Source organism: Leucopleurus acutus, assembly GCF_964270905.1.
Source record: "Leucopleurus acutus genome assembly, chromosome: 20".
Classification (NCBI taxonomy): domain Eukaryota; kingdom Metazoa; phylum Chordata; class Mammalia; order Artiodactyla; family Delphinidae; genus Leucopleurus; species Leucopleurus acutus.
In genome coordinates, this window is record NC_139162.1 from 14,843,319 (window position 1) to 15,131,676 (window position 288,358).

Below are 288,358 nucleotides of genomic sequence, written 5' to 3' on the forward strand. Positions count from 1 at the left end.
TTGTGGGCATGCACCCTCACAAAGTCAGCATCGGTTCTTCCTTAATGTCATTAACTTGTGAAGGGCCAGATAAGGGATCTCTGCTGGGAGAGCCTTTGTTGAGGAGCACCCTCCCTCGGAAAAAGACAATGGCTAGACGTCCCTGCCTGAAAACTTCCATCCACGTCTCTCCTAGATTTGCTAGAATGAAATCGAGAGAAAAGCAGGAAAGGGCCAGTAAAGATAAAATTAATTTATTAGCCCTCACAACTCCGTGGGGTGGGTATGGGCCACACTAGGGCCCCAGAGTCCTATGCTCATGCCCTGCAGCAGTGGGCTGGGGAGTCAAGGTGTCTGGAGTGCCTGCTCCCTCATCCAGAGCTGCCTTGAGCTGGGTGCCTCCTGACCCCATCATCCTGCTCCCATATGCAAGGGGTACACAGGTCCACCTGCAACAAACTCGGGCCTGCCTCCAGCAGCAAGGACAGGACCCTGGGGACGGCTGAGTGGGAAGGCAGGCAGGAGGGTGTGGTTCAGTGCAGAGAGCTGCTGTTCTGCTCTTCAAAGGCCATCTTGCCCAGGAGCTGGCTGTCCAACTCCACCCCACTCACAGGTAGCTGGAAGAAGTTCATTTCGGCTGCTAAGGCTGCCATGGCAGAAGGGTCCTGGCCAAACTGAGCTCGCAACATCATGTCCATTTTCTCCAGCCTCCTCTTGAGCCGCTTGGCCTCCCGCTCCCGGATGAGCCGGGCCTGCCGCTTCTCCGGGGTTTCATTGGCCCGCTTCAGCCTCATGGCCTCCCGATCTCGCTGCAGCCGGCGTGCCCGCTGCTCGTCTGTCTCCTGCATGCGCTGCAGGCGCTTGGCTTCTCGGTCCCTCATGCGCCTTACCTCCCGCTCCTCGGGGGTCTCATTGTCCCGCCGGCTCTTCTTGGCTGTGCGCTCTCGTTCCAGCCGCTGCAGCCGGACTTCCAAAGGCTCGTTCTGTCGACGCAGGGCCCACTTGCGTACACTGGGGGTCTGGGCTTCTAGCAGTTTCCGGTAGGCAGCACAGTTGTTGCACACAAGCAGAATTCCAGCAGGGTACACTGGAGGACTAAAGGCAATGTCCTTCCCCTCAGCACTGGAGGGGCCCTCACTGTGGGCTGGTGGTAGGGATTCCATATTAAGGACTTCAGGAAGTTTCTCACTGGAAAGCAAAAAGTTTAGATGGTTAATGCCACGGTCTAACAAGGCTCAGGTATCCAGCCCTGACTTACTCTGTCCTACCAGGCCAGTTGCTCCAAGTTCACCACTAGGGGTCAGTATGAGTGCTTGGGAGACCTCCTCTACCTTTCCACCCTTGCCCTTCTTTGGGCTAGGTTGTCTACCAAGTCTTAAAGCCCACCTGGAGTTAGGGGCTGAGCCAACCACCACAGCAAGCCACCAGAAATCAGATGAGCCCTTACAATGTGCAGTTCCATTCAAGCTGGACTGATGGTATTTGTAGGAACTGTGCAGGGCAGTCCTCCTTGAGGCGGAGGCTGCCTTCAGGGGAGGTCCAGTCCACTGGCTCCACCTCCCCCCAGCCGACCCTGCGTTGTACACTAGCAAATGGGACTCAGACACAATTTACACAGTTCCAGTCTTCCTGGGACACAGTGGAGACTCTGTCCTCACATTAGGGTCCTCTCAGCACCCTGTAACTTCTTTCTCATGAATGGTCTTGGTCTTCCCCACATCTCTTTCTAGTTGAAGATATTCTGATCGAGGAAAGAAATAAGAATTCATTTCCCTTTGAGGATGTCTAATGGAATGGACATATTTACTAGCCTCATTACTTGTATTTACAAAGAGTCAAGAGTCAGTTCCCTTTGCATTGCCCATCTCTAACCTTCACTTCGACTTGGGAAAGCAGAACCCACACCCAGTAATTTGTTCCCAGCACAGAGGGTCAGTTGCCCGGCTAACCTGTTAAACGTGGCATGGCTAGTAAAACGGGCTCCACACACAGCACAGTTAGACCGCTGGTCCTCCGAGTGGATTAAGAGGTGGCGACCCAATGACCCGGGGGAGCTAAGGGCCCGGCCACAGACAGGACACATGTAGCTCTTGGCGCTCACCACTGCTGCAGTGTGCTGTAAAAGAGAGCCTTAATCTGTCAACTCACACCAGCTCCTGGACAATCTGTACCCACTTAGGAACTACTTTCTGGGAAACGTCCCCTTTCCTTAGTGTTAGAACAAGGACTTGCAACTATTCTCCCTATCTAGCACCTGGAAAAGTAAGAGTCTCTTGTGTTAAAGGGCCTTCAGAAGGGCAAGGCCATCCAGACCATCACTCAGATTTCATTAGTTTGAGTTCTGACTACGTACTGGGACATGTGGCTGGCTTGGGGGACAACGGGACTCCACAGCCTGAGAAGAATTCTTGCTCAGGATAATTTCTCACGGCCTGCTTGCCACATGCTGTGTAGGTACAAGTGCATTTTTTTGTGTGTGTGTGCGGTACACGGGCCTCTCACTGTTGTGGCCTCTCCCATTGCGGAGCACAGGCTCCGGACACGCAGGCTCAGCGTCCATGGCTCATGGGTCCAGCCGCTCCGCGGCATGTGGGATCTTCCTGGACTGGGGCACGAACCCGCGTCCCCTGCATCGGCAGGCGGACTCTCAACCACTGCGCCACCAGGGAAGCCCACAAGTGCATTTTAAAGGAGCACTGAAGGTCAAGTCTAGAAGCTGGATGGAAAGACTGATATCCAAAAGGTATTTAAATGCACTGCCTTTTCTTCAGTCTTTTAAAATCAGTCTCCTGAAGAAATGCTTCTCCTCATGAACCAATTATTTTTATGGTAAAACTCAGGCTGCCATGTGTGCTCATGCCTGTTCAATACAGAGCATAAGGCACATGTTCTGCGACTGGATCAGGAAAAAAAAGGAAACAAAAGTTTGTCTAGTTCTGATCCCCTGGTTTACACTATCTTTCTCCAATACTTCAGAAACACCTATGTTAACTCATTTTTTCTTCTTTAAAACAAAGCCCACTTTCTATTCCACTGTTTTAAATATGTCTTAAGTAACTTAGAAAAAAAATGATACTTAATTTTCACAGTGTGTCTGCCTGGGAACCCAGAACATATTCACTCAACATATCCCACTTATTCTCTACAATTTTCTGAGGATTGGAGTGGAGTCTTGGTGGAAGCAACAACCCAAGGTTCTTTCCGGGGTTGGAGGCAAAGGCTACACAAGTTGTTGGCGCCCGTGTTCTGGAGCATGCGGCTCCGCACGCCATACCTGGTACACATGCGCAATTAGCTGCCCCCGACTCCCACAGTCCAGCTGGCAGAGGGGACACTGGCAGAGTCCAAGTAAGGGGTCGGAATTCAAATTCTCCGTGACCTGCAATTTAACAAGTAGGCAATTCATGAACACAGTTTACCAGTCTCTTCCCTGCCCCTACTTCTTTTAAAAGGGTATCCTGTTAAAAGGAACACAACCTCTTATCATATGTTATTATTAGGTTCCCATTGTGGGTCAAAGGAAAAAGTGATAGGGGAAAGGGAATTAAATTTGCTCCCATCTTCATTTTCTCCAAGGCTTCCTGCCATGAAGACATAGTATTACTCCAGAGAGAGCTTATCTATTTTTTTTTCCCCTAAGGTAAACTCTGTAGAGAAGATCAGCTTTCCCTACTGCCATGCCTCTTACAGGAATCCTTAGGAAACAGTTTAGTGAAAAGATGGCACCTCAGTTAATACTTTGACTGAAATTTGCAAGCATATTCAAGAGTACACCTGAGGAAGTCAACTAATAGTTTTGCAAAGACGGATGTTCTGCTGGGAAGAAGTGGGGAGCTTTAGGAAGAAGAGCTGTGTGGGAGTGAAGTGATATGTGGGTGGAAAAGGAAAGCTGGGTGTGAAGAGAACTGTGTGTCTGAGGTTTGGGTAACTCATGTTGGGAAGGAAGACAGGCTTCATATGAAGCCCAGGGGACCCTCAGAGGCAAGAGTGTTACATGTGGAAGAGAGGCATCTTGGGCAGAGTAGAAGGGTAAGGAGGTTCCCGGACTCAGGAGCCATTTGTCACTTGCCTCATGCTCTACCACACTGTTCCCACCAACAGGCTGTTCTGCATTTTCTAACTCTTTTTCCACTTTGACCACCCCTCCGTCTTCCTCTGATGTATGGGAAGAGACTTCATCTTGTGTGGTCTCCTCTTCATCACCCTCACTGTCACCTGGAACACACAAACTGGTCACTTCTTCTGATTTTTGCATGAATACATCTTACGTTGCTTTCCACCCTAAAGTTTGCAGCTAAAATGGAAAACATTCTCAGATCTTCCATAATATAGTTTGTATCAGCGCTTATTTGGGTACAAATCACGTTAAGTGGAAGCCAGCTATAATTGTTTATATTGCCATATACACACTAAAGAGAAAATCAGAGGCAAAACTGTATTGGAAAATGGTTATTAGGTCCTGTATATTATCATAAAAATGATAACTTCTTACACAGGGTTCCCAAATATCTCACACTTTCAAATCACACCTCCTATGCACCTCACACCATGCTCATTCCAACACACCACTTCTGACTTACCAATGCTTATCACTGATTTTATTACTTACTTTTCTCCATAACCTCCCTGCACAATTTCTCCATGGTGTCACATACACTATTCTATTCTGAGACCCACTAATCTGTTCTCTCCCAACAAACCCCAAGGCATGATTACAGAAACACCAACAAGTTTTTCTTTCCTCTTATCAATAAAGGAGGCAGTAGGAAATTAGGTAAAAATGTCACTTTATAGGGAAAAAGCTCAGTACAGTGGAAAAGTTAGCACAGCAACCAACCTCGGGCATTCTGTCGTGGTATTTGACTCACAGCGTTCTTACCCTGCTAGTAACTCAGCATTCTACGTTAAATAAGTCCATTGTTTCTGTTGGTTCTTTGGATTATCTGATGGATTATTGAATGCATCAAGTGGAGGGAACAGGACATTCTTTACTTTAGGATGAAATATAATTTCTCGTGGCTAAAGAAAGAATTGATTTGTTTTAGTTCAGGGTGCAAGATGTGGCCATGCAGAGGTCTGCCTGTGGCTAGGGGATCTGCAAGGTTTGTGTGTGCTGATTTCTTTCCTCTATTACTTATAACATTGGAAAAGAAATGATTTTTAAAAAACACAATAACATAGGGAGTTCTTTCTGAAAGGAAAAAAAAGTGCTAGTACTTTGAAGATCACAAGAGGAAGCCAAACCTAGGGAAGCTGTCAGACTCCAGTCCCATCCTAACACCACCTAGATCCTGGACTCCTGGGCCTGACTGTCAGCAAGAGAAATACAGGATAGAGTTTCACCAGGCTCTCAGCATCAGCAGTGAGACTCAGCTTTCCTAGCTAACAGTGTGCTTCTTATCTTCTCTCTACTATCCCTTACATAATTTCTAAATCTACCAAGAACTGGGCAAAACTGGTTACATTCCCTTTCTTCAAAAGAAAATCTAACCAAATCATCTGCTAGTAGATACATGTGTCTCTGTTAGATATTTCACTTGGTTGGTGGACTGGATTTGGGCCCTGGAAAGATCTACAGTATGCCTTATTCCTTGGTCCAAAGCTTTAGTGTGAATCTATCTCAGTAATAAGGGTTGGCACAGATTAAATCATACTATATTTTCTCACCAGCTTATTTGGAATACTTGTAGTCTAAGACAACACTGTATCAAACACTTTTTGTAATTCATCAAAAATCCAAATATATCTCTCTACTAGAAAGGTTAAAAAAAGAATAAGTATGCCATGCAGAGGGATGATGCAACTTTTCCAGAATGGAAACCTATCAGACTTCTATAGATATTGCCATTCCTACCTATTACTCAAACTGGTGGCTCCCACAGATTTTCTAGAAATATTTGGTTCACTTTTCTGTACCTGAGCAATTACTTGCTAAATTATTATTTTTATTGCTAGAGTATTAATTTAAATAGAAAATGTAGTTCCTGGAAGGTACAGAACTCTCTGCCTCTTCTTTCTTTTACAACCCCAAACATGGAGAAAAATCAGAAATGTCAATATGAATTGACACTAATAATAACCAATATCAGATGGATCAGATGTGGAAATCATCCTAGGAAATAACACATCTCAAAGTGTATTTGTTCAAGCAAGTCACAGAACAGACAATCCATGAGGCTCAACCAGTTACCAGCCACTGTCTTTTCAATCTCTTAAGCAAAGGGATCTACTCAGGACTTGGTGTGGGAAGACCTCGACATTAGCATTTTACATGCTGCATAATCTCACTGGTAAGCAAGTCCTCTTATAAAACATTAAAACTGGGTCCTCAAGCAAAACTTTCGTTAATACCACTCTTACATTTTATTAATTATGAATAAACAGATCCTAAGAGACAGGGATTTTTTTCTTTTCATTTGACCTAGCCCAGGGGCTGCTTGAGCACTCATTATTCCTATGCCCCTGTCTATCACAGTCATCACAAATCTATCTGTGTATGGCACTATGCCAAGTACTGCAGTCCTTGAGTTAAAAAAAACCTGTTCTCTCTCTGGACAAACATATGCCCATACACCTTAGAACACCTTTGGGAACACTGAGGATCCACAAATCTCCTTCTTCATGTCTTCCTCCCAACCCCCATGCATAATCCCCAGAGCACACACACTCTGATAATTCTTCTCCCATTGCCCTGAGTCATTACCAGAAGGTGCAGAACTCACTGCTACTGGAGTCCTGATCTCTTAGTTGTTGGATAGCTTGTCGCTGACTGCCAAGGTCTCCAGGAAAATCAGTTTTCATCATCGCCTGGCGGGCTTGCTCTTCTAGCCCAGCAAATACTTGATCCCCTGGTGGTCACAAGGAAAAATAGTCAGGCCACCAGCTGGGCAGTACATCCCCAGGCAAGCTGGTTGGAAAGTCAGACCATTCAAAGGTAGGAGACAGGCAGGTACCCTGTGGTGGGGTCATTCATCTCCAAGTCAGCTTGTTGCCTCCAGTGGTTTCCGGGGACAGCTACTCTTCTTGGGCAACAAGCCAGATGCTCTCGAAAGCATCATTTGCTTCTCTTAAATCCTCCTAATATTGACTCCTTTTAAAGGTGATCAATTGCTACTTTACCAATTTAACATCAAAATCTCAATTCTATTTATAACCTTCCATCAGGACTGGGGAGACAGAGGCAAGTGGCAAAGTGATGGAATGAAGATGGGGCAAAAAATCTGGGCACAATCTCTGAATCTCAATGTATTAGCAATATGGTCCTGATTCTGTCTGCCTCTGACTATAAACAAGTGCTTCAAATAATCCAACTGAAACAGTATCTATGACCCCATCTTTCATCCATTCTCCTTATAAGACGTACTCTAGAAGTTCTTCCTTTACTCTCTCACATCTATTAGAATTAGCCACGAGCAAATAAAAAATAATGGATTAAAAGGAAAACAGATAATATGTGAACTCATTTCTGCTGAGGAACAAACTTCCTGAAACATGCCAACCAATTTGCAACAGGTAATATTTCATCTAGTCTCCTTGGTTTAGTGTGGTCTTTTTTTTTTTCTTCTTTGTATGCAGTATCCAAAAGCCCCGGACCCATCCTTGATTATGCATTTACTGTGAGGAACTCTGCCTGGGATCTGTGTGGTTATTGAAGAGTTAACATTTAAGTGCTCTTTTATTTCCAAGAGGCCAGGCATAAGGAGAAAAGAGAATTGGGTTTCTTGAGGTTTCCATTATCTCAGTCAGAGTGGAAACTACAGTCCCCATTCTCCAGCCACCAAGAGAGAATAATAAAAAGCCCTAGTGAAATGTCTGACAATAGACCAGGCGCTTTCTTAATGAAGAGAGAGAGGAAATTAAACAGGCTCAGGTTCCGAGGCTGACACAATGATGTAGGAGGAATGAACTGGTCAGTTGACCTGTACAACTAGTCCTTGGGCAGTGAAAGAACTGATGTGAAGTAGGCTTCATGTGATTCATTTAGGTATTTGTTCAGCAAATATTCATTGAACATCTACTATATGCTAAGTGCCAAATGCTAATAATAGTGATTATTTGGCACTTCCTAGTTCCAGGCTCTACGTTAAGTGCATTATAGTGGCTACCTCACCTTAATTCTCTGCAAAACTCTATGTGGTAGGTAATACTATCCATATTTTACTTAGAAGAAAACTAAGGTCTATGGTGGAACAAAGTATTCAGACCCCAGTCTGTCCAACCCTTAATTACCATATTTTTCAGTTGCTTTCTAGCAGAGTTGTAAACAGAATTTTAAGCGGTTCATTAGAGCAATTTTACTGAAAACAAACGCTTGTCTCTGTGTGACAAGAATAGCTCTGATCCTAGTGTGTTACCTTCCTACCATCAGAAACTGATATATACAACTCAAATACCAAAATAATGTTCTCAAGGCCAAGACTGACGGAAGGAACCATCATTTTTATGGTTCTGATTCCATGTGATGAGTTACCATGCCTGGGTTAGAGTAATATTATGGCTATTCTGACTGACACTGTGAGTGGGAATAGAGGTGCTAAGAGTCCAAGTGTACTTCTAGCCACCCAGCCCTCAAGTAAACGAAAAATAACCTGCTTTAAGTCCACTTTCATAATATTCAGGATGACATACTGGATATAAATTACCGCTAGGGAGAGCAAAATATGAATTCTGTGTTATAGCGCCTCCTCTTCCCTCTTTGCAGGAGTAAAATATTTAATTTCTCCACGTTGGTTCCTCTGTAACCACAAGACCATGGCTAACTGGAATAGTTATTGAATTCTTCTGGGTAAATGCATGTTTTTGGACCTGGTGGCTGTGGGCAGATATGACACTAATGAACAAGTTATGTACCAGCATATAATCATCAAGGGCAGACCAGTCTCATCAATGACATCTCTAAAGAAACCTATCCAGAAACCAGCTAGGTTTATAACATACTAAGAATCTACACTTCCCCCCCTTTCTTTTTTTTTTTTAATTTATTTATTTTATTTTTGGCTGTGTTGGGTCTTCATTGCTGTGCGCGGGCTTTCTCTAGTTGTGGCGAGGGGGGCTACTCTTCGTTGCGGTGCGCGTGCTTCTTATTGTGGTGGCTTCTCTTGTTGCAGAGCATGGGCTCTAGGCGCACGGGCTTCAGTAGTTGTGGCTCGCGGGTTCTACAGCACAGGCTCAGTAGTTGTGACACTCGGGTTTCAGTAGTTGTGGTGCATGGGCTTAGTTTGCTCCGCGGCAGGTGGGATCTTCCCAGACCAGGGATCAAACCCGTGTCCCCTGCACTGGCAGGTGGATTCTTAGCCACTGTGCCACCAGGGAAGTCCCCCCCCCTTTCTTAATGGGGAATCACCACTGTATTAGAAGGACATCTATAAAGATATGTAATTTTCAAGATCAGCTAGTAATTCAGTCTAGTCTCCATCAAACTTGAGCTAAAAATTTATTCCTATTGAAGCTGTCTAAATATTTCAGCCTTCACAGAACAGAGAAGAGTCTGTTCAATACAGCTGCCCTATCTAGGACTTTTGGGAGCATTCTCACCTAGGATAGTTGGGCTATTCCTTTTTTGGCAGTTTGGAAAGAAAAGCTATGCTCTTCTATTTTATCCCATTCCTGACTTGGGGAAAAGGCTAAGGTAAACTTTACTCCTTAGGGCTATTCTTATTTAAATACCAACATAAAGCAAAATATATAAAAACCATAAAGAGGGATTCTGGCCGACCTCACAGAAAAAGATATGTGAATGATCTCCCAGTAGTCACTATTCACCTAATCCCTAAATCTGACTGTCCAGAATTATCCTTTCATAAGAAGGTAGTGATAATTGCTAAAAGTATGTCATATTAACTCAAGTATAATGTGATCCATAGAGATACTAGTGATTAAGAAGTGTTATACAGTTGCCTGCTTTTACAATGTAGCAGTATTATTTCCTTCTATCTTGAGACTGTTGGAGTAGGTTAAAAAAAAATCCTCTGTCTTCTAGATATTAATGTAGGGCAACCATCTTCTTTAACATGGGTATTTACTTGTCTATTAATAGTTGAGAAAAAGTCATCTAAGTTCAACAGTAAAAAGCAAGGTACTACCTCTCCTTTTTGTGGTATGAAATCAAGATACCGTTGGTCTGATTTGGCTAAGGTTTTTTAGACCAGATAAGAACAAAGCCATGCAAACAAGCCTGTAGAACAGATGAGAAGCCTGAGATGAAAGTTACTGGAAGACAAAGATTTTACAATTCTCTTTCTTGAGTCTTTGGTGCAGTTAAATAAATGCAATGTCTGGCTGACTTAAATTAAGTAAAGCAGCTGAGACATATTCTAAGAGAGCAGATGCCTAATTCAGAATAAAATGAGCTAGTACTGGGAGTGAGGCACTTAGGATTCCTTTTCTAGCTGACAGTCTCCGTAATCCGAGGTGCTATCACATATTGGGAACAGAACCATTTACCTCACAAGGATGCTAACAATGAATGAAGACAAAACAAACTGCACTTTTTAGAAGAGAAGGGACTTTAAAGGCTTCTTTTTCCTACTTCTCTGTAAAAGCTGAAAACTTTAATTGAAGTTGAAAGTTTTTAGTCTCATATATAATCGGAAAACAAAAGTCTCTTAAGAAACGGAAGTTTTCCTTTACTTAGTGGTTTGCTTGGTACAAAAGCACCAAATGAAAGTGTGCAAAGGATTGTATTTTCAACCTCTCTAGAAACAGTTACAGAAATCTGTATTCAGAAGGGAGTGAGATGAGGAAGGAGGGAGGGAAGAGGTCTACAGAGATTTCAACCCATATGCAGTTCCTCTGTGACTAACAATTCTGGACTTTTATTCCAAAAGCTCTGCATCAAGTCTATTAAGGAACTGGGCAAAACACAAGAGTCTGCCTGGACGTTTCTGGGTAAAGGAGAGATCATGACAGTAATTTAGATACAGAGACAATCCTGAGGAAAGCCAAGTATATGCCAGAGCAGCCTGCCCATTGACTTCTAAAGTGGATCTGACAGATGCTGCCAGGCTACAGCAATGGGATTCTTAATATATTCTTTTAGGAGGGCTTCTTAATATATTCTTTTAGGAGCTGCCTGCTACACGATCCTCTTGTTCCCAGAAGGCAGAGCTAATGGAGCTCAGCCATTACTCTGCTCAAATGCCATTGGCTTTGACATTTAAGCAAAGCTTCTGCAGACCTTCCTGCCTCCCAGACCTTGAGTTCATTCTGTTTACTTTAAATAGATGAGCAGCATTAAATTCAATACATTTGATTGGTTCTATTTCACTGCAAGGGGTTAGGAGACGCACATGGTCAGAAGACTGAAATTACCTATTTCTACTTGGCATTATCGTGGGCAATGAGAAGATGACCTTTCAAAAAATGTAGGACCAGCTTCAGTCCCCAAATAGTAAATAAGTAGAAGGTCCTCAGAGACCAGCAAATCTCAGTGTCTTTCTTCTTTCTTAGTCCATCATGTGAGATGCCTTCACAATTCCCTGCCCAAATGCATCACTGAAAATAGCCCCTCCCTGCGGGTCTGCTTTTTAGTTGCACCGAACATTTCTGTTCACGGCCCTCTTAATGGTCACCACTGCAAAGTCCCACCCGCTCCACCACAATACTACAAGCATCACTAGCTCAACTCTAGAAACTGCATTTCTGCAGCTGCGGATATGACATTCCCTCCTTCTCTGTGGTCTGTTTGTCCATCTGTTTTCCAACTCCAGTACCAGCTCATCTTGGCTGTGACTGATTACGGTGGGAGGAGATGCAGCTATCGACTTATGCTATGTGGGGGCAGGCACTGGCCACACAAGCATTTACTGGCTTCCCTGTACCTACCTGATCATACTATCATCCCCACCAGCTACTTTCCTCAGTCTCTTTGGACAGGTGGCTTTTAGAGGTAAATGCCCAACTCCAGTGATTGCCTTATTTGTGAACCCATCACTCTACTAAGAGTTCCTTTCCTGCCCTGCCTTCTTGGGGTCACATCTGTGTCTCTTCTCAATATCCACCTTCAACCAGAGAGGAGAAGACAATCCTTCTGAACCTCTGTGTTGTATTACCTATGGTAGAGATACTTCATTTTATCTCTCTTGAAAATCGTCACATTCAGGCCCACTAAATTTCACTGTTTTAGCAGCAGTTTCTAAATCCTTCCTGAACCACTCACCTTTATATTAGGCAGCCTTCCATATCCACCTACTCCAGAATACACTCCTAGAAGTATCCAACTTGCGCTGTCTTATAAAACTTTTCTAGGACTTGAAGAATTAATTGTATATGAAAGTTTGCTACCCTAATCTCATTTAATCTATAAAATGCTGAAGTCCTCTTAATTCCTCTGAACCTACTGTTTTCTTTCCTACTTTTGAAATTACCCAATAAAATAAAATAAGGTACATACTGTCTGGCATATGGTATGTTTTTAATAAATTTTAGTCCTCTTATATTAACTCCATGACTGATCTATCCTCTCAAATGTAGGTTTTTTTCCTTAAAAAAAACAAAAAACTTTCATATGTTATACCACTGAATTCCCTTCAAATGTTGCTGTAGTCAGTCCTCCATAAGAACACGGAGCTATTTGTCTCTTTTTTACATTTGAATGAGGATGCTTATCTCCCCAGATCATAGGAAACTGGTTAATTGTCTCAAATCTACATAGATATATTAGTGTTAATTTAATAAGGCACTTTTGAAAACCCACTATGAGCAGTGCTAGAAGTAGAGAGGGATAGCAGGAATTATATATGGGACATAGTGTCTGCCCTCCAGAAATTTACAATCCAATTACTAAAATAAAACATATATATGAACCTGCTGAGAAATAATGCAAGGCAATAGTGCATAGCTGGTTCTTGTTACCAGTCTCTTCTTCATGTGATCCATCCCACACACTATTTTGTAGTCCCAAAACACTGTATTCTGAATGTCACTCCATTCTCCCTGCTTAAAAACCTTCAGTAGCTCCTTACAGTCAGGGTGAAGCGTGAACTTGGCCTGGCCTTCGGGCCTCTACAATGCAGAGTTAAATGTCTCCAACGTCATGTTCTATGGCTTCTGGACAAAATGCAACTTCTGCTTCATACAAAGTCTCCTTGTCCCCTGAGCATACCACGTGCATTCCCTCTTTGTTTCTTTGCTTTCCCCTAACTGATTTTACCTCTCCTTTCCTCTTTTTTTAAAGAATCCACTTTCTACCTTCCAAGGTCCAGTTCAAGTTCATAGTCTAAGGCCTCTTCCATCAAGCATTCCCTGGCTATCTCAGTCCATGGAGCTCTCTCCCTCCTCTTTTTTTTTTTTTTGGCCTCAGGGCATGTGGGATTTTAGTTCCCCAACTATGGATCAAACCCATGGCTCGAATCCGTGGCCCCTGCAGTGGAAGTACAGTCTTACCCACTGGACTGCAAGGGAAGTCCCTCTCCCTCCTCTTAATTTCTGTAGTACACATAGTCTGCAGCATCCCTATTTGGCACTTAGCATATATTATCTTGCTATATGCCCATCTATCTATCTATATATCTGTGGCTACGTTATAGTCTTATATATCTTTATATTGTTTTATGGCCTTGGCATCTAGCATAAGGCTTTGCACAGAGTAGGAATCCTATAAATGTTTGTTAATGTGAATACTAAGGATGAATCAAGAGCACCTATTCCTAAGACAGGTTTCTAAGACCTCCTCCAGCATAGAAACACTTTAAATCCATCATGTTTGACACCTTTAACCCTTTTTTCTTCACAAATTAGTGTGAGTCAATCACCTAAATTCAGATTACACTTCCTTTCCAACCCTCAGGGTTCTCAGGTTCCAGAATAAAAAGCCCAGTACTCACAGTGAACTTTATTTGGATTTGTCTGTTTCCGACGGGACATGTTTCCCTGATCCAAGAGCTCTGGCTTTTCCCAGTTTCACAACTGGATGTTACTACCTCCTTGCAAGGTGCTGACCTACAAAAAAAAGGATAATGTTAGCACATGTCATTTTGCTCATAAATTATACACAATTAAAAGATGAGAGACTTTTTAAAATAGTTTTTGAGTATATATAAAACTCACCAGTTATAAATCATTGAACTTCTTAAAGAAAGAAAGAAATGAATAAATCTCTAGCACACTTTAAGGTCCCAAGAAGTTTCAGAGAGAATTCCAAAGGATTTAGAGAATTCCACTCTAAATCCAACTCTGGAATCCATAATATTGTTAAGTGTTCATGATCAAGCTCAGAGGGTAGAAAAGGAAGCAAAAAAACTCAGGCAACCAGCGTTAGAAGCACCATAGGCTCAAAGGGATAACCCTCATGAATTGTAAAAGGAAGCAAAGGAAGCTAAACAGGGTGGCAGCTCATATGTCACATGCCCTGCAATCTGCACCAATGAGAACCTCCAGATGTTTTTTTCAAGAAGTTATCTCTCCTAGAGGTGACGAAGGCACCACATCCCTGTGAGACAAGAAATATCTCAAAACTTCTGGGCATCTGTAAATGAAACATGGGAAATAGAGCCTCTACCTAGGGATGCAGGCACAGTGCTAGGCACTGTGGATGACAGGGCACTAAAGCAAATCAGACTTCCTGTTGAAGATGGGCTTTGACCAGAAGAGCCAGGTGCCATACACATTGTTGGGTACTAATTCAATACCTCAATGTGGAACATCAACCTGACCCTGCTCACATGCTCCCGAGTGGTGGTCAAAGTTAATAACTTTAGTGCCTCTTCTCAATCCAGCCTCTTGTAGCAAAGAGTGGGAAGAACAAAGAGAAAAGGTCCCCAAATGAGAAGTGCTGCAGAGACATGCACCTGCTTCCCTGAAATAGGAGAGAACAGATACTTAAGCCTAGAGGTTCCTGGTTACTTATAAGAAAGGCTTTCCCAGCATTAAGTGTTGTTAGAGAGTCCGAAATGGATTAGTAGTGGAAGCTGTGAATTTTCTTTGAAAGACAGAGTGAATAAACAGACATAGATTAAAAGGAGATATTCTCTTTCCTACCAAAGATGAGAACGTGGATCTGGTCACCCTCTAACTTTTCTTTCAGTTCCTGCCTTCTCAAATTGTACTCACACTAATAAGCAAATACAAAATTGTAGTTTATTGACTTAAGAGGCATTATGAGAGGCTACTTACTACCATCTACACTTTGCACTCCAGTTAGTGAAGACTCACCTCCTGTTATGCCAACTAACTCCTCTATGTAGCTAGAAAGGACCTCAGACCTGTAATCAGATCCTGCCTCCCCTTACCAAAAGAAGAAAGAAACCGCAAATGGCAAAGACAGGCCTCCACAGGAAGTGGCAAAGGAAGCAGCTTTCAGGCAGTCTTCTATCATATCTGCATATCAAACACAGTTCTTTTTCAGACCTTTAATTAAAAAAAAAACAACAAACTCCAAATGTATACAGTAAAAATCAATTTTAAGGTAGTATGTTGAGTGCTAATGCTAATGACACGTGTTCTCTAAGTTTTGTTTGTGTAGATCATTTCTTTCTAATCAAGTAGTTATTTTACAAATTGAAGCAGTGAATGAATATTACACTTTGGATCTTTTCCTATAAGTCTGTGGAATCACAAAGTGGAAAGTTGAATGAAATGCAGGTTGCCTATCATTTTTTTTTCTAAAATTTGCAGAGCTATAGCTCTCTATTGTATAAGGAAGAAAATGAAACCTTAACTAATCTTTAAATTTTCTTCCTATTAAGATCAGAAATTGAAACTGTGAGATAAAGGTAATAAAGATCCTTCTGAATGAAGGCCAAATAATATGACACAGGCTCTGTTCAGATCATCTTGGTGAGGCAACAGCTCAATACTAAAGCTACAAGTCAGAAACAGAAATCAACATCTGGCATATTTAAAGCACCAGTGTCCACTGCATCTCACAATCCTCCTAGTGGCCAAACGGGGAACCAACCAGATGGTACCCAATGGGACTTCACACCTGAGGGATTAAGGGGAAAACATAAGGAAATACTCTTCCTCCCTCAAAAAAAGAAAGCCTGTGGGGTCGTGGACTCTTGAAAATAAGTAAGTTAATTAATTATGTAATTAATTAACAATAAAAAACTAGCACTAGCAGATAACATTCTTGACTGCACAACAAGATCTCAGAGGTTAAACAATTGTTTTATAGCAGTAAAAGCTAATAAAATCCATAGACACATTGCCGTAAAGTTCACTAACTCAGTTTTACTTTCAACACTGCCTCAGTTCCCAAGCCTGAATCTGAAACCGATACAAAAATGTAAATGGATAGCCCGAACATCACCATCTGGAAGAAAAACAGGATGGGAAGAAAGGTAACCGGTGAGATTCAGGTCTACAAGGGATTCTATTTAAAAAGGGAGGCAGTTTTGTCCATCTTTTGTTTTTTTTCGGTACGCGGGCCTCTCACTGTTGTGGCCTCTCCCGTTGCGGAGCACAGGCTCCGGACGCGCAGGCTCAGCGGCCATGGCTCACGTGCCCAGCCGCTCCGCGGCATGTGGGATCTTCCCGGACCGGGGCACGAACCCGTGTCCCCTGCATCGGCAGGCGGACTCTCAACCACTGCGCCACCAGAGAAGCCCAGTTTTGTCCATCTTTAGAATGTGGTTAAGAATACTTGGGAGCGGGGCCAACGTCTCCCCTTAACACTGTCCCTGCTCTCCCACAGGTGTTAGGTTGCAGCTTCCAGGACACACCACAGACTTTAGCAAGAAAATACGGGTGAAATCCAAGCTTTAAGAAAAGAGGGTGCACTCCCACCTCCAGCTCTGGTGCAGTTCCCACGGAGCAAAGTAAACTCGCCTGAATCCCCGGTATCTGTATCTGCCAAAAAGGAGAGGACAAGAAAGCTGGTCACGTAGCCGCCTCACAGTTCACCCTGTTCCCGGGTGTATAACCAGCCGAGACGGTCCCTCTGGCTTCCTGAAGCATGAGCACAGGTAGATTCCCGGGAATTATCAGACAAGAGCCAGAGGTCTTCCGAGGCGGCTCAGACAAACCCTCAGACAATACAGTCTTCTCAGAAATCTAAATTTAGAAGCCCTTCTGCGAGAAGGCGACTCGGGACTGACACCCGGGTCGGCGCCCCCACGCCCATCCTCCCCTTCCCCCAGCTCCAGCCCAGCCTGTCAGACGCCCGGGCCGTCCCGGCGCTGCCCGGCTGAGCCCGACCTGGGCCCACGCGGGGAGGGCGGCGACGCGGACGCCCCTCCCGCGCCCGAGACCTCCAGAGGGACGGAAAGTGGAACAGCCGCTGTGGGGAGCCAGCCCGGTCCGGCCTCGTCGCGGGAACCCGGGGCAGGGGGAGGGTCAGAGCCAAGGCGGCCCCCGCCCCCCAGGCCAGAGCGAGCCCCTGTTCCCCTCCCCAGACACTGACAAAAGGACCGACAGCCGGCGACCAAGGGAGGGGGCGAGGAGCCCCTGCATCCTCAGCCTGGTCCCGGAGGGAAAGAGTCGGGGGTCTTTTTACCCGGCGCCTTGGCGCTCCGCGGCGCTCCGGGTCCCTGGGCCCCGCCTCCGGACAGACGGACCCCCGGACAATGGGCCCTGGGCCGCAGCTCGGGCCGGCCGGGCCGGGGCTCTCCTGGACTGGGCCCCAGCTGGCAGAGGGCAGCTCCGGGCCGAGCTGGTGGCGGGGAGCCGAGGGGCGGCGCTGCAGACGGACAAAGCCAAAAGCAGACAGACAGACGGAGGGGGAAAAGATGGCGACGCGGGCGGCGGGAGCGCGCTGCTCGCGCACCCGCAGCGAGTGGGGCGCGTGCACGAGTCTCTCCTATCCCCTCCTCCCCCCTTCGCAAGCTTCGTCCCCCTCCCCGCTCCCCAGGCGCGCGCCCGGAGGCATGGGCGGGGCTTAAGGGGAGAGGGGTCCGGGGAGGCAGGACTTAAGGGAGCATCCAATCACAGACATTCGAGAGGGGCCTCGCCTTGTTTCTCGCGCCATGGAGACCACCGAGCCTCGCACCCTCCTAGGTCTTTTTCTGGTCCTGTCAACTCCTCAGCTCCCCTATGCTCTCCTGAACCTTTAAACTCTACCCTGACTGTCAGCTCTGATCCTGGTTTCCTACCCCACCTTCGAGTTCAGCCACAAAAGCCCACATCCCCCAACCACAGCTCCACCGCAGGCTCCCCCTCTCCTTAGCCCAACCTCTTCCCTTTCCCCCAACCCAAACCCTCTTCCCTTCATTTCCCCACATCTCACGGTTTCTTCGGTCCTCACGGCGTTTAATGTGACCGAGCTCTAGGGGCCACGGACCTTTGTGGGAGGGGCTAAGTTCGGCTGTCAGAACCTCAGAGGAGAAAAATCTTTAGCTTCGTCTTAGACATGTAAGTCTCCAACATGATTCTCAACTAATAAAACAACAGTAGCTGTAGACCCTGGGGCATAGAATTAATTTAGAGAAGGGTAACTTGTGGCACTGTTGCCACTTAAGGGGCATTTGGGGCAACTGAAAGTGGTTAGACTCACTTCCTAATAAAACACCTCCTTCCCCTCTCATTGTCCCTTTCTATTTCCTCACCGCTTTCCTTCCTTTCCTCTAATTCTCTCGTCTTGTAGAATGCCTAAGCCTGCCTTTGACATAGCTAACTTGGAGAAGTAGGGCATGCGGTGGAAAGATGGGATCTGACATTAGAAGATCCAGCTTTGAGTCTGCAGCTGACCAGCCTGGTTACTTTGGGCAAGTCACTTCCCTATTCTGAATCCCTGCTTCCTAAAAATGTAAAATGGTTAATAATGTAATAATTCCTGGTCTCTACTCTCATAGGGTTGTTGTGCTGATTAAGTAAAATGAATATATGAGAGAGTTATGTAAACATCCCTTATGATCACTGGCCCCACAACGGTGGAGCTAGTGAGGATGCTGATCATTGCTTATAAAGCAACAAGTCTTGGTATTTGCATAAAGCGCTCTTGCAAAATGTCCTTTCCAGAAATCTCTAACGAGATGATATCATTGTCTGCATCTTGTGTTTAATGTGAGAGGATCTTGGTCCTTCACAATTCTGTGGTAAATGGCTCATTCATTCATTCTTTGTGGCTGGGATATGAGGTAGGAATTATTCTTTTTTTAATAAATTTATTTTATTTATTTACTTTTGGCTGCGTTGGGTCTTCATTGCTGTGCACGGGCTTTCTCTAGTTGCGGCGAGCGCGGGCTACTCTTTGTTGCAGTGCGCAGGCTTCTCACTGCTGTGGCTTCTCTTGTTGTCAAGCACGGGCTCTAGGCGCACGGGCTTCAGTAGTTGTGGCTCGCGGGCTCTAGAGTGCAGGCCCAGTAGTTGTGGCGCACTGGCCTAGCCACTCCGTGGCATGTGGGATCCTCCCGGACCAGGTCTCTAACCCATGTCCCCTGCATTGGCAGGTGGATTCTCAACCACTGCACCACCAGGGAAGCCCAAGGTAGGAATTATTATTGTTTAACTTCAGTTAAGGAAACTTTTAAATTTCATTTAAAATTTTAATTCTTGGGTAGGTAGCCAGAAAATGGAATATTCTCAACCAATCAGAAGGTTTTTAGTCAGTGTAAGAATGCAAGCTGGAATAAGCACTGGCTTTTGTACTTAACAGTAATTCTTGATGAGTTTAGACTGAGGGATACAAAGATGGCTTTATTATGTCACTTTAAAGTTGATGTAGTTGACATTTTCAACATGACAATAGCTAGCAGGTAAAGTATTAGGAGAGAGCCTCCAGTGAAATTTCTTGGCTTCATCAAATAATAATGTGTAATACTGGGCGTCTTGTTTCATCTCCTTGAGCTGCAAATAATATGGGATCATAATAATGCTATTCTTAAAACCTTCATGTGTCCTAGAAATGCCTCTGAGGTGTTGTGATTCAGGGTTATAGTCAAATAAGGCAAAAATTATTAAATAAGGAATTATTCTATTTTTGCTCTCACCTCAACTTGTTCTGGAGCTACAAGACTTTTTCTTTAATCATGGAATTTTTTCAGCTTCATTTTTTATTTCTACTTTTCCGGTCTACTCATGGATTTATGCAATTATTTTGCCATTTTAAGTATCTTAACTTTCCCTTGAAATATCATCTGGTTTATATTTATTGGCTCCTACCAAGACCGTGTTAGGGCTTTACATTACAACAGTATTGGTAGGGTAATTTAAAGAGCTCCGCTTAAAAATTTATTATGATATAATTCACTTACCATGAAATTCACCCTTTTTTGTTTTTTTGGTTTTTTTTGCAGTACGTGGGCCTCTCAGTGTTGTGGCCTCTCTCGTTGCGGAGTGCTCCTGATGCGCAGACTCAGCGGCCATGGCTCATGGGCCTAGCCGCTCCGCGGCATGTGGGGTCTTCCCAGACCGGGGCACGAACCCGTGTCCCCTGCATCGGCAGGCGGACTCTCAACCACTGCGCCACCAGGGAAGCCCATAAACTTTTGAGCTTATATTTAGAATCTAGAGTTATAAGTTTTCATTTCTTTGAATTCATTTCAGGAAAAATTACGTTTTCTAGGATGATTGCAATCATGATGAATGTCATGAAAAAAATCTGATTTGAGAACTCTCTTTTGATCTGATATGTGAACCCATATCAGATCAAATCACAGTTTATAACTGTGATTTAATACATTTTTCTTTTTATTTGTTGATAAATTCAATATACACAAATTGAAGGTAAAACAGGATGCAAATTATTATGGAAATATGGACATATGAAAATTATATCATGTCAAGTCTCAAGATCTGGGTTCAAGATCTGATCCTGGCATTTATTGCTGTTGATCTTGGATTGCTCACTTTACAGCTCTAAGCTTCACTTTCTTCCTGTAAAAACTAATAGACATTTCTGACCTACAGCTGCTTCACAGGAATGTTGTGAGCCTCAGACTGAGGTCATGTGCTTGTAGGTGCCCTGTAAATTGCAAAATGCCATGGAGATGTTTAATATTTGTATGTAGCCCTAATTATTGATGTTAATAAGTTCTCTGAGGAATCATTTCATAGGTGCTCTAAAAAATGCTCTTGATTTTTTTCTAGGCCTTAGGAAGATATCCAGAGAAGTTTCTATTTCGTTCTATAATTTCTAGGCTAAAAGCTTTCTGAGACTTTCCCCTTTCTAAATGTTAGTACTTAAAAAAAAAAAAAAGGCAAATTACTCAATGCCCGTCATCTTTCCCTTCTCTCTCACACAATGTGTAATACTTTCTTCTATTGCAGGAGTCAGGAAACTTTTTCTGTAAAAGGTCCAATAGCAAATATTTGGCCCTTTACAAATAGGCTTTGTGGGCAATATAAGGGTTCTGTCACATGTTCTTCCCTTTTTTGGTTTTGTTTCTTTACAACCTGTTAACAATGTTAAAAAAAAACATTCTTATCTGGAAGGGCTGTACAAAAACAGGCCTGACTAATTTTGTCCTACAGGCTTGTAAGACTCTTATATTATTGGGTTTAAGTATTATATCAGGTTTTAGTTACAGCCACTAGTTATAATTGTGTACATAAAAAAGAGTTACTGGTTAGTTAACCAAAGAATGTTTTGTGTTAATTTTTACCCTAAGAGCAAAACAGGATTTTCAAGTGAAACAGTGTGAGTCAGTTTGTTTCTTTGGATTATGTTTAGCTTTGATTGAAATTGGTCTATTCAGCCAGGGATAGAGATACTGTTTTGAATAATTGGTTGGTTGTGGTACAGTTCACATTGATATGTTATCGGATCTAAATAACTAGATGGGACAGGACACAGGTGATGATTGCTGAATCCAAGAAACTACTGAGTTGGAAGCAATTTTTCTAAATGAATCATGTCATTTTTAGCAAGACATGGACTCGACACTTTTCACTCGTCTTTACTTTCATGGTTTGTTCAAGGGTGCAATAATGTCAAGGATTCCAAAAGTTATCTAAACACACTGTGTTACTGAGGGCATGGGGAAATAGAAACTCTCATACATTGGTGGTGGTGGTGTAAAACAATACTTCCTCGTTGTAGGGTGATTTGGCAATATCTATCAGCATTAAAGATATACCTACCCTGTCACCAGTTCTTCTGCTTCTAGGAATTTATACCCAATTCATACAATCCATATAGGCAAATATCTAGTCATTGCAGCATTGTTTATATAGGCAAAATACTGGAAATAACCTAAATGCCATCAATAGAGCAGTACTTTAAAACTATGGTACACATATACAGTGGAATATTATGCAGCTCTTCAAAAGAATGAGAATTATTGATAACTACTGATATGAAAGTCTCCGAGATATGTATCTTAAAGCAAGTTATAGTACTAGACAAGTTACAGTATACAGTCAGCCTTCCATATCGGACAGTTCTACATCCATGCATTCAATCAACCTCAGATTGAAACCAGTGGGAAGGAAAATTCCAGAAAGTTCCAAAAAGCAAAAATTGAATTTTCTGCTCACTGGCAGCTATTTACATAGCATTTACATTGTATTGGGATGATCTGAAGTGTACTGGAGAATGTGCATAGGTTATACGCAAAAACTACAGCATTTTATGCAAGGGACTTGAGATTTTGGTATCCTTGGGGGATCCTGGAACCAATCCCTTGCTGATACTGAGAGACAACTGTAGTATGTATAGTATGCTACTATATGTGTAAAAAAAAGACATATTTATACATATAGTTATACATGCAGATAATATCACTGGAAGGATTTTGATAGCATTAAACATTGTCAGACACTGTTCTAAGAGTTTTTCATAATTAACACATTTAATTGTCCTAACAACTTTATTAAGGTAGGTGATATTATTCCCATTTTACAAATGAAGAAACTGAAGCACAGAGAGATTAAGTAACTTGCTCAAAGGCACGAGAATCTGGTAGCAATGGTTATTTTACTTCTAGAGCAAGGGACTGAAGGACTAAGGGTCTGAGGAAGGAGACTTAATTTTCATTGTACATCTTTTTCAGTTTTGTGTGTGTGTGTGTTTTGCCATATTTATGCCTTACTTTAAAAATTATTTTTGAAAGTTTATCTGCACCATTAGGAAAATGGGCAGAAGACTATCACGAGCGCTATTTACAAGAGAGTCAATCTTACTAATTTTCAAAGATATGCAAATCTTACTAATTTTGAAAGATATACAAATTAAAATAACTGCTTAGTTTCAAAAGGATTAGAAAGGTTGATAATGCCTGCAGTTGGGGAGTATGAGGAGCTGGACACTAGGAGGATAAAGTCATAGAACCTTCTGGGAGAGAAGTCTGGTGATTGGTTTTGCTAGTTTGCATGTGCTGCCATAACAAAGTCTCCAAATAAAGTCACATTCTGAGACACTGAGGGTTAGAACTTCAACGCATGTATCTGTGGGGTACAATTCAACCCATAAATAACATGGGTATCAAAATTTCATACATGCATACTCCCTAAACTTGCAATACCACTTGTGGGAATCTGTCCTTAAGAAATAATCTGAAAATATGCACAGATATTCTTAGAGGATATTCACAATAGCATATTACAGAATATATTGGAATCTACCTAAATATCAATAAAAGATTGGCTAAATAATGATATAACTTCTTCCATTGTTAAAGATAATGTGGATCTATATGTATTGACATAAAAAGATACGCAGAATATATAAAGTATAAAAAGCAGGTTTACTGAGCAGAATGTATATTATCCTATTTGTGTTAAATTTTAAATAAATAAAATTTTGGAATAAAATATTCTAAAAATTAATAATGGCATGGGGAGTGTTACACAGGCTTTTCTTTCATTATACTCTACATATATATATACTCAAATTAGTAAAAACAATAAACATTTTTCTCTCCTCAAAAAACAAAAAGAAGGTATTGAACTCAGTCCCTTTTATTTTGCTTTTAAGCTCAATGCAGAACAGAATCAGAATATACTTAACTGCTGGGATCTTGGCTTAGTCTGGTAGTTTCTGGGGGAAAACTACCACTTCCCATTGAGATATATAATAGCCTAGTATGCACACACACACTTTTTGTTTTCCAAACTATATGAAAGTAAGTTGCAGACACCATGATCCTTCAGTTCTACACAGTTCAGCATGCATCTTCTAAGAATAAGGGCATTCTCCTACTCAACTATGTTATTACACCAATGAAAATTAACAATAATTCTATAGTATCTAATATCTAGTACATATTCAAATTTCCCAAGTTGTTCCCCCAAATATCTATTTTTTCTAATCAGGATCCAATTGAATTTCATTTGGTTATTATATCTCTTAAGTCTCTTTTAATGTAGAGCCAGTTTTCTTGTAGAAGATTCCACATTTTGCATTTAATTATTAGTATATATACTGTTTATTTAATTCTCCCCCACAACATAGACTTAATTTGAAAATTTTTACTGTGAACATTTTTTTATTGTGGTAAAATACACATAATATAAAAGCTACCATTTTAATAATTTTTAGTTGTACAGTTCAGTGGCATTAAGTACAGTCACATTGTTGTGTAACCATCATCACCACCCATCACCAGAGCATTTTCCATCTTCCCAAACTGAAATTCTGTACCCATTAAACAATAACTCCCCACTCTCCCTTCCCCCAGCCCCCCTGGCAACCACCATTCTACTTTCTCTCTCTGAATTCGACCTCTAAGTATCTCATAGAACTGGAATCCTGCAGTACATGTGTTTTGGTGACTGGTTTATTTCACTTACCATAATGTCTTCAATATTCATCCACATTGTAGCATGTGTCAGAATTTCCTTCATTTTATTACTACCTTTTTAAAATTAAAAAGAAAAATTTTCCTTTTTAACTAACTGGTTATGCTGAAATAAAGTCAGTAGAGGTAAAAAAAAATATATATATATAGAGAGAGAAGATAGTAAAATAATAACTGTCATCCAATTAAATAATTATCAAAAATTTTGCCCCTACCTACACTATGCATTTAAAAAAATTTTTATTTATTTTTGGCTGCGTTGGGTCTTTTTGCTGTGTGTGGACTTTCTCTAGTTGTGGCGAGTGGGGGCTACTCTTCGTCCCTCCCAGTATGCATTTCTTAAACAATTTAAAAAGGACCTTTTCTTGGGCTTCCCTGGTGGCGCAGTGGTTAAGAATCCGCCTGCCTACGCAGGGGACACGGGTTCCAGCCCTGGTCCGGAAAGAGCCCGCATGCCACGAAGCAACTAAGCCCGTGTTCCAGAGTTACTGAGCCTGCGCTCTAGAGCCTGTGAGCCACAACTACTGAAGCCCATGTGCTAAAAGCCCGTGTTCCGCAACAAGAGAAGCCACAGCAACGAGAAGCCCGGGCACCACAACGAAAAGTAGCCCCCCCCCCCGCCCCATATGCCACAACTAGAGAAAGCCCGTGTGCTGCAACGAAGACCCAACGCAGCCAAAAATAAATAAATAAACGAAATAAATAAATTTATATATAAAAGACCTCTTCTTACAAAATCTCAATGATATTTTCATGCTTAAGAAAGTAACAATGCTTTGGTTAGTTGGTACCATATAATACCTGGCCCATCATCTAATTTTCCCAATTGTCTAAAATAATATCTTTATAAAAGACTATAGGCGGACTTCCCTTGCGGTCCAGTGGTTAAGACTCCGAGCTCCCAACGCAGGGGACACGGGTTTCTTCCCTGGTGGGGGAACTAAGATCCCGCTTGTCTCTAGGTGCGGCCAAAAAAAAAAAAAAAAAAAAAAAGACTATAAATTGGTTTGAATCAGTATCTAAACAAGGTCCACACAGGTAACATTTGCTTGTTGTTTCTAAGGCTCTTTAAATTCGAGCAATTTGCTCTCTCTTTTTTTAAGATGCTATTACTTTATTGCAAAATGGACTCAATTCATATATGCACACATTTACCAAAAAAAAAAAAAATTCACCACATATTAAATGAAAAAAGCACAGTGTATTTTGAGGTTCTGACAGCTGGTTTTAATTTAGAAATACTGAAAGTGGTTATACAGACACGTTATTTCTAAATCCATATGACCCTCTTGTGGATACACGTAGCTCCATCCTTGTCATATGACCGCATCACAATTTAGCAAACCACAATTTTGGTCTTGGTAGATGCAGCCTGTACAGCAGGGGGCAGGATTACCTCCTTCTGGAAGCCAAAGCTCAGGAATCCCCTTCCAACGTTAAGCAGAGAGAATGGTTTTCAAGTTGAACACAAGGATAACTAAATGAAAAAGTTTCCTCTCAATCCAGAGATAAATTCCCAGAGGATGTGGTGCTGAGGAAACATCTTAAATAAGAAATACTGTAGATATTCTGATTGCAAGAGCAATCACATTTGGTTTAAAAGCGGGTGGGGGGGGCAGGAGGGGCTTCCCTGGTGGCGTAGTGGTTGAGAGTCTGCCTGCCAATGCAGGGACGCGGGTTCGTGCCCCGGTTCGGAAGGACCCCGTATGCCGCGGAGCGGCTAGGCCCGTGAGCCATGGCCGCTGGGCCTGCGAAGCCACAACAGTGAGAGGCCCGCGTAGCAGGGAAAAAAAAAAAAACAGCGGGGCAGGAGTATTAAGAGTGCTTAGGAGAGAGGGTGGGTGGTCTGAGGGAGGAGTGCTTAGAGTCGGATAAAGAGCTGTGTGCTGCCAGAGAAGGGTGGAATCCTGCTCAGCAGGTCATTTCATGAAAGAAACCGAAACGCAGGAGGAAAGCCTCCATGGCGAGCAGAGTCGAGCGAGGAACGAGAGCAAATCTCAGAGACTAACTCAGGGAGTTTGGGAGGCGGTGCTGGAGCCGGTTTTCCCATATACTGGAACAACGCTAAACATGGGCGCGGACTCGGAAAACAAGCCTCCTCCGCCAGCCTCCCTGCAGCCGGGGAAACACCAGCGAAATACAACGAACGCCCCAGCAGGTGACTCTGGAGACGTCACGTGTATCCACTGCAGTTCGTGCCTCCGCCGCTGGAAGTAGTCCCCGGCTGCGCCAGCTCCGGAGGGAGCTAGGCGGTGGAGCCCGGACGCCCTCGGGGCGTGAGTCCCGAGCGGAGGGTGCGCAGCCAATCCCTGGAAAGAGGGCGTGGCTAGCTCGGCCCCGAGGATCCCTCCGCCCGTGCTCACTGTACTGAGGACTATTTAGTCGCCATTTTGGATGCTAAGCCTTCTTCCCCAAGTCTGTCTCTCCCGTTTTCAGGTCCGGATTCGGTCAGGTGAGTGTGGCTTCTTCAGCGTCAAGGATCTTTGTTTTCCTCCTCACACTGCGCTCCGGATTTAGAAGTCCCTAGCCCAGGATTTAGAGGACCTTGAGGTGGCAGGTGAGGAGAAAGAGAAGGATCCTGCATGTGAGGGTCGGGCTGGAGGCTGTGGCACGGAAGGCCGCCCAAGGCCGGGCCCGGGGGCGTGGCAGGGCCGCAGGCAACTTGGACACCGTTGGTCCCGAATACTTGACGCCGCCAAACTTTGTTGTCCTCCCTGCTCCGAGGCGTCACTTCCCCGGGGCGGAAACGCCGCGGCCTGGGCTTCGGCACCCGACAGGGACAGGGCCGGGCCGGCGCTCTCGGGGACTCCCTTATCCGGTCCCTTTTGGCCCAGGGAGACTTCGGTAAGGTTGTGTCCCCGGTGCCTGCGGGAGTCTGTTCGCTTCCGAGCCCGGCAGCCTCCCCCCGGGCGGGGCGGCCTCCAGGGAAGGTACCTGGGGGCCCCGGAAGAAACTGCCTTTTTCTTTAGCGGAAGCAAAAAGCGACCTTTGGCCCCCTTTCGCAGACCCCTGCCTGTCTGATGAGCAATCTAGTGAGGAGCCTGTAGCCCTGTCCTTGCCCCCCTTCCTCTTTCTGTTCTCATCGCTCCTCTTCCGCGGTGCTGGAGATGAGAGGACTTGAAACTCGACCTGCATAGTTTTACCGGGATCGGGACCGAAGAGTGTCCGGTTTAATGATTAGGTAATAGGAGAGGCAGCGACTTCCACTCTCTGAAGTAGTAAGATTGAAATTAAGAGTTGGTCATAGTTTTTCTATTATGCTTGCGTATTCATTATTTTTTATTACGAACATTGCAAACAGACAAAGGTAAAGACTGTAATGAATTCCCTCCTAATCCATCTTCAACAACGATCAGTTCATGTCCAATCTTGTTTCGTTTATACCCCCGTTGTGTATTTATTTAATAAAGTAATAGTTGATATATATATGTTTCCTCCCCCTCCCCCCTCCCTCCCTTTGACTCCTTTACCTACGGAGAAATTTCCACGGGAAATTTTGTTTTTACAGCTTCTTCAGAACCTCATCTTCTGGGATAGGAGGACTTAGTAATATCCTTTTATTAGAGGATAAAAGATTGTTTTGAAACCTCAATGTTAGTATTACATTTTAAAGCCACCCAGTTTCTCAAGTTTTCTCATTTTTAAAGTAGTGTTATTCTGTCCAAATTGTTTTTTTTTCTTCCTCTACTCCTGTGCCTCTGGCTTCTCAATGATAGGAGCTCCAGAATCCCCAACTCTAGTCTACTTAGTTTAAGCTCTCATTCCTTTAAAATCAGAATCAATTCCCAATGATGTGTAGTCTCTTTTGATTTAAAAATAAAACTAGAAAAGAGTGTAGTCTAATGAAGTAATTTAAAATACAGGAAAAGTAGTGTGCACATGAATACTAACTTCAGCATTATTTTATATAGCAAATATAAAAAGGTTGAGGAATTAAGTAAAAATGATTACTCAGTGTGGTATTAGGCAGCCGTTTAAAATAAGGTTCTATAGGCTGTAGCAGATAATGCTGTTAAGTGATATAGGGATTCACTAGTGATCAGAGTCCATCATTAACAACTTTGTAAAAATATGCCTTAAGAGAAACTCTTGGTAAAAGTATACCCAAAGAATTTTTTTTTTTTTTTTTTTTTTTTTGCGGTACGCGGGCCTCTCACTGTTGTGGCCTCTCCCGTTGCGGAGCACAGGCTCCGGACGCGCAGGCTCAGCGGCCATGGCTCACGGGCCCAGCCGCTCCGTGGCATGTGGGATCTTCCCGGACTGGGGCACGAACCCGTGTCCCCTGCATCGGCAGGCGGACTCTCAACCACTGCACCACCAGGGAAGCCGTACCCAAAGAATTTTTTGTAATTTTTTTAATGTTACTTTTATTGAGAAACAAGATAAAGATCCTTTTATAATGCCTACACATTTCAGTATTTATAGCTCCTTCCAGAAAATCTTGATGGTCTCTGAATTCTGAAGCCTGTACTTTTGTTGTGAGTTATACATAATGCTACTGGTTTTGTGGTCCTTTATTTTATTAAATTTTCAATCTTGATTAGTTTGGTCACTGGAGATTTGATTATAGTGTGAAAATACAGTAAACTTGGCATTCTGTAAATGAAATGGTTTTAAGAATTGGGCTATATTATCTTGGAAATGCTTTCTAGCTTGCTTGTACTTTTATGTCACATCTTCATGTCTGCAATACCTAAATCGTACCTAAATCTGTTTACATCATTTATTTTATAAGAAAGAAGTATTCAGGATAAATAAAATAATACATTTCAAATACAGAAGTTTTCCTGTGTACTACAGAATTATCATTCTATCCACTATTGACTCTGTTGCCTCCCTTCCCAGCTTGGTTCTTTTGGAGCTACAAGACTCTAAAGTTGGTTTCTTAGGACATGAGGGTCTGTTTTGCTATTTCTAGCTAAGTTTTCAGGATTACTGCCTCTAGGCAGCTTCACTAATTTGGGTAGCTGTTCTGAGCTGCAGCAGTCTTTCCCTTCTCCCCTCAGGTAAAATGAGGAATGAGCCAGTCCATGGTTTTACGTTTTCCCTTATTCAGGATGGAGAGATTATCCAGTTTTAAAAGGCTCCTGGAGCTGAGTGATAAAAGAGGGACTAGATCAGTTTGTTGCTCCAATGTTAAGGTCTGGGGTAAAGTGAGGGATCGGAAAGAGCCAAGAAGGGAACATGAGGTTGCTGCCCAGTGTGTGACATAACGGTGTTACACTAATAAAAATAGTAGTTAGAATACTGAGAAGTAGATTTGCAGTCACTAGTTCATAATCCTTTTATAAGGTTTATGTTATAGTTATGTATCTTATAGTTGTTTTTGTGTCACTTGTCCCCATTAGATTGTGAACTCCTTGAAACACCAGGGTCACATCTTACTTAAATGTCTCTTGTCTCTGTTGGCTTAGCACAGTACTTGATAGAATAGCACTCAACAGATGTTTGGTGAGTGGATGAATGACAGTAAAAATGTTGAGGCACAAAATGATCTCAGAATAACCTCTAAATCAGAAGAGAATTTTAAATTAGGTATTGGACAATATTAGTATGTGGTAATGTATATATGTTTGTTTTATGTGTGTAAATGTTTGTATATGTATAAAACAGTAACTGTTTACCAGAACAGTTTATTAACTTTTAGGTTATTCCTAAAATTAATATTCCTAATCATGTAAGATACAAAGTTTATGGTAGTTAGCTTTGGAAACACAGTTTCAAATCCTGAAATGTGGGAATTCCCTGGAGGTCCAATGGTTAGGACTTGGCACTTTCACTGCCGGGGCCCGGGTTCAGTCCCTGGTCAGGGAACTAAGATCCCTGCAAGCTGTGCTGCATGCCCCCCCCCAAAAAAAAAAATCCTGAAATGGTAATTAAATTGATCTTTTGTATTAGATAAGTTTTGAGTCTGATGATTTTTAAAATATATTGGTAATTATTTAGGACCTGTGCCCCCTGCATTGGAAGCACGGAGTCTTAACCACTGGGCAACCAGGGAAGTCCAGGAATCTAATTTCTGAAAGTTGAAAATCCTCAGAACTCAAGTTGACAAAGTGTTTTGGCAAATTATTTTCCTTTCCTTAAATCTAAAACAAAACTAGATTCTGTAAGTTTGTGAAATTCAAAAATCAATGTTATTATTATTTCATTAATTTTTATTATTTATTTTTGGCTGCATTGGGTCTCCGCTGAGGCACATGGGCTTCTCACTGCGATGGCGTCCCCCGCTGTGGAGCACGGGCTTCAGGTGCGCAGGCCTCAAGCCGTGGCTTGCGGGCCCAGTTGCTCCACGGCATGCAGGATCCTCCCGGACCAGGGGTCGAACCCGTGTCCCCCGCATTGGCAGGCGAGCTCCCAACCACTGCGCCACCAGAGAAGCCCCTAAAAATCAATGTTATTTTTAGTTAAATTTCCACTAATTAACATGATGAAAGAGTGACAGCTTTGTACTAAGTACTGTAAGGCAGTGTGAGAATAACAGTGGAACCTCAGAAATAGTGTTTGCCTTCAAGAAGAGCTATACTGATTATATACACTTGAAATCCTCCAATGAGGTCAAAACAGTTAATCAAAAAAGTTCAAGCAGGGGAAAAAAGATACAAAGCATACCTTTAACATTTTATTTTAACCTAAGACACATACAAAATTCCATTTAATAATGGAGTGTAACCTTTAAAAATTGTGAATCACTGTATTGTATATCTGTAACATATAATATTGTACATCAACTATTCAGTTTTAAAATTTTATTTATCAGCTGATCTTTAGATTATTAGATGTTTTCTTTGAGTATCGGTCTTTTTTTTTTTTTTTTTGATTTCTGGCTGCATTGGGTCTTTGTTGCTGCGTTCGGGCCTTCTCTAGTTGGCAGTGAGTGGGGGCCACTCCTCGTTGCGGTGTGCGGGCTTCTCATTGCGGTGGCTTCTCTTGTTGCGGAGCACCGGCTCTAGGCGTGCAGGCTTCAGTAGTTGTAGCATGCAAGCTCAGTAGTTGTGGTTCGCAGGCTCTAGAGCGCAGGCTCAGTAGTTGTGGTGCACAGGCCCAGTTGCTCCGCAGCATGTGGGATCTTCCCGGACCAGGGCTCGAACCCGTGTCTCCTGCATTGGCAGGCGGATTCTTAACCTCTGTGTCACCAGAGAAGCCCAGAGTATGGGTCTGTTGACTAGAGTTTGTTTTATTTTACTTTATTTTATTTGTTTATTTTTTGGCCGCACCTCTTGGCTTGCGGGATCTCAGTTCCCCAACCAGGCATCGAACCTGGGCCACAGCAGTGAAAGTCTGGAATCCTAACCTCTGGGCCACCAGGGAACTCCCTAGAGTTTATTTTAACAAACGTTTATATGGTGCTTATTGTGTACGTATGTTCTAGGCACTGTTCTAAATGCCACAATTTTTTTTTTTTTTTTTTTTTGGCCATACCGCAAGGCTTGCGGGATATTAGTTCCCCAACCAGGGATTGATCCCAGGCCCTCGCCAGTGAAAACACTGAGTCCTAACCACTGGACAACCAGAGAATTCCCTAAACTCCACAGATTTTCATTTAATCCTCATACCAGCCTTTTGAGTTGTGAGGGTTCATGTAAATATTTGTGCTAATTTTCCTTAAATGTTTAACAGAGAAGCTACCTGGGCCTGGATTTTCTTCTGGAATGGTTCCTAATTTTATATTCAATTTTTGTAATGTTTAGGGGCAATTACATTTTTGACTTCTTTGTGTCGGTTTTTTTTTTTTTTTTTTAAATTGAAGTACAGTTGATTTACAGTGTTGTGTTAGCTTTGGGTGTACAGCAAAGTGATTAAGTTATACATGTATATCTCTTCTTTTTCAGATTCTTTTCCATTATAGGTTATTATTACAAGATGTTGAATATAGTTTCACTTTGTGTCAATTTTGGTAAACTGCGTTTCTAACAGATTTGTTCATTTTGTCTCATGGTTGAATTTATAGGTGTAGATTAGTAATAATGTCCCCTTCTAATGTTTGTAGGATCTGTAATGATATCTGTCTCTTTCCATCCTGATACTGGTAATTTGTGTCTCCTCTCTCTCTCTCTCTCTTCCTCCCCCTCTCTCCCTCCTTCCTCTTTTCAAAAGAACCTGCATTTGGTTTCATTGATTTTCCTCTTTTCTGTTTCATTGGTTTTTGCCTTGTTTTTATTGTTTCCTTCTGCTTGCTTTGAGTTAATTTTGCTCTTTTTATCGTTACTTGTGGTGGAAGCTTAGATTACTAATTTGAGACCTACCTTCTTTTTTTAAATATAAATTTATTTATTTATTTATTTTTGGCTGCGTTGGGTCTTCGTCGCTGCGCTCGGACTTGCTCTAGTTGCGGTGAGCAGGGGCTACTCTTCGTTGCCGTGCGCGGGCTTCTCATTGTGGTGGCTTCTCTTGTTGTGGAGCACGGGCTCTAGGTGTGCAGGCTTCAGTAGTCGTGGCACGCGGGCTCTAGAGTGCAGGTTCAGTAGTTGCTCCGCGGCATGTAGGATCTTCCTGGACCAGGGCTCGAACCCATGTCCCTTGCATTGGCAGGCGAATTCTTAATCACTGCACCGCCAGGGAAGTCCCGAGACTTTTCTTCTTTCCTAATGTAAGCATTTAGAGTTGTAAATTTTGCCCTAAGCACTGTTTTAGCTTCATCCACAAATTTTGGTGTTATATTTTAATTTTCATTTTCTTACAGTTTAAACCTTTAAAAATAATTTCCACTTGAAACTTCCTCTTTAACATGGATTATTTAGAAGTAATGGTGTTTAATTTCCAAGTGTTTGGAGATTTTCTGTTATCTTTTTTGTTACTGATTTCTGGTTAATTTCCATTGCAGTTGAAGAACATACTTTGGGTGCCTTAAGTTCTGTTTAATTTGTTAAGGTTTGTTTTGTACTTCAGGATACGGTCTGTATTCATGAATGTTCCCTGTGCTTTGCTGTGTTGAGTGGAGTGTTCTATGTAAACGTCAGTAAGATACAGTTGGTGTTCAGTTCTTGTATATCCTGATATTCTGTCTACTAGTTGATGAATTACAGAGGGAAGTACAGTTGAAGTCTCCAACTACAATTAGGGATTTGTTTTTTTGTCCTGTCCTGTCTTTTCTTCTTGTATTTTGAAGCTCTGTTGTTCCCTGAATTCACTATTAGTATTGCTACATTTTCTTGGTGAATTCACCCTTTAATGATTATATAATATTCCTTTGTATCCCTGGTTTTCCTTGCTGAAGTCTACTTGAACACTTCAGCCCCTTCAGCTTTTTTTTTTTAAGTTGAGATATAATTGATCTATAACATTTTATTAATTTCAGGTGTACAACATGATTTGATATTTGTATGTATTAGGAAATGATCACAACAGTAAGTCTAGTTAACATCTGTCACCATACAGAGTTACAATTCTTTCTCTTTTGATGAGAACTTTCAAGATTTATTCTCTTGGGAGTTCCCTTGCAGTCCAGTGATTAAGACTCCAAGCTTCCACTGCAGGAAGCGTGGGTTCAATCCCTGGTCAGGGAACTAAGATCCCACATCCCACATGCCATGCAGCACAGCCAGAAAATTAAAAAATAAAAAAGATTTATTCTTTTAGCAACTTTCGAATACACAGTACAGTATTAACCACAGTCACTACACCACATCATACATTACATCCCAAGACTCATTTATTTTATAACTGGAAGTTTGTAACGAAATGGGTAGAGGGGGTCGAAAGGTACAACTTCCAGCTTTCTTTTGATTAGTGTTTGCGTGATCTAGTTTTTTTCATCCTTTACTTTTAACCTACCTACATTATTGTATTGACGTGAGTTTTTTCTTGGCAGTATATAGTTGGATCATTTTTTGAACCATTCTAGAAAGTCTAGTTAACATCTGTCACCATACATAGTTACAATTCTCTGTGTTTTGTGTTTAGATCATTTCTATTTAATTATGTAATTATTAGTATATTTGACTTTAGTTCTACCATTTTATTATTTGTTTTGTTTTTCATTTCTGTTTCTGCTTTCCTGCTTTCTCTTGGGTTATTTGAACACTTTAGTATCAAATTTAAAACCTGTCGAGTTTTTTAGTCTATTTTTTGATATAGTACGTTTTATTGGTCACTCTAGGGATTACAGTGGATGTACTTAACTTTTCACAATTTACTTAGAATCAGTATTTTATCACTTATTGTGGAATATAGAAACATATAGGTCCCTTTGCCCTGCCCCCCTTAATACTATTATGTTGTGGTTATCTTATGTATTACATCTACATACATTGAAAAAAAACCCCATCAGACAATGTTATTAGTTTTGCTTTTAACTGTCAAATACAAATTTTTTTATTTTGGCCATGCCACTTGGCATGCAGGATCCCCAACCAGGGATCGAACCAACGCCCCCTGCAGTGGAAGCACGGAATCCCAACCACTGGACCGCCAGGGAAGTGTCACTCAAATACGTTTTAAGAGACTCAAGAGAAGAACCATCTATTATATTTACCCAGATATTTGCCATTTCTGTAATATAAGATATAAATACTTGCCATTTCTTCCTTTTTTTAGTTTTCCAAGTTTTCTTATTAATTTTCCCTCATCTGAGAATGACTTATTTCACCTTTATTTCTGAAGAATATCGTCTCTGGATATAGAATTCTGGGTTGACAGTTCTTTTCTTTTGGCACTTCTTTTTGGCCTCCATTGTTTCTGATGTGAAATCTGTTATTTGAATAGGTCATCTATTGGTAACATGTTTTTCTCTGACTGCTTTCAGTATTTAAAAAATTTGTCTTTAGTTTTCAATTTGATTAAGATGAGTCCAGGCATAAATTTCTTTGGAGCTCTCTGAGCTCTTTCAGTCTGTAGATTTATGTTTTTTGCTAAATTTGGGGAGTTTTCAAAAGTTTTTTGGTACCAAACTGGTTCTCCCATCCTTCTGGGATTCTGACAGTGCAAACATTAGGTCCTTTGCTGTTTGTTCTACAGATATCTGAGGCTTTGATCACTTTTTTCAATGTTTTTTATCTCTGTTTTTCAGATTGGATACGTAGTATTGACCTATCTTGAAGTGCATTGGCTTTTTCTGCTGTCATTTGCTTTCTGCTATCCAGCTCACACAGTGAGTTTCTTACTTTTGATGTATTTTTCAGTTCTAAAGTTTGTTTCTTCTGGAATTCCCTGGTGGTCCAGTGGTTAGGACTCGGTGCTTTCACTGCTGGGGCTGGGTTCCACGCAGCCAAAAAAAAAAAAGTTTGTTTCCTCTTTATGTCTTTTGTTTCTTTACTGAGACTTTCTGTTATTCATTTCAAGAGTATTTGGCCTTACCTGTTGCAACGTTTTTTTTTGTTTTTGTTTTTTAAATTTTATTTATTTATTTATTTTGGCTGCGTTGGGTCTTTGTTGCTGCGCGCGGGCTTTCTCTGGTTGTGGCGAGAGGGGGCTACTCTTTGTTGCGGTGCGCGGGCTTCTTGTTGTGGTGGCTTCTCTTGTTGCAGAGCATGGGCTCTAGGCGCACGGGCTTCAGTAGTTGTGGCACGTGGGCTCAGTAGTTGTGGCTTGTGGGCTCTAGAGCGCAGGCTCAGTAGTTGTGGCGCACGGGCTTCATTGCTCCACGGCATGTGGGATCTTCCTGGACCAGGGCCGAACCCGTGCCGGCTGCATTGGCAGGCGGATTCTTAACCACTGCACCACCAGGAAAGTCCCCTGTTGCAACGTTTTTTTAAATTTTTTTTTTTATTGAAATATAGTTGAATTGTTGCAACCTTTTTATAGTAGCTGCTGCTTTTTGCGGTACGCGGGCCTCTCACTGCTGTGGCCTCTGCTGTTGCGGAGCACAGGCTGTGGACGCGCAAGCTCAGCGGCCGTGGCTCACGGGCCTAGCCGCTCCGCGGCATGTGGGATCTTCCCGGACCGGGGCACGAACCCGTGTCCCCTGCATCGGCAGGCGGACTCTCAACCACTGTGCCACCAGGGAAGCCCTACGTTACTTTTAAGAAGTAAGATTTGCAAGAGATGTCTTGAGGATTAATCTCAATTGTCTATGCCTTTTTGCCTATTTCATATAATTCAGTACAATGGGATATTTAGTGTCCTGCAGAATCATAGGGTTGAAACGGACTTTAGAGATTATGTTGTAAGAACTTAAATTATATTCACTATACTGTACTTATTATTGTAGAAAGACCATTTAGCTTCAATTTTCTAGCTTGGTTAACTGAAGTCTTAGTACAGTGTAAATTTGAGATTGCTTTGGTAGATGTAGGTTCTGGCTTCTTTGGTCTTGTGGAAAAATAATAGTCTTTGGGCTGGATGCCTTCTGTTTCCTCCTCCAGAGCCACATACCATCCTTTTCCCTCTGATCTACATCCCTGGAGGCTCATTCACGTGTACCGTATCTGTGGGCCCCTTTGCTTTCTGGCTTCCAGTTGAAGGGTAGATGGATTGGCAGGAGGAATGAGGGCTAGGTATTTATTCCCCTGCTGCTTCCCTTCCAGGTTGCTGCAAGTGGTCTGCATACCTCTACCAGTGATTCCTGTCTGGTGGCCCTTTCCATATAGCTACCGTCTCCAGATTCTACTTCCTCATCTTGCCCCTTCAGGCCTAGATGTGTTAATGGTTCTGGGGCAATTCACTGTCCTTTGTTGGTTTCTCTAAGTCTTACCCACACCTTTGTAAGTAGTCTCTCTTTTTTTTTTATTCTTCTAAATGTCTTTATTGTACATCACAAATATTTCACATTATTTAATTGAGAGGCTTACAGAAATAGAGTATATTTCTATCATTGATCAGTAAAGTTCCTTCAATCCCGCATTGTCTTTATTTGTGCACAATATACTCGATATATTTTGTGGGTTTTTTTGACTCATTTAGAAGGGTTAAAAGCAGCAAGAGCTTATGTTTCTTTCATTACATGCAAAAATCAATTTTGACAGTGATAAACTGACTACCTTATGGATTCTAAATACCACTTTTAGATTCTGATCTCCCATATAGCTATATCTATTCCCCTAACCAAATGAATAATCTGCATTTTATTTCATTTTTTTCCCTCACTAACATTACTTATATTATTTTAAAGATGGAATTTTGATAGGATTAGGGGCTAATAATGAGTATGTGGTACCTCACTTTTATTGTTTTTTTTTTTAATAACAAAGTGAATCAGTTATACATACACATATGTTCCCATATCTCTTCCCTCTTGCGTTTCCCTCCCTCCCACCCTCCCTATCCCACCCCTCCAGGCGGTCACAAAGCACCGAGCTGATCTCCCTGTGCTATGCGGCTGCTTCCCACTAGCTATCTACCTTACGTTTGGTAGTGTATATATGTCCATGCCTCTCTTTCGCTTTATCACAGCTTACCCTTCCCGCTCCCTATATCCTCAAGTTTATTCTCCAGTAGTCTGTGTCTTTATTCCTGTCTTACCCCTAGGTTCTTCATGACATTTTTTTTTCTTAAATTCCATATATATGTGTTAGCATACGGTGTTTGTCTTTCTCTTTCTGACTTACTTCACTCTGTATGACAGACTCTAGGTCTATCCACCTCATTACAAATAGCTCAATTTCGTTTCTTTTTATGGCTGAGTAATATTCCATTGTATATATATATATATGTGCCACATCTTCTTTATCCATTCATCCGATGATGGACACTTAGGTTGTTTCCATCTCCGGGCTATTGTAAATAGAGCTGCAATGAACATTTTGGTACATGACTCTTTGTGAATTTTGGTTTTCTCAGGGTATATGCCCAGTAGTGGGATTGCTGGGTCATATGGTAGTTCTATTTGTAGTTTTTTAAGGAACCTCCATACTGTTCTCCATAGTGGCTGAACCAATTCACATTCCCACCAGCAGTGCAAGAGTGTTCCCTTTTCTCCACACCCTCTCCAGCATTTATTGTTTCTAGATTTTTTGATGATGGCCATTCTGACTGGTGTGAGATGATATCTCATTATAGTTTTGATTTGCATTTCTCTAATGATTAATGATGTTGAGCATTCTTTCATGTGTTTGTTGGCAGTCTGTATATCTTCTTTGGAGAAATGTCTATTTAGGTCTTCTGCCCATTTTTGGATTGGGTTGTTTGTTTTTTGTTATTGAGCTGCATGAGTAGTCTCTCTTTTTAAAAATATTTATTTATTTATTTGGCTGCTCTGGGTCTTAGTTGTGGCATGTGGGATCTTCGTTGCGGTGCGTGGGATCTTTACTTGGGGCATGTGGACTCTTAGTTGCAGTATGCATGTGTGATCTAGTTCCCCAACCAGGGATTGAACCTGGGCCCCCTGCATTGGGAGCTCGGAGTCTTAACCCCTGGACTACCAGGGAGGTCCTGTAAGTAGTCTCTTTATTAAAGTCTCACATTACCCAGGTGTGGCTATTATGTGTTTCCAGCTAGGACCCTGATTGTTAGACTCCTTTAAAGGGGCACTGTGATTTTACTTATTTTTGTAAATTTGAACAAATACTATTACTGAATCGTAAGATTAGTAATTTAGGTTTATTTTTATCTGCTTTCTACAGTAGGTTTACAGTAGGGTTTTTGGGGGAGAGAAACTCCCCCACACATTCCAAGCCAAAAGATTAACAGTGAAATATAGACCTCACTTCAGTGTTTTCAACTTCCTTCACAGAGTTTGATTTATATTTGCAGCATAAAATATTTTTAAGCTCCTCTTTCAGAGAATTTTAGCACTTTCTTCTTCAGAGTCCCTATTCTTATGATTGTTTGGGTTCCTTTCTTTTCCAAGCTGTTTCATTATGGTCCCAAACTAGCATTTGTGGATGCTGACCCATTTTAGGCAAATATGTGAAATAGAGATGTCTTTACACCCTCCAGAGTTTCTTCATGTTGCTAAAGCTACCCCCTTATTACCTGTCTCTTCCATTAACACTTTTGTGTCTTTCAGTGTCTAGCCACTTTAGATACCTATTCTGATAAGTTGATCTTAATGTTTACTGATGAGTTAACATTTTGCTTTTCTAAGGAGGCAAATGAATTTATTTATAGTATTCTTTGTCTTTTGATAGAAATTCCGAATTATATACTTTCTGAGGTAGATTTCGTTTTTAGTGTTAGCTTTAATGTTAGTTCAAATTCCTTGGATTTGAAAAGAGTTTTGCATATAGGAAAAACTAAATCTGTTTTTGTTTGTTTTTTTAGTCTAGTCTTTGTCTTTACATATGTGCTTTTTTTAAAACTCAGAATTTGGAGTCATCCTGCATATATAGTCATGCTTTTTAAACTAATATCATTAATAAATAAGTTAATAAATGCTTTTTATTTATTTATTTGGCTGCATTGTGTCTTCGGTGCTGTGTGTGGGCTTTCTCTGTATGCAGTGAGCGGGGGTTCCTCTTCATTGTGGTGCACAGGCTTCTCATTGCGGTGGCTTCTCTTGTTGCAGAGCATGGGCTCTAGGCTTGCGGGCTTCAGTAGTTGCAGCACGTGGGCTCAGTAGTTGCGACACACAGGCCCTAGAACGCGTGGGCTTCAGTAGTTGCGGTGCATGGGCTCAGTAGTTGCCGCGCGTGGGCTCTAGAGCACAGGCTCAGCAGTTGTGGTGCACAGCCTTAGTTGCTCCGTGGCATGTGGGATCTTCCTGGACCAGGGATTGAATCCATGTCCCCTGAATTGGCAGGCGGATTCTTAACCACTGTGCCAGCAGGGAAGTCCCAGTAAATGCCATTTAAAAAATATTTTATGGCTACTTAAAATTCCATCGTAAATATATATAATTTGTTTAACTAGTAAGAACAGTATTTCATTATTCATATGGTTCATTATTTCAATTTTTTGGTCTTAAAATGTGCTGATAAATGTATATATTTATTTTTTATTTATTTATTTTTTTTGCGTTACGCGGGCCTCTCACTGTTGTGGCCTCTCCCGTTGCGGAGCACAGGCTCCAGATACACAGGCTCAGCGGCCATGGCTCACGGGCGCAGCCGCTCCACGGCATGTGGGATCTTCCCGGACCGGGGCAGGAACCCGTGTCCCCTGCATCGGCAGGCGGACTCTCAATCACTGCGCCACCAGGGAAGTCCCATGATAAATATTTTTGTATAAAATTCTGTGCATGAAGCTCTGATTATTTCCTTAGGTTAAGTTTCTAGGAGTAGAATTACTAGGTCAAAATGTATATGTTTTTAAGGCTTCTGAAAATAAAGTACAGATATGACTAATATTTTGTTTGCAAGTATTGACGGCATCTGATGATTATAGACTACTTAAGAACTACCGAGAAATCTTGACGTTTTTCTGTCATAACTGTATCAGACCCCCAGTATTGTTATCTTTTATCTATGAGACGGTATCCACTGAAGAATTCAAATCCCATAATAATAAACTCCAGAGAACCATTATTTCTTTGTGGCCCTTACTGCAGTTGTTATTTTAGTTACTGATGTGATAAGTTTCTCTAACTAGACTATAAACTTCCATAAGGGCAGTAACCGTGTCTGTTTTTCCTTACCAATATTATCTCCAGGGCCTGTCACAGTATAGTAGGCATTCAATAAATACTTGTTGAAGGGGGTTAAAAATATATATTGTATCACAATTGTTAGTACCAAAAATGATGTAGCACTGTATGATTAGGATTGTTTAATTGGATTTTGAATTCAGATGCACTTAGGTTTTATCCTTAGCTCTACCACTTAGTTGCTGGCTGATCTTGGGCAAGTGCCTGGTAGAGTAAATGTTAGTGCTAGTTACTGTTTCCCAGGCTGTTTTTCTAATTCCCATCTATCTCTGGTTATGAATGCCTTCAGAACAGGAATACTGTATGGATCTAGTCAGCGCCAGAACCTACTATAGCACCTGACATCATCTAAATAATTTTTGAATTGAAGTTTGTTTCTTTTTTTTTTTTTTGCGGTACGCGGGCCTCTCACTGTTGTGGCCTCTCCCGTTGTGGAACACAAGCTCCAGACGCGCAGGCTCAGCGGCCATGGCTCACGGGCCCAGCCGCTCCGCGGCATGTGGGATCTTCCCAGACCGGGGCACGAACCCGTGTCCCCTGCATCGGCAGGCAGACTCTCAACCACTGCGCCACCAGGGAAGCCCTGAATTGAAGTTTTGAATTTAGGATTATGAGACATGTGGCATAAGCTGTAATTAATACCATGCTTCAGCTGTACTGAACTTGTGTTTCTCACAAAACTTCTTGTTCTTTCTAGTACCTGGATTTTACACACATCACTCCCTCTGCCCAGGATAGTCACACCCTCTTTTTACCTTACGAATATCTTGCTTGTCCTTCAGGACTTGGCTTAGGCTTTTCCTTCTCCTAGAAGGAATTCTGTAACATCCCTGAGCAGGTTGCATGTCTTTTCTCTAGAATAGATTTTTTAATCTTGACACTATAGACATTTTGGGCTGGATTTTTTTTTGTTTGGGGCGGGGGTGTTGTCCTGTTCATTGTAGGATGTAGGCAGCATCCTTGTATGCCTACTATATATGCTAGTACCATCTCCTGAAATCACGACAAACCAAAATGTCTCCAGTCATTCCCAAATGTCCCCTCTAGGCAAAATCACTTCCAGTTGAGTACTACTCTAGAATTCTAGTTCTTAGCAAATAGTAATGTAGTTGCCAGATATTCTTAGCTGTTTTTTTTCCAATAGAATTTAAGTTCTTTTGATCACAAGGACTGTGCCTTCTAAATTTTTTTATCTCCAGCATCTAGCCATTGTCTGTCATAGAGATAATCAGCAAATATTTGTTAAGTGGATTGAACATAATTTAGTATTATCATGGATCCCAGATATTTACCATTGTAAACTGGGACTTGGGTTAATTATTAAATGAAGTATAAAGGATTCTGCAGGCAGTTTCACAAAAGGAAAATACATCTGATGTTTTCTATTAGTGGTTTATGCACAGGCAGACATACTATTCCTAGTGTTTGTCCTTACATTGGGTATGTTTTTTGGTTTGTCTGTCCTTCGGTTACTTTGTTAGGCCTAGCTTTTGTTTGGATATTACATGTTTTGAAGTTCAGGTCCATAATTAATAGAGAGAAATAGTGCTGTCTTGATACAGAGTGCACAGTGGTCAATGCACAGTGTTATACCCTTAAGTCTTATGGGTGGAGGGAGTGGTTTTGTTGACTTTAACTTTGCTGTTCAGTAAAAGTCTTAGTAAATAATAGCCTTCTGTTGTCGAATTTTATTTTGCTTTTTGTTCTTAAATTTTTTTTACTGAAGTATGGTTGTTTACAGTGTTGTGTTCATTCCTCCTGTAGAGCAATGTGATTCGGTTGTATATATGTATACATTCTTTTTTTTAAAATATTTTTTCCATTATGGTTTATCATAGTATATTGAATTTAGTTCTTTGGGCTATACAGTAGGACCTTGTTGTTTATCCCTGTTGTCGAATTTTATAGAGCAGTTTTTTTTTTTAACTTTTTTACCTCTTTGTATATTTCTTTGTAGGTGGGTAGATGTTAATGATATTTCTGTGATCTTGGGCAGTAGCTTGTTCCAAAGGCTAAGACTTAGTAGGAGGATTTGAGGAATTAAGGTGATGATATTTTTGAATTTAGTTCTAAATTTGATAATCTTTTCTTATTACTACCTCTTATCTTTTTGTGGGGAGAAGTAGGAGGACTTCCAGCTTCTTTGTTTTTATCACCCCACTCCTACACCAGTACAGAGATAGATAATCATTTTATCCATCACCAGGTTCTTTCATCTCTGTGCCCAAAACAGATCTCAAATCCAATCACTTCTACCATCACCACTGCTAACTATCCCAGTCTAAGCTATTTTCATTTTTTGTTTGGACTGTTGTAATAGCCTTGTTCTTGGTTCTCTTGCTTCCATTATTATCCTCCCCCAATCAGTTGTCCACCCAGCAGCCAAATGACCTTTAAAACCTGTGAGTCAGATCATGTTATTTACCTGTATTAGAAAACTACTCTGGTTTATAATGTCAAATAATCCACCCTCTAACTTGGTCTTAGTTCCTGAACTAATTTTAACTTGAAAGTAGTCACTGTGCTTCTTATCTTTTTCCAGGAGGAATAGCACAGCATGCTGGGCTCTGGATTTAAAGCTGAGCGTTTACGAGTCAATTTGAGATTAGTCATAAACCGTCTTAAACTATTGGAGAAAAAAAAAAGTGAGTTATGCATGATTGCATTATATTTTCTTTCCCAAAATACACCACTGAGTCCTAGCACCTCAATATTGGCTCTTTCAGGCTAGCACTATGAAGTCTTAAGGATCCCATATCCTTTAGGTTTTGGATACATTTCTGCTGTCCTTTGTGACTAGTTAGACTGAATCACTTTGTTGCAGGGAAAGGAACATACTCTTGCTGTGGAATAGGTAACGTGACTCCATAGGTGGAAATTTCTGGCTACACAAACAATATTCTCATCTAGACGAGGTAGCAAATTCTAGACTAGATGAGATGAGACTAAATTTGCTAAGGGAGGGTGAGCTAGGATAGAGTAGAAACACCCACTTTTCTGTTTTGGGGTGGATGTCTGCCTGCAGGCCAGGGCCCAGTATACTACTACTTTGTGACTGGAGTGGGATTTGTGCTTTAGCGGAACTGGCCCAGAAAGCAAGGAAGGAGATTGCTGACTATCTGGCTGCTGGGAAAGATGAACGAGCTCGAATCCGAGTGGAGCACATTATTCGGGAAGACTACCTTGTGGAGGCCATGGAGATCCTGGAGCTGTACTGTGACCTGCTGCTGGCTCGGTTTGGCCTCATCCAGTCTATGAAGTAAGCTGGTTTGTCTTTTTTTTTTTTTAAGCTTCATTGAGGTATAGTTATTTAGGAAAAAACTTCACATATTTAATGTGTACAATTTGACGAGTTTGGACATAGGCATACACCTGTACACCATCATCACAATCAAGTTAGAAAACAGTTATCACCTCCAGAAATTTCCTTGTATCCCCCTTTTTTTGATAAGAACATTTAACATGAGATCTGCCTTAAACATTTTAAAGCACTCAATACAGTATTGTTTAACTGTAGGCACAGTGTTGTTCAGCACACCTCTAGAACTTTTTCATCTTGTATAACTGTAATGAAGTAAGGTATTTTAATTTGAAGACCTAGTCAAATCACCTCTGGAATTTGAGAAAGGAGTAGTAATACTGGTCTCTTCCTACACGTAGGGCGATAGCACTAAGGGACTACCACTTCACATACCCAACAACATTCTTCCTGCTATTCACTTGAAGGCTTGATCTCAATGTAAACAACTGGTGAAGAGAAAATTTGGAATCTGAAATCAAGAGGCCTAAGTTTGAGTCTTGGCTCAACCATTTTCTGACTTTGTGACCTTGGGCTTGTTACTTGTTTGTGTTTCCCCCTCCAAAATAGGATGACAGTGATGGCTTGAAGCCTAGAGTTATTGTGAGAATCCAGTGAGATTTGTGAAATTGCCTTAGAGGCTATCAAGTATGGGATACAGATGACGGGGTTTTGTTTGTTTGAAAGAATGTTAAATTTTATTTATTTTTTTTTACCTTAATTAGGGAGTTAGATTCTGGTCTGGCTGAATCTGTGTCTACACTGATTTGGGCTGCTCCTCGACTCCAGTCAGAAGTGGCTGAGTTGAAAATTGTGAGTACAACCAGTTTCAGTGATGCATGAAGTTTATCCTATTAGAAAGGTTGGTAAATAAGTCACTTCTGCTTTTTTGACCACATATTTTTGTACCCTTCTCATGCTGCCTTTGAAAAAGTCTTTGTAAACTTGTTTCTTCCTCCTTTTCAGGCCTTATATCATGGAACAGAACAGTGTTTTCCAAACTTGAGTAATTTTTCTAAGGGGCAGAGTTACAAATATCCCCCAGTTTTTTCTTAAATTATTTTTATTGTAACATTATTTAAGTATGTAAAAATAGAAGAGTTTTTATACAACTGTAAACCAGTAAAGTTAAAATAACATTAATTTAAGGGAACGGATGTTTTGCTTCATTGATTCATTCCACAAATATTTATTGAGCAGATGTTGTGAGTTGGGTGGGTACTGAGAGCACAGTGGTGAGCAAAGTATGACACCAGCCCTACTCTTGTAGCTTAGAGTCTGGTAGAAGAGACAGAAAAATTCACTGAGAAATTGCCTGCCACATCGTGGATATGGTACTGACTGCTCAGGTACAAATTCAGTCGAGTTGTTTTCTCTCCTATTTTCTACATCTTTGCCAGTTATTCACTAGGAGATTGTCTCAGTCTTATCTCCCAACCTATCTTATGAGATTTCCTTGTCTTCTGTATGTTTTTTCTTTTTTTTTTTTTTTTTATTTTTTTGCGGTACACGGGCCTCACACTGTTGTGGCCTCTCCCGTTGCGGAGCACAGGCTCCTAACGTGCAGGCTCAGCGGCCATTGCTTACTGGCCCAGCCGCTCCGCGGTATGTGGGATCCTCCCGGACCGGGGCACAAACCCATGTCCCCTGCATCGGCAGTCGGACTCTCAACCACTGCGTCACCAGGGAAGCCCTGTTTTTATTTTTTAACAGCTCTTTTTAAGTCTCTGAATATGTATTTTTTTAATAGTCTATTATTTTTGTTTCATGGCTACAATGTCTTCTAACTCTCTGAGAATATTATAGTCCCTTTTTAACTTTTCTTGTTTCTGTATTGTTTCCTTCTATCTATTTCTTAGATTTAAACTATTTTTATAATAGAGGCTTTTCTGAAAGGTTTCATGGCCCTTGGCTGTTCATATTTAAGAGTGAGGTACTAAAAAGTGGATTGGAACCTCTTGTGTGCTTGGGTGGGCTTATTGCCAGATGCCAATTCATTGTTTGTTTGTTTCTCTTTTTTCCTTCCAGTTTCATTGAGGTGTAATTGACATACAGCACTGTATAAGATGTACAGCATAATGACTTGACTTACATACATCATGAAATGATTATCACAGTAATTTTAGTGAACATCCATCACCTCATATAGATACAAAATTAAATAGAAAAATTTATTTTTGTAATGAGAACTCTTACTATTTACTCTCAGCAGTTTTCATATATAACATACAGCAGTGTTAATTATATTTATCATGTTGTGCATTACATCTCTAGTACTTACTTACCTTACAACTGGAAATTTGTAGGACCTTTTGAGTGCCTTCATCCAATTCCCCATTCCCTCCCACTCCCTGCCTCTGGTAACCACAAATCTGATCTCTTTTTCTATGAGTTTGTTGCATGTTTGTTTGTTTTTGAAGTGTAATTGACCTACAACATTATGTTGTTCCTGTTACACAACATAGTGATTTTTTTTTATACATTTCAAAATGATCACGATAAGTCTAGTTATGATATGTCACCATACAAACACATTACTTAGTTATTGAGTATATTCCCCACACTGTACATTTCATACTTGTGACTCATTTATTTTGCAGCTGGAACTTTGTACCTCTTAATCTCCCTCACCTATTTCCTCCTCCCACCCACCTCTTGCAACCACCTGATTGTTCTCTGTATCTATGATTCTGTTTCTGTTTTTGTTTGTTCATATGTTTTATTTTCTAGATTCCACATATAAGTGAGATCATATGATATTTTTCTTTCTCTGTCTGACTTATTTCACTTAGCATAATGCCCTCTAGGTCTGTCCGTGTTGTTGCAAATGGCAAGATTTCATTCTTTTTTATGGGTAATATTCCATTGTGTATATGTACTGCATTTTCATTCACCTATTGATGGGCACTTGGATTGCTTCCATATCTTGGTGGTTGTAAATAATGCTTCAGTGAGAATAGGTGTGCATATATATGTTTTTTCTAATTAGTGTTTTTGTTTTCTTTGGATAAATACCCAGGAGTGGAATTGCTGGATCAGATGTTAGTTCTGTTTTTAATCTTTTGAGGAATCTCCATACTGTTTTCCATAGTGGCTGCGCCAATTTACATTGCCACTAACAGTACACTAGTGTTCCTTTTTCTCCACATCATCACCAACACTTGTTATTTGTGGTCTTTTTTTTTTATGATAGCCATTCTGACAGGTGTGAGGGGATATCTCATTGTGGTTTTGATTTGCAGTTCCTTAATTAGTGATATTGAGCATCTTTTCATGTGCCTGTTGGCCATGTGTTTGTTGTCTTTGGAAAAATGTCTGTTCAGATCTTCTGCCAGTTTTCTAATTGGATTGTATTTTGGTGTTGAGTTTTATGAGTTTTTTGTATATTTTGGATATTGACCCCTTATCAGATATATTGTTTGCAAATATCTTCTCCCATTCAGTAGGTGGCCTTTTCATTTTGTTGATAGTTTCCTTCACTGTACAAAAGCTTTTTAGTTGGATGTAGTCTCATTTGTTTATTGTTGCTTTTGTTTCCCGTGCCTGAGACATACCCAAAAGCGTATTACTAAGACCAGTGTCAAAGAGTGTACTGCCTGTATTTTTTCCTAGAAGTTTTATGATTTCAGATCTTACGTTTAAGTCTTTAATCTGTTTTGAATTTATTTTTGTGTATGTGTTGAGAGAGTAGTCCAATTTTCCCAGCGCCATTTATTGAAGAGACTATCTTTTACCCATTGTATATTCTTGCCTCCTTTGTTGTAGAATAATTGCCCATATAACTATGGGTTCATTTTTGGGCTCTCTGTTCTGTTTCATTGATTTGTCTGTTTTTATGCCAGTACCATACTGTTTTGATGACTGCAGCTTTTTTAGTATAGCTTGAAATCAGGGAGCATGATACCTCCAGCACCAGCTTATTGTTAAATGATCTAAGCCCTTTCTTGAGGGAACTCTAGACTGTCAGGAACTAGTTTTCTTTCCTTGGAATGGTCATTTTCCTCAGAGAGGAGTTCTGTCTTCTACCTGGAAGGTATAAGCTGGCTGCATTTTTGAGAGCACAGGGAGAAGGAAGCCAAAGGTATCATTCCTCTCTTAGAGAAGATTTGCACATAATTCTCTTGTTGCCAGTATCTCTGCTCTCTGCTGTGCATGGAGCCCACAGTTCCTTTAGTTTAATCTCCCCAGAGAGTAAGCCTCCTGTATTCTGATAGGGTAGGGAGGGTGGTTATACAGTTTTGTGGGTAGGGGAATGGGAGAGTAGAGGCAACTACTTCTACTTTTAATGTAAATCTTGTTTATAGCCTCTCTTGTACTCCTCCTTTATATCAAGATTAATTCCAGATGAAACAAAGATTTACATGTTTTTTTTAAAAAAAATGAAACCTTAAAGAAACAAAGTTAGGCATTAAAAAAAATAATCTCATAGTGGAAAAGGCATAAACATGCCACAAAACCTAAAAGCCATAAACAAAGAGTGATAATATAAGTAAAAAAGATTTCTGCATAGTATAAAGCAGAACAAAAACCATCGTTAAAAGACAAATAACAAACTTATAAGTACCCAGTACCACTGAAAGTCTACCTAACACTGAGTGCCCCCTCACTGAACTTCCAGGTATTGGGACCACTCTGGTCTAATAGCACTGTCATCTCCTGCCTGTACTAACTTCTTTTTTTTTTTTTGCGGTATGCGGGCCTCTCACTGTTATGGCCTCTCCCGTTGTGGAGCACAGGCTCCAGACGCGCAGGCTCAGCCGCCATGGCTCACGGGCCCAGCCGCTCCGCAGCATGTGAGATCTTCCCAGACTGGGGCATGAACCGGTGTCCCCTGCATCGGCAGGCGGACTCTCAACCACTGTGCCACCAGGGAAGCCCTGTAGTAACTTCTTGAACGTTTTTTCTACATCTACTTTGGCTTCCTTTAGTCTGTTCACCATTCCATCAGAACGACTAAGGGTTCTGTTCAAAACACTCATCTGATCCTGTCACTACCCCTTGCTTTAAAGTCCTTTAGTAGTTTCCTGTTGTTCTTGTGCTAGAAACAAAACTAATAAAGCCTACACGGCCCTGCACTGTCTGGCCCCCATCTGCCTCTCTTCATTTCCTACCACACTCTTCCTTTGGGCCTTGCACAAGAGGCTCACTGATTTTATTTTGGCTTGAGGATTGGCCCTGTTTTTCCAGCAGAGGCCTTTGCACATGCTGTTTTCTTTTCCTGGAATGTTCTTCCTTCCCTCCATGTTTAGTTAACTCCTGATCATCCTTTACATCTCAGTGAAGCATCACTTTATCTGACTTTTCTGATCAGGTCTGATTCTACTGTTGTAAGCAGATAGTTTAGTGTACTTTTCCTTTCCCCTATCACAGCTGCATTTGTACCTTTATCTTTGTGATTATTTGAGTAATGATTGTTTTTACCCAGAGACTGTAAGATTTTATGAGTAGGTACAATGTCTGTTTTTCTTCATCATTTGTAGTGTGTAACATAATGCTTATAATAGAGTTTGGCACATAGTTGCAGCTCAGTGGATGGCTGGATAAACAAATAACTAAATGAATTAATATGTACCCCTTAAGGCTTTACAGACCTAGTCTTTTGGAAATCCTGTTTACTGTTAATAGGAGGAAGCTTGAAGCCCTCTGTAGGAGTGGTTTCCATTTTTATTTACCGTTCTTTTTCTCTGTAGGTTGCTGATCAACTCTGTGCCAAGTATAGCAAGGAATACGGCAAGTTATGTAGGACCAACCAGATTGGAACTGTGAATGACCGGGTAATGAACATAATTGTTAAACATGAAGCAATGGGTGGGGTGGGGCAGGTTATTTTTATTGCCTGCAGTGAGTCCAGTGGGTACCACTGTAATGTAGGGTTAATCTGGGATTGCACCTTTCATAGTAAGAGAGAGAAGAATGCTGTCTGGCAGTGCAGTCAGCTCCTTACCCCTGTCCTACACCTCTGATTGTGAAGCTTTCCATCATCCTGTGTCATTCCTGATTTTGTACCTTATCCTTTGTGCCACTTGTGATTTATGGAGGTAGAAGTGAGGTGGGGAGAAGGGTAGATGATCTCAAATGTGGAAGGCAGCAATATCAGTCTTTGAGGCATATGTAACCAGAGAATGTGAGAGATACACGGGTCTTGTGCTTTGTGATTGAAAAAAATAATTTAACTGGATGGAGCTTCTTTTTTTCCTCTCAATTTGAAATGTGAGGAACAAAGTTTAAAATTGATACAGGTTAGGCTTAAGCTGGTTGATGCAGATGCATCTTAACCCTGGATCTTTTACTTACAGCTAATGCACAAACTGAGTGTGGAGGCCCCACCCAAAATCCTGGTGGAGAGATACCTGATTGAAATTGCCAAGAACTACAATGTGCCCTATGAGCCTGACTCTGTGGTCATGGTACGTTTAGAGTCTTTTAGAATACAAAGGAAAATGAGTCTCTCGGTATCAACTGTCTTTGAAAAATAACCATTTTCTTTGCACTCAAGTTTGCATATGGGAGTTTAAGCCTTTGTCCAGTTAATGCCTCTGGGGTAACAATAAATACGCCTGCATCTCTCAGAGTATTTAGGGATCAGATGAGATGAATGACTGAAAACACTTTGAAAAGGTACAAACTTTGATACAAATATAAAGTGGCATTATTGCTACTTTTCAGTGAAGTTCAAGGAATTGAGAGGCCCCTATGGGTAGCAAGAAAAGCCTCAAGACCCAGAACAGATCCTGAAAACATCTTTTGTGTGCCTGCCATGTGCTCCAGAAAGCTGAGAATATAGAAAATATATAAACAAGGTCCCTGTCCTAAAGAGGCTTACAGTGAAAGAAGGGCAGATATGCAAATAGTAAATCAGCAGTTCATGTTGACTAGGTATAGTATATGTTTTGGTGTGCTGCTCAGACAACCCTCCCCCTGCCTGAATTACACATTTCAGGACAGAAACATTTATTCCGCCAGCTCTTTTTTTATTTTAAGTAAATTTATTTTTGGCTGCATTGGGTCTTCGTTGCGGTATGTGGGCTTCTCATTGTAGTGGCTTTTCTTGTTGCAGAGCATGGGCTCTAGGTGCACGGGCTTCAGTAGTTGTGGCGCGCGGGCTTAGTTGCTCCGCGGCATGTGGGATCTTCCTGGACCAGGGCTTGAACCCGTGTCCCCTGCGCTGGCAGGCAGATTCTTAACCGCTGCGCCAGCAGGGAAGCCCCTCTCCCAGCTCTTGAGAGTATTGATGACTGGTGGCTCACGCAGCTGAGTGTCCCTCCAGCAATGGCCCTCAGAAGACAGCTTCCTTACCCAGGGTCTTTCCTGGGGGCAGCCTGTATTTGGTAACTGGTCATTGCAGGGGATTAAAGACTCTGCCCCTTTGTCCCCAGTTGGGAGCACCTGCTGTAGTCCCAGCCTAGCTCCAGAACTCCCTGGGGGAATTAGCTGACCCCTTTGTTGTGAATGTATGGCAGCCCACCTTCTTCCTTTGCCCAGCCCTGCTTCCTTCATGTCCCCACAGGTGTCTGTCCCAAGAGACCTCTCCAGTAAACTTCTGTCGACGCTAATCACCATCTCAGAATCAGCTTCCTGGGGAACCTAGCTGGTGACAGGCCTAATGATACGGGTTTCTCTCTTTTTCTTAGGCAGAAGCTCCTCCTGGAGTAGATACAGATCTTATTGATGTTGGATTCACAGATGATGTGAAGAAAGGGGGCCCTGGAAGAGGAGGTGGGGGTGGATTCACAGCACCAGCTGGTGGACTTGATGGAACAGTGCCAATGCCCATGCCCATGCCTATGCCATCTCCAAACACTCCTTTCTCATACCCTCTTCCAAAGGGACCAGTAAGTACACATACAAATAAATATGGATATAAACTCTAGAAAATGTTACAGAAGATGACAAGTTGGCTCTGTGAATACACCTAGGAATTGTAGGTTATCAAGAGGATTTAGCAGTAAGAATATTTGGTATTAGTTTATTGATCATACTGTGGAAAAAATAGCATTGGGATTTGGAGAAAGTCTTTTGGTTCATCTGTAGGTAATGAAGTGGGAAAATCTAGAGAGATGGTACTAGAAAAACTCCTTTTCATGTAGGTTTCTTGAACCTTTGGGACTTGTAGGTATACTAGTAGCATTTTCCAAAAATGAATAACCAATACTTATTACCAGGTCTACCTCCTTTGTAGATAAGAAGATGAAAGTCATTGGTAGTAAGAAAGTCTGGGGACTTCCCTGGCAGTCCAGTGGTTAAGACTCCATGCTTCCACTGCATGGGGCGTGAGTTCGATCCCTGGTCAGGGGACTAAGATCCCACGTGTTGTGCAGTGCGGTCGTCTCCTCTCCCCCAAAAAAGAAAGTCTGGTAAGAAGCTTCCCTTGTAGACATTGAGGCAATTTAGTAATTTGAAGAATAGCCTTTGGGTACAGATCTTTAAAAATCTGGATTCTTCCTAATCACATGTGGTCCTTTTAGGCACGTTTTCTTTTGGGGCTCTTGAATACATGTATTAAATATATATCTTGAATATATATATGTATTCAATGTGAATATATACACATTGAGAAAATAGTTGTATACACACACATATTTATTTCTCCTTTCCTATTTACACACTTCAGAAATTGCAGATCGGGGCAATGTCTCTGATGTTGCCTTTCTCCTCTTGCAGTCGGATTTCAATGGATTGCCAATGGGAACTTATCAGACCTTTCCCAATATTCATCCACCTCAGATACCAGCAACTCCCCCATCATATGAATCTGTAAGTGCCTGAGCCTCTTTTATAAGCAGCAGGAGAGTGAATCCATGAAGAGAGAGCAAAATAATGGCCACAGGGAAGGCAAAGTTTTGATCAACTGGTACTGGCATTGCTCTATGCTTTGGATTCTTGTGTTGCTTTAATATTACCCTGGAAATGGGGAGTGGTGGTGGTGGTGGCAGCGGCAGCATCGTTGGTGGCAATGCTTTGTCTGCAGTTAAGCCAGGAATCAGGAAGGAGCTGCAGATCCTGGAAAGCTGGGGTAGGGCACTTGATCAGACTTTTTTTTAGACTAGGCAGAGAATCATATTGAGCTGGTACAGTCTTGGTACTAGACTATAATAATTGAAATACCAGTTTTATAAATTCTCAACACTGTAAAGGAATAAGAACCAGATTTTTGTCTTAAACAGATAAGTGTCTAGTAAATTTCAGCCTATAGCATTAATTTTATATTTTAGTCTTATAGTTAGAGCTTGCTGTTATTGCTAATATGGTAATGATGCCTTGAACTGTAGGTGGTTGTAACGGTTTTGGTTGAGAATTAGATGACTTTTCTGCCAGCCTTGTTTGCTCATCTAGGGAGATCGCCCTGTTCCTGAGCTTGCTTAGTGTTTTTTCCTTTGGTTTTTACATTGGGCCTGAATTTTTATGTTTTGGTTTTGCACGCATTGAAGCATTGCCCACAGCTGTTTCTAGGAACGAGGTAGAAGATCTTTGTTAGTATTTGAGGACTTGGTTCTTGGAGATGAATGCGGTGGTTTAGAATGCTTTCTCTCTGCCTGGAAGGTGAAGGTAACAGATTAAAGAGAGATGTTATGGTGTGGTAAGAATTTTCTTTTCCTCTGCTTGGCAGTTATGAGTTCAACATGGTATCTGTCTGGTTGGAAGATCAGGAAAGGAGTATAGGGGGCGGAGGGGCAGTTTCTTTGGAGCAGTTTCTGTTGCTTTTGCTGAGCAGCTTAGCTTTTGCAACACACATGGGCTTATACCATTACTTTCACCAGTGATGCCATTGCTTTCTCCTTTGGTCATGATCTTTGTGTTTCAGGTTGATGACATTAATGCTGATAAGAATGTCTCTTCTGCACAGATCATTGGTGAGTCAGAAACCCTCTTGAGAGTTTCTCAGTACTGAATCCTTTGCTGTTTTCTCATCTCTGTTCCTCCCTCAGATTGTTTTTATGCTTGTGGCATTCTACCTACATGCCACGTTCTCTCCCCAAATGCAGTATGGTGGAAATAGAACTCAGGATTTCCCACTTCCAAAAAGAAAAGATCTTTCGTGGCTCCAAAGAATCTCCCAAGTTTCTGTTTCTGGTAGTGGTATCATTATTCTTTTTCACCTTGCAGTTTTCAGTCATCCTCAAGTTCGGTATGTTCCTGCTGCTTCCATTTCCACTGTGCCTGGAAATACCAAAATTGTTTTTAAATTTGGGCATTAAAGAGGGGGAAACAGACATAAATCATAAGTGTATAGCTCAGTGACTTTTCACAAAGCAAGCATGCTCATGTAGCCATTCACTGAAAAATTAAAATACTACCAGCACTTCAGAAACCCAGAGGGGAATATTTTTTAAAATTGGGACAGTTTCATTGAGGTATAATTTACATACAAAAAATACACAGAAGTGTATATTGTGATGAGTTTTGATGTGTCTCCACACACATGCATTATGTAACCACCACGTCAGTAAAGATACAAAACATTTCTATCACCCCAGAAAGTTACCTTGTGTTCCTTTCTAGTCAGTTCCATCCCAGAGGCAAGCACTGTTCTTATTTCCTAAAACTGGTTTAGGTTACCTGTTCTAGAACTTAGATACAAATGGAAACATACAGTAGGTAGAGAGGGCGATGATTTTAACTTGTAAGATACAAAACGGAAGACTAGAAACACAGATCACATTCTATTACATCAAACGGTATGGATGTTAACATTCCATATAAAATTTTTTTCCCATAAGCCTTAAAGAGTAGCTCATCCCAATAGAATTCTAGTACCATTTCTTGGACTTTCTTATTATGGGAGTAGACCTTTGTGAAAGGGGACAGTCCATTGAAATGAATGCTGTGTACCTAAGCCCCATGCACCACACTTTGACTTTCCCTTAAACTTTTTTCTCACTGTAGGAAAGTAAAACATATTCAACCATAATTAGAAAACGTAGCTGTTAATTGTCTGAAAATTTTTATTGACCTTTAGAATTATTTTTTAAAAAACAATGTTTTCTCCAGTATTTTGATTATTTTATTGTTTCTGCCAGGGGGGATTGTGGGGTTTGAGGATCTGAGCCACTGGCATTTTTAGCACTGTGCTCCTTACTGTAATTTAATTAGGTCCTGGACCCAAGCCAGAAGCTTCTGCAAAGCCCCCTTCCAGACCCGTGGATACCTATGACAACTTTGTACTGCCAGAATTGCCATCTGTGCCAGACACACTACCAACTGCATCTGCTGGTGCCAACACCTCAGCCTCTGAAGACATTGACTTTGATGATCTTTCCCGGAGATTTGAAGAGCTGAAAAAGAAAACATAGGCTTCCTAAACCAGGCAAGGTCCAAGTTCTGGGAAATGAGACTGAGCAATTTCTCCTTGTAACAAAGAATCTCCATGAAATTCTGCTTCATCTGTTAACCATCACTGAGTACACTCTTCCTCTGGGCTCTCTTCCTGCTCTGACACACTCTGCTGCTTTCCGGTTCTCCATTGCTCCTGAGAGACTAACAACTGGAGATGGTGAGGTTGGAGCAGCTGGCTCCTGGCAGCCTTGCTTGTCCATTTCCTGTCAGTGTGATCCCATTTCTCTCCTTCCTGTCCCACCATCTCTCCACAGGGGAGTGAGAAGGGGAGAGCTGTCAAAGATGGCCGGATGGTGGAGGAGAGTACTTCATGAAGTGTCTCAGCTCTGTGCTGAGGTTCTAGACTTAGAAACAAAGCCCTTCGTACAGAGGGATTGGTGGTGAGTGAGATTCAAGGCCAGGTTGTCTATTTTCTCGCTCTAATATGAATGGGAGAGAGAAAATGGCTCAGGAAGCCATTGTAACAGTTCTTAGAAGCTGGGTCTTCTCATTGACATACACACTACTCCTTGCTGCAGGGCACTGTTCCACCTGGATCCAGTTGCAAACTTTGGAAAGTTGAAGGCCTCTCTTAGTTCTACTGGATTCTCAGGGAGCCCTCTGTGGCCTTTTGCTTTATTTTTAGTGCTGTGTTTCCCTTTTAATAGAGGGCAGCACTGTATATAAATTCCTGTTTTTCCCCATGGCATGTTCTGTTGGATTGCATTGCTGGCCACATACTGGGCAAAAGTCACCATTCAAGGCTAAGGTGGGCTTCCAGTAGCCTTAATAGAAATATTCAAGTCTCTTGAGTAGTGAGCTGGAAAGCCTACAGGTGAAGAGGGGTTCCTGTTTTCATTTGAAAACGTTATGATCAAGAGAACCTTTAAAAACTGATCTCAGATAAATTTTTGGTGCCCATGTGGCTGTAGGTGTTTTGCTCCTTCCCTTGACGGATGAGACTCTTACTGTTTTGCCCCCTAGCTAAGGCCATCCTTCCCCACAAGGATGGATTTGGGATCGGAAGATACGACTTCGGCTTCTGTGTGGTGTATCTGTACACACTTGTTTCAAGCAACTTTAATGTTTTTGATTGATTTGTATGTCATGGCTCAGTAGCTGCTAATAAAGTTAAAAATTCTGTGCCCCGCTTTCTCCATTGTTTTGGTCAAATGACGAGGGTCAGGATTTTAGTGGAGAGTATTTAAGCAAGTGACCCATACTGGGCACAAGCCAGACCTTATTGGCTCCCTGGGTAGGATGCCTGGGGAGTAAGGGGCCCATTTCGATCTCAGTATTTAAGCCCAGATTGTTACCTGTGAGTTGGCTTGGTTACTTCTCTGTACAGGGCTCCCCCTTAGCCAGATCTCATGCTTGTATCTTTAATTAAAGTTGCAGTGAGCTTACTTCTGACTCATGTTTCCCATAGTCATCCTGGAACATGAATGATATTACTTGGTGTTTGTTTGGCAGCAGAGCTGGTTTATCCTGCACCACTGTTGCAGTGTTAACCCTCTGATAGTGCCAAGTTCCATAAACATAAGAATCTGCAGCTAAAGGGATTTTGATTCTTCACTAACAAAATTAACTAAGTATATTATAAACATCTATAATTTTCTAAAGTACACCATGCAAATAGCAGTATTAATATACTAAGAAGTAATAAGCCAAGCGAAGAGGTAACAGGATTAATCTTTTGAAACTTCATTTGTCAGTGGCCATTGCTGTTACAGCCGTTTGCTTACTTACATGTGTTCTGGTGTTGCTGTATTCCTAACAAACTTGAGAGCTTCAGTAGCAGCATATCCATCAGTGCAGCTTCTTTCTGAGTCTGTTGGAAGACAAAAAGAGAGAAGCAAGGAAATCGAAATTGCTGCTAATGGTGGAGGAAAAAAGTACCAAAGATATATTTTTTAAAAAGTAGATATAAAGTGTAAAGATACTGTTTCCTTTAATGGTTTACTGTCAGGCCTTGGAGTGTTTCTGCTACTTAACAGTGGAGGGTCAGCTATTTATAGGACAGTGGATGTAGAACATAATGTACTTTTGGTAAATTGGGTTTCCTAGGAAAATGGTTGGCAGAGCTGTGGAGACTAATAAAGGGAGTATGCTGATACTGTGCGTTATGTCAGTCTGTAATCTTAAGAGCAGCTAAAATTGAGATTTTTCCAGTGATAAAATCATGATACGGTTTATATTTCAATTACTGAGTCAGAGTTACTTACCTTAAAGGACTTTCTTTCTTTACCAAAGGTCATTAAAATGGCAGAAACAAAAAGGTTAATGATCACAAATACCATCAAAACGACACTGGTTAGGAGAATAAGAAAGGAGCCCAGGACTGGGTTTAAGGCAATAACCTGAAAAGACAATATGACATTTCGAGTTTAAACACTGAGAGTTTAATATCTACTTTAAAAATGTAAGATATATGCTAACATTTGGGATATATTCACGTAAGGAAACACTTATGTCTGGTGGAAACTAGAAAAGCAAAAATATTTAAAAAGGAAAATACTTTTGAGTGGACAGAAAAGCAAGAGTGACTGACTCTAAGTGTAAATAATTGTGCCTTCAGGGCTTTCACAAGAAGAAAACAGGTGAGTTGTAATGGAATTATAAGTGACTCAAAGCCCTTGTGAGTTGTTGGCAATTCTGGAAAATATTTCTAAACATGGAAGCTTCAAGGAATAGCAAAAGTGTGTTGAAAAAATACATAGATACCAGCAGTGATAATGAAAACTGTCTCTGCCATTCCAAGCACTTTCTACTCTGAACATAGGAGCATTTCAATACAGTTTAAAAGGTTAGCCATAGAAAACTGGCTTTTAATGCTTTTTCTAGATTTTTTTTAATCGTTATCTTTAGAAGTATAATTACTGAGTTTTGCCATTCTTGCCTTTTCAGTACAAAGAGATCTTTCTCTTACTAGAATGGTTTCCAGTAAAATTTGGTTTCCAAATTCTTTAATTTAGGTGTTCCTTTTAAAAATGATTATTTTCCTTTGGTATTGGCTCATTCATTATTGCCACTGGGCACTGTTTTAAAAAAAAAAACAACTTAGAGGATGAATACTTGCAATAAATACTATTGTGATGGAAATCTCTGTGACAGAGATATTATAATGGCTGCCAGCTTATATCTACTTATTTTAAAAGAGCTTAATCATAACTCCAGGTAAACCAAACAGTTTGGGCAAACGCTGAGTTTGTGATGCAAGACTATTCCCAGTAAGTATACTCCATTTTCCCTTTTAAGTCAAAAAGTAGGTGTCAGCAAAAGTTTATTATAATTGTTACTTCTTTAAGAGCTTTAGTATATAAAGTGTTCCAGGGGTGAGGACTTCATTCCCTAGTGATTGGGGCTGGAACCACAACAAAACAGTCCACCCAAAATAGCAGTTATGTTAATCTTTCTTAGATTTTAGGAAGGTGGTGGTAACTTTCCACGTTAGAAACTATGTTAATTTACCCATTTTAATTAGTAACCTTTGATTTCTAGAGTATCAGAATGATGAGCTTTGATGAAAATCTTGCCAGTTTCACTAATTTGAATTGCAGTTTTTTTCTTATCAAATCTATATGTGCTAGTGTTTGGGACCCAAAACCTCACCTGGGTTTCCTACTTTATTTTTTATGTTGAGTAGAAAGGGATTTGTGTAGGTAGTTCCTGGGAGAAAATAACAGCCTCTCTGAAATTAGTATTTATAAACAGAAATAACTGCAGTTCTTTCTGGACTTGTACCTCCCTAATTTTTCTTTTTTAAGTCACTTCCAATTGTACCCTTCAAAAGGCCGTTGAGAAAGCAGCAGCAATCATGTTAATCTGGCCAGGTGTGAGAACACAAGTTCAGGCCCAGTGTCTTTGGCAGTAAGATTAAGGATAGAAGTGAGAAAGGTGGGACTATGTGCTTAGGAAAGGAAGGATTTCTGAAGGTAACAGCCACTCAAAAGCTATACAGTATCTATAGGTAATACCATAAAATAATGGCAAAGGAACTAAGTTTCTCCCTTTTCCAGTATGCAGTGGTACAGTAGGGGCTGCTTTTATAAGCAATTCTCCCCTTGTTTGATATATTAAACCAAATAGAATTCTGCAGGGAAACCAGGAATAGGGTTTTTACCTCCTTGTGATGAGAGATTCCCATCAGGAGACCAACAACAGTCACTGCTGAACTGAGACAAGTTCGGTAGTCAGAGATGCTCCATCCAAACAGCAGGTTAAACTGAAAAAGAGAGAACTGTCAGATGGGGGTGGAGAGCAGTAGAGGGGACTGCACTTCTTTGGGTCCTGAGGTGCTTGATAATGGTGAGGTCAAGGTAGAAACAATGGAATAGAAATTAAGGAAGTTCCTTAGTGGCCATTCAAATTGCTATGCCTAAAAACTACATAGAATTCTTCTGTAATTACAGTGTTTTCATATAAATTTGACTTCCATATAGTTCATCCTGTGAACTAAATGTTATCCCCATTTTAGAGATGAAACAAATGTCTTGAGTTTATCATACTGCTAGTTAACTATGGGCCTACACAACTAAAACCAGCTCCACTGTCTTCTCCAAAACTCATTGCCAACTTGAACTGATGGTTTTCCATTTAGTGACCTTTTCTAAGGGAAGCAATGTGATTCCAAGACTACAGCACTTAGGAAAAGACAGACGCTAGATGCAGCAAAAGCAATTCTGAGAGGGAAGTTTATAGCAATAAATGCTTACATTAATAAAAATCTCAAATAAAAAACCTAGCTTTGCTGCTCAAGGAACTAATAACTGAGCCTAAAGTTACAAGAAGAAATGAAGTAATAAAGATTAGAGCAGAAATAGCGACTATAAAGACAACAGAAAAAAAAGTTAGCTTTTTTGAACAAAAGTGACAAGCCTTTAGCTAGACTAACCAAGAAAAGAAAAAGGATTCTAATAAATAAAATTACATAAACAAAAGAGGAGACATTATAACTGATACCACAAAAATACAAAGGATCATAAGAGACTACTAGGAATAATTACACGCCAACAAACTGGATAACCTAGAAAAAATGGATAAATTGCTAGAAACATAGAACTGAATAATGAATAAACAGAAAAACTGAACATATGTAAGGAGACTGAAGCAGTAATCAAAAACCTCTCAACAAAGAAAAGCCCAGGACCAGATAGCTTCATGGGTGAATTCTATCAAACATTTAAACTTTTAAATTCTCGGACTTCCCTGGTGGTCCAGTGGTTAGGACTCTGTATTTTCCACTGCAGGGGGTTGTGGGTTCGATCCCTGGTCAGGAAACTAAGATCCCATGTAAGTCAGTAAATGTGATACACCATATTAAAAGAATGAAGGATTAAAAACATCTCCATTGTACATATATACAATGGAATATTACTCAGCCATAAAACGAAACAAAATTGAGTTATTTGTAGTGAGGTGGATGGACCTAGAGTCTGTCATACAGAGTGAAGTAAGTCAGAAAGAAAAACACCGTATACTAACACATATATATGGAATCTAAGAAAAAAAAAAATGGTCATGAAGAACCTAGGGGTAAGATGGGAATAAAGACACAGACCTACTAGAGAATGGACTTGATATGGGGAGGGGGAAGGGTAAGCTGTGACAAAGTGAGAGAGTGGCATGGACATATATACACTACCAAACATAAAATAGATAGCTAGTGGGAAGCAGCCGCATAGCACAGGGAGATCAGCTTGGTGCTTTGTGACCACCTAGAGGGGTGGGATAGGGAGCGTGGGAGGGAGGGAGATGCAAGAGGGAAGAGATATGGGAACATATGTATATGTATAACTGATTCACTTTGTTATAAAGCAGAAACTAACACACCATTGTAAAGCAATTATACTCCAATAAAGATGTTAAAAAAAAAGACATCTCAACAGATGCAGAAAGAGCATTCAACAAAATTTAACAACCTTTAATGATAAAAACTCTCAACAAATTAGGCAAGAAGGAATGTACTTCAACATAATAAAGGCCATATATGTCAAGCTCACAGCTAACATCATACTCAATTGTGAAAAGCTAAAAGCTCTTCCTCTAAGATAAGGAACAAGACAAGGATGCCAACTCTCACCACATCTATTCAACACAGTACTGGAAGTCCTAGCCAGAGATGTTAGGTAAGAAAAATAAATAAAAGGCATCCAAATAAGAAAGGAGGAAGTAAAACTGTCTTTGCAGATCACATGGTCTTATATATAGAAACCCTAAAGACTCCACCAAAAACCTTTTAAAAAAAATGAGTTCAGTAACGCTACAGAATAAAAAATCAAAATACAAAAATAAGTTGCATTTTGTTATACTAACAACTAGCTGAAAAAGGAATTAAAAAAAGTCTCATTTACAATAACATCAAAAAGAATAATACACTTCGGAATAAATTTAACCGAGGTGAAAAATCTGTTCAATGAAAACTATAAGAGATTGATGAAAGATATGAAAAAGACAAATGGGAAGATTTCCCACATTCATGGATTAGAAGAGTTAATATTGTTTAAATGTCCATACTACACAAAGTGATCTACAGATTCAATGCAGTCTCTATCAAAATTCCAGTGGCATTTTCCCCAGAAATAGAGAAAATCCTAAAATTTGTATGGAACCACAAAAATACCATGAATAGCCAAAATAATCTTGAGAAAGATGAACGAAGCTGGAAGCATCACACTTCCTGATTTCAAACTATATTGCAAAACTATAGTAATCAAAATACTATGATACTGGGATAAAAACAGATACATAGAACAATGGAACTGAATAGAGAACCCAGAATTAAACCCACACCCATAGATTCGGCCAACTAATCTATGACAAGGGTGCCAAGAATACACAATGGGGCTAGTCTCTTCAACAAATAATGCTAGGAAAACTGGATTTCCACATGCAAAAGAATGCAGTTGGACACTTTTATTTTGCCATATTCAAAAAAATCAAATGGATTAATAACTTAAACCTTAGACCTGAAACTGCAAAATTCCTATGAGAAAATAGAAGAAGCTTCTTGACACTGGTCTTGGCAGTTTTTTGGATATGACGCTAAATGCACAGGCAACAAAAGCTATAACAAGTGGGACTACCTCAAACTAAAAAGTTTCTGTGCAGCAAAGGAAACAATAAACAAAAGGCAGCCTATGAAGTGGGAGAAAATATTTGCAAACTATATATCTGATAAGGGGTTAAAATCCAAAATCCATAAAGAACTCATACAACTCAATACCAAAAAAAAATTATCCTGATTAAAAAATGGGCAAAGGACCTGAATACACATTTTTCTAAAGAAATACAAATGACCAACAGGTATATGTAAAAATCACTAATCATCAAGGAAATAACAAACCGAAACTGCAATGTGATATCACCTCACGACTGTTACGATGGCTATTATCAAGAAGACAAGAAATAACAAATGTTGGTGAGGGTTTGGAGAAAGGAGCCCTGTTGGTGGGAATGTAAGTTGGTACAGCCATTATGGAAAACAGCATGGAGGTTCCTCAAAAAATTAAAAATAGAGCTACTAGATGATCCAGTAATCCTACTACTGGCTATGTATTGAAAGGGAATGAAATCAGCATCTTGAAGAGGTATCTGCACTCCCATGTTCATAGCAGGATTATTCACGAAAGTGAAGATATGAAATAAGCCAAACAAAGAAACATGTATGATCTCTTATAAGTGCAATTTTTAAAAGTCGAACTTACAGAACCAGAGGGTAGAATGGTGGTTACCAGGGGCTGGGGTGGGGAGGGGGATGGGTGGATGTCAGTCAGAGTATACAAACTTTTAGTTTTAAAATCAATAAGTCCTGGAGAGCTAATGTATAGCATGATTATAGTTTATAGATTATAGTTAATAATAATATATTGTATACTTGAAATTTGCTTAGAGAATAAGAGTTCTTATCACACTAAAAACAAAACATGTAACTGTGTGAGGTGATGGATATATTAATTAGTTTGATTGTGGTAAACATTTCACAATTTATTCACATATCAAAACATCACATTGTACCTTAAATATATACAATTTTAATTTCTCCATTGTACCTCAATAAAGCTGGGGAGAAAAGAGAACCTAAAAACTTACTTAACAAAAAAATTAAGCAAGCTGGCTGGGTACTAAATATAATAAAATCAATAGCCTTCATATATTCAAACAATATTTACTTAGAAACTATAGTGAAATAAAATCTCATTCACAATAGACCACAAAAGATAAGCCTAACAAGAGATGTGCAAGAATTACATGAAGAGAATTTACTATTACTGAGGGATACAAATGCAGATGAGAATAGAAAAAGCATACCACACTCCCAGATAGAACATCATAAGCTACCAATTCCCTAAATTAATTTTTATAAATCCTTATTTTGTTTCTGTATAAATATCTAAATCTCTACAACTGAATGAGCTCTTAATACATAAAAAGCTCCCATTTATCAAAACAAGCAAACAAAACCAAGCAGCCCAATGAAAATGGGCAAAAATTATAGAATGACATTGATTGATTCTTTCTCTCAATCAGTATGTATTGAGTGCTCACATACACCAGGTCCTGTTCTAGGTGCTGGGAACACAGCAGTGGACAAGAGTCTCTGTCCACAGAGCATTCACATTTGAGGAGGGAGGGAGACAGGCAATAACCAAACAATATTCAGGTAATAATTGTGCTATGAAGAAAACTGAGCCACGGAGCAACTAAGCCCGCGTGCTACAACTACTGAAGCCTGCGCGCCTAGAGCCCGTGCTCCGGCAACAAGAGAAGCCACCACAGTGAGAAGCCCGCGCACCACAACGGAGAAGAGTTGGCCCCACTCACCGCAACTAGGGAAAGCCCACGCACAGCAACGAAGACCCAACGCAGCCAAAAATGAATGAATAAATAAAAAATTAATTAAAAAAAGAATAAACTGAGTAGGAAGAGGGGATAGAGAGTGTTCTGTGAGGAGGGAGCAGTGCTATTTATTTACAGGATGATTAGAGGTTTCTAAGAGGAGGTGGCTTATGAGAAAGACCCTGATAAAGTTTGGAGCTCCCAATGCAAACGTCAGTCAGGGCAACAGCAAGTTCCAAGGTATGTGCATCGTGTTTAAGGAGAGCACAGAAGCTTGTGTGGCTGAATTAGAGTGAATGAGGGTCAGAATGAGGGTAGGAGAAGTAACAGATGTAGCTACAGCTCCGGACAGGGAAGGCCCTAGAGTAAACTTTAGAAAGGGTTTGGGCTTTTATTTTAAGTATGATGGAATCCATTGGGAGGTTTTGAACAGGGACAAAACACATCTATGTTGTAAAAAAATAATATGGGGAAGATGGAATGAAGAAGGGCAAGAGCAGAGGCAAGTTTTGTCCATATGAGAGGTGAAAAATGGTTCCTTAGTTTAAACTTGCATTTCCTCATGAGTGCAGTTGCAAACCTTTTGTATATTTCAGAGTTACCTGTATTGTATGAAAACACCAATGTTCACTGAACTGTTGGCGATGTGGGCAGATCTAATACATTGCTCATGGGAACATTAATTGGTACAATTGAGGAGAACAATTTGGCAATATCTTTCTAAATGAAAAATGGATATACATTTTTAGCAAGTCTTTTCAAGGTACTTATCTTACAGATATATTTGCACATGAGTGAAATTACATATGTAAAAGGGTATAAATGGTAGTATTATTGTTAACAGTATAAGAGTGGAAACAATCTAAATGTCTATTAATAGGGAACTGGTCATAAAACTTACGGTACATCTACGCAATGGCATACTCTATAGTAAATGAATAAAACATAAAAAGGGACAGCTTTATATACGCTGATGGAACAATCTCCAGGCAAATTGAGGGGAAAAGGCAAAAGCATGACAATGTGTATAGTATGCTGCTATTTATCATCTAATGTATTTGCAAATGTATAGATTACCTCTGAAAGAATTTACAAGTATACCTTGGAGATACTATGGGTTTGGTTCTAGACCACTGCAATAAAGCAAGTCACATGAATTTTTTGGTTTCCCAGTGCATATAAAAGTTACGTTTAGGGACTATCCAGTGGTTAGGTAGGACTTGGCGCTTTCACTGCTGGGGCCTGGGTTCAATCCCTGGTTGGGGAACTAAGATCGTACAGGCCGTGCGGTGTGGCCAAAAAAAAAAAAAAAAAAAGTTATGTTTACATTGTATTATAGTCTATTAAGTGTACAATACCATTATGTCTAAACAATGTACATACACCTAAATTAAAAATACTTTATTGCTAAAAAATGCTAATCATCATCTGAGCCTTCTTTTAGCAATAGTAACATCCAAGATCACTGATCACAAGTCACCCTAACAAATATAATAATGAAAAAGTTTGAAATATTTCGAGAGTTACCAAAATGTGACACAGAGACACGAAGTGAGCAAATGCTGTTGGAGAAGTGGCGCCAATGAATTTGCTTGACACAGGGCTGCCACATCTTCAGTTTGTTAAAGAAAACATGCAGTATCTGCGAAGTGCAGTAAAGTGAAATGCAGTAAAGTGAGGTATGTCTGTATAATCAATTGGGAATGTAGTTGCCTCTAGGAAAGAGAGAAGGGGGATCAGGGGATAAAGGAGAGTTGCACAATATACATCATGGTACATATGGATTTTCTACATATTCATGTTTTAATTATGAAAAATGTTTTAACATGAAAGAAAAAGATTATGTTACAAAATTTGGCAGAGAGAGGTTTGCAGTAGGTTATTAAAGGACCTAGGGTCCTGCAGAAGATAAAAGAGAAAGGTAAAGGGTGACTTAACCTTCAAAGATGGCCTTACTTTATATTTCTTAAATAAAAACTGTGCAATTCTAGAATTGTGATTAGTGTTTTTTCACTTCAGAAGAAAGTCAAAAGAGATAAAGTTTAAATTGCTGCAAGAGGAATTTTAATTAAATCCTACAAAAAAAATTCTTCCCTAAATGTGTTTCAACATTGGACTAGGCTATTTAGGAAAGTTCTGTTTTTATAGGATACAGATTTATTTACAGGATACAGATTATCTGCCATGAATGGCTTGGGCTTCAATATTCCTGAAAACAAGTGGACTAATGGGACTGGGCTACATCAATTCTGAAAGCAAAAATTTTTTAGCAGTTGAAGAGTTAAAAAATGTTAGTTACAATTTTTACTGCTGTTTACCCCATATCTACTTAATTCTATTTCATTATCTACATCTACAGATTGCTGCTGCTCTTCCTTAGTATGTCCAGGTAACTCATGTAAACTCTGTGGTTCTAGTACAACCAGAGCTCCAACTGCCCCAGTTAATAAGAACAGCTAACACCCATCGACCGAACAGTATGTGCCCGACACTGTTCTAAGCACTTAGATCTACTAAGGTTTCAATCTTCACATCTATCTTACAGGGTAGGTCCTAAGATTATCCCCATTGTACAGATGGGGAAACTGAGGCACAGGAGGTTGAGTAATTTACCCAAGAACACACCGCTGGTAAGTGGAGAGCAAGGATGTGAACCTGGGCAGTCTGGGCAGCCTTCTGAGTCTCCGCCTTTGGACCACAACACTATACTGTAAAGCAAAGGAGTCTAAGAGGAGAACATGTCTATTGTGATGGCACTAGCCTTAGCCACCCAGGGTCTGATTCACTTTTTATTTAAGTCAGTATAGACAGTTGCTGACTGCAAACAGAATATGCCCTCAACCTAGAACTGTCACCATTTAAAACTCAACTAGAAAGAATCAACACGCAAGGTACAGAAGTTGCCATCTGTTAAAACTCTTAAATGCAACAAGTACACGTTTAAGAAAAGATTATACAGATGTAGAAAACAAACTTATGCTTACCAAGGGGGAAAGTGGGGGAAGGACAAATTGGAAGATTGGGATTGTATATACACACTATTATATATAAAATAGATAACTAATAAGAACCTGCTATATAGCACGGGGAACTCAATACTCTGTAATGACCTATATGGGAATAGATTCTAAAAAAGAGTGGATATATGTATAACTGATTCACTTTGCTGTACAGCAGAAACAACATTGTAAATCAACTATACTCCAATAAAAATTAATTAAAAAAAACGACTATACATGTTTGCTGAGATGAACATATCATTCAGATTTTTTTCAGGAACCTAGGAGATGTTCCAAATCCCAACAGAAAGCCACCAATCCTGAGATTAATGAATGTAACAATTTCCAGAATACAGCTTAATAAGATATAAAGTTATAATATGGCAAGGTGTTGGTAACTGGTGAAAGATACTGAACAAGAAGCATTCATACTGGGACTTCCCTGGTGGGTGAGTGGTTAAGAATCCACCTTCCAATGCAAGGGACGTGGGTTCGATCCCTGGTCAGGGAACGAAGATCCCACATGCCGTGGGGCAACAAAGCCTGAGCATGGCAACTACTGAGCCCGCGCGCCACAACTAGAGAGCCTGTGGACGCAACTACTGAGCCCACGTGCTCTGGAGCCCATGCGCCACACCTAGAGAGAAGCCTGCGCTTCGCAATGAAGAGCCCGTGCACTGCAATGAAAAGATCCTGCGTGCTGCAACTAAGACCCGATGCAGCCAAATGAAAAAAATAAAAAATTATCTTAAGAAAACCAAGTATTCATACTAACTCCTCTTTTTTTTCTTTGTTTTTTGACTGCGTTTGGGTCTTCGTTGCTGCGCGTGGGCTTTCTTTAGCTGTGGTGAGCGGAGGCTACTCTTTGTAGCGGTGCACGGGCTTCTCATTGCAGTGGCTTCTCTTGTTGTGAAGCACAGGCTCTAGGCGCACAGGCTTCAGTAGTTGTGGCACGTGGGCTCAGTAGTTGTGGCTCGCAGGCTCTAGAGCACAGGCTCAGTAGTTGTGGCGCATGGGCTTAGTTACTCCGCGGCATGTGGGATCTTCCCGCACCAGGGCTTGAACCTGTGTCCCCTGCATTGGCAGCTGGATTCTCAACCACTGTGTCACCAGGGAAGTCCCCATACTAACTCCTCTTGATGGTGAGGTTCTTTGAGGGTACAAACCATATAATGTCCATCATTTTATTAGCTCCTAGGACAGTTCCCAGCATACTAGGTGTTCACTACATATTCGTGGAACTGAACTGGATAACCAAGAAAAGTTACACAGACATATCACAGACTTGGGAATGACTGCACATCAGGCAATATATCAAAATATCATCTGGTGTGGAGATCTTTCTGGTTACACTGTTTTCATGGTTTTGTGCTTATAGAACAAACTTCTCAGCTACATGTGGTTCCCTCCTTCACAAGGAGGCAACCAGTCCCAGGGATCACTCCAATTACTTTTCATGTTGTTAGTGAATAAAGTCTCAATTTTGTTTATCAGCCTCTTGTGAAACATCAGTGGGAATCAGCCTTCATGGGCCTGATCACCCTTGGGTGAACAGACATACACCTGAACCTGCTTAGATGGGGCCCTGGGAGTGGACCTTTGGCTGCCCACAGAGGTGCAGTCATTTTGAAAAAGCCAGCGGACCTTTCTCCAGTGTTCTAATGGGTTACTGCAGGGGTGTTTGGAAAACCAACTGCACCCCACATTTGCAGGGCTGGGCCCCAGGACTGTGTTCTTACCTCTGTAATCCCTGTACAGGTTAGGAAGGACGGTGCTACTGGCCCAGGGGTAGAAATGCTTAAGAAGTTTGATCTCTGAGAAGCGGTAAGGAAAGCTCTTGTGGATAGCTTGACGGAGGTAAAATCTGTTGGAGTTGTGTGCTGAGTAGACTGCAGTCATCAACAGGATAAGGAAGAGTATTTGTACTAGTTTTAGAAGAGAAAATCACAGGTGAGTAGTTAGCTTAGAAATCCTCTATGTTTTTCTTCATTTTTTCCTAAGCTGACCGACTTTTACAGGTAAAAAACAGTCAAAAGTTGGCAATTTGATATGGTTCAACCTAATAATTGTAAACAGATAAGCAAAAGCATTTGGCTCTTAGCAATATCTATATATATATCTATAGATATCTACATATATCCTTCCCAGAATTATTCTGCCACTGATCAGAAATTTTACTTAAAAATAAGATACATAAAATCTCACCCAAGTGTTGTATTTTAGTTCTTAGGTCTAAATGTCCCCCCAGACCACTCCTTTCATCTCCTCCCCTTCCCCTCCCCAGTTATCTATAGATTGTCTGTGTTCCCAAGAAGGGAAGGCATGATAAAAACAGAATTTGTCTTCTTTGGTCCAGAGAATCCAATAACCCAAACACTAGACGTGTTGAACCAGTTACCTTGCACTTATAGGACAGCAGTTTTTTTTTGGCCATGCTGCGTGACATGTGGGATCTTAGTTCCCCCATCAGGGATCGAACCCGTGCCCCCTGCCGTGGAAGCGCGGAGTCCTAACCACTGGACCACCAGGGAATTCCCAGGACATCTGTTTTTCAAAGCATATTCATTTTCCCTCCACCATGCGATGTAGATCAAGTTTCATTATTACATTCTGCAGGTAGAGAAAGTGACTTACTGAACACACAATTAGATCTCAAGATTCCAAGTTCAGGAGTCCTTCCATTCACCTTATTAGCCTTGCTTAAGGGAATCCAGAATTTTTCGAGGTGAATATTTTAAAATAGTTTTCCACCCTTCTTCTATATTTTCCATTTAATTCTCATTCCCCCTTTCCTTGATGGGAAATGTGCTGCTGTATCAACAGGTTACCATTTTTTCTCCATACCCAAAATATCTCCTGTCAACTTGAAGAATTTCTTCTCTTTCAAGGTTCTTTCTGGGCGCTTAACTGGACCATTCGTAGCTGGGGCTACGCAAATGGGGTTGTTTTCATCTCTTGAACCGGGTAATGATGAAGGACATCTTGCTGTCAAAAATTCAAATATAGGCCAAAAAAGGGTATATTTCATTAAGTAGTTATTCATCAACATTTGTTGAGCATCTTCTATGAGTATCTCCTGTTAAATGTTGAAATAGAGAATAAAGCTCTCTAAGCAGCCCTTCCCAAACTATCATGAAAGACTTAAAAAAAATTTTCCAATCCATCAGGGACTGATACTTTTGTAAAAATACAGTCAAAACGAATTACTAGGAAAATGACATAGAACAGAGGCCTACAAAATACAAGAACCATTTTGAAAATTAGATTCAATAGGCCTAAAATTAGTCTGCCCAACTGCTCTAAAAGTTTCTAAATGCTTATTCTCAATTTCTGTACTTATCTTGGACTAGAAACACAGTTTTAGTCAGTGGACCACCCGATGGGAGCACTGTTCCAGAGTGGTGGTTCTCAAAGTTTAATGTGCTAGGGGATCACCTGGAATTTTGTTAAAATGCAGTTTCTGGGGTGAGGCCTAAGATTCTGCATATCTGACAGTTCCAGGAGATGCCAGCGCTGCTGGTCTCCAGACCACACTGTAAGCAGAAGAATATAGAGACACATAAATCAAGTCGGAGAGAGAGAGGGAGTTAGAATATGACCTAAAACTTGTCAGCCTGTAAGAACCAAATGCTGAGGGATCACTGAAAGGAAAAACCTCCCTGAGGAATTCAGAGAAGGTGGCCCAGAGGCAGTGACATGTGACATCTGTTTTGAATGTTGAGTCAGAAGGAATTCTCTAGATGGACAAGGATAAGGACAAGAAAAAAGTCATTTTAGTAGAGGGAACAGCAATTCAAGAGACGGAGAGATGAAATGAGGGCTAGGAAGGCAGTTTGAAGTCAGATTACTAACTTTTTAATCTCATAAGGAATAAGATACCAACCCCTTAGCAGCGTGCCCACCACTCAGTTTAAGAAATAAGTGATTGCCAAGATAAAATCCACTGTGTACCTCTGTGATGGTATCCCTTCTTTCCTTCAGAGAGCTAATCCTCTCCTAAATTTTGGAGTGTATCATCCTATGCATTTCTTCATTAAAAAATATGTCTCTAAGCAAGACATGAATTGTTTTGCATGATTAAAATGGTGTGTTAAAAAAAACAAATGGTCGGGCTTCCCTGGTGGTGCAGTGGTTGAGAGTCCGCCTGCCGATGCAGGGAACGCGGGTTTGTGCCCCGGTCCGGGAAGATCCCACGTGCCGCGGAGCGGCTGGGCCCGTGAGCCATGGCCGCTGAGCCTGCGCGTCCGGAGACTGTGCTCCGCAACGGGAGAGGCCACAGCAGTGGGAAGCCCGCATACCACAAAAAGAAAAAACAACAACAACAACAAAAAAAACAAATGGTCATAAAGAACCTAGGGGCAGGATGGGAATGAAGACGCAGACGTAGAGAATGGACTTGAGGACACGGGGAGGGGGAAGGGTAAGCTGAGACAAGTGAGAGAGTAGCATTGACATATATACACTACCAAATGTAAAACAGATAGCTAGTGGGAAGCAGCCGCATAGCACAGGGAGATCAGCTCGGTGCTTTGTGACCACCTAGAGGGGTGGGATAGGGAGGGTGGGAGGGAGGGAGATGCAAGAGGGATGAGATATGGGGATATATGTATAACTGATTCACTTTGTTATAAAGCAGAAACCAACACACCATTGTAAAGCAATTATACTCCAATAAAGATGTTAAAAAATGTGTTAATTTTTCTGCAGTTTGCTTTTCAGCCATCTTTGTGTTTGTGAGTTTCATCCATGTAATATGAGTGGCTCTAGCCAGTTATTTAGAGGGTAGACTCCCTCAGGTTTGGTGACTGAATGGTGGGTGGGATTTAGGATTATTATGTTTTTAGAGAATGGTGATGCTATTAACTGAAATGAGAAAACAGAGTAAAGAAGTGAATTTGTGGGGCAGGCAAATAATTCTGCTTGGGGCATGTTTAATTTGAGATACCTGCCGGCATTCAGATACAGAGGGTGAGCAGTTGGGACCAGCACTTGGGGCTCAAAGGTAGAAACACTAGGAAGGAATCTAGAATACAGGGAAGAGTAGAAGCATTGAGAGATCTAGGGAGGGATGGATCACAAAGAGTGTTGGTGACGCACTGGTTAGTCTTGGGCTGGGAAGAAGGTGCAACAGCTGGTCAGAGACAAGATCCTGAATGGATAGATTCCTCTGAGCCAGTGAGGTGGCTAGGAGCCCACTGTTCTGATACAATTTGCTATTTGCAAAATTAGATATTAGTTAGAACTACTTGAATTACCCAAGACTGCCAAGATCCTGTTGGTTTGATGTTCCTTCTCTTTGTGAAGCACAGCATCCTGTTCAGCAGCAGTGAGTGAAACAATGTGAGGAAGATCACCTAGACAGGAAAGTCAGAGGAGAAACTTAATGAGCAGATATTACAGGAACCAAGAAGGTGCCGCTGTTAGGTAAAGGTGAAGGTGGGTATGATTAATAAATTTCAGTGACTTGGCCCTTTATTTTTATGGAAAACTGAGAATTAAGTAAATTCATAATTATTTTTGCATAACCATGAGGATGTGGTTGATATAATGTTAATCTTTGTATTTTTGCTTGTAGTCCTTAATCTGCTTGGCTAGGAAAGTTTAAACTATTAAATGATTTGTGATGATCTGTATAAGGTGTTCACTGACACCTGTTTTGGGAACAACTTTGATGTGCTAGACTGAAGAAGCAACATTTTTGAAAGTGCCAGTTTTGCTGAAGCAGGCATGGAATCTTAGAATTGAGTAAGACCTTAAGCCTCTGTTAGGGGAAACAAGTATCCCCCGCTCCTTAAATTTCTTTGGAGGGGAGGAAAGTGCTCCAGTCCTCAGAGAACAAAGGAGAAGAGTAGTATTTCCGGCCCGTTGCCACACACCCCTATTGTGATGTGGCAATTCCAGGTGTGTCTGCTCTGCAGACCTAAAGTCGCCCTCTAGTGGATTGTCCCAAGCATTACATTTGAGGGGAAATTACTAAAAAGTACACTTGGCCATGAGTTCAACCAAACTGCACTTTAGCAATACCGATAGCTAAGCTAACACATTGGTTTCCATCTCCTGTTCCTCTTTTTATACTTTCCAACTTTTAAAAACTTATATACATTTATTATAAAAATTTTCAAAAATAGAGATTTTTAAGAAACTTAAAAAATTTGGAATACATCCATTAATCATTTTTGTCTTAATATATCTGGACCAGTTTCCACATCCTTACATTTTCTATAACGTTTTAAATGGCTGCTCGGTATCCCATTACACAGAGATGGCTGTCTTATATTAAGCAATATCCTATTTTTGAACATTTAAATTGTTGCCATTTTATTATTATAAACCACTCTGAATTTTCTCAGAATAGATCCTTAGAAATGAAACTTACTCAGCAAAGGGATGCAGAATTTGAAGGCTTTTACTGTATACTGCCAGATTTTCCTCAACCAGCATTAAGTGCCCATTTTCCCTGGTATCACTGTGTATTATCATTTGTTTTCCTTTGCCATTTTTAAAAGCAAAATTGAATCTTACTCTTCTAAGTTATTTGACCAGTGAAGAGGAACTTTTTACAGTTTTTAGCCATTGTAATAACAAAGGTTTTTAGCTTTAAAAAAATGTATTTACATACATTAAAAAAACACACTCTCTTTGGTGTATAATTCTATGTGTTAACAAATACACAGAGTATCCACCACTATAATCAAGATACCTTACAGTTTCATCACCCCCAAAAATTCCCTGATGCTGACCCTTTGTGATCAGCCCTTTTTACTACCTCCATCTCTGGGAACCACTGAAAGATTCTTCATCCATGTAGGTTTTGCTTTTTGCAGAATGTCATATAAATGGAATCATAAAATATGCTTTTGGAACTGGCTTCTTTCACTTACAATAATACATCTGAGATTCATCCATGTCACTACATGTACCAGTAGTTTGTTCTTTTTCATTGCTGAGTAGTCTACTGTATGGATGTACCACAGCTTATCCATTCACCAGCTGATGGGCATTTGGGTTGGTTCCATCCTTGGCAATTATTATAATTATAATTATTATTATTGGCCACACCATGTGGCATGTGGGATCTTAGTTCCCTGACCAGGGATCAAACCTGTGCCCCCTGCAGTGGAAGCGCAGAGTCTTAACCACTGGACCGCCAGGGAAGTCCCATCCTTGGCAATTATGAATAAAGCTGCTACAAATATTCACACAATTCTGTGTGAACATAAGTTTTTATTTCTACTTATTTATTTACTTATTTATTTTTGGCTGTGTCGGGTCTTTGTTGAGGCACGTGGGCTTCTCTCTAGTTGTGGCGTGAGGGTTTTCCCTTCTCTAGTTGTGGCGCGCAGGCTACAGGGCGCATGAACTCTGTAATTTGCAGCACGCAGGCTCTCTCATTGAGGCGCACGAGCTCAGTAGTTGTGGCACATGGGCTTAGCTGCCCTGCAGCATGTGGGAATCTTAGTTCCCTGACCAAGGACTGAACCCGCGTCCCCTGCATTAGAATGCAGATTCTTTACCACTGGACCACCAGGGAAGTCCCGGTTTTTATTTCTTTTGGGTAAACACCTGGGAGTGCAATTACTAAGTTATATGGTAACTGTATAACTCTGTATGAAACTGGTAAACTGCTTTCCAAAGTGGCTATGCCATTTTTTCATTTCTACCACCAATGAATGAGAGTTTCCAGTTACTCTGCGTCCTCACCAGCATTTAGTATTATCGATATTTTAGTCATTCTACTTCAGACAATACTGCAAAGCTACAGTAATCAAAACAGCATGGTATTGGCACAAAAACAGACATATGGCTTAATAGAACAGAATAGAGAGCCCAGAAATAAACCCACACACCTATGGTCGATTAATCTCTCACAAAGGTGGCAAGTATATCCAATGGAGAAAAGACAGTCTCTTCAGCAAGTGGTGCTGGGAAAGTTGGACTGTAGCATGTAAATCAGTGAGTTAGAACACACCCTCACACAAAAATAAGCTCAAAATGGCTTAAAGACTTAAAAATAAAACATGACACCATACAACTCCTAGAAGAGAACATAGACAAAACATTCTCTGACATCAATCATACCAATGTTTTCTTAGGTCACTCTCCCAAGGAAACAGAAATAAAAGCAAAAAAACCCAAAAAACAAATGGGACTTAATCAAACTTATACGCTTTTGCACAGCAAAGGAAACCATAAATCAAATGAAAAGACAATCTACGGATTGGGAGAAAATATTTGCAAATGATACAACTGACAAGGGCTTAATTTCCAAAATACACAAGCAGCTCATACAACTCAATAACAAAAAAACAAACAACGCAATCAAAAACTGGGCAGAAGACCTTAATAGACATTTCTCCAAAAAGACATACAGATGGCCAACAGGCACATGAAAAGATGCTCATCACTGTTAAATTATTAGAGAAATACAAATCAAAACTACAATGAGGTATCACCTCACACCGCTCAGAATGGCCATCATTAAAAAGTCTACAAATAACAAATGCTCTAGAGGGTGTGGAGAAAAGGGAACCCTCCTACACTGTTGGTGGGAATGTAAATTGGTGCAGCCACTATGGAAAACAGTATGGAGGTTCCTCAAAAAACTAAAAATAGAGTTGCTATATGATCCAGCAATCCCACTCCTAAGCATATATCCGGACAAAACTGTAATTTGAAAAGATACATGCACCCCTATGTCATAGGGGTGTCACTATTTACAACAGCCAAGACATGGAAACAACCTAAATGTCCATCAACAGATGAATGGATAAAGAAGATGTGGTACATATATACCATGGAATGCTACTTAGCCATAAAAAAGAATGAAACAATGCCATTTGCAGCAACATGGAAAGACCTAGAGATTATGATACTAAGTGAAGTAAATAAGAAAGAGAAAGACAAATACCATTATATCACTTATATGTGGAATCTAAAAAATAATACAGATGAACTTATCTGCAAAATGTAAACAGACTCATAGACAGAAAACAAACTTATGGTTACCAAAGGGGAAAGGAGGTGGGGAAGGGATAAATTAGGACTTTGGGATTAGTGGATACAAACTACTATATAAAAAATAAACAATAAGGTCCTACTGTATAGCACAGGGATATTCAGTATTCCCTAATAAACCATAATGGAAAAGAATACAAAAAAGAATACGAATACTTATAACTCAATCGTTTGCTGTACACCAGAAACTAACACAACATTGTAAATCAACTACATTTCAATAAAAAAGGTGTCTTTCATACAGCAAAATGTTTAATTTTGATGAAGTCCAATTTACCTATTTTTTCTTTCCTGGATTGTGCTTTTGGTAATGTATGTATATAAGAACTCTTTGCCTAGCCTAAGGTTTCGAAGATTTTCACCTATGTTTCCTTCTAAAAGATTTGTAATTTTACCTTTGAGTATTTGATCCACTGAGTTACTATTTTTTTTTAAATATTTATTTTGATTATTCATTTGTTTGGCTGCACCGGGTCTTAGTTGTGGCACACGGGATATTTAATTGCAGCATGTGGGCTTTGTAGCTGCGGCATGTGAACTCTTAGTTGCAGCATGTGGGATCTAGTTCCCCAACCAGGGATCGAACCCAGGCCCCCTGCATTGAGAGTGTGGAATCTTAACCACTGAACCACCAGGGAAGTCCCCATTGAGTTATTTTTGTCTGACATTTTATTATTAAATTTTAAAAACATACATAAAAATTGGAAAATACAAAAGTTAACTTTTCACCGTATTTGTTTTGCTTCTTTTTCTGAAGCACTTGAAAATAACAGACATGACATTTCACACCTAATTAAAGGTAATTCTCACTTTACATGGTAGTGTGGGATCATACAAATGACCTAGCAAGCTGAAACTGTGCAAAGTGATCTTAATCATCAGTGGGGAAAAATTATGATCACCTGTGACATTTAAAGATTTGTGTCAAAACATTAAAATCTCTTATTGTTCGTTATAAAGGTACAAGGAAAAATTTAGAAGTAGTAAAACTAATATGTAATTTAAAATATTAGAAACGTTGAGAATTAAAGTTACTTCTTTGTAGAAAGGTTATCAAGAATAATTTGAACAGTGTTGGCCTTCCTCTTGTATAACTTAGGATACAGGGAGAGCATTTTGTCTGTACCTTTGGTGAATTGTCATACTGTTCTGAGTTTGCATTGGCTTCCAGCATCTTATCCTTTATGCTTTCAATGCTGTGAAATATCTCCGAGAGTCACTTTAATGTTAGTTTTTTGCCAGTGTTACTTCCTTTGGGACACCATCATCCTTTTCTTCATAACCAAGTTCTACATTTATGTTGGTAAGTTTGACTTTACTAAGTTCACCTGGCTGCGTATCTACAGTTTCTTGAACACAGGCCACCTTCCCATGGTCAGCGGCTTCTTGTATAACTCCATTTACATTCTATTCAAATTTCACTTTCAGTGTTATTTTGTTAATTTGCTGCATTTTCATCTCTGTTGGCCAAGGTCCTCTTTCAATTATCCATTTCATGGTAAATGTCACAGAGTTTATGACTGGGAGACAAAGAAATAACGCAACTACACAATTTGCTGTCTGTACATAAACAGGATAACAGGTGACCAATCACCCAGACTTTGAGAAGTGACATGATTGATCACTGATCATGATGTGCACCTGTTAATTTATGTAGTGAATTATGGGCTCAAGGGCTAGAAGCAGTTGGTACTTTATGCGATCACTCACAGTTGATATACCATGATACACTCACAGTTGATATACCATGATAACTGAGTTTTTTTTTTTTTTTTTTTTTTTTGCTATACAGTAGGTTCTTGTTGGGTATCCATTTAATTAATTAATTATTTTTATTTTTATTTTTGGCCACATTGGGTCTTCATCGCTGCATGCGGGTTTCTCTAGTTGTCGCGATCACGGGCTACTCTTCGTTGTGGTGTGCGGTCTTCTCATTGCAGTGGCTTCTCTTGTTGCAGAGCTCGGGCTCTAGGTCGCGGGCTCAGTAGTTGTGGCTTGTTGGCCCTAGAGTGCAGGCTCAGTAGTTGTGGCACGAGAGCTTAGTTGCTCGGTGGCATGTGGGATCTTCCCGAACTGGGATCGAACCCGTGTCCCCTGCACTGGCAGGCGGATTCTTAACCGCTGTACCACCAGGGAAGTCCTGGTAACTGAGATTTGAACTGTGTTGCTGGGAAACTGGTGTTATTCAACTGAACCAGAGTAAATGAAATTCATGTACAAACTGAAACAGTGGAAGGCAAGGGCTTCCTATTTTCAAGCATGTGTCTCCTAAAAATCAGGCTATTTTCTTATCATTATCACACGTAAGGAAATGATCAATAATTTCCTAGTATACTATCTGACCCATATTAAAAATGGCTCATTTATTCAAAGGATCTAGAACAGCGCTCACCCATTAATGTTTCTCTCGTGATATTGACTTTTCAGAGGAACTAGGTTTGCATTCATAGTGATACTACTTGAAGTGTGACCCACAGATCAGCAGCAGCATCACCTAGGAAATTGTTAGGAATGCAGAATCTTGGGCCCTGTTCCAGAACTACTGTCCTCCATTTCAGTGTGTCTTTTTTTTTTTTTTTTGCGGTACGCGGGCCTCTCACTGTTGCGGCCTCTCCCGTTGCGGAGCACAGGCTCCGGACGCACAGGCTCAGCCGCTCCGCGGCATGTGGGATCCTCCCAGACCGGGGCACGAACCCGTGTCCCCTGTATTGGCAGGCGGACTCTCAACCATTGCGCCACCATGGAAGCCCTCAGTGTGTCTTTTTAAATTAACTATGCCTGGAACTAGTTGAGGCCTGTCAACAAATTCAGTATTTCTTTGCAACAGTGGAATTTTTTCATCTGTTTTATTATTACCACTCATCTTAACTGCATGTTAAGTCCCCTGGATCTACTGTTTAAGTCTCTTTTTCTTTATACTTTCAATATTTTTATATACATGTCTTATGTTTTGCATTTTAGTTTGATCTTCCTGATCCATTAATTTGAGTCTCAATAATGACATCTTTTTTTTATACATATATATTTTCTTATTATTTTGGCTGCATCACGTCTTAATGTGGGATCTTCGTTGAGGCGTGTGGGATCTTTCATTGCAGCGCAGGCTCTTTGTTGTGGCCCTTGGGCTTCTCTCTAGTTGTGGAGTGCAGATTTTCTCTCTCTAGTTGTGGCCAATGGGATCCAGAGTGCATGGGCTCTGTAGTTTGCAGCACGCAGGCTCTCTAGTTGAGGTGCGCAGCCTCAGTAGTTGTGGCATGCGGGCTTAGTTGCCCCATGCGTGGCATGTGGGATCTTAGTTCCCCAGTAAGGGATTGAACCCATGTTCCCTGCATTGGAAGGCAGATTCTTTACCACTGGACCATCAGGGAAGTCCCCAATAATGACATCTTCAATTCAACTTCTGAATTTTTAAAATCTGTAAATGTTTTTCATTTCCTAAAAGACTTTGTCTGTGTGTCTGATGTAATGGAATCTCCTTAAGAGCTCTTGCTATTTTTTGGTTTGTCTCTTCCAGCAGTTCTTTTTATTTAAGGTTTACCTACTCCTTGTACTCTGTTCCTCTTCTAGGATCAGTGGGTCTCAAATGGGGCTGCACAATGGAATCACCTGGGAAGCTTTTGACATGTTGGGCCTTGGATCCCATCTCCAGGGATTACAATTTGATTGGTCTGGAGAGAGGCGTGGGCACCAAGAGTTTTAAAAGTTCCCCAAGCGTGCTTGTAGGTTCTTAAAGCAGAAGTAATCCTGTCACCAAAATCCAGAATGTTGGAAACTCTATAGGACAAACAACTTGGTTTCTTCAATACATATATTGTAAGAAAAATAGCAGGAATAGAGAGTGACAGAAAGAGAAAAAAGGAGGGAGAATCTATAGATTAAATATTAAAAATACTGGAGACAAACTCATTGCAACACATGGACCTTATTTAGATTTGAACAAAACAACTATAAATACTTATAAGACAACTGGGAAAATGTGAACAGACTGGATTTTAAAAATTAGTAAAATACACATAACAAAAAACTTACCATCTTTTTAAAATAATTAATTAATTAATTAATTTTTCACTGTGTTGGGTCTTCATTGCTGTGCGTGGGCTTTCTCTAGTTCAGTGAGTGGGGGCTACTCTTCATTGTGGTGTGCAGGCTTCTCATTGCTGTGGCTTCTCTTGTTGTGGAGCACGGGCTCTAGGTGTGCAGGCTTCAGTAGTTGTGGCACGGGGGCTCAGTAGTTGTGGCTCGTGGGCTCTAAAGCACAGGCTCAGTAGTTGTGGCGCAGAGCTTAGTTGCTCCGCGACATGTAGGATCTTCCCAGACCAGGGCTCGAACTCGTGTCCCCTGCATTGGCAGGCGGATTCTTAACCACTGTGCCACCAGGGAAGCCCAGGAAAGGGAAGATTTTTAAAAGGTAAATTTTGTTGGTTTTTTTTTTAACGTAGTTTAGTGTTGGTTTTTTACTTGTCCCTCTTAACTTCCCAATCCTTTTTTGCTAAACTTCTACTAGTCCATCAGTTCTAGTTAGTTTTTTCTGTGACTACTGCACACATATCCCTAACAAATTTCACTCTGCCAATTTCTGTTTTGTTTTTTTGTTTTTGTCAAGTTGTAAGAATCATTAGACACCCTGGATTGACACCCACAGACCTCGGTTTCCCAAGCTTCCTGCAACTACAATGTTTCCTCCCATGCCAGTGTCCCTGTTTCTCACGTACCTTTACTGGTGATGAAGATGTTCTGAAGCAATGATAATATCGAAATAACCCAGCTGGTGGCTTGGTCTTTGTTCAGTTCCAGGTTATAAAGTGCTGCAAAAAAGGCTGAGGCCAGGCTAGTGACACCAGAAGGAGCCAGCAGAAGTCAGTCAACCATCTGAGCCGGCCATTAGAGATGGGCTGCTTCCCGTCTGGGCTCAGGATGGGGAAGGCTCTGGCTGCGTCCCTTAGGAACAGAAGTTGAAGGAATAATCTCATAGCCAACAGCTGAGAGACAGGTTTAGGAAGATTACAGGTGACAAAGCCTGGTGCTATGCATTACCTGGATGGCCCTTGCTCTGTGGGAAGAATACGCATTTCCAGCAGTTCCTGGAGTTCTTGCAGTTGTCTGACTGCATCTACGAAGTCACAAGGCTGATGGGCCTGGGCGGGACCCAGCGTGCCTAAGTGAGATTGAAGCCTCCGCAGAACTCTGAGCAGGTAACTGTGGAAATGATGGTGGTTTTCAGGAACCACTGAAAGTACATTCCAGGTTGACACTTGGACAAGTGGAAGATTTCAATAAATAGTAATTCCTGGTAGAAATTAGCAACTCATTAACTGATGATGAGGTTAAATTTTCCCAGTCACTGGAGACTGGACCCAACACCTGCAGAATTATTGTCTTCTCTGAGCACGCTGGTGAATTCACAGCAACTTGTACAATTCTATACTTTGATACAGAATCGAAAAACTTGTAAAGGTAATTGCACTTTTTCATCAGAACTGCAGTACATGTAAACTCTAAGTGCTCAGAAGGCCCAAACTATATTCAAGAATCCATAAATCGCATAATCTCATCATTCCATAGAAGAAAAAGAAGAACAAGTTTCAATAGCCCCCGACAAAGTAGATGAAATATGGGGGTCTGAGACAGAGGACATTTTTGTGGGTTTTCCTTAATCCTTTACTTTGTAAGACCAGATATATTGTCTAAGAAGCCATCAGAGGGATCTAAGCTATCAGCTCCATACTGGAAGTTTAAGGAAATTAAAACAAGCAGAAGGTCGTACCATGCCTGTTGGTTATGCTGAGAGGTAAGAATGAATACGAAAGTAAGAGAGTGGGAGGCTGATAAAAGATTAGATATGGAAACTTACTGAACTTTACCATTTGCCCAGTAGGGTTCTGCCCACTGGTGACGGCCTTGACCCTCTAAGTAACAACAGACGAGGCTGGATAAGAGCTTCACCAGCTGGTTAATGTTGTAAGAAAGAACTCCATGAAGACTGTTCACACTCAGAGTAGGTACGTATTTCTTCTGAGCAGGAATCCCACAGTTTCCTTTAATTCCTGAATGTAGAACCAAGATGAGAAAAGTTAGTTTTACATTAAACCCAGGACCGGTAGCAATTACAGATGGTAAGAAGGCTGTTTCTTCTGGGCATATGCTTAGTGTAAAGAACCTCAGTTTTTCACTTTCTCTCCTTTTTCAGAAAGAAGTCACCTTACAGTAGCTTCAGCACTAGTTTTATGAGAGAATCTAGGATGAAAGAAGAGACCGTTTGATCAAACGTCGAAAACTAAAACACCTCCAGAGTAGTACATTCTGCACACACATCAGTGCTCACATCACTCCATAATGAAGAGAAAAAAACCAGAGGCACAGTGATGACTCGGGGGACAGGAATTAGAGAAAAACTATTAAGTTTAACAGGACCTCAGGAGCCTTGCAGGAGATCCTTTCTACTGACCTTTTCCACGACATGGGGGAGGGAGCATGACGTTTACCTGTAAAATTTGATACCAAGCTTACCTCATCTATCTCTGTGAGAGAGACAGAGGCTCAAAGGAAGCATCTGAGAGGCAGGAGGCCTGGATGGGAGGAAAGAGAGGTAGAGGCTCCTGTGGTTGAATCAACAGGAAAAGCCGCCCAATCCCAAGACTGACGGGGAAAAGGATGACAGCAGTTGGGATGCTGACGAGCAGTTCAGACCAGGTCACAGCAAATGGGCACTGAAAGAAAAGCAGGACGTACAGCCCTCATCCTCAACAATTAAAATCATCTCCAAGGCATTCCTCTCCCAGGTTTAAGTATTTATTTAGCAATTTAACTATGATTATCTAAGGATAACAAGTTATCATGGCAGTAAAGATCCTGATCATGTGTTAATAAAAGAGATCTGTGGGAAAATGTGTAATGTTAGAATAAATGATTATTCTCCTTTAAGAGTGGAATTAAATGAGTATCTTCTAATGTGAGGGCAGCAGAGGAAAAATGAAGGCACATATACTCATTCTGTTTCTAACTTTGGAAAGAAGGAGAGTGGAGTAATCAAAGGACTACGTGCCACAAACAGCACACATCAGGGCTCACCCACAGCGTGCTCATGTCTCTTGGTGGTGGTGCCGTTCATCTTCTAGAACGTGACATAGGTGACCATGTTGCAGAGAAGGAGGGTCATGCAGCAGGTGAGCTGCTGGACTCTTGTAAACTGGGTCCAGGGATGTCAAGTTGTGACTGAGAGCCACAGACAATCCTGGGTGAGATTTTCTACAATCATGGAGGAGAACAGGTGTCTAACAAGATAAATTAGAACAGGAAAGGCAGGAGATTTCATTCTGAAAGTGCCCTAGTCTAGAATGTGGTTTGCCTGGCAGCTAGCTGCACAGCAACAACTCGGCCACTGTTCAGCACCTCCGTGAAGAAGCTTTCAGGCGACTTGATGATACGATTTTTTTGTTATTTTGGGGTAAAAGGTTTTTGAAGATAAGGGTAATTTTATTGCATGAGATTTTAAAACCAAAACTTGTTTTAGCTTTATCAGAGTTTCGATAAATCTTTTACGCTTAGAAAGTTTGCATTAAGCTTCCACTCAAGATAGTTTGGTAAATTCATACTTGGAGCACCTTCTCTACTCCAAAAGGAACTATAAATAGGATATTAGAAGAAAGAACCCAAAACACTGGCTGGGCTTAAAAACAAATTAAAAGTCTCTGAGAAAGAGGACTGGAATGAGAAACAAGATGGTAGGTGGGGAAGAAGCCACAGGATTCTGCGCTCCAGGTCTGGAAGAAGGCATACACAGGTCAAAGTCTGATTCCCGTAGAGTAACTGGAACCGAAAGTGATTCATGGAGTGGGGAAAGGGAGAGTAAAGCCAACTTCACTGCCTGAAGCCAGGGTTGAGGCTGGAGCTCATGGAAGAATTCTGCAGAACAAAAAACTGCCACAGGGCTACACATTTATAAGTAGGGAGGTGGGTCAGAGTGGACAGCCCCAGGACCAGGAACTGAGCCAAGAGATCCACTGGCTCATGACAAGACGTGCAACAGATCTGGTTTCTTTAATTTCACGGAGGAATAGGAGCTCCAAAATGGTATAATATAATAAGACCTAGTTCTAGATTAGTGATGTGAAGGGTTGGATGAAAACATCAAAAAAGTACGAGTCAGGGATGTGTGGAGAAGAAGAGAGAGAGAGTTTGAGATTTAAAAATGAATCCAACCTACACCCCCCAATTCCTAAACACATGAAGAAATCTAATGCTAAGAAAGGCAGCCAACACAGTCAGTAATTCAGTCCAGAAGAAATTAATTTCATGGGACAGTCTGACAAAGACGTTAAGTATTTCAGGTTGCTCAAAGATACAAGGAATAATGTTCACTTTAAAATAATAAAATATTATGAAAAACAGGAATAAATTAGAACTCTTGAAACTGAAAAATATGGTCCTCAAAACAAAAAAATTAGGAGAAAGGGACCTGGTTAAAGAGAAAATTAGTGAACCAAAAGGTAGTATGAAAGAAGTCACCCAGAACACATCACAGAGAGACAAAAAAGATATGCACGCAAGAGCGGCTTAAAAACGTGGAGGACAGTTTGAGAGGCTCCAGCATAGAGTAAAGCAATGTCAGAGGAGCAATATTTTCAGAAGTGACATCTGCGAATTTCTGCGAATTTAAGACATGATTCTGTATATCAACACTACATTTTATGTTACGTGTATTTTACCACAACAAAAAAAATTTCAAGTACATTCTGAGTACTAAACAGTATAAACAGTGAATCTACAGTGAAAAGAATTATGGTAAAATTTGGAACATCAAGGATAAAGAGAAAATATTAAAAAGAGAAAAGACAACATACTTCAGAAGAATAACAGCTAGACTGACAGAACAGAGGCAGTGTTGGAAGGCAATTCTCTATGAATGCTTCCCATTTAGGCATTAATAAAAACTTTGCTCCTGGACTGTCTTTTCAAGTATCTTTGTATAAGCAGACAGCCCTGAAAACAGACACTCAGGAACTCTCTTGGGAGCCAACTTATTTGCATTTCCAGATTGTAAAGATAGAGACATCCTACTCCCCAGAGACATTCTAGGGTCATAAAGATAGAAATGCCCTCTTCTCACCCCTTGAGAGATTTCTCTACATTCCAGGCTAATGAAGATAATGTCTCATTCTACAGGGAAGGATAGGCAGGTTTTCTGGCAGCTGGTATATCAGATCAGAGTCTCCTAACCTTGAGGTTCCTCTTTTGTGATGCACCTCCATTGCATGTGCAGCTAACACCTGGCTCTCATTACATCACCCTGTCGAATCTGGGAACTGACACAAAATATTGCTCTGGTTGCTACTACTGCTATAAGTAGTAAATTGTCTAAATCCATTTGGGTCAGTGGAAACGGTGGAGTAAAGACCTCTGAAAATTCCTCCATAAAAGCAATGATAAAACTTCTCTTAAAAAGCCAGAATCAGGGCTTCCCTGGTGGCGCAGTGGTTGAGAGTCCGCCTGCCGATCCAGGGGACGCGGGTTCGTGCCCCGGTCCGGGAAGATCCCACATGCCGTGGAGCGGCTGGGCCCGTGAGCCATGGCCGCTGAGCCTGCGCATCTGGAGCCTGTGCTCCGCAACGGGAGAGGCCACAACAGTGAGGCCCGGGTACCGCAAACAAACAAACAAAAAAGCCAGAATCAAAATTTTCAGAACTCAGGTAAATAACCAAAGGTTTGTATTAACCTGGGAGTGTTTACGCAAGAAAAATGGCTGCATATTAGTAAGAACAGTGAATTTTGTGGCATTTTAAATTGCCCTATTTTCCCAGCTCCCTTTCTCTAGCTCCATGGTAACCTTAAAACCAACAGCCTTTGATCACAGTGAAAACCAGCAGCCTGGCAGTCACTAGAGGGAGGAGAATGGGGTTGGAGCTCCGTAAAAGCTTCCTTCCCCAGAGAATTGGCATTGTTTGATTTGTCTGATAGTTCCTTGGAAAACTCCACTTGCAAGGCTGTCCTTATACTATGTGACTGGAGGCTCTTCCAGTGAAAAAGGCTTTTTCCCTGAGGGCACTGTCAAAAATATTCAGAGGCGACCTGTTTACCTTCACAGCTGCCTGATATGGGAGGCAAACGACAGGCTAACCAAAAGGCTTAAATGGAAAAGCTGGAAAATGAGAAGTCCACAGGAGTTTTGAAAAGCTCTGACACAGTCCTGGGAATCTAGAAGGCCACATGCATGCCCAGGGCTGTATGCATGCTCGGGAAATACCTGAGAAGGCCCTACGCTTTCACCCCTGGGTGACCCTGAAGCTCTCAGCAAGCAGGAAGTGAAGGCTGAGGCAGAGCTGTCAGTTGCCTTGCTGAGTGCTAAAGGCACGGCACAACATGCATGCAAAACCCCTCAGCAAAGACTGGGAGACTTACTGGTTCAGGCATTTAAAGAAGTCTCTGTCTAGTTATTAGCTGACCACTAAGCTAACTGAGCAGAAACTTCAGTTTTCACACATGACAAAGAATACAGACGTTACAGAATTAGTTAGAAACAGACACTAGACAACAACAAACACTAAGAACAACAAATACTGGGGGAGAGGAAGGAAATCTCATCTTCAGAGTTGCCACATTCTATTATTTAAAATGTCCAGTTTTCAACAGAAGATCACAAGACATGAAAAGAAACAAGTATCTCTCTCTCTCTCACACCCCCCCGCCACACAAGTCAATAGATTATTGTTGAGGAAGCCAAGACACTCGGTTTACTAAAGATTTCAAATCAGCTATTTTAAATATCTTCAAAGAACTATAAAGGAAATCATATCAAAGAACTAAAACAAAGTCAATGAGAATGCTGTCTTGCTAAACAGAGAGCATCAGTGAAGATACAGAAATTATTTTTAAAAAGAACCAAATAGAAAGTCTGCAGCTGGAAAAATAAAAAGACTGCAGCTGAAAAATACAGTAAGTGAAATGAAAAGTTCACTAGAGGCTCAGCAGCAGATGTGAGCAGGCAGGAGAAAGAATCAGCAGACTTGAAGAGAGATCAATTGAAATTATCCTGTCTGAGGAACAGAAAGAAAAAGGAGGGAAGAAAATGAACAGAGCCTCAGAGACATGTAGCGCACCATAATTTCTCAAGAGTACCTAAAGGAAAAGAGCTCCTTCTCTGAGACCGGTATGAAGCTCACACTCTCCAAGGTCCATGGCCAGCCAACAATTGCACAGGAAATGCCATTTCCTTTTACCTGCCATGTCAGTGACAATTTACATACCTATAGTAAAATAAAGACAATCATGTTAGGGAGGTGGGCATGAATCAGCTGCTGTAATAAGAAGTAATCTTAGGGAAACAACCTAATTGTCCACTGATGGCTGAATGGATAAAGAAAATGTGGTATGTGTACAAATGGAATATCATTCAGCCATAAAAAAGAATGACATTTCGCCATTTGTGACAACGTGAATAGAGGGCATTATGCTAAGTGAAATAAGTCAGAGAGAGAAAGACAAATAAATACTGTATGATCTCACTTAGATGTAGAATGTAAAAACAAAGCAAAACACAAACGAAAAACCAAAACCAGGGATATCCCTGGTGGTCCAGTGGGTAAGATGCAGGGGGCCCAGGTTCAATCCTTGGTCGGGGAACTAGATCCCATGTGCTGCAACTAAGAAGTCTGTATACTGCAACTAAGAACCAGTGTAGCCAAAAATAAATAAATAAACAACACACCAGAGTTCATCAAATAGGTTTAAAGAAAAAAAAAAAAACCAGAACGGAGCTCATAGATACAGAGAACAGATTAGTGGTTGTCAGAGGTAAGGGGTGGAGGGCTGGGTGAACCAGGGGAAGGGAGTCAAAAGGTACAAACTTCCAGTTATAAGATTATCAAGTCATGGGGATGTAATGTACAGCATGGTGACTATAGTTAATAATATTGTGTTGCATATTTGAAAATTGCTACAAGAGTAGATCTTAAGAGCTTTCAGCACAAGAAAACCAAAATTCTGTTAACTATATATGGTGACAGTTGTTAACTAGACTTATGGTGGTGGTGATTTCACAATATATACAAACCTCGAATTATTATGTTGTAGACCTGAAACTAATATAAAGTTGTATGTCAATTATACTGCAATAAAAATTAATTTAAAAAAGAAGTAATTTTTCACTGACAGTGAGTGTCCAAGTAAATGGATTCTGTTTCATCATGGGGTAAGAATTAAAGAAAGACACCACAGCTGATCCCGTTTTTTCCTTCCCAACCTCTAAGGGAGTTCATGTACCAAACACCAGAATGCAGACTTCCATAACCTAGGAATAGTTCAGTGTGTGTTTGTATTCTATAAGTTTTCTTGTTCCACATGTGACAGTGCCCTGCCACCTCTGTAAGCATCCTATCTGCCTCTACCTTTAATTACCAGGGTCTGAGGGGGTGTTTTTGGGGGGTGAGGTGGGTAGTGGTCTTTAATGTTTATATTAATGACTTGTCCTATTTGAGTCTGTGGCTTGGTCTTGGCTTCAGAGCCTCAGGCCCTGAAGTTGCATCCTCTTTCCAACCACAGTGTTTTACCATGTGTCTACCTTCTCCCCTAATTTCAATCATCAACGAACTTGTCCTCGGGGACCGCTAGTCGTTCAGCCTGTTTGACTTCATCTGTACCTAGTCAGCTAATCTCCTCCTTTACTGTAAGGATGCTACTTCCCCAAGAGTCTCTATGAAACCATTCAAATCTCTCTGGTCAAAAGTCTTGCTTAATTTTAGTTGGAAATTATTTTCTGTGCAAGGAGTACAGATTGCTTTAAAGCTAAAATATTTCTGGGACTCTCTTCCTGAGGCAGTTTATAAAATCACAGGTGACTAAGTTGCATTTGAGTTAAACTTAGCTACTGCTACATGGCGGAGTCGAAGGATGTGCGCTCACTCCCTCTTGCGAGGAATCACAACTAACTGAACAATCATCGACAGGAAGACACTGGAACTCACCAAAAAAGATACCCCACACCCAAAGACAAAGGAGAAGCCACAGTGAGACGGTAGGAGGGGCGCGATAACAATAAAATCAAAACCCATAACTGCTGGGTGGGTGACTCACAGACTGGAGAACACTTATACCACAGAAGGCCACCCGCTGGAGTGAAGGTTCTGAGCCTCACGTCAGGCTTCCCAACCTGGGGGTCCGGCAACAGGAGGAGAAATTCCTAGAGTATCAGACTTTGAAAACTAGTGGGATTTAATTGCAGGACTTTGACAGGACTGGGGGAAAGAGAGACTTCACTCTTGGAGGGCACACACAAAGTAGTGTGTGCGTCAGGACTGAGGGAAAGGAGCAGTGACCCCAGAGGAGACTGAACCAGACCCACCTGCTAGTGTTGGAGAGTCTCCTGCAGAGTCAGGGGGTGGCCGTGTCTCACCGTGAGGACAAGGACACTGGCAGCAGAAGTTCTGGGAAGTACTCCTTGGCGTGAGCCCTCCCAGAGTCCGCCATTAGCCCCACCAAAGAGCCGGGAAGGCTCCAGTGTTGGGTCGCCTCAGGCCAAACAACCAACAGGGAGGAAACCCAGCCCCACCCATCAGCAGACAAGTGGATTAAAGTTTTACTGAGCTCTGCCCACCTGAGCAACAGCCAGCTCTACCCACCACCAGTCCCTCCCATCAGGAAACTTGCACAAGCCTCTTCGATAGCCTCATCCACCAGAGAGCAGACAGCAGAAGCAAGAAGAACTACAATCCTGCAGCCTGTGGAATGAAAACCACATTCACAGAAAGATAAATTTAGCTACTGTTAAAGCTTTCATTTAAGAGCAAAGTATAAAAAAGGAGAAAATACTCATTTTCTGATTGGTGAGAAACTAGTCACGGGTCTTTTTGTGCTTTTATTCTCTTATTCTTTCATACAGAAGAGAAACAGAGACTCTAATGTGTGTTAGAAAAATCTAGTTAATGCATTCAGTATGACCAATAGAAAGATATAGAAAGCATTATCATTTCCTAAGAAAAAATGCTGGCTGTCTGTTTTTTATTGGGGGTGGGTAGTTCTTTTGCTTTTCTGTGTTTTCCAAGTTTTGCATTCAAACAGCTATTACTTTTGCAATTAAAGAAAGAAAAGGAAATGTTGACTAAAGAAAGTCTTCAAAAGAGCCTTAATAACAAGCTGATATGAAGCTCTAGAGGTGAACAGGTAACTCTGAGAATTTAATTGTAACAAATATTTATTGTTACAATATTGACTGTAATTACCAATTGTAACAAATATTTATTGAGTCCTACTATAATTTTGGCACTGTATGAGGTTTTTTTTTTTTTTTTTTTTTTTTTTTTGCGGTACCTGGGCCTCACTGTTGTGGCCTCTCCAGTTGCGGAGCACAGGCTCCGAACGCGCAGGCTCAGCGGCCATGGCTCACGGGCCCAGCCGCTCTGTGGCATGTGGGATCTTCCCGGACGGGGGCATGAACCCGTGTCCCCTGTGTCGGCAGGCGGACTCTCAACCACTGCGCCACCAGGGAAGCCCCTGTATGAGCTTTTGAGAATACAAATATGAATAAGACAGCATCTCTATCCCTGAGGAGCATAAAGTCATTATGAGTTAAAAAATATTATAATTAAAGACCACATATAAAATTAGAATTGATATAAACCAGTGATAAGAGTAAGAAAAGTGGAAAATATTATATAGGTGTGAATTCCTTTAAGTGTTTCCTCTAAGAGAAATAGCTTTTAAAAAAAAAAACCAAAGGTTTATTTCTTCTTCATGTTACATGCATATCATGGGTTAATTGGTGGTGGGAGGGGTTCTCGATGGTGTGGTTCTGCTCATTGCAGTTACTTAGGGACTCAGAACGACAAAGCAACCACGTGGCACCTGTTTACAACGCTCTTGACAGAATTATATGGTACCACCCACGAGAAACAGCTCCTTAAATTAAAAAATGTACCTCCAATAATTATAAAATAATACAAATTTATTGTTTAAAAAGTTTGGAAATACCTAAAAGTACCCTGAAGAAAAACTTAGAAATTCATAATCCTACTACCCAGCAATAACTATTGGTAATAATTTAGTGTATATAGCACTAGACTTTTTCCTATACACATACTTTAAAAAAAATCAACTTTGTTGTGGTATAGTTTACACATGATAAAGGCACCCATTTAAAATGTACAAAATTCAATGCATTTTGACCAATGTATACACTTGTGTACTAAGCACCACCGTCATCACCCTGAAAAGTTCCCTTGTGCCTTTCCCAGTCAGCCCCCCTCAGGCTCGCCCTTGGCTTCCGGTGACCACTGATCCGCTTTTTGTCTCTATAGAGTAATTTGCTTTTTTTAGAATTTCATCTATGTGGAATCGTACAGTATGTCTCCTTCTGCGTCTGGCTTCTTTTGCTCAGCATCGTGTTTGCTGAGATTCATCCACACTGCCGTGTGTCTCAGCAGATTTTGCTCTTTTTTGTCATGAGTAGTATTCCATCAAATGAACATACTAACATTTGTTTATTCATTCACCCGATGGACATTTGTGTTGTTTCCAGCTTGGGGCCATTATTCATAAGGCTGCTATGAACGTGTCGGAATGGACATATGTTTTCACTGACCTTGGGTAAATAACTAGGAGTGGAATTTCTGAGTCATGGGGTCAATGTATGTTTAATCTTACAAGAAACCACCAAACTGTCCTCCACCACAGCTGTGCCATTTTACACCCACCAGCGGTGTGAGAGCCCTAACTGCCCCCCCGCCCACCAAATCCTGGTTTTGTTAGACTTTTTAATTTCAGTCATTCTGGTGGGTGCTTAGTGCTATCATTGTGGTTTTAATTTGCATTTCCTGATGACTAATGATGCTGAGTATCTTTCAAGTGCTTATTATACATTATTTATAAATGAAAGTGGAATGATAGTGCAACAAACCGCTTTGTAGATACCTGAACAGAAAGCAAGCAGCTTATCAGGCTATCCTGGCCTAGTGGTTGGTGCGTCTAGCCTAGCAGGGAAGGACTTCTATTGCTATCACTTTTAGGCAAGCAGCATACTCTTTTCAGGTGGCCAATATTCAGCAACTGACTTGTTTGAATACCGGCCTTCATACTTTGACTTCATTCCCTTCTTTTTTCCTAATCCCAACAAGCCAATAATCCTCAACCTTAACTAATTTTCATCATCTATTCAATAATTTCTCCACCCTCCTCTCCTAATTCTTAGAGTGTTGCTGAAGGAAGATGCAGAATCATCTGGATGTAGCACAGGGCAGGTGCACGCACTCATCACTGACCGCTTGTCTCTCTAACTCTCTAGGCACATCCCACACTGTAATTCCGTTCCTTCCCCGCTCCTTAAGCTCTTCATTTTGACCCAAAGTATATTCAGTAGACAGTCATTTACTAAATTTACTCTTTGAAGATAGTTTTCATATTTAGAGCTACTTTCAATTTATGGTACTTTCAGGCACTATTTCATTGTTATTATTTGCTGTTCACCATCATGACAACATTTGATGGAAAAAAAATCTATCATTCTACCACCCGTAAAAAATCGTGTTGTTAATTTTCCATATTTTCTTCCAGGGTTTCTTCTGTGTAGACAGCTCTGAAACTAAAATCTAACAGTCATTTGTTACTATTTGGCCCAAAGCATTATAGTTATTTATCGTAAAGCCATGCAGGTCTTTCCCCAGAAGGCTAAAGATCTTCAGAGAAGAAGCAACATGCCAGCCTGATACAGGTACTTACCAAGAAGGGCTGACGCCAGAACTGTCATGCCAGAGCTGCAGGCTGTGTAATTCCTGCAGAGAAGACGGAGTACCCAGGAGGAAGACATCCAGTCCCCCTCGTTCAAAGACTGCTTTCTGGGAATCACAAAGATGATGGGGTTCGCTCTGCCCCTCTGATCCATGAAGGGTGATAACCACCTAAAACGTGACAACGAAAGATACAGTATAGGAAGTTATAACGGGATTCTTTTGGTTTATCTCTAAGGAGAAAGATGAGGACAGAGAAAGCTGCAATTAAATGAAGTCTTGGGGTCTGAGACAAGCAGAAAGAGCTCTTCAGGTGTACAATTTAGGAAAGATCACTGTCTGGGATCCTTGTAAAGGACAATTGGACACAGGGATATCACCAAGTCAGACTGTACCTCACATGGCGGAAGACACCAAGTAACAAATGAGGAACATTTATTTCACTAACGTTAGCTGTTGTAGCAGCCCTTCTTCAATAGCCCGTGGAGACCTCAATAGGTAGTGGAACTGAGAGCTGGGGTCATTATCAGCCAGGACAGTGACCCTCACCTGCAGGAAAAAGCAGAACCGAGAAAACTAGCAGATCTTCACTTAGCATAGACCCCTGCATCCTCCAGCTAGAAACAGGAGGACGCACTGCGGCAGCTTTGGCAGCTCTGTGGAAAGAAAGGGTGAGGTGTGGGGAGAAGATGTACAGATAAGTAGACCTAAGTTAAGTGACAGAAGGGGGGAATAAGGGCTGACAGTCCAGAGTTTATGTCTCTAAAATGAAATATTCATGGAATCAACTGATCGGGTCTTGGACCTCTAAATATCTCCACCTCCCACCCACCCAGAAAGGGTTATCAGATAACATACAGGACACGCAGTTAACTGTGAATTTCAGACAAATGATGAATAATTTGGGATCATACTTATACTAAAAATGAATTCACTATTTCTAATTCAAATTTAACTGTCTTATATTTTTATTTACTAAAAATGCTAATTCTAGACCAACAGCCATAAAGAAACAGATATTTTGTGTATTCTAGAATTTCCACATGTAGGAAAATATAAGAAAGATATAGGACAGAAATTAGAAAGAAACTGTCATCAAAGGATTTTTTTTGTTTTAAAATAAAGATTCTGGGTTTCCCTGGTGGTGCAGTGGTTAAGAATCTGCCTGCCAATGCAGGGGCCATAGGTTTGAGCCGTGATTGCGGAAGATCCCACATGCTGCAGAGCAACTAAGCCCGTTCGCCACAACCACTGAGCCTGCACTCTGGAGCTCGCGGGCCACAACTACTGAGCCCGCGGGGCACAACTACTGAGCCTGCGTGTCACGACTACTGAAGCCTGCACGCCTAGAGCCCGTGCTGCGCCACGAGAGAAGCCACCACAATGAGAAGCCCTCACACCACCATATAGAGTAGCCTCCACTCGCCGCAACTAGAGGAAGCCTGCGCGCAGCAACGAGGACCCAATGCAGCCAAAAATAAATAAATTAAAAAAAAAAAAGATCACTTACAGGTTTCCTATATATTGCTGTTAAATTATAACTTGACTTACACATAATTTTCATATCCAATGTATTAAGTGAGATAAACTTGCATTTGATTATAGTTAAGTTCTTTGGGTGTTTTCTTTTGGCTTATTCCCAACCTAAATGAATCATATGAAGGTTCAACCTTGGCTAAAAGAAAAAAAATGGAGATAAAGAGTTAAGTCCCTAGGCCTTGAGCCAGAAGATATGAAGAGAAATTTAAGAGAAGCCCCACTTGAATTCTTACACTACCTGCCTTTTCTTTTTTTTTAATTAATTAAATTTAGTTTATTTTTCGCTGCATTGGGTCTTCGTTGCTGCACGTGGGCTTTTCTCTAGTTGTGGTGAGTGGGCTTCTCATTGCAGTGGCTTCTCTTGTTGTGGAGCACAGGCTCTAGGCACATGGGCTTCAGTAGTTGTGGCTCATGGGCTCTAGAGCGCAGGCTCAGTAGTTGTGGCACGTGGGCTTAGTTGCTTTGTGGCATGTGGGATCTTCCTGGACCAGGGATCGAACCCGTGTCCCCTGCATTGGCAGGCGGGTTCTTAACCACTGTGCCAACAGGGAAGTCCCTACCTGTCTCTCTCTCTTTTTTTTTTTTTTTTTTTTTGCAGTACACAGGCCTCTCACTGTTGTGGTCTCTCCCGTTGCGGAGCACAGGCTCCGGACGCGCAGGCTCAGCGGCCATGGCTCAGCAGCCATGGCTCACGGGCCCAGCCGCTCCACAGCATGTGGGATCTTCCCACGAACCTGTGTCCCCTGCATCGGCAGGCGGACTCTCAACCACTGTGCCACCAGGGAAGCCCCCTACCTGCCTCTTTCGATGAAGGGTTTTTGTTTCTTTTTTCATCTTGTTCCACATATTTAAGACATTGTGGCAAAGTTTTTGGAATCCAAGTCTCATCACCTTCTGCATATCTGCTTGGTCCTTTCCCCAAGCCCACACAAAAATGAGCATATAGACTCCAATAAGGCTGGCCAGCAGGGGCACCCCAATGGTGTTGCTGGTCACACGAAGGAACAGCTCAGCTGTGTCTTCCGCTTTCACTGCCCGAGGCACAATGAAGAAATCGCCGCCCAAGTAGGTCAGGTGGTTACACAGACACTGTGTCCTCAAAAGTGGGCTCTGTGGCCCAAGGTGGAATAACAGTCAAGACGTTGATTCTAACTGGTGTGCTAAGAAAAGGACGCATGTAAAACAAACACAGGCATTTAGATCTGGGAAACAAGGGCTGATCGCTTATTCTCTGCTGGTGTAAACTGGGACAACTGATGGGCACAGCAGCTTGGCAACATCTAGTAAAACTGAAGAAGCAAAACTCCTTGAATCCTGTGATTCCAGTTCTGAATGTATATCCTGGGGGAATTTTGCACATGTGCACAAGGAAACGTGAAAAAGGATGTCTCTGTCAACACTGTTTACAACTAGGAGATATCAGAACAAACTGTGTGTCCAGTAACAGAACATACAAACAAACAAATAAGTAAGCAGAGGCAAACTAATGGGCTGCTGGACTTCTCTGGTGGCGCAGCGGTTAAGAATCCACTTGCCAATGCAGGGGACACGGGCTAGATCCCTGGTCAGGGAAGATCCCACATGCCATGGAGCAACTAAGCCCATGCGCCACAACTACTGAGCCTGTGCTCTAGAGCCCACAAGCCACAACTACTGCACCCGTATGCCACAACTACTGAAGCCCAGGCGCCTAGTGCCCATGCTCCGCAACAAGAGAAGCTACCGCAATGAGAAGGCCTCGCACCACAACGAAGAGTAACCCCTGCTCGCCGCAACTAGAGAAAGCCCGCGCGTAGCAACGAAGACCTAACGCAGCCAAACATAAAATAAACAAAATAATTTTAAAAATCCACAACTGATGGACTGCTATACAGCAGTTAAAAATGAGTGAATTGAAGCTGGATTCATCAACTTGGATGAATGCTGAATGAACAAAGCAAGTTAAAAAAAGGATATAATAGGGACTTGCCTAGTGGTCCAGTAGTTAAAACTCTGTGCTTCCACTGCAGGGGGCACGGGTTCGACCCCTGGTCAGGAAACTAAGATCCTGCATGTCGTGAGGCACAGTCAATAAATAAATAAACTTAAAAAGAAAAAAAAGAATATAATAGTATCATACCATTTACACAAAGACCAAAAGTGTGCAAACCACCATTCATGAATCCAGTTTGTCAGCCTCCCTCATTGGAAAGTAAGCTCATGAGGACATTCTTGTCCAACATTAGCTCCTATACGTGGGTCTGGAATGTATTAGATTCTCAATAAATATCTGCTGAAAGAATGAACACATAGGACTTCCCTGGTGGCGCAGCGGTTAAGAATCTGCTTGCCAGTGCAGGGGACATGGGTTTCAGCCCTGGTCCGGGAAGATCCCACATGCCGCGGAGCAACTAAGCCCGTGTGCCACAACTAATGAGCCTATGCTCTAGAGCCTGCGAGCCACAGCTACTGAAGCCCGCGCGCCTAGAACCAGTGCTATGCAGCGAGAACCTACCGCAATGAAGAGCCCCCGCTTGCCGCAACCAGAGAAAGCCCGTGTGCAGCAATGAAGACCCAATGCAGCCAAATAAATAAATAAATACATTAAAAAAGAAAAGTTTGATCCTTTAAAAAAAAAAGGAATGAACACATATACCAAATTCCGGACAGGGGTGACCCTTTGGTAAGAATGAGGAAATGAGGTTGGAGAGGGATAGATCCAGATCTTCCATTATCCCAGTGTTTTTTTTAAATTTTAAAATACTTGAACTAAATACAGCAAAATACAAACTTTGTGATAAAGCTGAGTGGTGTCTTTAATTTTTTAATCATATTATTCCCTATAACTTTTCATATATTGTAACATTTCTTTATAAAAAATATCTTTTAAAATGTCACTAAGCAAATGAATGGAAGGTACCAATTCCACACCTGATTTTGTAGATGAAAAGCCTAAAATGCTGTCAGGATGCCTGATTTCCTTCCACAGAACAAGGTTAAGTTCTGGTTGCCCAGTCCACTTTTGGCCGTTGGAGGAATTCTCATCGTGCACTCTGAGTTCTGATACTTTCATGGAGTCCTAATAACAAAGGCTTCAAGGAGGCAGGAAATGTCCTGATGCCTCTTGCAGTAGGTGGTCACTGCTGGGAGAGAAGAAAATCTCCCCCACCTCGCTACTCCATGGGGTTTCCCTGCCGAGCCGCACTGGACACTCGTCAGAAGGCAGACTCTCCGGCCCGCCCCAACTTACTGCGACAGACTCTGCATTTTAACAAGCTCCCAGTCTGAGAGGTTGCATGAATGGTGCGGAAGCCTTCCAAGGAATCCTCGTTCCTTGTATTCTCAATCTGGATAACACTCTCACATTAAAAAAAAATTTATTTGTTTTTATTTTTGGCTGTGTTTGGTCTTCATTGCTGCGTGTGGGCTTTCTCTAGTTGCGGCGAGCCGGGGCTACTCTTTGTTGTGGTGCGCGGGCTTCTCATTGCAGTGGCTTCTCTTGTTGCGGAGCACGGGCTCTAGGCACACGGGCTTCAGTAGTTGTGGCTCGTGGGCTCTAGAGCGCAGGCTTAGTAGTTGTGGTGCACAGGCTTAGCTGCTGTGTGGCATGTGGGATCTTCCCCGGCCAGGGATCAAACCCGTATCCCCTGCACTGGGAGGCGGATTCTTAACCACTGCGCCACCAGGGAAGCCCTATCAGATCGTTTAGGAAGAGCTGCCTCAGGATTTCCAGACGCTTACAGCCCATTCTTTGTGCACATGAAACCAGACAGGATCTCACAGGACCACTAGTGTGAAAATGTACAGCACCCTTTTAAAGCGGTCAGACACCTGGAACGAGGCAGTAATTGCAGAAGTGACAGTCTGTCCCCACCTGGCTTAGAGTGTACAGGAAGCTGTTAGCTTATTTTTAAGTACAAGAGTTCTCTTTTTTTTGGAGTGAACGGAGCAAGCTCCTATTGCAACTCCCTGCTCCAAAAATCCAGTTGCTATATTGTCCTTGAATAGAGGCTGTATCAGATATTGAATTGATATAGATACTACACTTGATCTTAGCCAAAAGGCCAAGAAGCAATAAAAGTTCTCTTTTATGTAGCAGAAAGTCGGCCTCATTTTACCCTCCGCATATTTAGTACTTGTAGAATTGATCAGCTTCCATACACCACTTGTCTTACTTTATGTAGATTGTCAGATTCACCCTGGACTAATGTTTGGGGAAAAAATGACAAATCTAAAGCAGAAGCCTGCCCCAAACAGACACGTTCTCTCAGCCCACCACACACACGCCTCCTACTTTTAACCAGGCTGATTTATTTCCCTTCCAACACTTTTGCTTTCTGGGCCGCCCCAAATGCGATGACAGAGCACTGAGTTTACTGCCAGCCGAGGTGGGAGAGCGGCACAAGTGGGCAGCTTCTGACCTGGCATCCGCTGCTCCTCCACGTGTCCCAGAAATAACACTGGGTGACGGCAGTGACCATCGGAAACAGGGCGGGCGTCTGCTGGGCACCCTCCTTGCTTCTATTCAACAGGGCTGTTACGTAGTAGGTGCCAACCCCACACTGCAGGCTCTCTGGAGTCAGCACCCGTGTATACTGCTCATCTCAGAACAAACAAGAGTACTTAGCTGCCTTTCAAAGGGCGTAAAAATACCATCAGAACCTTTCTTCAGAAGGGTCTATTATTATCATTATTTTATTTTACAAATGGGGAAATGATAAGCCTAGAATCACAAGTGGTTTTAAAGAAAATGACCGGTGATACAGTCTGGGACTTCGGATGACTCCTGTTCCAATAAAAAAAAATCATATGCTTTTGATAAATTAAGACTTAGAGCTAATGAATTAGAATGTATTATGAGTTTTAGAAAAACAAAATAATCACACATCAAAATGAGTAGCTAGGGCTTCCCTGGTGGCGCAGTGGTTGAGAGTCCGCCTGCTGATGCAGGGGACACGGGTTCGTGCCCCGGTCTGGGAAGATTCCACATGGGACTGTGGAGCGGCTGGGACTGTGAGCCACGGCCGCTGAGCCTGCACGTCTGGAGGCTGTGCTCCGCAACGGGAGAGGCCACAACCGCTAAAAAAACAAAAAAAAAGATCAGATCAGAAATAAATGAAAAAGAAATGAAGGAAACAATAGCAAAGATCAGTAAAACTAAAAGCTTGTTCTTTGAGAAGACAAAATTGATAAACCATTAGACAAACTCATCAAGAAAAAAGGGAGACGACTCAAATCAACAGAATTAGAAATGAAAACGGAGAAGTAACAACACTGCAGAAATTCAAAAGATCATGAGAGATTACTACAAGCAACTATATGTGAATAAAATGGACAACCTGGAAGAAATGGACAAATTCTTAGAAATACACAGACTTCCGAGACTGAACCAGGAAGAAATAGAAAATATGAAAAGACCAATCACAAGCACAGAAATTGAGATTGTGATTAAAATATCTTCCAACAAACAAAAGCCCAGGACCAGATGGCTTCACAGGTGAATTCTATCAAACATTTAGAGAAGCGCTAACACCTATCCTTCTCAAACTCTTCCAAAATATAGCAAAGGGAGGAACACTCCCAAACTCATTCTACAAGGCCACCATCACCCTGATACCAAAACCAGATGAAGATGTCACAAAAAAAGAAAACTACAGGCCGATATCCCTGATAAACACAGATGCAAAAATCCTCAACAAAATACTAGCAAACAGAATCCAACACATTAAAAGGATCATACACCATGATCAAGTAGGATTTATCCCAGGGATGCAAGGATTCTTCAATATACGCAAATCAATCAGTGTGATAAACCATATTAACAAATAGAATAAAAACCATATGATCATCTCAATAGAGGCAGAGAAAGCTTTTGACAAAATTCAACATCTATTTATGATAAAAACTCTCCAGAAAGTGGGCATAGAGGGAAGCTACCTCAACATAATAAAGGCCATATACAAGAAACCCACAGCAAACATCATTCTCTATGGTGAAAAACTGAAAGCATTTCCTCTACGATCAGAAACAAGACAAGGATGTCCACTCTCACCACTGTTATTCAACGTAGTTTTGGAAGTCATAGCCATGGCAGTCAGAGAAAAAGAAATAAAAGGAATACAAATTGGAAAAGAAGAAGTAAAACTGTCACTATTTGCAGATGACATGATAGAATACATAGAGAATCCTAAAGATGCTACCAGAAAACTACTAGAGCTAATCAATGAATTTGGTAAAGTTGCAGGATACAAAATTAATGCACAGAAATCTCTTGCATTCCTATACACTAATGGTGAAATATCTGAAAGAGAAATTAAGGAAACACTCCCATTTACCACTGCAACAAAAAGAATCAAATACCTAGGAATAAACCCTCCTAGGGAGACAAAAGACATGTATGCAGAAAACTATAAGACACTGATGAAAGAAATTAAAGATGATACCAACAGATGGAGAGATATACCATGTTCTTGGATTGGAATAATCAATATTCTGAAAATGACTATACTACCCAAAGCAATCTACAGGTTCAATGCAATCCCTATCAAATTACCAATGGCATTTTTTACAGAACTAGAACAAAAAATCTTAAAATTTGTATCGAGACACAAAAGACCCCGCATAGTCAAAGCAGTCTTGAGGGGAAAAAACGGAGCTGGAGGAATCAGACTCCCTGACTTCAGACTATACTACAAAGGTACAGTAATCAAGACAATATGGTACTGGCACAAAAAGAGAAACAGATCAATGGAACAAGATAAAAAGACCAGAGATAAACCCATGCACCTATGGTAAACTAATCTATGACAAAGGAGGCAAGGATATACAATGGAGAAAAGACAGTGTCTTCAGTAAGTGGTGCTGGGGAACCTGGACAGCTACATGTAAAAGAATGAAATTAGAACCCTCCCTAACACCATACACAAAAATAAACTCAAAATGGATTCGGGACCTAAATGTAAGATTGGACACTATAAAACTCTTAGAGGAAAACAGGAAGAACACTCTTTGACATAAATCACAGCAAGATCTTTTTTGATCCACCTCCTAGAGTAATGGAAATAAAAACAAAAATAAACAAGTGGGACCTAAAGAAACTTCAAAGCTTTTGCCCAGCAAAGGAAACCATAAACAAGACGAAAAGACAACCCTCAGAACGGGGGAAAATATTTGCAAATGACTCAACGGACAAAGGATTAATCTCCAAAATACATAAACAGCTCATGCAGCTCAATATTTAAAAAACAAACAAACCAATCCAAAATTGGGCAGAAGACCTAAATAGACATTTCTCCAAAGAAGACATACACATGGCCAAGAAGCACATGAAAAGCTGCTCAACATCACTAACTGTTAGAGAAATGCAAATCAAAACTACAATGAGGTATCACCTCACACCAGTAAGAATGACCATCCTCAAAAAATCTACAAACAATAAATGCTGGAGAGAGTGTGGAGAAAAGGGAACCCTCTTGCACTGTTGGTGGGAATGTAAATTGATACAGCCACTATGGAGAACAGTATGGAGGTTCCTTAAAAAACTAAAAATAGAACTACCATATGACCCAGCAATCCCACTACTAGGCATATACCCAGAGAAAACCATAATTCAAAAAGACACATGCACCGCAATGTTCACTGCAGCACTATTTACAATAGCCAGGTCATGGAAGCAACCTAAATGCCCATCGACAGACAAATGGATAAAGAAGATGTGGTACATACATACAATGGAATATTACTCAGCCATAAGAAGGAACAAAATTGGGTCATTTGTAGAGATGTGGATGGATCCAGAGACTATCATACAGAGTGAACTAAGTCAGAAAGAGAAAAATAAACATCGCATATTAATGCATACATGTGGAACCTAGAAAAATGGTACAGATGAACGGATTTGCAGGGCAGAAACTGAGACACAGATGTAGAGAACAAACATGGACACCAGGGGGGAAAGCCGCGGGGTGGTGGTGGTGGCGGTGGCGGTGTGATGAATTGGGCAATTGGGATTGACATGTATACACTGATGTGTATAAAATTGATGACTAATAAGGACCTGCTGTATAAAAAAGTAAATAAAATTAAATTAAAAAAAAGAAGACATTAAATCCTGAAATGGGTATAAAACCCATTGTGGAATATTTTCATGGACTTGTTTAGTTTTTGCTTTTAATTGGGATATAGGCTTGTTTGTTAGGGGAGGAATACTTTTCCCTTCTTCCCTTCCAGGTCCTTTGGCTGGTCTAATAATTTTTAAGTTGACATAAGACAGATTAACAAGAGAAAAACAAATTTAATTACGTATGTATGGGAGTCCCAAAGATGGGAGACTCCAAGACAGGCTGTTCAGGTTTAGCTGCCATCCTGAGCTAAGGAGAAGGGGGTAGGAGTCTGGGACATCAAAGGGGAGGAAGACATTTCACAGAAGATGAGAAGAGGAAAGGTCTGGTAAACAAATGTTTGCCACACCATGCGGAGATGTGTTTCTAATGCAAGAAAAGTTATCTTTGGTAATAGCTCTCTTCCTGGTACAGGCTCCCTATCTAATTTCTTTTTGGCAATTAAGAAGGAGGTAAAAAGCTCTTCTTGGCTTCCCTGGTGGCGCAGTTGTTGAGAGTCTGCCTGCCGATGCAGGGGACACGGGTTCGTGCCGCGGTCCGGGAAGATCCCACATGCTGCGGAGCAGCTGGGCCCGTGAGCCATGGCCACTGGGCCTCTGCGTCCGGAGCCTGTGCTCCTCAACGGTAGAGGCCACAACAGTGAGAGTCCCGTGTACCGCAAAAAAAAAAAAAAGAAAAAAAAAAAAAGCTCTTGAGTTTGTTGGGCCTTCACCATCTTCGGCACATTCTGGGGCAGCCTGCCCTGAACCCCATCATCTGTCACGCATTCTTAGGTTCCGCTCAGAGGTAAAGGGTGAACCCGGCTCCTTTCCAGCATCATTTTCTTGAAACATCACCATATTAGAAGGAAAGAGTAAAAGTGTTTTTTCAGGGTCACAAGGGTACTCAAGTTGTGACTTCAATTTTCCATATTTACCTGATCAGATGTGTTGTGAAATGACGCTTGTGGATGAGTGGTGAAGACACCTGGAATGAGAGTCCTCTTTGGGGCTTGAAGTTATTTCTACCGGAGCTTTTCCAGCATGTGTTACAGATGCAGGTCTGGTGAGCTCTGGTGGCACAGGGAGAGGCTGGCTGGTAGGTACAGGCATGACTGATACTCCCTGCTGTGTGACTCCAGGTGGTATTGAAGGAAATGGGCTGATGGAATGGCGCGGGGTCTTGGACTAAAAGATTAAAATATGCAAAGGAAAAGACTGAATATGATTATACCAAAGGATGAATAATTAAGGCAGTACTTCTAAAAGTGTTCTAGAACCCCCATGCCCTGTGAGGTAGTAATAGGCATTTCTCTCAAAAAGATCCTGTGCACTAACAGTTTTGAGAAAGTGGCAAACCATAGTACCTTCTTTGAAATTCACAATTTATATTATTGGGCTCACTGTCAACCATTCACTAAATTATAATTAAACATCTACTATGTGAAGCAATGTTCTGGGGAACTGAGGATACAGCAACGAACAAAACAAGCCAAGTTCTCGCTGTCATGGAGCCTCCATTTTTGTAATGGTGGCAGATACACAAGTTGTACCATGTACTGAATAAAGTAAAGGAAAAAACATAAAAAACAAAGGTAAGCAGATGAAGAGAAAGGGTGCTCAGCTATCAGGAGAGGGCATTTTTGCTGACAGTTGGATATAGGGAGAGAGAGAGCTCTGCCAATACACTGGAGAGGGACATTTGAGGGGTGAAAAGGCCCTGAGGCCACAGCCTGCTGGCTTTGAGGAACAAGAAGGCTAGATGAGAAAAAGGGGGAATTGGGGGAGGCCAGGAAGATCCCGGGGTGGGGTGGGAGGAAGGGACGGGGGTGGAGAGAGCATGTCACGTCAGGCGATCAAGAAGAGCATGATTTTACTCTCCATGAGATGGGAAGACACTGGGGGGCTCTGAGGAGCAGCAGGATGATCTGATTGTGCTGGACCCCCTCGGACCGCTGGGTTGAGAGGGGCCAGCAAGGGGCCAGGCCTGGAAGCAGGGAGATCAGGAGGAGGAACATGCACAGTGTAGATCGGTTGCTCGGAGACGGTGCGCAGTGGTTAGGCTTCGGCATGTGAAAGGCTCTGGGAAGTCCTAAGGTCAAAAACCTTTGTCGCGCTTCCCTGGCGGTGCAGTGGTTGAGAGTCTGCCTGCCGATGCAAGGGACACGGGTTCGTGCCCCGGTCCGGGAAGATCCCACCTGCCGCGGAGTGGCTGGGCCCGTGAGCCATGGCCGCTGAGCCTGCGCGTCCAGAGCCTGTGCTCCGCAAACGGGAGAGGCCACAACAGTGAGAGGCCCACATACCGCAAAAAAAACAAAAAAACCTTTGTTTTCCTTCCTTCTGGCAACATTTTAGGAATGTTGGTTGTTATCTTACAGAATATCACTTGGGAAATGCTGCTTTGAGGGGTATTTATTTCACCCCTGTTCTCTTTTATGTTGCTAGAAAACTTACATTTTGCAGTTAATGTTGGATCAAATAAATATGCATCTATATTTAGACATCCACTAAAAGGTTTCTATGCAGGACACAGACGCAAGAAGGCTGAGAAGTTTCTTGAAGGTGAAAATTTTTTTTTTTTGGCCATGCTGAGTGGCTTGCGGGATTTTAATTCCCTGACCAGGGATTGAACCCATGCCCCCTACAGTGGAAGCATGGAGCCCTAACCACTGGTCTGCCAGGAATTCCCTTGAAGGTGAAATTTATAGATTATGCAGAGGTCTACCCTTATTTTCCTTTCACTCAGATTTCTTTCTTTTTCCCTGTTTAAAAGAATTATTTTTTTAAATTTATTTATTTATTTTGCGCGGGCCTCTCACTGTTGTGGCCTTTCCCGTTGCGGAGCACAGGCTCCAGACGCGCAGGCTCAGCGGCCATGGCTCACGGGCCCAGCCGCTCCGCGGCACGTGGGATCCTCCCGGACCGGGGCATGAACCTGCGTGCCCTGCGTCGGCAGGCGGACTCTCAACCACTGCGCCACCAGGGAAGCCCCTAAAAGAATTATTAAATTTTATTGCATTGCATATATTTTGGTAAGATGCCACAAGTCCTCTTTTGGGATGAAGCAGGGAATAAACCACCAACCAACCAACAAGTGCTAACTATACCAACATGAAAGCCAAACAGAGGCTTTCAACTTTTCTTTAATAAAGCATCCACCAAACCTGATTCTTTCCTGCACTTAAGTACTTTCCTTTCCTTCTTCAAAAATTACATCCAGAGCCCTCTACGAGACAGAGTAGCGTTCTGCCAGGACCCACCAAGAATGATAAAAAGAATAATATTCCAAGATGCGCACTGTGAAGGTCAGTACTTATCAGAGTAGCACAAGCAGGTTGGTGGCATGTGGTTGAAAGATGAGCGGCTACTATAGGAAAAAGAAAGTCAATGAAGCTCAAGGAAAAGTTTTAGGATAGAAATATTTCTCTTTTACTTGGATTATTCACGGCTAAAAACAACACAAACTGTTTTATATAGGAAACCACAGTGATCATTTCCCACTGTTGATACATCTGTAGACAAGCCAGAAGACTGACTAACAGGATGGAGGATTGAAAACAGAAACTGGATTCTAGAAGTCAAAACTCTGGGGTCCAGAGCTGGTTTGCCTTTCACTGTAACTATGAAGCCTTGAGCAAATGACTTAACCTCTTAGTTTTCTCATCTTGAGAACCGGTGTAATAATATCCAACGATGTGAAAATTAAAGCAATGTATGTAGAGCTGAGTAAAACCTCACCTCAGATTAGGGTCATTAGGTTGACAGCTTGCTGAGAACAGCAAACTAACCCAGAACTTCAACTGTCGATCTGAGAAGGGGTTATGACCACTAAATAAGCCAACAGGCTGCTGAATGTAGGGTGATACAATTTCTTAGTCTTAGACAAATGCGTTTTGACAGATCTTGCCTTAAAAGATAAGGAAAAAAACAAAGAATAAAATGGAGGCTATGAATAGCACTTTAGAACCTGGGAATTGACTCCAAAGGACACAGAGGAAAGTGTAGCTCTGAAAATCATCAACAGCAAAATCCAGAAGAGTATTTCAGAAAGCTGTTTAACATCCTTAATTGAAACAGTCTGGTTTATTTTGTCTGTACTGCGAAACAGAGGATCTTAAAGATAAACCAACTGAAGCTAATATGCATAAGAATGAGATAGATTAAAAGAGAAATAAATGATAGTAGAGGATTTCAAGAAAACCAAAAATGCTACAGAAAAATTTAGATCCATGTTGGAGGTAATACAGGACAGAACTGAGGTGGAAAGGTCAAATCAGTGGTACGCAGGATAAATGTCAGGAGTTCTTTCAGAATGTACAAGAGTGATAAATAGGAAACCATCGTTTCACTTAAAAGAATGACAGGAAAGATATGGAGGCCAGGAGCCAGCAGGATAGCACATAGATAACTGGTATTGCTCAGGGACAAAACCAGAGCAAATGAGATAGAAGGGATAAGTGGGTAGAATAGAATAAAACTTTCATAAGCTAAGAAAGATGTATATATGCCACATCACATTCTAGGCAAAATCGGTGAAAAGTAACCTAGATGCATGCTAAAAAAAAGTTTCTGCAGCACAAGGATTAAAAAATTCTACAAGCAATCTGATATGGGAAAAAAAGCCTACCAGAAAAAAAAAGGGGGAGTGGCTAGCCTTAATCTTTTCCACTATGGCATTAAGCGCCAAAAGACAAAGATGTCTACAGAGTTTTGAGGGGGAAGACTGTGAGGAAAGAACTGCATCACTTTCATTGTAGAGTGTTGGTTATTCTCTACTATGTCCTCCCTTCCTTCCATGAGAACATGGCAGTCCAGCTAAGGACTACGTTTCCCAGCCCTCCTTGCTTGCAGTGGTGTGGACATGTGATCAGGTCCTGGCCAATGGGATATGAGAAGTAGTAGATGCAATTTCCAGGCTGTGCCCTTAAAAAAAAAAAAAAGGATCAGTCCCCACCCCACCCCTCTCTCCTTCCCACTGGCTGGAGTGTGAACATAGAGTGCAGGGTGATAAAACAGCTTTTATAGACCTGAGATGGATGCTACAAGTTGATGATGGCAGAACAAGGAAGAGCTTGGGTCCTGTAAACCACTGATCCTTTCAGCCTTAGACCTCTTACTCAGACTGTTATGTAAAAGAGAAATGAACTTCTATTTTGTTTAAGCTACCATTTTGGCCTTTGTTACAGCAACTGATCCTACCTTTTAACTGTACACCCTGCTAACATATGCCTCACTGATGTTAAAGTAACCAGATCAGGCCCAAGATGGAGCCACTCATGCTAAGCCCCGCATCAGCAAACAGCTCTTCCAGGAAAGGAAGGCCAAAGTCAACCAGTCAGTGCCTGCCTGCCCAGTACAAGTTACATAACCCAGCTCCATCACTTCCCTTTGCTCCTTATAAGTAAACTTGCATTAACCACTTAGTAAATGCCCAGTATAACATCCTTGCTCCTGCTCATCTCTGTCTATAAAAATCTCTCCCCTTGTACAGCTCTTAAGAGATCGTTTCTGTCTGCTAGAGTGGATGTTGCCCAACTCATGAGTCACTGAATAAAAGCTTACTAGATCAGTAAATTGTCTGGGGAAAGTTTTCCTTTCACATTAGGAAGGGACAAGAAAGACCCCTTTTGATTATTCACAAGCTCCCAAAATATTTCCACCAATAGATCTTTCTTGAAAAAACAACTGGAATAGAGATGAAACGAAATTAAGAACTCGGAAGTGGGAAGTTATGGTACAAAGTGGTTGGTGATAAATACGAAACCAGTTAAAACAGAAATAAATTCTAAATTATTGTTGGAAATCTGGCTTTGATAAAAGCGTGAAAAAAGTATTCTTAAGTTGTATAGTATAAAAATAATTATTTACTATAACAATAACCTGAATAAAACCCACAGAATATCCTAACAAGATCTAGTGAGTGAGGGTGGGGAGGTGAAAAAACTAACCTGTGCTATAATTCTATAACCAGATGAGGGGATTTCAAGAGAGACTGTTTCATTCCTGAGCCCGACAACTAGAAAAACATAAGTATAAGAATGTGTTTAGGGCTTCCTTGGTGGCGCAGTGGTTGAGAGTCTGCCTGCCGATGCAGGGGACACGGGTTCGTACCCCGGTCCGGGAAGATCCCACATGCCGCGGAGCGGCTGGGCCCGTGAGCCATGGCCGCTGAGCCTGCGCGTCCGGAGCCTGTGCTCCGCAACGGGAGAGGCCACAACAGTGAGAGGCCAGCGTACCGCAAAAAAAAAAAAAAAAAAAAAAAAGAATGTGTTTAAAAAACTTCTTGCTGGTAAATAATTAACACAAGACTACTGAAGAACAAAATTTCAACAAAAGACAAAAGCAAGGAAGCGTTAGAACCAGAAAGCACAGAACAAGGCAAGGAATGACATGTTATTAAAATAAAGTTGAATATGATAAACTCTACTATAAAAATATTCTCAGTGAGTGAAATAATTAGATGCATTTACATGAAATTTAGTAGGCACACACCCAAAGCAAAGTGACACAAAATTTTTTAAAGGACCCCACATACATAAATATAAGGTGACCTCCTTTCTCAATGAGATTTTTTTAAAGTTATTTTTGAGCAAATTTGACTATATAAACTTGAAGGATGTATGTGAAACAAATGTCTACTTATTTAATTCAGTAATTTAGTTTTACAAAGGCATAATTAAAATCACGTTATACAAAGTAGTATATTAATTTAGAAGCTTTGCTCTTCTGAAACTCAATTTCATGACATAGCTTTATTCAAACTTTTCAAAGGCATCTTCAACATCACTGCTTTCATTATAACCAGAAGAAATTTCAGAATTATTTAGGTTTTCCAAAATATCTTTACTTCCGTCTAATTCTATCATTATCTTTTTCCCCAACTCACAAGTACTCATTTACAAAGTATTCAGAAAAGCTGATTTTTACATTTGTTCTTTAGATACATATTCTCTCTAGATGAGAGGATGTCTCTGCAACAATCACTTTCTAAATTGCTTTTTTAAAGGATACTTAGGGGCTTGTTGACAAGGACACCCAACCCTTGAAGTTGTGCACTGCCACCCCTAAGAATATCACTAGATCCACTTTATTTTTATTATTTTTTAAAGAGTTTTTTAAAAATTTATTTTATTTTTGGCTGCGTTGGGTCTTCGTTGCTGTGTGCGGGCTTTTCTCTAGTTTCGGCGAGCGGGGGCTATTCTTCGTTGCAGTGCGAGGGCTTCTCATTGCCGTGGCTTCTCCTGTTGCGGAGCACGGGCTCTAGGTGCGTGGGCTCAGTAGTTGTGGTCCGTGGGCTCTAGAGCACAGGCTGAGTAGTTGTGGCACATGGGCTTAGTTGCTCCACAGCATGTGGGATCTTCCTGGACCAGTGCTCGAACCCGTGTCCCCTGCACTGGCAGGTGGATTCTCAACCACTGTGCCACCAGGGAAACCCTAGATCCACTTTAAATTTGTCTCTTTTTTCACCCATTCTGTCAGGTGATCTCTATAATTAGCCAACATTGATATTGATTGAGGTCATTTCATACTCATGCATTTTCCCCAAATAGTATTTGTTTTTCAAAATTGTTTTTTTTGTGTGTGTGTGTGTGTGGTACGCGGGCCTCTCACTGTTGTGGCCTGTCCCACTGCGGAGCACAGGCTCCGGACGCGCAGGCTCAGCGGCCATGGCTCACAGGCCCAGCCGCTCTGCAGCATGTGGGATCTTCCCGGACCGGGGCACGAACCCGTGTCCCCTGCATCGGCAGGCGGACTCTCAACCACTGCGCCACCAGGGAAGCCCTTCAAAATTGTTTTTTAAAAAAGGGAGAATACCACGATATGAAAGACTTTGCAAGGGCTTTAACACGACTCTTTTTTTTTTTTTATTTTTTTAACACGACTCTTTTTTGATGGAAACTTTTGTGGGAAAAAAACTTTTCTTAGGGCTTCCCTGGTGGAACAGTGGTTAAGAATCTGCCTGCCACTGCAGGGGACATGGGTTCGAGCCCTGGTCCAGGAAGATCCCACATGCTGCGGAGCAACTAAGCCCGGGCGCCACAACTACTGAGCCTGCACTCTACAGGCTGTGAGCCACAACTACTGAGCCCACGTGCCACAACTACTGAAGCCTGCGTGCCTAGAGCCTATGCTCTGCAATAAGGGAAGCCACCGCAATGAGAAGCCCGTACACCGCAACAAATAGCCCCCGCTCGTCACAACTAGAGAAAGCCCACGCACAGCACGATGACCCAACACAGCCAAAAATAAAAGCAAATAAATAAATTTAAAAAAATGAAAGCAAACACTGCAATATTAAGATCAGACAAAATAGAATGTAAAGAATATTTACTGAGTACCAGTGATGTGGACACATTTCGGCATTAATTAAGTCTTGTGCATCCCTTAAGGGTGGAATTGATTTCACTACACACACCTGAGGTCATTTTGTTTCTCGGTATTGTGACTTCTCTTTTTGTCCTTTTGGGTTTCCTATGTGAATGAGAATTATTCCCATTTCTTTCATAACTGGCATCTTGGTCTGAAAAGGCATCTATTTGGAGGCCAATGCAAAAGTTAACTTATAGGATAAAACGCTAGGTGGAAGTCTATAAAATAATCAGTACACGCACATGTGATAATTAAAACACGTATGTTAAACCAATTAAAGATAACTATCCAGTTGTTTTTAAAAAGAACAACAACGTAGGAGTTCTGAAGTAGGTCTTCTGCTCTGGAGCACAGTCACAACATCTCAAAATTAGGTCCACCAACTGGGTCAACAGTGAGAAGACAGAGAATTAAGTTTACTTTAGGAAATTACATCCTAAGCATAAGATTCTCCTTTGTATTCGATAATCCTTATTGGTAGAGATTAAAGAGTTCAGAAGGTGGGCAACAGCATTCTTGAATGTGCCTCTCTGTGTATATTTGCTGTTTCTTATCACGCTGCTGAACGTGGCTGGAGAAATCATACAACCCCGTTGACCACGTCTCAGCTTAAATTCAGGATCATGAACCACGAGGGGCCTGCGTTCACCCTGCCTGGTAATCGAAGTATTTCCCTAGTCCATTCTCACTTCCACTCTCCTGGGTGGCCCTTTCCCACTTCCTTCTCATTCTCTCCCCTCAATCTTGCCATGTCTTTATTGTAAAACCTGAGTTGTTTATCCTGTAAAGCTTCCCAGTTCTGGATTTTGATGACTGTATTCCCATGGTGCCATCTCACATGCTCTCAGTTCTGACTTTTTATAAACTGGTTGGCTCTAGAGGCTTAATCAGATTCAAGTTCTACTTTCTATAAGAATGCTTAGTAGGTGGTGTCAAGTACTTCCATCAGGAGTCACATAATGTCTGTGTGATAACTAATAACTATTAGTCTAGCAGCCATTGGTGACTATTCCCTAGATCCATTTTTTCATTAGGGATTGTGGGAACTTGTGTTTCATATTTTATTACAAACTATTGAATTTATAAATATCAAAACATCACGCATGTACTACTTAAACAAGAGCTATAACACACTAACAACAAAACCAAAGTCAAAGCTACATTATTCCGAAGTAGTAGCAAGTATGTAATTTGAGCTAATGATATGCTGGTGCTTCTCCTAAAGCAGAGTGTTTCAAAGGATGTGCAACACTGCGACCTTAGCCAGAATGGCAGATAGGTCTAAAAATATGTTTCAGATGTCCCTAGGATAGATCTCCATTTATCAATGGTTGTTATATCATCCTATGATCGTTAGTTTGAAGTAATGAGTTTATAATATTACTTTACTTTACCAATGGCATGGAAGTATTTCAAAGCTTTCACAACCAGTACAGCTGTCTTGGCACTTACAAGAGGAATATTAACCCTATTACAACACCACTTTTAACACAAACTGTTACTTTTTATTCCAACTTGTTTACTGTTCCAATTTCTTAATGCTCTTACATGTGAGCTTTAAGTGTTTTTATTTTTAAAGTAAATGAAAAATGAGTTCAACTATTCAAATGTTGAAAAAGTCAATAAGTATCTGAAGTAATATTGTACAATAATATGAAGCATCAGACTTCTTTTTTGAACGTTAAGTAGTTGAACATTTACAAATCTCCTACCAGCATGCTATTTTGGAAGAGGCATTTTTTAAATTCATAGTAAGATGTATAAACACTCTGATATTAATGGTTAATACCAATATTGGATCTCCAAAAGCGTTTTCACCTTTGACATGAATGTGAAGCTATCTAGAAGCAGAAGGTAAACTTTGAACAAAAAATTGAAACTGCACAATAACGTTAACAGTAATAATTGCTATAGTATGCCGTGAATTGTTCTAATACCTTATTTGTATTGTCTTAATTAATCCTCATAACCATCCTTGGAAGGACACTGGGCTGCATGGAGGTTAAGCTGCTTGCCCAGGGTCGCAGAAACAAGATGGGAACCCAGGAAGCCCGACTCCACAGCTCCAGCTCTTCACTGCAGTGACCTACTTCCTCTCATTATCGGAACACAGACTCAGAATTTAGAGAACTGGCTTGGGTAAATCGAACAGAATTCTTTTTGTCCAAGATTTTCTTCTGCACAAACTTTCTATGTTCTACAGCAGAAATCTCTTGCCAGTACGTGAAAAATAATACTGGGAAATGCATCTTCACTCTAAAACCAAGAGTAACTGAGAAAGTCTAAAAGCTCAACTCTTGGAGAGTGAAAAATGGATGGATAATCAACACTATTTAGACTACATTAGGGGTTGTTTTTCCAATCCTGGAGATGGGTCTGGCGAAATAAACTCCTGTGATGATGAGAAAAGCGCACAGTTGTAAGATAGCTGCCAGTTCTAGGGATGCAGTTTGTAAGAACGAAACACTCGGGCACTTGACTTGTGCAGAGATTATGCTCACAGCCTTGGCCTCATTAACAATAGCATGCTTACAGCAGAAACTAACACAACTTTGTAAAGCCACTATACTCCGATACAAATTAATTTTTAAAAATAGCATGCACGTTATCATGGCAAAAGGGACAAAGATATCACAAAGAGCTTGAAAGGGTGACGAAGGAGAGGTCTGAAGCTCGAAATATATTAATTCGCAATACTGGGTCCTTTCAATAGCCAGTATTTGAGGAAGGTGATCTTTTTTTTTCTTGTAATAGAGAAATATTGCAATGTATTCTGTTCTATGAAGCATCCAGAGCTGCTGTATATTTTATTAAGAATGTATTTGTGATTTTTTTAAAAAAAGTGCAACAAAATTTTTACCTGAACAGTCTGAGACATCATTGAGAATTCTCAGAATTCTCTGTCAATTCACTGAGCTATGAACAAATGCTTTGTGACTACTGCATGAAGTACGTTAATTGAAAAAAAAAATCCCAACTACGCACACCCCCTGCTTAATTCTCACCTCCTACCTCTGAAGAAGCAAACCTCTAAATGATAACAAGCTCCCCTCTATTCCACTGTATTCTGTGTTCCTCCTTTGTTTCCTGTTCTTCCCCCTAAAGCCCAAATGCTAAAAGGACTGGAGGGGTACATGTGGTTAATGGGGTTTATCAGTACACTTTCTCCCACAGCCCACCAAGTCAGGAAGTGAAGGGAACGTCAAGGAATGGCTCTGCCCAACTACCAGAGGGGCTGCAGGAGGAAGCCTCTCCCGTCCATCACTCACAGACTCTTTACCTACTGCTCTCACACGTTCTCCTTGTTTACAATCAGTTTGTGACAATTAGGTCTTTAGCAGCATGTGGTCTCATCACTTAACAGCCTGGCAAATGAACTAATGCCCCAGTGAGCACAAGTCCACTTTTGACGAGATCCGACTGGGGTTTCAGAACAGGTAAATGCAGGTGGGCGTGGGGGCCCAGTGGGCTGTGACATCTGTTGCAGGGAGACCAGACCCAGATAAGGCTCGTACTCAAAAGTCGAACATTTAGAAAAATATAACTATGAAGACCAAATCCTGCTAGCTTCCAATAGATGGAAATTTAGGATTGCCCCCCAACAAATTATAGATTGTTTATTTTTTCATATTATGCATTATCACAAGGCTTAGTATTAATTTACCTAGACTTCAATGAAGATGATGATATAATAATGCCTTGGATTCTTCTCTAAGACCACAGGATTATGGTGCATAATTTTGAAAATATCTGTGTAAGAAAGACAAGAGGCAAATAATTTCTCTCCAGGGTTCTGTTAGGAAACGTGGGGCAGAGAATGATAAAGAGATATTTACCAGGAAAAAAAAGTGACCGTAAAAGGATTCCCATTTCAGAATCTCGCGTGACACTTTTAGTGAAATAGCAGGTAAGTTAACTTTAGAGAGGCTCTGAGAAAAATCTCATCATTTTTCTGACACAGACAAACCAAGGCTGGAGCACAAAAGTGGAGATATTTCAGAGGAATGATGGTAACAAAGTGAAGTGATTGCTTTTTCTGTATACAAAAGGGGAAAGATTTAATTTTTTTTCCTTCTCTTGTCTCAGAGTAAAAGTAAGGAAGTTTCCTTCATAAACACTAAACCTCAGAGCCTTACCTGGGTTGTTTTTTTCTTGATGTTTTCCCAGCAGCGTTAAATTTTCCCCAACCTACCACTTCTTTCCTTCTTCCAGAAAGTCCCGGAGGAGGTCTTGAACCTCCTGGTTCCAAGTGCAAGCAGGGTGTCCTCTCTGAGCACGACAGTAATCTTCTGCTTCCTGAAAGCTGCAATGAAACCTGTTAAGCTGATAACAATTATGTTCTCCATGTTGCTCTGGGCTATCCAGCTCATTTCCTAGAACGATACCTGTTGTGATGTATAACCAAAGCCAGGTTCTTCCTTTGAAGAACATTTTCTCTGTGCACTGTGCACATGAAAAGTGTAGAGGCTCACACAGCTACTGAAGCCCGCGCGCCTAGAGCCAGTGCTCCGCGAGAGAAGCCGCTGCAATGAGAAACCCGCGCACCGCAAAGAAGAGTAGCCCCTGTTCGCCGCAACTAGACAAAGCCCACGCGCAGCAACGAAGACCCAACGCAGCCAAAAATAAAAAATAAATAAAATAAATTTAAAAAAACGTGTTGGGGCTCAGCAGCTGCCTGGTCCTTTAAATACATTCTTGGTGGGTTTATCTTATTACTATTATTCTTTTAGAAATTGGTAATAATTTGTCAAGGAGACAAAAGGTTTTGTTTTAAGGACCCAGGTGGAGCTCCTATAAGCTGAAAACAAATGCCAGAGATCAATAAAGCAATGGGCCTTCATAGCTAGGGCAGCACCACCTGTGTCTACACAACTGGCTCTACCTTTAACTTTATAATAGATCTTTATTTGCTAAGTCTAAGCTGTAAGGGGATAGAGGATGATGAATATCTAAGTCAGTGTTGCTAAAAATTTAGTAATGTATTTTTTTTAAAGAAAACCATTCTTGCAGACCCCTACGATGGATTTAAATTATTGTATTGTTTCTTAAATATATTTATACACAAAACTAGGCGTAATCTCTCTCCTAAAGCTCTTACATAATCATAAAAGCCAAAGAATAAATATTTGATGAAAGAATGAATAGAAATTAAATATAAACAAAACTGAAAACCAATGCAATTCAAATTTTGCCAAACTAAATAGCCACTTAGCAGATAAACACAGCTCTGGCCTATGACTGCACAGGTTGTTTTGATTTTGTCATTCGCGTTACTTCGTACTGTAGGGGAAGAATCAATTCTCTCACCACTTTTCTTTAATTTGCTGAAAAACCTTTGTCCAGGGCTTCCCTGGTGGCGCAGTGGTTAAGAATCCGCCTGCCAGTGTAGGGGAAATGGGTTCGAGCCTTGGTCCGGGAATATCCCACATGCCGCGAAGCAACTAAGCCCGTGCACCACAACTACTGAGCCCGCGCTCTAGAGCTCACGAGCCACAACTACTGAAACCTGCGCGCCTAGAGTTCGTGCTCCGCAACAAGAGAAGCCACCGCAATGAGAAGACCGTGCACCACAACGAAGAGTAGCCCCCGCTCACGGCAACTAGAGAAAGCCCGCATGCAGCAATGAAGACCCAACGTAGCCAAAAATAAATAAATAAAATAAATAAATAACCTTTGTTCATAGAGCATGTCATTTGATCTTCACCCGTAGCACATCCATCATCTATGTATTTTAGCCAGTTCTCTTTCTTGGCACCAAAATGAGATCACAAATACAAATAAATGTGGGCAGTGAAATTGCCTGGCAGCTTTCAGGGTTCAGTTGGTTATCCAAATGGTCCAAATGACGCTTACATTACTTTAAAAAATCACTGTGGAAGTGGACACCAAAATCAAAAATTCTCTGAAGTGTAAACCCCAAGAACACATCCCTCAGTTTGAAAACCAATGCAATAATCAAACGACTGGTACAATGAAATATAGTATCGTCCCTACTTTCAAACATTTTACAGTCTAATTAGGGGAGAAAAGACATAACACGTGTAGTTAATAAAGTTCCACTACAGAGGTATAGCTTAAATCTGTGAAGGTTCAGATGAAGATGTATTTCCAGCACTTGAACATATAAGGGTGTCCATGTCTAGGAAGATGGAACAGGCATCTTGGCAGAAGCGTCCACGAGAGTAAATGCATGGAGGTGAGACGGTGGAAGGCATTTATACAGAGAAAGAAATAATGCTCTCTTTGTGGGCGGGGGGGGGGGGGCGGGTAGAGGGACAGTAGTGGGAACTGCAACTAGAAAACTGAATTGTTTCAAACGCCAAGAAAATAAGAGTTTGCAATTTGGGGGGAAGATTTCTGAGCAGAGGAGTCCAAGTCTGGGCTGCAATGGAACAGTTTGGGTGCAGGACACTTTCACTTTTCGAAGTTCACAGTCTTAATTTCCCAATATCCTTACAAACATACATACGTTTTAGGCATTTTAAAAAAGTGAAACCTGATGCTCAAGAAATCTTCTTTTAAAGTCAACTCAGGTATCTTACACAGCACTGTAAATCATTTCAACCCTTTTTAGTGCCCGGTATATACTCAATCCATGCTTTATCTAAAGCACAAACACTATCAATAGCATGTTTAACTTAAATGACAAAAAAACTGGTGAGTGTAGCTTAGAATCGAAGAATCAACATACAGTTAGTCTTCTCTCCAGATTGCAGGATGCAGGAAAGCTCTGCTAAGCAACCCAACCAGATTCGGCTGAGCCTCCGCAAAGCGCAGCGAAGACGCCAGAAGGTGGGCGGGAACGCTGAGATCGCGCCCGCGCGTGAGCGCTCAATCAGACTCTCGGAGGGGAGCGGGGCTTTTCCCTCCGCGGAGGGGGCCCCGCCCCACCCTCTTGCCCAGCGATTGGCGAGTCGGCAGCTGGAGGGGCGGAGACTAGAGAAGTCACCGCCATCTGCTCCAATGGAAACGAGACAGAGGCGGGCCCAGTGGCGGAAGGAGCATGGCGTGGAGACAGCTCAAAGTGAGTTCAGCTGGTGCGGCCCTGCAGCGGCGAGGAGAGAACTTGCGGGAAGGCAGGCGGGGGGAGGATGGAGGGAGGGCTAGCCTGGGCGAGGTGTGGACGGGAGGCGGCTCCGAGAGGGTGGGCCTCTTTGGCACGTTTGTGTCTTTGGGGACACCCGCAAATGATCATGCGTGTGCATTTACACATGTACGTGGTCACTGTGTAAACGGACGTGTAAACGGAGTAGATGCCGACCTGTGTCAGCGCACGTGGGCCTTTATTGAGCCAGGCACAGGGCGCTTAGTGAACACAGGATCGCCTAGCAGTGTGTGCAGCATCCAACCTGGAATGAAATTACAGTAAAACATGGTGCCAACCCTTTTAGATAAAAGTTTAGGGCAGGGTCTTTGTAACGGCGCTCAGAAATCTGTTGATCAACATAAGGGGCGTTCCTACAGTCTCCTGGAGGAGAAGCGAGAAAAATGAATACTAGATCTATGTTGACGGCTAGGAGTGACCCTGAAGGCAAATCCGATCAGGTCACTTCCTTGTTCAGGGAACGAAACTCAAATCACCTGGGTGCATCTCATTCTCCTCTGCCGCCAAGAGTGGAGAGAGTATTTACACCGCCCCGCCCTGCCGCCTAATTAACTTCTATTTATCCTTTGAATATCAGCTTTAAGGCACTTGGTCAAGGAAGCCTTTCTCTACCTCTTTGATTGTTAGGTTCTTCTCTCACTTTTTTCTTCATAGCTTTGTCACAGTTATATGTTTGCATGATCATTGATTTCTGTCTCCTTCTGAGGTTGTACTCCTTGTAAAGGCAGGGACTCGGTCTGTAGCCCATCCTTGAGTGCACAGTCACTATGTGCTGAATGATTGAATGAATGAATGAGTGAGGAACTCAGCATTGAGCAGTGATAATTAGAGAAAAGTCTTATGAGCGATGTTTGAGCTTGATCCAAGAAGACCTGATGCTCTCTAGAGAACAGACCTGTGGTTGCCAAGGGGGAGGGGGGTGGGGGAGGGAAAGATTGGGAGTTTGGGACTAGCAGATGCAAACTATTATATGTAGAATGGATAGACAGCAAGGTCCTGCCGTATAGCACAGGGAACTATATTCAATATCCTGTGATAAACCATAATGGAAAAGAATATGAAAAAGAATATATACATGTATAACTGAATCATTCTGCTGTACAGCAGAAATTAACACAACATTGTAAATCAATGATACTTTAATAAAATTTTTAAAAAAGACCTGATGCTCCTTTAAAAAAAATTTTTTTTGCAACCCTCTTTATTATCCTGAAGTGGAATTTATGTATAATGTAATCTTTCTATATATAATTTTAAAAAGTCAACATAATGTCCTAACTGGAATATAAAGGAGAAGTAAATTTATAATAAAATAATATGTATTTCAACCCATAAATATTAGGGCATGAGTCACCTAGGTAGTGAGTCAGGTGTTTAAGCCTCTACTTAGAAATTCTAGTGCCACAGGAATGTTTTATTGTCAAACATCTAAGCAAAGCACTGAACCATTCCACATGGATTTTCTGAAACAGTGAGTGATTCTTGGTAATGTTCTGTGCAAAACAGTATAGTCATCCCTCAATCTACAAGGTAATTGCATTCCTGGAAAGTCAATACAGATGAAAACCACACAGGAGATTGTGTTTATGTGGGGAAATAGAGTTTGCATTTCTAGGCTCAGATAATATGAACAGATATTTTTACCTAGTGAATGTCAGTAGGATGTTCAAAAGTCACACACGATAGGGACCGTTCTCACTTTACTGACTTCCTGCTCACTAAATCTATTAACATTCTCCTCCGGGTGCCCACCACATGTCCCTAGGGGGCAATGCTGCCTCTCTTAAAGATTTTTTTCAAATTTTTAATATTTAATTTAATTTATTTATTTTTGGCTGCGTTGGGTCTTTGTTGCTGCACGCGGGTTTTCTCTAGTTGCGGCAAGTGGGGGCTACTCTTCGTTGCGGTGCGCGGGCTTCTCATTGCGGTGGCTTCTTGTTGCAGGGCACGGGTTCTAGGCGTGCGGGCTTCAGTAGTTGTGGCGCACGGGCTTAGTTGCTCCGCGACATGTGGGATCTTCCCGCACCAGGGATTGAACCCATGTCCCCTGTATTGGCAGGTGGATTCTTAACCACTGCGCCACCAGGGAAGCCTTGCCCCTCTTGAAATCCCTGGCCTGGAGTCCTTCAGGGCTAGAGGAGTGCGTGTCAGCAGAAGTGCAGATACAGCCTCTGACTGTAGAGGCAATACGTGAGCAAGAACCCAAGGAGACCAGCGTTAGCGGAAGGCCACGGACATCACTGCATGTTATGTCCTCTGTGTGTGTGTGAGTCGTGTAAAGGGCTCAGAGAAGGTGCTATAGCCTGGCCTTGAGGGGGCCCCATTGGCTCTTTTTTCCAGAAGCGGGCCCAGGATGCCATGGTGATCCTGGGGGGCGGAGGACTTCTCTTCGCCTCCTACCTGACGGCCACGGGGGATGAACGTTTCTACGCGGACCACTTGATGCCGGCTCTGCAGGGGCTGCTGAACCCCGAGGCAGCCCACAGGCTGGCTGTTCACGTCACCTCCCTGGGGCTCCTTCCTCGTGCCACGTTTCAAGACTCTGACATGCTGGTAGGTACTCCTGTAACACCTTGTGCGATAGACACGAGGGTCAAGGTCAAAGTTCCCTAATTTATTTAGCTGGGGTTGATCCTTTTGAAAACCAGAGTCCCAAATTAGCCCCCCACCCCAAACCGTCATCCCCATCTACAGATCAGGAACGCTGAAGTGCAGAGTAGTTAAGTGACTTACCCAAATGCACACAGCTAGGAAGTGGCTGAGCCAGGAATCAAACCCATGGAGTCTGGCTCAGCATCCGTCCGTTAGCCGCCATCCTGCCTCGCGGAAGTCTCGGGTAGCTCAGTGTTCACCTCTGCTGAAAAGGGAAGCATGCCAGCATCACTAACATCTAATGTGATGTAGGCATGTCTAGCCAAGCCCTTTGAGGAAAGCATACGACTCCTGTCCCAGCCTCATTCCGTCCTGCATTCAACACAGGGGCCCCACCGTATCCCCTTACTCTTCTGTGTGCTGGAGTTTCTGCAGCGAACAAAGTGCAAGAATCCACGTCCTCCTAGAATCTACATCCTCGTGCAAGCCCAGACAGTTTCCATTTAGGAGACTTCTTACCAAATGGGGAACATTAGAATGACGTGAACATGAAGAAGACACACTCAGACCTCTTTGGGGAAGGGTCACTGTTAGCAATCAAAGGGGCCTTCTCTACATTTTCCCTTTTTGTCTTAGAATCCCTTTCACTTCCCATCCTGCAGTTTTGAGCACACGTGGCACTTTTTTCTGTAAAAGTGAAAATCCTCTTTGGATTCCTATTGGTTAGAGAAAACAGGTACAAACGTAGGTCTTTCGTAAAAGCAAAGTGGCATAAAGAGAACTTCGGAAAAGTGGGGGAGACCTGTACGCAGATGCTCTGGTTTGGTGCCAGCCCCATTTGACCGTCACCTCTGGGCCTGAGGACTGAAGGCTGCCCAGGGAGCCTGTTGAGCAGCTGGGGCCGAGAGACCCGTCCTGGAGCACGGCCCCCAGGGCCCCCAGTGTAGCCACCCTCCCAGCCTCCCAGTCCCCGAGGCACTGCACGCACACACTCACTGCCATCTCTTCTTCCCCTCCTCGGGGCAGCCTTGCTTCCTCCTTCCAAGGCCAGATGGTACCACCCTTGGAGGTCCTTGCTAGTCCTGGCACAGGGTTTCCTGCCATATCAGCTGACAGTGACGATGCTGTTGGCAACTGCTGACTTTACGATATCCCGATTCCTTTCCCACATTTTAACGTATTTATCTTGCTTCTAGATTTGTTGGCTAGATCAGGGTGTGAATACTAAGTCCCTCAGGAGTTAGGCTAGACCTGACAGTAATTAGGCCCCAGTCACTTTCATCATAGAGAACAATCAGGAATCCGCCCCATGTTTGCCAGGGAAGAACCTGCTTCCAGCCCAGCCTGGTTCTGGGGCCCAGCAATCAGTGCTGCTGGGTCGAGCACTGGAGTCATGAGGACACAGCTGGGCCGTGGTATCACCTGGCTGAGGAGGGACACAGCGGGGGCTGACTTACTAAGATTAAAGGATTTTGCTGCCTGACTGTTTCAGAATAGCACCATCTAGGGGCTAAATAGTGGATAAGAAGGTACAGTTCTTCACCGTAATTGGAAAAGGCCCCACCTGTCTCCCGCTCAACCCATGGTGGAAACAGTTTTTCTCCTCAGTGATGATAAAGCCCGATGGTTCTCAAACTCTGGCTGGCATCAGAATCACCTGGAGAGCACTGTTAAAAACAAGTTCCCTCAGAGTTCCATTCTTCCCCACCCTCCCCCAGAGATTCTGATTCCTTAGTCCGGGGATGGGCCCTGGGATCTGCTGTTTTCACAAGCAGGTGATTCTGATGTAGGCGCGCCGTGGACCACGCTTTGAGAAACACCAACATGGCCTTGTGTGCCTGTGACTTTGTCTCCTTCTCCCTAGGAAGTGAGAGTCCTGGGCCATAAATTCCGAAATCCAGTAGGAATCGCTGCAGGATTTGACAAGCACGGGGAAGCTGTGGATGGACTTTACAAGATGGGCTTTGGTTTTGTTGAGATAGGCAGTGTTACACCAAAACCTCAGGAAGGAAACCCCAGACCCAGGGTCTTCCGCCTCCCTGAGGACCAAGCCGTCATTAACAGGTAGGTGAGCAGCCTTCTCCCCAGCAGGACACTCGGGGTGTTTTTTTCTGCCATGCAGTGTGGACATTTTTCTGTCATTTGGAATGTTCTGGAACCATGTTGAGCATCTACTCTGTGCGGGCGTAAAAGCAGGTTTTATGATGTCAGTTTAACGTGTATACACGATGAGGTTAAGGGAGCTACACGACGTAGCTACAGTCACGAGATCAGAGGCGGGAGAACCTGGGAACGGATGGTGGCTTATCTGACTCTAGAGTTCGTGCTTTTTCCACGTTGTTACCCCAGTGTCCTTGCCCAGCTCTGTCCAGTAGAAATATCATGAGCCCTATATGTAATTTAAAATATTCTAGTAGCCACAATAAAATAGCAAAAAGAAACAGGTGCAATTAACTTTAATAATATATTCTATTTAATTATTATTTGTAACAGTTATTCATTATACTACTTAATTAGAAATACTTAATATACTCTATCATAATTTTAATATTAAGCAATATAAAAATGACTGGCTGTTTCCCTTCTTTCACTTGTACCAAGTCTTCGAAATCCAGTATGTTTTCCTTACGGCACTCTTGCTTTGGACTGGCCAGGCTTCGCTCTCAGTGGCCACACATGGCTAGTGGCTCTTGCACCTGACAGCACAGCTCCAGCCTTTAGTAACTGGGAAATTTAATAATCAACATAGACGGCTGCTTTTAGGAAGAGAGGTCCTTCTAGACCGTGTAAAGCCCTTCTCTTTGTAAGCCCTGGGCAGTTTTCTCTACAGCTAACCCAGAGAGTGAAGAAGTTCCTTCTTTTCGGTAACAGAGTTTTGAGAGCCTCGTTGGGGGCGTTGGTAGGCACCTTTGGGATCATGAAGGGCCTCCTGGGAGACTGACGTGGTTTATTTGGCTGCACGTCCTGCATCATCGTGCTTGTTTGGGGGAAAATTTCCAGCATTAGACATCGAGTTACTGACCTTTCCCCTGTAGGCTGGGATCAATATCTTCAGAACGTTCAGGCAAAAAATATTTGTTGATGATTCGGCTGCCACAAATAATTGCAGGTACCAGGAAGACAGTGCCTGGCAGAGTCCCGTGGGTGAGAAGTGGCACAAGAGGGCCGGGCCTGAGCTCCAAGCACTTGTGTGCCCAGGCTCCCTGCTCTGCCTCGCACAGGGTGGGTGCTGAATGAACATGAGTCAACAACTACATGTATCTGTTAGGTGTTTTTGGCTGCAAGTGACAAAGTGGCTTAAACAATAGGCATTTGTTATTATTTTCTTCTCATTATGGGTGAAGTAGGCAGTTTTAGGGTTGGTTGAGCGGCAGGGTGGCGTCAGTACTCTGGTCCAACCTCTGTGGGCCTTCCCTTCTCGTTTGTAAGATGCCTACCCCAGCTGCAAGCATACGTCCTCGCATGAGGACATCAGAGAGCAGAAAGGGAAAGGAAGTATGGATATGGGGGGAGATATTTTCCCAGAAGCTCCCTGGTAGGCATCACCTTGTGTCTCAGTGACCAAGCCCCATCTCAAGTTCATGCTTGAGTTGCCAGCGAGGCTGGGAAAGGAGTCATTGGCATTTTCACCCCATGTCAGGGGAGCTGGGTTCCACAGGCAAGGAGGAAGGGAGTGGGGATGGCCATTAGGCCAACAACCCACAGTGGGGCTGGGGACGTAGAGATGATCAAGAGGGGCGAGGCCCAGCCTTTGCGGAGCGTCTAGTGGCAGGTGAGGGAGGAGATGTGTCCCTTGTCCTCGAGAAGACTGGAACCCAGTAGGGGAACTGAAGCATATACGTACATCCCAAGCTAGGAGAAAGATAGGTACAAAGCACTCCATGAATGCCAGGAGGTGAGGGATCATTTGTGGCTCGGAGCTTTATGCAAGGAGGAGAGGGTGCATTTGACTTGGGCCAGGAAGAGGGAGATTTAATAGGTAGAAAGGATGGGGGAATGGAGCGGCAGGATGGGTTCCAGGAAGCGTGTTCGTGGGGCACAGGCAGGAGGTGGGAAGATGGGTCATCAGAGTGGTGAGGGCCCCGTTGGGTGGGAAGCAGGAGTGGGCCAGGTCCAGAAAGGTCTGGGCTGTTTACAGTGCTAGTTGGCTAAGTGGCTTGTTGGCAAATTTTAATCTTTCCCTTTGTATTTGATGGTGTTCTGGCAAGTTCTCTAGGACTTCCAGGGGTGTTTATAGACTTTAGAAGTCTAAGAACTGACTCTGATTTTTTTCTCTGGTTTTTACATCATAAATATATGTTGAAAATGGCCATGGAGCCATCCCTCCAGAGTCTTTGCTTTCTGCCTGAGGGCTCTAACCTTATCTCCTCCCTAACGCTCTTCTGTGCTACAGATACGGATTCAACAGTCATGGACTCTCAGTGGTGGAACACAGGTTACGGGCCAGACAGCAGACGCAGGCCAGGCTCACAGAAGGTAAAGGGGGACTGCCTAAGAGGGCTGTTCTTCAGTTGTTGGAAGGAAACTTGTGGGAGAAAGTCAGGAACATTCCTAGTGAAGTGAACATGATTGAACAATAGGAAAAAACAGTATGGAACTCAGGGCTCCTCTGCTAGAGGAATTTTCCTGGCTCCATCACACCCTCCAAGCTCTTAACTGAATTTCGCAACTGAGCAAAGATACACTTAGTTCCTGCCTCGTTATGTAACCTGTGTCAAACTGGGACAGCTTGGAAGTAAGCAGTGCAGAGTGGCTGCTCTGTGATCACATAGGCAGTTGATGCGAGCAGGGCTTGGGCGCCATCTTTGTACATCCTGCTCTGTTGTCCTTTTGTCCATTATAAATAATGAATGCTAATTATAGAAGTGTTAGTAAATGCAGGGAAGCATAAAGAAGAACATTAAAATTACTCACACTCTTCCCTACTCAGAGATAACTACTCCCGGCATTGGGGAAAATATCCTTCATGACTTATTTGGAAACACCATGCATTTTTTTTTAATTCATTAATTTATTTTTGTCTGCATTGGGTCTTCGTTGCTGCACTAGGGCTTTCTCTAGTTGCAGCGAGCAGGGGCTACTCTTCGTTGCATTGCATGGGTTTCTCATTAAAGTGGCTTCTCTTGTTGCGGAGCACCGGCTCTAGCACATGGGCTTCAGTAGGTACAGCACGCGGGCTCAGTAGTCGTGGCGCAGGGGCTTAGTTGCTCTGCGGCATGTGGGATCTTCCTGGACCAGGGCTCGAACCGGTGTCCCCTGCATTAGCAGGCAGATTCTTAACCACTGTGCCACCAGGGAAGCCCACACCATGCATTTCTGAAGGCTGCCTTGGAGGTGCTCTCTGCCTTGCTGTCCCTTGGGGTGAACATAGTGGTCTTGGCACCATGCCATCCTCACTGTACCTTCCCAGGTGCCCTCTAGGGTTGCATGGGGTTGCAGCCATCTTCCTTGGTGAGCCTTTCTGGAACTCCTTCCAGGAGTTTAGCCTCATTAGATGTCCTGGTGGTGAGATGAGAAAAATCTGCGGTACTGGATTCATTTCTGAACGCGAGATTGAAAGGGCCGAGGCAGTTAGCAATCTCTGATTTGGTGAGCAGGAAATGACCTTGTTTGGAATTCCCTGGCTTTGGCAGAACCAGACCCTGCTATACTGTAGACAGACCTTGCCACTTGTGGGCTTTGAAGGTCATGATAGGACTTTCATGGTTTGTGATACTCTCCTGCCTTCTTGTCTCCCTTTCCTTCTTTTAACTGTTCACAGTGCCCCTTATACCACTTTTCTCCCGTTCTCCCTTGCCCGTTCCTCGCCCCCACTGTGGTGCTGACATTTGTTGGAGACAAAATCCCATAGCAGAGCTCTGCACATAGTGTTCACCGGCAGCTGGAAGCCTTGAAGACAGCTTATTGCTAGCATCATACCAAGCAACATGAGTTGTTAAGAGCTGTGGTGCCCTTTGCGGGTAGAGTAATTCAGCAATTTTTGTCTAACTCCAAAATCTTGTCATTTGGGGCAAATGGCTACTAATGAAAGATCCACTGGCTACATGAAAGTGATATTCTCTATTAAGCTGGTTTACCTGTGTGGAAAAGAATTACAGTTTCCAAACCATCTTCACTTGATTTGGGAGGCTTGGAGACCTTGTTATATAATTTGTCTAACTGGATGCTAAACCCCTCCCCTCCCTTCCACTCATGAAGTGAGTGACACGAATTTCATTTACTTTCAAGTTGATGATAAAACAGGTGACTGTATTTAAGGTGTGAGAAGGTAGTTAGCAGTACTGGATGTTGTTCTTTGATCCTCCCTGACCTGACATACATTTTGTGAGCTAACTGGATGTCCCAGTTAGCTGGAAAAAGCAGGTGGTACCATGTATATACTTTAGCCTTTGCAGATAAGGTAGTATCTTAGGAGAAGTCAAGTACAGACAAGCCCTTGCTTTCACACATAGAAAAATACATTTCAGAAACACACTGAAAGTCGAAAACACAAGTCAGGTGATAATTCCCTGGATTTTAAAGTAAGGTGACCATATTACTTACTGTGCAAACTGAGACAACACTTTTGAGAGTGGAAGGGATGCAGGCATGAATAATTATGCCCAGGCTACAGGAGTATTCAGGGCTGTCCTGGGAGCACTGGGATGTGTGGTCACGCTAGTTACAAGGGGGAGTCCCTTCTCAGAGAATGGAAATTATAAAACCGTTATGCCTCTACATTTTAGGCATGAGAATCGAAAATATTTTCCAGTATTTTATACATATCCTTTAATTTTGCTTTTTCTTCATGACTGCACACCCAGTCACGTGACCCAAGTCTAACAAGCAGCCCTTGAGGGTAAACAGCTGCCCCTGTGGCATGCTACTGACTTCTGTCTCTTCTCAGTCGTATTTCATTTACGAGCCCTACCTTTTTAAACACTAGTATTTGCGCTCCTAATTTCTCCATTTTCCATTAAACCTTAAAAAAGAAAAAGGGCACAAAGCGGTAAAACATCCTAGGAGCTGCCCAAACCCAGCTGCGCAGATGAAGGTGGAGGGCTCGGTTCTTGGCCCGCAGGCAACAGCGCCGTGCGTAGGTCCGCGTTTGTCAGCTGGCGCGGGAAAGGTCACATTTGGAGTTGGAAAGCCTGTGAGGCTGTTCGTGGGCTCTTCGGTCAAGGATGGCTTCAGAATGTTGCACGGGAAACGGTGAGTGGGGACAAAATCCTGACCAGTGATATTTACAGATGGGTTGCCACTGGGAATAAACCTGGGGAAGAATAAGACCTCGGTGGACGCTGCCTCGGACTACGCAGAGGGGGTTCGAGTCCTGGGCCCCTTGGCTGACTACCTGGTAGTGAATGTGTCCAGTCCCAACACAGCTGGGCTGAGGAGCCTTCAGGGAAAGCCCGAGCTGCGCCGCCTGCTGACCAAGGTGGGAAATTACACCCCGCTCCACCAGCCTGTCCTACCTGCTCATCCTCTAGGGCAAAGCTTCAACGTTGCTATCCACTATCGAGGAGTTGTCCTTAAGACCTGGACCAGTTAGGACCCCTTGCTTCCCTCTGATTCCCGGTATAACACTGATTGTGCTCAGTATTAGTCAGCCGCTCAGTTATGTTTCCCTGCTGTTAACCCACAAGGTCCGTGAGAGCAGGGACCACATCTCTCATTTACCACCCTGTCCCTAGCATCTAGCACATTGAATGAATGAACAGAATGACTTTTCATTAAACCGTGCTTGTGACAGTATTTGCTGTCTCTTTTAGGAACAAAAGTCTAAATAAACCTTGATATATTAGCCAATGCCAATGACATTAGGGACTCACTCTTGGGGATCCCTTGGTTCAAGAGAGTGGAATCAGCTCTGACTTGATGGGGTCTTTTGCATAATTGAGAGCGGTGTTTCCTGAAAAGGAGAAATTGCTGGTGCTTTATTCTGACAGCTAGTGTGAAAACACACTGATCTGCGGCTGCAGGTCACGGTCATACTGTCAACTGCAGTCTTGGGGGTCCTCATCTCTGGCCCCATGTTGCTCTAGGTGCTGCAGGAGAGGGATGCCCTGAAGGTAGTGCACAAGCCAGCCGTGCTGGTGAAGATCGCTCCTGACCTCACGGCCCAGGACAAGGAGGATATTGCCAGTGTGGTGAGAGAGGTGAGTGTCGGTGCCTGGGGGACGCCCTTCATTGCCTGTAGAGGCCACCTGGCCAGCTGGGTTAGCCCAGACGGCAGTCTTTGTGGTTTCCTTTCTGTTATATGGAGGGCTGTCAGGATGTAATTTATCGTATACAGGCAGACCTTGGAGATATTGCGGGTTCAGTTCCAAACCACTGCAATAAAGCAAGTCACATGAACTTTTTGGTTTCCGAGTGCATATAAAAGTTATGTTTACACTACTGTTGTCTGTTCAGTGCACAATAGCATTACATCTAAAAAAAATGTACATACCTTAATTAAAAAATACTTTATTCTTTTTTTTTTTTAAAATACTTTATTCTTATTTTCTGTTTTATTAAAACATTTGAGGTGTAATAATCCAGATTAAAAAAAACTTTATTTCTGACAATATGCTCACCATCATCTGACAGTGCAGGGTTGCCAGAAACTTGTAAAAAAAAAAACCAGTACCTGTGAAGCACAATAAAGTGAAGTGCAATAAAATGAGGTATGCCTGAAATAAAAAGTAAATGTTTCAATAAATGTTTGAATGGGTCATTTTCTCCTGCCTCTTCCCTCCTCTTCCCTCATCTTCCTTCAGCAAGGGCTTTAAGGCTGTGCATCCTTCAGTCTTGGTCAGACTGCAGTGTTCTGTCTTTCTCCAGTCTAACCCTGGATTTGTGTGTCATAGGGGAGTAGTGCAAACACAGACTGAGCCCGGCAGTCCGGGGTTGAAATCCTGATTCCACCACTTACTACCTGGAGGCTTTGGACAGGACACTCTAGATTGAGTTGTTCTAAGGATTAAACCGTGTCCTGGGGGAACTGTACGGGTGGTTGGTACATGATGGCTGCTACTATCATGTTGAGGCTCACTCTGACACTTGCCCAGAAAGCATAGTGAGTGAGGCCTGGTCTAGCTCTTGCTTCTGTGGCCTTAGGTGTGGGCGCCCAGCCCGGCTGCTCTCTCAGACCCCCGCGGAAGCTTCTCCAAGTCCGTCGTGCCCTGACTTAGGGGCTCTTTCTCTGTCTCACACTGCAGTTGGGCATCGATGGACTGGTTGTCACGAACACCACAGTGAGTCGCCCTGCCAGCCTCCAGGGGGCCCTGCGCTCTGAAATGGGAGGGCTGAGCGGGAAGCCCCTCCGAGATTTATCAACGCAAACCATCAGGGAGATGTATGCACTCACCCAAGGCAAGAATTTGGTGTCCCTGTCTTCAGATCTACGTGTGGCTCAGGCGCCGGGTCTGTGATGGTATCGGGGTTCCTGAACTGCTGCACTCAGCAGGGGGCTGGGGCTGCAGCCAAACAGCTCCTGGCTCTCCTGTCACCCAGCCTTCCTCACAGTGTGCTGTGTGCTCCTCTGCAGGCAGAGTTCCCATCATCGGGGTTGGCGGTGTCAGCAGCGGGCAGGACGCGCTGGAGAAGATCCGGGCGGGGGCCTCCCTGGTGCAGCTGTACACAGCCCTCACCTACCGGGGGCCGCCCCTGGTGGGCAGAGTCAAGCGGGAGCTGGAGGCCCTTTTGAAGTGAGTGGGGCCACCTGTGGCTTGAACCAGGCAAAGTTAATGTGGTATCAACTCAGAATGACTCAAATCAAGGGGATGCTATTCATCAGTCTTTATTCTTCATTGAAAATGCATTTGAGGGGTACACCCCAAACGCAGGGGAAGCTTACCCTGTTGCTCTTTTGACAAAGGTCTAACAGTGCCAAGGAATTTAAGATTAACTTCCAAGGCAATGGTGTTTATAGGCCCGAGGAGTTCTGGTGGCATTCAGTAACACTGGCTTGATGTCAGGAGCTGTCGGTACTTAAAATTGATTCCCTCCCTGGCCTGAAGACCTGGGTAGATTCCAGGGTGAAGACACTGTACAGGGCATGAGCATGCGTTTGGGAGAGCGAGGCAGGTGCAGTTACGGACGAGATAGAGCCTGGTTGAGCGTGGGCTTCCAGTAAGAGCCAGGCCTTTCCTTTACCATTTGCTGAAATTGCTTTGTTTTCTTTCTCCAGGGAGCAGGGTTTTACCAGAGTCACAGATGCCATTGGAGCAGATCATCGGAGGTGAGGATGGGTCGGTGGGAAGCCTGATCTGGAACCGTCCCGCTAAATCAAGTGAGCCTTTGTGGCTGATGGAGAGAGGAGACCACATCCCCAAACCACAGAGGCCCCTCCACCGGCTGCACTGTAAAAGCCAAGCATGAGGGTCACCAGAAGCAATGCAAGGCTTTGTTCAACCACTTGTTGGACAGGAACTGCATCCATGATTCTTTCTAGATTCAAATCCCAGGATCCTTCAATATTACAAGGACATTAGACATTTGGAGGGAAAATCACGGTAAAATAAAGTCATTTAAAAACTGGATTTAAATCCCAGCCCTCTTGCCCAGATCCTGTAGGTCCTTCCAGGCCTCTGCTCCCCCGGGATCTGTAGTGGGCTTCCCAGGAGCTTGACTCTCTTTCATTCTATCTTTATTATTATTTAAAATTTTAACTGTATTTTGAAAATATTTCAAACTTAGATAAAAGTTGCAAGAATAGGGCTGTGGATGGCCATCCTCTCCATGTCTGCACCCGGTCTTCCCTCTGTGCGCAGAGGGACACTGGTCATGCTGGTCATTTTAACTTGATTACTTCTGTAAAGGCCCTGTCTCCAAACAAGGTCACATTTTGAGATACTGCCAGTCTGGATTTTAACATGGCAATTTTGGAGAGACATAGTTCAGAAAATGGGCTTGTTATCCCCCTTATTTAAAAATCTGTGACTTGTGGGCCATTGGGCAGGCAGGTTCTCGAGGTGCTTGAAGACACTAGACAAGGGGCTCAAGAGGTCTAGTCATTAACTAAAGAAACAGAAATGCTAACCTTTTCAAAACTGAAAAGCAAATGGTGATTGGAGGTTGAAAACCTCGGCTGGGAAGTGCTGTAGATGTCAGTATGCCTTCGCAGCCAACAGGAAATTACCTTTATTCTCTTCACCTCAGTGCAGGTTTGATTTTAAAATTTCTTGGTAGCTCTGTGGAGAGGCCTGTGGCTGCTGTAGAGGTAATATGTCCTTGTCTCATCGTTGAATCTCGGCCTCAGCCCTCAGCCTCTGCCCACTGCCTCTGCCAAGAAGCCAACAGTCAGTCTCCTGCTGTCTTTTACAAAGATCTTTTTCCTGTTTCTTAAAAAAGAATCTTAGGGACTTCCTTTGTGGTGCAGTAGATAAGACTCTGTGCTCCCAATGCAGGGGGCCCAGGTTCGATCCCTGGTCAGGGAACTAGATTCCACATGCATGCTGCAACTAAGAGTTTGCATGCCACAACTAAGGAGCCCACGTGCCGCAACTAAGGACCCCACATGCCACAACTAAGGAGCTGGTGAGCCACAACTACGGAGCCCTGGAGCCGCAACTAAGGAGTCCACGTGCAGCAACTAAGACCTGGTGCAACCATAAATAAATAAATAAATAATAAAAAATAGAGGTAATGATCTCTTAAAAAAAAGAATCTTAGTATGAAAATAATACCTATTCATGAATTAAACAGTATAGCCCCCAAATAAATGTTGTCTACCTCCTTCCCTCCTCAAACAATCCCACATATCAGAGGTAGTCACAGTTAACTTTTGTATCCATCTAGATTTTTCCAGTCAGTTTTCTTTGTATATGCAAGCACATACCCATAGCTATTCTGTCTTTTTTAAAAAATCTATCACACACACATATAAAAGTGTTTCAAGAATAGTACAAAGAACTATTTTTTTTTTTTTTTGGCCACACCGTGTGGCTTGCAGGATCTTAGTGCCCTGACCAGGGATAGAGCTAGGGAATATACATGTACACATACATCTATATTTCTATATTTCCCTATATTGAAAACCATGAGTTCAGACTGATACCTTCAATTCCAATCCCAAACCATAAGTTTAATTCTAGTTTCTTCCCTCCCCATATTTGTAACTCTCTTCTCTGACTGTGGAAACCCTGACTACCTCTATACTTACTCTATTTTCTTATTTGATCAGTCCTCTCATATGTAAGTAATCTCTGGTTTCCACCCCCTGCCATGTGCTGGCATCCTTTTTCCTTGCTTGGGTCCTGACATCTTTCACCATCCCTTACCCCTTGGGCACTGTCCTCACTTTGTACAGCTCCGATACCTGCTCCAGGCTGCTCCCGGGGGCAGACATCCCCCTCACCTCATTTAGGCTCTGACTTCTTTGCTGGCCTGTCCCCCTGCATGGCCACTTTCCTTGTAAGCTAGGACTCTGACGCCCCGCACCAAATGCTTACGCACACACACACTTTGTGGGCGCCCTGTTTGTCCTGTGTGGGTATCGATTGATTTTCTACTTTGAGCCCCTTGCTCCTCTTTTGCTGCCACTGCAGGCACCTACCTTGCTCTGTGCCAGCTAATGGCTTTATGACTGAACTGTTCAGGGAAAGGGGGAAGGAAAGGGGAAGAGTTGCCCTTTGGAAGATTCTCTGTTGGAGACTGACAATCTGTCTTTTAGCACAGCTTTAACGGGCTGCTGTTTCTCTTGAGCACCAGCGTAAGTAGTTGGCTTGCGTTCAGGGGCCCTGTGGTGTAAGGAGTACCTGTTTTTCTTAACGCTGGAAACTACACTCAGCCCAGAGAAGCGCAATGCTGGGAGACACATGGGAGGAGGCCCAGGTTGCCAATGCCCCGTGAGGCCCAGGACTGTTGGGTGGATTAGTGTGCAGAATTGCTAATATGATTTACATTATTGACTCTTGCATTTTGTGTTGTGTGCATCCCCTGCCAATTTCACATTAGTTAAATAAGTAAATTCACATTAGTTAAATAGTAAGTTAAATCTTATTTCACAACTTGCTTTTTTTCCCCATATAATCATGGAGTCTTTCAATGTCCGTCCCTTCAATCTACCTTGCTCTTTCTAACAGCCCTGTGGTTTTCCGCAGCTCAGGTATATCAGTATTTGCTTATGGCTAGACGTGCAGACTGTTTGTTTTTCACATCACAAACAGTACATCAGCGAGTCTCTTGGTTTATGTATCTTTGTGCTCTTCCAGTAAAATTTCTGTGGAATAGATTCCCAGAAATGGTATCGCTCAGGCAAAGGTTACGTGCACTGAAAATGTTGATAGTTACCGCCAGGTTGCCATTAGAGGGGGTTGTTCAGTTCATACTTTCTCTACAACTTTGTAAGAGAGGCCCCTTTCCTCTTAGGCTGCTCCACGCGGGAATTTTCAAGTACTGCCCTGGAATAAACTTGTTCCTTCTCCACTTTCTCACTGGAGATAGTTTCCATTATGTCTCTTCCTTGGTGGAAAAAGAAAAAAGGAATCGTGGGTTTAGCAAGCCACTTTGGGCTGCAGCCAGTGTGATTGCCACATCCATTTGTGTGTGTGTGTGTGTGTGTGTTTGTGTATCTGGGAGAGAGAGAGAAGAGATTTCAAATAAGACACAGGGGGACTTCCCTGGTGGTCCAGTGGCTAAGACTCTGCACTCCCACTGCAGGGGGCCCGGGTTCGATCCCTGGTCAGGTAACTAGATCCCGCGTGTCGCAACTAAGACCCGACGCAGCCAAATAAATAAATGTAAAAAAAAAAAAAAAACAAAAAAACGCAGGGAAGGGCAACAGAAGGGGTGTAGCTTTCCCTGGGTTCACCCATTCTCAGTTGTTTCAGGCGACCCTGCATGTCTTTCCTCCTGCTGTGGGCATCATGTAGCTTTTGTGGGCCTCAGTCTCCTAACGTGTAAAATGGGGAGAAGGACAGACCCATCTCAAAGGGCTGTTCTGAGGATTAAATACTAAGGGCAATATGGCTCAGCACATCCTAATCTCTTAATAAACAATATTTTCAATGTTTCTAATCATCAAAAAAGTCCTGCAAATAGGTATTACTGTGCTTGTATTCACAGATAAAATGAGGGCTTTGAGAGATTAAATAACCTCCCCAAACCAGGCAGCTGGGAATCAGCGGAACTGGGCCCCAGGGCCTGAGTATCTCCTTCTGATGAAGGTAAAGGTCCTTACAGGACCTCTGACAAGTATTATTAGTCCCTTTTCCCTTCTCTTCTCCCTCAAAAGTTCATCTTCTTTTAACATATAGACTTCCTGTGTGCAATTACTTTTTATAAAAAAGCTTTCATAGATACTTGCCCTGGGCACTTGATTGGTCTGAAATAAGGTGGTCAAATGGGATCTAGTGATCGAAGCTCAGAGTCCCGTAGAAGTGGGGGACATTCTGTAGGGACCACAGTGCCAGCCAGGGCTGAGCCTGAGGATCCAAAACATAGCAGCTTGAAACAACGATCATTTACTGTTCCACACAGTGTCGGGTCAGGAATTCAGGAGCAAATTAGTTGGTGGTTCTGGCTCAGGGTCTCCCAGGAGGTTGGCCAGGGCTGCAGTCATCTAAGGCTTCACTGGGGCTGGGGCATCCACTTCTAAGATGGCCTGGGAGCTGGTGCTGGCCGTTGGCAGGAAGGGCTGCCTGAGTGTCCTCATGCCAGGGCACCCAGCTTCTTCCAGAGCCAGTGACCTACAGCAAGGTGGAAGCTCCGATGCCTTTTATGACCTCGTCTTGGTGGTCATACACCATTACTTATGTCACTTTCATTCGCTTCATTAGAATAGAGTTGCCAGTTTTAGTAAAACAAACAAAAACAACGGGATACCCAATTAAATTTGAATTCCAGATAAACAATGGATATGCTTTTAAGTATAAGTACATCCCATGCAATAGTTGGGACATGCTTATACAAAAATTTACTTGTTGGGCTTCCCTGGTGGCGCAGTGGTTGAGAGTCCGCCTGCCGATGCAGGGGACACGGGTTCGTGCCCTGGTCTGGGAAGATCCCACATGCCGCGGAGCGGCTGGGCCCGTGAGCCATGGCCGCTGAGCCTGCGCGTCCGGAGCCTGTGCTCCGCAACGGGAGAGGCCATGGCAGTGAGAGGCCCGCGAAAAATTGTTGTTTTTCTGAAATCCAAATTTAATTGGGCATAACGTAATTTACCTGGCAACTCTATGTTAGAAGCAAGACACTAAGTCCAGCACACATATCAGTACAAGGAGAGGGAAATTAGTTTCCATTTTTGAAGGGAGGAATGTCAAAAGAATTTGTGGAGATATTTCTAAACCACCATGAGCAGAATTTTGAAAAGTTCATTTGGTCCTGGTGTCTGTGGTAACTGCATGGCAGCCTAATAGGATGAAATAATTCTCAGACAAGCAAGGTCATCTTTCTAATTATCTTGTACATTGGTAAATTTACAGCAAATCACACAGTGTCTTCTTTGATCTTCAGACGGCTTTGTGTGAGGTAGGTGAGGTAGAGGTTATGACCTGCACTTTACAGATGAGGAAACTGAAGCTAAGTGCCTGCCCCAAGAGGATATGGGCAGAAATGGCAGAGGGAGGACACAGTCTCCTAATTTCAAGTCTAGCACTTGCTCTGCTCTACCCAGTAGTATCCTGATATACCACTGAGCCCTCTGCTATACAAGATGTCTTGGATTCATTTTCTACCTATTTGTTATCTCAGATGGTGATGGGACTTGTGGATCCTTGCTGCTGTGCTGCAATCTCGGTGATAGGGGATACCCTTGGAGAAGTTGAGGGCCAAGATGCCATCTTCTCTCTCCACACCCACAAACTCTCAGATCCACCCTGGCTAAGACTCAGGATTCAACCCACTGCCCGCAGACCCTCTAAACTGACTGGCTCCAGAGTGCCGACAGGAACAGCATTCCTGTTCATCAGGAGGTAGTCAACCTTATGTGAAAAAGACCGTGGAACAGCCAAACCAAATAGAGAATTACTCTCCCCCAATTTTTATTATAAGACATTTAGACATAAGAAAAGTTGAAATAGTGTGACAAACATCTATACCCCCCTCCACCTAGACTCATTAATTCTTTCTATCTTTTCCATGCTTTTCTTACCAATCTTTTTAATCTATTTATATACAGTATTTTGATGAACCATTTTGAAGGAAATGGTAGATGTCAGGACACTTCACTCCTAAGTACTTCATAGCCTGCATCTGCTAAAAAAGAGGATATGTTCCTATGAAAACATAACTCTATGATCTTACCTAAGAAAACAGCCATGATTTCCTAATATCATCTAACATTTAGTCCATATTCCAAGTTTTCCCATTGCCCTAAAAATAATTTCTAGAGTCAATCAAGGCTCACCTGTATGTTTCTTTAGTCTTTTTAAATCTAAAGCTGTCACCTCTGAAGACATCAGGCGAGTTGTCTTATAAACGGTTCTACATTCTGGATTCCCAGAATAAAGGCTATATTTCCTTCAGCCTTTGATCTCTGCTGTAGCTGCATGTGGATATATGACCAAATGCTACTCAGTGAGATACGTATGAAAGTACCGTGTGCAACTTCTGGGAAGTCTGCCGCTGCCCGGATCATGATGTCTGGAGCTTTGGCAGCCTTTTTAGACCTGAGGATCAAGGTCATCCCAGAGGCATAAGCTGGAAAGGGCTTCATGCCAGCTCTGTCTGCTTATTTCCCTACCTCTTTTATTTGAGAAAATAAAACCTTGTGTGCTTAAGTCACTGTCAATTGGGGTTTTCCCTCATATTTAGCCAAATTTAATCCCAGCTAATAAAGAAGCCAGATTGAGACTTACTGTAATCTTGTACTTACCTGGAAGATATGTTATCTGCTTTCTACTTGGCTAAGACCCATGTCAAGATTTCTCTTTCCTCCAGGTGCAGATCTCTGGTGCTAGCACAGTGTGAGAATGTTACCTGTGGAATCAGACTATCATGTTACCTGTGGAATCTTGGCAGTCAGGGAAATTTTTTCTAAGAAACTTGTGGTTGTAAATGTGGGAAATCAAGTTAGTGTGGCTGTCACAGCTAAGAGGACACCGGTGGGCAGGGCCAAGAGGTGTGTGTGCAGGGGCAGGGTGAGAATGACCCAGCACCGGCAGGCAGTGGGTGTTTGTGAAATACCTGGGTAGCAACACAGGGGCCAGGCTCCGAAGGGCAGGGCCTTTTGGGGAGGAAATGCAATTACCATGAAAACTCCCCGCATTCTTGCCAGCCAGGGAGAGGTTTCCTGGGTGTTGAAAGCCACAGTTGGCAAGTGTCCCACAGGAAACAGAAAGAGTTACAGCACGTGAAGGCAACCTGCCCGCACCACCTGCCACCCCTTTAATCACTAGGGTTGACCTGGTTGGATCCAGGAACAAAGCTGTGCCTGGAGGGTCAGAAGGCCTCCTGGGGCAGCACAACCCCCTTCCTGCCCAGACAAGCGTAAGCTATAACTGAGGTGCTGCCATTTCAGCCCTTGGTTATACGAGAAGCTGGCTAGCCTGCTGAGCTTCGTCCATTTTATTGGATGTGGAATTTGTAAGGTTACTGGATCTAGTGACACCTTCCTACCTCAACGGAGCAAAAAGTGTGGAATCCATGTCCTGGATCCTAAAAATTTCACTCTGGTTAGATGAGAATTTCAACTACAGTTGAGACTCTAACATAACCATTAAAAAACAAACACACAACCATACAAATATATATTTATATGCACGTAAACACACATGTATGTATACACATATGTGTGTGTGAATACAGCTGACCCTTATTCATCTGTTCTTTCACTCACTCATTCTTCCAAGAATCATTTATTGAGATCCTACTTCCTGCTGGCGGCCGTGTCATGTGTTGGGGATGAAGATAGCTGAGTTTTCCACCATCTTTCCAAATCTCCAAAGACACAAATTCTGTTGACCCTTGAACAACGCAGGGGTTGGGGCAGTGACCTCTGTGCAGTCAAAAATCTGTGTATAACTTTATGGTCCCCAGATTCGACCAACCACAGATCGTGCAGTACTGTAGTACGTGTTTATTGAAAAAAATCTGTGTATAAGTGTACCCACACCGTTCAAACCCTTATTCAAGGGTCAACTGTACAAACACAACTGGCCAGAATCCACTGGGTTACACCCAACAACAGAGGAAGGAGCCCAGGGCTTCCCTAGCAGAGAGGAGGGCCACCTGGGGGCTTAGCAGGTTACAGCTATGCTGATTTCTCTGTGGCCAGGACTAATTTCATACTATTTCCTGGAGCCATAATTAAGCAAATTCCTGATTTCTTACACTGATTCAAAAGCAGAGCTCCATTTTAACACCATTCCATCTAGAGAGATCTGTCTTGGGACTGGGGTGGATGGCTCAACTCCACCCAGAATGTGGCTGGCACCCAGGGGTGACTGTTCCCAAATGCTTGCCAGGCAGTTTCCTTGGTCTATTTCCTAATGCGTCTTGCAGCCAAGGCCCACGTGGTTCTTCCTGCTTCCCCGCTGTGGTGCTCTCAGGGCCTGGACAGGGGCTCACTTCTTTGCAGCATCAGGCTTCTCCAGCTTCGGGTGCCAGTGTTTTAGGGTCTTCCTTGCCCTCTGCTGGGTATCACTGCCAGGGTCCTGGTTTTAATGATACACACGGTTCTTAATGGGCTTTGATAGCCACTCAGAACTGATATCCTTACCCTGACTAGTGAGGTTAGCTAGCAAGTTTGTTATCCCTTCCAGGTAATAATGTCTTAATTCAGTACAGGATTTGTCCCTAGTTGACCCTTAAAAGTGACTCTAATTGTGAGAACTCAAGGTTGGATATGTGAGGGGCCTTGAAAATCCAGTAAGGTCCCTCGTGTTGGGGAGGGAGTACCTTAAGGTGGCCGAGGGCTCCGCTCAGGTTTGACTCCTGCCTCGAGGTAGCTGTGTTGCCTCGAGCAAGTTCCTTCTCTTCTCTGTACCCAGTTGTAAAAATGGGGTTATTAGATAATAAAAGGATCTATTGCTTAGGTGCTGTTGAAGAATTAAATGAACAAACACACAGAAAGCTCACCCAGCAGTGCCTGGCACACAGGAAGGACTCTGACAATGTTAGCTGTTATTGTTATGAGGCGGTGCCCACTCTCCTGAGGCACTTGGAGGGCTGGTTCTACCAACAGCTTTCACGCCCGAGGGCCTGCTCGTTCCTGCAGATAGAAGCTGATGTGACAGGCAGCGTTTAATTATGCTGTATACTCATTTCTCCGCCACTCTGAACTCTTTGAGGGCAGAGGCCCTGTTTATCACCCGTTCAATTCAGCAAACTGAACTGAGTGTGTGTGTGTGTGTCGGGCACTGCTGGGTGTAGTGATTAAGGTGAAAAACAAATGCGAACCTGGCCCCTACCTGTTTCCTGGGACCTAGAAGAAGTCCTTGCTTTCTGTCCTATGAACGCAGTTGCAGAAACTGAGGAAAGTTTATATGAACTCTTTGGAATATAGTTTTTTAAACTTATCCTAAGATCCTTACGCTCTGACTTCTGACCAATTTCATCCTGGGGAAGGCAGATTATGTTTGAAGTTTTGACAGACTGTGGGTTTACCATCTCTGGTTGGCTGTCTTTACTGATAGGAAGCTGGTCTGAGGATAATATTTGATTTAGAAGTCTGAAACTTGGAAGTTCCTCATTTATAAAGTGTCAGGGTTGGTGCTAGTTTAAGCAGCTTTTTAAAAGGCTTAAAATATCTGTTCGTATGTCTGCCAGTGGCCCAGTCTTTGCAAAGAGAATTGCTGGCACTAAGGAAGTATCTCTGGGAACCAATGTCCATGTTCTGGGCATACTAGGATTTCGTTGTTCCTGGTCCCTGAGGAAAAGGGAGATAACCTAGAAAGAGGCATAATAGCAGGAACGTCTTTGTTTAATTTATCAAGACGAACTGAAATTTTGAACAACATGTGCTGTTCTGAATTCAACACCCAACTAGTCATTCTGTTCTAAGGTCATGTGCACTGCTGGGAAAATCCAATTGGTCTCATTCCATGGCTGCCCATGCACTTGTGACCAGAGAGTCTCATCAATTCTGAGATGCTGATTATTGTTCCATTATAACACCTCTGAAATTGAGGTGCATCTTGCATTGATGGTATCTTAAGCATTTTGTCAGAGTTTAATTGGCAGAATTTTCTCTTTCTTACAGTTCATAGCATATTAAATTCGATGAAGTATGACAGTGGTTCCCAAACTTCGCTGCATTTGGAATCACCTGGCTATCTTTAAAAAATGCTCGTGCCTGGCACCTACCCCCATGCATTCGGATGTAACAGGGATGGGGTATGACCTGGGCATCAGGATTTTTAAAAGCTCCCCAGGAAATTCTAAAGTACAGCAAAGTTTGGGAGCCATTGAAGTACAGTATTTCTGCCTTATTCAAGCTTTTCTTCAACTCCTAGGTTTCATGGACAGCATCTTTACAGATTCTGCTTATATACTGGATACTCCTCTGTCTCAATTAATGATGTATTTTTAACTCCAACCACTAATCATCCATTATATTCCCATTAGAATGTCAGCTCCAGGAGGGCAGGGGTTTTGTTTGATTTGTTCTCTGTTATGTCCTCAGCACTTAGGACATGTAGGCACATTGTAGACACTTGATAAATGTTTGATGAATGAATGAATGAATGAATATGCCTCCTTTTATATTTGGTGTCCTGATAAACTCATTCCTCATGCGATTTCTAGTAAAATTGTTATATATTTAGATGGTTTCCAAATCTGGTCCTCTGCTTCATCTTTCACACCCCAATTTTACATAACATTCATTTCAAAACTTGAGCTCAGTGTTTTCTCTTCCCATACACACCCCAAAATCCCAGTCCTAGTCTTCCCGTATCTATCCACTTGAGACCCTGAGTCTCAAGGTTATAACCCTGAGTCATTTTCAAGCCTTGTCTTTCCTTTGCCCTCCCCATATTTGATCACTCACTGAGTTTTACAATTTGTTTTTCTGAAAATTCTCTTGATTTTATCCCTTCCTTTTAATTTCCACAACAGTGAATTCGTCTTCTTGGCTTCTATTTACTCACATTTCAAATTATATCATATCTACCTGCTAGCAACTGTTTTTAAAAAATGATTATGGGAGTTATACTATGTAGCATAAAGAATGGGAGAAGGTAAAGAGACTTAAATTGTAAAGTTCTTGTATTATTTGGGGAGTGGTAAAGGCATTAATTTAAAGTAGATTATAATAAGTCAAGGATGCATACCTTGAGATCTTTGGGGTAACCACTAGAAAAATAATACAAGAATAAATAACAAAAAATGCTAATAGAGGATATTTTTAAAAACTGAGTAATACAAAGAAAAGAAAGGCAGGAAAGGAGAAATAAAGAGAAAAGAACTTAAGGATTAAATATAAAACAAATAGCACGATGGTAAATGAAACCAATTCTATTAATTACATTAAAGGTAAATAAACTAAACATTCCAGTTAAAATGCAAAGATTGTCAGAATTGATTAAAAAATCAAATACCAATTATATGGCATATAGATAGAAAAAATATACCATGAAAACACTAACCAAAAGAGTCAGTAACATCAGATCAAGAGACTTTATGGCAAGAAAAATTGCTAGAGATAAACAAGGACATTTCATAACGATAAAGAGTCAATTTAGGGACTTCCCTGGTGGTGAAGTGGTAAAGAACCCGCCTTCCAATGCAGGGGACGTGGGTTCAATCCCTGGTCGGGGAACTAGTTCCCACATGCTGTGAGGCAGCTAGGCCCACGCGCCACAACTACTGAGCTCATGCACCTCAACGAGAGGGTCCGCGTACCACAACTAAGACCCAGTGCAGCCAAAAAAAAAAAGAGTCAACTTAAAAGGAAGACATAACAAACCTAAATTTGTATGTACCTAATAACAGAACTTAAAGAAAAAAGAGACAAATTTATAAGCTTTCTTTCAGTAACTAACACAAAAAGCAGGAAACAACTCAGTGAGCCTATAGAAGACTTGAACAACACAATTAACAAACTTGACCTAAGTGACACTTTTAGAACACTATATCCAAGAACTGCTGTCTTCTTAACTACACATGGAACACTTATCCAAACAGGTCATATGCTAGGCCATAAAGCAAGTCTCAATAAATTTCAAAGGATCAAAATCGTATGGAGGGGACTTCCCTGGTGGTGCAGTGGTTAAGAATCCACCTGCCAATGCAGGGGACACGGGTTCGAGCCCTGGTCTGGGAAGATCCCACATGCTGCGGAGCAACTAAGCCCGTGCGCCACAACTGCTGAGCATTAGCTCTAGAGCCCGCGAGCCACAACTACTGAGCCCGAGTGTCACAACTACTGAGCCCACGTGCCACAACTACTGAAGCCCGAGCGCCTAGAACCTGTGCTCCACAGCAAGAGAAGCCACAGCAATGAGAAGCTGCACACTGCAATGAAGAGTAGCCCCCGCTTGCCACAACTAGAGAAAGCCGGCGTGCAGCAACAAAGACCCAACACAGCCAAAAATAAATAATAAATAAATAAATTTAAAAAAAATCATATGGAGTATATTCTCTGACCACTGTGTAATTAAACTAGAAATGAACAGAGGAAAAATAATTTTAAAATCTCCAAATGTTTGCAAGTTAAACAGCATACTTTTAAATAATCATGGAATGAACAAGACATAAAATGGAAATTAGAAAATATTTTAAACTGATTGATAAAAATTTTATTAAAACTTATGGGATATAGGTAAAGCAGCATGTAGGGGAAAATATATAGTTTTAAATACATGCATTAGAAATGAAAAGTTAAAATTGATAAAAGTTTCTGCTTTAAGAAGTTCAAAAAAGAAAATTAAAAAATTAAAGTAAGAACAAAAGAGGAAATAATAAAGTTAAGAGTGGGAATCATTGAAAGAAAAAGAGGCAAACAATAGAAAAAAATCAACTAAAGCAAAAGTTTGAAGTTTGAAAAGATTAATAAAATCAATAAATCCTTAGCAAGATTTTTCAAGAAAAAAGGGAAAAATCCCCCACAAATTACCAATATCAGGACAGGGCATCACTACTAATCCTACTGATATTACAAATATAATAGAGTAATGTTAGGAACAGCTTTATGCCAATAAATTTGACAACTTTGCTGAGATGGGTAAATTTCTAGACAAACACAACCTACCACTAGAAAAAACAGAAACTCTGAACAGTCCCTTATCTATTCAAGAAACAATCTGAAATTTTAAGTTTTCCCACAGGAAACTATAGGCCTGTAGGCCTTCATTGGCAAACTCCTCCAAACAACTAAGGAAGAAATAGTGTCAGTCCTACATAAGCTCTTTCATGGAACAGAGAAATAAGGAACACTCCCCAACTTGTGTTACGAGATCAACATAACCTTAATATGAAATCTTGATAAGGACATTACAAGAAAGGAAAATCATAGGCCAATATTTACCATGAACTCAGATGGAAAAATCCTTTAGAAAAATCAGCAAATGAAACCCAGCAATATTTAAAAATTCTACTACATTATGAGAAATTGAAGTTAATTTCAGAAATGCAAGGGTGGTTTAACATTCAAAAATCAATCAATGTAATTCACCACATTAACACAATAAAGAGAAAATTTTAGTGGATAAAGAAAAAGCATTTGACATCTCTTTATGTTAAAAAAAATAACAAAACTTCAACAAACTAAGAATAGAAAGAAACTTCCTTAATCTTATAAAGGATACCTAAAAACAAAACAAAACAACAACCTCAAAACAACACAAAACAAAACAAACCTACAACTAACTTAAGAGTGAAATTTTGAATGTTTTCTGCCTTCTTGAGTTTGGGAACAAGACAAGGATGTCCACTCCCTACTTCCATTTAACACTGTAATGAAAATCCTAGCTAGTGCAATAAAGTGAGAAAAAGAAATAAGGTATAAAGGTTAAAGATTGGAAAAGAAGAGCTTCCCTGGTGGCGCAGTGGTTGAGAGTCTGCCTGCCGATGCAGGGGACACGGGTTCGTGCCCCGGTCCGAGAAGTTCTCACATGCCGCGGAGCGGCTGGGCCCGTGAGCCATGGCTGCTGAGCCTGCGCGTCCGGAGCCTGTGCTCCGCAACGGGAGAGGCCACAACAGTGAGAGGCCCGTGTACCGCAAAAAAAAAAGATTGGAAAAGAAGAGGTAAAAGAGCCATTATTTGCAAATGGCATGACTGTGTACCTAAAAATGTAGAACATTAATCAAAGTATTAGATTTGCTTAGTGAATTTACCAAGATTGCTGGATACAAGGTCAATATATGAAAATTAATTGTACTTTCCTATATTAGTAATAAACAATTAGCACATTAAATTAAAATATAATTTACAATAGCATAAAAACCAAATACTTGGGAATAAATCTAATGAAAGAGGTACAAGAAATCGCAGCAAGATCTTTTTTGATCCACCTCCTAGAGTAGTGAAAATAAAAACAAACATAAACAAATGGGATCTAATTAAACTTAAAACTTTTGCACAGCAAAGGAAAATATAAACACAATGAAAAGACAACCCACAGAATGGGAGAAAATATTTGCAGACAAAGAGACCAACAAGGGATTAATCTCTAAAATATACAAACATCTCATGCAGCTCAATATCAAAAAAACAAAACAAAACAAAACAAACAACCCAATCAATAAATGGGCAGAAGATCTAAATAGACATTTCTCCAAAGAAGACATACAGATGGCCAAGAGGCACATGAAAAGATCTTCAACATGACTAATTATTAGAGAAATGCAAATCACAACTACAATGAGGTGTCACCTCACACCAGTCAGAATGGCCATCATCAAAAAATCTATTAACAATAAATGCTGGAGAGGGTGCAGAGAAAAAGGAACACTTCTACACTGTTGGTGGGAATGTAAGTTGGTACAGTATAGAGGTTCCTTACCAAACTGAAAACAGAGCTACCATATGATCCAACAATCTCACTCCTGGGCATATATGCAGAGAAAACCATAATTCAAAAAGATACATGCACCCCAATGTTTATTGCAGCACTATTTACAACAGCCAGGACATGGAAGCAACCTAAATGTCCATCAACAGAGGAATGGATAAAGAAGATGTGGTATATATATATATATATAGATAGATAGATGGATAGATAGATAGATAGATAGATACACACACACACACACACACACACACACACACACACAGGAATATTACTCGGTCATAAAAAATGAAATAATGCCATTTGCAGCAACATGGATGGACCTAAAGATTGTCATACTGAGTGAAATAAGCCAGAGAGAGAAAGACAAATATCGTATGATATTGCTTATATGTGGAAGCTAAAAAAAAGTGTACAAATGAACTTACCTACAAGACAAAAAGAGTTACAGATGTATAAAACAAACTTATGGTTACCAGGGGGTAAGGGGGGGGAGGGATGAATTAGGAGATTGGGACTGAAATATACACACTACTATATATAAAATAGATAACTAATAAGGACCTACTGTATAGCACAGGGAACTCTACTCAATACTCTGTAATGGCCTATATGGGAAAAGAATCTAAAAAAGAGTGGATATATGTATGTGTATAACTGATTCACTTTGCTGTACAGCAGAAAATAACATTGTAAATCAACTATACTCCAATAAAATTAATTAAAAAATAAAATTAATATGAGGATGAAATGCAAAGGACCTAGAGTAGTCAGTCAGATCAATCTTGAGGAAGAAGAATATATTTGGAACACCTGAAATACCAGATAGCAAGATTTACTATTAACTACTCCTTATTGAGACTGTGGCATTGGCCTAAGATTAAACAAATAGATTCATGGAACAGAATAAAGAATACAGAAAGAGACCAACACATATATGGTCATCTAACTTCTGACAAAGATACCACTGCAAATTAGGAGCAAAGGATGATCATTACAGCAAATGATACTGGAGCAATTGCTTATCTATATGGAAAAAAATGAACCTGAACTTTTATCTCACATCATACATGAACATTAATTCCATATGGATCATAGACCTAAATGTGAAGATAGAATTCTAGAATAAAATTTAAGAGAATGTTGTCATAATCTTATAGGCAAAGATTTCTTAATCAGGACAAAAAACACTAACCATAAAATTTAAAAAGCTGATAAATTAGGACATTAAAATTCAGAACTATTGTAATTCAGGGCTCCCCTGCTGGCACAGTGGTTAAGAATCAGCCTGTCAATGCAGGGGACACGGGTTCGAGCCCTGGTCCAGGAAGATCCCACATGCCATGGAGCAACTAGGCCCGTGCACCACAACTACTGAAGCCTGTGCGCCTAGAGCCTGTGCTCCACAACAAGTGAAGCAACGGCAATGAGAAGCCCGTGCACCACAACGAAGAGTAGCCCCGCTCGCTGCAACTAGAGAAAGCCCATGCGCAGCAATGAAGACCCAACGCAGCCAAAACTAAAAAATAAACAAATTAAAAAAAATACTGTACTTCTGTTCATCAAAATACACGATTAAGAGAGTGAAAGACAAGCCTTAGAATGCGAGATGTTGACAATACATTTACTTAACAAAAGATTAGTGTTCAAAATATCTTAAAAAAAAAAAGACAAAAAACCCCAGCTCCTAACAAATCAACAAATCAACAACTTCACAGAGAGAATATCTAAATGGGTCAACAGGATATAAAAAGTGTTCTACATATCATTTGATGTCTGGGAAATGCAAATTAAAGTCATTATTAGATTTTGCTGCATATGCACCAGAATGGCTAAAATAATAATGCATTGGTGAGGATATGGATCAACTGGAACTTTGCCATATTGCTGCTGGGACTGTATATTGGAGAACCATTTGGTAGTATCTATCAAAGCTAGATATACGCCTACCGTTGACACAACAAAGTATTTATCCAAGAGAAATGAGTGCATGCATCCACCAAAAGACATGCAAGAATGTTCAAAGCAGCTTTATTTATAATAGCCCTGAACTGGAATAAATTCAAACATCCATAAACAGGAGAATGGATAAATCAGTTGTGGTTTATTCATACAGTGGAATACTTCTCAGCAATGAAAGAAAAAAAAAGAAGTAAACTAATATGACAACATGGATGATTCTCACAGACATAATGATGGGCAAAAGAAGCCAGAAACAAAGAATGACTACTATTTGATTTTATTTATGTGAAGTTCAAGAACAGGCAAACTTATTCTATCAAGATAGAGAAGTCAGAACAATGGTTACTTTTGGGGGGTTGGGCGTTGACTGGAAGAAACCCAAAGTAGGCTTCTTGGGGGCTGGAAATATTCTAAATCTTGATCTGAGTGTTGATTACACAGGAGTTATATGAAGATTCATCAAGCTGAACACTTAAGATTTTTAGTAAATGATGCCGGAATCAATTGTATATCCATACGGAATAAAGTGAGCCTGGCCTCCTACCTCACTTCCCTGTGTTTGTATGAGATATTTATAAAAGACAAATTAGAATCACCTTAAATTTGCAACAATGAGGGGATATTTAAGTTAGAAATATAATATGGCATTAAAAATGGTTCACAGAGATTTGCTGCAAGATGGAAAATGCCTATAACATTGGGTGAAAAAGGCAGACCACGCAAAAATTCTGTATAAAGAATTATGAAAACGATGTAAAAATGTGTACAGAGAAAAGCCTGGAAGGAAGTGACACTGAAGTGTTAATAGTGGTTAGTTACTGGCTGTCTTGGGTCTTGGGGTGGTGAAATAATGGGAGGACTTTTTCTTATTTTAATTTTTCTGTAGCTTACAAAATTTCAAGACTTCCATATCGGCAGAACAAACTTTTAAGAATAGTTTTTTCTTCCAAAGTCAAAACTTTGCCCTTTGAGCTCCTCCACTAATTGCTGTCCTGACTTATTGATCTTTTAAACTTTTCTGCTTTCTGTTCTCCCTATAAAATGTATTCACTATGTTTCATTTTATTTTATTTTTTTTTTAAGTTTTTATTTATTTAGTTGCGCTGGGTCTTAGTTGCGGCTTGTGGGCTCCTTAGTTGTGGCATGTGAACTCTTAGTTGCAGCATGCATGTGGGATCTAGTTCCCTGATCAGGGATTGAACCCTGGCCCCCTGCATTGGGAATGTGGAGTCTTAACCACCGCGCCCCCAGAGATGTCCCCAGAAATGTTTCATTTTAGATCCCTTAGGAGGGGTAGCTGCAGCCCAAAGAGAAAGCCTCCCCCTCCATTTCACAGGATCATGGAGCTGCACCGTCGCGCAGTAGCGTGCATACGGGGCTGGGAGAAGTTATGGTCATTTAAAACGCAGATTTGTAGACCCTGACAGACCTATCGAATCAAAATTTCTGGAAGGAGGGGCCTGGGCTTTGCTTCTTAATAAGTCTATCACGTGATTTCCCCCTCCTTCATATTTTTAAATGTTATTTGATACCTATAATTATATGTGATATACATATATGTGTATGTGTGATGTCTTTTTAAAAATAAATCACAATAAAGTGTACTTTCATGAACCTATTACCCAGCCCAGAAGTTGGATCATTAACAATAATTTATTTATGTTTATATTTACCTATGTGCTTCTCTCTTATGCTTTCCTTCTGCCTCTCTACGAGAGGTAACATTTTACATTTTGTGTCTTCCGTTCTATTAAAATTTTTTAAAATAAAGTTTTTGTCTTCTTGGCATCTATGCCTATACATTATATTGTTCAGTCTTGGTTGTTTTTAAAAAGTTTTCTTTGGCTAAGAAAAAGTTTATTTTTTTTGAATTTTTTTATTGTGATAAAATATATATAACATGAAATTTCTGATTTTAACAATTTTAAAGTATACAACTCAGTGGCATTAATTATATTTGTAATATTGTGCAACCATCACCACTGTTTGCAAAACTTTTTCATCATTCCAAGCAGAAACTCTGTACCCATTAAGCAATAACTCCCCTTTCCTCCCTTCCCCCGGCCCCAGGGAGCCTCTATTCTACTTTCTGTCTAGACATTTCATACAAGTGGAACCACATAATATTTGTCTCTTTGTTTCTGGTTTCTTTCACTTAGCATAATGTTTTCAAAGTTTCATGTTGCAGCATGTATCAGAACTTCTTATAGGTGAATAATATTCCACTGTATGTATTTTTATCCACTCATCTGTTGAAGGACATTTGGGTTGTTTCTACCTTTGGATATTGTGAATAATGCTGCAATGAACATTGGTGTACAAGAATCTGTTTGAGGACTTCCCTGGGGGCACAGTGGTTAAGAATCCACCTGCCAATGCAGGGAACACGGGTTTGAGCCCTGGTCCAGGAAGATCCCACATGCTGTGGAGCAACTAAGCCTGTGCGCCACAACTACTGAGCCCATGCTCTGCAACAAGAGAAGCCACTGCAATGAGAAGCCCATGCACCGCAACGAAGAGCAGCCCCTGCTTGCCACAACTAGAGAAAGCCCGCACGCGCAGCAACAAAGACCCAACGCAGCCAAAAATAAATAAATAAATTTATTAAAAAAAGAAAAGAATCTGTTTGAGTCCCTTTTCAATTATTTTGGATTAAATACCTAGAAGCGGAATTGCTGGGTCATATGGCGATTCTAGTTTAGCTTTTTGAGGAACCATCATACTGTTTTGCAGATACTACTCCATTTTACATTTCCACCGGCAATGTATGGGAGTTCCAATTTCTCCACATTCTTGCCAAGACTTATTATATATAGTTTTTCTTGTGATTGTAGTCATACTTGTAGGTGTAAGGTGATGTCTTGCGGTTTTGACTTGCATTTCCCTAATGACATTTTCCAGCAATGTTGATCATCTTTTCATGTACTTGTTGACCATTTTTGTGTATCTTCTTTGGAAAAATGCTTATTCATGTCATTTGCTCATGTTTAATTGTTTGTTTGTTTTTTATTTTGTTGCTGTAAGAGTTCTTTATTCTGGATATTAAATGCTTATCCGCTATATGATTTGTAAATATTTTCTCCTATTCATAGATTATCTTTTCACTTTCTTGATATTATCCTTTGATGCACAGAAGTTTTTAATTTTGATGAAGCTCTATTTACCCATTTTTCCTTTTGTTGCTTGCGATTTTGGTGTCATATCTTAGAATCCATTACTGAGTTTGCCTGATTTTGAGCTCTATAGAAGCGGTATCATTCTTACTTAATATAATCTCCTGAAACTTGAAGTTCTCTTTAAAAATTATGTTTATAACGCTATCCATGTTCTTTCATAGTTCATTCATTCTCACGGCTGTATAATGTCCTGTTATACAAATATACCAACATTATTTAGCCATTCTCCTATTGATAGACATTTGTGCTGTTTCCAGTTATTCTGCTGTTACATCAGTGCCACCTTAAGTATCCCAAAGGGATTCTTCTGCACACTCTAATTTAAGAACCACTGGCTTTTTATAAATGAGTTGATATTAAATTTCAGTTGAACAGTACTTGGGATACACAGCTGCAGGCATCTGACTAAAGCACATCTATTTTTCTCGCCTGCCTATTTGGATTGATTACTGGACTATAAAACCATGATAACCACTGCCATTGAGTATAGTTTGCATCTACACTATAGCTTTAACAATGTTGTGTGATTTCTTGGAAAAAGAGATCAGAGAAGACATAATAAATACATTTTACTGATTTCAGGTTGGAGAGCTTTGCAGCAATAAGGAGATGGCAACACAGAGTGGGGAAAATGATTCTGAAAAGGACATGCTTACTTTAGAGCCCTATCTTAGCCAGGTTGCAGGAGTGTCTCTAAGGGATCTGAAATAACCCCAAAAAGGCTCTGTTCAGTGCTGAAAATCATCCAAAACAAAGAGACACAGATTGACGGTTCCTCCCCCAGTCCTGCACAGTGGCTGATTTCGGGAAACACTTTGGCAGCTACATGGGGTCATGATGTGGCCAGGTTTCTTTGGCTCAAGCATGAAGAACACCAGGGGAAACTCAAGCGTGAAGCAAGAGCTCGACTCTTTAACAGAGATGTTGTTTGTGGCTTTGTTACTGGAAAATGCGAGTGACCTTAGCAAGGCCAAAGTGTGTAGACACAGGGATTATGAAATCAAGAAGGCGGTGGAGTGAGATACCAGAGGCATAAAAGCATCAGAAGGTGCCCCACAGCACTGCTGTTTCAGAGGCAGATGTACCAAAGATGAGGTGAGTCCACAGTTCAGCCCTGTCCCCCCTTTCCTCTGGATTATTTCATCCTTCTTTGTATGTATCTTTTATCTACATGACAGCCCAGGTACAGGAGAGGCCTACAGGAGAGATGCAAAAATATAACAAAGGAATAAGGCAAATGGGCTAAATTATAGTGAATAAAGTGTTTTCTGTGTTAAATCCTCTGCTTTTCCGTATCCATAAAGGGTAATTCTTTCAGATGGTGCTGTCTTTCCCATGAGACGTGCCTTTCTCTAAGGAATAGCTTTTTTTTTAACAAATATTTTTTATAAGCAGATATTCATTTTAAATTAATTATTTATTTATTTTTGGCTGTGTTGGGTCTTCGTTTCTGTGCGAGGGCTTTCTCCAGTTGCGGCAAGCGGGGGCCACTCTTCATTGCGGTGCGCGGGCCACTCACTATCGTGGCCTCTCTTGTTGCGGAGCACAGGCTCCAGACGCGCAGGCTCGGTATTTGTGGCTCACGGGCCTAGTTGCTCTGCGGCATGTGGGATCTTCCCAGACCAGGGCTCGAACCCGTGTCCCCTGCATCGGCAGGCAGATTCTCAACCACTGTGCCACCAGGGAAGCCCCTAAGGAATAGCTTTTTCCTCGAGGTTATGATATTTTCGTGGGGGATGCCAGCAGCTCCTGTGGTAGGCCTCCTGGCATTTTTTTTCTTTTTTGGGCCACGCCACACGGCTTGTGGGATCTTAGTCCCCCAACCAGGGAATGAACCTGGGCCCTTGGTAATGAGAGTGCTGAGTCCTAACCACTGGACCGCCAGGGAATTCCCCCTGGCATTTTGAATATGCCTATTAGCAGATTTTTCTTTTTAAAAATGTATAATAAGAAAGATCAATAGTGACACATTTGAGTGACACAATTCAGGCACTCAGATTTAAAAAAAAATAAAAAATTTTTTTGAAATGTTGAAATAACGAGACTAGAAACTTAACCAAGCAATATTTGAGTAGCTGACATCCTTCAGGGAGATGGTTAACTGGTGAATATAGCCTGTGCATTGATGCCCATGTGCACAGTCGACCTTTCAGGGAGCCAGTTATCTTCCAGGTAACCTGGAATCCTGGGGTTTGCTATACCATTTCCTGAAGTCAAATTATAAAATAATAGAAAAAGCTATATCAGTGTTTTAAATTATATATTAAAACCTCTTATTATGGAAAATTTCAAAAAGTAGAGAGAAGAGCATAATAAATTCCCACTTCCCCAGCTTCCAGTTATCCACATTTCATTAGCAGTATCCTTGTAGCCCAGCACCTTAGGGTGCCCAAGTGAGATTTTTCTTTGCTGGAGAGCTCATATATTAACAATTTAATGTTTCCTGAATGCTGCCAGAAACTGAGGCCCAATCCCCATGTGCCTTCCTATCTTGGTTGTTCTTCTCTGAAGCTTCCTTAGAATTCCCAGCAGCACAGAACATGCTGGAACCTGGGTGACTGGGAAGCTGCTAAACTATGCATGTGGGTGGGTGAAGGGCTTCTAGGTCCTAGCACTTCCGTATCTATTTTTTGCCTAATGGGAGGGGTGTGTGTGTGTGTGTGTGTGAGTGAGTGTGTGGTGATGCGGGGAGACGAGCTGCGTGCTCCTTTCCGTCTTTTCTGCAGTGCCCTGCAAGCTGTTGTCGCCCTCCTGCTCTGCGGGCAGCTTTTCGCGGTGGAAACCAGCGAAACCACAACTGCCACAGGTAGGACTGTGTTTGGACAAGAGCTGTATGTACCTCCCAGCACTGCTGCATCCACTTTTGCCACATCAGACCTGCACCCTCTCCTGGGGAAGATCCAATTGCTCCTTCTCACCTTAATCTCTGGTCTTTCAGTATCATGAAGAAAATTGGGAAGCCAGCCAGAAATAAGGGGAGATTGCCCTCCCCAGGGCTTCCATTTGGGGTGGAGGGAGGTTGATGTGCAAAGCAGCTGCTTCTCCTCTGACTTTTTGGGTCTCTAGGGGAAGCTTCCGACTACGAACCTTCTCTTCCTGTTTTTCTCTGCAGATGACAGCTGCTTAAAGCCCCCCGAGATTGCCAATGGCTACCTGGAACACTTGGTTCGCTATCGGTGTAAAACCTACTACAAACTACGCGCTGGAGATGGTAAGGCTGGGACGAATGTCCCCGGGCCCTCCTCTGTCCCACCATTTCCACAAGGAGTGGAGCCAGGGTGACTGTCCAGAAAGTGCCCGTGTTCTCTGGAGCCAGGAGATTTAGATTCTAACAAGGGTTTTGTCACCGGTAGCTGTGGCCTTTTGGGCAAATTAACTTTTCTCAGCTTCAAGTTTTCTCCTTTGTTAAGGGGAGGGAGGTGACGCCAGGTAGCCTACCCTCTCAGGGTGACATCTACGTGGACAAAATGACGGTGACGGTGATGACGACAGGGAGCCCTTACCTAGAGAGCACTGCACTCCTGGAACTGCTCTAAGTGCTTCACACGGACTTGCTCACTAGGTCCGCACAACACCCCTCCGCAGGGATACTATTATTTATTTTGGCCGCCCTGCACTGCTCGCGGGACCTTAGTTCCCCGACCAGCGATCGAACCCGTGCTCCCTGCATTGGAAGTGCGGAGTCCTGACCACTGGACCACCAGGGGATTCCCAAGAGATACTGTTATTACTCTCACTTTGCTGCTGCTGAAACTGAGGCACAGAAAGGTTGAGTAATTTGCCCAAGTTCAGGTAGCCTGTAAGAGGGAGTCAGGACCCCGTACCGCCTTGCCACGATCACCATGATCGCCACGGTCCCCGTGACCACTGTTCTGCCCTGCTGGGCTGCACCGTGGCCCCCGCACTTGGCTTCTAGCACAGCGCTCCTCCCTTCCTCCTCTTCCCCTGCCCTCCCCCTTCCTGCCTCTCTGATTCTGCTCTTTAAATACCTTCTCTCCCCACGCTAGGTCCAGATACAATTTCCCTTTTGGCTCATTTTTTTTCTTTTTGTTTCAGGAATGTACACCTTAAACAGGGAGAAGCAGTGGATAAATAAGGACCTTGGAGAGCAACCCCCTGAGTGTGAAGCAGGTAGGAAATCATGGGTCCTGGGAAGGAGATGGAAAAGTGGGTATTGAGGGGTCGGTGCACCAGCAGGGATTGAAATGTCCTAGAGGCACATCCTCCCTGTGTGGTTTCCTCTGGGCACACAAGAGCCGAGGGGAGGGACCAGGGAGAACCACAGGTGGCTGGGCAGAGAAGTGCACAGGCAGGTAATACTTCCCCACGAAGTTCACTAAGGATTTGTTCATTTGGCCTGCGGGGCACTGACTGAATCCAGTCTACACTGCCCACAGAGGATCAGGAAACTCTGTGTGTACATAGAGCCCACCTAGAGAGCCCTGGGCCAAGGGTAAAGCAAGCTCCAGGAACAACAGGTCAAGGGAGGGCATAACAAAACTTTAATCCGTGAGACTATGACAAAGGAGGCTGGAGATGGGTCAGGACTCTGTTGTTACTAGAAAGAGCTGACGCTCCCTCCTTTTCCCTCTTGGAACAAGAGGATCTTGCCTACCGTCTTCTGCTACTAGGGAGGCGGAACTGCTAACCTGCCTGTTATGAAATGCAATATCACATCCCTCTTTATTCAGAGAGAATGAATCATGGTAGCTCCTTGTGCTTACAATGAATTTAAGGGAGCTATGGACATCTTGCTGTGATAGACTGTTTAAATATACATAGAGTTCAGCGGCCAGAGTTTGAAAACTTCAGGGCTACTTGTTTCTTTGTGAGTTAGAAAAGCAGGAAATAGAACTCCGCTTTAGTGACGTAAACATTAAAAGAAAAAAAAAGAATCATTTTAAACTATAAACACTGGGAACAAGAGGAGCAGAAGGTAAGGGCAAAGCGTGCAAACATTTCCAGCTCTGGAGAAATGAACAGTGACCGTTCAGACAGCAGCAAGAGTTGGTCCTTTTATCCTTCCCTGGGAAAGACTGGGAGACGGTCACATTCTGCTCATAGTTTTCTTCTCTCCTCAACAGTATGCGGAAAGCCCAAGCATCCAGCGGTTCAGGTGCAAAGGATCATCGGCGGCTCACTGGATGCCAAAGGCAGCTTTCCCTGGCAGGCTAAGATGGTCTCCCGCAATAATCTCACCTCGGGGGCCACGCTGATCAATGAACAATGGCTGCTGACCACAGCCAAAAATCTCTTCTTGGGTCATGACAATACAACAAAAGCAAAAGACATTGCTCCTACTTTAAGACTCTATGTGGGGAGAAAGCAGCTTGTGGAGATTGAGAAGGTGCTTCTCCACCCTGACTACTCCAAGGTAGACATTGGGCTCATCAAACTCAGAGAGAAGGTGCCCATTGATGAGACAGTAATGCCCATCTGCCTACCTTCAAAAGATTACGTGGAAGCGGGGCGTGTGGGTTACGTGTCTGGCTGGGGGCGAAATGCCAACTTAGTTTTTACTGAGCATCTGAAGTACATCATGCTGCCGGTGGCTGACCAAGACAAGTGTGTACAGCACTACGAAGGCAGCACAGTACCTGAAAAGAAGACACCGAAGAGCCCTGTGGGGGTGCAGCCGATACTGAATGAGCACACCTTCTGTGCTGGCTTGTCCAAGTACCAGGAAGACACCTGCTATGGCGATGCCGGCAGCGCCTTTGCCATTCACGACGAGGCTGACGACACCTACTATGCGGCTGGGATCCTGAGCTTTGACAAGAGCTGTGCTACTGCCGAGTATGGTGTGTATGTGAAGGTGTCCTCCATTCTGGACTGGGTTCAGAAAACCATAGATGACAACTAACGCAAGGCTGGCTGGAAGCCTTTGCCTGAAAGGCCGAGGGAAAACTGGACAGTAGCAGAGGGGACAAAAACGTGGCATGAAGCTGATGGGTTCCAGCCCTGCATTGCTGAGTCGATCAATAAAGAGCTTCCTTTGACTCATTTCTGTGCTGTTTCTGGCCTTGGGCCTTTTAAAATTCTCTCATTTATAGTATGGCAGCAGCCAAGTGCTCTAGAGTTTACTGGGAGTGTGGCAGAAAAACCCCCAGGGCAACTGGAAATCCCTAAAGTGATACAAACTGCCCCACTGCAGCGCTCATGATCACTGAATGAGTGCCTATCCAATGGCAGGCCTCAGAGAGGTCACTGTTATCCTTGTTTTACAGACAAGGAAATAGAGACTCAGAGAAGTTAAGTGATTTGCTTAGGGTTACATAGCTATCAAATAGTGAAGCTGAACCTTTAATCTAGGTCTGTCTAAATACAAATCCCGAGCTCTTTTCACCGCATCCTTTTGCTTCTTCAGAGTAAAGGAGGAGAAAGAGTGGAGGCTGGTGAGGAAGATGCTAGCTCAAAGTGGCATGAAAACAAGTGCTTTAACACAGACAGTACTTTGTTGTTTGTGCTCCAACACACCAGTGCTTCAGGTGGCAAAGTAAGATGGTATAAAGGCAGGATTTCTGGACTTGCTGGGTCCAAATCACAGCTCGACGATAAATCTGCCAAGTTCCTTAAGCTCCCTGCCCATCAGTCCCCAGGTCTCTCCTATGAGGGGCTTAACCCAGACGATCTCTAAAGTGCTCATCAGTAATAACATTCTGGGGCCGGGTAAAGTTAGAAGTCTCTTCCTTAGGAGGGGCTGCTTTTCCCACTTGGAAGAGACCTACCCTTTACCAGGAGTCAAACGCAAGCCATCTGAGTCTTTCATTTCACAAAGAACGGTCTCGTTATTAAGGGTTTCCCAGAAAAAAGGTTCTAGAACCCAGCACATGAAGCTCTTCTAACTGAAGAAGAAAAGTTCTAAGCGAGCAGTAAGCCTTTATTCAGTACGCTGGCCCTTCACCAATATACCGTCCTGTCATCCCAAAATAGGGCCTCTCCTGCTCATGGCTTAAAATGTCACTATTCCTCACTAGGGTTCTGCCCTTCCCTGTGACGTTCTCCTCACATGCACTCTCCAGATCCATCAATAATTTTCGACAGGTTACAGCTCATAGGCCAATGAAGGACTTAGACCTGTATTCTAGAGCGTGTGGAAAAGACGATCGCTAGAAACTGAAAAATAATACAAACACATGAAATGATGCCTCTCAGGAGGCACCTATGTCTTTTGATCGTACCTTCAGCGCTGTTTTCTTGAAAAGCAATCTGACTGATTAAGTGGCTCCTGACCACCCCTCAGGAGGAACAGAAAAGAAAACTTTCGGCATTTCCCCAATACCCTCATCTCCTCTGCCTTCCTCCCAGCGGCACCTCTCACCCGCCTGGCCTCCCCCTCGGGTTCCAGTGACACTGGACTCCGTGGAGCCCTCTCAACACGCGTGCTGTCTCCAGCCCCCGGGCCTTCCTCCCCCGGTGCCCTCTCCTGAAAAGCCCTCCCCTTTCTCCATGAGTACCTCCTACTCTCCTTTAAGGCTCAGGCACTGTCTCTTCTAAGCAGCCTTTCTTCCATCCAGGAGTCATTCGTGTTTATGTAGCATCTGGCACAGGACGGGGCACACAGTATGTACTTAATAAATACTTGTGGAATGGACAGCAACCAAGATGGGAACAAAAACATGTAAACCAGGACTTCAGAGAAACATTCCCTAAAGCCCTCAGTAGGAGAGAAGATATGAGAATCTTAAGCATGAAAATTCCGAGGTTTTGCTGTTATCTGAGCACTTCCCACACCTCAAATGCTCTGTGACTTAGGCTATGAGGGACAGAAAATCCAGCTAACAGTGACAGGCAGTGAAGACATTTTATTCTTTCATAGAAATCTTAAGGGAGGCATGTCTAGAGTCCACTCAGTATCGCTATCAGGGACCCAGGCTCTCTTCACCGGTCTTCTCAGCATGTTCATTTTTCATCCCAGTGCTGGTTGCCTCGTGGTCCTAAGACAGCTGCTGCAGTTCCATGCACCACGATCACCATGAAAGCAGGAAGTGGGGGCCAGGAGAAGACGGAGGTGGTGCTGACAGGGTTTTGTTGTCTCCTTCCTGGAGTGGCTCTCTCCTTTATCAATGAAGGCCACAAGGTACCCAGCAGCCTTCCTTCTACGCCACATTTGTCAGAAAAGGCTTGGACAGGAAGCACCTGGCAAAGGGGGACAGACGTGCACCGACAGTGCTGCCCTGCACAGAATGGGTTTCTGTCATCAAGGTGGCAAAAAGCTGGCAAGCAGGTCACGTGCTGCCTGGCACACTGCCCTCTGGCTCTGCATCTATTCTCTTATTCTAGAAAGGCAGTACCCTTAGCCCCGCGAGGTTCTGAGAGGAGCAGGAACTTGCCCAAGTGGTGGCAGGCTGTGCCAGAGGACCCTGGGAGAATGCTTCATAAAGTTGTTAACACAGGCAAGTCCTGTAAACAGGATACTTCTTTCTAGCAATTCTGAGATCTCTTTCCAGTCTTGAGTCCGTGAAGTACAGTTTTCTCCGCAGGAAGAGACGGAGCTCTGGGAGAGACCAGCTCCTACTTACTAAGGGCAGTTAACTCTTTGTTTAGCTCACATTGGGTGCTGGATGGTGGCGGTTCAAGTTCTCACTTCTTGGGCAATTTCATAATAGAAAAGCTGGTAAATTGAGCAAGCCAGGACACCTTTAGAAGTCTGAGCCAGAAAGGCTCGAAGGTAAAACAAACTTGCCTGCTCTCAGTAAAGAATGACTTATTCCAGAAGAACTGGGATAATAGTCGAGCACGAGATAAATACACGAGTGGAGGAGTGGCGAGCTGAGGAAGATGGAAGGGGTGGGTGTGTACACATAGGGTAGAAAAGGAGTATTTTTGCTCTTACGGGAATTGACTTTCTATTTTACTTGTGTATCGAATAAACATAGTTAAATCAAATTGTACTAGCCAAGGTTTAGAAGGATTCTGTATTATCTTAAAGAATAAAGAAAACTATAATATGAAGAGAAGTTAAAATAACCACACTGGGGAAACTGACCACGGCTGACTTGACTGCTCTGGGCTCTGCAGGGAGTAGACACTTGGGCATTCCCAATTGTCACAGCACCAGTGTGGTCTTCTACTTGGGGGCCGGTATTTTCTATACACGTCAAACCTCTTCTCCGCCAGGATGCTGACCACATTTCCGAAAGACCCCAGAAAAACAGCACAGCTGGAGTCAGGCACTGTTTCACGATGGGCCTGTCTCTTCAACTTTGACAGTAGTGAAAGTGCTAAATGTCTTGATAGAGGAGGTCATATTTGGGAATATTCTTGGGATCAATAGGACTTTGAACAATAAGTTTTCCCCTCATTGCACCTCGATAAATTACTTCAATCAAATCTATGAAGTCTTGTTTGGTTTTGAAACTTCCCACGAACTTAGTGTGATCTGGAGACCTAAATAGCATAGGAGAGAAACAACCTCGCTCAAAACTTTTCATAATTACTTGTCAGACCTTCAGGATAAACAAAATAAATAGCAGCTCTGTTATTTTCTTCTGATCAGGGAGCCTTTAGACACAAAGCCTGACACTGATTTTCCCTTTGCGATTACAGGGCCCATTTGATATACGACTAAAACCAGTGTTGTGGGCCGCTGGGAGAGCATGTAAGCCCTACCAGGTGCAAAGCTTCTGCTTCAAAACCTATTTAATCACTTCTCAACTCATCATCAAGTAGTATTCCCTGGGTGTTAGCATGGGCTTAGTTTGTTGTTGCTGTTGTTGACTAGACACTGTGCAAAGTCCATTAACTTGTCCTTGTCTCTGAGTTCTAGTCACTTATACTTCTGAGTGGTAGGTGCAATATTACCTTTTTTTTTACTTTTCAAGTATCAAGTATGTTTACTGTAGAAGCAGTTTAGGAAAAAAAAAATGAGGCCATAGGCCACATTTTGGTATATACCCTTTCAAGCTTGTGTTTGTGTGTGTGTGTGTGTGTGTGTGTGTGTGCATTTCTTTTTTTCAGAGTCACGAGAATCATATCATGTAAACTATCTTGTAAGGTGCTTTTTTCAATGAACATATAACATAGTTCTTTCAAAGTCATTAAACATGCATCTCCCATACCATATTAAATTAATTTCTAGTATGCTTCTGTAGACATCTAGCTTCTTTCTAAGTATTTTGTCTTCTAAATAATGGTGGGATGGATGAAGATCTATGTAGCCAATTCTGGCCACTTTCGTGACTATTTTCCTTCAGATAAATCCCTGGAAATGCAATTGCTGGGTTAAAAATTGTATACATTTTAAGGTGGTAAGTAGTATCATAAATCACCCTCTGAAAATATTCACCAAACTAATACATATATCAACTGTATTCTAGGAGAATAAATAGCTATAAAACACTTAAAACAGATTATATTTAATACACTTTCAAATAAATGATGACAAAGCAGGCACACAGATCTAGACAAGTGGACTCCTTGACCACAGTAAGAAATGATAGGATTATTACGGATACATTCAAAATTAGTAAGTATTGGGATGCCAACTGGATGGAGGGGAAGGCATTAAAGATTTCATGTTATTTTTTTTTTAAGATTTTTTTTTTGATGTGGACCATTTTTAAAGTCTTTACTGAATTTGTTACAATATTGCTTCTGTTTTATGTTTTGGTTTTTTGGCCTCGAGGCATGTGGGATCTTAGCTCCCTGACCAGGGATCGAACCTGCACCCCCTGTGTTGGAAGGTGAAGCCTTAACCACTGGACCACCAGGGAAGTCCCTCATGTTACTTATTCTTGACAGACTTTGTTGAAGAATGACTTCAAAATTCTCTGAGTGAAAGAAGACAGGAAATTTGGCAAGACAAAAGCATGTCTTAATTTGCTGAAGGATTACTTCTTTTATAGATGCAGTCTATGAGTTTCAAAAGGTTAAGAACAAATGACCTACTTTGTTCTAAATAAAATTCCTGGGAAACTTTTTAAAAAGCTGTTCTGTATTTCTACACTGAAAGATGGCGAGTGCTTCACAAACTGTACTATTCTCTCACACCTAAGTTAAAATTCACCACTCATACTGGAAACACTCTCATTTTGTACCAAAGTTCCACATAAAAAAATTAGAGCGTGCATCAACTCAGGAAACAGTACCAACATAAGACTCACAAAGCCCCCATCACATGCAAATAGGTGAGCTACTGAAACTGCCTGGATAAAAGAAACTTTTAAGACTATAATAACTTCATGTCAATATAACTTACCCATAATCCACTTTCATATGCTGCCCATTGAAGAAAAACACGGTAGATGGAATATAACTGATGTCAAAATAGTGTGTATAAACTGGGGTTTGGTCCACGTCTACCAGATATATAGCAGCCATTTTACTTAAGTCAGGAGAGGTCTTAGAAAGCTACAAATGAAGAGAGAGATGTGGGTTACAACTTGAGGGCAGCAACATTTCTTCTGTGAACTTTTTTACTGGAAGAGAATTTTCTGTTTGAAAAAAATTCCCGGGCCAAGAATCTAGCCTGTTTGAGTTCCACATTAGACACAGTGTAACCTTATCATTCAGAGTCTGAATCACTGTTGGCAGGGTAATGAAAGGGCCCTAGGCAAATTGTATGAATATATTTCTGCTTCTTTTTTTTCCTTCTATTTTTGATTGTAAAGTTTTTATAAACTTTTTATGGATTTATAAAATCCATACTCGCTTAAATAAAAAACAAAACAACTCAAAAATACGTACTACAGACAATGGAATTCCCCCACATCTCTTCCTTCCAATCTCCCCATAGATGATAATTATGATAAAAACAGCAAACACTTACATGGCACTTGTTATGTCCTACGTGTTCTAAGTGCTTTACACTTGTTGGCTCCTTTAATCCTTACAACATTCCTATGAGGTATGCACTGCTACAGTCACCGTTTCACAGACGAGCAAACCGAGGTATGGGCAGGTAATGTGCCCCTGGTCACATGGCTGTACGCAGTAAGGTTAGGATTTGAACTCGGACAGCTTGGCTTCAGAGTCTATACTCTTGACCTTTGTGATATTCCAAACCCTCTGTAGTTGAGGTTAAAATGCTGTGGCCCCTGCCCCCCAGATTAACACATCATACCCTCATTTTTTTTTTTTTTTTGCTGTACGCGGGCCTCTCACTGTTGTGGCCTCTCCCGTTACGGAGCACAGGCTCCGGACGTGCAGGCTCAGCGGCCATGGCTCACAGACCTAGCCGCTCCGCGGCATGTGGGATCTTCCCGGACCAGGGCACAAACCCGTGTCCCCTGCATCGGCAGGCGGACTCTCAACCACTGTGCCACCAGGGAAGCCCCACACCCTCATTTTTAACCACAGAAGTGGGGTTTCTTACACTGTATCCACACTGAGGGTGGCAGCAGTAGAAATGGTGGGTGAGGTCTCAGTCCTGGGTAAGTCTCTCTCCACAATAAACAGAGACAAGGATCAACTTACTCTGTCCCATACTCCCCTTCCTATTCATCAGACTGTGAAGATTTGTTGTGAAATCAGAGATTATCATCAGGCACACACTGGAGGCAGCACACTCGAAAAGCATATTTGCAGGCAGAGAAAACAAAGTTCAAATCCCAGCTCTGCAATTTAGTGGTGCTGTGCCTGTGGGAAGTCACCTGACCTTCCTGGCATTCATCTGCCCCCCTTGGGAACAGTAATAGCAATTATCCCCATGCTGTGAGCACTGAGTAAGACAATGTTCATAGACGCTTGTTAATAATGTTCCTGGTCTTCCACTGAATTGTTGGTGAAACTGAGCTTCGGCAGCTGCTACTGAGGAAGGGCATCCAGGGCAGATTCAGCACAATCACAGATTTGGGGGTTCAGCTCAGGGCAGGCACACGATTGGCTCTTAGTGAAAGTGTGCTAACAAATGAACAGCTATATCCCCGGGCCCTGCCTGCTCCCTTTCATTCATTTTGCAGATGTGGAAGTGAGAATGTATAGCTTTTTAATAAAAACGATTTACTTAAAAAATTCACTTACAATATCATCTAGTTGCAGACAGACAGGATCCTCGTCTCTCCCGAACCTGAGAACCAGCACCTTCTCTGCAGTACTTTTTATCGCCTGGTCCACTTCTTTTTTGCTACTCAACTTGGGTAACAGGAAGCTCATGTTGAAATAATCCAAATATCAATCCTCACTGTCAGTCCTGAAAGTTGAAATGTTTAAAGACATTAAGTGCATGAGTCCTAATTTTAAAACATTTTTAATTTTTGTAGTAGGTAATGTGTATATATTTTTTTTCCAGAGGAAAAAAGGTTTCACACAACACAGGAACAACAAAGTAAAAGGAACACACTAAATGCACAAACTGGCGGCAAGTAAGTCCACCAGTTAAAAAGGAACAATATAGAAAAGTATATTGTCTCCCCTCAACTGGCTTAGTTCCCAGTGCCCTGTAAGTAGTTACAAGGTAACAACCTTCATTAGTTTCTCACGTACCTTCCAGAGTTTTGTTATGCATTCACAAGAAAATACAAACGGGTTCCAAAGTTTTCTCCCTTTTTTACTCAAAAGAGAGTGTATTCTTTCAGTCAGTGTTCCAGCAGGAAAGAGATGACATCCTCAAATTTGGTAATCTGAAGACTTTCATTAAGGAAACGTATAGGAAAACAGCAGGGTGTAGTGCAGGACCCTGGGCTAGTAGCAGCGGGACAGGGCGCTGTTCTCACCTGCAGGCCTGAAGGAGCCATGGGAGGGAGTAGTTACCAGAACTGTGTGGCTGAGATTGCTGGAGCAAATGACAGACGTCCAGCACACGTACTTTACCCACTCTTCTGCACTTTGCAGTTTACCTCACATGTGAAGACCATCACGTATCTCTGTGTAGAAAACTCACACATTTTTTGTCACAGTGCCATACTATTTCATGCCCGTTCCATCCTTTTTTAAACAGTCTTTTATTGACGGACATTTTTATTATCATGAGTCTGGTTTAAAGATCCTTGGTGTATGTCTTACTGAGTATACTTCATCACATGGCAAACAGATCAATTAAGAGTGTGTAAAAACCACACACACACATACACAAAACAAATAGTAAAATACTGAGATAGAAGGGGCCTCTCATTTTCAGACTAGTTTGCTCATAGTTACACTTCTAGCTACAAAAAAAAGAACTAGAATCCACGCCATCCAATTTCTAGTCCAGTGTTCCTTCTACTACAAGTCCTATTTTTATGATTGAGAAACTCTATGATCAAGGAGCTTTACTTTTGATCCAGCCATGAGACTCCATTAAGATATTTAATATTTTGAATTCAGTCCCAAATGTGTCTTATGCTACAAAAAGGGAGGATTTCTTTCTCTCTCTCTTTTTTTTGGTGACAAGTCACATTTTAAGATATGAATTACTAAAAATTCACATAGGAGATGAAATTGTTCTAGTAATAGGTCACACTTTATTTTTTTAAATTAATTAATTAATTTTTGGCTGTGTTGGGTCACTTGCTGCACGTGGGCTTTCTCTAGTTGAGGTGAGCAGGGGCTACTCTTCGTTGTGGTGCGCGGGCTTCTCATTGCGGTGGCTTCTCTTGTTGCGGAGCACCTGTTCTAGGTTTGCAGGCTCCAGCAGTTGTGGCTTGCGGGCTGTAGAGCACAGGCTCAGTAGTTGTGGTGCACAGGCTTAGTTGCTCTGCGGCATGTGGAATCCTCCCAGACCAGGGCTCAAACCCGTGTCCCCTGCATTGGCATGTGGATTCGTTACCACTGCACCACCAGCGAAGTCCCAAAAGGTCATACTTTAAATAGAGAAGATGATTGCCAGAAGGGACTTCTTCAAGTCGGAGTGGCAGAACAAATTACTGATGAAAGGGAAAGTCAGAAAGAAGATGGATCTGTCCCACCACTAGAATTCAAACAAACAGCAACTTCTGTAAGTTACTGATTAAGAAGAGGAAGTGGTGGGAGAGCAAAGCTGTCAACGGGGAGTGGGGAGATAAGCCTGTAAGAGGGTGGGACTGGATAAATGTTGGAAAGAGGAGAGGGAAATTGAGACCACACCTAAGAAAATGTCCACAGCAAAGGATACCAATGGAAAATTCACAAAAGAAGAGGTAAAAATGGACAAATATACTGGGAAAGTTAAGCTTTACCAGTAAGCAAAGGAAAGCAAGTTAAACGATATATTTTCAAATCCATTAATTTGGCAAAGATTAAATGATAACGGCAAGAGTGTGAGTGAAGGGGCAGGCATTCAGAGTCCCTGCTGGAATGCAGAGAAGCAAAACTTTTCTACAAAGAAACCTGAATACTCTTTGACCAACAATTCCACTTCTGAGAATTTATTCCTAGTAAATAAATAGACATATGCACAAAGATCAACGTACATTTATAACGGTGAAAAACTGCAAACAACCTGAGGAAATAAATGATAGTATAGCCACTGCAACGTACTAGCGCACTGTCAATATATGCCGTGTTAGAGATGAATAACTGAAAAACCCTCGTGATAAAGAAAACAAAGTTATAAAACAACAGTATATAAAGTGTGATCCCACAACAGTATATAAAGTGTGATCCCACTTTTGTACAAAATCTAACTATAATACACATGTACATATTCACATAGAAAAATAACTAGAAATGAATATCCCCAAAGACCATCAGAGATGTTATCTCTGCGTGTGAACAGACGAGTGACTTTTACTTACACTGGGCTGCGCGTCTTTATTTTCCCCAAATATCCGACATACATACTTTTTAAAAAATTTTATTTTTGACTGCGTTGGGTCTTCGTTGCTGCGAGTGGGCTTTCTCTAACTGTGGCGCGCAGGGGCTATTCTTCGTTGCTGTGTGTGGGCTTCTTGGCGTGGTGGCTTCTTTTGCTGCGGAGCACGAGCTCTAGAGCGCAGGCTCAGTAGTTGTGGCGCACGGACTTAGTTGCTCCACGCATGTGGGATCTTCCCGGACCAGGGCTTGAACCCTTGTCCCCTGCATTGGCTGGCGGATTCTTAACCACTGCGCCACCAGGGAAGTCCGACATACTTTTTTTTTTTTTTTTTTCCGGTACGCGGGCCTCTCACTGTTGTGGCCTCTCCCGTTGCGGAGCACGGGCTCCGGACGCACAGGCTCAGCGGCCATAGCTCACGGGCCCAGCCGCTCCGCGGCATGTGGGATGTGGGATCTTCCCGGACTGGGGCACGAACCCGTGTCCCCTGCATCGGCAGGCGGACTCTCAACCACTGCGCCACCAGGGAAGCCCCGACATACTTTTAATGATGCCAGTGGTTGGGCTACTCCTGGCCCACAACTGCCAGGGAAAACGATACTTACTTATTTGTACACGTCAGCTCCCTCTCTTCCACTTCAGGGTTGTCGGCAACCCTCACCCTTTCTCCAAAAAGCCGACTGGGGAGGCTCTTTCCTCCTCCCCCAACCGCGGCTGCGACCCCAAACCAAAGTAACCCACGGGCTAGAGCTGCCTAGCAACTGTGGCTGACCACTTTAAGGGGACGGAAACGGAAAAAGACGCACAGGCGCAGTGATGAACTCGCATTAGGCCCAGCTCAAATAAGCGGAAGAGGTTATTCTAGTCCCCGCCCACCTTCCCTGGCCCTGACCGGAAGCCCTAGGGTCACTTCCGCCCCTATAAATATGACCGATCTCTTTAACTTCTCCTTCCCACATTCCACCTAGAGGCGGGGCGTCGCCTCTTAGACTAAGCGTGATTGGTCGTCAGGAGACTCGGAAGTGCCTCTGATCAGAGCCGCAGAGAAAGACAGTCTAGCCTTGTAAGCGTTCTGTCCCGCACTAGGAACGGGCGTTTTTCGGGCTGCTCTCGATGGTATCTTTGGACGGATAGAGGGGGCCGCGCAAAGTCTTATGGGACAATAATGGCGGCTTTCAAGGTGCGGATATTGGCTCTCTGAGGCGGTCTGAGCGAGGAGTGGCTGCGCCAGCGCCCCAGAATCCGGGACAGAAGGTCCCGAGAGTCGGGCTTGGTGAGGTGAGTGTCCATTCTTCATTTCCGACCTTTTCTTCGCCAATCGTGGCGGCTCCAAGCGGCGGATATCGGCCCCTCGCTCAGGTTCGGGCCCAGGTTTGGAAAGTCTTGTCCCTGTCACCCAACTTGCGTTACTCACCTTAGGGATGCTGCCTAGGTCCTGCAAGACCGGCCTTTCTCCTTGCTCAGGTCAGATCCAGCTTCCTGGCCTGGCCTCGCAGAAGTCCAGGGATGCTGACCGGGGGGTCACCCTGCTCACTTCCTATTAGTCCACTCCCAGACGGACACCGAGCCCAGCAGGGCTCCTTTTGTCTTCCTCTTCTCTGTCACAGTGGTATCTCTACCAGGTGATATCTTTTACTAGAATGTCAGCTCCAAAAAGGTCGGGAGTTTTGTCTGATTTGTTCTCTTCTTTATCTCTAATGCCCAGAACAGCGATCGGCTCACAGAAAGCACTCAGTAATTGTTGAATGAATGTATCCAGTTTTTTCTTCAATATTTTTCTTGTACCTCTTGTGGCTTCTTTGCCACTAATTATTCTTCACAAGCCAACATTTAGCTTCTTATTTACTTTTCTCAGCTGTTAGTTGTCCTGTTTGTCAGACTCCTTTTCCTGTGCTGCTGGCATCTTTCTTTGTTGTCCCTAGAAATTTCTGGCTCCCTGTTTCCTTTAATCAGTTTAAACTCATTCATTCATTTATTCCTCAAACGTTTATTTTGCTAGGCACTGGGCAAAGCAGTCAACAAGACAGACAAGGTTCTCTCTCCTGCATAAAATGACATTCTTGAAGTACATTTTCTAGTTCAGACTACTGAGCAGAACATGTAAATCCTACCTTCCTGTTTAGATTTCCTCACATGAATACAGATGTCACCAATAGGTAGCTTTCCCTTTTCTCTTCTGCCTGATGGCATTTTTAAAAATGCAACTGTTGTTCATACTATATGTTCAGTCTGTTTAACAATATTTTTCTATAGAGCTGTATATGTTAATTAGAGCTGGGTGAAACATTCTGGATGCTGGTGGTACCCTATCCCTTGACAGTTCTTTGCTTTACTGGCTTGTTGGAATGAGGGAAATTATTCAAGCACTCAGAATAAGTAGATTGTGTATAGTGGGAGGTAAAGAGGAATTTGTTATAAGTTGAATGCCAGAAAATCCTACAGTTACCTACTTTTCAGAAATATCATTTACTAGCCTGGTGATTCTCATTAATTTTTTTTTTTTTTTGGTGAACTTGAATTGTTGCTAAATAGATTTCGACTGCTGTGAGAGAAGTGTTTTCTACAAAACACAATTCATTAAAGTATGGATCACATGGATGGTAGTCTTATACGTCAACAACTCTGCTATATCTGTAGTTTAAAGGAAGGGAGAGGACGAAGAACTTGTGTAAAAACATGGTGAGGGACCCAAATCAATACCTTGGAGCACAGCAAGTGAAATAATGTAACGATGACATTTATGTAACTCTTTATGGTTACAGAGTGCTTTCGCATACACTTTCATATTTGATTCTCACAATAACTCCATGGATTAGATAGAGCAAAAAGTACTTCCATTTTGCAGGTGTAGAAATTATGCCTAACCAAAGATTAAGTTATTTGCTTACAATCATGCAGGTAGAAAATGTCAAGAGCCTGGGTTCTAATTGAGGTTTCTGATTTAAAATCTAGTGGTGTTTTCCCTAAACGCCCTTTATAGATGCCATAATGCTCTAGTAAGTGTCCCTTAGTGAGGTCTGTTCTTGCCTGGATGATACCCTCTTGGATCCTGGTGTGTGTGTGTGTGTGTGTGTGTGTGTGTGTGTGTGTATCTGTTTCTGACGTGAGTTGGGGTGGAAGTAGGAAGATCTTTTGAGATTGTCGATGACTTGATGGACAGGTCTTGGTAAGAGGTAACTAAAGGAGTTCTGATCTTGAGGGGGAGGTCAACCCCCCAGAGATCCATATACCTACGGTTATTCTGGGATGTAGCAGAGCCAAGCCTTTTCCCTTCTTATGTCTGATATCAAATGGTTTGTTTTCCTTCCAGAGAAATCCCAGAGCCTGTCATGGAGGACACCAGCGAGGATGCTTCAATCCATCGATTGGAAGGCACTGATGTGGACTCCCAGGTTGGCGGTCTTATTTTCAAGACCAAAAGTGCATCTAGTGAGCAGCATGTCTTCAAGGCCCCTGCTCCCCGCCCTTCCTTGCTGGGACTAGACTTGTTGGCTTCCCTGAAAAGGAGGGAGAGAGAGGAGAAGGATGATGGGGAGGACAAGAAGAAGTCCAGAATCTCTTCCTATAAGGACTGGGAAGAGAGCAAGGACGACCAGAAGGATGCTGAGGAGGAGGGCAGTGACCAGGCTGGCCACAGTAGCCGGAAAGACAGGTAAGAGCCTTCGGGTGGACTGCCCCAAAGGGAATGAAAACGGAGGCCAGAAAATAGCATCTCATGTTTATCTCTCAGTTTTCTTGTTGGACATTTAGGACTTTATGATTTTACTGTGATTCTATAACATTGAGGCTAGATAAGAATTGGTATTTTCTTCAGATCTGGGGGAAGATTCAAAGGCACCTAAAGAGTAGATGATGGAGGTTAGAAGCACTTACGGTTGTTGCCATGTGCAAACCTGCCGTACCAGGGAGATAAAGTGGAAAAGGCCAGGTCACATGTTTGGCCTGGCCAAAGGTTTGGGGCAGGTTTTTCTTCCATGGATAAGCCCTTTACCAGCTGCCCTCCCTGTTTCAGACATTATCGATCTGCTCGGGTAGAGACTCCATCCCATCCTGGTGGTGTGAGTGAAGAGTTTTGGGAACGCAGTCGGCAGAGAGAGCGGGAGTGGCGGGAACATGGTGTCTACGCCTCGTCCAAAGAAGAAAAGGATCGGAAGAAGGAGAGGTCGAGGGATCGAGACTGTGACCGCAAGAGAGACAGAGGTAAACTGCCCAGCAGAGTTCCTAGTGCCTGCTAAGCACCTGAATTAGCATGTCGGCCTTTTTCCTGTTGTGGGAGTTTTTATAACACCGTTAATTAGGGAACTCCATTTTCATGTCAGCCTGGTTGGTTTTGACCCTGGTATTGGTATTGGGATTAGCAGGCAGTTTAAGAAAAGAGCTGTTACTTGCAACATAGCTGCTTTGCTTGAGTGTGTGGTCCTCATTTTATCCTGAAAATTGGTGATAAAGGTGAAAATGGGTAATATGTTTGAGAAATCAATTGACACTAGTGTTGGTGAGAGAAAAAGGACGGTGCTGTGGATCAAAGCTAGACATAAAATCCAATACTGGCTTTCCTCAGTGTTGTTTGATTTCTGTAGCTTGTAGGCTTGCAACTATTAAATAACTATTCATTATAGACTTGTAACTACTCTTTTTTGAATTCTTGCAGGAAAATAACTTACTATGAGTTTGAAACTTTCTAGCCAGTAACTAATTTTTGCCCTTGAAAGAATGGGGATATGTGAGTTTCAGGAGCCCATGGATCGCATTAGAGCAGTGAGGTTGCACCTGTGAGTGAGTGGGGAGGCTTGTCCTTTCTCTAGGGTGAAGATGGGTGGAAGTTAGGATGGGACACCTGTTTTCTAAGCTCTGCCGGTGACTCCTCACAGATGAGCGGGATAGAAACAGGCACAGCAGCAGGTCGGAGCGAGATGGAGGGTCAGAGCGCAGCGGCAGAAGAAACGAACCTGAGAGCCCCCGACACCGGCCTAAAGGTAGTCTGAGCTGTTGCTTGTGGTGGTTTGTGAGAGCCAAGTGTATGAGAGGCAGGGTGAGTGACTCTCATCCTCAGTGGAACTGGGTTGGAATTCCTGATTTCACCATGAATTTCTGGGAATACTTAGTTCTGAGTCAGTTGATTCAGTTGGGAAGGCTGTGGACTTCTCTGTGGACACAGATATGCTCCCTTAACATGATTTGCCAGTTTGCTGAGTGGCCAGTTTTCCAAATGGTAGGAAAGAATAGGGAGCTGGGGGTGGGTGGAGTAGGGGCAGAAGAAAGTTTTAATACAAAGAAATATGTACATTCAAGAGGGATGTGCTTGCAGAGATAAATTGGATATTCCTTAAAATGTTGTTATGAGCACAGATGAAAACTGGGACATTAAAATTCAGATCTCTTTAAAAGCTGTCAAAACCATCTTATCCGTTGCAAATAGGTACAAAGTTTATAAATAGTAAAAGAAATTTGGTGAATTGACTTTCACCTAATGGCTCTGTAGCCATGTCTTAGGCGTTCCCTGTGGATGTGTCTTTTGTGGCCCAGATGCAGCCACCCCTTCAAGGTCTACCTGGGATGAGGAGGACAGTGGCTATGGCTCCTCCAAGCGCTCACAGTGGGAATCGCCCTCCCCAACACCTTCCTATCGGGATTCTGAGCGGAGTCATCGGCTGTCCAGTCGAGATAGGGACAGGTGACATTCTGGGTGGTACAGTCCAGGTTCTCTGGGTGGGCGGCACGGGGTGGGCGTGATTGGGGCTGGGAGGGCAGATGGTGGCTGGGGAACACATCTCAGCTTAGTGACTATTTAGTGAGGCTGGTTATACTGTTTCCCAGGTCTGTGAGGAGCAGGTACTCAGACGACACACCTCTGCCAACCCCATCCTACAAATACAATGAGTGGGCCGATGACAGAAGACATCTGGGGTCCACCCCACGTCTGTCCAGGGGCCGAGGTAAGGCAGGGTGGAAGTGGGAAGCAGGAAGCAGGGTCGCTTTTCCTGGTGGGGCTGGGCAGAGCCGGGCTGGGGCTGTGCTACTTGGCAGGTCTGTGTGAGGCCACTGGGGATGAGCTGGGACCGTGCAGACTGACCTGCTACGTGTTCTCCCACAGGGAGACGTGAGGATGGCGAAGAAGGAATTTCATTCGACACAGAAGAGGAGCGGCAGCAATGGGAGGATGACCAGAGGGTAAAAACTACATCTTTGAGGGACTGAATGAGGGGTGGTGGCCATCTGTCAGTGAGTGGGTGACCGGGGGTGTCTGAGCACAAGGGTCATGGGTTACACTGTAGTGGAACCGGACGTTGAGCCACGTTCAGTCTCGAAGCCATGGAATCTCTTTCCAGGCAAAGGCTCTGTGGTCAAACTTCTCACCAAATGCAGGTCAGACTTAACTTTTCCGGCTGTGTGCTGGTGCCATCGTGTGGTAAACGTAAGAAGCGCCGTCATGGTGGGCTGCGCTGTAAACTGCTTCTCCTCTAGGTGGCTCGTCTTACAGCCTCTCTTGTGTCTCTCACGAGGACTGCTATGCTGCACCAGTGACTTCTTACCAAACACGTCCTCCCCTTCTGGCCACGTCTTGCACAGAAACTCGATCTGCGCCTTGTTCTTATTGCTTTGTCTCTTGTGCCGCAGCAAGCTGACCGGGATTGGTACATGATGGATGAGGGATATGATGAGTTCCACAACCCCCTGGCCTACTCCTCTGAGGACTACGTGAGGAGGCGGGAGCAGCATCTGCACAAACAGAAGCAGAAGCGCATTTCGGCTCAGCGGAGGCAGATCAATGAGGTGAGGCTGCCCACAGCAGGTGGAGCAGATTCAGCTGGAGAAGCGGCAGGTCACATGCACCTGCCAACGGCACAGCTTGTCTCCCCGCTGCTGAAGTCATAGACTTAGCGATTCCTCTGGAGGCAGAGGGGTGGGCAGGGAACTTATCAGTAACTTAAGAAAAACCCAACCCAAATCGTGACTTCCGTCTTCTGCAGTAGTTCCTGGAGGGGTGCTGTTGATGGGAACTGGGAGGTCAGGCCCCGGCTCTGTGGTGTGTCCTTTGTGTCTCTCAGCGGGGCCAGGGACAGTCACCGTTTGTGTATCCATATAGAGGTTCTGCCTTAGATACAACGGGTTGCTTCTGGGAAGAGTACTGCAGGTGGTTTGGGATCAGCGATTCTTCTGTCTAAGGAGCTGCAGGGTAGAGAGGCCCGTGACATCTCTGCAGCCCCTGTGGCCCTTCTGTCAGGACCCTCTGTGTGGCCTCACCTGGGACCTTTCAGGATGGCCTTGCAGTTGCAGTCTTAACGTGGCCTCCCGTTGTGTCCTCACAGGATAACGAACGCTGGGAGACCAACCGCATGCTCACCAGCGGGGTGGTGCATCGGCTGGAGGTGGACGACGACTTTGAAGAGGACAGTGCAGCCAAGGTCCATCTGATGGTGCATAACCTGGTGCCTCCCTTTCTGGATGGGCGCATCGTCTTCACCAAGCAGGTGAGGGTCCTCTGTTGTCAGAGAGAAGAACGCTCAGAGAAGCCTGGAATGGGAAAAGAAAGAAAGAGAAAGGAAAGGAGAGGAAAAATGCCCCATCACGATAGGGGTAGGGTAGCAACCCTTTGTTTACCAGGGCCAGTACGAAGTGGACCTTTGTGTTGAGTTTAATGGTCAGTGCAGAATTTCTCTTTTTCCTCAACCTCCTGCAGCCAGAGCCTGTGATTCCAGTCAAGGACGCCACTTCTGACCTGGCCATTATCGCTAGAAAAGGCAGTCAAACGGTGCGGAAGCACAGGGAGCAAAAGGAACGCAAAAAGGTTGGTTTCTCGTCTTCTAGGGCCAGAGAGTATCTGCCTATTTTTTTGTTTTTTTTTGTTTTTTCTTCTTTTTAAAGATCATGTTCCACCTCACAGGTAGGGTTCCTATTGGCAGTTAGAGGAAACTCATTGAGCAAGAAACAGCCCTTGTGGGAGGGTATTGCATTCCTCCTCCAGGGCCTCAGTTAAGATAATCCGGGGCCTGGTTTCTCAGGAGCTTCAGACATAAGATTGGGAGGCACGGCTCGGTGCCACTGCTACCTTGTGGGAATTTACTGCCTGCTAGATGAAGCCTGTTGTCAGATGGGATTGATTTTCCGTGGACCACAGTTGTGTCACGGGATGGAGCAGATTGACTTTTTGTGTCTTTTTCAGGCTCAACACAAACACTGGGAATTGGCTGGAACCAAACTGGGAGATATAATGGGTGTCAAAAAAGAGGAAGAGCCGGATAAAGCTCTGACAGAGGACGGTAAAGTGGACTACAGGTAGGAGTCTCGCCAGCAGCAGGTGTCTCTGAAGATGGGGCCTCAAGGGGTCTGATAGGATTCGTCACTCACCAATAGGAAAATGATGTCATTTTGAGTCTCCGGTCCCTTCCTCCTGGTCTTTTCGACTTTTCTGAGATAACATTCCTACTGTCGCCCCTGATACTGCAGGAGCTTCTTCTGTGCCAGGCAGCACCACAGAACTCACAGATATTCAGTCATTGGATTCTCATGACAGTCCCATGGGACAGGTGTAATCTTTCCCATTTTTCATGCGAGGAGGATGAGGTCCAGGGAGGTTAAGTAACTTGTTTGAGGTTACCCAGCTAGAAATGGTGGAGTGCGGATCACACCCAGACAGTCTAGTTTCAGAGCCCACACTCTTAGCCACTCTGCCAGAGTGCCTTTCAGATGCTCAGTGTGAGAAAGTGTGCTTTGCACCCTTAGATTTTAGTTCAATCTAAGGAAGAACTATTTTTAATAGAGGTTTGAGAATAGAAAGGATTGTCTTCTCAGGTAGTGACTTCCCCATTCATAGAGGTATTTAAGCAGATGTTGGATAACTGCTTATTGGGCTTTCCTCATTGTGTAGGTGGCTGAACTCAAATGTCCCTTCTGAATCTCATTGAACACTCTGAAATCCTACAAAATTGTCATCTGAGTTAATTCTCTATAACCCTATGAGAAGTGAGAAGTTGGTGCTATTGATCAGCCCTTGTTAGTTTCTAGTTAATTTAATCCCATAGGTGTTAATTGTTAGCTGACTGGGAATGACTGGGATGTTAGAAACAGGAAGTTTGACAGAGCGTGGGCTCAAATCTGATGGAGGAAAAGTCTCTTGGGGAAGGGATGGGTGGAGACTGTAGACTAATGTAGGTAAGGTAGGACTGGTACCTTTTTCGCTCTGCAGCCTGGGGATGTACGTGTGTCGGATACTTGAGCGCTTTCAGTGGAAGCTGTAGGTAAACGTCAAGTGGGATTGTTCTCACAGTTCTTTAAAAATAAAGCCTTATGGACTCTGCTGTCCCACCAAGAGGTGGGAGGGAGTCTGACCTTGGTCATGACTGTAACCACAACTCCTCTTTTCAGCCTGTTAAGTGTGGTGCTGACATTGCCCAGGGTTGTTCCATATAAGGTGATGACCTGTGGATTTCAGCTCCTTTTCTGGCTGAAGTCTTTCAGGGCAGAGGATTTGCCACTCGCTGATCTGTAGCTCCTCTGAGCCCTCTGCAGCTGTGTGTCCTGGGGGCGTTGAGCAGGTTTTGGACGATGGATTCTCAGACAGCAGTCTGGTCCCTTAGGACAGAGGAGATGAGCAGCACCTGGCAGCTGTGGCGTCTCAAAGATTTCCTGCATATTTGAAGCAGTGCTCACTTCTGGGTGTAGGAAGCAGGGCAGTAACCCAGTCAGGAGAGAAGATGTGGGAAGCCGTGCAGGGCGCTTAGGCTGCTGTGTGTTCTCAGGACAGAGCAGAAGTTTGCAGACCACATGAAGAAAAAGAGCGAAGCCAGCAGTGAATTCGCAAAGAAGAAGTCTATTCTGGAGCAGAGGCAGTACCTGCCCATCTTTGCTGTGCAGCAGGAACTGCTCACGATTATCAGGTAACTGTGTCCACCCCGGGTCGGGATTCCACTGTTGAATCAGGTGTCCCATTTTCTCCTGTGTGTACTCTGCAGCTCTTTTTCTTTTGGGTATGACATCTGATGGAGAAGGGAAAGGATTTTTTCCCCTCACTTGGGTGCCCTGGGCTACCCTGCTTGAAGTAAGCAAGATGGCATCGTTTTGTTTTAGTTCATTTGTTTAAACCATACTGTCTTCCAGACTTTTTAGAGGGTGTTTCAGTATAAGACCGTTTTCCCAGGGAAATCCTCCCTGCACAGGCATGCTCCTTGGATAGCTACAGGTGGGGGTAGGAGGTGGCCTTCCACTCGGGCCGATTCACCCTTTATCTTCTCTTCCTTGCAGAGATAATAGCATCGTGATTGTGGTTGGGGAGACAGGGAGTGGTAAGACCACTCAGCTGACCCAGTACCTGCATGAAGACGGTTACACGGACTATGGGATGATCGGGTGCACGCAGCCCCGCCGTGTGGCTGCCATGTCAGTGGCCAAGAGAGTCAGTGAAGAGATGGGGGGCAGCCTTGGTGAGGAGGTGAGTGGGCGCAAGCGCTGAGCTGTGTCATTCTTGCCCGGTAGCTTCTGTCATTTGGGCTGATCTGCTGAGGCCTGGACCCAGCTCGGGGTGTGCAAGGGCGACTGGGCGCCCAGAGCTTCTGAGCGGTCTCTCTGGCCTCCAGGTGGGTTATGCCATCCGTTTCGAAGACTGCACTTCAGAAAGCACCTTGATCAAGTACATGACTGATGGAATCCTGCTGCGAGAGTCCCTCCGGGAAGCGGACCTGGATCACTACAGCGCCATCATCATGGATGAGGCCCACGAGCGCTCCCTCAACACCGACGTGCTCTTTGGGCTGCTCCGGGAGGTGAGGGCTGCGGGTCCAGCCTCTGTGCCTGTGGGGCTTGGACCACCGCCCTGCCAGGAGTTAGTGACGAGGCACTCCAGGCAGGCTGGGGTCTAGCCTGGGGAAGCTGAGGGGGTCTTTGACAGGCCGAGTTGCCCCTGAGGCCCTTGGCTGCGGGGTTCAGAGCTGGTGGTGGTTTACTCTGTTCTTGCTCAGCTGAGTGACCTGTGGTTCTCCTGGCTGTGGCTCCACGGATTCAGTTCAGGATTGTTACGAATCTAATGAGCCATCCGTCAGCTTTGACTTCTGTTTCATTTGGTAGTGATGCCGATGAGACTGGAGGGCAGAAGCCAAGGGTCCCAAAACTGTGGGGAAGCCTCTGACTGACTTCTTCTTTTAGGTGGTGGCTCGGCGCTCAGACCTGAAGCTCATCGTCACATCGGCCACCATGGATGCAGAGAAATTTGCTTCCTTTTTTGGGAATGTCCCCATCTTCCACATCCCTGGTCGTACCTTCCCTGTTGACATCCTCTTCAGCAAGGTACTGAGGCCCTGTTTTGGAACTGCCCTGACCCTTGATGAGGAGCTGGTTGGGGGATGTGGAGTGGCACACTGAGTCGGGAGAGGTTTTGTGGGGACCCTGGGAGCCTGCGGGTATAGGGCTTGGAGGCAAAGGGCTGCACTCTGGGGAGGTTTCGCTTGGTTGTTTCTTTGGAGTGGACGTGCAGGGCTCAGGGAGGGCCATCAGGCCTGTCTGCAGGTGCGGCAGCCCTGAGAGTTCATCGGCTCTAGCCCCTGACCAGAACTGGGTCACCAGTTCCCAGTGGGGGCTTGGCCTGCATTCCCTCTCACGGTGTCCCTCACTGGTTTGCAGACCCCCCAGGAGGATTATGTGGAGGCCGCAGTGAAGCAGTCTCTGCAGGTGCATCTGTCGGGGGCCCCCGGGGACATCCTTATCTTCATGCCTGGCCAAGAGGACATCGAGGTGCGTGCCTCGGTCATGACTGGGATGAACGGGTGTGTCCTTCCTGTGAGAACTGGGGGATCTGGTGTCTCACAGCTCCTCTCTGTGCCCTCAGGTGACCTCAGACCAGATTGTGGAGCATCTGGAAGAACTGGAGAACGCGCCCGCCTTGGCTGTGCTGCCCATCTATTCCCAGCTGCCTTCTGACCTCCAGGCCAAAATCTTCCAGAAGGTGAGATGGGTCCCCACCTTGGTATTCCCCCAGACTCCCCCAAAGGAGGGCAAGAGGGAGGGTGTTACTTTTCTGGCATGGGTGGGGTGTACTTTTCTCCTTGTGGGGTTTTTCCTACCTGAAGGCCTACAGCCTTCCCTCCATGAGTGTCCTGTCCGGCTCCAGGCTCCGGATGGCGTTCGGAAGTGTATTGTTGCCACCAACATTGCTGAGACCTCTCTGACTGTCGATGGCATCATGTTTGTTATCGATTCTGGTTATTGTAAATTAAAGGTAAGAGGAGACAGGCACCGGGGCCCTGGGCCTTCACCCAAAGCTAACTCAGCCAAGGGGGTGGGAAGGCAGGCCCTGGGTCCGTGGCCCTCAAACGACGATTGCTCATGGAAGTGGTGGTGGTGTTTATTGAGTGCTGGTTTTGCCATGTGCTTGATTCATTCCATCCTTGTGATAACTCGAGGTAGACACACAGTTTACGTAGCTCGATAGAGATTGCGGAGCTGGTGTTTAGGGGAAATTTCTTGAGGTTCCTGGTTCCGAAAGATGGCTGCTTACATCGCTAAGACACTTCATCCTGTGATGTGTAGCACCCAGGGTTTGTCTTTGTCTCAAGCCTGCCTCCCTTTTTCCCCTCACTCTGTCCTTAGTCAGGTCTTTACTGTCCCCTCCTAGGTCTTCAACCCCAGGATTGGCATGGATGCTCTGCAGATCTACCCCATCAGCCAGGCCAATGCCAACCAGAGGTCGGGGCGAGCCGGCAGGACGGGCCCAGGTCAGTGTTTCAGGTAGGAGCCCTGTGCTAGCCTGCTTTCTGGGGTGGAGCCCCAGCTGGGGTGGGAAGGCTTGGACTGTGATCCTGCAGAGAGGTGATCCCTGAGGCTGGGAACCAATGGTGGGGCAGCCACTTGTTGGTCCTCTCATCACATGCTGCTGAGTGGAAGAAGCTGCTTTCCCAGGCAGCCCTGAAGTCTGAGCAGCCTTGGGTTTTAGGAAGACCTGTGTTGAAGGTATCTGCAGCGGATGACCAGTGATTACAGTGTGCCTCCTCCCAGAAGATAAATGTGAACACATTACAGCACCGGTTCTTTTTTTCCTCCTCCAATTACTCTCTCTCTCTTTTTTGTTCTGATATGTAAAAATAATGTATTAACTATAGAAATTCAGAAAATCTAGAAAAATATAAAGAAAAAAAACCCCAGCCATAATTCTAGTCCCAGGCTCACTGGTTCCAGAAATGAAACAAGTACATAGGAGACTCCAGCAGAATGGTGAATTGGCAGGACTGAGCTTTGAGTAGGTGGAGATTCGTGATTGTAAGGGGAAGGGGGAGGTGGGGGGAAGAAATGAGGACTTCTTCTCCTTACCCGTGGCTTTCATCTGCACTGCCTCTTCTGGGTGCACAAGCCCAGTGTTGGTCCCTGTGTAGACAGCTGGGCATATCTGAGGGGCTCAGCCGGGCAGCATGGTGGGAAGTGCGTCAGGACTGCGTCTTCTCCCCCACAGGCTCTACACCCAGAGCGCCTACAAGAATGAGCTCTTGACCACCACGGTGCCCGAGATCCAGCGGACCAACCTGGCCAACGTGGTGCTGCTGCTCAAGTCCCTGGGGGTGCAGGACCTGCTGCAGTTCCACTTCATGGACCCGCCCCCGGAGGACAACATGCTCAACTCCATGTATCAGCTCTGGATCCTCGGGGCCCTGGACAACACAGGTGCTGTGGCCCCGGGAGCCGGGCAGGGCCCCGTGGGCTCTGGCGCCTGGGTTCTCCCTCTTATGGCACTGTGTCCACTGACCGTGCGGATTTGCTCCTCTCTCCCAGGCGGTCTGACCTCGACTGGGCGGCTGATGGTGGAGTTCCCGCTGGACCCGGCCCTGTCCAAGATGCTCATTGTGTCCTGTGACATGGGCTGCAGCTCCGAGATCCTGCTCATCGTCTCCATGCTCTCGGTCCCAGCCATCTTCTACAGGCCCAAGGTGGGAGATGCTGTCCGGTTCCTCTCCTCCCAGGGATCTCGGGAGGTTATGGGCTCAGGGAAGGTTGAGAGAGGGGAGTAGTTTCTCTCTGTGTTGTTAAGACAGAGTGGAGGGAGGGGCAGGAATCAGTTTCCAAAGAGTGGTTTTGCTGTTTTATGTTAAGCAGGTTTGGGTAGGGGAAGGGGTGGGCAAGATCCATGGTTCTCAGGGAATGTTTTGCAGTTTTTTCTAGGATGGCTGTGCCTGAGCCCTCACATTTTAGAATAAATATTTTGTTGTAAACTAATTTATTTTTCCTATATTGTCAGGGCACTATGTTGATGTGTTTTTAGTTGTGGTGAGGGTAGATGATAGTGTGAGATAGCTCTTCTCATTGGACCTGGACTTCTCTTGTTCCTTCCTAGGGCCGAGAGGAGGAGAGCGATCAAATCCGGGAGAAGTTCGCAGTCCCTGAGAGTGACCATCTGACCTACCTGAATGTCTACCTGCAGTGGAAGAACAACAATTACTCTACCATCTGGTGTAACGATCATTTCATCCATGCCAAGGCCATGCGGAAGGTGGGGGCAGTGGCCGAGACAAGCAGCACATTGGGAGGAGGGTTGGGATGCAGGGAAGGAGGGCTCCATCCTTGTCTACCTGTGTCCTGCTCTAGGTCCGGGAGGTGCGGGCTCAGCTCAAGGACATCATGGTGCAGCAGCGGATGAGCCTGGCCTCGTGTGGCACCGACTGGGACATTGTCAGAAAGTGTATCTGTGCTGCCTATTTCCACCAGGCAGCCAAGCTCAAGGTGAGCCTAGTGGAGCTATGGCCCCTCTGGGCCTGATACTTCTTTCGAGGGCAGAGGTCTCCTGTCTCATTGTACAGTCCTGCAGATCTGGGCTTCCCCCAAAAGCCTGTGTCAAGACAGTATTGGACTGGGTAGCGGCCCAGATGTGCAGTGTTTTGCAATGTAGCCACCTGTTGCATCTCTTCCATAGGGAATCGGGGAGTATGTGAATATCCGGACAGGCATGCCCTGCCACCTGCACCCCACCAGCTCCCTCTTTGGAATGGGCTACACCCCAGACTACATTGTGTATCACGAGTTGGTCATGACCACCAAGGTGAGTCTTTTCCAAGGCAGCCTGTATGACTGTAGGCCCACTTGGCTGGGCCAGGCCTTTGTAATAACCCTTTGCCGCCTTCTGGGATGGGTTTTGAGCTTGGGAGGCTTAAGGCCACATGCGTTGCTTGCAGGGAAATTGAGGTTGGTTTTCAGTTGGGGGTTTGGGGAAGTTTATATGGATACACAGTTAACCTCTAGATTCCAGTGGCCTCGGCTGTGCCAGCAGGATTGTTTCCTACTTGCTGCCGCGGACAAGCAAGCCCTTTTGGTGTTGTTAGAAGGGTTTTCTGAGGGGCTGGGCCTTTTCTGTTGGACAATAGGGGCCTTTTTCTCAAGCATGGAGGAATTTGGATGGAAGAAGGGATTAGAATCCCAGTGTCTGCGGCTTTCCCTTGCCTTTTTCAGCCTCACAGGGCTAGGGGTAGGCCCTTCCCATACAGCTCCTAATTGTGGAACTGCTCTGGGAGGGACAGCTCAAAGCATTGGTCCTTCTGTGACCACCGCTTTGTGGCCCTTCTGCCTGCAGGAGTACATGCAGTGTGTGACTGCTGTGGACGGAGAGTGGCTGGCAGAGCTGGGCCCCATGTTCTACAGCGTGAAACAGGCAGGAAAGTCTCGGCAGGTAAGGATCCTGTGCTTTTCTATGGAGGATCTGTTGTCTCTGGGATCCGCTTTCCTCTCAGCCTGGTATTAAAGACACATCGTCATCTGGCTTCCCTTCACTTCTCTGTCAAACATAAAAGTTGTGATCCAGGCAGGTTAGTCTGTCTGATCTCCCCCCACGCACTCCATTTGCTTGGTCTGCTGAGCCTCAAAAAAACAACTTCGTATTGAAAAGTCCAAATACTCATACAAGTGGACAGAACAGTGTAATGAGCCGCGAGCTCCTCACCTAGCTTCCATAATTATCAACATCTGCCCAACCTTGTTTCTCTTATTCCCACCCCGCTCCATACATATTGGTTTTTCCTGGAATATTTTAAAGCATACCTCAGACATTATATTTTTTCACCCATAAACACTTGAATATGTGCCTCTAAAAGGACTTTCAAAAATTAAAACATAACCTCCATGCAAATCTTACTCAACAGAATTAATCCTTAACGTTGCTAAAGTCTCCACTTCTTATTCATCTTTCCTTTTTTATTCCAAAGATAATTTTTTATAATTGATTTGCTTGAATTTGGATCCAGGCATTGAAATTTGTCATTACATATATTAAGTCTTTTATTCTGGAACAAGCTCTGCCCCCACTCATTTTTTATGGCATTGACTTATTGGAGAAAACAGGTTGGTCATCTTGTAGAATGTTCCACGTTCTGTTTTGAGCTGATTGCTTCCTCAACGTATTTAACTTTTGCCTCTATCCCGTGTGCTTTCTGTAAGCTAGTCATTAATCTAAAGCCTTGGTTAGATTCAGATTCAGCTGTTTCGGGTAAGGATGCATAAATGCATGTGGTGCTGTGAACCTCCTTTTAGATCCAGTCAGGAGGCACATAAGGTCTGGTGGTGCCACTTTTGAAGACACTAAGATTGCTCAGTGGTCCCACCAGACCCTCCGTTATAAATTCTCTACTTACTTCTCGGTCTCCTGACAGTCTTGGTGTCCACTGGTGGCTACCAGCTGGAGGTAGGGCTGCAGAATGTTGTGGACTTTAGCTTCCCCCCTTCTCAGCATAGTCCTCCCCACACCGGGCCCGCACACATCTTCCTGTGTCCGTCCTCTCCAGCCAGATGTCATGTCTTCTCTATTTCCTGTACTTCCTGGCATGGTTATGAACTTGGTTAGAGCATGTAAGCACTTAGCAAATTGAGTGGAGGGCTGAGGCATGACAGGGTGAGGACTCAATCATCCAATGTCTGTCTTGGATCAGTGAGCAAAGCAGGCCTCAGTGCTGGGGCAGGGAGCTGTGTGTCCCTGCCTTTGGGAGCTGGCAAGGTCTACCCAGCACCTGGCTTGCAGCAGGGAGATGGGTGCAGGCTGGCCCTCCTCACCCGCCAATCCCCAGTGACCCCAGTACCTCTCCCTTCTCTAGGAGAACCGCCGACGGGCCAAAGAGGAAGCCTCTGCCATGGAGGAGGAGATGGCACTGGCCGAGGAGCAGCTGCGGGCCCGGCGGCAGGAGCAGGAAAAGCGCAGTCCCCTGGGTAGTGTCAGGTGAGCTGTGGTCTCGGGACTCTTGTCCTGATGGAGCCCACCAGCTGGACTGACCAGGCCCTGAGGCAGGGTCGCGATTTAAGAGAAGTTAAATGTGCAGAGGTGAATTGGTGACGAGTTGACTGTGGTCACGTGGAGACGGGAGGGGTTTTGGACATACTTTCAAGGAGTGGTGATAGAGCTGCAACTCCTGGTCATTGTTTGTTATGTTGTGATGGGGCCCAAGGTGGGCTGGAGCGGCAGAGTAGGTCTCACAGCTTTACCAACAGGCTAGGGCTTGGACATCACAGTGGAGAGGCAAGGCCAGGAGAGCCTTGGGCACCTGCGTCTGCCCTGGTGCCTGGAGTTAGACTGCACAGGTGAAGGGCATAGTCCCTGCAAGACTGCTCTCACCTCAGTCACCACCTGCAAGTTGGGGGGTACCCAGGGTCACCCTCATTTCTCACCAACTTGTTACAAATTTGGGGATCCCCATGGACTCCCTCAGGTTTGATAATTTGCTAGAATACCTCGCAGAACTCAGGAAAGTACTATACATATTACAGTTTTATTATAGCAAAAGGACACAGAACCAGCCAAAGGGAGAGATGTATAAAGTGAGGTCTGAGAGGGTCTTAGATGTGAAGTCTTCCATTGTCCTTGGGGTCATGTTACCCTCCTGGCACATTACACAGAGTATTGTCACCAGGGAAGCTCACCGGAGCTTTGGTGCCCAGAGTTTTATTGGGCAGGACCCATGTGTTGACTTAGTCTCCAACCTCTTTTCCCTCCCCAGAGTCTGGGCTAATAGCACGAGGCTCAAAGCACAGCCCTCTGTTCACAGGTTGGTTTTTCTGGCAGGGCAGCCACCATCCTGAGTCATCTCATTTGCATAAACTATCAGATGTGGCCCACCGTGAATAACAGAGACACTCCAGTCCCTTGGGAAATTCCAAGGGTCTAGAGATACTTCCAGGAACTGGGGACAAAGCCCAGCCACAGCTGGAGTGGCGGCCTGGTGAGGTGGAGGGAAGACTCCCTTCAGAGCTCACCTAGGGGATATGAATGGAATTGTTAAAAAATCTCATAACCTGCCTCAGTGGATAGAAGAAAGAGGTGCTATCTCATTCTGCTCCCGATCACACATAGGGAAGGCGAGGGGAGTGGAAGTGTGCTAGGGGCGGAGACCCTGCAGCCCCAAAGCCTGCTCACACACAGAAGCAGCAAGACCTCAGGCTCCTCGTCCTCCTGTGTGTCCTGGCCGGAGTGAGCAGCAGTGCGATTCCTAACCCCTCTTCTGTGTCTCCAGGTCTACAAAGATCTACACCCCAGGTCGGAAAGAGCAAGGGGAACCCATGACCCCTCGCCGCACACCAGCCCGCTTTGGGCTCTGAGCTGATGCTGTCCCTGAAGAGGAGGGGGGCCAGGTGTTGAGTCATGAGCCCCGTGGCTGGAGCGCCCAGGCCTGCCGACAAAACCGTTTCATCTGTGTGCTTTCATTTGTGTACATCATGGCCCTGGGGGCACCTGTTGCGGCCAGGCTCTGCTGTGGAGGAGGTGGGAGTTTCTCGGTGCAGGCGTGGGGCCGCAGAGCAGCTGCCAGGACCACAAGAGGTGGCCGGACCCACCGTATTCAAATAAACTGTCCCCGGGACACTTGGTGTATGAATGACACGGCTTTGACTATGTTTTTTAAAATTCTTGTGTAAAACAGCACAATAGACCTAGGGGGAATTATAATTTGGTTATAATTCAGGATTTGGAAATAAATTTATTGTTTGTAAAATGTTATTGTGTTTGACTCTTCTTTTCCCCTGACTGCCCTAAATCACACATTAGAGAACAGGCAGAACGCTGACTTTCCTTGGATGGATCCTTCTAGAACCTTAGCTCGCCCTTCTGTTCTCCAGGCAGTGCCTCTTAGAGGAGGGGTTGATGGGGTGGGACTCAGCTGACAGGGAAGGAGAATGGCCTGGGGCACCAGCACCTGGCAGGGCTGGGGCAAGGCGGCCACGGTGGCCAGGAAGTGGGAGGAAGGTGAGCAGCCGCGCACCCTCTGTCCTTTCCCAAGGGCGGGTTGGCTGCTCTGTCGCTCAGAATGGCTGAAGTTTCTTCCGTTATGTGTTGTGTATTCATGGAAAATAGTGTAAAATGTTGCTTATCGGTTTTCACGTAAAAGATGATGCGTACGCTAGAATCACTAGTCTTTTCTGTTGTTAAGCAGCCTCAACGGTCTGCTGAGGCGACGTCTAGTGAGGCACATGTGGCATACACAGGTGCCACAAAATAAGTGGGGAGGCTCCCCGCCCCCAGCAGCTGTACCCGAATCTGCTTTGGCTTCTGGACTTCTGCCCAAGAATCTGTTTGCACTCTGTCTCCAATGCTTTCTTTTTAACTATGGACCCTTTCCATTCAGATCTACCCTCCTTCCAGCTTTAATATTCCGATTTAATACTCTGCTCTTCACCGTCTCTTCCTCAGATGATAACTGATTCTTTTTCTAGAGGTACAAAAGCGTTTCTTGGCAATGACCCGGAAGTGGATTCCTGAGACTGGTGTGAGAGAACAGTAAGGTTGTTGAACTGGACAGGGGTCCCCTGCCTTCCTCTCAGCCATGTGCGTCTACCCTTTAATGCCTACTTGAGAGGAGCAGGATACTTTAGACATCTTAGAAATATCAGCAGTTGAGGGTCTCAGGCTGAGATAGGGGGCTCATTCTGGGGACCCCAGGGCTAGCTCGCTGGGCCCTGCCTATGGCAGGAAGCTTCCTCCTCATATGGGCTGTGCAGAGGAGGCTCAAAGGCAAGTGTACGTGGCCACATGGTGGTTCTAGGGCGCTCCTCCTTCCCTTTAGTAAGACGGCGGCTGGGGTTTGTTCTGGGTTCCTTTAGCTCAGGGGGAGAAGAATTATACTCCGGGTAGGTAGAAGAGGATCTGTCACAAAGGATTCTGCGGCCCCCAAAGCAGCAGAATCTGAGTGACCCTCCGACTGGGTGGCTGAAGCGCTTTATTTGTAATCCCCTCGGTTAAGTCCTAGCTTTATAATCGTTTCTTCTTTGTTTTTTTTTTTAACGTGGCTTTAGGTGCACAGCAAAATTGAGCAGGAGGTACAGAGATTTCTCCTATATCTGCTTCTCCTGCCCCCAAACCTGCACAGCCTCCCCACTATCAGCATCGCCCACCGCAGTGGTTCGATTGTTACAACTGATGAGCCTGCGCTGACACATCATTACCCCCTAAAGTCCGTAGTTTACATTAGGGGTCACCCTTGGTGTCTGTACATTCTATGGGTTAGGACAAATGCATCCACCATTATAGTTTCATACAGAGACCATGTCTTTTTAATGTCAACTTTTAAAGAACTCACTTCTTTGGTTATTTCTTAAAGCATTAGAGGCAGGCAACATTCGGGCTCCCTGCCCTTTCTCCTACCTTTCTTCATTTCTCCAAGCCCAGCCCCTCCACTCAGTTGGGTCTCCTACCTGGCTGGGCTTGCAAGGCCACACGGCTGGGTGATGTATTGACATGGTTCTGGCTCTCCTGCCCCTTTGCTCCCCATAGCGTGCTACCTGCTTTCCTCTGGTGTAATCACACTATAGGAAGTGAAAGACAACTTTGGAAAAAGTACAACATTCAAAGTACCCAGATATTGTCCCTTTGGCCAACATATATGAAAACTTTTTGTAAATTAAAGAGACAAAATGCCTTTTTAGTAGACTGTACTGGGGATTTTAGTGACATTGAACTTTTACTTGAATAAATGGGCCACAGGCTAGAACTAGAAGCCATTTCATTAGTACCAGACCCTTCAGTCTTTGTTTTCTCTAGAAGACGTATCTTATTCTAAACCAAATAAAGGAACACAGTCAAAACAGCATTAAAAACCAGACAATGACCATCACAATAGAAACCACCAGATGTGCCCATCACTCCTGCCTCACACTGCATTTCCAGAATTTGCCCTTCCCAAGGCCTAGCAGGGGCATCCTATATAACACATTGCTGCTATTAGCAGAAAATTTTCTTGGCTTTTGTTTGGCGGGGGAGGGAGGCAAGATATTTAAGAATTGCTATCAACTAGGGGGGGTTTCTTCCTTCACTTTTCCTTTCCCCTCTTCCAGAAATGCAAGCCCTTTCATTTCCTTCTCTTACTTTACCTTTAGCTATTTCAATTTTCTATAGACTAGAAATAGAAATTCTAGACATGTACTTAGTTTAACAAAATCCAGCCACAATAAAATAGTTTAGCTGTCCTTGGAGTTTGTTATAATGGAATTTTTCTTGTACTGAGCTGGCTGGGGAGAAAAATAAAATTGTTAAAAGAAGGAATATGGCAGCCAGGGAGAAAGCAGATGGCTATCTCTCCCTCCTGCCTTTGGAAAATGCATCATTTATTTCTCTTCCTCTCTTTTGGGTCTCAGGATTACTTTCCTTTCGGAGGTTTTTAGATATTTCTTTTTCTTCTTAAATTCCAGACAGAGATGGAAGGAATAAAAAAGGAACTAATTATCTCTTGTTGGTTTAAAAACAAATCCAGATAATCCAGAAGCTTGCTTTGGGAATTACAGCTCCCCTATGTATGTCAAAGAGAACTATATGTTTTAGAATTTAGGGAAAATAGGGATGAACACATTGCTGGGGACCTGAGGGGGCAGAATTGTCTGCAAGACACCACGAGCTCACTGAGGCTGCTGTGCTCATGTCTTTATTTTAGAGTTTGGGCCTGGAGATGGTAGTAGGGTTCCAAGGCTCACTCTGCTGCAGGAAGTAGACAAAACTCAATAAAACGTTAGCATCTTGTAGAATAGGCTTGGACCTTGACATATTCCGGTTAGAGCTGATCCAAGTCAAGAGAGGAATAGGAACTCACTGTCCTCTGAAAAACATGCATGGAAATGATGCTCAGGGCAAGGCGCTGATTCTAGCAATATGAGGAACCTGAGGGAACAGGGAGGAAATGACAATCTTGATTTGAGGAGAAATTAATGAAGTGATTTCTCAAGGACTAGTCTCGTGGCCAGGCAGCTCTGTTGCAGGTGACTTCTTACCTTGGGGGTACCATGGAGTCTACAGGTGGCAGAAAAGGTAGCCTTGGACTCAGGCCGAACAGGAGACCAGGGCATTCTTGTGAGGCTTCCAAAACACGTTAGAGGAGAAAAATGCCTATTCTGCCTGTTCCCTTCTTATCCTCACACCTCCCAAAAGGGACTGGGTCAGGGGAAGGGATAGGTCTGAGATAGGAGGCACTTGGGTAACATCAAAGATTCTTAAATCAGGATGAGCCTTAATTCATTTGCCTCCCCCTTTACAGAGGAGAAAACAATGATCTCTGGTCCAGAATAACTAAGCAAAAGATTTGTTTTTTTCCCCTATTTGAATTTCCAATCCAGTGATCTCTTCAAAATACGTTTTTTTTTTCTTTTTTGACCCAATGGACTAAGAAAGACAGCACCATAGTAAGTAGCAAAAGCCGCATGGTGGACATACCTGAGCAGTGGGGCATCCCGACAGACTTGGTGATGTCCATTCTTTGGCTCACATCTTGGGTTATCCCCCTCCAGTCCAAGGTGCCATACACTTTCCCCCTTGATGTGGGGTCTGTTTTGCTTGGCCATAGGGCTTTGGTACATACCCTTGAGGGCCCAGCTTTCAGCTTCTTCTCCTCTATTTCATTCTTTAGTTTCTTGTTTTCCTTTTGCAGATGGACCATTACATTGTGGAGGTGGCTGGGGAAGGAGAGGGAAGGACAGGTGGGTGTTTGGTCTGTTCCAGTTCCGTGGACGCCCAGTTCCTTCCAGAGCTCGTGCTCTCACGCATGTTCTGTGGAAATGGAGGCCTATGTGCATCCCCAGGAAGAAGGCCAGGCCTGGGGTTGGGGTGGACCCAGAATCAGCACTCCTGACCCACTGTGTCATGTCAGCTCTGGGCTAGTTTTCTTATCTGTTAGATGGGGACCATTGAGTCTGATCTGCCTTCTGGGGTTCATATAAAAATCCAGTTTGACAAATGATAGAAATTGGATTCAAAGAGCCAGAACAACTCTGATCACGTGTCCTCAGTTTCTCACAGCCATGCCTAGGAAACACTCACATCCAGTTCTGATGCCAAAGCCCAAGTTCTTTTGCCTCCCTTTGCTGAAAGGTTGAGAACACAGGGGATCCCAGCTCTGTCGAGAGCTTGGGCAAGTTACTTGTCCCCATTTTATGGAAGAAATGGCAGCTCCAGTGTAGGTGAGGGGAAAGGTAACTGAGCATACCTCCTGTGGCTCAATAAATGGCAACTGTTAATACTAACAGCCTTATTTCTCCAAACCAGTGTTGAGAGAAGTGAGTGACAGTGGGCTCTGGAACCAGGCTTCCCAAGTTGGGATTCTGACTCTGCCACTTACTGGTCAAGAGACCATGGGAAAATTATGTAGCCTGAGTTTCTCCCTTTCTTCATCCTTAAATGGGGATTATACGTGCACCGAACGTGTGAGGTATTATGAAGATTAAATAAGTTAACACATGTAAAGCACTTGGAACAGTGCTCCTCATGAGTAAGCAATAAATATTAGTTGAGCTCTTGTTATTATGATTAAAAGATGGTGTTCCTTCAAATAGGGTCAAGCAAACTCAAGAATGAGTTCTTTGTGAAACAAACAAACAAAAAACCCAAAAAACTTGCCAGAACTTGGCACAATATAAGAAAAAGCCTGGTGCCCGGCTACCTTCAGATTCTGACAATTTCTCCTTTAGTTAAATCCTTTCAGAAAGTGTTTCTGTCCTAGTGAAATATTTTATGATATTTTCTAGAGGAAATCAAGTAGAGAATTCATCCTCAACTGCTTCTCTGGGCGTATTCTCTGCCCTCTTGCTCTGTATAAATCTGGCTGGCAGTGAAGACACCCCTTCCCTTGTAGCTCTTCATGTTGTTGCCATGCTCCTTGTGCCACTGGGCCTGGAGGTAGGGTCCTCGAATGCCCTCATTCCCTGGCTCTCTGCCACTCTCTCTGGTCCACTCCTGTCAGCATCCCTGATGCTTTCAGCATCCTGTACTTTTCATCCAAGCCCTGGCCCTTCAGTTCCTTGACCTCCTTATTCCAGTGATCTTTTCTTCTCCTTCAACCCAGACGCTTTCCTATGGTCCAAGCTCAGGACACAGCTTTCTAACTGGGGCTGCATAAATGGGTCCCAGGTGTGCTGCGATACCTCAGCCCTTGGAGCAGGGTTTGGCACAGCTGCTGGTTGGTCACCTTTACCATAAGCAACCCCATCCAAGACCCTCTCAGTGTGTCAAACAAAGGTGTTCATTTTCTAAGTGTTCCCTGACAAAAGGTTGGGAAACACTGCCCTGGAGCTTGTCATTACCTGTTACTATGCCACCTCTGAAATCTCAGTTTTAGACATCCATACTTTTGCCTCTGTTCCCAAACTTCCAACACTCCTCCCGTACCACACTCTATGCTGACCCAGCTTTGACCATGAGGGTGAACCAAGGCTGCAAGTAGATGGACCCAAATGACCACATGGGACAGAAGGACCCCACCAACCTTGACTGCTCACCTCATACAGGTGTTCCTTCTATGTTCTATGTCCCTTTGTTTGGAGAGCTCTCCGTTACCACAGCTTAGCCACTACCCTAACTAATACAGTCTGCTTTTCAGTTCCTGTTTCCTTCTCAGCATTCTGACTTCTGAGAACTGTGGAAGGTGACAGTGGAGAGGGACATAGAGATGACTAACCCCTTTTTTTATTGTTGGTGAGGGGACTAAGGCCCAAAGAGGTCAAGTGGTATTGCCCAAGGTCACATGGATGCAGATTTGGGACTTGGGGTCTTTCTCCACATATCTAGTGAAAAAGCCAGCCCTGGTTCCTGGCTGACTCCTCTCCCTGGGGCCCAAGCTCCAGCCAGGGGGGCGTGGGATGACTTACTCCTTTTCACCAGTCAGCTTGGTGATATATTTGACCTGTTCACGGAGTTTGTTTCCTAGTTTCTCATTGGCGATCCTGTAATAAAATTCACAGAAGAAAAGAGTTCCCCAGACCCCTGTGGGTAAGAGCATGAGCTGGCTGAAAAGGACATTGGGTGTTCTTGGCGAGGCCTCTTCGGGGCCCAGACCCCCCGCTCATCCCCCCGTCCCCGGAGCTAGAGCCCTCCTAGCAGCTGGCAATTAAGAGGACCCTTGGGCTTCCCTGGTGGCGCAGTGGTTGAGAGTCCGCCTGCCGATGCAGGGGACACGGGTTCGTGCCCCGGTCCGGGAAGATCCCACATGCCTCGGAGCGGCTGGGCCCGTGAGCCATGGCCGCTGAGCCTGTGCATCCGGAGCCTGTGCTCCGCAAGAGAGAGGCCACAGCAGTGAGAGGCTCGCGTACCGCAAAAAAAAAAAAAAAAAAAAAAAAGAGGACCCTCTACACTCCCAAGCAAAATCACTGTGATCCCAAGTGAGTTCAGGGGATCCAGGCAGTGAAGCCCGACACCAGGCTGGGAAGAGGAAATCTGACCCACAGGAGCATCCCTTCTGTCTGGAAGCTGCTCCATTTCCAAGTGGGCGGGGCTTTCTGAACCCGCCTGAAGGGTTGCGGCCCCTTCATCTTATTCCCAGCATCTGGGTGTGGGCTGAGACTGGATCAGTGTCCCTGGAGGGCTGTGTGTGTGTGTATGACACTATTCTCTGGCACAGGTGTGATTCCAGCCCTTGGAAGCCTGCCTTACTGTTTTCTTCCGCACTTACTTCTGCTCTTTTGCCCATTGCTCCATGTTGGACATAATCTGATCGTTCTCTCGGTGCAGCCTGCAGGTGTCTTTAGGCGCAGACCGCTGGGACAGGCAACAGGACTTCGGTACAAGAAGTAAATGAGATAGTAAGGGGGTGGGAGCACAGGCCTGTCACCTCCCTTCTCCCAGATCAGGTCTCCTCTCTTCCTGGGAGAAGAAACATTGACTCTGCTGTCCAACCCTGAGGCCAGAGTTGGAATTGCCATTGCAGGCCTCCACCTCCAGCAGTGCATTATCACAAAGGTGACATCTGTGAGCAGACACCACTTATAGTAGAGACAAAGTAGGTTTGTACATTTATAATAATGATTTTCAGGCCAAAGGTAGCAAAGTGACCTATTCTAAAACAGCAATACATTAAGCCTTTTTAAAAACAGATGAAAGAAAAAATATCTGGTGGAAAGGGAGGACTTTTTTTCTAATTTGGGCAAAGGCCCTGTGGCCACCCCAAGGATATCCGGGAGCCTCCTGCTACAAACTTCACTGCTCAGAGAGCTGGACGTGCACAAAGAGCTCTTAGCCGATTCTACTGCAGGGTAATTGAAAGTGTCAGGAGGGGCTCTGGAGGGTGACTGAGCCGTGGATTATCTAAGTCGGGGCTGCTGGTGTACCTGACATGGAGATGGCATTCTCTCTCCTCTGGATTGGGACCTTTGCTCTGTTCAATATCTCTATCAACAAAGTCACGGGAAGATGGTTGGGTCGAGACAGCCGTTGTGGGCCTGGAACACCCAGACCCCGCTTTGTACTGAATAGAGGGGGTGTCCTTTCCTTGCTCCCAGGCACCCCCACCCCCACCAAAGGGTGTCTGTCACGCAGGCGGTCGTGGGATGTTCTGGGGCAGTGGGAGGAAGCGGCTGGGAGTTGAGGAGTGCCCACCTCCGTCCCGTCCGCGAGGAGACTCTCTTTCAGGGTGCGCATTTCCTCCCGGAACGCCCTGAGCTGCTCCTCTTTAGCGGCCAGCACCTCGAGGTCCCGCTGGTGCTGCTTCTGCCACTGCAGCACCTGGTTGCTCATGTCCTCCAGCTTTTTGTCGAAGGCCTGCACCTGCTCGGTAGCGCACAGTGAGGAGGGAGACCCCAGCTTACCACCCTGACCCTGGAGGACCCACGACAAGGCGGGAGGGCGCTTTTTCTGGGAGGTTCATGAGGGAGTGTTTTATTTCCAGCGGCCAGCAGAGGGCGCCCCTGCTCTGATAGTTGCCGCCTTCTTGAAGCTCCCAGAGCCCAGCAAAAGGGAGGGCACCTGTTAGCCGAAGGGACCGGCTCAGTGCGAAGTACACAGCTGTGGGGCAAGAAGAGGCCTTGGGGCCCTGGGCAGGACGGCAGCCGGGGCCCCTGGCCGCTCCTCACCTCTAGCTCACTCTGCTGCTGGAAGCCCTGCAGTTTTTTTAACTCCACATTCAGCTTTTTCATCCTCTCCTCGTAAGCAATGACTTCCTCTTCCAGCTGAATCTTCCTGTCTTGGGCCTGTGTCAGAATTTGGTGAAGACTCTTTGTCTCTGAGGTCGAATGACTGAGCTTTGGTAAAGACAAAGGGTTGGGGGGAGAACGGCTGTCATTGCGCTTGGGCCTCTGTGCTGAGTCCTGAATGGAGAAGGGTTCCACCAGTCCCACAGCCCCTACTCTCTTCTGCCCAGGGTGGCACAGACACACGTGGTCCTGGTCACCTCGCCTAGAGTCCCAGGGAGGGGTGAGAAGTGACAACGGTCAGTCTTCTGCATCTCCCCTGCCCCTCTCCCGTTTCCTCTCTTTCCAATTCTATGAGCTCATCAGCCAGGCATGATTAGCACAGGGATGCGGCATGAATTTCCCTGAAAAATCCAGGTCTTGGGAAAACCTTGCCCCTGGGTCACCCATGGGCAGAAAGACTTGTTAGATTTGGCCTCTATCCCCCTCTTCCCCAAAGCCTCACTAGGGAGAAGCAGGCCTTCTCTGGACAGACATCCCAGCCAATGCAAGGGTTTGCAGATGGCCTTGGTGACAGCCAGTTATGCAGGAAATTGACTCCTTCACCTTTCATGCTGCTGGGATAACTTGGATATTAAACAGCCCCGGAGATGAGAGGGTGTAGCCCACCTTATCCAGGGCCTGTGTTAGGTCGTCTTGGCAGGAGGCTGACTTCCGGCATACCTCCTCATAGACATCTTTACTGACCGTGGTCTGGAGGTATTGCTTCTCTTTCACCGCAGCCTTGTCCAGCTGAATCTGCAGACTCGCCATGGTCTCCTTCTGAAGGATTATCTTTAGGGAGGGGGAACATAACTGTCAAGGTTCATGGCCGTGGAGGCATGCTCTGTGTCCACAGATGGACAGGCACAGGGCTCTCTCCTCCCTGCACTAACTACCTGCCCAGCAGACTGTGATAATGCCCACTTCCCCTCACTGTTGGAAGAGGAAGAGCTGCCTTTCCAGGTTCTTCTGCACCCCTCTCCCACACTTCCTTTCTAGATAGCATGTCTTCCCAATACAAGGAGTACTGGAAGTACTGGGCCATGATGTGTCAAATACACGAAAAGTCCCTTTCACAGACTCCGCAGCCTTTGACGTGTGCCAGCCAAGCATGGGTCCTACATTTGTAACTGGATGGTTTCTGTTAATAGTTAACTGTCTCATGGTTAGGGTTAGGGTTAGGATTAGTGTTAACCTGGAATCCAATTCTAGGTTAGGAAATATGATGCAACATTTCAGTGGTATGCATTATGCCTCAACTCCTGACATAATCCACTAGACTTGATGCACCATGAAAGCAGGACTGTGTGTGCTTTCTTCATCGCTGTATCCCCACTACCTGTAGCTCAGAGCATGGCATATAATAGGTGCTCACTAAATATACTAAATGATTTATTTGGACTGAATGAAATAGTGCATTGGGCAATACTAGGGATGAATTGGACATATAGTTCCGACAGAGTGTGTTTAAAATTGAAATATGGACTACCGATGAAAGGAAATGCAGTTTAGAATGCAAAACTAAGCCTCTTTCTAATGGCTGTTTCCATTGATTCAAAAAGTCTGTTATATGTGGGGCATGCTTTTAAAAAATTGAACATGCTTACACACACATAAACTCCTCCAGCCTCTGGATTCCCATCAAAGGAATTCTGAAATTAGTGCTTCTAGTTGCACATTTACATAACTCCCTTTCTTTTGGCAAATGTGATAACAGGCCTATATTAAATACTTAGGCAGTATTCCTTATATTGAAAGCAGTTCCTTGGGGATTTGAGTGATTCAGGCCTCAACTCTGGATCCCACTAGAGGAGAGATTTATATCTCTGAGTGACAAAACTCCAGAAACATCAGTGCCTCAGACGTCTGCTGTTTAATATGGCAGCCACTAGCCACATGAGACTATTTACATTTCAATAAAACTAAAATTAAACTTATAAATTCAGTTCCTTAGTCATACTAAGCCATATTTCGAGCAGTCAATAGCCATATGTGGCTAGTGCATATAGTATCAGGTAACTCTAATCTAGAACTTTTCCATCATCACAGAGAGTTCTATTGCGTAGTGCTATTCGTACACTTAGAATGGTCATAGTATTTTAAGATGAACTCTTTATTATGAAGGACTCAGAGCTGCTTGGTCTCTCATTTATAATTCAAGAGACTACCTAATCAAGATGCTGTATTTTTTTCTTGTCCAGAAATATGGAATGGGCTCATTTGGGGCAAGTATTGCCATTCAGGATGAAGGGAAAGAGGCCAGGTGGCAGAGCCAGATGATCCAAGTTCAAATATTGCTCCATCCCATCACTTACCAATTAGTCAGTCTGAGCCTCAGCCTTTCTCTCCTCTGTAAACCAGCAGATGGAAGGCATGCCAAGGACTTAAGTAGACGGTCAGTAAATGATGACTGAATGTGAGCACAGTGCCTCACGTACATTAGATGCCATTTACTCCTTTTGTCTTTATTCGTGTAATGAAATATAACCATGTCCCCTTTCATCCCATTTTTGTGCTTTGGGACTATTTTTGGAAGTGTTCCCTAGCAAATTGCCCCGAACAATGGGCTCACTCAACTCTGGTCTAAAATGCAACTCTGGAAGCCTTGATGCCAAAGCCCAGATGGTTTGGGGCTCCACCAGATATTAAATAAGACCTTCTACATGTGGAAGAAATACTTCTTGGCCAGCAAGTGGGTGACACTTCAGGAGGGAAGTGGGGGCTCCGGTGCCCCAGAATGCACATGGGCTGGGCAGTTAGTGGCATTTCTGTGATGGAGGAGAGCTAGGTGCCAACTTCAGGTCAAGGGTCATAGGGTTCAAATTTCTCACCCCCTTGGGGTTTCTGTCTACTCACCTTACGAGTCAGCTCCTGGTTGATTTGCTGGGTGCTGTTTTGTTTGCAGAGAGAGGAATCCAGTTGCGCAGAACATTGCTTTAACTGTGATTTGAGATTATCATTTTCCTCCTCCAACTTTCTCAAATTCTCCTTTGACTGCTCCCCAATTAAGGAAACAAAGCCCAGATGGAGGTGTTATCTTAGACTCCTGCAGAAGCCCCTCCTTCTGCCCTCACACACAGCTCCACCTTGCACCCCATGTATCTCAGGCCTTCTCTGCCCTCCTCACTTGTCTTTCTCACCCTCCCTCCCTTCTCTCCTGAAGTCTGAGCACCCTCAGCCTCTGTATCCCACCAGGCCCAGCTGGGCTCAGGTCTGGCCTTGGATTCTTAATCCCGAGGCTTCCCAGATTCTCCTCACCATCTTTTCTTTCTTTTTTCCTTCCTGTCGGAATATCTCGAGCTCTTGCTGCAGTAGCTTCTCCTGCTCTTTACTCTTTTTCAGCTGCTCCTGTTTCTCCTCCAGCAACCTGGTTTCCTCCTGAAGCTGTTCTTCTAGACTGCATTTGGAGGAGGCTTGCTTCCTGTTCTGAGAAAACAAACACGGGGCTGCAAGTCAGGCACCATATTTTTGCGGAGAAAACCCCCAGCTCAGACAACTGTGCACAGGGATGGCTGAAATAAATATGAGGCTTCCCTGGTGGTGCAGTGGTTGAGAGTCCGCCTGCCGATGCAGGGGACACGGGTTCGTGCCCCGGTCCGGGAAGATCCCACATCCCACATGCCGCGGAGCGGCTGGGCCCGTGAGCCATGGCCGCTGAGCCTGTGGCGTCCGGAGCCTGTGCTCTGCAACGGGAGAGGCCACAACAGTGAGAGGCCCGTGTACCGCAAAAAAAAAAAAAAAAAAAAAAATGAGGACAACTCCTTGGTTATTTAGCGTGTTTAATAAAAAAGTTTCCTCTTAGGTTCAGCAATAGTTTTTCTATGTTCAATTAGAAATACCAACTTATTTTATTTATAGATCCAGGTCCCACTTACTTACCAAGTCTTTCCACATAAAATACTCTCTGAATAAATTTTTAAAAATCTTAGAAAAGCACAAAAGGAATAATTCAAAGTTAAAAAACTTTAAATAGACTGAGAGGATAGCTTTTGAGTCCTAGAAAAAGAAATAATATTGTCGTTTGACTGTTTTTAAGCTTGGCCCCTGAAAATGCTTATTATTGGTTGTGGGAACTGGAGCTGCCTGGCTGGCTTAGCATTCTAAAACAAATTCTGGAGAAGTAGCTTGCAATGGATTGGTGGTGGCATCTTCCCAAATAAAGAGCAATGCAATTTTTTTTTTTTTTTTTTGGCCACACCGCTCAGCTTGTGGGATCTTAGTTTCCCGACCAGGGATTGACCCAGACCCTTTGCAGTGAGAGCTCGGAGTCCTAACCACTGGACGGCCAGGGAATTCCCAAGAGCAATGCATTTAATCTGAAACAGAGCAAATGCTTGAGCTGGCTGCCTACTTGCCCTCCACACCTGGTGTTGAATGTGATTTATACGATCTAGCAGGTCATTCAGTTTTACATCCTGCTCAGTCACTGTCTTCTGAAGCTGCCTCTTTTCCTTCTCTGAAATTTCAAGCTTTCTGGAGAACTCAGATAATTCTGATGTCAGCTCCTCTATCCGTTTCCTAAAGCAAAATGGCAAAAACAGGTGGATGGACTTCAGGGTCCACGTCGGTGGACTGTGGGCTGGCTGCCCGGGGCTTGCTACCCAACTCCTGGGCAGCATCCCACAGGGTCCCAACTGGCTTACGAGGGACAGAGACTCTGTCTGGAGGGGAACCTGTGGTACCTGCTGGGCGCGAGTTCCTCCTCTGCCATTAGGGAATCCTTTTGCAGCTTCTGAAGTTCTCTCCGGAGCTCCTGGATGGTCTCTGCCTTCTGCTTCTCCAGGCAAATGCAGCTTTGCAGTTTCCTATGGCAATCCTCCAGGTTACCCTTTGCCAGAATGGCTTCTTCTTTATATTGGACTGCTTGCTGAGCTGCAGAAGACAGGAGATAGCCCGGGGCATGTCCATGTGTGAAGGGAGTATGTGTGAAGATCAGACTCTCAAATGAGACCAGTTAAAAAGTCTGTTCCTTGGGGCTTCCCTGGTGGTGCAGTGGTTAAGAATCTGCCTGCCAATGTAGGGGACACGGGTTTGAGCCCTGGTCCGGGAAGATCCCACATGCTGTGGAGCAACTAAGCCCGTGTGCCACAACTACTGAGCCCGAGCTCTAGAGCCTGCGAGCCACAACTACTGAGCCTGCATGCCACAACTACTGAGCCCACGTGCCACAACCTACTGAAGGCTGTGCACCTAGAGTCCGTGCTCCACAACAAGAGAAGCCACTGCAGTGAGAAGCCTGCACACCACAATGAAGAGAAGCCCCTGCTCACTGCAACCAGAGAAAGCCTGTGTGAAGCAACGAAGACCCAATGTAGCCAAAAAAAACAAAAGTCTGTTCCTTCATTCTGTGACTTACTTCAATTTCCAATCTGTCCTCATCTCTCTCTATCTCATTATCACTCCTAAGGAGCTCTGATAAATTATCTGTCTTCAACTACCCACCAGCCGTGAACTCCTTCTTGAATAAAATTAAACAAATTGGTTGAAATTGCTTGGTATCTCATCTGCGACTCATCCTGTCATTGAAGACAAATCCTGACCCTCATAGAGTTTAGAGTCTAGTGAGGGAGCTGACATAGAGAACACAGTAATGTTAAACTCACACTGACTGTGAACTCAGGAAGGAGGACCAAAACGGGGAAGTACAGTTGGAGATGGACTTATGGAGGAACAGAGGCTGAGCTGGGCCTTAGAAGAAGGAGAAGAAAGGGAATTCTCGGGGTGGGGGGCACAGTGAAGGGAATGGGAAGGGCATGTGGGAAGATGATGGGAAGATATCAGCTTAACTGGAAAGGAAAGTGGGAAGGAATGGTGAGAGACAGAATTGAGGAAGTGGATGGACTAGAGGGGGTTTTGGAGGACGCTGAAAGCCTGAGAGAAATGTTTAGACATGATTTAGTGGGTTCTTGAGTAGGGACCTGCCATAAAGGAAAGAGTGCTTTAGGAAAATTGGAATGGATTAGAATGGAGAAAGACTTCTGACAATATCCTTTTAGCCCACGTCCTTGCCTCCACTGGGTATGAAGGAGTAAGGTGCTTACTGGGGTTTCTCTACACCAAATATCTCCCCACTTCCGGTAGTTTCTCCTATCATTTCTACTTAAATATCACTTTTCTCTCCATTTTTTTAAGCCTGGGATACTGGAAGAAAGATGGTGTCACTACGGAGATAATTATACACCCGGAAGAAGGGAGGAGGATTTTTTTTAATAGGGAAGAGAGTAGGTTCAGCTTTGGGAATGTTGGGTTAGTGGGGAAGGTGGGTTGGTCAGGTGGAGCTAGTCTCTAAAGACAAGACTGACCCGGTGCCAAGTCAGGGCTGGGGCTCTAGGCATTGGAGTCACCTGCAGAGAAATGCAGCTACAAGGAGCAGAGGCGCTCACCAAGGAATGAGTGTAGAGAGGAGAGGAGAGGGCAGAATCTTAGAGATGGGTGACCACTGTCAGGGCAGGAGGGAAAAGAGGAAACAGTGGTGAGATTTATGGAAGAACAAGGGACCTGTTGTGTCTCCAAAGCTAATAAACAACCGTTGAGGTGCGGGGGACCAACAGTGTGGACACCCAGAGAGTTAGAGGAGGGCGAGGAAGGAAGACGTGCTTTGGACCTTCTTTTTTTCCCCCAAATTGATACATCACTCACATAACATAAAATTTATCCTTTTAAAGTGTACAGTACAGTGGTTTCTAGTAGCCTCACAAAGTTGTGCAACCATCAACATCTAATTCCAGGACATTTTTATCACTCAAAGGCAACCCCACTTCCAAGGCAAGAAGTTACTGGTGACTTCTGAGAAAGCACTTCGGGCAAAGGAGCAAGGACACAACCCACACTGCAAGCAAATGTGTGTGTAGACCAAAAAAGGAGAGTGTTAAAAGCCGGGAAGGAAGAAATGAATGGTGTGACAAAGGGCCCAGAGAAGGTGGAGAGGAATGTGGTACAAAGAAGCAAGGTACAGAGCCCTGTGCTCTCCGTGGTGAGGAAAGGAGAGGACCTTCAGCTGAGGCTGCAGAGAAAACGGTGGGCGTGTGAGAGCAGTGGTCTGCCTTCCCAACCCGAGCACCTGCTGTGTGATGGGGGCTTCAGAGAAAAGGTAAGGTTGGGGTGAAGGAAGGAGCTTAGAGGGCGGTCCTAACTGCTGTGAGATGAGATGAGATCATGAGGAGATCGGAGTGAGAAAGCGGTGAGGGAGAGGGACACGGCCATTTGGGGAAAGGAGGGGGCTGCTCTGGCCCCGTGGGTTGGAGTGTGTGGGGACAGTGCTTGCCCGCGGGCCTCACCAGCCAGCCTGTGCTGCTGTTTGGCATCTTCGAGACAGTCCTTCAGCTTCTTGATTTCAGCTCCCAGGTGCCCATACTCGGCCTTGCACTTATCCCGTCTCTCCTCCTGGATGGCAACTTCGAGTTCTCTTGTCATGCATTGCTGCTTCTCCACCTCCATCTCCTTTTTTACGAGGGTGTTCTTAACCTGCGCCAGGTCCTTCTCTAGCTCCTGCAGCATCTCATCTTTCTCCTGGAGGAGCTGAGGAAAGCAAAGTGTTAATGCTGATAGAGGCCTGAGCAGCGGCAGGGCGAAGTCAGTTAGAGATTGTCTTGAGCCCTCTTCCAGCCACCGTCTTCTCTTGCCTGGATGTTGCAATAGCCTCCACCTGGGCTCCCTGCCTCCCTGTAGCAGTCAGAGTTGGGCTTTTACAAATGCGAGTCAGATCTTGTTATGTCTCTGTTCAAAACCTCTACTGGGTCCATCTCAGTTAGAAAAAGACCAAAGTCCTTACAACGACGTCCCGGGACGCTCATGATCTGGTTCTTGGCTACCTGTCTGACCTCACCTCTTGCCGCCCCACCCTCTCTGCTTCCGAGCTGACTCCCACCTGAGGGCACTCGCCCTTGATGTTGCCTCTGCCTGGAATATTCTTCAAGACTTTGGCCTGGGTGGCCCCCTTACTTCATTCAAATGTCTGCCCAAATGTCACCTTATCAAAGAGGCCTCCCCCGACCACTCTGGGGAAAACAGCCACCAAGCTGTTTTAGGAATTCATTAGTACCTAACATTTTATTGTATATTAGTTTTATTTGTTTGTCTCTAAAGACTGGAATGTAAGCTCCATGAAAGTAGGGATGGCACATGTTTTATTATATTCTTATGCCTAGAAGAGTGCTTGGCATATAATAGGAGCTCAAAAGTATCTGTTGAATGAATATATGAGTGACTCGAAGCTGCTTATCCAGACTCCTTGCTGCTTCTTCAACATCTCTCCAAATACCTCCATTTTGACTGGTGAATCACCTCCAGATCTTGAAACAGGAAGTTTGAATGACCAGCCACTCAAATCAATTGGATTATTTCTACTAGCTCTGATAAAAGTTTAGAGTTGAAACAGTACTGACTACAAAAACTTGCGCTGGTTTCAGTCTTTCTGCCCTTGGTTCCAGTCTTACGCTTTTCTAGGAGCTTGATTTACGTTGGTAACTACAGACCTTCTAGGGCATATTTCCACTAATATTTTCAAACTGCCTGGTTTGCATATTTGTAAGTTATTTGTAATTAAAGAATTGAAATTCACATGAAATTGTGAATAAGGCTACACATTATTTTATAGCATTTCTTTCTACTCTTAGGCATAAACAAAAGCATAAGGGAATAATACGAGCGTGTCCCAAACTCACTATTGCAGGGCTGGGGAAGAACCCCTTTCTTACACAGAGTCCACATCTCTATTAAGGCCCCTGATGTTTTATTTATTTATTACGTGCCATGAGAAATTCCAAGGAAGAGCTCAGAATTGCCCCTGGGCCTGAAGCACCGCAGTCTCACTGCGCATGTATGGGTGTTCCCCAAGCAATCACAGCGAGTGTGGGGCCACAGAGCCCGCCTCTGCCGAGGCCTGGCCTCACAGGGCCCTGCTGGCAGTTCCAACCACGGAGCTCCTCGCCTTACCTTGTCTTTCTTCAAATCGAGCTTCTGGGTCTCAGTGAACTGCACCTGCAGCTCCTGCAGTCGCTGTTGCAGGATGACGACCTCCTTGTCCTTCCTCTCCAAGCGGGCAGATGTCTCTTCCCGCAGCCTGTGCAGGTCCAGCTCCAGCTTCAACATGTCTGCAGCGGGACAAGACAGAGCGCTTCTTGCTCAGAGCGGGGCTCCGGCTTCCTTGGCTGCCTACCCTCTGCTGCAGCCCGCTGGCCCGCGGTTTACCCTCCATGATGCTTTTCTTCTGTTCCGACACGGCTTCTAGCTCTGTGCGCAAATCCTTCACGAGGTTCTGGTACTCCTCCACATGCAAGCACTGGCTGTCTTTCTGCTCCTGCAGGTGCTTCAGTATCTGGGCAGATGGAAGAGCAGGGCAGGGTGAGGACATGGGGAAAGAAAGCTTTATAGAATTCTGAGTGTCCAGAACAGGCAAATCCGTAGGGACGGAAAGTAGAATAGTGGTTGCCAGGGTTTGCGGGAGGGGGGATGGGGGGGTGACTGCTCGTGGATATGGGTTTCTTTTTGGAGTGATGAAAATGTTCTGGAATTAGTGGTGCTGTTGCCTAACTTTGTGAATACACTAAAAACCAATGATTGTACACTTTATTTTTATTTTATTTTTTTAAACATCTTTATTGGAGTAAAATTGCTTTACAATGGTGTGTTAGTTTCTGCTTTATAACAAAGTGAATCAGCTATACATATACATATGTCCCCATATTTCCTCCCTCTTGCATCTTCCTCCCTCCCATCCTCCCTATCCCACCCCTCTAGGTGGTCACAAAGCACCAAGCTGATCTCCCTGTGCTATGCGGCTGCTTCCCACTAGCTATCTATTTTACGTTTGGTAGTGTATATATGTCCATGCCACTCTTTCACTTCGTCCCAGCTTACCCTTCCCCCTCCCCGTGTCCTCAAGTCCATTCTGATTGCACACTTTAAATGGTGAGTTTTCTGGTATGTCAATTATATCTCAATTTAAAAAGTAAAAAGAGAGTTAAAAAAGAAAGGACACGGCAGACTTCTTCTCATGCCCACACGGAATGGAATGTGCACAAAAGGAGCCCCCTCTTCCTCCCTGTAACACTCAGTGTCATTGATAAGACACCTACTGTGTGCCAGGCACTGTGTGCACTGTAGGTGCTGCAAACGACACAGACACCAATTCTTAACCCCAGGGAGCTGACCTGGTGGGATGAGACAGACAAAGAGCGTAAAGTAGTGACTTACAGAAAACAAAAGTTGATAAGTGCTATGGAAGAAACAGAACAGCAAAAGGGGAATGGAGATGTATGGGGCAGGCAGGGGCGAGGCTGTGGGTTACAGTTTTAAATAGGATAGATGGGTTGGCCTCACTGAGAAGGTGGCCTCTGAGCAGGCACTTGCTGGAGGTGAGGGCGTGAGCCATGCTGAGGTATCTGAGGGACGAGCTCTGCAGTTGGGGGAGCAGGCAGTGCTAGCTGATGACAAGGCCCTGGGGGCAGAACATGCAGGAGGCCATGTGGTTAGAGTGGAGTGAGTGATGGAGAGAGAAGGAGGAGGAGAGGAGGTGAGGAAGTTAGGGGGCAGTCACATCACAGAGGGCTCTTAGTCCCTCAGCAAGAACTTTGGCTTCTACCCTGAAGGAGAGGGGAAGGGGCTGTAACCAGAGAAACCAGGAAGGAACATGTACACGTGGCCAAGAAGGAACAATTAGTTGTCTGGGCATCAGGGGATGCTGGGGAGATAGTTATGTGATTTCACAGTTGACAATGAAGGAGAGTTGCAGCAAGAAGACAGAGGGGGACAGCTGGAGAAATGCAGGGCAATCACCGTCTGACCTGGGTGTGGGCCCTACAGCGACTCAAAGGCCCAGTGTGTGCCAGGCCAGCTGAGGGAGGAGAGGACGGCTGGCACTAACTGTGATGTGGGTAGTTCTAGCCTGAATAGAATGTTCAAATAATGTGAAGGCTTTGGGTAGGATATACAAATGGTGGGTGAAAGTGGATTCTGTTTCTTGAGGAAGTCTGTATCATTTTAAAAAATGGAGTATTAAAGAAGAATTTGTGTTTAGTAGATACAGTTTCAGTTTCGCAAGATGAAAAAGTTCTAGAGATTTATTGCACAACAATGAGAATATACTTAACACAACTAACTGTACACTTAAAAATGGTTAAGATGGTCAATTTAATGTTATGTGTTTTTTACCACTATAAAAAATTAAAAAGTGAGGGAGAAATAAAGACATTTCTCAGACAAAAAGAAAACAAACATGGAGTGTATGAGATCTTGCTGTAGGTCAGGATGTGAATAACATGGGACTGACTTTTAAAATAAATATTGACAGATGTACAAGGAAGAGCTCCAAAGTTCATCCAAACCTTGTGGGATCAGAAAGTCCTGGAAAAAGAAGCATCTCCACTCCCCAGCTAGAGGATCCCTTGGAGAGCTGATGTGTTGACTCTCTCTGCCACTCCGCTTTGCCACTATTTCAGCATCAGCATGGCCTCGTGTGGCTGGCTTTGCCTTGTACCTCGAGTTCAGGCATGACTGACTTCAGACCTCCTAGAAGGGACCTAGTTTTCACTGTCATATTTGTTGGTCAAATCGTGTGATTTGTTTCCATGGTTTAAATGCTTATTCATTATTAGAATCAACTTTTGAGATGGCTTTGAATTTTGAAAACATAAGAGTTTTTTTTTTAAAGGGAGTGGATTTGAATTAATAATCTTCCCTAAATTTGTTGCTTTTCAACTCCAGCCAGAAACTAGAAGGCTGGATGGTTCTTTTGAAGCTAGCAAGCCAAAAGGAGCCTCTGTCTTGTTTAGATGTACCATTGGATGTGAGTTAAGAGACAGGTGCAATTCCAAAATTCAATTCCAAAATCTAATCATGCCAGACACACTCCTTGGGGGCGTGGCATACATTATATACACTATCCTTGTGGCAGGGCTAATCAAAGTGACACAAATATAAAATAAAATATAAAATGTAGTATAAAAATTTTAACAAGTAGGAGAACCCAGAATCAAACCCAACTCGGCCCAATCCTACCAGGCACACATAAGCAAAAGTTCTCCCACCTTTTTGATGTCTTCACAATCTTCTGAGGAGCTAGAGGGATGTCGGTGGGTGGCTATATAGGAAGCAAAGTCTGCTTGTAATTTTATCAAAGCCTCTTCACGCTCCAGAACCTGCAACCCAGCACAAGTCAGTTATGCTGGATGATCAATGCAACTGGCTTATTACTAGTGCTATTTTTGCAGGGTGTTCCTTTCTCAGCCCAAGTTTGTTGCAGCATTATATAATTCATATTATATAAACCAAGGAGAAGGAATTATGTTCTCAATCTTATATCAAGGTTCACTAAGGCATAGACAGTGATTTGTCTCAAGTCCGTCAATGGCCACATTTTGGACTCCCTCTTGATCCTCTGTGCAGTCCAGTTTATGAGGCAGAAGAAGATTCTTTGGAGGCTGTGACGGAAAGACGTACTGAATCTCTCAGAAGATAGGATTCAAAGTTCAAGAAATAAAGAAGGAAGTTTCTTTTGGAGTGGGTGAATGTGTACGTGTTTTTTAAAATTAAAAAAATATGAAACTTTTGTTCTTGTTTGTTGAAAATAATTCACATAGAACCCAAGCATTGAAAATAAGAAGTGAGACTCTCCTATCCACTTATTGTCCCCTCTCTCACTTCTACTAAGGGGGAGGGGGCACTATTGGCAATTTACAGTATATACTTCTATATTACGATCAAAGACTTTAAAAAACAAAAGTGGGATTGAACTATACATAAGATTCTGCAACTTTTTCTCAACGGTGTATCGCAAATATCTCCCATGCAGCCCTTACAGATCTGCTTAATCTTTTTCCTTGGCTGTGTATTATTCCATAATATGGATAGCTCTTTAATCATTTCTCTTCATCTCTTTAACTATTTCCCTACTGATGGACACCCTGGTTGTTGCGTGAGATTTTAAGTCTCTTTAGAATCTCAAACTTAGTGTGGGTTGGGGGATGCATACCATGGAGAATATGAACAAGAGGCAGGGACATGAATATGTAAGACATTTGAGGAGTACTGGAAAATAGATTACTTTAGGTGACTCTTTTCCCCTCCTCTCTTTCCTCATGGCTTTATTTTGGGTCTCTTCGGAAAATGTTCTAGAAGGAGACACTTACCAAAGCGTTACTGCAGGCTAGCTTATTTCGAAGTTCCTTTATTAGATCATCCTGTTCAGAGACCTTCTGCCAGACTTCAGATAGTCGTTTCAGGGTCTCCTGATGCTCTTGAATCATGCAGGGAGAAGTGTATATATGCACCTTTGAATGATCACCATTACTCTTGGGCTCCTGGGATATTTAAAAATAATAGGTTGATTTTGTTCATAATTTTTGAGTCAATTTCAATATGCCATGAACATGGAAGATCTCTAGACCTGTATTCTAAAAGTTTAAATTCATATATGTGAATCAGAGCTTCCTTAACAAAAGAAAAAAATTAAGTGCACACATGGTAAAAAGTTCAAAGCGTTCACAAGAGAATACACTGAAAAGTCAGTCTTGACCCTCCATGACACAGGTCCCCTTTTCCATGACGGTCTGTGTTCTCAGTTTTTTGTATATCCTTCTGGGGATAATTTATGCATATTTATATATGCGTATATGTATAAGTATATAACCCCCTACTCTTCCCCTACCAAATGAAAGCCTTCTGCATACTATTCTAAACATTGTGTTTTCACTTGGCAACTTATTTAGGATATTTTCCATATTGCTGTTTGTGGATCTATCTTACTCTTCTTTTAAAATTAATTTCAAACTGCACGAGTAATACACACACACATATATATGTAATCTTTCTAAAACATTGTAATATTACAGGCAAGTCTAAATTTCTCTTTGACCACCACCTCTAATCCCATACTTGCTGCATTCTCCAGAGATGACAATTTGTGCATATCCTTCTAGAACTTTCTATACATTTACATACATATAAATGAATATTGTAGAATACATATATTATTTTGTCTTTTTGAAACATTTTTTTCTCAACAAGATGCCTTAGAAATTTATCCATGTTAGTACATGTGCTTTTATCTTGCTCTTTTAAATTGCTTTTAAATATGTTTATCCAGTCTTCTATTGATGGGAATATATGTTGCTTCCAAGTTTTTTCTAAAACGAAGCTGAAATGAATATTTTTGCACATAAATCTTTGAGTACCTATTCTAGTTTATGTGTAGATTAAATTTGTAGAAGTAGTAATCTATTTAAATTGGATCTCTTTAAAACTTTGATATTGCACAATTGTCCTTCAAAGAAAACATACCAATTGACACTCTCATCACCATGAATATGGCTCTTTTCCTAGAAGTGCGTTTTTTTAAAAAATGTCTTTCTCTAGATCATCTGAAATCATGCATGAAGGTTACTACCTGTTCACTGGTCTGCACTAATAACGGGGTGAACTGACGCAGACAGGCAAAAAAGAGCAAAAAGTCCTAGTTTGGATGGTAGATACTTTCTCCATTAAACTGTCTCCCTAACTGGGCTTTTTCAGGCAAAGTTAGAAATAGTTCATGTTCACTGAGCATGAAAGCTGCCCATGAGTGTATAAATAATTCAGTGTCTATGTGGAAAAAGGAATGGAAAACAATAAAAAAGTTAAGAAACAGTAAGATGATACTCTCATTATGTATATATAAAATATATATATATGTGTGTGTGCATTATATATATATATGTATATTCCAGGTGGACTAAAGCTAAAAACATAAAAATACAAAATTATAAAAGTTCTAGGGCTTCCCTGGTTGTGCAGTGATTAAGAATCCGCCTACCAACGCAGGGGACACGGGTTCGAGCCCTGGTCCAGGAAGATCCCACATGCTGTGGATCAACTAAGCCCACGTGCCACAACTACTGAGCCTGCACTCTAGAGCCTGCGAGCCACAACTACTGAGCCCACGTGCCACAACTACTGAGGCCCGTGCACCTAGAGCCCGTGCTCCGCCACAAGGGAAGCCACCGCAATGAGAAGCCCGCGCACCACAAGGAAGAGTAGCCCCCGCTCACCGCAACTAGAGAAAAGCCCACGCAGAGCAACGAAGACCCAACACAGCTAAAAATAAATAAATAAAATAAATAAATTTTTAAAAAGTGCTAAAAGACAATATAAGATAAACTTTTGCAATTTTGAGGGTAGTGAAGGCCTTCCTAAACAAGACATAAAACCTAGAATCTATAAAGAAGAGCTAAGAGATTTAACTTCATAAAAATTCAAAAGTTTTGTATGTTGAAAAATACCATTAATAAGAGAAAATGAAAAGTTACAAACTGGGAGAAAATATTTATAACTTATATAATGAAGCATTATTACCTGTAATATATTAAGAACCTCCTATAAGTCAACACAAAAAAGACTAACAACCCAATAAAAAATTGGTTAAGGATTTAAAAGCAATTCGTAAAAGAGAAATCCACAGGACTGATACACTTATGAACAGGCTCACTACTTCATTCACAAGGTGGGAGCTGTGATGGGCCTCCCAGATCCCCTTCAGCAGTGAAGGACTTACTCCTCCAGCTGCTGGGGGTGATGCCCTAAGATAGCCTCAGCTGTCAGCCCTCTTGGGGATTGCCTGGGCTGAAGAAAACTTTTGCCCAAGGTCATGTCTCTCCCTAGGAAGACAGCTCACATCCAATCACTGATCAACATGGAGCTATAAAGGCCAGCTCCCTTCTCCCGAATTTAGAATAGCTCTAAAGGTCCTTCCAGCCCCAGAGCTCTCCATGAGGTTGGCTGAGGCCTTTGCTGGGACCATCAGAGCCCAGCTTCTCCATCTGCCCAACCCTGCTTCCTTCCCTTTCCCAGGTGTTGATGCCAAGAGCTTTCTCTAAAAACGTCCTGCATACCAGTCTGTCTCAGAGTCTGCTTCCTGGGGAACCCAACCCACAGCTATTAGAACTAAAGGAAATAAAAATTGAGAAAATCTATTTTTTCCCCCATCCATCAGTTTAGCACAACTTAAAAAGACTGAAAACATACCCTGTGAGTGTAGGGAAATTATTGTTGGTAAAAGTGTAAACTGGTAGAACCTTTTTGGTGTTCAATTTAGAAGTATCTTTAAACATTAAAAATAAGCATTTCCTTTAACCCAGCAAAATCCCACTTCAGGAATTAACCCTGTAGAGATAAAGATGTTCATTTACAGATTGTTTGTAGTAGACAAACAGGTCAGTAGATGGTACAGGGTACAGTCATACTACAGAATACAAGGTAGTAACTAGAAGAAATCATCAAGATATACATTTAAAAAGCAAAGTGTAGAACCATATTTATAAAATGACTCATTTATGTAAAAAGAAAACTCTAACTTTTTACATAGCAATAGGATGGGGAAGATTGCCAGAACATTTCGGGTGATTGCCTAGCAGGAGAAGAGTGGGGCGGAGAAGGCTGAAGGTGGGCTTTTACATTTAATATCCATAATTCTGTCTAGAGAGCCTAGATTGTTGTATTACTTGTGTAATTTTAAAAAGCAATTGAAAGAAAAAAGAAACAAGTTCAGTCACTTCTTTGCTATGTTTTTTGGCTTTCTCCTCCTATTTAATCCTGACGCTATGGTTTCCATGAGTCCTGTGACCTGGAATAGCCCCCTGCCGGACCCCCATGGCAACATGGAAGATTTGAGAGCTCATTTGGTAATTCACTTTCTGCCTTATGTGAAATTGTGGCTCCTTAAATTAATTAAGAAGTCTTAAAATTCCTAAGGAGCAATCTTACAGGAGATGTGAAGGCTGGAAGTGCAAAATGAGGGCTACAAAATTCAAGGGAAGGAATGACAACTGGTTGAAGGTTTGGGTTTCTGGCAGAGAGGCTGGGACTGTTACAGGGACCACCTGGGAGCTCCTGGTCTGAGTGGTCTGGTTTAAGTCCTACCTGACCGACGATCCTGCTGAGCTCCCCCTCCAATATCTTCACTCGGCACTCCAGTAACTCGATGCTGCTCAGGGAAGTCTGGTATTTATCCCTGTAGAGGTTTAAGCTCCTTTCTAGGGAGAGGATTTTGTCCCTGGCCAAGGCGAGTTGCTCCTGGGCCAAATGGAGCTTCTCCCCTGTGTTCTCATTATGATTTCCTGTTTCCTCCTCATAGAGAATCACCTGTTGGTGTAGGAAAAAACAACAACACTGAACCCATAGAAGCATCTAACGAGGAAAGGATATTGCTATAAGACCACATGCAGAGGAGTCTCATATCTTAACTAGAAACCCAGATGCAAAGAACAGGCCCAGCTCAGATCTAAAAACTACAATACATAAAATCAGAATGTTAATGATTAGAAATTTTTTTTTTTAAGTTTGTCCTGTTTAGATGGTAAGCTTCTTAAAGGCAGGGACCATATCTATTTCTCATTCTGTCTGGTATGTAGTTAATTCAATAAAGACTTGTTAGTTGATTAATAAGAATGAATGTATAGCTCCATTTTTTAAGGGCTTAAAATGCCAGTATTCTTTCTTTCCTATGTATTCTCTAGAGGTCTAATTTAGAAAATGTGGAGCCCCTCGTGCACACAGGCCCATGTCAGCAAAGTTCCCTAGAGATAGTGGGGGAACATGACCCGAAGATCCTCTGGGATTTGCAGCATCCTTATTTAGGTTCTTTTTCTTCCTAATCAATTAATTAGTCAACCAACTGACAGATATTTATTGAATGCTCATGAACACTGTTTTGGGTGCTTAGGGGTATGTATACCTATATAACATAGGCTCCTCCCTCAAAGAATTTACAAACTCTTACAAATCGGGGAGAGATACGATTTAAAATTAGCAAACAACTGTTGAGTGAGCTAAATTATATAGCTTGAATTATATGTGTTGAAAAAGTTAAGAGCAGGAGGGTCATCAGGAAGGCTTCATTTGGGTTCAAATAGTTCAGTAGAATTCAGACAGAACACATTTTATTGGTCTAAGCTAATATATTTGCTGCCTGTCATTTGAGATTCGTCTTGGGAGAAGATCATTTAGTTTGAGGTGTTTATTTGGTAAGGAAAAGAGGAAAGGAATATTTTATATTCAAACGTTTATAACGGAAGCTCATATCCCCTTGACACCCACCATCCCTTTGCATGCTAACCCCACTCCAACCACAAGCATCTTCAACTCTTTGCCTGAGCGTTGCTCTGGCCCCAGGAGTCCACTCAAGCAGAGGAGCAAGACAAGGCAAGTGACAAGCCCTGGGGAGTTTAATACCCTCAGGGGCAACTCTCAACCAATGACTGGGGTGGTTGGCTGGGATCAATCTGAGGCGTGTTCTACATTATCTCCCAGAATTCTCCAGAGGGGTTGAACCCCAGTTTCCCATAGCAGTGATCTTGATTTTCTTTATGGGCTTCCCGCCTTTGTTTGACTCACTTCCCTATTCTCCCACCATGCTTCCTGGGATCACCTCCTGAATTGACTAGTACTTATATTCATCTCCTTAAGATCTGTTGTTGGGAAACCCAACATTAGACAGAAGTTTGATACTTCTGTGAACAAAATATTGGGGGAACCTGGCAGAATGCCTAAAGTAATTTTTCCAAAGTTTTCCCATTTTGTGACTGCTGCCTGCCGAATCCCACACCTTGACTTTATTTGGGACAATAGTGAGCCTCACTAAAACACTGCATTTCCTTGCCTTCCTAAGAACTAGCTGTAGCCATGTGACTAATTCTCGCCAATGGTATATAAGTGAAAGTGTTGTGTGCGGCTCCTGGAAAGTGTCCTTAAAAGGGAGGCGTGTGCCTTTCTCTCCCCACCCCACCTCCCACCCGATTATTTGGAATGAAGATGTGATGGTTGGAGCTCCAGCAGCTGTCTTAGGTGAACTAGAAAATGGAAGCCTTGGGCTGATGATGGTGGTGCTGAAAGACAGAACCCTATGTATCTGATGACACATGTAGTTACCGTAACAGTCCTAGACTACCTCTCTCTGACCTTCTTTTATATATCATAGAAATAAACTATCTTATTTAAGACACTATTACTATGGGGTTTTCTGTTATATGCAGCCAAATAGAATCCCAACTAATTCAGGGTGACTTTATCTAGGCTGGACTCTTGTTTAAGTTAAGATGAACCAGACAGTTTTAACACAGCCCTGCATTAGCTTTATTAAACCATGGTTTATGCTCACAGGCTTTGTCCCAGATTATATTATGTAGGATAACCTTTCTTTGTTCCTTTCCCTCCCAGTCCTTTTCAGCAAATTCTTATTGGCCATAATATTTCCTTTAAAAAAAATTCCATGTTCTTTAAGGCCCTCCATAAAACCCCTGGAGTTAGTTCTTAAAACAGCACCATTCAAGATAGCCCTTGGAATTTTATCTTTAAGGGCAGAGGAAGAAAATGCCAGAGGAGGCTGCCTGTCCCATTCCCTTTTTTTTTTAAAAAATAAATGTATTTATTTATTTATGGCTGCATTGGGTCTTCGTTGCTGCACACGGGCTTTCTCTAGTTGCGGCAAGCAGGGGCTGCTCTTTGTTGCGGTGCGAGGGCTTCTCATTGCAGTGGTTTCTCTTGTTGGTGAAGCACAGGCTCTAGGTGCACGGGCTTCAGTAGTTGTGGCATGAAGGCTCAGTAGTTGTGGCTCGCGGGCTCTAGTGCACAGGCTCAATAGTTGCGCACGGGCTTAGGTGCTCCACGGCATGTGGGATCTTCCCGGACCAGAGCTCGAACCTGTGTCCCCTGCGTTGGCAGGTGAATTCTTAACCATTGCGCCACGAGGGAAGTCCCTGTCCCATTCCTTTGAACCCATGGTTTTACTACTGCCAGTGCTATCACTTCCCAACTGATTTTAGTTCTATGGTTTTGATCTTTGGAATTTACTTGGGATTCTACAAGGATGATACTCTCTGGTTTAAAAAAAAATACTATCCTCGGACATGAATAGAAATGAATGTCCAGAATGTACTTAAGCTAAGTCTACGTGATCTAAAACTCCAGTCTGAAAAAAATGACTGATCTGGTACTGTCAGCGATTGACTCAGACTCATTGTCTTGTTATCTTATCAACTGTGCAAGTGCCAGGAATGTATATATGACCAAAACCTGATTTTTCTAAAAATGATTGACTTAATAGACCTTATACCTCCTTCATAACCCTCAGAGAACCAGAGTCTTTTGCATTTAAATTGCCATGGTAATAGAATGGAGATGATAAACCTACATGCACACCATACACATATATGTGCGTGCACACACACACCTCCCACACGTGTACACACATACCACATACCCCATGTGCATTAATACTGGAGCTTTCACCCAATTATGCCATTCTGTTTAGTTCCCTCTGTTCAGCTTCAAAAAAAATCAAGACTTAAAGAGGGAAAGTTGATAAAACCTGCTCAAGATGTTGTGAAGCTCTTCTCTAAGTCCAACGCTTGCTTTCTAGTAGCTTTGGCCTGATTTCTGTAGGTACATGGGCATATGGGACATTTCCATAGTTACTTTAACTATACCTCATCTTCTTTCATCTTGCAGTGATGGTGGAGAATGACCAGGTCGGAAGTCTCCTTCTCCAGGATGGACTGATACTGCAGGAGGGAACAGTAAGAAGTCTGCAGCTCCTCGGTGCGAAACTCCAGTTCTTGCTGAAGGGCCAGCAACTTTTTCTTGAGCTGTTGGAGTTGTCTCAGATGACACTGTTTATTGGGCTCAAACTCCATGTGTGACTCCTCAAATGCTGACACTTGTTTCTTATCCTGTAATTGAGATCAAATATACAGAAAGGCTTTAGATTGTCACCAAGCAGGCATTCATTCTTTGATTTTTTTCATTTGTTCAACCATTCACATCCATCTACCCATCCATTTATCTTTTCATCTCCAGAGCACTTATTAAACATTTCACTCTATTCACAATTAAACATCACTTTGCACTTCCACTCTATGGGAAGGATTTAAAAGAAGGAAAAAACCATAGTTTCTTCCTACTATTTAGATCTACCATTCCTATTATGTAGGTCAGAAGAGAAAACATTCACATAAAGAACCTAGAGAGTAGTATAAAGATACACTCGATAATATGCTTATGTTTTGTCTTCACGTATAAAGATAACACAATTGACCTGGAAGGGAATGAATTTCTGGTTATGGTTCTTGGACTAAACTTGATTATTAAAAATGCCCAGATAAAAGGACAAACTCTTGGGGAAATAGCTTTCTGGAATGCTGGGAAACGGGAGGCAGAGATATTGTTCAGGCACATCTGGGCACTGACTCTGTCTCCTTCTGAAGGCAGATGTGACCTTGCAGATGCTGAGTGTGTGTGTGTGTGTGTGTGTGTGTGTGTGTGTGTGTGTGCGTGTGTATGTGTGTGTGTGAGATCTCTCCCTGCCAGTCTACAATCAACCTGAAATGCTGCCACACCCCACCTACATTTTCATTCATTCATTCAATAAGCATATGTTGAACACCTACACTGTATCAGGTATTCTGCTAATAGGACACATCCCTGAGTTGTTTATTCTAGTACGATTGAGATCTTTGCACTGATGCTTCTATATTTTCTTGCCCAATATTCCTGGTTGAAATGGAGCAGGACCCTATGGTCCTCCCCTCCATGTGCTCTGCCTGCCTTTTGTCTGTAGAAAAACTTTAGCCAAAGAATAAGTTTAATCAGAGAAGTGAGAAAATGCAGAAGCAAAGTAAAGCAGTCAAACAAGACCAACTAATAATAGTTTAGTCATTAAACAAAGTCAAGGACATTTAGTTCCTCCTCAAGGGCTATAGATAATATTCTGAGCCATATCCCTTGAGCTGTCTTGTAGATACTGAAACCCCCAGGTGAAAAAAGTTAATTACATGATGACCAGACTGTAGCCATGACATAAGCTGCCACAATTCTGAGAAATGGGCTCAAAGAAATGGGAACAAACCCACCCTGGAACTGAAGATTAACTGTACTTAAAACAATCAAGATGACGCTGATCAGACCCACCGATGACCAATTTCAAGATGACTGTCAGGGCTGACTGTGCTGTTTCTGCATGCAGCCCCCTCCCTCCACATATACACCCCCGAAACTCCGCTTTAAAAGCTCTTGCCCACTGATTGTCAGTGGAGGGAGTCAGCCTTTAGATGTGAGTCTGCCCTCCTCCCCAGTTGCCAGCCTCTGAAATAAAGCAAAGTTTCCTTTTACCAACCTTGCGTCTCGAGTACTGGCTTTAGAGTAGCGAACAGTCGGATCCCACTTTCAGTAACATGGTGACATGTGGAAGAGAGGGGGGTGAAGAGGGTGGCCTGTAGGCCCTCCTTAGCGCCCTTCTCTGCTTATTGTCTTCCTACTTAACACTTTCCTGGCATGTCCTTAATGTGGCATTTCATATTCTGCCTTTCATTGTAATGATCTCTGTGCATCTTATCTTTTAATTAGATTATAAATTCCCAAAGGGCAGGGGTTATGTCTCCTCCTATAGGGCCTAGATTATAGATTCATACACAGCTAGGTATTGAAGGAAAGAAAGAAACAAAATAGAGAATAAGCAATCTCATTGGCTCCCAAGAATTTGAGCTTGTGGCCTTGGCCTCATTAACAGAGTAATTTCAAAGTTTTTTAAAATAAACTTTTTTTAATCGTTTTATTGAAGTATTCTCTATATATCATAAAATTCAACTACTGTAAGTGTACAATTCAATGATTTGTAGCAAGTTTATAGAGTTGGGCAACCATGATTGCAATCCAGTTTTGGAATGTTTCCATCGCCTTGAAAATTCCCTCATGCCCATTTGTCACTCCCATTGCTACCCCAGCTCCAGGCAACCACTAATCTGTTTTCTGCCTCTATGAATTTGCCCTTTCCAGACATTTCATATAAGTGGAATTGTATAATATATCATATTTTGTGTCTGGCTTCTTTCACTTAGCATAATGTTTTCGAGGTTCATCCAGGCTGTAGCAAGAATCAGGATTCTGTTCTGAATACTGATTTTTACTGCTGAATAGTATGAATATACCATATTTTGTTTATCTGTTCACCAGTTAATAGATAGCTGGATTGCTTCGGTTTCTATTATGAGTAATGCTGCTATGAACATTAACATGGTAGCTATTGTGTGAATATATTTTCATTTAGTTAATTTGTTTAGCAAATATTAAGGGAATACCAGCTATGTGCCAAGCACTCGACTAGGCAATGGGGATACAGAAGTATATAAAACAGAATCTCTGCCTTCAAGAATTTTGCATCTACTGGGGGGAATGTGTGGAGGAAGAGAGAGACAGAGAGAGGGAATGAGAGAGAGAGAGAGAGAGAGAGAGAGAGAGAGAGAGAGAGAGAGAGGCAGCAAATTACAGAAGTAAGTTATGTAGTTTATTAAGAGGAAAAAGTGCTGTGGAGGAGAGTAAAGCAGGGGAGGGAGATGAGGAATGCCAGGATGGAGGAAGTTGTAATTTTGAATTAATTTTGTTTTCATGGAAGATCGCTTTGAGAAGGTGACATCTGAGTCCAGACTTGGAGGAGGCAGGGAAGGAGCCTGGTGGGAATCTACAACAGGAACACTCCAGTGAGAGGTAACAGCAGGCGCTAAGGCCTGGAGGTGGGAGGTGCCTGGCGGTGTTTGAGAAGCCACTTTGTTCTGGCTGGAGCAGAGACAGTAAGCGGGAGAACGGTACCAGATGAGGTGAGAAAGGAAAGGGAGGTGAGGTCCTCTAGGACCATGTAGGCCTTTCTGAAAATTTTAACTTTTCCTTTTAGGGAGGTGAAAGGCCAGTGGAGTGTACTGAGCAGAGAAGTGATGTGATCTCCTGTAGATGTCACAAAGGACACACTGGCTGTTAGATTGAAAATGAACTGTAGGGAGCCAAAGATAGAAGCAGGGAGACTAGCGTGGAGGCTACTGCAAGAATCCAGGTGAGAAGTGACGGCGGCATGGACCAAGGGAGGAGTTGGGAGAGATGGCTGGATTTTAGATGTATATTTGAAAGTAGACTCCACAGGATTTGCTTCTGCGTTAGATGTGGGATGGTGGGAGATAATGGTCATACAAGGCAGGATAACTCCATGGTTTTGCTCTGAGTAACTGGAGAGATGGAGTGTTAAAGAGATTAATTCAGTAAGAGCTGGGACCCAAAAGAGAGAAAATCTTCTGTAGTGAGAGTGGGTGGAGACAGCACAGATAAGATCAGAGAGGCTGATCAGCCCAGTTCAGAGCCAGAAAGACAACAGCTGACTGTGTCAGTTCAATCTGAAAGAGAAGACAGAAAATGCACCACAATGGTCACCAGGCAAAAAAAATCCCAGGCAAAGACAAGCTGAACCCTTGGCCTGAGAGAATTCTTTCCTAGGCCAAACAAAGCTGAATTTTGTATTTACTCTGTGTAGCTACAATTGCCAACGTTTATAATAAATGTTTTTAGTTAAGTGCTTTCATTCTTTTCAAGATAAGAATTGTGCTATTCTTACAACTCATCTGTGAATGAGGTTCAGAGAGAAGGGACTTGGGAGTGGGGTGTGTGTGTGTGTGTGTGTGTGTATGTGTGCTCAGGTGTGCATGCACAGAAACATATATGGGGGAGGTTCTCAAGAGCCCAAGTCCTCTGTCTATACAGGTAAACTGTGGGGTGGGGAGCTAATTGGAAAAAGACATGATCGCGAATAAATACTTAATGTGGGTAGAACTAAAGCAAAGGAGTGAACATCTGGTGTATGGTTACTGCAGAAGGGCTTATTTTAGTAAAGCTAATACCCAATAAAATTCTTACCAAATTTTGCTCCAATCCTGTTTCTCTTGGCTTTGTTGACAGTGACTTGATCTCTGAAAATTAAGAAACAGGATTCCTGGTCCTTCTAGTGCTTGTGTGCAAGTATTGATTTGGACCTGCCTCTCCACTGCTGGATGTGTATGACCCAGTTGAAAACTGACTGGTCTCCTCATTATATTCTTTCTCTGCTTCCCCTTATTTCATTACCCAAAAGAATAAGAGAAATGCTCTTCTTTTAAAGAAGCCAAACTCTTTCCTTAGGGCTTCCCCTCCAAGTACATCATCTATACTTTGGTGTGTTCATAATTGTTCTTTGACTTTAAAGCCTCCTGTGGGTAAAGAATGTCCTTTCCTAGTATAAAGCTTAGTAACCTGGCAGTGATACTGGGGAACTGCTAATCATCTCTTCCTCAGAGGACATGTTAAAACTTCTGGGTTTAATTTTGGTTTGAGGTAATATAAGAGACCAACCAGATGATGAGAGTTCGCTAAAATCTTTCAGTACAGGGCAAAGGTAGCACCTGATCTAATTTGCCTGCTTATAAAGATCCAAGAACTGCTCATACCTGCAGAGAAACTAGAGTTTTCTTGGATGAGAATTAAACATTTGCACACCGTAGATACCTATGGGCTTAGGAATCAAATCTCAAAGACTTGGAGAAATGCCTAGACTTATCTGAGACCTATTAAATTTCTACTTATTTATCCTTAAGTATTCAAAAGATTATTTTTCTTAATTCTACATGAATAGAAAATGACACACTATGGATTAAGCCTGAATTTCACTTACATTTGTACCAAAAAGCAGTGTCACAAAGGCATCAATGCATTTTCTACTGCTTCTTTGTCTTCTTTTTTAAAAAAGTTTTCTTTAGAGTGAAGACATAGATATTTTACTAGATTCTGCTTTGACCTTTAAACTGAGATCTGGAGAAAATGAGCAAGTTGGAAATAGTCTCATGGAAGTAAGATTAGTTCCTAAAATGACCATCCAGGGTTGGACATGATTCCGGAGGCCATCTGGTCTACCAGTGTTTCTCAGATAGATAGATTTCTGTCCAGGCCTCAGTTGTCTTAAAAGATAGAGACTTGGCCACCTGTAGGAACTGTTGCCATATTTAGACTACTTTTCAGCCCTACTTATGGTCAAAGAGATTATAGCTACTGCTCCCTCCTTGCCTGTGTGGACACTTGATCACAGAAGAAAATTAATTGGCCTGGCATGATTCATCTTTTGAAAAGTCATGTTGGTTTCCACCCAATACTTTGTGCTTTTCAAGTTGATGCTAATTGATTGATGTTAAGTTCTATATTTTCCCTGATATTGAAGTTAAGCTGACAGGTCTATAATTACCGGGATTGTCCTTTTCCCCTTTTTAAAAAGATGAGCACTGCATTTACCCTTTTTCAGTCTACAGGGACCTTCTTTATCCCCTTGAGTTCTCAAAAATAATCGCTAGCAGCTATGTAATAACACCTGCCAATTCCTTAAGTACTCTTTATTTATTTATTTATTTTGGCTGCGTTGGGTCTTATTTTTTTTTTTAACATCTTTATTGGAGTATAATTGATTTACAATGGTGTGTTAGTTTCTGCTGTATAACAAAGTGAATCAGTTATACATATACATACGTTCCCATATCTCTTCCCTCTTGCGTCTCCCTCCCTCCCACCCTCCCTATCCCACCCCTCTAGGTGGTCACAAACCACCTAGATGATCTCTCTGTGCTGTGCGGCTGCTTCTCTTCGAAGTATGTCATCAGGCCCTGCTGCTTTACCTAAAGCCAGCTTTTCAAAATACTTTTAAACCATTTTATTCTCTCTCCTAGTTTGCGCTGACTCTTCTGTTCAGGTTAGCATTGCTCTGAAAACTGAATCCCTGATAATTTTTATTTTTCTTCATTTAAGAGAAAAAGCCCCATCTTTTCCCAGTCATTGTCAGAACTTCTTTCCCTATTTTTGAGGTAGGAAGTGAGATATTTCCCATGTAAGCCTGGTTTAGCCTTATATCACTAGATAGGTTCACCGATTACTTTTTATATCTCCTACAAATTGCATTTCTTGTACTTTCTTATATTGGTAGAGTGTAGAACTGTGTGTTTCAGTGACATCCATTTCTTCTGGACACATCTTCATGGTTTAGACATTTTTCTTATCAGTGATCTCTATTTACCAGAGATTCACTTAAAAAAAAACACCCTCTTTATTTTGGAATAATTTTAGATTTACAGAAAAATTCCAAAAGTAGTACAGAATGTTCCCATATACTCTTCACTCACCTTCCCCTAATGTTAACATTTTACATAACCATGGTACATTTGTCCAACTAGGAAGTTAACATTGGTAAATTGCTATTACCTATACTACATAGTTTATTTGGATTTTATCAGTTCTTCTACTATTTTTTTTTCTGTTCCAGGAGCCAATCCTAGATCCCACATTGCATTTAGCAATTTCTCTTAAAGTTTTTTTATTCCCAATCATTCAAAATGATATCTTTGTGTGATAATTTCCATCGAGTGTATTAAATCTTTATATATTCAATGAATTACTTTTATCCGCAGAAATCAAATTTCTTACAGTTTTCTGTTAAAAATAATTCCTCAGTCCACTGCAAAGATGAGTTTGGCAATCCAAACTCTACTGAATATCAGGGTATTCTCTCCATGCCACCACCGGGGCCAAAGGAGCCTGGGAAACTGCTCTTTTTCTGGTTTCATCATCGTTTTACTATGATATCTCTGTTGTCCTTTTCTCCTTTCACTTTAATGGAGGCACTTTTGATACATGAGCAGGGTTGGGACTAGAGTGAGGCAAGTGATGTGCAAATTTAAAGGAGGCATTCAGTCTCAGGGCTGAGCAAGTACAGGGTTGGCACTTTTTGTACCCTAGGCACCTCACTTGGTTTTCCCTAGGCACAGCTCTCTCTGTTCGTGGGATTTGGAGCACAACGTATTCTTGATTTACAAGGTCACCTACCCTCTGCCTGCCACTCCTTTAGTTACACATAACATCTGATATAATATTTTGATTTTTTCACACAACTGTGTCCTGAACTATGACCTCCTGCTTATTTCTCCAGCTCCTTGTCAGATATTAGTCAAAATTTCAGAAAGTCTTGGGTTCCCCCTTTGTTCCCATATTATATTTCCTGGTGGAAGGCAGATCTTGCATGATTTTCTGAGTAGATGAGTGTTAAATCTACATCTAATTGTGTATTTGTATTCGTAGTCTGCAATTTAAATTCTGCACTAAGTGCTGGGGAAAAAAAAGCATGTTTTAAAGCTTGCTTCAAGCTGTTCAACCTTCTTCTGGGCAATTAGAAGAAAAATGTGACAATACCTTTCTCCCTCCAAGTTGCCAGGTACATTTATTTGCCACATGGCTTTCCCTGACTGGGGGAATAAATAAACTTGCAACAGCAATGGTGAAAATATCTTAAAATGTTGAAAGAAAATAAATTATGGTAATATTCTTCCTGGGATCCATTTAGGAAAACCAATGGATTTTTCTATATTTGTGACTTCCTACAGAAAGGACAGTAGTGCTCAGTAAGACAAGGTAGAATTACTTTGTTGTTAGCATTTTTAGGGCATTGCAGAGGAACAATTTGTGGTTCTTATAGGGAGGTGGTAAGTCCCGGGAGAACTCTAACAGACACAATTAAGAGAGACCAGGTCCTTGACTGCAAATGTTGAAGATGATGGTGATTATTTACACAGCACCTAAGATGCTAACTTGGAGGTCTAACAACAGGTCTGTGCAACAAGTACCTGCCTTATGTTTGCCAAGGACTCAAGTCCCTAAGCAGAAATGAAGACTGCAAGTTAGGAGTTCTTGGCAACCCGAAGTGTTTACAGAGCTATGGGAAAATATCTCCCGGCTGGCTCCCCTGCTTGTGTGGAAAAATTTAGAGACTGGCTTAAAGAGCTTAGAGCTAGAGTTTCCAAGGGAGAAAACCTCAGGGTGAAATGAAGTTGCCTCAGCTGATGAACTGCCTAGGCTATGGATAAGTATTAGTTCAAAATCACAGTCTCAAGAAAGATGATCATGCCAGGAGGTCCTCCTGTTCAGGACAGGTGTTACTGACTATCTTGGCTTGGGCACCTCTGGAAGCAAGTCCTATGGCAAGGAACCAGACGTCAAGTAGCAGCTTATGTGGAAGGTGATTTTAGGAAACTCAGGTAGGGGGAGCGGGGAAATGAACAAGGCAGGGAAGGAAACTGTGAAAGGGTGTGTTACCAACCTAGTTAGCACTGTTAGGCAACTGATGCTGGGCCCCACTGAGGAACTCTGGGACAGAGCAAAGAGCATGCCTGGAGTTATCTCCAGTGAGATAGGGCAAGGGAGATAGGTTATTTAATCAACCATCTCCCCATCAGTCATTGGTTGAGGGCTGCTTCTAGGGGTATTAACTCTTCTGTACTTCAGCTTGTCCTATGATTGGGTCTTGCTTCCAGAAGAAAAGCTTGTAGGCAGAGAGCTGCAGGTGTGGCAATAAAGAGCTCCTGCTGCACCGATAGGAAGTGACACCTTGGAGCAAGTGGGATGGTTGTTATTTTCATGGGTGATTTAGAAGTTTGTCTAAAATCCATTAAGAGATGCTACTCTCTTTATATAACTATGATCTGGTCTTTTCAGGGCAATGGGCCTCAGATGCTGCAAAGCCAGGTGTGAAAGGCCAGATAAGGAAAAGACAGAGGCTCAGATGTAGATGACCTTGGAGATAGCTAGATGGAAAAATCCTGAGGGCAGGGATGGCATTTGTGTGTGTGTGTGTGTGTGTGTGTGTGTGTGTGTGTGTGTGTGTGTTAGGGTGTGTGTGTTTAATTCTTTCTCATTGCTTGCTCAATAAATGCTCTTGAATGACCAGTGGAAGAACTTTCTATTATTGGTCCTGCCCAAGGGGGCAGAGGTGGAAGCGGAGGGGGCAGAGGTGGGAAACGGATGTTGAAGCCCTTACGTGGCCGCTGTCCATCATCTCCTCCTCCACACAGAGCTGATTCTCCTGCAGGGTCTTCCCCTGTCTCTTGCAGACATCGTGTAGATTCTTGATGTCAGCTTGCAGGCTCAAGAGCTTGCTGTTCAGGCTGCTCACTTCTCTGTCTCTCTCCCCCGCCTCAGCAGTCAGAAAAACAAAAGCATCAATTATGAACTATCAAGAAAATGCTTCCTTTCATTCACTGGTTGACAGAGACTTTAAATTTGCTGGAAATTTGTCCATCAACCCTTAGCTGTCATTACTCATCCAGCGTAATGTTTACACAGTATCCATTTGTGAGGTGTCCGGGTGCTCTGCATTATTCAGACAATTACTTATTTACATTAATTAATCTTCACCCACTACTGTGGGTGCATCATAGATGCTTCCCCTGCTTTTCAAGAGAAAGTCAGTGCCTAGAATAATTTCAGGTACCTAGTGGACTGTCTATAAATATTAATGGCTCTGTCACTGATGAGATGAACATAGTGAGATGTCAAATGGACTTGTCAAGACTACTGTGAATCAGTGATGGAGTTGATGTGGCTTCTGAAAAGTCTCTTAACTTTCCCTTCTACCCACTAAACCGAAGACCACCCACACCTATAAACCTAGTGCTTTTCTTTGGAGATGTACACCAATGGGAATAAAAGTAAAATCCCTGGGTTGATTGCACAAGATCCCTGTCTTTGATTATGAGAGAAAAAGATTTGTTAATTACTGCTAGGTCAGATGGAAATTAGTGATCAAGATCAAAATAGAGAATGGGGAGCATAGCAGCTTGGGTGGGCTTGGGGGTGTACAGCTGTGGGAAGAGGGTGGGTGCCCTGTCATAGAGGACGCCACCTTCCACTCCCAGTGTTGTCGGTGACAACGGTGTAAAAAGAAATTAGCAAGAAGCCCTCTGTGAACCTGTCCAGTGCTTGAGTCCTATCACCGTGCAAACCTTTTGTAACACTCTTGAGGGCAAGCACTACCACCTCCAAGCTTTAGATATTGGAACTGTGGCTGGTGCTTTTATAGTAGGTGCTTGCTTATGTTAAATTACCCAGAGCAGCCTCTTTGGTGAGGATTCATGGCATCTATTCAAGAAACACTCCCAAGAGAAATCAGCAAGGAGGTGGGGGAAGCAGGACAGGGAAGAGAAAGAAACCGAGCAAGGGCACGATTTCAGACAAAGTTTTGCGGGAGTGGCTTCAGCCTAATTCCATAGGAAACTCCGGAGTGTAAGTTACACCTCAGAGTCTGTCCTGCTTAGATGCAATGAAAGCTGGGCTGTCAGCCTCAGCATCAGCCAGTCAATGGCTAAGGGCTGCCTCATGGGACGTAAGCTCCCAAGGACTTCCAACTTTCTGCTCTTACGAGCAAAGTGAACCCAAAAGCCAAGGGGCAATTCTTCTAAGAGAGTTGCAGGTGCAAAAGCACACAGAAGCCATGAGTGCACAGAAATGGCAAAGTGATCCAAGTGACAGTGTCCAAAGTCCCACAGGTGGTTAGCAGCAGAATGAGGAGAGCTCTGCTCTCCTGACCCTGCAGCCAGTGCTCTGCCACCATGTCCCACTGACTGCACTGGCTTCTTAAATATATGAGCTATATAACGCACACTCCTGGGGGAGCTGGAGACCTGATATGGACATCATAAATCAAGCCTACTGGACAGGTCAGTTTAAGAGACCTCTGCACGAGGCCGGGGAGGTGGGGTGGACAGAGAATAACCACGAGAATCCTACACGGCAATGTCAGAGTATTCGGAATTCAGAAGGTTTCCCAGAAGTGCCGCTGTCTCAGCTGATTTATGCCTTCATTTCCATTTAGTACCTGGATTTTTTTAAAACCACTTTACAGTTTAATTAGGTTAACGGTGTGGCTCTGTCATTAAAAGCATTTCATTATCTCAAAACTCTCCCTCTTCCTCTCCTGCTCCTGTCCCTTGCTCCCCACTTTCTGAAAAATAACAGTGCATGTCAACTGCCCCAAGCATGTAATTACCATTAAGACAATTACCAGGGACTCTCTTAAGAGAATATGTGTAGAGCAGCTAAAAAATGGTGTACCGACACTGTTCTCTAAATAGAAAACAAAATCCTTGACCTGACAAGGAGCAGCAGTTTGATTCTAGTGCTTTAAATCCCTTTTCTCATAACCGCCATACTGGGAATAGAGTATGGAGACTCACGGGAGTGGGGTCCTCGGGATCCCCTCCCCCCTTGCCACAGGACTGTCTTTTGCATCCATGAGCAGATAAGGTGACAATACAATGCCTACTCTATGGAAGTGTCAAATGCCCTATACTCTAGCCTTGATGCTGAATATATGCATCCTAAGGTGAGGGCCATGTCACCAGATTGTTGCATACGAAGCCTGGCACACTGAGGACTTATTAACAAAGTACCAGTGATATACAACTTGAGCCTCTCTATGTTAAAAGCTCAATGCCCTCTCTCTCAGGCCAATTAAAAGAAAGCCCACTCCTTCTAGTTTTAGATGTCCCCTGAGCAGTAGGCCTGCTAGCCCAATATTGTTGCACCACTAGGGTTTCAGAATTGGATCTTTAATGTAGATGATCTCATCTAATTTGGACATTAGCATTGACTCAGAGTCTCTGAGGCAATTTCTTTGAGGTTTGGAATAAATAATCCTTTCTTTGAGGATGCCCTAAACCAGTTGAATAACAAATGTATTTTGCTGGATGTCAAATGAAATTTGCTTTTTAAATCAGAACCTAACCATTCACTCCTGAAGGCCAAATTACACAAGGGTTTTTATTCATCAGAACAGAATGAAAACCCTGGGAGAGTAATAAGGTGATTTCCATGAACCATGTATTACTTTTACTGTAGGTAGTTGTAAGAAGAGGCTGTGCTCACCTCAGAACTCCATAAAGGCAAGTGTTTCTGAGGTTCCAGTAAACTTAATTTCTTGCTAATATTGTGCACAGAGGTCACTGTATACTATTTCTAATCTTATGTACTTTATGAACGCTAGATTCCAGGCAGATGCCTTTTGAGTATCAATATGCAGTAGGAATTGATTTAATCTGACATTTCATCATTCAAAGCTCTGTAACCAGTACTGGGGCATGAGAAGAACTGAGAGTCTAATGCTGACCCTCAGGCACCATCTGATCCTGTCCTAGATCTGAAGTCTTCAACAACGGCCGAAATCACAAGCCTCCACTGCTAGGTGAGTTTCACTTACATAAGCTGTGCACTTAGATACAGGCATTACCTTGACAATGTTGTGGGTGTGCTTCCAGACCACTGAGATAAAGCAAATATCATAGTAAATCAAGTCACACAAATTTTCTGGTTTCCCAGTGCATAGAGAAGTTATGTTTTCACTATATTGTAGTCTATTAAGTTTGCAAAAGCATTATAGCTAAAAAATTACATACCTTAATTTAAAAATACTTTATTGCTAAAAAATGGTAACCATCATCTGAACCTTTAGTGAGTCGCAATCTTTTTGCAAAAGTAACATCAAAGATCACTGATTAACAACATTGTAAAGCAACTATACTCCAATAAAAATTTTAAAAAGGTCACTGATCAAAGATCACCATAACAAATATAATAATGAAAAAGTTTGAAATAGTGCAAGAATTACTAAAATGTGACACAGAGACACAAAGTGAGCAAATGCTATTGAAAATGGCATCGATACATATATACACTACCAAACATAAAATAGATAGCTAGTGGGAAGCAGCCGCATAGCACAGAGAGATCAGCTTGGTGCTCTGTGACCACCTAGAGGGGTGGGATAGGGAGGATGGGAGGCAGGGAGACGCAAGAGGGAAGAGATATGGGAACATATGTATATGTGTAACTGATTCGCTTTGTTATACAGCAGAAACTAACACACCATTGTAAAGCAATTATATTCCAATAAAGATGTTAAAAAAGAAAATGGTGTCGATAGACTTGCTCGACATAGGGTTGCCACAAACCTTCAATTTGTAAAAAGTGTAATATTTGTGGAGTGCAATAAAGTGAAGCTCAATACAACGATGTGTGCCTGTACCCAGTTTTGCTTGTATGGGGTTGGAACCTGGTCACTCGATTTGAAGGCACGTGACATCTGCAGCAGCTACCAACCACAGGCAAAATGGTGAGTGCTGAGGCTACAGTTGCTACCAGACGCATGATAGTGATTGGAAAATAGGTTATTTACTGAAGCAAATTTTCTGTACTGATTAAAGGGTCTTTTTTCAAAGAGCATGCCTTCTTGAACATGTATTTCAAAAGCCAGGAAGAAATTTTGCTCTAGGCTTCAAAATACTGACAGATAGTCTCATGCTGCTTCTTGTGGGGAGCTGAGGTTAACTGAAGCTTGTGATTCAGTAGCACTCTCAGGCCCTAGAAGCATTACCAAGATTCAAGATGGCAGCATTTCCCAGGATTTGGCACTTGAACAAGAAAGCTTGGTGGCACTTTCGAGAGTAATACTGGAGTCCACCAACAATACCATAAAATTCATCATCTTTGGGAAATTACCTTTGTGAGGATAAGGACAAGTCTTCAATAAACAATGGAAAACCACCTTTAGCCACGACTACCATTCAAAACATATCAGTTTCTAGTGAGACTTATGTTTTAAAAAGCAGGAAATCTGGGCTTCCCTCGTGGTGCAGTGGTTAAGAATCTGCCTGCCACTTCTAGGGGACACGGGTTCTATCCGTGGTCCAGGAAGATCCCACATGCCGTGGAGCAGCTGAGCCCGAGCACCCCAACTAATGAGCCTGTGCTCTGGAGCCCGCGAGCCACAACTACTGAAGGCTGTGTGCCTACAGCCCATGCTCCGCAACAAGAGAAGCCACGACAGTGAGAAGCCCGTGCACTGAAACGAAGAGTAGCCCCCTTTCACCGCAACTAGAGAAAGCCCATGCACAGAAACGAAGACCCAACGCAGCCCAAAATAAATAAATAAATTTAAAAAAAGAAAAAGCAGGAAATCTTTTGTTCTACCAACAATTTTAGTTTTTAAATTTATTTATTTTTAACATCTTTATTGGAGTATAATTGCTTTACAATGGTGTGTTAGTTTCTGCTGTATAACAAAGTGAATCAGTTACACATATACATATGTTCCCATATCTCTTCCCTCTTGTGTCTCCCTCCCTCCCATCCTCCCTATCCCACCCCTCTAGGTGGTCACAAAGCACCAAGCTGATCTCCCTGTGCTATGTGGCTGCTTCCCACTAGCTATCTATTTTACATTAAAAGCAGGAAATCTTAAAAATTAACATTGCTACAGGAAGTTTTACAGTTTACTTGTTTAATAAGAGTTTAAAATTATCTACAGTAAATTCAAACATTCTTATTGATATTACTAACTTGATTCCTGAGCTTGCTTTTCCATCTATAAAAACATTACAGGGCTTCCCTGGTGGCGCAGTGGTTGAGAGTCCACCTGCCAATGCAGGGGACGTGGGTTCGTGCCCTGGTCCGGGAAGATCCCACATGCCGCAGAGAGGCTGGGCCCGTGAGCCATGGCCGCTGAGCCTGCGCGTCCGGAGCCTGTGCTCCGCAACGGGAGAGGCCGCAACAGTGAGAGGCCCACATACCGCAAAAAAAAAAAAAAAAATTACAGTTTTTGTTTACTTGTGATGGGAATTAATGGGCACTTACATGAGGTTTTGCCTGTGAGCAAAAATTTTGGAGCCAATTATGTTCATATAGTGAAGACTGAGTATATTTCATTGTGTTCTAAATTCTTTAAAAATTGGCACACTGTACAAAGTATATGGCTTAGGATACACATGGCATATGGCAGGTGGTCCACCACCTTTGGAAGATGGGCCAATTCTTGTTGGTACTTGGGCAACTGCCACATACTTTTCTCCATCATATCATATCCTTGGAGAAATTATTTCACTAGAAAGTAACCTCCACAAGAACAGGGATCTTTGTCGATTTTGTCCACTGATTTATCCCCAGGCCCTAGAACAATGCCTGGCACAGCGAAGGTGCCCCAGAGATATCAGCTGAATGAAGAAATGCCCTTCTAGAAAATCCATACCAGATCCTCGTTCCCTGCAGAACTTTCAGTGAATCCTCAATGGCTCCCACTAGTAATCCAGCAGGAAAGGAGCTGAAACACCTCTTTTAGAAGCTGCTGACCTCTTGGTAGGAGGTCTGTTAAAAAGCATATGTCATGTGGGACAACCCTATACTAACCAAAACATCCCCTTTAAGTCCTTTCTGGAACAAGTCAGGGAATACATAAACACAGTTTGACCAAAATAATAGAGTCATCAGAGCACTCCGTTTCCATATCATTCCAGATAAAGAGAAAATGTCGGCAACAATATTTAATAAGTGCTTAAGCCCCAAGCACTGGTGTTTTACATGCAGTATCTTACTTAATCCTCACAGCAAGCCTTTGAAATAGGTGCTCATTATTCATATTTTCTAGGTAAGGCAAAGGAAGCTCAGAGAGGGTAAGTAACATGCCCAATATCACACCGCTATTAGATATGGACCCAGACTCACCTAGCTCAAGTCTGGGCTTTTAAATGTCATGCTTTGCTGTCCACCTCTGTCTGTGACATTTTGGGATGTTGTTATTGGAATTTTGAATCATGAAACTGGAAAAGATGTCCCTTGTAGCAAAGTTTCAACTCTACATACATAGAGGAGTGAGGATGCTTACCTCATCTTTCATTTGCTGGGTACCTCTCAATTCTCCTTTAAGCTTTAGCATTTCCTGAGCTTTGTTATAAACCTGAAAAAGTCCAAGAATTTAAGATGGAAAAAGCATAAATGAGTCTGGCCCTTTAAAGATTTTCCCACCTGGATGTGTGCTCTGAGCAGGGAGTTTGGAAAAATTTCCGAACTGTTAGCAATACCTACTTGCCTACCCATCTGTTGTGTTTTCAAAAGTGTGTTAAAGCCTTTGCTAGGAAGACAGGACCGTGGTTTTACATCTTTTCCGAAAAATCACCACTTGGTAGCCTAAATAGTTTCTGAACACATCTTTCTTGGAAAGTAAAAGGGCTGAAATGATTTTACTTTCTAGATTTCTAAGTATTCAATGGCTCAAATATAGTTAACTACTAATTATGAATCAAATGGGATGTGCACACCAACTTCATTCTCATGATAACCCTGGTAGGTAGATACTATTACTGTCCCCATTTTACAGAGGAGGAAACTGAAGCCCAGAGAGGCTAAGTGACTTACCCAAGGACAGGGAGGCTCTCTTACTACTCCATGGGGAGCTTCCCTTCCATAATTTCTAACTATTAATTTGGAAATATATGATAATGTGATTTTTTTGCAGCATCAAGTTACTGTAATGTTGGTGCTTGTAAAGTTAGGAAACTTGTAAAGTGCTGAGAATTATCTAAATAAAAAGCCTCAAAGAAAACCAAAGATTTGTGCACATGTATGTGTGTAAGTATAGGATGACGCATTTGAAGTCATAATGCACTGCACTTATTAAAACAATCTAATTCATTATGTTTTAAACTCTAAGACCAGAGGAAATTTCCACCAAGCACTTACCTGCAGAATAGTTCCAAGAATGAGAAGCTATCAAAATACTCATTCTTTGTAGTGAACCACATCCCTAATGTAAGCCAAGAGGAAGCAAGATTGCTGGTGAGAATTTGGAATGTTTTATGGGGTTGTATTCTGATCTGCTGCATTGTTTACCCTCTTATGTCTTCATGCAGAGAGATGCATCATGGGAATGGTGATGTAGCTTGGGCTTACCCAGTAGGGAGAGGCTAGGTGATGTTGCAGTAACAAACAATCCACAAATCTCAGGGACTTAAAACCATGAAGGTTTATTTTTCATTTGTGCTGCACGTCGTTTATGAGTCAGCTGGGGCTCTGCTCTTTATTGTCCTCAGCTAGTAGAACCTCTGTCATCTAGCATGTTGCCTGTTGCCATCCCAGCAGAAATGGAACTAGGTGAATCACATACAGGTTCTTAAAGTAGAAGTGACACACTTCACTTCTGCTCACATTTCATTGGCCAAAACAAGTCATATGGCTACGCCTACATTCTTCCTTTACCCCCAAGAGGAAATATTGGTGAATGTTACAAATCATTTCCACGCAAGGTGTCTTAGCTGGTTGGGCTGCTGCAACAAAATATCACAGACTGCATATCTTATAAACAACAGAAAAAATTTTGTCTCACAGTTCTGGAGGTTGAGAAGTTCACGATTAAGGTGCCAGCAGATTAGGTGTTTGGTGAGGACCCACTTCAGAGATGGCTGTTTCTTTGTTTGCTGTAAATTCACATGGTGAAAGGGATAAGGAAGAACTCTGGGGTCTCTTTTATAAGGGCATTAATCTCTTCCATGACGGCTTCATCCACATGACCTAAGCACCTCCCAAAGACCCGACCTTCTAACACTATCACCTTGGCGGTTAGGATTTCAACACATGAATTTTGAGGGGATGCAAACATTTACTCTACAGTGTTAGGCAAATGAGAAGATTAAAAATAGCATGGCCTAAAAGAACACTGAATAGGTCTCTAGGCCAGTAAACTTCTAATCCTGACCCAGCACCTAGGTCAAGGAGTAGCCTTTGGAAAGGCACTCACCTCTCCAAGCCTTTGTTTCTCCCTCTGTAATGTGGGACATGACTAAATGTCCCACATACTAAATGACTGTTTTCTTTCTTAGCTCTAAAGTTTACTGGTTCAGGTTCTACCTTGATGGACATTCTTCTTTAATAGGAATCGTGAACTTAACCCAAGCATCACACAAAAGTTGGAATGGAGTAAACATATCCTTGAGAATAATATTCCTCTAGAGGTAGACTTACTGGATAGTCAGGAAATGATTCTTAAATCAAATGAAATTTTGTCTCAAAGACAGAAAAATGATTGTCTAACTTGTGCTGGTTTCATCTACTATGGAGTTACACAGCTATCGTTGCAAGGGCCAAGAGCATTTGGGAGGAAAAGTGGCAGGCACAGGCTCTCATATTTGCATGAAAATATACTTACTAAGTAAAATAAGTCAGAGGAAAAATAGAGAGCTGAATTGTGTTCCATGAAGGAGACATGGGAATCCTGTGAGTCATTAATAGCAGCAGTAGGCAATTTGGAAGTGTTTATGATGAAAAAAAGGGAAGGGTTATATGATAAATTTTCGAAGCATTTGACAGTAATGTTTGCCAGATGGATAAGGAAGAGTGCTTTGAGGGAGCCTCAAATGCTTCATAAAATGAACACGGGAACCTTCACAATGCCCTCTGAGGAGTGTGGCTGGACAAATATTTTGTAGAGGAGAGAACTCATCACAGAGGGAGGGGCCCCCTACCTGATCAATGGATACTGATCTCTGGGCCCAGGACTTCAATGTCTTCTCTCTTCTTAAACTGATTCTACATCTTCTGTGCTGCTATCTCCTGCATCACTGTTGAGACCTTCACATCCTCGTGCCTCATCTCCTCCACCAGCATCTCCAATTCTGTTGCAACTGCCCAGGGAACTACTCTTTTTGTATTCGAAAGTTCTGCCATCTGCCTTTCTAGCAGGCTTTTTCTTGGTGACAGTTGTGAGCAGGAAAAAAAAAAAAAACTGTAGTGAAAACAAAAACTTGGTCAGGGTGATGTCATGTGTCATATCACAAAACATAGTGATGTTTTGTGCCCCTGAAGTTGGCCTCAGCCCCCACGTAGAGCACTTTACAGATTCCCGAGAAACACCTAACACTGCATCTCACATGGGTGACTAGTGTAGCAGGTATGAACTCAGGTGTGCAAAGAAAAGGTAACTATCTTTCTATTACTCAACCTCTTTGTTAAACCCCATTTCCCCCAAATGGCAGAAAACAGAATCTTAGTTATTTCTGAGAAAACTCCATCATTTTTAGGTTAAAAATGAAGCAGTTCATGATTCCTTCCACCTATTTAGGTCTCTCCAGAGTGTGCCTTATTGGTGAGGTCCTAGGATGCAACCTGGCATCAGGAGTGGCTCCTGGTCCATGGTCATGGGCATCTCTCCCAGCTGAAGTGTGCTGAGATGTCTGTGTCCTGGTCATCAGGCTGCATAGATTACATCTTTGTCTTACTGTAGGTTTTGGGTCTTCTGGCCCTTTTTCATCCCCTGAGGAAGCTCCTAATGCAGAAGGAGAGAGAGAGAGAGACACACACACACACATGAGATTGGTCTCAGGCCCTCTCCTCTTGAACCTGCTCTACCATCATTGTACCTACCATCATTTCCACCATTCTCTAGAAAGGTGTTGAGAGGAAGGGGATAGGATCTTAAGATTCTGTTTACTTCTCTGTCCCCCATTCCTGGTATTTGTCAAAAGCCCTTTCTGCCCCTGGATTGCTAAACCTACCTGGGGTCCTATTGTTTTCCCCATTTGTGCCCATTTCATTGATTTCACCAGGGTCAAATTCTCTTATTTATGTTCAAATTCTCTTCTTCCTCTTTTTTTTCCTTTCTTTCCTTTATTTTTGGCTGTGTTGGGTCTTCGTTGCTGCACGTGGGCTTTCTCTAGTTGCGGCGAGTGGGGGCTACTCTTTTTTTTTTTTTGCGGTACGCGGGCCTCTCACTGTTGTGGCCACTCCCGTTGCAGCGCACAGGCTCCGGACGCGCAGGCTCAGTGGCCACGGCTCAGGGGCCCAGCCGCTCCGCGGCATGTGGGATCTTCCCGGACCGGGGCACGAACCCGCGTCCCCTGCATCGGCAGGCAGACTCTCAACCACTGCACCACCAGGGAAGCCCTGGGGGCTACTCTTTGTTGTGGTGCAGGCTTCTCACTGTGGTGGCTTCTCTTGCTGCGGAGCATGGGCTCTAGGCGTGCGGGCTTCAGTAGCTGTGGCACGCAGGCTCAGGAGTTGTGGTTCGCGGGCTGTAGAGCGCAGGCTCAGTAGTTGTGGAGCACGGGCTTAGTTGCTCTGTGGCATGTAAGACCTTCCCCGACCAGGGATTGAACCCATGCCCCCCGTATTGGCAGGCGGATTCTTAACCACCGTGCCACCAGGGGAGTCCCTCCCTCCCCTTTCTTAACTCAGAGAGACTTTGTTTATTTGTGGGGGAAGAAGGAAAAAAGTACAAGTGAACAGTTCAGTGAAACACAGGTTGAACAGGGGCAGGATGGGAAACACATGTTAGTACTTCATACACCATCTACCTTCATTAGGTTACACAAACGCCATCATCACAGATTACTGATGCTAGCTCTCTCCCCAAGGAACTGGTAACTGCTTGGGTATATGGAGGGACTACTGGCCTTAAAGCCACACCATCTGTTCCTTTTCCTTCATGACCTAGACGGAAGAATATCAAGGACCTATTTTTCTCATCTAAAACATGTTTCTATGTTTTCATAGAAAGAGATGCTATTTAGTTTAAAGTTAAAGCTATCCTTGGGGATTAATCAAAATAACAGGTTTACTTACACTTAGCCATGAGTCTTTCTTTACTTTTGCTAGGTTTTAGATTTTTCTCCAATGTTCCATCTCCTACCAATGAGAAAAGGGTGATGAGTCCTAGGGGTCTTAATTATTGAAATGATGAAAGGATGTTCAATGTTTCTTCCATTTAAAAATATGTGAACACCATGAATTGACAGGGTGCTCCTTGTACAATAAATTACTTCTGCCAAGAATGCATGGACAGAGCCATACTGTGTGAAGGCCTGGCATGAACAGTCTACTTCTTTGGATCCAAATCCAGTTCAAAAAGAAAGAAGTCCCTGGTCATGTAGCGCATATCTGATGGGGGAGGTGGTAGAAGGGGATGGTTTTGCCAGGGTTACTAACTGGGTCATAGTTCAACCCCAGGACTGAGGCTTTTCTGGAGAGGAAGCAGGGCCCGTTGGGTCTTCCTAAAGGAGACTTTGGAATGGCAGAAGAAATAAGTGTCTAGAAGGAACACGAGAAGGGGTCCCAGGATTTATCAGACTCACTGCTGCAGGTGAAAATCTCTCCCCATGGCTACCTCTTTTGGTACTTTTCACAGAGGCTGTCAGTTGCCTGTTCCAATATCCATACTTTTAATCGTTCATGTAACAGAACCATAATTTTATTGGGGTGTCTATGTACTTATCCAAAAGACTACCTATCCCAGCCTCTCCGGTAGCCAGGTATGGCTATATGTCTAAGTTTTGGCCAGTAAGATGTAAGAGGAAATATTGTTGGAACTTCCTGGAAATGCTAAAGAGTAATGTGCCGTTCTTTGTTCTTTCCTCCTTCCCAATTGTTTGGAATGCTGATTTAGTGGCTGGTGCTCCAGCAACCATTTGGAACACGATGTAATGCTCATAGAGGTAGAACCTAGGTCTCTGATGGTATGGAACCACCATGCCAGCCCTGGAGAGAGAGAGCAATTTCTTACATATTTGTTTGTTTGTTTATTTATTTACTTCCACACCACGTGGCATGAGGGATTCCCCCACCAGGGATCGAACCTGTGCCCCCTGCAGTGGAATTGTGGAGTTCTAACCACTGGATGGCCAGGGAATTCCCCAGAGAGAGCAATTTCTATCATAAGTGACTTCTATCTTAAGTCACTGTTTTGGATTTTCTCTGTTTTATGCAGCTAGATCTAATGCAAAGGGATAAAGTACCCTTAATTATAGTCCTCTCCAAGAGACCTCTTTACAATTCACTCTTCATTTCTAGGACCTCCACTAGCTGCTTCTGCTATAGGTTCTGGAACCCCTGTTTCATTGTGGACCAACTCTTTGATCCTACAAACATTTTTCTCAAATGTTCCTTTCTCTGCCTTGATTTGACTTCATTTTCTCTTGATACATCAGCTCATTGCATTCACTCCTTCTCTTTCTCCACTTGAGGTATGGAGTAGCGAGATTCAGCGTAGGGAAGGGAGCAACATACTTAGCCCTCCTACTGCCACCATCATTATTCCCATGCCATTTAGTAAAATTTCCTCTTTTGAAGTACACACTCCATTTCATCTTGGTTGCCATTAGGATCAACCGACATACTGAGAACTCTCCCACCTGATTTCTCAGTATCTTTCTTTTTTTAAAAATGAGGTATCTGTCTCTCTGTCCAAAAAGCATACACTTTCAAGACCCAACTCAATAGCCATTTCTGTCATCTTCCTTGCAACCACATGTGCTAATTAACACTTGTGTGGCAGCTACTATATGTAAGGTACTGTTCTAAACATAAAAGAACAATGATCCTCACAGCAGCCTCGCCAGGTAGGTAACCCCTCAGACTCCTATGGCACTTTATCTATTCACCTTTTAAAACAACACAATCTGCCTTTATTATGGTTTTTTGTGATTTGCTTTGTCTCTACAAAGGTAGCAATGGTTGACTCTGGTGAAAAAACAGGAACATACAGACCTTTCTGAAATAATACTAGATTTCCAGAGAAGTTGCAAACATAGTACAGAGAGCTCCTATATACCCTTTCCTCAACTTCCCCAGTGTTAGCATCTTACACACTATCAGTATGTCTTATTACCAATGATATTGACCTTGGTCACTTGGTCATGCTGGTGTCTACTATTTCCCCCGTTATAACTAATAAAAAATTTCATAGAATCTGCTTCTTGAGTTACCCTCTGCTGCCTTCTTCCTGATACTATGCAATAAGACTGTTATCCTGAGAAAGGATTTTCCAAATTCCTTTACCTTCTCTCCCCATGTTAGCCCCCTCCACCTTCTTGCAGTTTTCAAAGGGTTCAGTGGAAAAGCAAAGGCTTTTTGGAGATGCTATGATCAATAGGCATTTGCCTGGGTGCCTGCTCTCCAGCAGGAGAGGGGTTAAATTCTTTGGGATAACTTCAGCACTGAACTGCCAAGTCTCTTAGGTTCAGCTCAGCAATCAAACTACATAACCTAATAGAGCCCCTGGTGCTTCGGGAAACACAAGACACTGATTTATATTTTAATATCAGTAATTTCCACAAGAGCAACATTTCTGAGTGTCATTTTACAATTTCTGTCAAATGCCAGTTCAGTTTTTCTTAATTCTGTTTATTGCGTCTGAATTTGCAACCTCATCGGCAATGCAGATTCTTGGCTCCCAGGAGAGAAAATTTCCATCTTTTTCTGGAATGGGAGGGATGGGGATAGGGGCAGAAATAGGCCTGTAAAATAATTGGAAATGTAAATAAAGTACTGTTTATTAAGAATGGTGATGAAATACTTTTAGTTAAAAAAAGGGAGGACAAACTTTGCAAAAAACGTGACAAAAGAAGTGTTTGGGATCCAAACTGGACTCTTCCCTCCCAGAGTGGAGAACTGTTCTATACACTGAAAAACTGAGAAAAGGGAGCCAGTGTGGGGAATACTTGGCACGTTTACTGTGAGATCGTTGCTCTGGCCATTAGCACTACAGCAGATTGTAAAGGGCTTTGGGATCCTTAAGGATCAAAGGGGCATGGCTGCATAAAAGCCAGATGTTGCCATTAGGAAGAAGGTGCTTGGTTTTCTCCTGTATTCTTTGAGCATCTAATAAAAGTAAGAACAAAGCTGGTGTTGTTGGCACCAAACCACACCTAGTCAGCGTGCTCCAGGCTAGGCGGGCTTCCTGAGGCCGCTGGCTGCAGATGTGTGCCCTTGCAGACCCAGTATCATCCCCTAGTTCCTTGCGGGCCTGCAGCTCCAGTTTCTGCGTTGGTCCTTTTCCTGGACAGGTCGTGGGCAACCTCCTGGAATAGCTCAACCTGACGCTCTTCTTTGAAGTCTGAAATTTAGCTTCAGCTAGAGAGTACCCCTCCTTTGGTTATAACATACAGCCATCCACGAGTCAGAAGTGAGGACCCTGTAATCGGTGAAGCTTCTCGTGGCCTTTCCCAAACGGGGGTGTCATTAGTCTCTGTAAGCCTTCTTTTCTTCAAAGTCACAAGCCCCTGGGTCTCAGCGAGCCCAAAGCCAGTTGCTCTGCCTCTGGTTGCCATTAAGACCTCGTGATTTTCACCAGCATCCTTCAGCTTCACACACTCTAAATCCAACATCATGTCTTATTGCCAAACCTCTGGCAGAAGCCGTGTTGAGTTTCTCAGTGGAGCTATCGACCACATTGACTGAAGCCGCAGCAACTTGTTTCTCCCCGTCCAAAAGGGTAAAAATAACAGGAACAAGTTGTCGGAAATGAAATTTCAATTCATCCACGCCCTTTCTACACTTCTGCTGCGACTCCCAAGCAGGGATCAATAGTGTTTAGACAGCCAAGGAGATTTTTTCCCCTCTTAAAGCACCAGATCAATAGTAAAAAAAAAAAAAAAAAAAAAAAAAAATCCTCCAGCCCTCTGTATGGGTTGTAGTAAATGTGAACAAATCAGAGGCCTTCGGCTAAACGGATTGACTGAAGGCAGCAGCAGTCCAAGGCTTTGTAACTAAGGGTGCATCAACTGCACAGGTGGCAGTGAGGGAGGAGAGCCGCCAGGCCCCGTGAACCCCGGCGCTCCCTCAGTTCTGATCACAAAGAGGCTTCAGAGGGAATTTCTGTCCCCCAGATGAAGGGAAAAATAAAAAGATTACTGTGCATTGCAGCATGTAGGCGTGACTTTAAAAAAAATTAGGAATTGTCAGGACCATTCATGGAAGTGCATTTTATTTGAAGACAGCTTGGGCTGTGGGGTACTCCACACTTCCTCTCCATTTTGTCTTTACTTTTTTAATTTAATTTTTTTTTTAAATTAAAGTTTTTGGCTATCTATGGCTTTTCCTCATTGCTTCACAAGTTTCCTTCCCACAGTGCTGTCCAGCTCTCAAACATCTTTTCCCCAGGAAGATTCAGAATACTGCTTTTCTGGGTTGCCTTCATGTTCATTTCTCTGACTCACCTGGGTTCCCCATTGCCATCACTGATGTTCTCTGTGGCCCGCTCTCTCTCCTCCCCTTAATCCCATTATTCATATGAGGGAGAAATTGTGTCAAAGCTCAATTCTGATTTTCCTCAAATGATTTACCCAGGAGCAACCTTCTACCCCCATTATAAAAATTTCTGTATTTTATTACATCCCTTTTTCTTCTGCCATAGATAAATAATACAGTGTGCAGATATTTATGTGGATAGTCTAGGCATTAGACTGACTTCCATATTTGGTCGTTCTGTTTCAAGAAGGAGGGAACTGATGGACTGTAGTCCTAATTATGTGTGAGAAGCTGAAGACTTCTGAGATGGATTGTCACAACTCAGTTCCTTAATTTCACTTGGAAAAGCCAACCCAAGGGCTCAAAAGACTATCACATACCTGGTGCTACTTTGTGGGATTAAAAAATTATTCAGGGGCTTCCCTGGTGGCGCAGTGGTTGAGGGTCCGCCTGCCGATGCAGGGGACACAGGTTCGTGCCCCGGTCCAGGAAGATCCCACATGCCGTGGAGTGGCTGGGCCCGTGAGCCATGGCCGCTGAGCCAGCACGTCTGGAGCCTGTGCTCCGCAACGGGAGAGGCCACAACAGTGAGAGGCCCGTATACCGCAAAAAAAAAAAAAAAAATTATTCAGGTTGCAAAACCCGAAGATGAACTGCTATGAACATGTGAATGTCGGCCTTTATTATAAAAGACTTGTTATTCTTATCAATGATTATCATGCTAACTTCTGTAATGAATTAAGATTCTATTTGAAATAAAGCACTGGCTAAATCTAATATAGAAACATATAAAAATGATAGCATGTCAACATATACTAGCTTAGATAATATAATTTTTGTGGTAAGTTTAGTTAAATAAATGTTTGTAGTCAGAGATAAAAGAAATGATTCTTACCGATTATGCTATAAACAGAAGCTTTTCTTGGAGTCACTTCCTGCCTCTTATGTGCCCATACTGTAAACCAGACCTGTTCTCCTTAACAGTCACTGGCATATCTGAAAGGTATTTTAGGAGAAGAGAGATACACCTCAGTCACTTTAAATAATCAAGAGGTTAGGTGATAGCAGAAAAAGTCCCTCTCAATGGATATTTCCAAAGATGAAACAAGAGAAATAGAAAATATAAAAATTTATTCAGCAATTAAAAAGTGCCAAGAACCCAGTATGCGTCTGGTGAAGCAGAAATGAACAATGACAAATACAACTATGAGAATACTGGTGCCACAAAATAGTCCACTTCCCTCCTGTAAGGGGCCTCACACAGTGTGCAGCCTTGTTCTATAGATTCTCCCTCTCTATGATTCTTTTTATTAGCAAGTTAAAAGTTTAAACATTTGAATATGTAATGTAGTCAAGTGGCTCCAAAATGGGAAAAGGCATTGGGCCAGGTTTCTGTTTGTCCCTTACGTTCTACTCCTCTCTCCTCTGCTCTGTGCCCCATGAGGTGGACCTGTGGGCGCTGCATCAACCAGCTCCCTGACCCTCAGGCCTCTGGATGGCTTGGCTGATACAGAGCATCTGCAGGAGATCATAGGGAGGCAGGACTGTGCCATATTTGAACGTGTGTCCTTAGATCCAGCCCTGGCAGGTCCCCAGCAGTGACTGAGGCTCCAGTCACACTTCTGTCACAGGCCCTTCCACCCAGTTGCTGTGTCACCCCTTTCACGTAGGTCTGCTCCCTCCCATGGCCCTTGAGTTCTGGGGATGGTCAAGGCCCATTCTTACTCTACCTGGGCACTGCACATACCTTATAGCTTCTTTACATCCTGCCCACACCTTTATGCCTAGTCCCTTTATGAACCATTCCATGACTTACTCAGCTGGAGCATGCCATCTACTTCCTGATTAATATGATAAATGGTGGAAAGTCCCATTAGCGATCATATTGGTTTGCTAGGGCTGGCATAACATAGTACCACAAACTGGGTGGCTTAAACAACAGAAATTTATTGTCTCACATCTGGAGGCTAGAAGTTTGAGATCAAGGTGTGGGCAGGGTTGGTTCCTTCTGAGGGCTGCGAGGGAGGATCTGTTCCATGCTCTCACCTAGCTTCCGGTAGTTTGCCCCCATCCCTCCCACCTCTGCCTTTGTACTCACATGGCCTTCTCTTCGTGTGCCTATTTGTCTCCAAATTTCCCTTTTATAAGGACACCAGTCATGCTGGATTAGGGGCTTGTCCTTCTCCAGTATGACCGTATCTTAACTAATTACATCTGCAATGACCCTATATCCAAATAAGGTCACATTCTCAGGTACTGGCGGTTAGGCCTTCAATGTACGAATTTCTGGGGGGCACAATTCAACCCATATCAACATCAGTTAAAAACACTCAAGTATCTTCTATTATACCAAAAAAAGCCTCTCCTGACCGCCATCTACTGTCTGCTCTCCCTCCTCCCTGCTACTCACGCATCTTCATGAACGAATTGTTTGCATTTGCTGTCTCCTTATATTTCCTCTGCCACCTTCCTCTCACCCCCACCCTGACAGCAGCAACTCTGGTTGGCGGCAGTCAAACTTTTGTTGTCAGATCCAGTGGGCTCTCTTTGGTCCTTATTGTATCCGACAAACTTGACACCAGTGGCTACTTCCTCCTCCTAGAAACACTTTCTGGACTTGGTTTTCCTTTTGCTTTTTGACTGCTCCTCAATTTCCTTGGCAAGTACTTCTCCTTCTGCCCATTCCTGAAATGGTCTCAAAGGTTCTCTCTTGTCTTGTCCTCCCCTTTCTCATCCTACATCCTCTGTGGTCTGTTGCATCTATTCTGTCGCCCAGAAACCTCTTTGGTTTCTCATGTGGGTCTTCCTATGCTGGTCATATGGACTGAGAGTATTCCAGCTCCCGTGACAGTGATTTCTCACTGCGTATTAGTTGGCTATTCATTCTTTCAGTATATATTACTGATCATCTACTATGTGTCAGGGACTTGTCTACTCACTTGAGATAAGATGGTGAACCGTCTGGAGGGATATATAGACAAGTATGCCCGCAATTCTAATACAGTGTGATGACTGCCTTGTAAGGAATGTTCAGGGGATCAGGATGGGGGTTCATGCTTGGAGGAAGAGCCCAGGCTTGAAGGTAACTGATTTCAGTTCCTACTCATATGAGGATTGTTCCCAGAACAAAATCCCCAGCACAGATCTCCATTTGGAGCTCCAGGTCTATATATGCAACTGCCATCTAGAGAGCTAGTCCCGACTGCTCCACAGATTTCTGCAATTCAGTATCTCCAGAGCGAAACTCATAATCCTCTACTCCAAACGTGCTACTCCTCCTTCGTCATCTATTTTGTTTATTTAACAAACACATATAACATGTGTTATATGCCAGGCATTGTTCTGAGCATGCCGCTATTAACCCACGTAATCTACATAACAACTCTGATATAGGGACTCTGGTTGTCTTCATTACAGATGAGAAAACGAGGCACAGAGAGGTTAAGTAACTTGCTCAAAACTACACGGTAGTCAGTGGTAAAGCAGGGATTCAAACCCAGGTAGCCCAGCTCTGGAGCTTGTGCTCTTAACCACTATTACACACTGCCTCAGTGAAAGGCACCACCACCCACCCCATTTATTCAAGCCCAGAAATTCGAGCACCATCTTGATTCTTCTCTCTTTCTCTCTCTCTTGCTTACTTCCACTCCCAGTCCCTTTATCCCATTACTCACCAAGTCCTGCCTATTGTATCTTCTAAATAAATCTTCTATTGGCCCTCTTCTCTTCATCTCTAATGATACTGCCCGTTCCTCCAGCAACCAGAGATATGAGCATGTCATTCACTTACTTAAAACCTTTCAATAATTCTGCACTGCTCTCATGATAGTGTACAGACTCTTAAAATGGTATATGTCCCTCCTTGATCTGTGTGCAGCTCTCCTGACCCTCCTGCCTGCCCTTACTCACATTCCCCACTATAGCACCATTGAACTATGTTCAGTTTCTGACATACCCTGAATCTTTTTTACGCTGCCTGTGCTATGTGCATCATTCTATTTCCCTCCTCCTATCATCTTCAGGCTAACTCCAGCTGATGCCTCAGGATTCAGGTAAATATTATTTCCTCTACAGAGCCTTATCTGGCTCTTCGAGCCTGGGTTCTTTCTCAAGAATGTGCTCCCACCCTAATCCCGTGAACACCCCTAACAAAGCAGTCATCACACTCTATTAGAATTGTGGGCATACTTGTCTATATCTCCCTCTAGACTGTAAACTCAGTAGATTGAAGGACTCTCTTGTTCACCATCTTATCTCAAATGAGTAGATAAGTGCCTGACACATAGTAGATGCTCAGTAATATTAATTGAAAGAATGAATAACCAACTAACTAATATACAGTGAGAAATCACTGTCACAGGAGCTGGAATACTCTCAGTCCATGTGACCAGCACACTCTCTTTCTATATAGGCAGACCAACATGAGAAACCAAAAAGGGTTTTGGGTGACAGAATTAGGACTAAGGGATATCTAAAGAGTCCAATATTGAATGGCAACTGGCTAGGATAGCATCACATAACCATCTCAGATTGCAAAGGTCTCACCAATGGAGCTTGTACTATCATCTGTTGGCCAAGGCTTTCTGTCTCCTGGACATCACTAGGAGGGGTCCAGACATCATCCCCTCTGTGACTATGTTCCCCCCACCATTTATGCAACTCAAGATTGATAATCTCTTTCCTTGAGTAGGCTATTCTGGTACAGTCTGATTTTGAAGATATGAAAGCTATTCTGTCTCTCTAAGGTGACTCTAGATATGGTTCAGCTCTCCCAGAAAAATCTTTGTCCCATTTTCAAGTTCTGGGGTAAGTCCCCCTGTAATTCACTATGAAGTGGCAAAGTATTCTAAAAGATTACTGCAGTTCAGAGGTGCAGTGGTTCACTTTCCACTGGAACAATCATGAAAGACTATGGAGGTGGTTGCATTTGATCTTGCATTTGATTCTAAGGGAAGATGGGCTGTACTCTAGGATATTGGGGAGAAATGAGAATTTCCAGTGAGAGCCAGAAGAGAAGGAGAGGCAGGTTTGTGAAAAGCTTTAGATGCTAAGATGCAGAATCTGGAATTTATCTAGAGGCAATAGGGAGCCATTGAAAGTTTCTGAGCTGGGGAGTGACACCTCAAGAGTTGCTTCAGGCAGTTTAGCCTGGACTCTGTGTGTAGGAGACAGGGTAGACAGATGTAGGAAGAAGAGGAGAAGGCCCAGAGAGCTAGACTGGAATTAGGAGATGACTATTTTCAAATAAAATTAGCTAGCTGAGCAGAGTGACAGGTAAGAAATCTGTTTCTTTCTTTTCTTTTTTTTTTTAACATCTTTATTGGAGTATAATTGCTTTACAATTGCTGTGTTAGTTTCTGCTGTATAACAAAGCGAATCAGTTATACGTATACTGATATCCCCATATCTCCTCCCTGTTGCGTCTCCCTCCCACCCCTCTAGGTGGTCATAAAGCACCGAGCTGATCTCCCTGTGCTATGCAGCTGCTTCCCACTAGCTATCTATTTTACATCTGGTAGTGTATATATGTCAATGCTACTCTCTCACTTCCTCCCAGCTTACCCTTCCCACCCCCCACCCCGTATCCTCAAGTCCATTCTCTACATCTTCCTCTTTATTCCTGTCCTGCCCCTAGGTTCATGAGAACCTTTTTTTTTAGATTCCATATATATGTGTTAGCATATGGTATTTGTTTTTCCCTTTTTGACTTACTTCACTCTGTATGACAGACTCTAGGTCCATCCACATCACTATGAATAACTCAATTTCATTTCTTTTTATGGCTGAGTAATATTCCACTGTATATATGTGCCACATCTTCTTTATCCATTCATCTGTCGATGGACACTTAGGTTGCTTCCATGTCCTGGCTATTGTAAACAGTGCTGCAATGAACATGTCTCTATTTGAATTATGGTTAAGAAATCTGTTTCTTTACTTTTTCACTATACTAGTACAATATTATATCCTAATACATAAACACATCATGCTGAAGTTTCCTGAACACTAATTAAAAGCAAACAAATGAACTTCACTTCTGAAGAAATATTGGTGGTGGGTGAGATTTAAAATTGCCCCATCGGGACAATACCGTATTTCTAAATGGTTCATTTTCTTCAATTACTAGATGAGTATACAGATTAGATCTGGTTACAGTGGGCTCCAAGGTCTGTCCACACTCAATTGGTTGGTCAAAGTATTCCTAGGTACTAGTCAAGTAGGGGGGACTTGGGAACATTTTCGATCTAAACAATTTCTGTTGCAGTGGGGTAGATCCCACTACAGGGCTATATTTCATTTGTAGCCCTAAAGGGTTGTCGAGGTGAGATGAAGGTAGGGCTGATTTCGGAAGGGGTGGGCAGGTAGGCTACTTATATCACACCCATTTATATTTCAAAGTCCTTTTCCTGTAGCTGTTCTCCAGTGATCAATTTGTGGAGGGAAGGGAGAGTGAGGCGGTTACATATAGGCACTGCTATTGTTACGCTGGAAAATACTTTCTGATGAACAGTCATTTCCTTCCACTGCCAGAGGGTGTTGATAATGAGCAAATTACCTTTTACTCCCTCTGGTGTGGATGTGAAATTGGCTGTTAATAGAGTTGCTAATGCTACAGGTTAGCATGTGATTGTTCTATTTTAAGCCAATTTTAGTTATATTTGGGGAGTAGCCAATCAGACATCTTGCTAAGAATATGGGCCCAACTGCAGCATTTAATATCGAGAAACCTGCCTCACCCTCAGATGTGGCTGGGAGCGGAAAGTGCTGAACACAGCGTCGTTAACATGAAATGTTTTAATACAATGTCTTTTTTCCTTTGTAGGTACAAGAATGGTCTCATTAGACAAATACCAAATGTTTTCATCATAGGATAGGACCCATTTCAAGCCTCAATACTATGGAACGCTATCAGCCAATGATGTACTTTGTTTAATCTAACAATGGGTTAATATCGGTCATTTCATTACTGCTTGTTATGCAGCGAAAGCTTACTAGAAAATGAAATGTTCAGAAGTTAGTTGAAAGCAGCAAAAAAGGTGAGAGACTTTTACCGAGTTATATGCTCGATTGGGCTAATTAAAGGTACAGATGCATCACCTGTAAAGCTATTATGGGAATAGCTTTGATTTCTAAAGATGCTCGCCTAGGAGGAGGATGGTGTGTTCTAATCATTTATGGCATTGTGAGCCCTCACACCCAAGGGGAGGGGGCACAGCTTTTCTCTTATATTCTTCCTAGCCCTCCCATTACAGCGCCTATTGCCACCTGGCACCTGGTGGCTGAATTGAGTGCATTACTTGGGAAGTTTCTTGATTAAATAGGATATTCTTGAGCAAAGCACTGTTGATTTGTGATTTACATGTTTTATGGGCTTTTCATGTTTTAAATGTAAAGCTCATTAGCTACACACAGAGAAGGAAACAGGTATGAAGGATGGAAAATAAAACTCAACTGATGTGATACAGAAAGGTATAGTGTGTGCCATTCTGGTTTAGATTAATTGGGCTTGGCACTATTATGGCTCCTGTCACCTGATCAGTTTACTGGGCTGAAGAAATTGCGGGAATGGAAAGTGCTAGTGCCTAAGAGTACCCTGACCTCAGCTCCTGCCAAAATACCTCCCGAGGACATTCTAGGCTCACACTCTCTGATTTGCCATTAAGATCGAGTAGCCTGGAAAACCCATCCCTTATGAATTTTACTCATTTAACAAATATTTCCTGACAATTGCCTCATGCCAGGTTGGAATACAGAGGTGACAGGGTCCCTGACCAAGGGAGCACAGAGTGTACTGGGGAAATACTTATGTAAAAACACAATACATGATTATAAGTGGGCTAATAAGAGGTGATTAAAAGCTCGGACATTTGGAAAATACTTTTAGAGTTGACTTTTTTCCCCTTAAACAAACATTCATGGTACTTACAATGACACCACTCTAAGGACTTTACAAATATTAACTCATTAATTCTCATAACAATCTTCGGAGGCAGGTGCTATTGTTATCTTCATTCTATAGTCGAGGAAATAAAGGCACAGAGAAGTTAAAATTAACTGACAAGGTCACACGGCTTGTCAATGCAGAATCAGGATTTGAACCCCCATCGTCTGGCTCCAAAGTCCATGCCCCCACCCACTACATGCTGCCTTCCCTTTAAACCAGTCCCTGGAATATAAGCGGGATTTGGGCAGATGGAGGAAAGGGGAATGGGTAAGATGAGAATTTCAGGCTCAGCATTCCAGGCAAAGGGACAAGCTTGCCCAGGGCCACTGATGTGTGACTACATGTGGCACACAAGGAGAACCCTCGTGGTCACAGTAGCAGGATAAGAGGGGGTGCGGTTTGGGGTGTGAGTGCCAATCCTGGTGGGATGGGCAGAGAAAGGGGAGCTGGTGAGGAGGGCTGGTGAAGGAGCCCACAGAAGGAAAACTAGCAGAAGGGCCTCTCTAAAGGGAAGGCAGAGAGATGACGGCAGGGTCCACAGTGTCAGCTGCAGCAGAAGTTCAAGTAAGATGAGGAAAACCAGGCCATTATTTTAGAGATGAGGAGGCCACCACTGACCTTGTGAGTACAGTGTGGGTAGAACAGAGGACTAAAATAAATGCTGTAGTTGACAAGGAGTTCCTGGGAGAAGAGAGTGGTGTGAATGTTCTTCTGGGAGTTTTCTAGTAAAGGGAAGAGGGGAGAGAGAGAGGAAAGGAAAAGGAAGGGAAGACAGTGATCCTCGGCTAATGATCAGAGAAGGGGGAAAAGCAGAGGGTGAGGAGTGAGAGGGATGTGGGGTTGGAGGAAGCATTGGAGATGAGTAAGATTGAGGTGTGGAACCTCTTCCTGCCAAACCTCAATCTGAAGCATTTTCTGCAGAACAAGGTCAATATTATTATTATTTTTTCAGATAGTGGAAAATAATATTAAGAGGTTCAGATGCAGATTTAATACAGGGGGCTTTATAAGACATCCTGGGCTGTGAGGACTTTGAAAGAAGACTTGTGTGTCCCTAGCAGAGCGTCAAGCGGAGAGCAGGTTCTCAGAATGTGTTTGTTAAATGAATAGATGGGTCTTATTTACATTTTTATTGTGAATATTATTAAGAAAGAATATGACACTGCTTATAAAACACTTGGAAACACAGTCATAAAAAACTAACATTTTATGGACTGTGAGTCATTTTATGAAATGTTGCGGATACCTGTATCCATCCTGCCCGAGGCCTTGAAGTAATAGGACCATTATAGGATTTCTCATTGGGTCATCAAAAAAGTTTCACCTCTCATATTCCTGCTACTTCACAGACAGATCCTGTATTTTACTAAAGGTAGAAAAAATAAGTTGTTTCTGAAACGCAGGATATAGTTAAAGGTGTTAAGAAAATGTGAAACAATTTCACTAGTGTCTTGACTACTAATTTGGATAAATGTTTATTCTCAAAATGTTTCAGCATTATCTTTCTTCTTCCAGAAAGGTCAGGCACATGCCACTAAAAATACATTTAGTACATTCGAGAATATTTTTCAAGTGATTTATTGGGGTAATGTATGGACTATTTATTTAAATATATCTCTTATTTCCAGTAATGCCACAACCTCATTAGAGGTGACTTGGCTCATTGCTTAAGCAAAATGATTTTGCTATTTAGGACTTCTTTAAAAATAGCCTATTGTCCTCTAACCATTCACCAGAATTGGAGATCTATTTTTAGAAAAGTAGAGGAGAATGGGTAAGGTCATAGCCCTGAGCCTTAGGGAATTCCTCCAGAAGCTGTGCCTATAGTATATGCCAGCTCATTTTCCTCCCTTCTGGATTCTCCAGAGCGAAGGGAATTCTCCACTTGAGGTGTAAGGGCACAGCCACTTCTCTGGGGAATTGCGGAATCCTGCAGAGAGGCTCTGTTCTATATTCTCGGTGGCAGGCCTCTAGCCGGCAAAGTATGGGGGCCTGGTTTTAGCAGTGAAAAACTGCTTATGCTCTCTGGGGACATAAGAGCACTATCTGACGTATTAGCAAATGAAATTTGCTAACGAGTGATGCAATACATAACCACCTCTCTGTGGTTGATACACTCAGATGCTTATAACACATATAAAACAGAACAATAAAATGAATAAGTGTGATCACTCTGGGAGCTGAACCATTCCCGGTGTGGCATCTAAGAGTTCCTTCTGTTTCATTCCTCTGACCCTGTCTCCCCCAAGAGGTAACCACTGTCCTGGATTTTGTGTTCATTATTTACCTGATTAAAAAAATGCTTTTATCACCTATGTATGTACCCCTAGCAATAAGCTTTTTAAGTTTGCTTGCTTTTGAGCTTTATAAAAATTGTTTCGTACTGTACCTAATCTTCTGCAGCTTGCTATTTTCAGTCAATGTTGTTTCTAAGATTCCTGCATGTGATTGCATTTAGTCGTGGTTCATCCATTTCACTGCTGTACGACAGTCCATTGTGGGAATATGGCACAATTTACTCATCCCTTTTCCTGCGGATGTACACCTGGGCTGTTGGCAGTTCCTTAGCCATGCCAGAAAGGGCTGCTGTGTGCATTCTTGGGCATTCTCACTCTCTTTTGCAAGTGTTTCTCCAACATGTATGCCTGGTTCAGAGGCTTGCAAACGTTAAACTTTATAAGATAGAGCCAGACTGTTATTCTCAACAGTGCCATTTGAATTTCTTGCCCCTTAATGAAAAAATGTCACTACAGCTATGACTCAAAAAGAAAGGCAGGCAGACAGGCAAGGAAGGAAGGAGAGAAAGAAAAGAAGAGAGGTGGAAAGAGGGAGAAAAGAGAGAGAGAGAAAAGAGAATTATCCCCAAATAGTTTAAGGCCAATATAGAAAATACATATATTTCCTTAGGTGTTTTGTTCTATTTAATGATCCAAATTCAATGGCTTTAGGATGTTTAACATGTTATTGAACTGAAAGATTAAACAAATGTATTAAATCTGATTGGTGTAAACATGAAGAATCTGGAATTTTGATGTATTGTTTGTGGAGTGGTAACTGCCTTCTTTCTTGAAAATAATTTAGCAATATGGAACAAAAATCCTAAGAAAATTTCAATTGACTTGGCAATTCCTTTTATAGGACTTTATCCTAAGGGAAGAGAAGAATAAGTATATGAAGATGTTTGTTTAAAGATGTTAGCTGCAGAGTTACTGGTAGCAAGAAGAAGGAGAAATCATCTAAATGTCCAAAAGTTATTGGTTAAATAACTATGCAGCAATTTTAAAGGGAGGGAAGGATGTGCTATAGTGCGTGGAAAGATGTTAGGTGATGATAATGATTACTTTTCTGTATTTTTTGTTTTTTCTATAAAAATAATGCATTACTTATCTTGATTAAAATAAAGAATAACTTGTTGCAGTCTATTTATTAAAGAGAATCCTTGGAGATTTTTGATACTGCCTACACTGCTTTATCTGTGGATTACCTTTAGAAAATTTAACATCATAGATTGGCACCTACAATGAAGACTTTCTCTTCCTTGCTTTCTGGGAATGTATCAGCCCCCTGCAAAAACCCCGCAAATATAATTCTACAACCTCCAAATACATTCCATTGAACAAAAAGTCAAATATCTGCATTACCCCTAATCATATGTCCCAGCTCCAGTCTGTCAGCCTGGATCATCCACACCACCACCAGCTAATATTTCTAATTCCGTTTGTCATGACCACAACCCTATGAGGTGGGGAGGGTGTATAGTGGCAGGTATAGTAATTATCAAGGCTACTTTTTTTTAACTTGGTAAAATACTGGTCAAATATTTTCACTTTATAATCCCTGGTCTCTTGGAGCCTTTGAAAACAATGGCCAGTAGTTCTGCAAGTTCATTAACTAATTCCCTTAAGGTTGGGGAATGTGCATTATCTAGACCTGCTGATTTACATATTGTACCATGTTTTCAAGTATTCCCTTACCTGGTTTATTTCAACATCTATATTTAAAGGTCTTCATTACTTCCTAATTATCTATGCTCCCTTCCTTTATTTTTCTTGTTAAAGATCTGTTTAAAAGAGCAGCTCTGTATCTCTGCCACTCAGAGTCATCATTAATTTTACACCCCTTCTCATTTATTAGTCCAGCCGCTTTATTGCCCAGACTTCCTCCTCCCCAGACCATTTTCCTCGCCTCTAACCTCTTTGGTGGTGTTAACTCACTCTGCCTTCTCCACTGCTATTATCTTTCTTTCCTTGAGAAGCCTTAGAAAGAGTTGTGCATTCATTTTTGTGTGTGTGTGTGGGGCTCTTCCTCATCTTTTCTCTATTTCCACAGTGGGCTTTCTTCTACCTTTAGATCTTTCCAAGGTTCTTTGTCAAGTGCTCATTGTATTTTTTATTCAAGGTATCCTGGGCCTTTGTGGCTTAACTATTATTTGAAAACTTTGTGCCCTTGTCTGTTGTGCTATCTGGGTTTCTTAATTCACCCAAATTGGATTTCTGACAATCTTTGAACTTGAGCAAGTTCCTTAATGTTTTTAAATACAGAGATCAGGTCATATCACCAGGGCAGTTGTGTCTCATGGTCAACAGCAACAAAGACCGTTTATAGGAAGAAGAGAATCAGCACAGGTGTGAGGTTATTGTTCATGCCTTGGGCAGGATATAGACATTTTCAGACTGAAATCCATCCTCAACAAAGAAGCTAAGATGATGTTGGTGTTCCACGTTGTTGACGTTGAACTTGGTTTCAGTGTCACACCGCGGATGGCCAGCAGCTTGTTGTTTAGAAAGGTGGGATTAATAAACACTGCCCAGGAGTTGCACTTTCTGGTTTAATTAATGGAATGAGAACAAGTACTAGGTTTACACTCAACTTAAATGCATCAGACCACAGTGTTCCTGCATGCTCTGTTTCCGATCGTGTCTGTGTGGACGTGCGGGTTGGCTGGCGAGTGTGTGATCCTGGCACAGTCTCCCTTCCAGTCTGTGGTAGCCATAGCGTCCTGCTGCTCAGGTCTCCCTTCAAGAGGGGATCAGCCCCCCGGAGCGCAGGTAACTGGCCGCCTCCTGCTCTGAAAGTCTCCAAGGCAGAGGCCGATCAATGACCAGTCATAGCAGTGGTAGCAGGGCCCTCCTTTTCTGGATCTTTGCACCAGATTTCCCAGTTGGGATGGCCAACCCCTTCTCTGTGCTGCACTGCAGCCTGAGGCTCTTCTATCCCATCTTCTTTTCACAGCTGTCAGATCTGCACGGCCGTCTGAAGGCTCTCCCTGCCGAATGGTGATCCCTCTCCCCTTTTCCTTTCACAGGTGTTAAACTCACTAAGTCTCCTGCACGTCTAACTCTATCTCAGCATCTGCTTCTTGGAGAAATGAACTGACACAAGGACCCAACCCCCCTTTAACCTGGCCAACCCCTCTGCCTCCCCTGCCCATCTTGCCTGGCATGAGCTCAGCCATGCTCTCTTTTATGTTACTTGATGGAAAATCCAAATGCCACATAGTCATAAAATGCATTCCAAGCTAAACAGAAACAGAATTCGGGGTCATCTCCAGTCTGGGATTATACACACAACTACTCTCACTCATTAATATGGAAAATCGATCTCATTACAGTTTGATCAAATTGGATAGTTCCCAGGAAAAGAGCTTGTACTTAAACCACAGGATCACTAGGTGACGCTGCTGCCCCACATAAAGGTGACAGCCTGAGCTAGGCTTGGCCAGAGCCATTCTGGGCTGGGGGTCCTGCTGTTTCCTTGGTTAGATAGGGCCTACAGGTCTGTAATCTACCCCAGAATCTGAAAAGGTAATTTCTGGATCCATCAGTCCAGGCTCTAGAAGACCATGTCAAATCTCTCTCTCTCTCTCTCTCTGAGAGCTTGCAGAAATGTGTGTGTGTGTGTGTGTGTGTGTGTGTGTGTGTGTGTGTGTGTGTGTGTAAAGAAGTTCTTCTCTGGACTCTTGAATTGATTAAAAAACTAACCACGTCTGCTGTAATTTCTCCAAGTGTCCCTCAGGCCACCTTACATGACTACCTACCCTTTTGGATCAAAAGAACAATACGGGAGAACTATCAATGTGAGTGGTATCGACACCAAAGTCTTCATCTAGAGCCTCTCAACACAGTTGCACGTGCAGGCATCACTCACTTGTGTTAGGAGTGTAGAGAGACACGGAGTGTAGCGTGCAGGGGCTACTTCTACGCTTGGTATCTTCTCTGCTGAACACAGAACATGCATCTCCCAGGTCAGGTTTCTGGCTTTAGCGTTGCCATCTTTTATGCTGCCTCGCCTACATTCTTACATGTGCAGTCAGCAATCTGTAAACATAACACCTGTCCTGTAAATCCTCATAGACAAAGCTGCTGAGTGGCACTAGAAATTTAACCCTAGAATTCAAACTTCATTCTCAAACAGTCCTATCTGTTATACATGCACAATACTCCTTTTTTAGAGCTTCTGGGTTGGCACATTGGTTAATCTGAGTTTTAAGAAGTTATTTTCTTATACATGGAATGAGTATTTTGTTGCATAGAAAATACTTTTGTATCAACAGGACTGAATTCATTCACGCTTCTACTGGGGACTCTCCAGAACCACAACCATCCATCTATTCTTTACATTTCTTTAACACTGCCCAATCTTTTTCGTCACATTTTACACCAATAATGGTTAGGAATTTCCCAGAAGACTTCTGGCCCACTGCCTTATATATAGACATCAGGAGTATGTCACTAGATAATTTTCGAAAGATAGCCCTCACATCGCCAGTATGTTCACAATCCAAGTGCAGTGCTACTCAAATTTGCTTGGTTGTAAGATACAGATTCCCAGGCCTCTCCCTGGCGATTCTGACTCAGTAAGTCTGAGGTACACTTGGGAATACGTATTTTAAACAAGCAGTCCAGTGACTCTTATGATCGAGTTAAGAAAACACAGGCCCTCTAAACAAAGTGGGTTCTAGCTAGGAACAAGGATATGATTCCAATCAGACACAGCAGAAGCCACAACACACACACACACACACACACACACACACACACACACACACACACACACAAGATACTGGAGATTTTAATAGCTAGGGAGAGAACCATCTGTGAGTTGTGGGATGCCCTCACCAGGTAATTGGGCACCTAGGGTCATCGCAGCCACCTGGAAGCTCCTGATAGAGAAAGCATTGGGGAATCTTCTATTAACATATTTAATGTGCTTGACTAAGGGGAAAAAGTAGAGGAGGACTTGTTAGCAACTCCTCCCTGGGTGTGCCTGGCTAAGAAACAATGTTTTCTTTCTCAGGAAAGGTTTAGTTAACCCTTGATTGACTTTCTCTGGGGAGAAATCACTGGGCATGATCAAGCCTAAACAGAAGTCTTCCTGAAAGAGCTGGGGGTCCCTGGGGCCCTGCGGACAGTGCCTGGGAGGTGTACACAGAGAGCCACATCGATCTTTATCATGGAACACGGTATGGCTTCTATAAGAGAGCAGTGTGCCCTGTTATGTCCCCGGCTGCCCTCTTCCTCTCCTGGGTCAGCTTGAGAACCCCTGGGGACCCCAGAATATTGACCCATCCAATGAGGGATCCTGCCTCCCCTTCCTCATGGCTGAGGAATGAGTGCGGCTCTTCCCCAGCTGAGGGTTGACTAAGATAAAGAGATGCAGAACCTTAGTAGGAAGCTGAAATTGGAACCATGCATCTCAAAGAGCCAAGTGGAAACTCTGATCTGCAGGTTTTTCAGGCTACTTCTGTCACTCTGCACTCAGACCAACATTACACCTGCACACAAACCACAGTAGGTGAGATTTCAAGTCGGCCACCCCATGGGGAATTTTTTGTTTGGTGGCAACAAACAGCTAAGTGAAAATGCAACAATCTCTTCTCTTCTGTAGATAAATCACGCTGCATTGTGGGATCTTTTTGTTTTCTATCCATGAAAGAGTCTGGGGGTGGCTTTTTTTTTTCTTTTTTCATAAATAAATATTTTAACTGGAAATTTCCAAGCATATGACAGGCCTAGAATGTGAACTTGAAAGTACTGTAATAGAAATCATCAGTTGCCATGGCGACGTGTTCCAAGAGCAGATTGCAGGGAGTCACATGGGCAGAGAGTGCTCAGTAATACTAACACATCAGAGAGCGAGGCCACTTAACCTCAATCGCTTCCAGCTATTGTGCAGAATGCAATTGAATTTATTCCTAATTTCTGCCAGTGCTAAGGAACAAAATTTCCCTGCAGATTTTAATCTTACTCAGGCAGCTCCAGACAGTGCCCAGACACTGTTCAGCACCAATATTCAGTCCAGTTACTCGCCCACTTTACAGCTCTATTTTCTTATTCTTATTTTTAATAATAGCTTCCCTCCCCCTGCTGGGTCCTGCACATCCCCCTGCCTTGGGGAGAACTCCCCTCCTCTTTTCCGAATGGCTGCACGGTTTCTCTGACTCCATTCTGCTAAAACAAGGAACACAGCTTTCGTAATAATAGGGGTAAAAAAAATGACAGGGCTCCATTCTCAGCAATAGTTTTCTTTTTTCCCCGCCCCAAACCTGTTCTGAAATACAATTCCTGCCAGCTTTGGGTTGTACCTTGGAATGCCACAACGAACAGCCCCAGCATAAGAAGGCAAACCAGTGGATCAGCGAATAATGGAATCAAAGTGTGTATTTTCAGTCCCTGTGACAGTCACCTGCAGCCTCCACACATGCACCCCCAGCCAGGAGAGCCACACAGATTAGCATGAGGTACAGCCACCGATCACAGAGCACTCGTTTCGAGAGCTTATCCGCTCTTATGAAGGCTGATAAATCAGAGACTCATAGGGACAGTCTCAAGTTAGCAGCATCATCCATCTCCCCTGCCCCTTTTAAGTTATTTGTCTCATTCACTTCCAAATATATCAGAGATGCCAAATGAGCCTTTGTTTTCTGTACCTTTGCTCTTCCCAGGGTGAGTGGCTATCTTGTTGTAGGGGCTAAGGAGCCTGCTTCCAGGGCCTAGCCCTTGCTTTCCAACCCAGGGTCACCTCTCCCTGCGTTGAGGTGTTGTCAGCAGCCTGCCTGTGTTCCGAGGCAGGAGGCAGCATTCTCCAGGCTGACAGTCTTCCTGTGGCCCTAGCCTTCTGATGACCTTCCCTCTTTAGGAATGTCTCTTTTATTTAATTTATTTTTTTAAATAAATTTATTTTTTTAATTTATTTTACTTTTTGCTGCGTTGGGTCTTCGTTGCCGCGCACAGGCTTTCTCTAGTTGCGGCGAGTGGGGGCTACTCTTCGTTGCGGTGTGCGGGCTTCTCATTGCGGTGGCTTCTCTTGTTGCAGAGAAGCACTAAGCACGTGGGCTTTAGTAGTTATGGCACACGGGCTTCAGTAGTTGTGGCATGTGGGTTCAGTAGTTGTGGCTTGAGGGCTCTAGAGCGCAGGCTCAGTAGTTGTAGCGTACAGGCTTAGTTGCTCAGCGGTACGTGGGATCTTCCTGGACCAGGGCTCGAACCCGTGTCCCCTGCGTTGGCAGGTGGATTCTTAACCACTGCGCCACCAGGGAAGCCTGGGAATGTCTCTTTTAAAAAGATAGAAAGCCTGCTTTAATAGCTAAATGAAGACAAGGCAGAGCCCAGCTCTGAGAGAGTCCACATCAAAGGTCAAGCAACAGGAAACTTAAAAATATAGGGAGATTATTGGAAAGGTCTTTCGAGGGATAAAAAAGGTAGTTTCTGCAGTAGCTCCCTTTAGAGGGTAGGTCCCTCTAATAAGGGCGGAAATGTAGTCACAAATCACTTACTCAGCTCATACGAAGCCATTGTTCTAACGCTGCGCTGGGATAGGAAGCATGGAGAGAAACTGAGAAGAGAGACAATGGCAGTTTGGAATTAGGATGAGCTGCTGGTAGTCGTTGCTGACTCTACACAGAGGGCTTGGTGACGAGATGTATCCATGGAGGCTGCGAGAGAAAAGAAGCCAGAGAGGAAATGAAGAGAAGCATTGTAATGAATTTTTTTTTTTTTGCGGTATGCGGGCCTCTCACTGCTGTGGCCTCTCCACTTGCAGAGCACAGGCTCCGGACACGCAGGCTCAGCGGCCGTGGCTCACAGGCCCAGCTGCTCTGCGGCATGTGGGATCTTCCCGGACCGGGGCACGAACCTGTGTCCCCTGCATCGGCAGGCAGACTCTCAACCACTGCACCACCAGGGAAGCCCTGAGTTCATAATTTTATGAACTGAACAATTACCCTTAGAACAAGGCATTTGGATTTAAATTTAAATTGGAGTTTGAGAGGTGTAAAAGTCAAAAGAAATATGTCCACATTTTCATTATAGATACTCCTCATTCCCAGCAGTTGTTAGAAAGATCTTCAGCACTTCCCACATTACATCTGGTTTTTAATTCAGTTAGAATCATGTATGCCTCCTCTGTATATCATAGTTAGAAACAAACAGTGATTTTCAGAGTAATTCTTCCTGACATGATAGTGAACACTTTTCTAGAATACAGAAGGGACTGGCTCTAAAACAAGGAATAATAAAGAATTCAAGCAAAGCTGCCAATACCAATCCCTAACATTGCAGTTGGTCCAGGGCTTGTCCTGCGTTTCCAGCTTATATTCATCTACAACATTTACCTTTCCCTCTGGGCCCATTTCCATCCCAGAAAAGGACTAATATTTATTAATTATCAACTATATGGATAAACACCCTTCTTTATATATATTATCTCAATTCATTAAAAAATACTTTCAAAGTTCATTATTTAGGTCAGCTATAACTTAGAAGACTAGATATACTGACAGACCACTAACTTTATAAGGTAGGTGCTGGCTAAGCGGCAAAGTACTCTGGTTATTTGGAGGGACTGAACACCCAAGGATGGGGTGCTCATGAAGGCTTTCACAGAGGCCGCTTCTTCCAGGAAGGTCTCCCAGATCGTTCTCCCTATTTCCCTTCACCAAAGTGAAGTTAACTGTCTCATCCTCAAATGTTCACATCACTTCATTTTACCTGTTGCCCTGTACTGGAGTTATTTATTCATGTCTTATCTCCCTATTAGAGAGAAGTTGCTTTAGAGAAGATTGTCTCTTTCACTTATCTCCCTATGGACACCCTGATTAGCATGGTGTGTTATAAGTTGAATAGATACCCTTGAATGAATGAGTGAGTGAGTGAGTGAATGAACTGATTTGGGATTTGAGCTGGATCTTGAAGGACAGACAGGCAGGTTTAGACATTTTTTTAAGTAATAAATCTGTCACTATAAACCATTTTGGCTAGCATCCTTCTGGAGTCCTTACTGATGTTTTTCTCTAACTATGCATGTTTCCTCCCCTAGGTCCCACCCTGACACTCATTAGAATTGTTCACTGGTAGCATGGTCTTTAGTGACATTGAGGCTTTATTGGAATAGGGAGTTGGCACTTTGTTGCAGCGATCCCATTACTTCCCCGTAGGAGGCTGTCGCTCCCCCAAAGTGCACCACCTCTGGTGTCAATCTCTCACTCCTGTGCTCTGCTCCTGACTGCTGGGAGCCCGTAGGCATGCTGCATGTCGCCTGCTCCTCCGGCTCTCCACAATTGCCTTCCTTTGTTTCCAAATCCTAAGCAAATTGCTCAGTTGACAATCAAAGCCTGCTAACATCAAACAGCTGCTATAGACAGGTGTGTTCTACAGTTACCTGCTGTTTGCTTTCCTCAGCAGGGATGATATGACAAACAAAACCAGGAGCTGGGTGCCAGCTTCCTGCTGGCGTTTTTCAGACTTGGAAATTCACCCTAAAAATAGCCTTCCTCAGTCTTCCTCAGTGTGTGCCTGGGTGGGATGCTGTACAGCCCCACTGGCTCCAGCAGTTCTTTGAAAAAGCTGGAAATCACAGTGGCTGCATCCAAGGAAAGAGGTTGGATAGTTCTAGAACTCTTGATTTTTAAAGGACTCCCAGTTGCCTTAAAATATTTTCTGGATTTTTCTTTCCTCTTAATGTGATTATATGAGTGTTGTCTCCTGCTTGCTGCTTTTAGCAGTCTTCTCAAAGGTCTCAGTTTCTGACCTTTGAAAGTTGTGCTAACCAGCCTGGAGTATGACTGGCCATCCAGCCTCCCATCACTGGGGGGTATGAGGCTATGGCAAGTTGGAGGCAGAATGGATTCCCACTTCTTCCAACATTCCTTCCTGTGCTTTGGAGCCTGGAAAGCTAGCAACCATTATTTTCCATACTCTCTTTTATTTACCAGGTGCTTTTACACCCAGGGTTTTGAATGTGATCTAAGTTCTGCCAGTTAGATGACCCTGCATGAAACATGGAAGGTGGCATGGGGTGGAGCCCATGCTTTCTGGGGCCACTGTTTCTCTCGCGGCACCACTGTGACTGTGTCCGGGTTTTTGATGGTGGCCACTTCCTCACTGTACTGCTTTCCAGCCACGGTGGCTTCCTGATCGCAAACCAGACAGCAGTTTCTTCCATTGTCTGGTGCTCAGAGTCACTCTTGAAACCTCCACCTAGTGTCTGTGTCTTTAAGCTTCTCTGGTAATTTTGTAATACGCTGCTTTAACTTGCTAGAGTGAATTCTCTTCTCTATGACTGACCCTCAATCAAAACAGAGGGCAAATGGGGTAGACATGCATCCCCCACTGCTTGGCAGGGTGCATGGAGGTAATCAGCCAGCCGGCAGGGGTCCCGCACAGAGCCTCAGGCTGGAGGCTGGGAGAGAGGAGGACCAAGGTTCCACCAGGGAACAAGCTGTCTGCCTCTGGGCCTCTGCTCAGGCCCTTCCTCCAGCTCAGGATAGTCTTTCTTCCACCTCCACGTTCCTCCTGCTTTGAGAGCCACTCCTTTTCTTGAGCTGGAAGTCGTTCTTGCTCCTCTGAACTCCATGAACACTCAGCACACTTCTCCAACGAAACGATCACTTTCTACTAGTATTACCGTTACTTATATACAGTTCTTATCTCCTGAACCAAATTGTTAGTCCTTTAAGAGCAGGGGCAGAATCTGAATTGTTTGGGCAGATCCTGAGAGTCCCAACACCTGGGAGTACGCAGTACGCATAGACACATGATAACATTCAGGACAGGAAGGCAAGAATGGAGGAGAGGACGTATGCGTAGTTATGCTCCCTGGCTAGCATCTGATTTACGATGTTTTCGTCGTTTGTCTTCACATGGGTTTTGGGGCCTTCCATAGATGTCATGCCAGTTTAAATGATGGCATCAGAGCCGTAAGGCTGCCCAACCACTTTCTGTGATGATGGAAGTGTTCTAGATCTGTACTGTCCAGTGCAACAGCCCCTAGCATAGGTGACTATTGAGCACTTGAAATGTGGCTAGTGTGGCTGAAGAACTGATTTAAAATTTTGCTTAATTTTAATTAAGTTTAAGGAGCCATAGTGGCTAGTGGCTGCCATATTAGAGAGTGCAACATCAGGGTACATACTATTCTGACTGGCACACGGGCCAGTCTGTATTTACTGTTCATTCTGTCACCACAGGCCAGAACACTGTGGATGTCATTCTGGTATTTATGGGCTGGGAGTTTGCCTTTCTGGCCAAGGACCAGGCCTTAAAGCTTAGGAGAAAGACAGAGTAGTGGAAGCTTCATCAGGAGACCTTACAAACAGGGGACCAGCTTTCAAATACTCTTTTGCATAATTTAAAAAAGTGATCTGACTCTTTAGAAGCAAATGATGCTTTCTACCTCTTGCCCCATTGAAGTGAAGGGCTGTGGAAGTGCAGAGGCAGAAAGTCACTAGAAGAACTGTTTGGCTATGTGCTGAGTGGATTTCCTCCCATGGATTGGCACTGAATGGATGACTCTTATTGGAAGGGATAATCACGTTCTCATCAAGACATTTTTTTCCCTTTCTGTGGCATCTTCTATAGCAACCACAAGGGTATGTCAAACTGCAGCCGATGTCAAGGATGAAAATAACCTCCTGTGGGCATCCTGGATTGCTGTGGGTATATTGACCCCAACACATCCTAGTCTTGGCCACTTTGCTGGCTCTTGCTACATACATGAAAGGGTATGATGCAAGGACAGGACTGGGATCAATGATGCAGATGCAGAGCACAGTACATACGCTCAGTACACATATGTGGTCATCTGGCTACAGAGTGCCTTCCTTTCATGAAGTTCTAAGAATGTCCGTGCAGGGACCTTTCATTTATAGTGATCTCTTGCACAGAATTCTTAGAGATCGGGGTTTCAGATCCTAAGAGAAGACAGTTCTTGGATTAGACATTTCTTCAGTGAACTTGCCAGAGGAAGATGTAATCACCAACCACACTCACACTTGGTTTCACTCTGCTAAGTGCTCATGTTCTTACCTAAAAAATAGGGTTTTCTCTTTCTGAATTCTCTCACAGGTATTATTTCTTTTTCCTGCTGGGCACACAGAGTTACACACAGATACACTTGTACATCCATGGTCACAATTTAGGGGCACTAGGGGAATCATCGAAATACTGGCTTGATTCTGGCTGACCTGTCTTGTTTCAACCATTCCCAATCCACTTTTTTTGCTTGAGTTTTTTTAATCTTTAAAATATTCATTTATTTATTTAATTGAAATATATTTGACGTAAAATATTGTGTTAGTTTTAGGTGAACCACGTAGTGATTCAACATTTACATACATTAGGAAATTACTGATCACCACGATAAGTTTAGTAACCATCTGTTCCCATTCAAAGTTGTTACAATATTATTGACCATATTCCTTATGCTGTACATTACATCCTGGTCGCTTATTTATTTTATAATCGGAGGTTTATACCTCTTAATCCCCTTCACATATTTGCCGAACCCCCAAACACCCTCCCCTCTGGCAACCACCCGTTTGTTCTCTGTATCTGTAAGTTTGTTTTTGTTTTGTTTTGATTTTTAGATTCCACATATAAGTGAGATCATACAGTATTTGTCTTTCTCTGTCTGATTTATTTCACTTAGATGACACCCTCTAGGTCAATCCATGTTGTTGTAAATGGCAAGATTTCATTTTTTAAAATGGCTGAGTAATATTCCATTGAATGTACGTACCACATCTTCTTTATCCATTCATCAGTCGATGGATACTTAGGTTGATCCCATATCTTGGCTCTTGTAAATAATGCTGCAAGGAACATTAGTGTGCATATATCTTTTTGCATTAGCATTTTGATTTCTTTCGGTAAGTACCCAGAAGCGAAGTTGCTGGATCATATGGTAGTCCTAACTTTAATTTTGTGAGATACCTCCATACTGTTTTCCACAGTGGCTGCACCAATTTACAATCCCACCAATAGCGCATGAGGGTTCCCTTTTCTCCACATCCTCGCCAACACTTGTTATTTGTTGTCTTTTTGATACTAGCCATTCTGACAGGTGTGAGGTGGTATCTCATTGTGGTTTTGATTTTCATTTACCTGATGATTAGTGATGTTAAACATCTTTTCACAAGCCTGTTGGCCAACTGTATGTCTTCTTTGGAAAAATGTCTATTCAGGTCTTCTGTCGATTTTTTAATCGGGTGTTTGTTTTTCTGATGTTGAGTTGTATGCATTCTTTGTGTACTTTGGGTATTAACCCCTTATCAGATGTATCATTTGCAAATATCTTCTGCCATTCAGTAGGCTGCCTCTCTGTTTGTCAATGGTTTCCTTTGCTGTGCAAAAACTTTTTAGTCTGATGTAGTCCCATTTGTTTGTTTTTGCTTTTGTTTCCCTTGCCTGAGGAGACAGATCCAAAAAATATTGCTAAGACCGAGTCAAAGAGTACACCGCCTATGTTTTCTTCTAGGAGTTTTATGATTTCAGGTCTTATGTTTAAGTCTTTGATCCATTTTGATTTTATTTTTGTATACGTTTGAGAAAGTAGTCCAGTTTGATTCTTTTGCATGTAGCTGTTCCCTTTTCCCAACACTATTTATTGAAGAGACTCTTTTTTCCTCATTGTATGTTCTTGCCCCCTTTGTCACAGATTAATTGACCATATAAGCATGGATTTATTTCTGGGCTCTCTACTCTGTTGCATTGATCTATGTGTCTGTTTTTGTTTGAAGTTTTTTAAAAAGCAAATTTAAGTCTTCAGATTATTTCTCCTATAAATATTTTAGTAATTATCCCTAACAAATAAGAACTTAAAAAGTATCATTGTCATGTCTAACAAAATCCACGAAAATTTCTTAATGTCACCAATATTTAAATATCAGGTACACCATTTTTTTTTTTTTTGCGATACACGGGCCTCTCACTGTTGTAGCCTCTCCCGTTGCGGAGCACAGGCTCCGGATGCGCAGGCTCAGCGGCCATGGCTCACGGGCCCAGCTGCTCCGCGGCACGTGGGATCTTCCTGGACCGGGGCACGAATCCATGTCCCCTGCATTGGCAAGCGTACTCTAACCACTGCGCCACCAGGGAAGCCCAGGTACACCATTTTTTGTTTAAATACGAATTGGTACCTATCACCTTTTGAGAGGGCAATTTGGCAGTATATTTCAAGATTTAAAATGCCTATACCCTCTGACTCTGCGTTCCACGTGTAAAAATTTCTCTTAGGATGTACTACATCAACTAAACTATGCAAAGACAGCATTGTTTATGAGAGCAATAAATGAGAAAAAACCTAAATGGGCTGTTTGGCCATTTATACCAAATTCATGTAAGGATTTAAAAGAAGGTGGTAGCTCTATGTGTTTTGATATGAAACTAAGACATATTATTGTGTAAAAAAGAATAGCAGGAAGGATATATAAGAAACTTCTGGGAAAGTTGGGAGGGAGAGGGCAACAATAAGACAGGAGGGGAAACTTTCCTCTTCACCTGGTATCTTCCTGTGCATTTTGAATTATTTTTTATCATGAAGATGTATTACTTTTATAGTTTAAAAAAGTGTATTCTCATCAGGACAAGTTTGGGGAACTCTGCTTTTATGTTTCTGTAGTTTCTCACGTAAATATTATGGTAGCAGTTACCAGTGTGCTTTCATATCCTGTTCTCCTCTCCTTCCTAGTCACCCAGTAAGATGACATTCTTCTGCCCATCTGCAGTTAGGTAGGGCCATGTGACGAGTTCTAGCCACTAAAGTATTTGTGAATGTGACATGTGTCACTTCCAGGTTAAGGTGTTTAAGGGCCCATGTGCCACCTCTGTGTTTTCTCCTTTCCTGCTATGGTCACTCTGGAAGCCTCCTGTTGAGACGGCAATGCCCCAAATTGAGGGAGCCAGATCCCTGAGGCACTGCACAGAGGACCCCCAATGTTCAGACTTCGCATAGAAAGGAAAAAAGCTTTTGTTGTATTAAGCCACTAGATTTCAGGGTTTGTTACTTCAGCTTAGTTGATCTTATACTGACTAAATCGGTAATGACAGTACAACCACTGGAGGCACATAAGAAACAGGCTTCCCCAGACTGCACTGCATGCCCTTGTAACACTGTGTGGAATGATTAGAAACCTCTCCCATTTGCTAACGTTGTGATAATCATGCATTTGAGCTGCAAAAAAAAGGTAAGTACAATTCTCTGAGCGTCCTTGGCATGGGAACAATTAAGCAGGAGCCATGGTCAGTCCTGCCTATCACGCTCAATGCCCCATGGCATAACATACGCAGGAAAACTTTAGAAGTATCAGGTGCTCTGAGGGCCTCAGTCTCTTCTTTTTCCACTGCTTAGGAAGGTGGAAACTCCAATTACAACAACCAGAGAGCCGGAAAAGATATCTCACTGCTTTGCCTCTGTTTGAATCAACTAAAAATAAGTAAATGTCCTGACTGGATAACAACTTATTGGAAGATGGGGTGGAGGGGTCTGAGGAAGTGAGCGAGAGTGACTTGGAGGGTACGGCAGAGACAGGACAAAACCAGAGAGGTACAAGAAAAAAGCACAGCTAGATCTGAGCTGAAATTCTAGCTGTGTAGCCTTAGGCACATTACTGAGTCTCTTGAGAGCCTCAGTTTCATTGTATGGGTGGTTGAGTGGTTGAAATGAAATAACGTATATAACAGTCCTTATGGAGTGTCTGAGAAACAGACAGAATCAGAGGCACCTCCAGGTGGGGGGCCTCTATGACCTTCATTGTATGGGTGGTTGAGTGGTTGAAATGAAATAAAGTATGTAACAGTCCTTATGGAGTGTCTGAGAAACAGACAGAATCAGAGGCACCTCCAGGTAGGGGGCCTCTATGACCTGTACATATTTACAACTTTTGAGGGTGAGCCAAGATGGGGGGCATCAGGATGCCCACTCATTCATGGCTGTGATATCAGCATTGCAGGAGGGCAGCTGCATGGGGTAATTTCAGTACATTGGTAGCTCACCATCAGCAACAACAATGTGATGAATGCTAAAGCTCAGCCTTTATTGTGAGCATTTATACTGGTCTAACCACTTTCTATAAAGCCTTACAACAGTCCTGAGTGTGACTATTGCTATTTCTATCTTGTAGATGATGAAACTGAGGTCCCAAGAGGTTAAGGGATTTGCCAAAGTCCACACAGCCTGTAGGTGGTAGAGCTGGGATTCAAACCCAGGGAGTTTGGTTTGAGAGTCACTGCTCTCAGCTCACTCAGCTGAGCACGGCAATGATGACTGTAGCTAATAGTAGCAACTGAAAGCAGGCTAGGAAATATTTATCTCCCTAAAAGTTTTATAGTGAACTTCCTGTGAATCATATTTTCACCCAGATTGTATGTAATCTCAAAGTTAAAAAAAATGCAGGTAGGAAGGGGATTTTGAATCAGAAAATAAGTCATTTACATTCTATATTTTTCAGTGTTGGAAGGAGTACAGGGTGTGTCAGGTGGGCAGTCCTATGCAACATGGCTCCAATACCTGGAGTTCTGTCTTGTTTGAGAGCCACACTGGAAGGGTGGGTCAGATGGTGGTGAGGCTTAGAGGCTCAGGAAGGAAGTCTGGGCTTTTCCTTAAGTCACTGGAGGTCACTGAGGAGGGGACAGATGTGATGAAATAATGTTCTGCTACAGTCCATCTGGCAGTGGTGTGCAGGGTGAAGGAGAAGCAAGAGAGACTGAGGCGGGGAGGCCAACAGGAAGGCTATTGCATGTGGGGATGAGGGCTGGGCTAGGGTTGAAGCGGAGAGAATGAAAAGAAGGCGTGTCTGGAGATGAAAGGAAAACCAATAGGACTTGGTGATTACTGGAACCTGGTGTGGGGGAAACAGACACAGAGGTGTTCACCCACAGTAAGAATTAAGAGGAGAAAGAGATGATTTTAAGGGAAAGAAGATTCAGACACTGAATTTTAGATGAGATGGGAGTATTGAGGAGCAACGGCTAATAGGTGGTAGGAGATACTGTGATGAAAGGTAGAGGGCAACTCAGGGTTATGATTTAATAGAGAAATGGGAATTGCAGCGGTGAGAATTGGGGAAGGTTATGAGAGAAGGACTGAGAACCAAGAGACAGGGAGAGGAAGGAGGACCTCCAAGGGGTGGGCAGAACAGTGAGTGTCAGCATCTACAAGGGTGAGGGTGGAGACGAGTCCACAGAACCAGACAGGGAGAGCACTGGTGACATTTGAAAGTATAGCTTCAATGCTGCTGTGTTAGGCTTCTCCAGAGGAGCAGAACCAAAAGTGTGGGGTGTGTGTGTGTGTGTGTGTGTGTGTGTGCATGTGTGTATTAAAGAGATTTATTACAAGGAATTAGAGGCCAAGAAGTCCCAAGACCTGCAGTCGGCAAGCTGGAGACCGAGAAAAGCTGATGTGTAAGTCCAAGCCCAAAGACCTGAGAATCAGGAGAGCTGATGGTATAAGTTCCAATTTGAAAGCCAGCAGGCTCCAGACCCACGAAGAGCAGCTGTTTCTGTATGAGTCTGAAGGCTGGAAAAGACCAATGTCCCTGCTCAGGCAGGAGGAGTTCCCTCTTGCTCAGACGTTTTGTTTATTCAGGCCTTCAGTTGATTGGATGAGCCCCACCCACATTGGGGAGGGCCATCTGCTTTACTCAGTGTATGGATTCAAATGTTAATCTCATCTAGAAACACCCTCACATGCCTAGGATGACCAAATGTCTGGGCACTCCATGGCCCAGTCAAGCTGACATGTAAAATTAACCATCACAAGTGCCATGAAGTCAGCTTTTTGGGAGCTAAATAACGAATGTGTGACGGAGGAAAGGAGGCAGGAAGACATAATCACCCACTTGAGAATGCTGGCAGCCAAACAAAGGAGAAAAATCACATATTAACCTGAAGGGGCAGCAGGGTAAACCAAGATTTATTTACATGATGGAGGAGACTTTTTAACTTGACTCTTCTTTGGTAATTCACACAGACATTCATTGCCCCCAGTCACCACCCCACCCCCACTGCCCTGGAAGGTTATTAAATTGAATACACAATTTTCTATTCTAAGTATACTTGACCAAAGGTAAATTTAAGTTAGTTTGCTTTTCTGGCAGGCAACTATTGGCAGAAGCAGGTGGCTCAGCAATGATCTGGGGCAGAGGAAGAATTCAGCCCATGATCTAAAATGTGTTGTGGATAAAGGTGCACACTGCATACCGAAAGAATCAAAGTTAATTTTTCCATGATATTTGTGGATTTTCATCATTGATGCAAAATGGATCTGTTTCTTAACAGCATGACGACTGCCTTAGCATTTACTTAAATACGGGGAAATACACATTTCAAGCATTAGTGTCAGATGGGTCAGAGGGAGCAAAGGAATCTGCAGTTTTGTCAGCTGGACCACGTGGTGAGCTGACAGTGGCAGCTGACAGTGGCTGACAGTGACATTTCCTTACACCTGTCCCCATCTAATCAATGATCTAGCAAGAGAGAGAGAGAGCAATTCTTAAAAGGAAGGAATTCAGACTCTGCAATACCTTAGATATAAGTAGTGACAAAATCCTTTTTGAACTTTTCTAGATGATTTTGTAGAATCCTAGTTCCATGTTTCACCTGTGCTGCCCCCCTTCCCCACCTCTGCTCTTAAATAGATCCCACATAGCCAGCTGGGCCTGGGCACTCAGCCCTGCTGAGCCTTTTTCCTGGAAACTGAATTTCTCTCCTCTCATCACTTACACTCTTAAAAAAGACCACGGAAATGCTTCTCAAATAGCACTTGCACCCAGAAAGTCATGTGCACAGTGTACCTGGCCAACATGCCCTTTAACTGTCATTTCTCTCTGACTCCACTATTTCTTTACTTTATTTAACAGAGGGTCCTCTCTGGTTGAGACCTACTCATTGGTTTACACTGATAACTCACACATCACTCTATATTATTATCATATTACACATAGGTACTCAATCAATGCTCTTGTTAGATTATTTGCGTATAATTAATTGTTTTTTTAAAATTTATTTTTGGCTGTGTTGGGTCTTCGTTGCTGCACGGGCTTTCTCTGGTTGCAGAGAGGGGTGGGGATGCCCTTCGTTGCGGTGCCCGGGCTTGTCATTGTGGTGGCTTCTCTTGTCGTGGAGCATGGGCTCTAGGTGCGCGGGCTTCGGTAGTTGTTGTGCGCGGGCTCAGTAGTTGTGGCGCAAGGGTTTAGTTGCTCCGCGGCATGTAGGATCTTCCCGGACCAGGGCTCGAACCCGTGTCCCCTGCATTGGCAGATGGATTCTTAACCATCTATGCTACCAGGGTAGCCCTAATTAATTGTTATAGTGTAAAATATAATTGAAGAAAAGAGATTATAGTTAACAATACTGTATAATATACTTCAAAGTTGCTAAGAAACAAGATCTTAAATGTTCTTACCACAAAAAAGAAATGATAATTATGAGGGACTTCCCTGGTGATCCAGTGGTTAAGACTCCATGCTCCCAATGCAGGGGGCCTGGGTTTGATCCCTGGTCAGGGAACTAGATCCCACATGCCACAACTAAGAGCCTGCATGCTGCAACTAAAAAGATCCCACATGCTGCAACTAAGATCCCACGTGCCGCAACTAAGACCGGGTGCAGCCAAATAATAAATATTAAAAAAAAAAAGATAATTATGAGACATGATGGAGGTGTTAGCTAATGCTATGGTGGTAATCATATTGCAATACATAAATGTATCAAATCACTACATTGTATATCTTAAACTAACAGAATGTTACATATCAAGTATATCTCAATAAAAAATACATACAGTTGGCTCCCTGGGTTCTGCATCCTCAGATTCAACCAACTGCATTTCAAAAATTCCAAAAAGTAACTATGTACATAGCATTTACATTGTATTTACAACTATTTTCATAGCATTTATATTGTATTAGGTATTATAGGTAATCTGGAGATGATTTAAAGTATAGGGGAGGATGTGCATATGTTATATGCAAATACTACCTTATTTTATCAGGGACTTGAGCGTGGTGGATTTTGGTATCTGCAGGGGGTCCTGGAATCAGCCCCTTGCAGATACAAAGGGATGAAAGAAGAAATATCACTATATATTATACATATGATAATAATATCTAGTGATATCTCTTTTTTCAATTATATTTTTTTTACACTATAATAATTATACTCAAATAACATAAGAGCATTTATTGAGCACATATGTGCTCAGTATTAGGTTAAGGCATATGGGATAACAAATAGAAGACATAATAATGGTCTACAGTTGACTATACACAAACTGGGAAAACGAGCTCCATACACAAGAAGCAACAGTTAACTGTCCTGGCTGGGTTGGCCAGGGAGGCACAGGCAGGAGACTGGGAAGCAGGAGGGGATTTCGTCCCTGCTTCAGCCTCTCTGGGAACATCACATCCTTCTGTGACTACAGTTTCTGCTGGGCTATTCTCCTAGTTCTCACTGACTCTGTCCTTTCCTTATTCCTTCTACCGTAGGGGTAGTAACAGCTTCCCGTTATTGCTAGTCTCTGGGTGACCCACCTTTCCTTGACTGTTCTTTTAATCCCGTCCCCTCCTCTCTCAGCAGTCCCTTCCTTAAATTCTCTTCATCTGTACCATTGTGGGGGGTGTGTGTGTGAATTCTGTTTCCTGCTGAGACACCTGACTGATGCAATGAAACTTAAGAAGTGGCAGGTAAGGGGTTGCTTTGCACATTAGAGATTCTAATGTGTCAACCAGAACAAATACTTGTTTCATGGAGGAGAAGGGGGTTAGCCTTCCCCAGTAGGAGAGGAGGAGGAGCTTTGAAAGCAGACAGTCTATTTACAGAGAGGAAAAAGCAAGGGTTTGATGTGAACAAGTTGGCGTTTGGGTATACACGAGTCTGATTTGTACAGCTAATTTTTAGACTTTAAAAAGTTAGATGAATCCTTCCTGGAAGCTTGTGCTTCCTAAAATGTCACTCGTTTGAAAAGAGAGCTACGTCAAAGCCCCAGGCACCAGAATTTCTGAGAACCCAAACTTCACAGCCCTGCTGGGGGACACTGCAGATCCTCAATTAGGAGGGGGAGTGGAGATGAGTAAGGAACTTCCTGCTGTAATTAGTCCTGGCATAATATTCTTTTTCAAGGTTTGTTAATTGAAATTAAACAGCTGCCACGTTTGGACAGGGACAAAAAAAGAATCAATTTTTCAGCCTTCTCTGATTTAACAATGACTGACAGGCTGTGAGGAAACCAGGGGCAATTTCATTCCCATGGCTACTGAGTCTCCCAGTGGTTGACCCAAAGCAAAACAAAGTGTTGAGGAGGTGAAGTGTTTTCTACTACAGCAGGAGCAATGCTCCCCAGGAGTCCACAGGCCAAAGGACACATTAAGTTAGTCTCGTGGCCACTTGTCACTAAAATGATCCAGCAGCCAACTCTTCCCAGTTCCCCAAATCACCAAAATACCTACTACCATATGCTGGAGGAAGCTAGAAACAATCAAAGAAGAAAGAAAAATGCCTGCCAAGTGAATCCTGTGCTAGCTAAGTCCTTTTCCAGATAGGGAGTGGTAACAAGGGGTGGTTTTATCACCCTAGGGGGCGGTTATTAGTTAAAAGATGTCGAAGGAAAAATAAGTTTTGCAACGCACTTAAGGGTGTACTAGGTGCTTTCCGAGAAGTTGTCAATTCAATTCCCACAGTAACATGGTGACTCAGGTCTCATGAAACAAACTAGACTTGGAGCTAGAGGGCTTAAGTTTGTGTGTGGCTTCACCAGAAACGTCTCGTGTGATTTTAGGTCTCTGTGCCTCAGTTTCCTTACAAATAAAATGAAAATAATGCCTCATCCTCATAGGTGAGAGATAATCAACTCAAGCACATTGACTTCTTTGGATGAAAAGTTCAGTCTATGTCATGAAATAACAATTATTAACGTGAATATAAACAAGGAAAGCATGTGGGCTAAAAGCCAAAGAGAATGCATAGGTGAATACTCAAATAGCAAAAACATCAACTGTAGGAACAAGGGGCAACTGAAATTTAAAAGCTTTCTCCAAGTATAGTTCTTTAGTGTGTGGGGGTGTTTGGTTAAATCACAATTATAAATTCTCTTTAAAAATGGCATAAGAAATTAAAATCATTCAGATCTCTGCTCAAGTGCCACATAATCAGAGAGGATTTCCCTGATTACCCCACAAAAGAGCACGCTAGTCACTCATCTTCCTTAACCCTGCTTCATTTTAAATACTTGGTTTATTATCTTTCTTAACGGGAATATATGCTCCAGGAGGGAAGAGACTGTGTCTGTTTTGTTTGCTGTTAACTCCTCCATGCTTACCACAGTTCCCAGTACATACTAGATACTCAATCGGTGTTCACTGAAAGAATTTAATGATGATACAATATAAAGCTCAGTGTTAAATATGCTTCCTTTTTTTTTTTGTAGTAAAGCACATAACATAAAATTTACCATCTTAACTGTTTTTAAGTGTACAGTTCAGTGGCATTAAATAAATTCATAATGTTGGGCTACCATCACCACCATCCATCTCCAGAGCTCTTTTCATCTTGTAAAACTGAAACTCTACACCCTTAAACAATAACTCCTCATTCCCCCTGTTCCCAGCCCCTGGCAACCACCATTCTCCTTTCTGTCTCTGAGATTTTGACTACTCTAAGTACCTCATCTAAGTGGGATCATACAGTATTTATCTTTTTGTGACTGGCGTATTTCACTTAGCATAATGTTCTCAAGGTTCATCCACGTTGTAGCATATGTCAGAATTTTCTTCCTTTTAGAGGCTGAAGTGTTAAATATCTTGATTCTCACAAAAGTTTTTGTATAGAGGGTACCATGAGATATCTAAATACTCCATCCAATCTTCTAAAAAAATGTGCTTTATGAAAATGGTAGCAATATTGAAAGTATATCTCACTGCAAAGCAAACTCAGCAAAGAAATATTCACTTCCTCTCATACTAAGGGTGGTGTCAGAAGTTCATGTGAATATCAACTTATGTGGCTGGAGTGGACTAAAGAAGATTCAAGTAGAAAGTAGAATAGTTAGGGCACAGTTAGCTGTTCCTGCTCAGGATAGTCTTACTGGTAAGCAAAACATGTTCTACACTGTATCACTCAATGGTGAAGGCTTTGCCTGGCAGTGAGGAACCACTTTTATCTAGTAAATATCCTCACTCAGATCATTCACTCTAAATAGTACTCAGCTTTCCAGATCTCCGTAAATGGCATTCCATTCATCCAAGGTGATCTTAAATCCTAAAACAAGACATATAGGACTCCTGATTAAATATGGTGGATTAACTACGTGTGTTTATCTCTGTTTACATCTGAGACCTTATTAAAATGATTGTACAGAAGTTTTAAAAAGATACAAACCCACTGTAATAGAACTATCATACGACCCAGCAATTGCACTACTGGGCATATACCCTGAGAAAACCATAATTCAAAAAGAGACAAGTACAACAATGTTCATTGCAGCTCTATTTACAATAGCCAGGACATGGAAGCAACCTAAGTGTCCACTGACAGATAAATGGATAAAGAAGATGTGGCACATATATACAATGGAATATTACTCAGCCACGAAAAGAAATGAAATTCAGTTAGTTGTAGTGAGGTGGATGGACCTAGAGTCTGTCATACAGAGTGAAGTAAGTCAGAAAGAGAAAAACAAATACCGTATGCTAACACATATACATGGAATCTAAAAAAAAAAAATGTTCTGAAGAACCTAGGGGCAGGACAGGAATAAAGACGCAGATGTAGAGAATGGACTTGAGGACAAGGGGAGGGGGAAGGGTAAGCTGGGACGAAGTGAGAGAGTGGCATGGACTTATATATACTACCAAATGTAAAATAGATAGCTAGTGGGAAGCAGCTGCATAGCACAGGAAGATCAGCTCGGTGCTTTGTGACCACCTAGAGGGGTGGGATAGGGAGGGTGGGAGGGAGACGCAAGAGGGAGGAGATATGGGGATATATGTAAATGTATAGCTGATTCATTTTGTTATACAGCAGAAACTAACACAACATTGTAAAGCAACTATACTCCAATAAAGATGTTAAAAAATAAAATAAAATAAAATAAAATGAAAAAAAAAGATACAAACCCACTATAGAAAGAGAGTGAAAGGGGTGACTGAACAGATATGAAAGCTCAATGATTTTTGGAAGTTAGAAAGCAGATGACTAAATGAGATGGCTCATTTAGCAAATAATGGAAGCCGCAGCTTAATTTAGAGGGTGATATGGATAAAGGGCTTGGGATTTAGGCACAGGTACTGGACAAAATCAGTGACCAGAACAGCTGACCTTCCTCCCACCTCCTAACCTCAATGCACAGAACAGCAGCAGCAACATATCGGCCCTCCAGGCAGGAGGTCAGAAGTTTGCTCTCTGGATAAACTAGAGGTCCCTAGGACTAGACGTCCCACACTAGCATTCTGTACCTGGCAACCCTAAAGTAAAGCCCATTAGTTGGCATGCCTTATTCCCACCCCCAAATAAAGCCTCCCCCCATTTAGAATCTCACATTTAAATAGGAGTGACAGGCAAGGATGTTTGAGGAAAACCCCAAAACTGAAAGGAAGAAACAAAAATAGATAAACAGAAAGAATGAACATGGAGGAAATAGATATAATGTACAGAACAAAACAAACAAAAGAAACAACCTCTAGTTCATATCTTTAGAGAGATTTGAGAAGCTGTCATACAAAAGAACATTTGGAGAATAAGAAAGAGTTCTTAGAATTTAAAAATAGGATTTCTGAATTAAAAAATGTGGTAGAAGAGTTGGAATGTGACATCAAGAAAATCTCCCAGAAATTATAGCAAGAAGTAATAAAAAATATGAGAGAACAGATAAGAGACATAGGATATTTATATCTACATGAGGTTGGCAATTAATGGCCCATAGACCAAATATAGCCCATGGCCTGTTTTTATATGTCCCTTAAGCTAAGAATGCTTTTTACATTTGCAAAAGGTTGTACATTAAACAAAAAAGAAAAATATGTGTCAGAGGCCATATATAGCTCCCAAAGCCTATAATATTTACTATCTGACCCTTTTCAAAAAACATTTGCTGACCCATAATCTAGAAGTCCCAACATCCAACTAATAGGAATTCTAGAGAGAAAAGAAATAAAATGGAAAGAGGAGCTCATCAAATAAATTATACAAAACAATTCCTCAAACTTAAAGACATGAATCTCAGGCTGAAAAGGTGCACAGAGTATCCAGACCAAGAAGTGAAGATTAGGCCTTTACCAAAGAATATCACTGTGAAATTTCAGAACATCTGGGATAAAGAGAAGATCCTGAAAGTTTCCAGAGGGGATAGAAAAACAGGTCACCTACAGAGGCATGAGAGAGCAGATTTCTTAATGCTAGATGCTAGAAGAAAATGAAGCAAGGTGGCTCTAGAGGAAGGGTGTAGAAAACAGACTGTTTGTAATGTGTGTTGATTTTCACTGGTTGCTTTTGCTGAGCTGTTATTATAAGAAGGAGATGAAAAAAAAAAAAAGAAGGAGATGAACTCAGGAGAGAATTGGCAGGTCTATAAACAGAAACTAATGGGAATAAAAAAAAAGTCCAGACATTTGCATAGTCAAAGGGTTGAAAAAGCTCACTCCTTCCAGACCCCAAACAGTAGAGGATACGTGACAGAGGCCTGGTGAAACCTCTCAGGTGAACTACGACCCAGCTTGTGGCAAAGACCAGACTGAAGGTATGGCATTCTCATTGATGGTTCCAGATGGTCTCAAGCCAGTGCCTTTGAATTGAAGGAGACTGGCTTGAGGGCACTGAAGCAGAGATATGAGGCAGGGTTGAAAATCATATCTAGGAAATTATTGGCTGGTGAGACTGAATGGGAAGCAAATAAACCAGAAGCCTATACTAGTTTTTCAGAGAACTGTACTGCTAAAGAAACCACGAGTCTGGATTAAAGAAGCTGTTAACTGCTTGAGACATAAAACACCATTAGGCTCCCTAGCATAAGCAGAAAGCAGGCCATAGACTGTTAAATATATACAGCTTCCCAATACCCATTTCAGATGTGATCCATAGATGAAGGGATTTCTTCCTAGAGAGCAGAACTGGGTCCTTGACAGGGTAGGAGGCCTTCACAATGCCGGCACCATAGGACTCCAGCATTTGTTAGGAATGAGAGACTGCAGTGTACCTCCTTTTCATTCCTTTTCTGACCAGGAATTTTTAATTGCAATTCTTGCCCCTGCTTCACTACAGTATATAGTGTGGGGGTGGGATGGAGAGAAGATAACTCCTTCTTTTAGTTCATTGGTTGCCATGCTAAGAAGAGTTACATCTTACCTGATGGAGAAATCTGGACTTTGAGTCATCCCCCTTGGGGAGAGGTGACTGTGTTCTACATGTGGGGAGAAGAAAGAAACTGATACTTGGTGACCAGAAGGATAGACTGTGGGACAGACCTCTATGCTCATGAATATCCAGTTTTCTCTTTCATGGACACATAGCTACTCTAATTACTGTGCAATCCTTGCATCTAGGTGAAACCATGTAATTGAGTTCTGGCTAATAGACCACAAGTAGAGGCAGTGGTGTGCTGGTAACTGTTTAACAACAGGGTCCCCATAAAACAGTATATGCATATGTGCTTGAGTTTATTATAAATTTGCTGATAGAAAGGTTGTGAAGCACATTATTTACAGTTAACAATATAACCATTACATTAAAATATGCAGTATTCTTCACTGTAATTTCCATATAGCCAATTGATTCTCTCAGAATGCTTTTGTTGATTTTTACCAAACTCTTGTATTGTAGCCAACTTGTGGTTACAAATTTGATGAATGAGTACAGTTCCAACACGAATATTGGTTGATATTGTCTTTTACATTATTGAGTAAGTGAAATAATGAAGATGTATGTTAGAATTTACTTGTTTATTAGTACTGTCGGCAACTTCTTTGCTGAATCAGTTAATGGTTATCAAATACTAGAAGAATATTTCCTCAATGTTTTGTGCTATTTATAGTGCAATGGCTACAAATACAACATGATTTTAATTAATCTGTATTTTTAGATTTCTCTTTAGATTTCTTTTTCTATAACTTTTTTTTTTTTTCTTGCGGTACGTGGGCCTCTCACTGTTGTGGCCTCTCCCATTGCACAGCACAGGCTCCGGACGCGCAGGCTCAGCGGCCATGGCTCACATGCCGCTCCGTGGCATGTGGGATCTTCCTGGACCGGGGCACGAACCTGTATCCCCTGCATCGGCAGGCGGACTCTCAACCACTGCACCACCAGGGAAGCCCTTCTCTATAACTTGTAAAAGTCTCTAGGCAATCAACAAAACAATAAATCAAGCCCTGATTTATAGTGTTTTCCAATATCCATGGTGTAAATAGCCCCACCGTCATCTAATTTCAAACAACCAACATGATGTCATTGAAAATGAAGTCAGGAAGAGAAGCACAGAAGCCACCATTCTATAATATTTCTCACTTACTGATACAAGAGACATAAATAATCTCAGGCCTAGGTAATAGAAAAATGTAGTAAAAGAGGTAGTTTGAATAATTGTTACCTTTGTTTTTTATTTAATTTGTTTTTAAAAATTTAATTGTATGTTTATATAATTTAATTTTTAATAATGTCTGCGTTTAACAACCAGCTTGAAAAATGCCTGGAACTTGAACCAGTGGCTGCTGCAAGCTGTAATGAGTTGACTCCAGCGCACCCCTGAAATGAAGTATGACACTTACACATTTGATCTCTAAAATGTGCAGTGCAACCCTTCACATACCCTCCCTTCACTCACTGGCCAGCCCAGTGCAGAGGAGCCACTGAAGGACTCCAAGAATGCCCTAGGGACAGCAGAGCCTGGATCCCTGACTCACTAGGGAGATGCCCAGAAATGCCATCCTACTAAAAATATCTACCTTAAACTTTGTGCAAGCAAAAGATAAATGTTGGTTGTGTCAAGTCTCTGAAATCTGAGGTTGTTTGCTACAGCAAAACCTAACATGATTGATACATTTGGTGACAAAATTTTAAACATTAAAAATAAAATGAGAGGACTTCCTTGGTGGCACAGTGGTTAAGAATCTACCTGCCAATGCAGGGGACACGGGTTCGAGCCCTGGTCCGGGAAGATCCCACATGCTGTGGAGCAACTAAGCCTGTGCGCCACAACTACTGAGCCTATGCTCTACAGCCCGCGAGCCACAACTACTGAAGCCCACGTGCCTCAATGACTGAAGCCCATGCCCCTAGATCCTGTGCTCCACAACAAGAGAAGTCACCACAATGAGCAGACCGTGCACCCTAATGAAGGTGCACCAGGCTCGCTGCAACTAGAGAACGCCCACGCACAGCAACAAAGACCCAATGCAGCCAAAAATAAATAAGTAAATTTATTAAAAAAATAAAATTTAAAAATGAGGGATTCATTTAACTATAGTATTAAAAATAACTCTAAAATATAGTGGTCAATATTAGAAACAATAGTAATGTTATGTAACATAATCAATGCGAGCCATCTTCAACATCAAATCTTAAACTATTGCTATTACCCTTGCCTGTTCATCCTGGCTTTCATCCACTAGTGATCTCTGTTCTTTCCCTGTATAAATCCAGAACTAAAAGTATCTCAAAAACAATGCCTCTGATGTCAGAGCTTCACTTATTATTAATTTATTTGACAAGTGCTTAGGGTCAAAGACCAGAATCTTACAGTTGTAAGTAAATTGTTCCTATTGGTTAGAAAGCTTAAAAAAAATCCTTCAGCTTTAAGATAATGTTTGAGAGATTCTGTTTGAACTGTAAGACCATTAGATATTAAAGTCTGCATCTGGGTACAGAATCTTATCTGAACCCATTATCCCCTAAAGTTAGAACCTGTGGTCTTTTCTCAGGGAATATTCTGACAAAACACTAAGCACAAGGAATCAGCCGGAAAAGCACTCAAAAGATACTTTAACGGAAATTAAGAAATGTCCAGCAGTAAGTCAATGGAGTCTACCAGAAAACAGAAATGCCCTGAGAAACTAATTTTTTTCCCAGGCTGAAGAGTTCTTAAAATTTTTAAACATGAACATCTAGCCCCAGGTTAAAGGGTTCTTTAAACTTTCAAATATAAACATATAACTTAGAGTGTAAAACAGTCCAGAAAGTACAGTGGGTAACAGCTTTGAAGGAAACACATTTCTACAGATGCCTTATTCATTCACCAGACATTCACTAGGCATCTGCCATGTGCAAGGGATGCATAGGTGGAAGCCAAGGTGGTGAGTAAGCCTTCATGGAAGAGGTGGCACGGAATTGCTATGTGGGGAGTGGAAAAAGGGTATGCCAGGCTAAAGAAATGGCCTGAACAAAGTACATGACATATTTGAGAAGTGGGTAAAGTACTAGGGGGTCAAATTGTGTGAAAGACCCTAATGACATAGACATTTCGGACTATATTTTATATACCAAGAGGGACTCTCTGTAGGGTTTTTGTTTGTGTTGGAAAAGGCAGCACATTAAAGGCTAAAATGCAGAGGGAAACTGGAAGCAGAAGACCATTGGGAGGTGAGAGCACTAGTGTAGGTGAGAGACAGGGGTCTGAAACAGGACTGTGGGAAAGGAAGAGGAGAGACAGCCATGAACATGTGGGGAGTACATCCACAGGACTTGATGGCAGACTGAATGTGCATATGTTGGGGGGCTGTGAGAGCAGGGCTACACTGCAGAAGACTTGCATGTCTGGAGCCTATGGGAACTGCTCAACGAGGCCACCTTTACTCAAGGTGGGAAAGGTAAGGTGAGGAGACATGCATTCAGTTTTGGAAAGCTGAGCTGGAGAGGCCATCGGGCAGATCCAGGTGGAAACAGGGCACTCAGAGATACATCCTCAACTTTCCATTTTGTGGATAAGGCAATTTAACAAACATTTCTTGAGTCTTTACTACATGCCATGAGAAAAACCTTGGCCACATTGGGGTTCATGGTCTAGTTAGTCCCCGAGTAAAAGCAGCCTTCAGCTTAACTGAAATATTACCCCAAGAGCGGACTTAGCGGAGAAATTAAAGAAATGCATTTAAATCTGCCAGAGGGCTTCCCTGGTGGTGCAGTGGTTGAGAATCTGCCTGCTGATGCAGGGGACACGGGTTCGAGCCCTGGTCTGGGAGGATCCCACATGCCGCGGAGCAACTAGGCCCGTGAGCCACAACTACTGAGCCTGCGCGTCTGGAGCCTGTGCTCTGCAACAAGAGAGGCTGCGATAGTGAGAGGCCCGCGCACCGCGATGAAGAGTGGGCCCCGCTTGCCGCCACTAGAGAAAGCCCTCGCACAGAAACAAAGACCCAACACAGCAAAAATAAATAAATAATAAACTCCTACCCCCAACACCTAAAAAAATAAAAATCTGCCAGATAAGATTTTTTACAACTGTGATACTCTATACTATGGCAAGATTGAAGAAATAGACACACTGATGTATTACTATTGGAAGTAAACTGGCATAACTCTTTGTAAAGTAATTTGGAAGTACATATTAAGAGTCTTAAAAAGGATTATAGTCTTTAAATCAGTAATTCGTCAGGGGTTCCAAAGGAAATAATCCCTAACGTAAAAAAGCTTTCTGTACAAAGATGTTCATCACAATAGTATGTGTGATAAGTTTGAGAATTAGCTTAGATGCCCAGTTGCAGTGGAATGGTTTGGTAAATTATGACAAATCTGCTAGATGGAATATTAAACAGTCATTAAAAACTATGCTTGAAAGAAGTTTGTTACTTATGTAAACTGGGAAAAAATGATATTCAGCATCATCACAATTGCATAAAATAAAACCAAAAGCCCATGAATAGGAAAAGAACAATGTCTAGAAGGAAACACCACAGTTTTAATAGCGGCTGTTTTTCGGCACTAGAATTTGGTTTTCCTTATTTGATCCATTCTTTCGTGTTTCCCAAATTTTCTATCATAAGCATTTAATGACCATTTAATCAGAAAAATAAGTTCTAACTAGAAAATACATAATAAAGACCAATGAGGACTTAGTGGAGACTGCTTTTGAAATTGAAAGGTAGGGACTTCCCTGGTGGCATAGTGGTTAAGAATCCACCTGCCAATGCAGAGGACACGGGTTCGAGCCCTGGGAGATCCCACATGCCACGGAGCACCTAAGCCTGTGCGCCACATCTACTGAGCCTGTGAGCCACAATTACTGAGCCCACGTGCCACAACTACTGAAGTATGCGCGCCTAGAGCCCGTGCTCCGCAACAAGAGAAGCCACTGCAATGAGAAGCCTGCGCACCACAACGAAGAGTAGCCCCCCGCTCACTGCACCTAGAGAAAGCCCGCACGCAGCAACGAAGACCCAGCGCAGCCAAAAATAAATATCTTAATTAAAAAAAAAAAAAAGAAATTGAAAGGTAGTAGAGAGGGCTCAGAGATAGTACTCAAGCACTTTGCTCTGGGTCCTGCAGGATGCGGAGGTGGATCTGGTGCCCCAAGCTCTGCAGAGACATTTGGAAGACCATGTTCTCTGAACAAATGGCCAGATGCTAATAAGACACCCCTTGATTGGTTTCTTCTACTAGTATTTTCCCCTATGCACTTTCTGCTTTAGGAAAGGTTAGATCACCTCTGGACATCCTCACTAAGGGCCACTGATGGTTCTCCAGAACTCACAGGTTCCCGGGGATTGTGTCTTTTCTCCATTTCCTGCAGTGGCTCCTCAGACTCGGGCAGCCCAGAGCAGGTGGGGGAGGGGAGCAGGAAGCGGGAGATTGCTCTGAGACACACCATAAGCCCATAAAGTCTGAAAGGTTAAGCAAAGACTGAGGCATGAAGAGTGAAAATTCTCCGTTCAACAATAATCTCCCCCCTCCCTCTACTCCTCTTAAAATGGAAAGAAGGGGTTCAAGATGACATTAGGCACTTTAAAATATGCAAAATTAGGAGCTGGTGCAGACCTCATTAACACCCGCCTCCAACATCATTAAGATGTTTCCAAGAAAATTAATTGAGAGACTCATTAAAAATAAATTAAGAAAAATGTGTTGCAGAGCGCCTGCCCTCAGCTCATAAATCACAGCTCAGAGCTCCGGCCCGCTGCTCCGGCAATTAACTCCAACCTATTTGTTTTATCCTGACTGCGAAAATTAGAAAGCAGACGTGGAGATTAGATTAGGGACGTCTGTCAAGCGGAACTTGAAGTGAATATTTTAGGATACAAAATGGAAACCAGGAAAACAAAGAAAGCAGAGATTTCATTCTGAGGAGCTTGTCTTTGAAAAGTGACAGGCAGATGAAGGGTGTTGGAGGGAGAGCGTGGGGAAGGAATACATACACTTGTTGGGAGGCAGGAAGGGCAGGGGAGAAAAAAGAACAGACGTTTGAACTATTCTGACCAGGAATAGCACAATGCATTTGCATTATAAATATAAACTGATCCATGTCTCGGTAAAGATGGCATTGAGACGTAAAATAGATGATCCTGATGATACTTGCATACATCATATTTTAATGTTTAGACATATGGCCATTTGGCCTAATCACTCAAAACAGTTATTGGTCTCCTGCAATATGTTATGTATCAGTGATGACTACATGCTCCGTTATATGATGTGAAATATGTCAATCCCTTCCGTGTATCTCTTATGCAATAGCACAACCAAAGATTACTGAGTAGCAGCTGGCACTCTGCTGACCTCATTCATTTATGTTATTTCATTTAACTTTCATATCTCCAAAGAAGAAAACCATTTTACAAGATGTAGAAACTGAGGCTTCAAGTTCTATGTGTGGGAGTTACTTGGTCAGGAAATGGCAGATTTGGGATTGTAACCCTGGTGTTTTAAATCTAAGACCCATGCAGCCCTCAGTGACACAGCTTCTTTTCATCCAAAAGTACATATTGGGTCACTGTATTTTTCAACCCTCAAATTAGAAAGGCTTTTTGTTCTTCCTTCCTCCTTTATCTTCTCCTTCCACAAATATTTATTGTACACCCACAATATGCCAGGCATGGTACCAGGTCTTGGGGGATATAATGGTGGCATTGTTGAATTTAGAAAGACAAGCACTGAATAAGTCACTGCAAATGTGAAGGATGCTATAAAGGATACACTGAGAACACTACAAAGGGAAGCAGAGACTGTCCATCATTTGGGTCATTTATTGAATGCCTACCATGTACCAGCACTGAGGGCCCAGGTGTTGGAGTGCTGGCTCTCCCATTTACTAGCTATGAGACCTTGGGTAAGTTCTTTAACCTCTCAGTTTCCACATCTGTAGAATGGGTATAATACTAATACTTATCCCAGAGGTTTATTTTGAGGCTGAAATGAGAAACTCCATTAGACGCCCTTAGCAAAGTGCCTGGCTCAGAGTAAGCACTGAGTAAATGTCAGCAGTTATTATTTGGAGGTGACATTTAAGTTGGCTCTTAAAGGAGCAGTAGGAATTTAATCAGAATTCCATTTCTGGGGACAGCTGCAGCCTTATGGGTCGTATTTAAAATTATCTGGGTCTTTCAAATAAAAGAGGGAGTGAATAATCTTGAGTGGATAATAAGAGGCAGGCTAGCCTGTCATGATAGACAGCCTCACTGGGCCAGGGGTCTGCTGTTCTGAGATGCAGAATGAAGAGTGGAATGCAGCAGGGCAAGGAACAGTGGCAGCTTTGCTTCTTTTCTTCCAAAGCATCTCAAAGGTACTGGGGAAAAAACTCCATGCACAGGCGAGAAAGGTTAAGATTGAGGAGGTGTGTCATGTCACAGAATTTTCACAACCCCTTCCTACCTGGCCTAGGAAACAGGATCAGTAGGTAGTGGACTGGCATCAGTAGGCTTTGGAAATTCAGTGACAGTGCAGTGAATTCGAGTTTATTTTTCATTCTGTTGTAATCTAGTTTTCAAAAGATTGACTGTAATTCTTGACTACAGGTCTGCTGGCCCATCCTTATTTGTAAGGCTGTAATAACCCCAAAGATGTCAATATCCATGCTGATACTCAGCTGGATGTTCTGATATGGCCCCAGCAGTTGCTTGTGATTGTGTTCTTCATGGACCAATCAGTGACTGGGCTGTAAGGAGTTGTTCAGTATTTTGAATATTGCCGCTGCCAACAAACAAGGCTGGACCAAGGCAAAGTTTGAAATGTATGAAACTTGAGAATAAAATACTTCCTAGTTAGTAGGAAAATTACTAGCTAACATTAGAAATTTCTTTTTTAAAGGTTTCTATCTCTACCTTAAAGCTTAGAAATTTGTTGAAGGGCAAATACCTGGGAAGGGTAACATGGTAAGCTTTTACCAAGTAGGATGAATTTCACATCCTTTCCAGATGACAGAATTTGACAGTGGAAAGGAAGTAAGCATACACGGCCTGGCAGCAGTGGAGGGGTACTGCGCTGAGATCTCTGAAGCTTAAAAAAAAAGGCAAAAGAAAGAAAAAGGCAAATAGCTACACTTGAGAAGTGTTGTCTTCAACTCTGTCCTGTCCTTGGCCTCATGTCCAAATTGGTGCCATGTTCTATGGATTCTGCATCCTCCATATCTCTGCATCCATCTCTTTTCCATCCCTCTCTGCCTGAGCTTGGCTATTTTTTTTTTTTTTTGCGGTACGCGGGCCTCTCACTGTTGTGGCCTCTCCCATTGCGGAGCACAGGCTCCGGACGCGCAGGCTCAGCGGCCATGGCTCACGGGCCCAGCCGCTCCGCGGCATGTGGGATCGTCCCGGACCGGGGCACGAACCCGTGTCCCCTGCATCGGCAGGCGGACTCTCAACCACTGCGCCACCAGGGAAGCCCTTGCCTATCTTTTGTCTGAGCTCTTGCAAAAATCTTCTACTGAGTCCCCTTCTCCTCCAGTCTCCTACTTTACTCCACTGACAAACATATTGTCCTATAGCATAGATACAAGCGTTTGATGGCTACAGAATAAAGTTCAATCTTCTCAGCTTGGTCACCTTGAATCTAGCCACAAGTTATTTTTTCAGGCATATCTCTCACTGCTTTCTCCTTTTCTAATTACACATTTTTGACTTTTGCGCAACCAGACCACTCACTGTTTCCCAAACACACCCTGTATATTTCCCATGCCTTTCACTCCCCCACTACCTTTGTCACACCTGTCTCAATTCACTTCTGGCTAAGACATTTTAACCTTTTATTCAATGTCCAGTCCAAATGCTCATTTCCATTAAGCTATATGATTTTGCCTCCCCCAACCTCAGAGAGAAGTAATTTACTTTTAGAGTGTGCACAGTGCCTTTCAATACTTGCTGAATGACTGAGTAAACTTTCTACAGCAATGATCTCAATGTCTTTTACTCCTCAACTGGTTGCAGTATGTGCATTGGTCTGTCACCTCACTAGATTCCAAGCTTCCTAAAGTTATGAACCATATCTTGTTTGAGTCTCCCACAGAACCTGCACGTTGCACATAGGGCTCCATAAAAGGGCTCCTTGTTATACTTCACTTACAGTGAAATTTAAGTGCTTTGAAATATTATTTCATTTGTTCTGGGTTACTTATGAAATAAGCATGTAATTCTGCTCTTGATAATGGAGAAATAATGGCACCTGTAGAATAATTTACTTGTGAGCCATAGTGGTAGAGCTGAGGCCAACTCCCCACTTCTGGTCCAGTGCTGTTTTATCCATCCCACTTTATCCACATATCAACATTCCTCAAAGAACTAGAGCACTTCACAACAGTTACTTCTTTACCTAGAAGATAACCTACTGGAGGAGCAATGGTAAACCACACACTCTTCTCCACGCACCGAATGATGTACAGATGGTAAATCAGTGCTTCTCATGCACAAAACACCTTGTTTTCACTTACTCTCTGAGATCAAGCTTACCACCTTGGCTCACTCTTTCATCTCAGGACAGCAGGGAATTTAAGAAGTCGGACAGCCCCTCACAAAATCCTGGAAACTCTTAGTTTGATATAATCCTCTTCACATAGCCCGTAAATGCTAGATGAGTAGTCACATTTCACAAAATAAGGCTGGGCTGCAGATGAACAAATTACCACATTTTGTTCCTTTACCTGAGGCTACATGTGCATGTGTGCACATGCACACACACACACACACACACACACACACACACACACACACACACACGCAGAAGGAATCTTCAGGGGCCAAAGTGTCTCTAAGCTACCAGTAATGACTCTCTGAAATGCCCTGCCCAATTTCTTCCTGTCAGTGCTGTGTTTTCACTGAACAGGGTCATCCCCTGCAGGAGACTACAGCCTATGCTATGGAATCCATCCTCTCTGTCAAACTACATGTTTTTATGCTTTATTATCCAACTGGGCTGGTCCAGGCTTTGTGAGCACTGTCTGTGTATTCCTCTGGGAATTCTTTGTTTACAAGATTATTTTGGGCTGTGGTTATCTTTTATACTTCATAGGTATTATCTAGTATTTCCTGCAATAGTAATTAGAGCAATTAGCATGGCCAGTGGCTTTGGACTGATTTAGTCTCTTAAGCTCATATGCAGGTAGGAAAGATTTAACTGCCCTGGTTCTGTCAGGATCCAAATGATGCCTTGGTTTCCTCTGCTTAGTCAAGCATTTCTGGGGTTAGTTTTCATTAAAATGACCCTGACACTAATCACAAGTGACTGTTTCTGCCCCCATTTGCAATTTTATAATAATGTCCTTTTGTTTGCTTCTCACTAAAGGATACAGAGACATTGTCGAAAGCCTCCATTTGTCCCCATTACATATCATTCTTAATTTTAATATCAGGGTTGTTTCTTTAAAAGAACCTTGTCTCTCTTTTAGAATACAAAATATTTGAGGACAGGAATTGTGTTTTTCATAACCAATACAGTAGGCAGTTGAAATGATAAAACAAACAAATAAGCAAACAAATAATTCCATGTCTGAATGAACAAAATTCTAGGAGTTCACAAAGAAGCATTTAGGCTTGAATCTGGCCAAAACATATCATGAGAGACCTTTTGTGAGGTTCTTAACTCCTTGATCTACATCAGCAAAAATAGGGATAATAATGCTCACCTTGAAAGGTGTTAGTTGAGATGAGAAAAATGTTTGAAAGCACAGAGTGGTGCTCAGATGGTGAATGCATCTGAGCATATTATGATATTACCAGATAGCCAAGACCCAGTCAAAGAACCCACGCTAAATGCCCATGGAAATGTTAACTAAAGCAAGAAGAGTTTAATATATTTCTTTTATGCCCCATCTGATTTCACTTGTACTAAAAAAAAGTATGAAATTTAGTGTTTTTAGGAATTGTAAAGACTATTTAGCTTAACTTCCTCATTTCCTAGGCAAAGAAACTGAGATCCAGAGAATTTAACTTCAAGGTTATATGACTAGTAATTAGCATAGACCAGTTTCCCTTACATTCTACACATATGATAGTTTGCATTGTTGTTCTAAAAGATGTGTTAAAGAACTAACTGATCCTTCCTCTTGCGTCTAGGGTGAGAATGAGTGATGACAGCAATTCACCTTGAATAAGTTTTTTAAAAAATATATATAACTTTTAGTTATGCTTCCAATGATAAAAGAAACATGCTCATTCTAGACAATTTGGAAAGAAAATATAAGAACAAAAATTAAAATTACCTACAGTTCAAACACTCAGGGATAAATATTTTGAACACTTTAATATGTTTAATAAAATTGGAATAATTCTATATTTTTTTGTACTTGAGTATTTTATTTGACATTATCCTATAGATAATAGAATTTGGGGTAACTAAGTTTAAAGACTTTTAACTTTTTAAAGTCTTTGAAAGCATGATTTTAAAGGGTTGAATAACATTCCTCCATGTGCATTTATCATACTCAGGAAGCAGAATGGCATGCCCTTATGAGTCAGACAGATTGGAACTCCAACCCCACACATTAATAGTTGGGTGATGCAAAACCAGTCACTTATCCTCATTAAGCCTCAGTTCTCACATCTGTAAAATATCGATAATATTCACCTCATGTGATTTCTATCAAGGTTAAATGGTATAGAGTATACATGCACTTAGCATTGTGCCTGCACACAGTAAGCATTCAATAAATGGTAGCTATTTATTATCGCTATTATTTTATCACACTCATTATTGGACATTTAGATTGCTTCTAGTTATATATAAATACTGAGAGAGGTATCCTCTCCATAGCCACCAACGTAATCCACCTGAAATGTATATCTGTTCTGGTCACTCTCTTGCTTAAAGATTTCCCACAGCTCCTCATCAAATATTTCCAAACTTTCTTTTCAGCAGTGGAACCCTTCTTTTAAATATCTTAAGTAAAACTTCCTAGGGAACTAGTGGTGGCGTTCAGAGCCTGGACCAATTCCCAGCCCCACCCCACCTCCCTGTTGAAACAGGTCCCTGAAGCTTCTGAGGAACACTAGGGTTGCTCTGGACACACTGGGAGAATCTCTGACCTACAGAGTAAAAGTGAGGCCCCAGAACACAGTGTATGACTTCACCAAACTGTCCATTCCTGAAAGACCCTGATGGAGTTTTTTTTTCCTAACCATTTTGCTTATGTTGTTGCTTCTGTCTGGGATATCCTTGCCTTCCATTTTCCTCAGGCTAACACCTATGATCAACTCAGCCTAAACACCATTTCCTCCAGGAAGGCTTCTCTGCCCCAGGTTGGTGAGATTCTCCTCTTCCGTATTCCCATGATACCCATCCAAGTTCTCTATCATTGTGGGTACCACTTCCTCCTGATGCTCTGGACTGTGAGCTCCTGGAAGACAGAGACTATGCCTTATTAACAGCTGTATTC

The 288,358-nt window shown here is 43.0% G+C and overlaps 8 protein-coding genes across 17 annotated transcripts; 4 read left to right on the forward strand and 4 right to left on the reverse strand.

Moving 5' to 3' along the window:
* Positions 1-259: 259 nt before the first annotated feature.
* ZNF821 (zinc finger protein 821) lies at positions 260-15,308 on the reverse strand. Its single transcript, XM_082861983.1, has 7 exons — positions 15,207-15,308; positions 13,803-13,917; positions 6,702-6,827; positions 4,049-4,194; positions 3,254-3,358; positions 1,929-2,095; positions 260-1,167 (listed from the first exon to the last, which is right to left on the reverse strand). The coding sequence occupies exons 2-7, from the start codon at positions 13,840-13,842 to the stop codon at positions 513-515; spliced, it is 1,239 nt and encodes a 412-aa protein (XP_082718109.1). The 5' UTR covers positions 13,843-13,917; positions 15,207-15,308; the 3' UTR covers positions 260-512.
* Positions 15,309-26,780: 11,472 nt separating this feature from the next.
* IST1 (IST1 factor associated with ESCRT-III) lies at positions 26,781-56,809 on the forward strand. 7 transcript variants are annotated; one of them, XM_082863311.1, is made up of 11 exons: positions 26,781-27,150; positions 35,602-35,682; positions 43,595-43,697; positions 44,131-44,311; positions 45,076-45,163; positions 50,041-50,124; positions 50,647-50,757; positions 51,982-52,182; positions 53,012-53,104; positions 54,153-54,201; positions 55,442-56,809. In XM_082863311.1, exons 3-11 carry the CDS (start codon positions 43,610-43,612, stop codon positions 55,639-55,641), a joined length of 1,095 nt encoding a protein of 364 aa, XP_082719437.1. In that variant the 5' UTR covers positions 26,781-27,150; positions 35,602-35,682; positions 43,595-43,609; the 3' UTR covers positions 55,642-56,809. The 7 variants fall into 7 exon arrangements, with proteins under 7 accessions (XP_082719437.1, XP_082719439.1, XP_082719438.1 ...); XM_082863313.1 differs by lacking the exon at positions 35,602-35,682 and having other exon boundaries at positions 55,442-55,660; positions 55,944-56,809; XM_082863312.1 differs by having other exon boundaries at positions 26,781-27,045.
* A 107-nt stretch (positions 56,810-56,916) lies between these two features.
* Positions 56,917-115,556, reverse strand: PKD1L3 (polycystin 1 like 3, transient receptor potential channel interacting; the record flags this gene model as incomplete). Its single annotated transcript, XM_082863035.1, is given in 30 exon segments — positions 56,917-57,494; positions 57,889-58,023; positions 59,787-59,903; positions 66,820-66,935; positions 69,240-69,425; positions 70,345-70,485; positions 72,756-72,809; positions 72,812-72,854; positions 81,228-81,240; positions 81,242-81,356; positions 81,359-81,441; positions 81,550-81,742; positions 82,377-82,482; positions 82,484-82,511; positions 82,513-82,559; positions 83,023-83,034; positions 83,037-83,222; positions 83,588-83,626; positions 83,630-83,716; positions 83,720-83,786; positions 87,628-87,666; positions 87,668-87,745; positions 87,747-87,755; positions 93,217-93,395; positions 93,673-93,696; positions 93,700-93,722; positions 93,725-93,773; positions 95,655-95,873; positions 99,146-99,345; positions 115,403-115,556. Coding segments are annotated over 30 exon segments (2,832 nt in total). The 3' UTR covers positions 56,917-57,404.
* A 2,371-nt stretch (positions 115,557-117,927) lies between these two features.
* On the forward strand, positions 117,928-134,156 carry DHODH (dihydroorotate dehydrogenase (quinone); the record flags this gene model as incomplete). The annotated part of the gene is given in 13 exon segments (XM_082863036.1): positions 117,928-118,234; positions 120,446-120,531; positions 120,656-120,868; positions 122,772-122,971; positions 123,943-123,952; positions 123,954-123,976; positions 123,978-124,016; positions 125,301-125,383; positions 128,137-128,324; positions 128,932-129,045; positions 130,090-130,256; positions 130,423-130,578; positions 131,061-134,156. Coding segments are annotated over 13 exon segments (1,641 nt in total). The 3' UTR covers positions 131,116-134,156.
* A 17,752-nt stretch (positions 134,157-151,908) lies between these two features.
* LOC309977323 (haptoglobin-like) lies at positions 151,909-156,905 on the forward strand. The gene is made up of 5 exons (XM_082863369.1): positions 151,909-151,997; positions 153,629-153,708; positions 154,015-154,113; positions 154,959-155,033; positions 155,987-156,905. The coding sequence occupies exons 1-5, from the start codon at positions 151,993-151,995 to the stop codon at positions 156,763-156,765; spliced, it is 1,038 nt and encodes a 345-aa protein (XP_082719495.1). The 5' UTR covers positions 151,909-151,992; the 3' UTR covers positions 156,766-156,905.
* A 1,816-nt stretch (positions 156,906-158,721) lies between these two features.
* On the reverse strand, positions 158,722-167,316 carry TXNL4B (thioredoxin like 4B). 4 transcript variants are annotated; one of them, XM_082862664.1, is made up of 5 exons: positions 167,160-167,316; positions 164,328-164,565; positions 163,866-164,034; positions 162,103-162,254; positions 158,722-160,292 (listed from the first exon to the last, which is right to left on the reverse strand). In XM_082862664.1, the coding sequence occupies exons 3-5, from the start codon at positions 163,995-163,997 to the stop codon at positions 160,127-160,129; spliced, it is 450 nt and encodes a 149-aa protein (XP_082718790.1). In that variant the 5' UTR covers positions 163,998-164,034; positions 164,328-164,565; positions 167,160-167,316; the 3' UTR covers positions 158,722-160,126. The 4 variants fall into 4 exon arrangements, with proteins under 4 accessions (XP_082718790.1, XP_082718788.1, XP_082718789.1 ...); XM_082862662.1 differs by lacking the exon at positions 164,328-164,565; XM_082862663.1 differs by lacking the exon at positions 167,160-167,316 and having other exon boundaries at positions 164,328-165,125.
* A 404-nt stretch (positions 167,317-167,720) lies between these two features.
* DHX38 (DEAH-box helicase 38) lies at positions 167,721-185,486 on the forward strand. Its single transcript, XM_082862397.1, has 27 exons — positions 167,721-167,832; positions 169,865-170,206; positions 170,567-170,754; positions 171,426-171,530; positions 172,081-172,228; positions 172,372-172,490; positions 172,649-172,725; positions 173,173-173,328; positions 173,865-174,026; positions 174,236-174,343; positions 174,719-174,831; positions 176,295-176,432; positions 176,797-176,983; positions 177,129-177,314; positions 177,694-177,834; positions 178,168-178,278; positions 178,373-178,489; positions 178,655-178,762; positions 179,159-179,271; positions 179,990-180,198; positions 180,307-180,461; positions 180,866-181,021; positions 181,117-181,251; positions 181,442-181,567; positions 182,096-182,191; positions 183,606-183,727; positions 185,016-185,486. Exons 2-27 carry the CDS (start codon positions 169,884-169,886, stop codon positions 185,098-185,100), a joined length of 3,684 nt encoding a protein of 1,227 aa, XP_082718523.1. The 5' UTR covers positions 167,721-167,832; positions 169,865-169,883; the 3' UTR covers positions 185,101-185,486.
* Positions 185,487-186,169: 683 nt separating this feature from the next.
* PMFBP1 (polyamine modulated factor 1 binding protein 1) lies at positions 186,170-230,311 on the reverse strand (the record flags this gene model as incomplete). The annotated part of the gene is given in 23 exon segments (XM_082863037.1): positions 186,170-186,258; positions 188,577-188,688; positions 188,692-188,759; positions 188,762-188,773; positions 189,194-189,432; positions 191,620-191,694; positions 192,420-192,523; positions 193,343-193,510; positions 193,816-193,983; positions 194,542-194,706; positions 196,771-196,908; positions 197,173-197,340; positions 198,279-198,432; positions 198,597-198,786; positions 201,192-201,432; positions 202,849-203,006; positions 203,104-203,230; positions 205,941-206,051; positions 207,042-207,212; positions 210,805-211,026; positions 214,368-214,610; positions 223,574-223,729; positions 230,246-230,311. Coding segments are annotated over 23 exon segments (3,330 nt in total). The 5' UTR covers positions 230,297-230,311.
* Positions 230,312-288,358: the final 58,047 nt, after the last annotated feature.

Coding starts and splice junctions, on each gene's coding strand:
- TXNL4B (XM_082862662.1), bottom strand. CDS start 163,997: ATGAGCTTCCTGTTACCCAAGTTGAGTAGCAAAAAAGAAGTGGACCAG. Junction 162,255..163,865: donor GTCTGCAACTAGATGATATT/GTAAGTGAATTT, acceptor CTTCATTTGTAG/CTTTCTAAGACCTCTCCTGA. Junction 160,293..162,102: donor CATATGAAAGTGGATTATGG/GTAAGTTATATT, acceptor TATGCTATTTAG/GTCTCCAGATCACACTAAGT.
- IST1 (XM_082863311.1), top strand. CDS start 43,610: ATGCTGGGCTCTGGATTTAAAGCTGAGCGTTTACGAGTCAATTTGAGA. Junction 45,164..50,040: donor AAGTGGCTGAGTTGAAAATT/GTGAGTACAACC, acceptor TTTTCTCTGTAG/GTTGCTGATCAACTCTGTGC. Junction 53,105..54,152: donor CTCCCCCATCATATGAATCT/GTAAGTGCCTGA, acceptor TTTGTGTTTCAG/GTTGATGACATTAATGCTGA.
- DHX38 (XM_082862397.1), top strand. CDS start 169,884: ATGGAGGACACCAGCGAGGATGCTTCAATCCATCGATTGGAAGGCACT. Junction 171,531..172,080: donor CCCCCGACACCGGCCTAAAG/GTAGTCTGAGCT, acceptor TTTGTGGCCCAG/ATGCAGCCACCCCTTCAAGG. Junction 176,984..177,128: donor GGGGCAGCCTTGGTGAGGAG/GTGAGTGGGCGC, acceptor TCTGGCCTCCAG/GTGGGTTATGCCATCCGTTT.
- LOC309977323 (XM_082863369.1), top strand. Junction 153,709..154,014: donor CGAAACCACAACTGCCACAG/GTAGGACTGTGT, acceptor TTTTCTCTGCAG/ATGACAGCTGCTTAAAGCCC. Junction 155,034..155,986: donor ACCCCCTGAGTGTGAAGCAG/GTAGGAAATCAT, acceptor TCTCCTCAACAG/TATGCGGAAAGCCCAAGCAT.
- ZNF821 (XM_082861983.1), bottom strand. CDS start 13,842: ATGTCCCGTCGGAAACAGACAAATCCAAATAAAGTTCACT. Junction 6,828..13,802: donor AAATCCAAATAAAGTTCACT/GTGAGTACTGGG, acceptor TGTGACCACCAG/GGGATCAAGTATTTGCTGGG. Junction 4,195..6,701: donor AGATCAGGACTCCAGTAGCA/GTGAGTTCTGCA, acceptor TGTGTGTTCCAG/GTGACAGTGAGGGTGATGAA.